The sequence below is a fragment of the Mauremys mutica genome, chromosome 4 (genome assembly GCF_020497125.1).
Source record: "Mauremys mutica isolate MM-2020 ecotype Southern chromosome 4, ASM2049712v1, whole genome shotgun sequence".
In the NCBI taxonomy this organism is placed as follows: Eukaryota; Metazoa; Chordata; order Testudines; family Geoemydidae; genus Mauremys; species Mauremys mutica.
Window position 1 is genome coordinate 157,360,779 of NC_059075.1, and position 261,647 is coordinate 157,622,425.

The window sequence follows — 261,647 nt, forward strand, 5'->3', positions numbered from 1 at the left end:
GCTTCTGCCCCCCAGCCACAGGCACCCCGGAGGCAGCTCCCAGGGCATGCTGGGTAAGGAGCAGCTAAGGAGGGAGGCTGTTGAGTGGGGTGAAGCCAGGACTCCTGGGTTCTCTCCCCGGCTCTGGGAAGGGGGTGGGGGCTGGTGGATTAGAGCCGGGGAGGGGGCTGGGAGCCAGGACTCCTGGGTTCTCTCCCTGGCTCTGGGAGGGGAGTGGGGGCTGGTGGGTTAGAGCCGGGGAGGGGGCTGGGAGCCAGGACTCCTGGGTTCTCTCCCCGGCTCTGGGAAGGGGTGGGGGCTGGTAGGTTACAGCTGGGGAGGGCTGGGAGTCAGGACTCCTGGGTTCTCTCCCCGGCTCTGAGAGGGGAGTGGGGGCTGGTAGGTTACAGCTGGCGGGGGCTGGGAGTCAGGACTCCTGGGTTCTCTCCCCGGCTCTGGGAAGGGGGTGGGGGCTGGTAGGTTACAGCTGGGGGGGCTGGGAGCCAGGACTCCTGGGTTCTCTCTCCGGCTCTGGGAAGGGGGTGGGGGCTGGTGGATTAGAGCCGGGGAGGGGGCTGGGAGCCAGGACTCCTGGGTTCTCTCCCCGGCTCTGGGAGGGGAGTGGGGGCTGGTGGGTTAGAGCCGGGGAGGGGGCTGGGAGCCAGGACTCCTGGGTTCTCTTCCCGGCTCTGGGAGGGGAGTGGGGGCTGGTAGGTTAGAGCCGGGGAGGGGGCTGGGAGCCAGGACTCCTGGGTTCTCTCCCCAGGGCTCGGGGAGAGGAGTGGGGGCTGGTGGGTTAGAGCCGGGGAGGGGGCTGGGAGCCAGGACTCCTGGGTTTTCTCCCCGGCTCTGAGAGGGGAGTGGGGGCTGGTGGGTTAGAGCTGGGGGTGGCTGGGCGCCAGGACTCCTGGGTTCTCTCTGCTCTGGGAAGGGGGTGGGGGCTGGTAGGTTACAGCTGGGGGGGGCTGGGAGCCAGGACTCCTGGGTTCTCTCCCCGGCTCTGGGAAGGGGGGTGGGGCCTGGTGGTTAGAGCCAGGGAGGGGGCTGGGAGCCAGGACTCCTGGGTTCTCTCCCTGGGGCTGGGAGGGCAGTGGGGGCTGGTGGGTTAAAGCGGGCGGGGGCTGGGAGCCAGGACTCCTGGGTTCTCTCCCCGGCTCTGAGAGGGGAGCGGGGGCTGGTGGGTTAGAGCTGGGGGTGGCTGGGCGCCAGGACTCCTGGGTTCTCTCTGCTCTGGGAAGGGGGTGGGGGCTGGTAGGTTACAGCTGGGGGGGGCTGGGAGCCAGGACTCCTGGGTTCTCTCCCCGGCTCTGGGAAGGGGGTGGGGGCTGGTAGGTTACAGCTGGGGGGGGCTGGGAGCCAGGACTCCTGGGTTCTCTCTGCTCTGGGAAGGGGGTGGGGGCTGGTAGGTTACAGCTGGGGGGGGGGGGGGCTGGGAGCCAGGACTCCTGGGTTCTCTTCCTCCTGCTGGCCACTCCCGTCACCCCCTCCTGGTCTCTCTGCCCCACAGCTTCGGCCTCGCCCACCCCAACATGATGGCAGAGCTGAAGTTTCGTCTGCGCAGACCCCCGCCCCAGTGACGCTGCCCCACCCCCACGCGCCGGGGACCCTGGGGGGCGGGGGCTCGTGCCACTTCCTGGCCGGGCAGCCCCCCCTCCCCCTGCTGCCTGGGATCGGACCCAGGCGTCCTGGTGTGTCTGGGGACCATGGAATAAAGAAAAGACGTGTGAAAGGAGTGTGGGGCGTGGAACCGGGGGGGCGACAGGGGGGCAGGACGTGGCAGGTACTGTAGGACCTACCAAAATCATAGAGGCTGAAGGGTGGGGAAGGTTCCAGGAAAGAAGATGCACCTGACAGCCCATGAGTTCCTGTAGGACCTACCAAAATAGCACCTTGTGGGTTCTGTTTACTTCGCGTATCAGTCAGCACGAGGTTCCCAGAAACCCCCAGGGCGAAGGGGAATGAGGAGGGGCTGAGTCATCCAGAAACAGGGAACGGAAAAGAGAAACCAGGCGAGAGAACCCAGGCGTCCGGGCTCCTGCCCTCCCCGAGCTGGGAGAGAACCCAGGCATCCGGGCTGTGGGAAAACAACGAGACCCTTCACATTAGTCACTTTATTACAAACAATAAATAAAAAATCACATTTCTTGGTAATAAATAGCAACAAATAAATAATATATTAAAATCCACTCATATAAATTAACATAGGGACTGCTGGGAGCCCGGACGCCTGGGTTCCCTGCCCGGCTCGGGGGGGGGGGGGAGAGGGAGCCCGGACGCCTGGGTTCCCTGCCCAGCTCTGGGGGGGGGCGGGGGGAGAGGGAGCCCGGACGCCTGGGTTCCCTGCCCGGCTCTGGGGGCGGGCGGGGGGAGCGGGAGCCCGGAGGCCTGGGTTCCCTGCCCGGCTCTGTGGGGGGAGAGGGAGCCCGGACGCCTGGGTTCCCTGCCCGGCTCTGGGGGCGGGGGGAGCGGGAGCCCGGACGCCTGGGTTCCCTGCCCGGCTCTGGGGGGGGAGCGGGAGCCTGGACGCCTGGGTTCCCTGCCCGGCTCTGGGGGGCGGAGCGGGAGCCCGGACGCCTGGGTTCCCTGCCAGGCTCTGGGGGCGGGGGGGGGGGTGGGAGCCCGGACGCCAGGGATCCCTGGCCGGCTCTGGGGGGGGAGCGGGAGCCTGGACGCCTGGGTTCCCTGGCCGGCTCTGGGGGCGGGGGGGGGAGCCCGGACGCCTGGGTTCCCTGCCCGGCTCTGGGGGCGGGGGGAGCGGGAGCCCGGAGGCCTGGGTTCCCTGCCCGGGTCTGTGGGGGGAGAGGGAGCCCGGACGCCTGGGTTCCCTGCCCGGCTCTGGGGGGCGGAGCGGGAGCCCGGACGCCTGGGTTCCCTGCCTGGCTCTGGGGGCGGGGGGGGAGTGGGAGCCCGGATGCCTGGGTTCCCTGGCCGGCTCTGGGGGGGAGCGGGAGCGCGGACGCCTGGGTTCCCTGGCCGGCTCTGGGGGGGAGCGGGAGCGCGGACGCCTGGGTTCCCTGGCCGGCTCTGGGAGCAGCAGCGTGACCCCGGGGATTAGTGTTTTCGGGGGCAGGGTACGGGGGGGTCAGTGGGGGGCCCAGCCCCCCCCCACGCGCAGCAGGGTGAAGTCCCGGACGACGCGGCCCAGGAAGGTCTCCATGGCGCGCAGGACCAGGTACGACTCCTGCAGGTTGCTCCACTCGCTGGGGTGCTGCAGGATGCGGGGGGCGGCGGGGGGCACCGGGGGCGGGGGGGCGGGCTGGCCAGAGCCCCCCACCTGGGGAGAGCAGGGACGAGAGTGAGAGACAGCCCCTGCGGGTGCCGGCCCCCCGTTACCCCCCCCGCGGGCGCCGGCCCCCCCGTTACCCCCCCCGCGGGCGCCGGCCCCCCCGTTACCCCCCCGGCGGGCGCCGGCCCCCTCCGTTATCCCCCCGCGGGTGCCGGCCCCCTCCGTTATCCCCCCCGCGGGCGCCGGCCCCCCCGTTACCCCCCCCGCGGGCGCCGGCCCCCCCGTTACCCCCCCGGCGGGCGCCGGCCCCCTCCGTTACCCCCCCGCGGGCGCCGGCCCCCTCCGTTATCCCCCCGCGGGCGCCGGCCCCCCCGTTACCCCCCCTGCGGGCCCCGGCCCCCCCGTTACCCCCCCTGAGGGCGCCAGGCCCGGGCACCTCCCCCGCAGCCAACCTGCCCCCCCACCCCCCCCCGCACCTGGTAATCGACGTGGTGCATCAAGTCCCGCAGATCCAGGCCGATTTCCTGCAGCCCCCGCGCCAGGCCGGGCTCCCTGCGCCCCACAAGCTCCACGTAGCCCCGAAACAGGCCCAGCGCCCGCCGCATCTCCCGCAGCCGCCGCAGCGCCTGGGGCCGGAGCCGGAGCGGGGGGGTCAGCGGCAGCCTCTCCCCGGCCCCCCCGGCTCCCCCACTGCGCCCGGCCCCCCCTCGGCTCCCCCCAGCTCCCCCACTGCACCCGGCAACCCGCCGCCCCCCCCCCAGCTCCCCCACTGCACCCGGCCCCCCACCACCCCCTGCCTCTCCCCGGCGCCCCCCCGGCTCCCCCACTGCGCCCGGCCCCCCCTCGGCTCCCCCCAGCTCCCCCACTGCCCCTGGCAACCCGCCGCCCCCCCCCCCAGCTCCCCCACTGCACCCGGCCCCCCACCACCCCCTGCCTCTCCCCGGCGCCCCCCCGGCTCCCCCACTGCGCCCGGCCCCCCACTGCGCCCGGCCCCCCACCGCCCCCCGCCGCTCCACAGCTCCCCCACTGCCCCCATGCCCCCAGCCGCTTGCTGGAACCCCCCACTGCCCCCCGCCCCTCCCCGGAACCCCCCCCCGCCGCTCACCGGCAGGGCCAGCCACTGCTGGGCTGTGCGGCTCGTGGGGGGCAGGAGCCCCGAGTTCGAGAGGCCGGGGAACGGCAGCCTGGCGCCGGCCAGACGCTCCGACACCTGGTGGGGGAAGAGAGTCTGAAACCTCCACCAGACCCACCCCGCTGCCCGAGACGCTGCCCCAGCACCGGCCCCCGTGTGCCCAGCCCCCCCCACCCCACAGGGGCCGCGTCCCGGCACCGGGCGAGGGGTCCCCGTGTGCCCAGCCCCCCCCACCCCAGAGGGGCCGCGTCCCGGCACCGGGCGAGGGGTCCCCGTGTGCCCAGCCCCCCCCACAGGGGCCGCGTCCCGGCACCGGGCGAGGGGTCCCCGTGTGCCCAGCCCCCCCCACCCCAGAGGGGCCGCGTCCCGGCACCGGGCGAGGGGTCCCCGTGTGCCCAGCCCCCCCCACCCCAGAGGGGCCGCGTCCCGGCTCCGGGCGAGGGGTCCCCGGTGCCGCCCCAGGACGTACAAATTGTTGCGTGAGGATTTTCGTCTCCACCAGCAGTTTCCTGGCAAGTTTCAAGCTGCTCCCGAATTCCGCCTGCATCTCCCGGCCCCAGCGGGCGGCTCCGTCGAACCCGGGGCCCTGCCCGGCCGCGGGGAACCCCAACGCCGGGAGCCCGGAGCTCAGCAGCGCCTGGAGCAGCAGCGCGAGTCCTGAGAGAGAGAGAGCAGAGCCGTCAGCTCCCAGGGAGAGCCCAGCCGGGGCTGCGGGTTGGGAGTGGGGGGCACCGGCAGGGCTGGGGGGGCTGCGGGTTGGGAGTGCGGGGCACCGGCAGGGCAGGGGGGGCTGCGGGTCGGGAGTGAGGGGCACCGGCAGGGCAGGGGGGGCTGCGGGTCGGGAGTGAGGGGCACCGGCAGGGCAGGGGGGGCTGCGGGTCGGGAGTGAGGGGCACCGGCAGGGCTCAGTGTCAGGGGACCCACAGGCGCAGTGCTCGGGACTCTTCTCTTTGGGATATTTTGGGCAGTTTTGAGTCTAAAATTAGCGACACGCGGCGCTGACACAACCCCGGCTCCGGGTATCCCCGGTTTACACCATCCCAGGTCACCACACCATGGTCAGCAGTGCCCCTCACTCCCGACCCGCAGCCCCTGCCAGCCCAGCCCCGCCCCCAGCTCTGCCGGTGCCCCTCACTCCCGACCCGCAGCCCCTGCCAGCCCAGCCCTGCCCCCCCAGCTCTGCCGGTGCCCCTCACCCCCGACCCGCAGCCCCTGCCAGCCCAGCCCTGTTCCCCCAGCTCTGCCGGTGCCCCTCACTCCCGACCCGCAGCCCCTGCCAGCCCAGCCCCCCCCCCAGCTCTGCCGGTGCCCCTCACCCCCGACCCGCAGCCCCTGCCAGCCCAGCCCTGCCCCCCCAGCTCTGCTGGTGCCCCTCACCCCCGACCCGCAGCCCCTGCCAGCCCAGCCCCCCCCCCAGCTCTGCCGGTGCCCCTCCCCCCCGCCCCGCAGCCCCTGCCAGCCCAGCCCTGCCCCCCGCAGCTCTGCCGGTGCCCCTCACCCCCGACCCGCAGCCCCTGCCAGCCCCCCCCCCCCCCCAGCTCTGCCGGTGCCCCTCACCCCCGACCCGCAGCCCCTGCCAGCCCCCACCTGCCCCCCCAGCTCTGCCGGTGCCCCTCACCCCCGACCCGCAGCCCCTGCCAGCCCAGCCCCTCCCCCAGCTCTGCCGGTGCCCCACACCCCCGCCCCGCTGCCCCTGCCAGCCCAGCCCTGCCCCCCCCGCTCTGCTCCAGCCCCCCCCCCCCCGCAGCTCTGCCAGTGCCCCTCACCCCCGACCCGCAGCGCCCTCTGGTGCCAGGTCAGGGCCGCTCGCCCCAGGCCCACTGAGGGGCCCAATTCCCACAGGCCCAACTGCTCCCCACACACTCACCACCCAGCCGCATCCTGGTGCGCGGGCGCTGCCGTCTGTCTGTCCGGCCGGCCGGCGGGTGGATGAATCCAGCGTCCGAGTCCTCCAGGGCTTTTATTGCCCCGGCCCGGTTTCATTTTCGCTCGCTCCAAAATCTCCAAGTTTCTGTTTTTAGTATCGGGAGCCGATACAGCCCCCCCCATCTACGCCCCCCCCCCCGGCCTGCGGTTTGTGAAGGGACGTTCAGCGGTTCCTGTTTCAGGGATCATAAAACTGAACATGTGGGGCTGGAAGGAGAAACCCACTGGGCTCCCCCCCCGAGCCCTGCCATGCCCCTCACTCCCGACCCGCAGCCCCTGCCAGCCCAGCCCTGCCGGTGCCCCTCACTCCCGACCCGCAGCCCCTGCCAGCCCAGCCCTGCCGGTGCCCCTCACTCCCGACCCGCAGCCCCTGCCAGCCCAGCCCTGCCGGTGCCCCTCACTCCCGACCCGCAGCCCCTGCCAGCCCAGCCCTGCCGGTGCCCCTCACTCCCGACCCGCAGCCCCTGCCAGCCCAGCCCTGCCGGTGCCCCTCACTCCCGACCCGCAGCCCCTGCCAGCCCAGCTCTGCCGGTGCCCCTCACTCCCGACCCGCAGCCCCTGCCAGCCCAGCCCTGCCCCCCCCAGCACTGCCGGTGCCCCTCACTCCCGACCCGCAGCCCCTGCCAGCCCACCCCTGACCCCCCCCAGCTCTGCCGGTGCCCCTCACTCCCGACCCGCAGCCCCTGCCATCCCAGCCCTGCCCCCCCCAGCCCTGCCGGTGCCCCTCACTCCCGACCCGCAGCCCCTGCCAGCCCAGCCCTGCCGGTGCCCCTCACTCCCGACCCGCAGCCCCTGCCAGCCCAGCTCTGCCGGTGCCCCTCACTCCCGACCCGCAGCCCCTGCCAGCCCAGCTCTGCCGGTGCCCCTCACTCCCGACCCGCAGCCCCTGCCAGCCCAGCCCTGCCGGTGCCCCTCACTCCTGACCCGCAGCCCCTGCCAGCCCCGCCCTGCCGGTGCCCCTCACTCCCCACCCGCAGCCCCTGCCAGCCCAGCCCTGCCCCCCAGCTCTGCTGGTGCCCCTCACTCCTGACTCGCAGCCTCTGCCAGCCCTGCCGGTGCCCCTCACTCCCAACCCGCAGCCCCTGCCAGCCCAGCCCTGCCCCCCGAGCTCTGCCGGTGCCCCTCACTCCTGACCCGCAGCCCCTGCTAACCCAGCCCTGCCCCCCCCCAGCCCTGCAGGTGCCCCTCACTCCCGACCCGCAGCCCCTGCTAGCCCAGCCCTGCCGGTGCCCCTCACTCCTGACCTGCAGCCCCTGCCAGCCCAGCCCTGCCCCCCCTGCTCTGCCGGTGCCCCTCACTCCTGACCCGCAGCCCCTGCTAGCCCAGCCCTGCCCCCCCCCAGCTCTGCCGGTGCCCCTCACTCCCGACCCGCAGCCCCTGCCAGCCCAGCCCTGCCCCCCCCCAGCACACAGCTGAGTTGCGGTGCTGGGGGGGCAGTGGAGTGGGGTAATTGCAGGAAGCTCTGGGGTTGCATCATGAATCTCTGAGCTAAAGAAACCGGCGCAGAGCGAGAGCTGGTGGCGGGGAAAGCGAGGGGGTTTCACCCGGGGCAGGCGGATTTCCCAGAAGCTTTGTCCTAAGGAGAATGTCGGTCTCACCCCATCCTATCTGGGCCCCTCACCTGACGCTGGGGCTGGGCACAGGACCCCTCGCCGGCGCTGGGCCGTGGTTTCCCAGATCAGCCTCACGTGAGCTGCTGGCTTTAAGTGAAAGCACCAGGCGAAACCAGCTGTGCCCGGCACCGGGGCTGTTTCTGGTCCCTTTTCCCCGGAGCCGCATCATGGGCAGCGCCTGGGCCGGGACACCCCTCCGGGCACAGCCCCCCAGTTCCCCCCCCCAGGCGGCCGCCACTGGTTCCTGCCTCCAGCCCCCCCGGGAGATCCCCCCACGGGCCCCAGACGAGGCACCCGAGCCCCAGCTCAGAGCAGAGCCCAGGAGCGCTGGAGCCAGGCGGGGGCCCCACCTGTGGCCCCCCAGCGCAAGGAGGCTCCAGGTGGGGTAATTTGCATATGGGGAGGGGGTGTGGCCAGCCCGTGGCCCCACCCAAGGGAGGAGGAGTGGATTCCCAGAAGCAGGGGGGCCCCCACAGGGAACTTTCCCCCCACCCCGCCCCCAGCCGGGCAGGTGGTTTCCAGCAGTTCCCATATGAGAGGCAGTTTCGGGCCAGGACCCACTGGGCATCCCCGGCCCGGCAGCCCGCGGCGCCCCCCAGAGCGGAGCCCCCAGCAGCGTCGGCCACAGCTCGGGTCTGACAAGCTGAGTTAGAGAACGTGGGGGGGCCCTGGGGGCAGATCCCCCCACTGCCCCCACCCCGGGCGCATGGAGCCCATTAGACGCCGCCCGGCCCGGGGTATCCTCCCCTCCCCGACCCTGAAAATCAGCCTCCGGGGGCTCCCTGCTCCCCCCGCCATGATTCCAGGGGGGACAGGAACGTGCTGGAACCTGGGAGAGCTGGGGGGGTTGCCAGGGCCAGCCCCCCCCACTGCCCCTGTCCCACCAGAGCTCACTAGCCCGTGATCAGTCGGGGCAGGGGGTCCCCAGCGCCTCCAGCTGGACGGAGAGAGAAGGGGGATCCCTGGGGTCCCACGAAGGCAGCTGGGTCCTCGCTCCCAGGTGGGAGGGGGCAGAGTCCTAGGGGAGACGGGGGCGTTAGCAAGAGACCGGGGACCCCAGATCCAGCCCCCCAATTCCTGTCCTGAGAGCCCCTCACCCCTCAGCTCAAAGCCCCAATCCAGGGAAGGTGGACAGCTGGGGGAGTCCTCCAGACCCAGCGCCCCCTTCCCCCACGTACCACGTCAGTGTCCTGCTGGCACCGGCCGGGGGTCACTCGTCCCGGCCGTCAGCCCCCGCACTGCGCCTTTCTGCCTCATCTGCAAGGGGGAGAGGGCGGGGTTAAGCCCTGGCTAGCCCCGCCCCCACAGGAACCTGCCTCCCCCCCAGGGGGCAGATCCCCCCCGCCCCCACCTCGTCCAGCTCCTTCTGCGTCTCCTCCTCCATGCGGCGAATGTCGTCCATGCTCAGATCCACCCGCTTGTCCAGCCAGCAGAAGAGCTGCCGGTTGAAACTGGTGAAAAGCCGTTGCTCTTGCTAGGGGCAGAGACAGAGCGAGCGTCATATTGGGGGGCCAGAGGGGCCAGAGGGGCCAGGCCCCGTGTCCCGTTCCCCACCCCTGAGCCAGCGAGCCCGGCCCGGGGCGGGGGGGAGCCGGCGCCCCCTGGGGGGGAAGGGCCCCGTGTCCCCGGCCCGGGGCGGGGGGGAGCCGGCGCCCCCTGGAGGGGAAGGGCCCCGTGTCCGCAGCCCGGGGCGGGGGGGAGCCGGCGCCCCCTGGAGGGGAAGGGCCCCGTGTCCCAGGCCCGGGGCGGGTGGGAGCCGGCGCCCCCTGGAGGGGAAGGGCCCCGTGTCCCTGCCCGGGGCGGGTGGGAGCCGGCGCCCCCTGGAGGGGAAGGGCCCCGTGTCCCCGGCCCAGGGCGGGTGGGAGCCGGCGCCCCCTGGAGGGGATCAGCCCCGTGTCCCTGCCCGGGGCGGGTGGGAGCCGGCGCCCCCTAGAGGGGATCGGCCCCGTGTCCCTGCCCGGGGCGGGTGGGAGCCGGCGTCCCCTGGAGGGGAAGGGCCCTGTGTCCCTGCCCGGGGCGGGTGGGAGCCGGCGCCCCCTGGAGGGGAAGGGCCCCGTGTCCCCGGCCCGGGGCGGGTGGGAGCCGGCGCCCCCTGGAGGGGAAGGGCCCCGTGTCCCTGCCCGGGGCGGGTGGGAGCCGGCGCCCCCTGGAGGGGATCAGCCCCGTGTCCCTGCCCGGGGCGGGTGGGAGCCGGCGCCCCCTGGAGGGGATCGGCCCCGTGTCCCGGCCCGGGGCGGGTGGGAGCCGGCGCCCCCTGGAGGCGAATGGCCCCGTGTCCCGGCCCAGGGCGGGTGGGAGCCGGCGCCCCCTGGAGGGGATCAGCCCCGTGTCCCCGGCCCGGGGCGGGTGGGAGCCGGCGCCCCCTGGAGGGGATCGGCCCCGTGTCCCCGGCCCGGGGCGGGTGGGAGCCGGCGCCCCCTGGAGGGGATCGGCCCCGTGTCCCCGGCCCGGGGCGGGTGGGAGCCGGCGCCCCCTGGAGGGGATCGGCCCCGTGTCCCTGGCCCGGGGCGGGTGGGAGCCGGCGCCCCCTGGAGGGGATCAGCCCCGTGTCCCTGCCCGGGGCGGGTGGGAGCCGGCGCCCCCTGGAGGCGAATGGCCCCGTGTCCCGGCCCGGGGCGGGTGGGAGCCGGCGCCCCCTGGAGGCGAATGGCCCCGTGTCCCGGCCCGGGGCGGGTGGGAGCCGGCGCCCCCTGGAGGGGATCGGCCCCGTGTCCCTGCCCGGGGGCCGCCCGGCGCCGTCTCACCTTGTGTGTGAATTGCTGCAGGCGGCCCTGCAGGCCGCACCAGGGAAGTTCACCGTCACCAGCTTGTAGCGCACATGTGGGGAGACCCCTTGTTCCTGGCCAATTCCCCCTAGGAAAGGACACGAGGGACGTAAGAACGGAGCCGCCCTGCTCGGTCCATCCCCGCTGGAGCCGGATCCAGTGTCCAGCTCGGCGCCCAGCCCCAGCCGCTGCCGCCCGACCAGGGCCCCAAGGGACATCGCCTCAGCCCTGCCAAGGGGCAGGATTTGTTGTGTCTCAAGGGACACCCAGAGCAGGGGCTGCGTCCCGGCCCATCCTGCTACTAGCCAGCGATGGACCCATCCTGCTACTAGCCAGCGATGGACCCATCCTCCAGGAACGTGGCCAGTTCCTGGTTGAAGCCTGTTATAGCCTTGGCTTCACAGCATCCCCCTGGCACCGAGTTCCCCGGCTGGCCGGGCGTTGGGGGAAGAAATACGGCCTGTGTTTGTTTGAAACCTGCTGCCGACTAACGTCATCGGGTGACCCCTAGTTCTTGTGGTAGGAGCAGGAGTAAATAACACTCCCTGTCTACTTTCTCCCCCCGTCAGGATTTTATAGCCCTCTACCATACCCCCCTTAGCCGTCTCTTTCCCAAGCTGGCCAGCCCCCGTCTGACCAATCTCCTCCCACAGCTGCCGTTCCAGACCCCTCACCCTTTGTGCCCTTTGCTGAACCTTTTCCAGTGCCCGTGGGTCTGCTTCGAGGTGGGGCGACCAGATCTACACAGCGGTCAAGGTGTGGGCGTCCCATGTGTGATGAACGGGGATTCTCCCTTGTTATGTTGTAGGTGAGCCTATGTGAGTCTTACTCTTTGGCATGAGAGCCGTGTGTGCCTCAGTTTCCCTGTGTGCTGCACCAATGCCCAGGTGGTGGGAATAGGGGTGTGTGACTTGCGGGGGCTGCTCCAGCTGCCTGCAGGGATGCTGTGGCCCCACCAGAGACCCAGGAGGGGGATGACACCAGGTGACTCTTGGCCCGGGTGAGACAAAGGCCGGAGGAGGAGCAATGGGCCGGGCAGGGGCCAGGCAGCTGGAAGCGAGTCGGTCTGGGCTGGCTTGGGGGGGGGGGGGCGGGACCAGCCCTGGCTCTGGGCCCCCCTCCCGCCAAGTTGGACTTGGCTGAAAGTCCCTGATTTCTGTGCTAACGAGCTCTGCCCTACGCGGCGTTCCTGTCGCCTAATAAACCTCTGTGTCACTGGCTGGCTGAGAGTCACGTCTGCCTGCGCAGTGGGGGGGCAGGACCCTGTGGCCCCCCCAGGACCCCGCCAGGGCGGACTCGCTGTGGGAAGCGCACGGAGGGGCAGAGGAGGCTGAATGCTCCCAGGAGAGACCCAGGAGGTGAAGCCGTGGGAGCTTCTTGCCCTGCAGACAGGCTGCTCCGAGGGAGAGGAGGCTCCCAGAGTCCTGCCTGGCTTGGTGGGGAGCAGCTCCAGAGCAGCGCCCGGGGGCTCCGGGACACAGGGATTTATGAGGCAATATGAGATTTTCTCTCTCCCTTTCCTAATGGTTCCAACATTCTGTGGCCGTTCGGCTGCGGCTGCACGTTGAGGGGCGCTTTGCAGAGAACCATCCACAGTGACTCCAGGATCGTCCTGGAGTGGGACCAGCTGATCTAGAGCTGGGCTGGGGGGTTCCAATGTGCAGGGTTTGCATTTCTCAGCACCGAATTTCACCTGCCAGGTTGTTGCCCAGTCCCCCAGTTTTGAGGGACCCTTTGTCGCTCTTCGCAGGCTGCCTGGGACTGAACTACCTTGAGGAGTTTTGTATCGTCTGCAGATGTTGCCACCTCCCTGTTCACCCCTTTTTCCAGATCGTTTATGCCTGTTGACTGGGACGGGGCCCAGCACAGGCCCCTGGGGGACCCCACGATTTACCTCTCTCCAGGCTGAGAACTGACCGTTTATTCCTGCCCTTTGTTCCCGTCTTGTCACCAGTGACCGACCCACGCGGAGACCTTCCCTCCATCCCCTGGCAGCTGACTTGGCGAAGAGCCTTTGGCGAGGGGCCTCGTCCACGTTCCCTATATCCCCTGGGTCCCCCTTGTCCACCTGTCGACCCCCCGTAATTCTCACGTTGGGGAGGCTGATTTCCCTGCACAGACGCCGTGTTCAATGTGACGACGCAAACAGGAGCAGACATGGCACCGCGAACCCAGGAGTCCGGGTTCCCAGCCCCTCCCCTCTCTCTCCCTGATCTAAGCCAGTAGGCAGCAGGTACCTTCCAGGCTGGACCGAGTGGCCCTCGCCCCGTCTTCACGGAAGTGAAAAGAGCCGGATCTTCGTCTGCTTTGTAACCCTGGCACAGAGAGAGGGAGGGAGGGAGGTGCTGACCCGCCTCCGGACACCCTGCAGTCAGGGCTGGGCTAGCAGGGGCTGCGGGTCGGGAGTGAGGGGCACCAGCAGGGCTGGGGGGCAGGGCTGGGCTGGCAGGGGCTGCGGGTCGGGAGTGAGGGGCACCAGCAGAGCTGGGGGGCAGGGCTGGCAGGGGCTGCGGGTCGGGAGTGAGGGGCACCGGCAGAGCTGGGGGGGGCAGAGCTGAGCTGGCAGGGGCTGCGGGTCAGGAGTGAGGGGCACCGGCAGAGCTGGGGGGGGGCAGGGCAGGGCTGGCAGGGGCTGCGGGTCAGGAGTGAGGGGCACCGGCAGAGCTGGGGCGGGCCGGGCTGGGCTGGCAGGGGCTGCAGGTCGGGAGTGAGGGGCACCGGCAGAGCTGGGGGGGGCACGGCTGGGCTGGCAGGGGCTGCGGGTGGGGAGCGCGGCGCACCGGCAGAGCTGGGGGTTGGGCTGGGCTGGCAGGGCCTGGGGGTCGGCTGTGTGGGGCACTGGCAGGGCTGGGGGTAGGGCAGGGCTGGCAGGGGCTGCGGGTCGGGAGTGAGGGGCACCGGCAGAGCTGGGGGGGGCAGGGCTGGGCTGGCAGGGGCTGCGGGTCGGGAGTGAGGGGCATCGGCAGAGTTGGGGGGGGGGGCAGGGCTGGGCTGGCAGGGGCTGCAGGTCGGGAGTGAGGGGCACCGGCAGGGCTGGGGGTGGCAGGGCTGGGCTGGCAGGGCCTGCGGGTCGGCAGTGAGGGGCACTGGCAGGGCTGGGGGGGCAGGGCTGGGCTGGCAGGGGCAGCGGGTCGGGAGTGAGGGGCACCGGCAGGGCTGGGGGTAGGGCTGGGCTGGCAGGGGGCTGCGGGTCGGGAGTGAGGGGCACCGGCAGAGCTGGGGGGGGGCAGGGCTGGGCTGGCAGGGGGCTGCGGGTCGGGAGTGAGGGGCACCGGCAGCGGTGGGGGTAGGGCTGGGCTGGCAGGGGGCTGCGGGTCGGGAGTGAGGGGCACCGGCAGAGCTGGGGGGGCAGGGCTGGGCTGGCAGGGGCTGCGGGTCGGGAGTGAGGGGCACCGGCAGGGCTGGGGGGGGCACGGCTGGGCTGGCAGGGGCTGCGGGTCGGCAGTGAGGGGCACAGGCAGGGCTGGGGGGGCAGGGCTGGGCTGGCAGGGGCTGGGGGTCGGGAGTGTGTGGAACCGGCAGGGCTGGGGGTAGGGCTGGGCTGGCAGGGGGCTGCGGGTCGGGAGTGAGGGGCACCGGCAGAGCTGGGGGGGGGCAGGGCTGGGCTGGCAGGGGGCTGCGGGTCGGGAGTGAGGGGCACCGGCAGCGCTGGGGGTAGGGCTGGGCTGGCAGGGGGCTGCGGGTCGGGAGTGAGGGGCACCGGCAGAGCTGGGGGGGGGCAGGGCTGGGCTGGCAGGGGCTGCGGGTCGGGAGTGAGGGGCACCGGCAGGGCTGGGGGGGCAGGGCTGGGCTGGCAGGGCCCGCGGGTCGGGAGTGAGGGGCACCGGCAGAGCGGGGGGGGCAGGGCTGGGCTGGCAGGGGCTGCGGGTCGGGAGTGAGGGGCACCGGCAGAGCTGGGGGGGCACGGCTGGGCTGGCAGGGCCTGCGGGTCGGGAGTGAGGGGCATCAGCTGTGGAGGGGCTCTCACCTCCTCGGACACCTGGGTCCGGTCAGCGATGTCTATGTGAACGACTTCCACGTCCTTCCATGTCTCCGTGTCCAGACCGTGAACCTGCCCCGGGCAGGGAGGGAGCCGTCAGCGAGGGGGGAGCAGAGCATTATGGGTAAGTGGTCTCACTCCTAAGGGGGGACACCCACCCTCAGGGCTCTCCCCTGCTTTGGCCTCCTTCCCCGGGGGCTGGGCTGATGGGGGGGCACCGGGGGCGGGGCTGACAGGGGGCGGAGCTAGGGGACCTGGGGGCGGGGCTGACAGGGGGGGAGCTAGGGGACCTGGGGGCGGGGCTGACAGGGATGGGCTCTAGCCTGGCCATGGGGGGCACCAGGCGCGGGGCTGATGGGGGACGGGGCCTGGCCTGGCCATGGGGCGTACTGGGGGGCGGGGCTGGGGGCACCGGGGGCGGGGCTTATGGGGGGTGGGGCCTGGCCTGGCCATGGGGCGTACTGGGGGGCGGGGCTGGGGGCACCGGGGGCGGGGCTGACAGGGGGTGGGGCTGGGGGCACCGGGGGCGGGGCTGACGGGGGGTGGGGCCTGGCCATGGAGTGTACTGGAGGCGGAGCTGCCAGGGGGCGTGTCTGGGGGCGGGGCTGATGGGGGACAGGGCCTGGCCAGGCCATGGAGTGTATTGGGGGGCGGGGCTGCCAGGGGGCGGGGCTGGCGGTACTGGGGGCGGGGCTGATGGGGGACAGGGCCTGGCCAGGCCATGGAGTGTATTGGGGGGCGGGGCTGCCAGGGGGCGGGGCTGGCGGTACTGGGGGCGGGGCTGACTTACATTGTCCTGGGTGCCCAGGTCGGGTTTGTGCCACGTCTCGATCTTGAGGATGAAATCGTCCCTCCTGCGCTGGTTCTGGGGGGCGAGGCGCAAGTGGGGGGCGGTCGCAGAGCCCAGAACCCCACAGACCCCCCACCCCAGTGATGAGCTCCCACAACCCTAAGAACCCAGGCGTCCGGGCTCCCAGCCGCCCCAGACCCGGTAGGGAACCCCACGTGCCTGTCTCCCCCCACATCCTGCCCCCGACTGACCCCTCCTCCCCCTCCCCCTCCGGGGTAGCAGCAGCAGCCCGGGGCTCGGGGGTATTTAAAGGGCCAGGGCGGTAGAAGCAGGCAGAGCCCCAGACTTTGTAAATAGGCCCCAGAGCCCCCGGCCCTGCCCCAGGGCTCCAGCAGGGGGGCTCTGGCGGCAATTTAAAGGGCCGGGGGTTGCAGCCCCTGCTGGGAGCCCCAGGGCCTTTAACTTGCCCCCTGGGGAAGCCGGGCTGCCCCGTTAGCAACCGGTTCTACGCGGGCATCTACTGCCCCCGCCAACACCTCCCGCGGGGCAGACACAGCAAGACAACGGGAGGCCAGATCCCGGGGACGGAGTCCCAGGGGGGATCCCCCACCCGCACGGCACTGACTGTGAGAACTGCAGCCCCAGGCCCCAGGCCAGCAGGAACGAGAGAGAGAGAGAGAGAGAGAGAGAGAGAGAGATGGGGAGATTAGCAGCTAACATCAACAGCAGAGAACCCAGGCGTCCGGGCTCCCACCCCCCCATCCGGCCAGGTGTGTGGCTGTCACGAAGTCTGGGGCAGTCAGGGCCCTGCACCCCCCTCGTCCTGCGGTTCCCCGGGACTCTCAGCCAGCCGGGAACACAGCAGGGTTATTAGCCGACAGGACAGTCCCAAGCAGGGCTTGTAGGTACAACCAGGACCCCCCAGCCAGGTCCCTCTGGGGGGAGCCCAGACCCCGGTTCTGGGCTCGCTCTGTTTCCCCAGCTAGCTCCAAACTGCACCCCCCCCAGCTGTCTCACTCCTCCCCCGGCTCCTCCTCCAGCCTTTGGCCAGTTTCGGGGGGCAGGTGTCACCTGGCCCCACCCTTCTCTCGGCTCAGGTATCGTCCCTCAAGTGAAGTCACCCCCTGATATCCCAGCCCCATCCAGCACCAATGCAGACAGTGCCAGTAACGCCCCCCCTCGCAGGCACTGCCAGTAACGCCCCCCCGTCGCCCCCCCTCGCAGGCAGTGCCAGTAACACCCCCCGTCGCCCCCCCTCGCAGACTGTGCCAGTAACGCCCCCCCGTCGCCCCCCCTCGCAGGCACTGCCAGTAACGCCCCCCCGTCGCCCCCCCTCGCAGGCAGTGCCAGTAACGCCCCCCCGTCGCCCCCCCTCGCAGGCAGTGCCAGTAACGCCCCCCCGTCGCCCCCCCTCCCAGGCAGTGCCAGTAACGACCCCCGTCGCCCCCCCTCGCAGGCAGGGCCAGTAACGCCCCCCCTCGCAGGCAGTGCCAGTAACGGCCCCCCCGTCGCCTCCCCTCGCAGGCAGTGCCAGTAACGCCCCCCCGTCGCCCCCCCTCGCAGGCAGTGCCAGTAACGCCCCCCCGTCACCCCCCCTCGCAGACTGTGCCAGTAACGCCCCCCCGTCGCCCCCCCTCGCAGACTGTGCCAGCACCACTGGTGAGGCCCAGGGGCTGGCGGACGGCTGGATCATCCCCAAAGCCAGCATGTCCCTGACCTCTCTTTCCAGGTCCAGGGCAGTTTTCCCGGTGACCCGAAAAGGGGAGCATCTTATAGGGGGATGTGACCCGGTCTCCACCCGGTGGACAGTCAAATTAGTGCGCCCAGGCTGGTTGGAAAACAGCTGTCGGTATATAAGAACATAAGAACATAAGAAAGGCCGTACCGGGTCAGACCAAAGGTCCATCTAGCCCAGTATCTGTCGACCGACAGTGGCCAATGCCAGGTGCCCCTGAGGGAGTGAACCTAACAGGCAATGATCAAGTGATCTCTCTCCTGCCATCCATCTCCATCCTCTGACGAACAGAGGCTAGGGACACCATTCTTACCCAGCCTGGCTAATAGCCATTTATGGACTTAGCCACCATGAATTTATCCAGTCCCCTTTTAAACATTGTTCTAGTCCTAGCCTTCACAACCTCCTCAGGCAAGGAGTTCCACAGGTTGACTGTGCGCTGCGTGAAGAAGAACTTCCTTTTATTTGTTTTAAACCTGCTGCCTATTAATTTCATTTGGTGACCCCTAGTTCTTGTATTATGGGAATAAGTAAATAACTTTTCCTTATCCACTTTCTCAACATCACTCATGATTTTATATACCTCTATCATGTCCCCCCTTAGTCTTCTCTTTTCCAAACTGAAGAGTCCTAGCCTCTTTAATCTTTCCTCCTATGGGACCCTCTCTAAACCCCTAATCATTTTAGTTGCTCTTTTCTGAACCTTTTCTAGTGCTAGAATATCTTTTTTGAGGTGAGGAGACCACATCTGTACACAGTATTCGAGATGTGGGCGTACCATGGATTTATATAAGGGCAGTAATATATTCTCAGTCTTATTCTCTATCCCCTTTTTAATGATTCCTAACATCCTGTTTGCTTTTTTGACCGCCTCTGCACACTGCGTGGGCATCTTCAGAGAACTATCCACGATAACTCCAAGATCTTTTTCCTGACTCGTTGTAGCTAAATTAGCCCCCATCATGTTGTAGGTATAGTTGGGGTTATTTTTTCCAATGTGCATTACTTTACATTTATCCACATTAAATTTCATTTGCCATTTTGTTGCCCAATCACTTAGTTTTGTGAGATCTTTTTGAAGTTCTTCACAATCTGCTTTGGTCTTAACTATCTTGAGTAGTTTAGTATCATCTGCAAACTTTGCCACCTCACTGTTTACCCCTTTCTCCAGATCATTTATGAATAAATTGAATAGGATTGGTCCTAGGACTGACCCTTGGGGAACACCACTAGTTACCCCTCTCCATTCTGAGAATTGACCATTAATTCCTACCCTTTGTTCCCTGTCCTTCAACCAGTTCTCAATCCATGAAAGTGTTGTGTATTTGGTTGTCAGGGGTTTTGTTACTATGGCAACTGAGTTAGACTATTAAGGGATAGCTCAGCCGGTTTCAACCGGCTGAGTGAGCTCTCTGTGTCTGTAAATAAAATGGAGGTTTTGGTTAGCTGTCTGCTCTCTGGCCTCAAGTGATTGCTTCCTACACCGGCTGCCCCAAGGATATAACAGAAAGGACCTTTCCTTTTATCCCATGACAGCTTAATTTACGCAAGAGCCTTTGGTGAGGGACCTTGTCAAAGGCTTTCTGGAAATCTAAGTACACTATGTCCACCGGATCCCCCTTGTCCACATGTTTGTTGACCCCTTCAAAGAACTCTAATAGATTAGTAAGACACGATTTCCCTTTACAGAAACCATGTTGACTATTGCTCAAGAGTTTATGTTTTTCTATGTGTCTGACAATTTTATTCTTTACTATTGTTTCAACTAATTTGCCCGGTACTGACGTTAGACTTACCGGTCTGTAATATAGATGCAGCACCCCTCTGATCTCAGCCTGCTGGGCCAGGGTCAGCTGATCAGAGAGGGGAATCGCCTCCAGGGGGGAACCAGCCTTTGTCCCTGGGAATAGATCCACTAAAGGGTCATCTCCCTGCTCCTCCCAGTGTCCACACACGGCCAACACCACATTCCCCCTGTCATAATATGGCTTCATCATATGCACACGGTACACCCGGCAGTGGTGCGCCCGGTTCGACAGCTCCACCACATAGTTTACCTCATTTAGCTGGTTGACAACCTTGAAGGGCCCTTCCCAGGTGGCCTGGAGTTTGAAGGCCCCCTTACCCGCCTCCCATATAACAGTTCGAAAGGCGAGAACCCGGTTGTGACGTTATTGATATAAATGGGGACCATATAGAACATGGGTTGCAACCAAGGTCCTGTAGTGGCTCCAAATCCTAAGTAAAGGGGGTCATATAAGGTGTCTAAGACCAGGTTCTGGGTTGCTGATTATAATTATGCTGTCTATATGTCTGTATCATTTTTAGTTGAAGTTATGAATGTTGGCTCTATGCTGTCTGTATTTCAAGTTTGTGCTGTGCTTCTGGGGGAAGCCTCCCAGACAAGCTGGTGTTAGCTCTGCCTAGCCTGTTTGATGGCCCATTAAGGACCGTCAGCTACACAATGGACCCATGGAGAGAAGGCAGACACGCCTTGTGACTCAGCAAAGTATGCAGGGACTGGCCCATGTGACTCCAGGCTCCATTTTGCTGTAAATTTCCACAGTGAAGACAAAGAGATTCTTACACCTGGAAAAGTCTATATAAGGCTGATGCTTCATCTCCATCTTGTCTTCAATCCTGCTTCTGACCTCTGGAAGGACTTTGCTACAAACTGAAGCTCTGCACGAAAGGACTGTTGACCCATCCCAGCGGGGGATGTTCCAGAGACTTGATTTGAACCTGCAGTTTACTCCAGCACTGCTGCAAGCCTGAACTAAGAACTTTGCCATTACTGTATGTAATTGATTCCATTTAACCAATTCTACCTCTCATCTCTACCTTTTTCCCTTTGTAAATAAACCTTTAGATTTTAGATTCTAAAGGATTGGCAACAGCGTGATTTGTGGGTAAGATCTGATGTGTATATTGACCTGGGTCTGGGGCTTGATCTTTTGGGATCGAGAGAACCTTTTTCTTTATTGGGGTGTTGGTTTTCATAACCATTCATCCCCAGGACGAGTGCACTGGTGGTGATACTGGGAGACTGGTGTGTCTAAGGAAATTGCTTGTGTGACTTGTGGTTAGCCAGTGGGGTGAGACCAAAGTCCTTTTTGTCTGGCTGGTTTGGTTTGCCTTAGAGGTGGAAAAACCCCAGCCTAGGGCTGTGACTGCCCTATTTGAGCAATTGGTCCTGATTTGGCACTCTCAGTTGGATCCCGCCAGAATCGCTCTGTCACAGTGGCGTAGTCGTGCTTGGATCCACAGAACCAGGTCAATTAAGCTTTGGGTCAGAACCCCACGCTATCCAAATTTTAACTTTGGGATTGAGAGTTTGGTTGGTTAAAGATCAGTGACCATGCGACAGAGAGCATCAGGAAAAGCAAGGAAACTGCAAGCCTTGAGAGACAGTCTGCAGTTTGATTATGAGCAAGAACTGGCAGAAATTCGAATGGAGAAAGAGGCTGATGAGAGAAAGAAAGAAGTTGCTAAGAGAGAAGAAAAAGCTCGTAAGAGGCGTCTGGAGCTGCTGGCTGCTGAGGAGAAAACTCGACAGATGCAACAGGAGACAGCTAGACTCCAGCTCCAAGTCAAAAAAGCAATGGAAGAAAAGCAGAGACTGTATCCTCTTGAAAGTCCAGTTGGTAACAATGTTGGTATGTTGTATAACTCTGAGCAGTTGTCTGGGGGTAACCAAATGTACCCCAACAATGCCACCTTTTATGTCAATGCTGTTACTGTGGGTTCAGTAGGGGGTGGCCCCATAAATTGTGCCAGTGCTATGGATGGGAATGGTAATGGAAAATTCATAGAGTGTGTAAAAGTCAATGGTAAAAGCTGTTTAGGGCAAATTATGGCTTCTAACATCACTCTTGTTAGAGCAGATCTGGTCAAAGAGGAAGATTATTTACCAAATCAGAGTGTGAATGTTGTGATCCTCTGTGAGTTTACTGTCCGTGTGCCTTTAGCCAGAATCCACCTTGAGTGGAATGGGGCTCAGCATGAGGTGATAGCTGGCGTCAGGAAGTTATTGCCTAAAGATCTTTTAATTGGGGAAAATGTTAAAGCTTTGTTCAATCCAGGTAGCCAGTCACAGGAGAGGAATAATCTTAAACCTGTGTCTATTGTGGGCAATAATTTGCCTGAGGTGGGTTGCTCCAAAGGTTTGTCTGTGCAAAAAAGCAGTGTGTCTGGGAATGAAGTTTCTGAATGTCTGTCTGATGTCTCAGAAGGGAATCTGGAGTTAGATCAAGAGCAGAAAGATCTCATTGGGGAGGAAAAGGTTTCTCAGGAGCAGATTAAAGTAAATGGTCAGGTTAAAGCCCTAACTGAGGAAGGAAAGGGTAAATTTGTAATGGGTAATGGATTGGTGGCTAGTGCAGCTTGTAGAAGTAAACCTGAAATGGGTAACTGTGATTTGCTAAAAGTAGCTCAGTGTAGTGAAAAGAGCAGCAGCTTATCTGTTGGAAGAGGCAATGTGCCTGGCAGGGAAAGTTTGGAGGAGCCTAGGCAGCCTTGTGAGCTGATGGCTTTGTCTAATCAGCAGTTTGGGAAGGGAGGGATAGTGGAAGATGAGTGTCCATATCCCTTACCTGTTTCCTGTGTGGAGAAATGTGACAGTGAAGGGAATGTGCCTGTGTCTGTCAGGGGTATTGACTTGCCTATGAAGGAAGCTACCCCAGTCTCCAAGCAGTTGTCTGTGAACAGCCCTGTGTGCTGGGACAAGGGAAGTAAAATCCCAAGCTGTGTGTCTGGTAAAGGAGAATGTGTCTCCGGCTCTTCTGTGTCTGTGGAGCAGACAGAAGGTGCCTGTCAGCCTGTGATGGTTGAGGGTGATTCAGTTGTCTCGAAGTTGGTTGTAAATACAGCTAAAGCCCAGGAAGGGAATGGTCCTGAGTTTGGGTCTGCTGGGGAGAATGGCACTGTGACTAGGTTGCATCCAGTTAGTGTCTTAGCAAAATCCCAGAGAACAGACAATTCTGGTGCTTGTGGTTTGCCAGTTGCTCATGTGTGGTTGGAAAAGGGTGCAGCAACTCTGTCTGATCAGGGTGATACCCCAGCCAGGGCACAAGGAGAGCATAAAGGTGATTTAATTGTGTTACCGACTGACAGTTTGACAACTTGTAGCAAGAAGGAAAAGATTCCTGAACTTGTTCATGGCCAAGGGAAGGAGATTGTTTCTAACCTGTTATCTAGAAAGTCTGTAGCATCTGTGGTTGCTCAGGGAAGTGTTCCTGTAGAGCAAGCCCTAGGTGAAGAGGGGAAGGGCAGAATTTCTGTGAGGGGTGAATTGCTGCTTAGAGAAGCTCCTAGGGAAAGGAATCCTCATGGTAGCCTGTGCAAGCAGTTTACTGCAACTGAAGGGTGTAAAAGTGATTTAATCAAGAAAGTTTCAGTTCCTAACAGCCAGAAATTTTCTGTTGTGAATGGATCCACTGACTTTCCTTTTGAGAGATCCAGTGTGGGCAGCTTTGAAAAGGTCTCAGGTGGAGTAGAAGCTGTTAAGGAAGTTGAGCAGCCCTATAACCACCTGGCTGTGTGTGGCCAGCTTGTTGGTGGGGAGACAATGCTGTTGGGACAGGAATGTCTCCATGCTGAATCTGTAAGTGAGCAGTCTGTGCTTCAGGATCTGAGGACAGATTCAGTTACTGGTGTTTCAGAGCAGAACAGTTGTATGGCTAAATGCTTGAGGAGGCAGGGGAGAGCAAGCCAGCTCTCACCCTTAGACTCTTTGGATTTGTGTGGTACCTCTGTGAGACAAAGTCCAGCCTTGGAATCCATAGCAGCTGAAGAGTTAAAAGCTAGTGTCTGTGTTGATGCGAATTACTTGGCTGGCAGGGAGAAGACAGAATTGCTAATAGCTGTTAGCACAGAGGGCCCGCCCCATCAGCCAGTGAATTCTGTTAAGCAAGAGAAATCAGGGTTTAATCCAGAAGGAAAGAGAAGACTGAATTTTGCAAAGGGAAGCCACAGGTTAACCCTAAAATGCCCAAACTCCAATGGTATTGAGCCAAGGGTGTGGCATGACAAACATGATTGTAAATGGACACTTGCAATGAATTTGTTGTTATTGCTAATGCTAATTTTTGTAACTAATGTGTTGCTATGGCCAAGAACTGTAACAATGTACAATGTGCCTAATCTTTTGGAAAATCCCTTAAACATGTTGAAAGGAATACATGAAAACACACTTTATGTTAAAGGGCCTTGCTATACTGATGTTTCACAGTTAATGCATGTAAACAGTGTTGGAACTTTTCACAGGGGAAAATACATTCCAGACCTGATGTGCTGTATGAAAGGGGAAACTGAGGCACACTACCATATTGCTTTCATGGCTAAATGCCAAGATTCCTGTACTATGAACAACCTCAATATCTACATTGGTTTAATGTTATTTGGGTTCAAAACATTGGCCAGAACTGGTATGGATAAAGTAGCTATTTTCTTTAGCTCTTGGCAAGATCACATGAAACATACAGGAACCATGCTGCAAAAGCTAACCAAGTTATACCTTGAGTTTGTAAAGAGATCCATTCATGTTATTGAACATGACTTTGATAAACCATTTCGGTTATACACTGGTACGGCCTCTAGCCCAACACTAGCTGTAGTGAGACAGACCCAAGGAAAGGGGGCTCTTGGGATGCAGTCAGCGATGTTTTGTCATCCCTTCCTGCATCAATTTTGCGTTGGGGGTGTGACGTTATTGATATAAATGGGGACCATATAGAACATGGGTTGCAACCAAGGTCCTGTAGTGGCTCCAAATCCTAAGTAAAGGGGGTCATATAAGGTGTCTAAGACCAGGTTCTGGGTTGCTGATTATAATTATGCTGTCTATATGTCTGTATCATTTTTAGTTGAAGTTATGAATGTTGGCTCTATGCTGTCTGTATTTCAAGTTTGTGCTGTGCTTCTGGGGGAAGCCTCCCAGACAAGCTGGTGTTAGCTCTGCCTAGCCTGTTTGATGGCCCATTAAGGACCGTCAGCTACACAATGGACCCATGGAGAGAAGGCAGACACGCCTTGTGACTCAGCAAAGTATGCAGGGACTGGCCCATGTGACTCCAGGCTCCATTTTGCTGTAAATTTCCACAGTGAAGACAAAGAGATTCTTACACCTGGAAAAGTCTATATAAGGCTGATGCTTCATCTCCATCTTGTCTTCAATCCTGCTTCTGACCTCTGGAAGGACTTTGCTACAAACTGAAGCTCTGCACGAAGGACTGTTGACCCATCCCAGCGGGGGATGTTCCAGAGACTTGATTTGAACCTGCAGTTTACTCCAGCACTGCTGCAAGCCTGAACTAAGAACTTTGCCATTACTGTATGTAATTGATTCCATTTAACCAATTCTACCTCTCATCTCTACCTTTTTCCCTTTGTAAATAAACCTTTAGATTTTAGATTCTAAAGGATTGGCAACAGCGTGATTTGTGGGTAAGATCTGATGTGTATATTGACCTGGGTCTGGGGCTTGATCTTTTGGGATCGAGAGAACCTTTTTCTTTATTGGGGTGTTGGTTTTCATAACCATTCATCCCCAGGACGAGTGCACTGGTGGTGATACTGGGAGACTGGTGTGTCTAAGGAAATTGCTTGTGTGACTTGTGGTTAGCCAGTGGGGTGAGACCAAAGTCCTTTTTGTCTGGCTGGTTTGGTTTGCCTTAGAGGTGGAAAAACCCCAGCCTAGGGCTGTGACTGCCCTATTTGAGCAATTGGTCCTGATTTGGCACTCTCAGTTGGATCCCGCCAGAATCGCTCTGTCACACCGGTAGATTCCTGGGGTACCTCCCTGTACGCAAACAGCAGGTGAGGTAAGTACTTGTCCCAGTCCTGTGGGTGCTGGTGCATAAATGTTTTTAGCATCATCTTTAGCGTCCCGTTGAACCTCTCCACCAGCCCGTTGGTCTGGGGGTGGTACGCTGAGGCCCAGCTGGGTCGGACCCCACATTTCTCCCACAGGGACTGGAGCAGGTCCGACATGAAGTTGGACCCCTGGTCCGTTAAGACTTCCTGGGGGAACCCCACCCGGCTGAAAATGGTCAGCAGCGCATCCGCCACGGTGTCTGCTTCGGTAGAGGACAAGGCCACCGCCTCAGGGTATCGAGTGGCGAAATCTACCACCACCAGGATGTATTTCTTCCCTGACCGGGTCGCCTTGCTGAGAGGTCCCACCATGTCCATGGCCACCTTCTGGAAAGGCTCTTCTATGATGGGCAAAGGCCTCAGAGCTGCTTTCCCCTTGTCCCGGGCCTTCCCCACCGGCTGGCAGGGGTCACAGGATTGGCAGTACTGTCGGACATGGGTAAAGACCCCAGGCCAGTAAAAGTTCTGAAGCAGCCTATGCCTGGTGCGCCGGATTTCCTGGTGCCCGGCGAGGGGGATGTCATGGGCCAGGTACAGGAGCTTGGGGCGAAACTTCTGGGGAACCACCAGCTGCCTCCTAATCCCCCATGACTCCACCTCCCCGGGGGGAGCCCATTCTTGGTACAGGAACCCCTTCTCCCACAGGAACCTCTCCTTGCAACCTCTCCTCATGGTCTGTGCTGCACTGAGGTTGGCCTGGTCCCTGGGCTTCTGCAAGGAGGGATCCTTCTGCACCTCGGCCTGGAACTCAGCCACTGGGACAGGGATGGGGACCTGCTCTCTCTCACCGGCTGGGTCTGAGGCTGCAGCCTTCTTGAGCCGTGTTCTTGGGCGTTCCCTCCCCACCAGGTCAGGGTCCTGCGCCTCGGGCAGAGTACCTTCCCCGTTGTCGGAGCGCAGTGCCCTGCGCCGACTCTGACTACGGGTCACGACCAGGACACCCCGGGCGTTGCTTGGCCAGACCTCCAGGTCCCCCCCATTAACACCTCTGTGGGCAAATGGGGGTGTACCCCCACATCCTTGGGTGTGATGGAGCAGGGGCTGTCTGTGTGCTTGGTAGGCAGAGACAGGTCTGCAGCTGTAACATGAGCCTGGCCTGGGGGAGGGGAGGTCTCACCTCTGGCTGTAGCTAGACAAAGGGAGGGGGGAAGTGGAATCAGTCTTCGGTTGGGAGCTGGGAGGTGGGTTCCAGGGGATCCTAGGCTGGGATCTAAGCACCCTGAACCCCCCAGAAAGGCCAGATTGAGGGGTCCTGGCTCTGAACCCAAGCTGGGCTGTATCCTGTGTTCCTGTTGTTCAATAAACCTTCTGTTTTACTCGCTGGCTGAGAGTCACTGTGAGACCAGGAAGAGGGGTGCAGGGCCGGACTCCCCCACACTCCGTGACAATCATCCTTGGGGCCCCCCTTGGCCCCCCATTTCAGGTGTACCCTCACCACGGGCACCTTGAATGGGGTCCCACCCACACCCATAAGGGTCAGGTAGGTGTCAGGCACCATCCGATCTGGGGCCACCACCCCGGGCCGGGCCAGTGTCACCTCTGCGCCCGTGTCCCAGTACCCAGTGACCTCCCTCCCATCCACCTCCAGGGGAGCAAGGCACTCGCTCCGGAGGGGCAGCCCCGTGCACACCCTGTAAACCAAAAACTCGGAGTCTGGAGCATCCAGCCCCCCAGAGGAGCAGACCTGGGGCCCTCCTCCCTCCTTCCCAGGTGGTACGCAGCCAGCCCCCCTTTCCTGCGAACGCTGCCCCTCGTCCGATTGGGTCTTTACCCAGTTAACCCTCTGTGGGTTGGGTCTGCTCGGTCTGTCCCTGAGCTTGGGGCACTGGGCCCGTATGTGGCCTCGTTGGCCACAGTGAAAGCAGCCCATGTCTCGTGGGTCCCCTTGATTGGGTCGGACGGACCTGACGCTGGATGTTCCCCTTTGGTGGGGGTTCTCCATAGGCCCCCGCTGGGAGGTCCCATGGTGACTCTCTCTCTGCGTTGAGGCAGGCCTGCTCCTTCGAGACTCCTCCCGTCATCCCCTGCCCGACTGTCCACAAACTCGTCGGCCAGCTGGCCTGCGCGCTACGGGTTCTCCGGCTTCTGGTCCATCAACCACAGCCTCAGGTCGGATTGGCACTGCTCATACAGGTGCTCCAGTACGAATAGGTCAAGCAGGTCCTCTCTAGTTTGGGCCCCAGCTGTCCACTTGCGGGCGTACCCCTGCGCCCGGTTGACCAGTTGTAGGTATGTGACCTCCTGGGTTTTACGTTGACTCCGGAACCTCTTCCGGTACATCTCCGGGGTCAGCCCAAACTCGCGGAGCAGGGCCTGTTTGAACAGTTCGTAGTCCCCCGCCTCCGCCCCTCTCATTCGGCTGTACACCTCCACGGCGGTGGGGTCCAGTAAGGGGGTGAGGCACCGGATCCTGTCTGCAGGGTCAACCTGGTGCAGCTCGCAGGCATTCTCGAAGGCCGTCAGGAAGGTGTCTATGTCCTCCCCCTCCTTACGCCGGGCCAGGAAGTTCTTACCGAAGCTCTTTGTAGGCTTGGGCCCCCCCTCACTCACCGCAGCCGGGGCCCCGCTGCTCCCCAGCCGGGCCAGTTCCAGCTCATGTTTACGCTGCTTCTCCTTCTCCTCCCGCTCCTGCTGGCGCTGGTTCTCCTCACGCTGACGCTGTCTCTCCCGTTCCTGCCTCAGTTCTTGCCTCCTTAACTCGAGCTCTTCCTGTCTCAGCTCCCTGTCATATTCCAGCCGCATCCGTTCCAGGGACGGGGAGCTCCGCCGGGACGATCCCCTGCTGGCCGCCGGGGTCAGGGTGCCCTCGGTTTCACTGGGCTTCCGCCAACCCCTCCCCTAGGTATAGGGGGGCAGGGTCTCGGGGTGGCCTCGGCAGCAGTCTGGCCCCCCCCAGCCATGTCAGGGCCCAGGGCCCCCACTGTGTCCGCTGGGCGGCTTCCCTCTGGGACAGGGCTCGGTTCACCCAAGCGATCCGTCTCCTCCAGCTGGGCGATTCGCTGGTCTTTGGTGGACCTCCCAATGCGCAGCCCCCTCTGCCTGCACAGCTCCACCAGGTCTCTCTTAAGGTGCTTAGCAAACATCTTCCTGCCGGCCCCTCGCCAGCCTGTGCTCTCAGCTTCCCACCGGTTCCAGGGGGACCCCTCGTGCACCAGCCCTTCTTCAGGTCACCCCCTCTCTGCCAGGGTCGAGCTGCAGACTCCTCCGCCCCTGGGACTGCTCCTGCGATCCCCCCGGGGGACCCTGTTACTGCAAAGTCCTGCTCTCTGGTCACACTCTCCCAGGGGTTAATCGCCCCCTGAAACCGTCTCTCTCTGTCTCTTCAGCCCACCTGGCCCCCGTCAGTCCCCCTTCGTTTTACTGCTCCCCAGTCACTTACTGCAGGAAGCGCCGTTCCCGGGGTGCAGTCGATCCCACCGCTGCCACCAGAGTCATGGAGTGTAGGGAAGTCCGGCCCTGCCCCCCTCTTCCTGGGACCCCCAGTGACTCTCAGCCAGCCAGTAAAACAGAAGGTTTATTGGACAACAGGAACGCAGGATACAGCAGAGCTTGTGGGCACAACCAGGACCCCTCAATCAAGTCCTTCTGGGGGTTCAGGGAGCTTAGACCCCAGCTTGGGGTTCCCTGCACTGCACCCCCCAGCCCCAAACCGACACTGACAACCCCTCTCCAGCCTTGTCCAGCTTCCCAGCAAAGGTGTTGACTCCCCCTCCCCCTGCCTGGCTCAGGTCACAGGCCCTCACCTAAAGTCACCCCCTGCCCTCCCCTCCCCCACACAGACAGGCCCTGCTGCGTCACACCCGCCCCCATGCAGCCCGTCCCAGTAAAACTCCCCCGCCCCCGCCCCAGGCCAGCGCCCGTTGCAGGGGCTCACCGGGGCGGCAGCAGGGGTGGGACTTCCAGGCCTTCTCGTGGCACAGCAGGGAGCCCTCGGGCGCCAACATCTTCACCAAGCCGGGCACCTTGCTGTGGGGGGAGCACGCGGGGCTCAGAGCCAGGGGCCGGGGCTCCGCCCCACTCCACCAGCCCCACCCCCACCCTGGGGGCGCCTCCCACCTCCCCAGCCCTCCCTTGGAGAGCAGCTAACTCCCCGGCCCCCACCCGCCCCACCCGCCCCACTCACCCCACCAGCCCCGCCCCCAGCTCCTAACTCCCCCGGCCCCCACCCGCCCCACTCACCCCACCAGCCCCGCCCCCAGCTCCTAACTCCCTGGCTCCCACCTGCCCCACCAGCCCCGCCCCCAGCTCCTAACTCCCCTGGCCCCCACCCGCCCCACCAGCCCCGCCCCCAGCTCCTAACTCCCCCGGCCCCCACCCGCCCCACCCACCCCACCAGCCCCGCCCCCAGCTCCTAACTCCCCGGCCCCCACCCGCCCCACCAGCCCCGCCCCCAGCTCCTAAATCCCCTGGCCCCCACCCGCCCCACCCACCCCACCAGCCCCGCCCCCAGCTCCTAACTCCCCCGGCCCCCACCCGCCCCACCAGCCCCGCCCCCAGCTCCTAACTCCCCTGGCCCCCACCCGCCCCACCCACCCCACCAGCCCCGCCCCCAGCTCCTAACTCCCCCGGCCCCCACCCGCCCCACCCACCCCACCAGCCCCGCCCCCAGCTCCTAACTCCCCTGGCCCCCACCCGCCGTGCCGCCCCTTCCCCCCACATCCCCCTGCCCAACAGCCCCCGAGTCCCGCTGCCCCCGGGTCACTCGCCTGTGCAGGGGGTGGCGTGTGGGTGCACGGCCGGCCTCGCCCGGCGCTCGCTGGCCAGCACCTCGATGCCCTCCCCACCCCCCGTGTTCCTGCTGGCCCCCGCCACTGCCAACAGCTGCCCCACCTGGTACTGGGGGGGGGACGGCGTGAGTCCAGCGCCCTGCCCCCACGCAGCCAGTGCATCCCCCCGCCCCTCCGGCCAGGCCATGCCCCGCCCCCTCCGGCCAGCCCATGACCCCGCCCCCTCCAGCTAGCCCCGCCCCCTCTGGCAAGCCCATGACCCCGCCCCTTCAGCCAGCCCTGCCCCCTCCGGCTAGCCCCGCCCCTCTGTCCAGCCCATGACCCCGCCCCCTCCAGCCAGCCCATGCCCCGCCCCTCCCAGCGGGCCCCGCCCCCGGGTCTCACCGCCTCCAGGGAGCAGGGCAGCAGCGCGCGGCTGCGGAGAGAGAAAGGGGGGCGGGGTCAGAGCCGGGAGCCCCCAGCGCCCCCCCACTCACAACTCTTTGATCAGCACCATCCCGCGGCTGCGCCGGAAGCAGGAAGCGCCTCCGCGGCGGGGCCCCGCCCCTTGACGCTACTTCCGCCCTTACTTTGCCCACAGTCCGAGCCCGGCATCGGGGGGGGTCGTCGATGACGTCATCGCTCCGCGTCGGTGGGGAGGGGCGGGGCTCAGGGAAATTCGCGGGTCCCTTCGGGGGCGGGGCCTATCCCGGCTCCACCCTCCCCGAGCTGCCCCTCCCCCCGGGACAGCCGCACAGCGGCCGGAGGGAAACTGAGGCAGCCTGGGCTGCCTGGCGGGGCTAGAGAAACTGCCCCGCCCGCCCGGGCCCCTCCCCGCCCTGCCCCACATACCCCGCCCCCCACAGCCCGCCCCTCCCGTCCTGCCCCCCACAGCCCCCCCCCGCCCTCCCCCACACCCCGCCCCCCACAGCCCGCCCCTCCCGTCCTGCCCCCCACAGCCCCTCCCGCCCCGCCCCACACACCCCTCCCCAGCCTGCCCCCCACAGCCCCCCCAGCCTTGCCCCACATACCCCGCCCCTCCCCTGACCCCCTCAGCCCCCCCCCGCCCCCCACAGCCCCCCTGCCCTGCCCCACATACCCCGCCCCTCCCCTGACCCCCACAGCCCCCCCGCCCTGCCCCACATACCCCGCCCCTCCCCTGACCCCCTCAGCCCCCCCTGCCCCGCCCCACACACCCCGCCCCTCCCGTCCTGCCCCCCCACAGCCCCTCCCGCCCTGCCCCACACCCCGCCCCTCCCCACACCCCGCCCTGCCCCACATACCCCGCCCCTCCCGTCCTGCCCCCCACAGCCCCTCCCGCCCTGCCCCACACCCCGCCCCTCCCCTGACCCCCTCAGCCCCTCCCACCCCGCCCCTCCCGTCCTGCCCCACACCCCGCCCCTCCCGTCCTGCGCCCCACAGCCCCTCCCCCCCCGCCCCTCCCGTCCTGCCCCACACCCCGCCCCCCACAGCCCTCCCGCCCTGCCCCACATACCCCGCCCCTCCCCTTACCCCCTCAGCCCCCCCCGCCCCACACACCCCGCCCCTCCCGTCCTGCCCCCCACAGCCCCTCCCGCCCCGCTCCCCTACCCCTTCCCCACGGCGCCTCCCGTCCTGCCCCACCCCCCTCGTTTTCCGGCTGCTCCACGCCCCGGCCCCCGCCCCGTCCCCCGCTCTCCGGGCTGCGCCCCGTGGCGGGGCAGAGACTCGCGTGTCCGGGCTTGGTGCGAACCCGGCGCTGGAGGCTCTGCCGGGCCGGAGCCGGAGGCCCCTCTCCAGGGCACCCCGAGGTGAGGGACCCGCGCAGGATCCGCACTCGGCTCCGCCGGGCCTGGGGGCGCAGGGACCCAGCGGGTTCACGCCCCCCCCCGTGGGGTGCAGCCGCCCTAAAGCCCCGTGTCCCGCGGTGCCGCACACGGGGCCCCCTGCGACTGGTTAGTGCTGCCAGCCCCGCCCGGGGGCCCCATGGAGAGCCCAGACCGGGGGCGGGGAGCCGGGACTCCTGGGTTCTCTCCTGGCTCTGGCAGGGGAGTGGGGGCTGGTGGTTAGAACGGGGGGGCTGGGAGCCAGGACTCCTGGGTTCTCTCCCCGGCTCTGGGAGGGGAGCGGGAGCTGGTGGGTTAGAGCAGGGGGGCTGGGAGCCAGGACTCCTGGGTTCTCTCCCTGGCTCGGGGAGGGGAGTGGGGGCTGGTGGGTTAGAGCAGGGGGGCTGGGAGCCAGGACTCCTGGGTTCTCTCCCCGGCTCTGGGAGGGGAGCGGGAGCTGGTGGGTTAGAGCAGGGGGGCTGGGAGCCAGGACTCCTGGGTTCTCTCCCCGGCCCTGGAAGGGGAGTGGGGGCTGGTGGGTTAGAGCCGGGGAGGGGGCTGGGAGCCAGGACTCCTGGGTTCTCTCCCCGGCTCTGGGAGGGGAGCGGGAGCTGGTGGGTTAGAGCAGGGGGGGCTGGGAGCCAGGACTCCTGGGTTCTCTCCCCGGCTCTGGGAGGGGAGTGGGGGCTGGTGGGTTAGAGCAGGGGGGCTGGGAGCCAGGACTCCTGGGTTCTCTCCCAGGCTCTGGGAGGGGAGTGGGGGCTGGTGGTTAGAGCAGGGGGAGGCTGGGAGCCAGGACTCCTGGGTTCTCCCTGCCCTGGGGTACTTACAGTACTGAGCATGCTCAGTAACGTCTGCTGAAGTCCCTGCCCTTCCCCCCCTTGGGGTTCTGCGGGCTGCTATTGCTGGGGGTTAAAAAGGGCAGAGGGGGCGCCGGGTCTGGGTGGGGGTGAAGCAGCTGGAGGCGGGGGTGGGCGGGGCTAAGAGGAAACTCAGGGCTCGGGGGAGCAGAGGGTAAAACCCGGGCACAGGGGGCAGCAGTTACCCCGGTGGCACTGAGACCCCCCGGCCTGCGGAAATGGTGGGGGGCAAAGGGGCATTTCTATTTCCCCTCCCCCAGCCAGCGCCTGCCAGCCCGGGCGCCCCAGGCCGGGCTCCCGGTGCCCCGGCTACGGCTGTAACCCCCCCACCCCCCACCCCCGGTAGCCCCCCGCCGCGAGTTTCTTACAGCCCCTCACGTGGGGGCACGTTCCCAGGGGGACCAATTTACTCCACTGCACCGGCCGGGGGCAGCGTGGGAGCAGAACCCGGGCACGGGGCTGCGGGGGGCGTTCTGGGTGGGGCGCTGTGGGGCAGGGGGCGCTGGCTGTAGGGGGCGCTGTGGGGCAGGGGGTGCTGTGGGGCGGGGGGCACTGGCTGTAGGGGGGGTGCTGTGGGGCAGGGGGCGCTGGCTGTAGGGGGGGTGCTGTGGGGGGAGCGCTGGCTGTAGGGGGCGCTGTGGGGCAGGGGGCGCTGGCTGTAGGGGGCGCTGTGGGGCAGGGGGTGCTGTGGGGCGGGGTCGGGGCACTAGCTGCAGGGGGAATTTGACCCCGATCTCTCCCCCCAGCTCCCCATGGCCCAGGTGCAGCCAGTCCAGGGCCTGACCCCCGACATGGTCACTCGCTGCGAGCTGGTGGCCGTCCGGGGGGTCCCGCTGCCCAGTGACACGGCGGAGCTGTGGGGGCAGATATGGGGCTTCCAGGCCCGGCCTGACGATCTCCTCATCTGCACCTACCCCAAGGCAGGTGAGTGGGGACGGGGGCTGCGGGTCGGGAGTGAGGGGCACCAGCGGGGCTGCGGGTCGGGAGTGAGGGGCACCATGGGGCTGAGGTCTCTCCTCTCTGCTAGGCACCACATGGATTCAGGAGATCGTGGACATGATCCAGCAGGACGGGGACCCCCAGAAGTGCTGCCGCGCCCCCATTTACGAGCGCATCCCCTTCCTGGAGCTCTGCCCACCCCGCCCCCTCCCACGTGGTGAGCCGGCTCGAGGGGGCCCCGTGCGGCGGGAGAGGGGGAGGGGGAGGGGCTCGTGCCGCGGGGTCCGGACCCCACTCACTGGTGTCCCCGTCTGGTTCAGGGTTTGAAGAGGCTGCGGCGATGCCCCCCCCACGGACCCTGAAAACCCACCTGCCCCTGGAGCTAGTGCCCCCCTCCTTCTGGGAGCAGGACTGTAAGGTCAGGACGCCTGGGTTCTCACCTGGGGGGCGGGGGCTGGAGGGGGAGGGGAGAGCCAGGACGCCTGGGTTCTCTCCTGGGGGGGCGGGGGCTGGAGGTTGAGGGGGGGACGGGGGAGCCAGGACGCCTGGGTTCTCTCCCCATTCTCCCTCCCCCAGGTGATCTACGTGGCGCGGAACCCCAAGGACAACGCCGTCTCCTATTTCCATTTCCAGCGGATGAACCAGAGTCTCCCGGCCCCGGGCCGCTGGGACCAGTATCTACAGACCTTTGTGGCTGGGGGGGGTGAGTGAACCCCGCCTGCTGGCCCCCCCTTCCCGCCCTGGGGCCCCCCAGCCCAGCCTGACCCCCCCCCCTCTCTGACAGTGCCTTGGGGCTCCTGGTTCGACCACGTCCGCGCCTGGTGGGACGCGAGGGACGAACACCGAATCCTCTACCTCTTCTACGAGGATATCAAGCAGGTGAGCGCTGGGAGCTTCCCCCCGGCAGTGCCCCCCGGCGCTGCAAGCTTCCCCCCGGCAGTGCCCCCCCGGCGCTGCGAGCTTCCCCCCGGCAGTGCCCCCCCGGCGCTGCGAGCTTCCCCCCGGCAGTGCCCTGTCTCTCCCCACCAGGACCTGAGAGGTGAGATCCAGAAGGTGGGTCGGTTCCTGGGCCGGGAGCTGCCGGAGCCGGTTCTGGAGACGATCGTCGAGCGCACGTCGTTCGAGAGCATGAGGGAGAACCCCATGGCCAACTACAGCACGCTGCCCCCCTTCGTGTTCGACCATGCGGTGTCCCCCTTCATGCGCAAAGGTGGGGACTGGCAGCCGGATGCCTGGGTTCTCTCCCAGCTCGGGGGAGGTGTCACATCGCTCTGAGCCCGGACGCCTGGGTTCTCTCCCAGCTCGGGGGAGGTGTCACATCGCTCTGAGCCCGGACGCCTGGGTTCTCTCCCAGCTCGGGGGAGGTGTCACATCGCTCTGAGCCCGGACGCCTGGGTTCTCTCCCAGCTCGGGGGAGGTGTCACATCGCTCTGAGCCCGGACGCCTGGGTTCTCTCCCAGCTCGGGGGAGGTGTCACATCGCTCTGAGCCCGGACGCCTGGGTTCTCTCCCTTCAGGCACAGTGGGCGACTGGACGACCCAGTTCACGGTGGCGCAGAGCGAGTGGTTCGATGCCGAATGGGCCCAGCGGATGGAGGGGAGCGACCTGCGTTTCTGCACCCGGCTCTGAGGGGACAGCAGGGCCCCCGAGCCCCCGGCCTGGCCCCCGACCCGGCCCCTGAGCTCCCGGCCGGCCCCTCCCCAGTGGCTCACGCTGCGGTTTCCGAGCTGCACATCGGGGCCCCCTGGGGCCGGGTTCGCTGGGGTTGGGCCGGTTGTTGGGGACTGGGGGGGCCGAGGTTGGGGCTCCCCTGGAATAAACCATTGCACAGAATAAACCAGGTGCCTCCGGGTCACTGACATCCCCCCCCGCCCCTCCGGGCCCTTCGCCCCTGGAGCAGGGGAGGGGCTCTGCACTGTGAGCTTCCCACAGCAGTGCCCTCCCATACGCCAGGGGGCGCTGGACTACATTGCCCAGAGTGCTTTGCGGAATGGCCAGCTTGGGGTATGGAGGCTCAGGGGGGGCATTGGATTCTGCCCGCACGGCCTTATGGGAGCTGTAGTTCTGTGGCGGTTCTACGGCCTCCCCATAAGATTCCATCTCCCACACCCCCTTGCGCTGCCCCCCTCCCCCATGTGCCCCCCCCCCAGCACCAGCCCCTGGCTGAGAGAACACATCAGTTCCTGTCAGCCCCCCCCCCCCCGTGCCCCTTGGGAGGCTGCCTCCCACAATGCCCTGTGGCGCTGGCCGGGCTCCCAGCGTGCAATGCACGGGGCTGGGTGCACAAGGGAGCACGTGCTGTATGGGGGTGAGGGGCGGAGCTATGGCTGGAGGGTGGGGCCTAGGGCAGGTGGGGGCTGGGGGAGGGGCAGTTGTGTCCTAGGGGGCGGAGCTGTGCTGGGGGCGGGGCCGAGGGGGGCAGCAGAGGGTGATGGGGGAGAGCAGCTTCGCTGGCTGGGGAGGGGGGGTGGCCAGGGACAGCCCCCCCATTGTACTTAAAGCCCCGCCCAGGATCTTTTCGGGGGGGTCAGGCAAAGCGCCACATTTCTGGGTAATACGTGTATCAGTCCACAAGGTGTCACACGCATGTGAGCTCTGTATTACACTCGTGCACTCACACTCATTCACACTCACACACACTGTCGCTGGCAGGTGAGGTAGATGGGGGGGCCGGGCCGATGCTCCCATGCGGACGAGACCAGACCCGGGTTCTGTGCAGACGCCTCACGTTTCTCGCAGCGTCGCTCTCCCACGGATCTGCACCAGTGTCCCCCGCTGGTGCCTCGTGCTGCTCCTCTCCGGGGGTGTCCCAGCGCCGTTCTGCTGGCTCCCAACCCCCGCGGCCGTCCTGGGCCTGAGCTGGCCCGTGGGCCTGGTGTGGGGCTGGCTCCAGCCCCTGTCCGAGGGGTGCAGCCTCCCGCCTTCCTCAGCCAACGGGCCATTGATGGGGGCGGGGGGCAGATCTCATTCCGCTCGGAGCAAGAAGCGATTTTTCTTCTCCCGGGACTGGCCGTGGGGGCGCCGGCGCCGAGCCCGGGCTCAGCGCTGCGCTTCTATCGCAGGATTCAGGAGGAAGCTCCCATAGGAAAGCACTGGGGCCAGAGTGGCCTGAAAACAGAGTCGCAGGTGGATGCCGCAAGGCAAAGCCACAGGACAGTTACGCGAAGCTGCTTAATGCAGAGATTTATCCACACTCCCCCGGTGCCCCCTGTCCTGCCCCCTCCCAGTCTGGCGCCCCCTGCAGGTACGTGGAGGACACACCCAGCGCTCGGGGTCACCTTCCTCACGCGTGGCAGTGAGAGTCCCTGACGGTGAGTCCAGAGAACCCAGGCGTCCGGGGCCCCTGCTCTAACCACCAGCTCCCCCTCCCCCCCTTCCAGAGCCAGGAGAGAACCCAGGCGTCCAGGCCCCCAGCTCTAACCACCAGCTCCCCCTCCCCCCCTTCCAGAGCCAGGAGAGAACCCAGGTGTCCGAGCCCCCTGCTCTAACCACCAGCCCCCTCTCCCCTTCCAGAGCCAGGAGAGAACCCAGGCGTCCAGGCCCCCAGCTCTAACCACCAGCGCCCCCTCCCCCCCTTCCAGAGCCAGGAGAGAACCCAGGAGTCCGGGCTCCCAGCCCCCACCCAAGCTTCTATTCTCTCCCCATGGCAACGCCACCCAGCACTTGTATCCCCCTCTTCCAAGCCCTGCAGGATTTTAAAGGTGAGGGAGGCCTCACCTCAGTACTTAGGGGGCTGGGTTCCATGGGGCATGAAAGGGGGACCCTGGAGCCCCCTGTTTCTTGGGGGAGTTGTGTGTGTCCTTGGGGGGCTCTGCTGGCCCCCCGCACCTCCAGGGATGTTGAGTGCCCCTCCCCTTGGAGGCCTGGGGTGGGGTGTCTGACCCCTTTCCCCCAGGTGTCAAGTATCAGAGGGGTAGCCATGTTAGTCTGGTTCTGTAGAAGCAGCAAAGAATCCTGTGGCACCTTATAGACTAACAGACGTTTTGCAGCATGAGCTTTCGTGGGTGAATCCCCACTTCTTCGGATGCAAGGTGGGTGGGTATCACCCACGAAAGCTCATGCTGCAAAACGTCTGTTAGTCTATAAGGTGCCACAGGATTCTTTGCTGCTTTCCGCCAGGGGTCTGCGAGTACCTGGCCGCGGAGAACTGCGCCTCCAAGCAGAAGCTCTGCCCCCCCCGCGGTGAGGTTCCTGGGCAGGCCGGGGCTGGAGCGTGGGGGTGGGGTTACCCGGGAAGGGGCGGGGCTGCAAGGGAGAGGGGGTGGAGCTATGTGGGAAGGGGCGGGGCTGGATGGAGCTCTCTGGGCGGGCTCTGCCATGGGGCAGGGAATTGGGGGGTCTGTTGTGGGGATTCGGGAAGCTGCCTGGGGGGGGCAGGGGATGTGGGCGGGGTTAACACACAAAGGGGGAAGTTTAGGGAGGTTGTGCAGGTGCGCCCAGGGCATTGTGGGTAACAGGAGGGGAGGAGTGTTGGGGAGGGTAGCTGCTCCCAGGGCATTGTGGGTAACCCCCCCCCCCAGTCGGGGAGCAGGACATCAGCTGAGCAGTACTGGTTGCCCCAGTGCATGCTGGGAAAGGGACCCCTGCCCGGTGGTGCCCTCACGGCCAGCTACCCCCAGTGCCGGGGGGGGCACTCCTCTTTGATTGGCTGGCCAACACCTCAAGGTGCCGGATTGGCTGGCACAATGCACTGCTGAGACTGGCTGTGCTGTGCCCTCATTGGGCGGCATGTCCGCAGCCTGTGCCCCCTCATCTCTCATTGGCCGATTGTGCTTGCTCCGCAGAGGGGCTGTTTATGATTGGATGGGGCCACCCACAGCTGTGCTGGCCTGTGATGTGCCCCGGGCTCACCCTTGTCTGTGATTGGATGACACCATACACCTGTGAGCCTCTGGTTGGTTGGTATGCCCAGCACCCGCCACCTCACGTCAGCACATGATTGACAGCTGTCAGGGGGCAGGGCTCAGCAGGGCATTGCTCTCACTACCTCCCCAAGGCTATGACCCCCCCCCCGCTGCAAAGGCTGCTGGGAGCTGCTAAGCCCTCCCCTGAGCTAGTTCAGTAGGGGTGCAGCCCCAGGGTCACCCTCAGGTCAGCTGGGGGGTCAGGGGGCACCGCTGATGGGCAGTGGCCAAGCTTGGCAGCAGGAAGTGATGTCTGCACCCCTTGGCGTGAGTTCAAAGATGGCCACCCTTGTGGCAGGAAGTGATGTCATCCCTGCCAACACTCCCCCACTGCTCACCCCCCCAGCTGGGCCTCCCCAACCCAGGGCCCCTGTAGCAGCATTAAATTCTCCCCTAGGATCAATGTCTCAGACCCATTGGGGCTCCACTGGCCCCCCCCAGGCCCTGCCTGCCCCACACTGGAGGGGCCGGTGTCCCCTCCCGCCAGGCAAACCCCCATCAGCCATGCAATAGTCAAGTTTCTTTATTAAGGGGGGTGGGGGGAACAGACCCGCCCCCTTGATACCCCCCTTCACCCTCACCCCCCAATTCCCTCTTCCTCCCCGCTGGCAATGAGCGAAATCGCCCCCAGCAGGGAGGTCACTCGGGGCCCCCTCGCCGCCCCTCTCCCGCGGGGGCGGCTAAGAGGCCTGGGCAGGAGCCTGGGCACGGCCGCGTGCCCCCCCGGGCATCGGGCGTCCGTCCAGCTCGTCTCGGTGTCGTGTGGCGTTGCCGATGAGTCCGGAACCAGGTTCGCTTGGCGAGGCTCAGAGCTGGGGGTGGGGAGCAGATGTGAGGGGGGGCTCCGAGGGAACCAGCTCCACCCCCCCCGGCCATTTCCACAGCCACACAGATGCCCGGCAGGAGTGGCAGCCATCTCAGCCCCCCCGCTCAGCCCCCCTTGCCCTGCCCGACTCAGCCCCCCCTGTGCCCTCTCCGCTCAGCCCCCTTGGCTGCCCGGCTCAGCCACCCCTGTGCCCCCCCTGCCCGGCCCCCTTGGCTGCCCGGCTCAGCCCCCCCTGTGCCCCCCCCGCCCGGCCCCCTTGGCTGCCCGGCTCAGCCCCCCCTGTGCCCCCCCTGCCCGGCCCCCTTGGCGGCCCGGCTCCCCCCCCCGGGTGCCCCCCCGCCCGGCCCCCTTGGCTGCCGGGCTCCGCCCCCCCTTGCCTCCCCGCCCGGCCCCCTTGGCTGCCGGGCTCCGCCCCCCCTTCCCCCCCGGCTGCCCGGCTCCGCCCCCCCCCGCCCGGCTCTCACCGCGGTCTCACTCCTGGCCGCGCCGCCGCTCCGAGCGCTGCAGTTTCAGGGCGATCTTGCGCTCGTGGCCGGCGGGGCTGGGCCGGTTCGTGTTCCCGGCCGCCTCCCGCTTGGAGCGGCCCTTCCGGCTGCACCCGCCCGGCACTGGGGGGAGACGGGGGTGAGAGCAGCCCCCGTGCCCCGCGCCCACCCCTGGGTGCAGAAGACCCCGCGCCTAGGCTGGCAGTGGGGGGCACCAGCGGGAGGGGAGGCGCGGGGGGGCTGCGGGGGCACAGGGGGGCTGCGAGGCGGGGTCCCGGGGGGCACTGCGGCCGGGGGAAGCACAGACGGTTCCGGGGGGTGGGGGAAACCACAGGGGGGGATGCGGGGCGGGAGGGGGGAAGCACAGGGGGTCCCAGGGGGGCAGTGGGGAGCACAGGGGGGTCCCGGGGGATGCGGGGCGGGAGGGGGGTCCCGGGGGGGCAGTGGGGAGCACAGGAGATCCCCGGGGGGCAGCGGGGCGGAAGGGGGGAGCACGGGGGGTCCCAGGGGGGCAGTGGGGAGCACAGGGGGGTCCCGGGGGATGCGGGGCGGGAGGGGGATCCCGGGGGGATGCGGGGCGGGAGGGGGGGTCCTGGGGGGGCAGTGGGGAGCACAGGAGGTTCCCGGGGGGCAGCGGGGCGGGAGGGGGGAGCACAGGGGGTCCCGGGGGGCAGCGGGGCGGGAGGGGGGATCCTGGGGGGCAGCGGGACGCACAGGGGGGTCCCGCGGGGGGCCAGCGGGGGGGGTCCCGGGCGGGGGCGCACGGGGGGGGTCCCGGGCGGGGGCAGCGGGTCGCACGGGGGGGGCGCACGGGGGGGCACTCACCGCTGTAGCGCTCGGTCAGGCTGTAGTAGTCGTAGGGGTCGAAGTGCTGCCCCTCGAAGGGGGTGGGCACCAGCTTGTGCGGCTCGAGCAGGGCCCCGGCCATGGCTGCGCGGGGGCGTCCGTCCGTCCCGCCGCGCCCCGCGGGCCCCCTTTTATCGCCACGCGCCCATCATGGCCCCCCCGCCCCGCGGGGACCGAGCACGTGACGGGCCTGCCAGCAAAACAACCCTGACGTCATCCCCCGCCGGCCCCCCCGCCTGACTCGCAGCCCCCCCCCCCGAGCCCCTCATCCCCCCAGAGCCCCCCCGACCCGCACCCGCGTGCTGTGTTTAGGGGACTCTGTGGGGGCCGAGGTCTCCCCCCCCCCAACCCGACCTCGTGCTGGGGATTTTCCACCGGCGCCCGGTGCTGGCCGGGCTCCAAGACACAGAGCCGGGGGCGGGGGGGGGCGGGGGGGCTGCTGCCGCCTCGTGTCCTTGTTCCCCCAGCTCGGCCCCATTGCCAGCCACCCCCCACCGCTCTCCCCCCCATCCAGCCCCCCCCGCCCCCATTGCCAGCCGCCCCCCCGTTCTCCCCCCAGAGCCAGCCACCCCCCCGTTCTCCCGCCCAGCCAGCCGCCCCCGCCCCCAGAGCCAGCCGCCCCCCGTTCTCCCCCCCAGCCAGCCGCCCGCGCCCCCAGAGCCAGCCGCCCCCCGTTCTCCCCCCCAGCCAGCCACCCCCGCCCCCATTGCCAGCCGCCCCCCGTTCTCCCCCCCAGCCAGCCGCCCCCGCCCGCAGAGCCAGCCGCCCCCCGCTCTCCCCCCCTGCCTGCCACCCCCCGTTCTCCCCCCCAGCCAGCCGCCCCCGCCCCCAGAGCCAGCCGCCCCCCGTTCTCCCCCCCAGCCAGCCGCCCCCAGAGCCAGCCGCCCCCCGTTCTCCCCCCAGCCAGGCCGCCCGCGCCCCCAGAGCCAGCCGCCCCCCGTTCTCCCCCCCAGCCAGCCGCCCCCGCCCCCATTGCCAGCCGCCCCCCGTTCTCCCCCCCAGCCAGCCGCCCCCGCCCCCAGAGCCAGCCGCCCATCGTTCTCCCCCCAGCCAGCCAACCCCGCCCCCAGAGCCAGCCGCCCCCCGTTCTCCCCCCAGCCAGCCGCCCCCGCCCCCTGTGCCTGCCGCCCCCCGTTCTCCCCCCCTGCCAGCCGCCCCCGCCCCCAGAGCCAGCCGCCCATCGTTCTCCCCCCCCGCCAGCCTCCCCCGCCCCCAGTGCCAGCCGCCCCCCGTTCTCCCCCCCAGCCAGCCAACCCCGCCCCCAGAGCCATCCGCACCCCGTTCTCCGCGCCTGCCATTCACCCCTGCCCCCTTTGGAAGGCGCCCCCCGTTCTCCCCCCCAGCCAGCCGCCCCCGCCCCCAGAGCCAGCCGCCCCCCGTTCTCCCCCCCCGCCAGCCACCCCCGCCCCCCGAGCCATCCGCACCCCGCTCCCGCCCTCAGCCAGCCTCCCCCGCCCCCATTGCCAGCCGCCCCCCGTTCTCCCCCCCAGCCAGCCGCCCGCGCCCCCAGCGCCAGCCCCCCCCCGTTCTCCCCCCCAGAGCCAGCCGCCCCCCGCTCTCCCCCCCCGCCAGCCACCCCCGCCCCCATTGCCAGCCACCCCCCCCCCCCGGGCACAGAGCCCCCCCCGCCGGGTCTGAGCATGACGCGGCCAGTCACTCTGCCCCGAGGAGGGGGGGCCTGGAGGTCACGTGCTCCTGTCCCCCTCCCCCTAAGGCACGATTCCCAGAGCCCGGCTGGCGCCTTACTGAGCCGTGCGCATGCGCGGATGCGGCGCTGTGACCTACAGACCCAACAGGCAACACGCCCTTGTTCCCATCTCGCCACGAACGAGAAGACAAAGGCGCATGCGTGGGAGACCCTCGAACACCCGGAAACTACATGTCCCAAGAGGCTCCGCACTACTGCGAGCATGCGCAGTGCGATCCTTTCGCCTTGCACCGCCCCGGAGCCTCCGCGCTGTCGCCAGCGCCTCCCACGGTCCTCGTCCGGCCTCGGTACGGTGCAGCCTGCGGCGGGTGTGGGACTCCGGCCACGGGAGCGGTTGGTCTCGGGGATTTCGTAGGCGAAGGACGCGGCTTTCGCAGGGGGAGGAGGGCGGCATCTTAAATCGGAGAGTGCGCATGCGCCGGAAGCAAACGGCGCCGCGGCTTAGAAAATGCGCATGCGCTCTAGATGGAGTTTAGGCGCGAGGTTGAATGTGCGCATGCGTCACGGGCTTGGCCCCCTGCGCGTTAGAAAAGGCTCCTCAAGTTGGTTGAGCTGCGCATGCGCCTGTGGTAAGCAAAAGAGGCGGGAGTTCTCCCTCACTTGCAGCCGCGCATGCGTGTGGGATGGGAGCGTCTGACCCCCCCCACTCCCGCCCCCGCCCCAGGGCCTGCTGGGAGCGTCTCACCCCCCCGCCCCCACCCCCGCCCCAGGGCCTGCTGGGAGCGTCTGACCCCCCCCCCACTCCCGCCCCCGCCCCAGGGCCCGCTGGGAGCGTCTGACCCCCCCCACTCCCGCCCCCGCCCCAGGGCCCGCTGGGAGCGTCTGACCCCCCCCACTCCCGCCCCCGCCCCAGGGCCCGCTGGGAGCGTCTGACCCCCCCCACTCCCGCCCCCGCCCCAGGGCCTGCTGGGAGCGTCGGTCCCGCCCCCCCTCCCGCCCCCGCCCCAGGGCCTGCTGGGAGCGTCTGACCCCCCCCCACTCCCCCCCCAGGGCCTGCTGGGAGCGTCTCACCCCCCACCCCAGGGCCTGCTGGGAGCGTCTGACCCCCCCCACTCCCCCCCCAGGGCCTGCTGGGAGCGTCTCACCCCCCACCCCAGGGCCTGCTGGGAGCGTCTCACCCCCCCGCCCCCGCCCCAGGGCCTGCTGGGTGCATGTTTCCCCCCCCCACCCACTCCCCAGGGCCTGCTGGGAGCGTCTGACCCCCCCCACTCCCGCCCCCGCCCCAGGGCCCGCTGGGAGCGTCTGACCCCCCCCACTCCCGCCCCAGGGCCCGCTGGGTGCGTCTGCCCCCCCCCCGCCCCCGCCCCAGGGCCTGCTGGGAGCGTCTGACCCCCCCCCCACTCCCGCCCCCGCCCCAGGGCCTGCTGGGAGCGTCTGACCCCCCCCCACTCCCGCCCCCGCCCCAGGGCCCGCTGGGAGCGTCTGACCCCCCCCACTCCCGCCCCAGGGCCTGCTGGGAGCGTCTGACCCCCCCCACCCCCGCCCCAGGGCCTGCTGGGAGCGTCTGACCCCCCCCACTCCCGCCCCCGCCCCAGGGCCCGCTGGGAGCGTCTGACCCCCCCCACTCCCGCCCCAGGGCCTGCTGGGAGCGTCTGACCCCCCCCGCCCCCGCCCCAGGGCCTGCTGGGAGCGTCTGACCCCCCCCCGCCCCAGGGGCTGGTGGGAGCGTCTGACCCCCCCCCCACTCCCGCCCCCGCCCCAGGGCCTGCTGGGAGCGTCTGACCCCCCCGCCCCCGCCCCAGGGCCTGCTGGGAGCGTCTGACCCCCCCCACTCCCGCCCCCGCCCCAGGGCCTGCTGGGTGCGTCTGACCCCCCCCCCCCCGCCCCGCCCCAGGGCCTGCTGGGAGCGTCTGACCCCACCCCCACCCCCGCCCCAGGGCCTGCTGGGAGCGTCTGACCCCACCCCCACCCCCGCCCCAGGGCCTGCTGGGAGCGTCTGACCCCCCCCACTCCCGCCCCCGCCCCAGGGCCTGCTGGGAGCGTCTGACCCCCCCGCCCCAGGGCCTGCTGGGAGCGTCTGACCCCACCCCCACCCCCGCCCCAGGGCCTGCTGGGAGTGTCTGACCCCCCCCACTCCCGCCCCCGCCCCAGGGCCTGCTGGGAGCGTCTGACCCCCTCGCCCCCGCCCCAGGGCCTGCTGGGAGCGTCTGACCCCCCCCCGCCCCCGCCCCAGGGCCTGCTGGGAGCGTCTGACCCCCCCGCCCCCGCCCCAGGGCCTGCTGGGAGCATCTGACCCCACCCCCACCCCCGCCCCAGGGCCTGCTGGGAGCGTCTGACCCCCCCCCACTCCCCCCCCAGGGCCTGCTGGGAGCGTCTGACCCCCCCCACTCCCGCCCCCGCCCCAGGGCCTGCTGGGAGCGTCTCACCCCCCACCCCAGGGCCTGCTGGGAGCGTCTGACCCCCCCCCACTCCCGCCCCCGCCCCAGGGCCTGCTGGGAGCGTCTGCCCCCCCCCCCCCCCAGGGCCTGCTGGGAGGGTCTGACCCCCCCCACTCCCGCCCCCGCCCCAGGGCCTGCTGGGAGCGTCTGACCCCCCCCGCCCCAGGGCCTGCTGGGAGCGTCTGACCCCCCACCCCAGGGCCTGCTGGGAGCGTCTGACCCCCCCCGCCCCCACCCCTGCCCCAGGGCCTGCTGGGAGCGTCTGACCCCCCACCCCAGGGCCCGCTGGGAGCGTCTGACCCCCCCGCCCCCGCCCCAGGGCCTGCTGGGAGCGTCTGACCCCCCACCCCAGGGCCTGCTGGGAGCGTCTGACCCCCCACCCCAGCGCCCGCTGGGCGCGTCTGCCCCCCCCCCCCCCCGGTCCGGCCCCAGGGCCTGCTGGGAGCGTCTGCCCCCCCCCCACCCCCGGCCCGGCCCCAGGGCCTGCTGGGAGCGTCTGACCCCCACCCCCACCCCTGGCCCGGCCCCAGGGCCTGCTGGGAGCGTCTGCCCCCCCCCCACTCCCGCCGCCCCGGCCCCAGGGCCTGCTGGGAGTGTTTTGTTCTCTCTCGTCTCCTGTCCGGAACATTCTTGCAGCTTCCACCAGTTTGCCCCCTTGCCCGCTCTCCTTGAGGCTCAGGAGCGTCTGCGTGGGAGGGGCTGGGATTTGGGGGTAGTTTCTATAGGGTGCTGAGGGGGGGCTACTCCAGTGGCTAATTCTCTTCCTTCCCCTGTAGCCACCATGGCTCTGGTGTCGGCTGACTCGCGCATTGCGGAGCTCCTGGGGGAGCTGCACCAGCTCATCAAACAGACGCAGGTAACATGGCCCCAGGGGCCTTCCCGGCATGCCCTGGGCTGGCGGGAGCGCGGGCCCGAGGGGCCTTCCCAGCATGCCCTGGGCCGGCGGGAGCGCGGGCCCGAGGGGCCTTCCCAGCATGCCCTGGGCTGGCGGGAGCGCGGGCCCGAGGGGCCTTCCCGGCATGCCCTGGGCCGGCGGGAGCGCGGGCCCGAGGGGCCTTCCCAGCATGCCCTGGGCCGGCGGGAGCGCGGGCCCAAGGGGCCTTCCCGGCGTGCCCTGGGCCGGCGGGAGCGCGGGCCCGAGGGGCCTTCCCGGCGTGCCCTGGGCTTCCCGAAGTGGGATGCCTTGTTCGCTGGGCTTGCCTGGGGAGCCCTGCCAGCCCCAGAGGACTCTGGGACAGGGGAGTTGGCTTAGGGGAACCATCTCTTTTGGTTGGGGGTGGGCCTTGGGGCCACCTGCCCCTTCTCTGGGACAGGGAGCCACAGGCCACCACCCCTTATCCCCTTCTCTCTCTGCCCCCAGGAGGAGCGATCGCGGAGCGAGCACAACCTAGTCAACATCCAGAAAACACATGAGCGGATGCAGACAGAGAACAAGAGTGAGTGTGGGGGCTGGGAGCCAGGACTCCTGGGTTCTTTCCCAGGCTCTGGGATGGGAGTGGGGTCTAATGAGTCCGAGCAGGGGATGGGGACTCCTGTGTGTCAAGCTGGCCTGCAGTGACTTGAGCGTGGGTGCCAACCTCAGGGCAGACTGTTCGCAACCAGGGCCCAAACCTCAAATTGGCTGGGAGTTCGGAACTTCCATTTCACCGCCCAAGGATTGAATCTAAGCTCCTCCGGCACTGACCCAGCCTTGCCATGGAGCCCCGGACAGCCCCTGGGGTGCTGCAATCTGTCCCCGAATCACAGCAGCATTCAGCTTACTCCCAGTCACTCACCCAGGTCAGCTGCACCTTCGATCTCGGCGTTAGAGCCAGTCCCACAACAAGCCAGCTCCGGTTTGGTAAGCCAGGAGTTCCTCCCCAGGGAGCGCTGGGCCACACTTAACGTGCTGCACCGGAGCTTTGCGGGGGGGATAAGGCAAAACGCCACGTTTATTAGCAACACATCTCTGAATGAACACTGTCATGTGCATGTGATACATGTATATATACACACACACACACACACACACACACTTGTCGTCTTGTTGTTACCACTGACTTGTTCCCCCTAATTGCACTGGCCAGGTGAGTTAGCTGGGGGCGGGGGGTGGAGCTGGGCTTCTGCGGATCCGGATCGATGCTCCATGTTGACAAGACGAGACCCGGGGGCCTCTGCAAGACCCCTCACGTTTATAGCCGCTTCCCTCTCAGGCAAATCTGCACCAGCTCCAAAATCTGTGTCTGTGGCCGTTGGGCCTTTGTGCTGCTTCCTTCTGGGGGTGTCCCTGTGCTGCACAGAGGGTGTTTCCAAAAGCAGGTGCTGGCTTCTAACCCCCGCGGCCGTCAGTGTCTCTCCTCCTCGTTAACGAGCCCACTTGACAGGTCTCACTGTCCTGGGGTCTGGCTCCCAGCCCCTCGCCAAGGGGTGCAGCTGCTGCCTTGCCCCCTTGCTCAGTCACCTCGTTCATTCAACAGGGCAATTGATTGAGGGACTGGGGGGAAGATCTTATTCTACTCTGAGCAAAAAGACATTTTTCTTCTGCTGTAACTGTCCTTAGGGGCTATAACATTATCCCAGGCTTAACACAAAGTTCTCTGTACGTTTTTCTGCGTAGGGATCTGATACAACGTTGTATGAAAATAGCTTAATACAGGGATTTCTCCACCACACACACGACTTCCAGTCACAAGTTCCCAAAGGCGACCGAGGTTCCTGTGAGAAGCAGGCTCTGCACGGCCATTGGGGCTCCCCTAGGCCCAACACCTGACATCACTGACCCCGGCCCATGGCTGAGCTGGCGCCTGCTGTGCCCCCATCACACCCCACATCGTCACTGACCCTCCTGAATAGGCCCCAGGCTCCCCGGCCCCTATCTGCCGCTACAGTTCATTTCCTCTTGGTGTGGCCTGTTTCCACGTCCGACTGCTTGCAGAGCTCAGCACCAGTGTAACTGCCTGGTTGGTCCCTTTGGTTCGGTGCAACCCTATTGGCAGTGAGTGCTCTGTTACGGGGGGGGCACTGTCGCTAACCCCCCTCGCCAGACCAGTAAAGGATTGGACCTGAGTCTTGGTTCGTGGCGCAGGCCAGCTCCGAATGGCTTCTACCTTCAAAGGGTCTTAGACTCATAAAACTGGAAGGGACCTCGAGAGGTCGTCTAGTCCAGTCCCCTGTACTCAGGGCAGGGCTAATTATCTAGGCCATTCCTGACTGGTGTCTGGAGATTTTTAACAGCAGGTTAGACAATGACGGAGATTCCACAACCTCCCTGGGCAATTTATTCCAGTGTTTAACCACCCTGAACGGCAGGAAGTTTTTCCTAATGTTCAACCTAAACCTCCCTTGCTGCAATTTAAGCCCATTGCTTCTTGCCCTGTCCTTAGAGTCTAACAAGAACGGTTTTTCTCCCTCGTCCTTGTAACAAGCTTGGACAGAAACCTGTTCTCCTGGCCCCCTGGGTCTCCTCTTCTCCAGGCTGCACAAACCCAGGGCTGTCAGTCTCCCCTCACACCTCACGGTTTCTAGCCCTTTCGGCAGTTGTGTTGCTCTTCCCTGGACTTTCTCCAATTTGTCCACATCCTTCCTGCAATGTGGTGCCCAGAACTGGACACAACCCTCCAGCTGAGGCCGGAGCAGAGCTGCAGAATCACTTCTCGTGCCTGGCTCACAACACTCCTGCTGATACAGCCCAGGACGCTGGTCGCTTTTGTCGCAGCAGCGTCACACTGGTGACTCCTATTTAGCTTGTGATCCACTGTGACCCCCAGAGCCCTTTGCAGCTCCCCTTCCTCGGGGGTCATTGCCAGGGTGTGTGTGCGACTGACCGTTCCTGCCTGAGTGCAGCACTTTGCATTTGTCCTGAGGGAATTTCATCCTGTTCACTTCAGGCCATTTCTCCAGTTTGGCCAGATCATTTTGAATTTTAATCCTATCCCCCAAAGCACTTGCAACCCCTCCCAGCTTGGTATCGTCTGCAAACTTTATAAGTGTTCTCTCTCTGCCATGATCTAAATCACTGATGAAGATACTGAACAGAACCAGACCCAGAACCGATCCCTGCGGGACCCCACTGGTTACGCCCTTCCAGCATGACTGTGAGTCACTGATAACTACTCTCTGGGAACGGTTTTCCAACCAGTTTTGCATCCACCTTAGAGTAGCTCCATCGAGGTTGCATTTCCCTAGTTTGTTTATGAGAAGATCATGCGAGACAGTATCAAAAGCTTCACTAAAGTCAAGATGTGCCACATCTACCTCTTCCCCCCATCCACTAGGCTTGTCACCCTGTCCCAGGCGCTGTCCGCTCGGTTTGACACAATTTGTTTTTGACAAATCCAGGCTGACTGTTACTTATCACCTGATTGTCTTCTAGATGTTTGCAACCGAGCCCACTGCCCACCCTGTGTCCTAGGTGAGGTACCTCTGTGGCCCCTGGCTTGCATGTGGACACCTGGCTTCTCTAAACCTCTGCAGTACAATTCCTACATTGGTCAGAGGGGCCGCCAGGAGTCACTAAACAGCCCAGTTGTCTCCGTAGGGCCTTGAGAAGGGCTGTGATCCCTGCAGCACCTCCTTGACAAGCCTCTGCAAGGGGCCCCCCATATTAATTAACCCAGAAGGCAGAACCCTAAACTCCTACAGGCCGGACTCTGCTCTGAAAGCTGATTTTGCCTGGGCAGCACCGCCAAGGGAATTTGCCAATACACTCGAGTCAAATCCTGAGTGCTTCGGAATCGTGCAGCCCCCGTTAGATCCAGCAGGTCCTTATCGAGGGTGTGGGGCACGGGTCCGGTTGGGTGACAGCGTCACCCTTCCAAAAGCCACACACAAGCGTGTGTGTTTAGGCCTTTTAGGTACCTTCACCACTGGAGACGCCCGGGGCTTTTCGATTCAATCACCCCCACCTCCAGCGTGCGGTTCAGCTCCTCCTGACTGCGTCGGTGTCACCCCTTTGGCACCGCTACCCCCACACGCCAGGGCCCCCACCCATCCCTTCCATGAGCTCCGTGCAGAACCCGGTTAATTTAGGTGCCCCCCCTTACGCCGTTCTCGGGGCTCTGGGCGAAAGGCGCCTGCCCCCCCTTACCCCGTTCTCGGGGCGAAAGGCGCCTGCCCCCCCTTACCCCGTTCTCGGGGCGAAAGGCGCCTGCCCCCCATACCCCATTCTCGGGGCGAAAGGCCCCCCCATACCCCGTTCTCGGGGCGAAAGGCCCCCCCTTACCCCGTTCTCGGGGCTCTGGGCGAAAGGCGCCTCCCCCCTTACCCCGTTCCCGGGGCGTTCCCGCCTCCCCTTGTGCAGGTTTGTTAAAGAGCCATACCCAGTAATATCCTTAACCTCTGCTGAAGAGCCGTTCCCGAGGCAGAACGTGCACGCGGTGCCCAGCGCCCCACCCCCAGCGACGCAGCCAGACTGTCCTTGGTGGCCAGTCAGGCTCAGATCACCCGGGGACTCGTTTCCTGCCCGGCGTCGCTGGCAGGGGCTGAGGTCTGGCAGCTCTGAGCTTTGGGGCTGGGGCCTGGACTTGGTTCCAGAGAACTTCCCTTCGCACCCCAGTTTGGAGTGAAACTTGGGTCCTGCTTAGCGGGGCCGGAACCAGTCGGGAACCGAAGTGCTGCAGAGCAGCGTTTCCCCAGCCCAGCCCCTACGAACCAGGTCCTGAGCCACTTGTGACAGGATCCCTGGGGTTCAGCCTGGGGCCGGGGGGCCCCCTGAGCTCCCCCCGGCCTGGGGCCGCCGGGCCCCCTGAGCTCCGCCCGGCCTGGGGCCCCCTGAGCTCCGCCCGGCCTGGGGCCCCCTGAGCTCCCCCCGGCCTGGGGCCGCCGGGCCCCCTGAGCTCTCCCCGGCCTGGGGCCCCCTGAGCTCTCCCCGGCCTGGGGCCCCCTGAGCTCCCCCCGGCCTGGGGCCGCCGGGCCCCCTGAGCTCCCCCCAGCCTGGGCCATCTCTCGCAGTGCCCTGCTAGTGACCTGCAGCAACCCCTCCAGGCGCTGCGATCACTCTGCCCAAGCACACGTGGAGCACACACCCAGCATGGCTGCTCCCAGAGCCACTCCCGAATCACACAGAGAAAGGCACCCGCCAGCTCCCCCAGCTCCCAGCCTCGGACCTAGGAACGTACCGTGTGGCGCTGCTCACGCTGGGCAGTGCAGATTCAGTAACTGGTTCCCCACTTCCTCGCTGGACAGTGGACGTGCACCAGCCTCTGCGACCTGAGCAGATTGACGAGAAACTTCAGACAAACTCGCTGGTAAAGATAAACGGTAAAAAAATGTGCTGGCTACAAACGATGGATTTTCAGTGATTATAAGAGAGAGGCAAAAAGTCAGGCTAAGTGCAGGCCAGATCTCAAGCCGGGAAGCCGCTCGCAGTGCTTAGATCCCGCGTTGCTCACCCCACGGGACACTGCTCTTCCTAGTAGACAGGTTGGGCCCTTGAAGCCTGGGCCTGTCCCCCGTGTTGGAGTCTTCTGAGTGCCCTTGTTGCTTGCAGCGTAGGTGGGGGCAGGAGAAGGGCCCAGCGTGGGGCCCCTGTGTCTGTTTTACACCCTCAGTCCATGTGCCTGGGGGACACACGTCCAGGCCTGTCTGGGGCGTTGCTGAGTCCCCAGCCAGGTGGAGCAGTTCCCCTGGGGGGGGCCTCGTGCAGGGGAGTCACTGCAGCCTGGCTCCCTGGCTGCACAACGGCTGGGGATGGTTGTTCGACACCCACCCGGGCGTTGTTAATTTCCTTGCTGTTGTCTCTGGGGAGCTGATCCCTGGCGATTCCCCAGCTCACAGCATGTTTCACACACTCTCCTAACGTCACCTGCGCTAATGACGCACCTGTTTCGATAAGGTCATTGCACCGCGACGCCTCCTGGCTACAGAAATGCGTCCGTGACCCCGGGAAGGGGCACCGAAGCGTGAGCCCAGCGCCCGGCACTGGGGGCCTGTAACCTGAGCCTGCCACCCTCGGGCTTGGGCCGAGCCCCAGCAAATCTAACACCAGCCCCGGGGACCCCATTAACTCAGGGTCCCGGCCCCCGGGCTGGGAGAGCCGGGCCGCGCGTGCCATGCTTCCCGTGCTGTAGCACAGCTCTGTCGCCTGACTCGGGGGCCAGGGATCTGTGTCCCACCACCTTCGCTGATTGAAATCTTGCAAACCAGGCCCCGGGCGCGCTCAGCTCCATCCGGCCCCTGGGAGTAACCTCCTTCAGGGTGACGCTGTGACGAAGTGGGACTGGTCCTACTGGGGGCTGGGGACAGAAACTAGTTCCAGCAGCCGAATGCCTGACACTCTGTCTCCTAGCAACGGATGGCCCGGCCCCTCCCTGCAAAGGTGCATCTCAAGGTGTGGGAGACAAAGGGGTCAGGTGACCTCCTGGCCCGGGAAGGGAGCGGAGGAGGGGGTTGGGCAGACTGGAGTTGGCTGGAGAAGAGAGGGGAGGCAGGGAGACCGAGCTCTGATCCCCGAGGGGGGCTATGAGGCCCCCAAGATGGACCTAACAGGGGGGATCCTGTTATCTGTGCCGGCATGGCCTGTGTTGGACTGTGTTCCTGTCGGCTAAATAAACCTTCTGCTTTCCTGGCTGGCTGAGAGTCCTGGTGAATCGCAGGGAGCCCGGGGGTGCAGGGCCTGGCTCCCCCACACTCCGTGACAGACACCCCTCCATGAAGGCTGCTCTCTCTGCTCCCCGCCGCCTCCTCGGAGCGCCCCTCACTGAGCCTTCCGCAGGCGCGTCTCTCGCCGGGGGCACCCACAGGGAGTCCACTCCCTCGCCCCCCCCATCTCTAGCCTGCAGTGGCTCACACGGGAGCTTACTGCCCATCTGAACCCAGCCCAGGCAGGTCTCAGGGCCCTTGGGCCTGCCAGTCTCAGCACCATCGAGCTGGGTCTGTCCCCGTCCCCGTGGGCTCCCCCCCAGGCCAGCAGCCCCTCCTTCCGGCCGACCAGCCTTCCCCAGCCATGGATGTTTCCCTGTTACCAGACGTGTTCCTTGGCCTCTGCCCCTCTGCAGCATTCCTTTCTCTCCCGTTAGTGCTCGTTGATCCTTTTCTGCCTAACGCAGGGTCCCCCTTTTTAACACAATGCACACGCTGGCCACAAGACAGACAGACACACACGCAACACAATCCTCATCACGACCGTAGGTCTGTGGGATTCTGGGCTGCTTTTCAGCGGGCGCCAGCTTTTCCTGAAGCTCTGAAAGACACAACGAAAATGTTTCTACCCCCTTTAGGAGGTGGCAGATTATTGCTTAAAATACCCCTTCCTTTTACAAATCTCCTCCTGGCTGCAGGCAAACAGAGGAATTACCCCCATGCTTCCCTGTGCTTTGTTCTCATCCCACTGCTCAGTCATGACACTCATGACGGGGCGTACCTCAGTTTCCCTTTTTATACAGCAGGCCAGGTTTGTAATGTTTCTGTGCTGTGCCAAGCTTTCTGTATGTAGTCACAGGGAATAGCTGAGCAGCATTGGTAGCATAAAGCTTCTTAACATGCGGTGGGTTTCCAGTGTGCTTACAGGTTTTCCCAAACTCGTACCCATCATATGTTGTTCCCGGGTTCCTCGTTAACATGACATTTATCCAGTGTTTAACCTTAACAACAACATGACAAGTGGGTGTGTATAGGTGTCTTGCTATACCACGCCGTTGCTTGAGACAATCCCTCTCTGAGGCCCGTGTGTTCAATACCCACTTGGGATCTTAGCCTCGGCTTTAATATCATTCTCGCCGTGGGCTTGGGCGGGTTAACCTGTCCCTCCGTATCAGGAGTGACGTGTTTCCCACCTCCCTTTCCTGGAGGGTCAGAACCTGAGCCCTGCTTGAGTGCTGCCCTGGTGCCTCCCTTACCTGCAGCCCCGTGTGCTGCCGTCGAGGGCAGTTCTCTCCTTCCCCTGTCAGCTCGGTCACTGCCGTCAGCACACACACCACTGGCTCTTGCTTTCCTTGGAGATTTTGAAAACTAAAATGAACAATTTCTAGCCGCCTTCCATGCTTCCAATTGTGAGGAGTGGAACCATTTTAATCATGGCTTGTTTTGCTGCTTTGACGTCCCCCCCGGTATGCTGTTGGGCTGGCCTTTCTCCACTGCCTTGTTGTCTTTTGCTGCTTCTCCGGTATGCACTGCACGTGTCATGGGAAAATGCACATTCCTTCCCTGGCTGCACTTGTATAACGTTATAGTCGCCGTAGCCGTTTTTACAGACGGTGTAACTGTTTCTTTTGTGCTCACGGCGTTTTCATGGACCCTTAGCAAAGGGACAGTCTGATTACTCAGCAACCTTAAGGCTCCGAGTTCCTGACTTTGCTGCGGGGTGCACCTCACCCCCGCTGGTGCTCCAGAGGGGCATTCTTCATTTCATTACCCCAGCTCTTAGCTGCTGTTTTGTTACCAAACAGGAAAAAAGGATCCAGAATCTCTCCCCATTCTCTGGTTCTGGCTGCCCCTGCCACGTCCTCTGGTCCTTATTTAAAACGATATTAAACTTGACAAAGCATAGAAGTACCCAAAGGGTTAGATGCTAAATACCAAAGCCAAACCACACTGGTGTGTCTGGCAAAAGTGTCCGTCAGTTTTGCAGCTGTGAATGAGAGAGTCAAATGGATTTTTAGTGGCATTGTTTAAAAAAACAAAACCAATTTCATGCTAAACCTACAAAACAGGCTTTACAAACCAGGAGTGTCGGTTTAGGTCTGTTTATACACGCGCACGCACACACAGACACACACGCGCACGCACACACAGACACACACGCACAGACACACGCACACACATGCACAGACACACGCACACACAGACAGACACGCACGCACACAGACACACACACAGACACGCGCACGCACACACAGACACGCGCACGCACACACAGACACAGACACGCACGCGCACGCACACAGACACACACGTACACACACACACAGATACGCGCACAGACTCAGACACACGCGCACGCACACAGACACAGACACACGCACACACAGACACGCGCACGCACACAGACACAGACACACGCACACACAGACACACACACGCACACACACACACAGACACACGCAGACACAGACGCACACGCACACACTCATTCTCCTGTTCTTAACAATTATTGTTCCCCAGCCGTACACAGATTACGTTCCCTTTTAGACATTTGGAGGTGGTTACGTTTCAGTGGAAGCCCCTTATGTTCTTTTAGTGATTGTGACTAAATTGTCCATAGTCAAATGATTGAGATCAGATTGTCTCTCTGCCTGCAGTAGTTACTTACAATGGATTGTTTACAGACCTTTTCCTGCAGAATGGCTGCAAAGAAACCAAGAATTCTCTTCCTAGAACACGTTCCCTCTTTAACATTTCCACAAAGTTCAACTGCTTAATTCCCCCCCCACCCCACCCCCCGCGGCCGCCGGCTCTGTAGAGTTAACTTCTCACTCTCTTTCCTTAAATCGCTTCTCTCCCAAAGTGACACCTGCATCAAGCCAGATATCACCATTCCACTCTCATCCCAGGAGTCTGAATGGTCCCAGCACGGCTCCTCTCACTCCTGTCACTATGCCCAGCGTGTTTTCCAGTCTCTCTCCGTGGCCTGCCTGCTTGTCAGGGCCCGATCCTGCTGTTCTCGCAGAACCATCGCTCCCCTTGGGCACAGGCCTCGGCCCACTACCCATTTAGCGGGGGGGGCTCCTCAACTAGCCCCCAGCCCTCCTGGTCCCTTTTCTTCCTTCTCTTGTTGTTCTGGGGAGCTCATTCTGCCAGGAAGGGGGCGAGCCCGTCTGTCAGGCGGCACCGGTACTCTGCTGTTACCTAGCGTATCAGACCCTTAGCTGTGCAGTCCAGCGCACCTCAGGCTGCCCGCATTCGCCACCACACACTCCTGTGCCCTTCCCTGGGCTCAAGGCGTGACCCAGGGAACTGAGGCACCGCTGACCCTTCCCCAGTTCCTGGGGCTCCGGGCGAAAGGCACTACCCTTACCGCGCCCTAGGGCTCGGGGTACCCTGCAGGTTTGGGGGCCCTCGCCCCGTAATATCCTTAACCTCTGTTCACTAACAGTTACCAACACAGAGTGTGCCCGCGGCGCGTGCGCTGCTCGCCACACCCTGGACTTGTTCCAGAAAACTTCCCTTTGGACCCGTTTATACCGTGAAACTTGGGTCCTGCTTAGCGGGGCCGGAACCAGTCAGGAACTGAACTGCTACAAAGCAGCGTTTCCCCAGCCCAGCCCAGTTCCTGACCCAGTCAGACCCCAGCACCTTGGCTGGGCCGGAACCCGTCGGGAACTGAACTGCTACAAAGCAGCGTTTCCCCAGCCCAGTTCCTGACCCAGTCAGACCCCAGCACCGTAGCTGATTTAAATCTTGCAAAATTAGTTGCATCACAGACCGAAACAATCAAAGAACCAGGGAGAAAGTCCACAGCTGAGCAATAGAGAAGTGGGAGCCAGAACGGCAAAAGAAGAGAAGCGGAGATTTCGCAATCCCAGCTGGGGGGGAGCGGGGCCTTGCCAGACAGACGCTGTCAAACAAAGTTTTCTTTAACCCTCTGAAGCTGTTTCTTTCTCTGGTGATGCTGGGCACCGTTAGCACAGGAGCCCCCGGGCAGCCCCATATGACGTTGGCTCAATGCAATTTAGAGGGAACGTGAGGATGTGACTTTCTGCCTCTTAGCTCCTGGCTGCTGGTGTCCTACTGTGGCTGCTGCTACTTACTACAGAAACAGGCCTCAGAGCCTCCAGTCCGGCTTGCCCTGCTCCCTGGCACTGCCATGGAGCACACTGCTTGGCTCGTTCGGAAAGTCCCTCCCTGTGGTACATCAAGGGGGCCACCATCTCCTGCTTTTGGGTTGGGTGCAAACCCTCCCAGATCTCCGGGCAGTCTCCTCCTTACCCCCGCTGGCCAGATCCCTCCCCAGCCCAACCAGTCAGGTTCTCCCCCGTCGGCCTCCCACCCCATTGCCAGGCACTGTTTGCACAGCTGCCCTGCTGTGGGGTGTCCCTCATTCACTCGCTCTGTCGCCTCAGAGGTCTCTCCCAGCAACGCTGCATCTCGTTCTTCCTCCCCGGAATCAGCGAGGCCGGGCTGCAGCCTGCCTGTCGGGCCGCGCTCTCCGGGACGCCTGGCCCCTGGCAGGTTCTGCTGCACCAGGTCCTTCATGGCCTTCACGTTCTCTTGAAAAGGCAGGACCAGCTCCCCACGGCCGTCCTGTCTCCTCCGTGCTGCCTTCCAACGAGCCTCCATGAAACCTAGGGGTCCCCTCGCCTTTGGCACTCGCAGCTGAGAGTCACTCCAGACAGCGGGGCAGTCTCCCGTCAGGCTGTCAGAAACGGGGCAGGCCCCCAAGCGGGGGTGTGGGTCTCTCATTAGATTTCACCCAGCCAGTGAGACCCGTCACTCACCCCAACGGATCCTCTGGATCTCGCACCAGAGACTGCGCTGGCAGCCGATTTCTCTAGTACACAAGTTAAGGGTTTATTAGCTCAGCAAAGGGAATGAGCTCTTGAGAGGGTAAAGCAGGTGAAATGCAGTAACAGGTGAACCCAGGTTTGTAAGTCCAAAGCGATAGCAGAGATGTGCTGATCCGGGAGTTTTCCATGAGTCTCCCAGGGATACCCAGGGTAACTTTGGGGATCTGTCTCTTCCATGTGGAAGGCTTCCCTGTGAGTGGCCAGACAGTTTCAAGGAATCTTTTATGCCTTCACCCAGAAAGCTTGGTTCTGTTCCCGCGTGGGCCTTGCTTGGCCGGGGGTGCGTGAGGGATGCAGACCGTGTCTGTGAATTCCCCTCGAGAACTCAGTGGCCCTTGCTTTGAAGTTAGCAACCTTCTTCCTTTACATTTCCAAGGCTCCAGTCGCCTTTGGTGGGCAAACGTCACTACCGGGCTAGACGCTGTGTGTGTGGTAATGGAATAGCCCACTACGAGCCTTCCTTAGTTTTCATGAAGTAACGTACATTCGCATCTCAGTGCTAACACACACTTTGGATCGGGGTTAATTAAGTACAGGGATATACATAACGTAATGGATACCAGTCAAGAGGTTATAGATACGTGAAGACAAGAGCATTCACGTTCCCTTTGCACTAAACGAACATTCGAGTGAATTAGTTCACTTAGTGTTTCTTTGGTGGTCCCACACTAGTGAATTGACCAATTGCTCTGAGCTGATCTGGCCTGTCAGACACATCTCAAGGTTCCCCCATTCTCGATAAGGCATCTGCAGCCATGTTCTCCTTTCCCTGGGTATGAATTGTGTCCCTGTCAAGTCCTGTAGGGCTCGGCTCCAAGGATGTCATCTTGGATTGGTCCCCTTGGCTGGTGCACCCTGGCAAAGGGGCGGCAGTGCTTCAGGGAGGACATCTTTCACTGGCTGAGCAGCCGGGCAGCAGCCTCCGCGATCACCGCCCAGCTTTTTACCTACAGCTGGAAGGGACCCTGAAAGGTCAGCGAGTCCAGCCCCTGCCTTCACTAGCAGGGCCAAGGACTGATTTTGCCCCAGATCCCTAAGTGGCCCCCTCAAGGATTGAACTCACACCCCTGGGTTTAGCAGGCCAGTGCTCAAACCACTGAGCTCTCCCCCCCCCCAATTTTGCGTAAGTAGTCGTGGGGTGCCTGTCACCCCCTCCCACCTGGCAGCAGCGCTGCGCCCAACCCGGGTTAGCAGCCTCCGTGCCCAGCACCAAGAGTTTGCTGGCTGACCGGAAAAGCCGCTGTGGTGTTGTGGAGCCTGTCTCACTGGCCTCCAGCCCCGCCGCCCGGTCTGGCTTCCCCCTTTTGTAAGGTCTGCTGGGGTGGCCCCGGTGTCACTGAACCCCTTTGGGGATAGCTGGCCAGACCAGCACCGGATTGGGCTTGGTTCAAGGGGCAGCCCACCTCCACATGGCCTCTACCTTTAGAGGGTCGGGGCGAACCAGCCCACTGCCCAGCCTGTCCCCGAGGTGGGACGCCATTGCAGCCCCCAGCATGTACTTGGAGACACAGGCACCGACTTCCCAAAGTGCCAGGGGCTGTTCGACCCCGGCTCAGGCCCAGCCCCCGCCCTCCCTTTTTCCCTCCCCTGAGCACGCCATGTCCTCGCTCGTCCCCCCTCCCAGCCTCCTGCGAAACAGCTGTCGGCGGGAGGCGCTGATCCGTGGGGTCTGCGGTGGGCGGGAGGCGCTGGGAGGCGCTGATCCGTGGGGTCCGTGGTGGGCAGGAGGCGCTGATCCGTGGGGTCTGCGGTGGGCGGGAGGTGTTGATCCGTGGGGTCTGGCGGTGGGCGGGAGGCCCTGATCCGTGGGGTCTGCGGTGGGTGGGAGGCGCTGATCCGTGGGGTCTGCGGGGGGCGGGAGGCGCTGGGAGGCGCTGATCCGTGGGGTCTGGCGGTGGGCGGGAGGCGCTGATCCGTGGGGTCTGGCGGTGGGCGGGAGGCGCTGATCCGTGGGGTCTGCGGTGGGGGGGAGGCGCTGATCCGTGGGGTCTGCCGGTGGGCGGGAGGCGCTGATCCGTGGGGTCTGGCGGTGGGCGGGAGGCCCTGATCCGTGGGGTCTGCGGTGGGCGGGAGGCGCTGATCCGTGGGGTCCGTGGTAGGCTGGAGGTGCTGATCCGTGGGGTCCGTGGTAGGCTGGAGGTGCTGATCCGTGGGGTCCGTGGTGGGCGGGAGGCGCTGGGAGGCGCTGATCCGTGGGGTCTGCGGTGGGCGGGAGGCCCTGATCCGTGGGGTCTGCCTGTGGGCGGGAGGCGCTGATCCGTGGGGTCTGTGGTGGGCGGGAGGCGCTGATCCGTGGAGTCTGCGGTGGGCGGGAGGCGCTGATCCGTGGGGTTTGCGGTGGGCGGGAGGCGCTGATCCGTGGGGTTTGCGGTGGGCGGGAGGCGTTGATCCGTGGGGTCTGTGGTGGGCGGGAGGTGTTGATCCGTGGGGTCTGCGGTGGGCGGGAGGCCCTGATCCGTGGGGTCTGCCTGTGGGCGGGAGGCCCTGATCCGTGGGGTCTGCCTGTGGGTGGGAGGCGCTGATCCGTGGGGTCTGCCTGTGGGCGGGAGGCGCTGATCCGTGGGCTCTGCGGTGGGCGGGAGGTGCTGGAGGGGTGGGAGTGATCTGATAGGGGAGCTGCCGGTGGGTGCCAAGCCCCCACTGTTTTTTCCCTGTGGGTGCTCCAGCCCCAGAGCACCCATGGGGTCAGACCTGTGCTTGGAGACCTTGTCAGAGAGGTTGGCTTCCCGCCGCCTTTGTGACATGACTCCCCTGTGATTCAAGTGGTTGTGCCAGGAGCAACTGAAACTAGCCAAGTCATCGATATAGGCCCTGGCAGCGAGTGTCCCCTGCAGCACCGCGCTGGCGAGCCGCTGAAAGCCCCCGGATGTATTACTCCGAAAGCCAAAATCTGAAACTCGTCGAGTCCAGGTGCTCCGCGAAAAGCAGATTTTTCCTGGACATCAGCATCTAAGGGAATCTGCCAATACCCACGAGTCAAATCCAGTGTCCTTATGAACTTTGCAGCCCGGAAGGTGCAGTAACTCCTCTGTTCAGGGTGTGGGGTAGGGGTCAGGCTGGGTGATCACACTCAGATTCCTGTAATCCCCACACACAATCTCATGGCTTAGTCTGTTCTAGGTACCATCCCACTAGGAGCCGTCCAGGGGCTGTTTGATGTACGGATTCCCTCCCACTTCCAGCCGGCTTCCACCTCCTTCCGGAGGTGCTTCTGCACGTCCCATTTAGCCCCCTCTGCTCCGCTAGGAGCCGGGCGGAGCCCTCAGGCTCAAATAGCCTGTAAGATCTTGTCCGTTAAACCTGCCCGTTGGCAAATCCCTGTCTGTGGTGCCCGCGTCTCCTGCTTTGGGGCTGGAGTTGAACCCTCCCCCAACCCAGTGCTTTCCAGAGGCTCCCCTCCCGCCCCAATCATCGCACAGCAGATCACGTTCCCAGCCATCTCCCTTTCGCCTCTTGCTGTGCACTGTTTGAGCAGCTTCTCTCCCTTGGGCTCCCTTACCTCATATGTGACTTCGTTCACTCTGTCACCTCAGAAAGTACTTCCCAATAATCCCGCCTTCGGCATCAGCATTAACAGCAGATCACTTTCCTCAGGAGGCCGGTCATACCAAGCTTTCTGACTCGCCTGACTTTTCTTAAGGGTCTGTTGCCCCAAATCCATCCACCGGCAAATTCTCCTTCACCGGCTGTCCTGTTTCCTTTGTATTGTGTTCCCAAGAGCTTTGACTCAAATCTAGGGGTCCCCTCACCTGCCTCCCATACAGAAGCAGGGGAGCAAAGCCGATAGGTTCTTGGGGTTCACATCTGTACGAACAGCATGTTGGGAATCATTAGGAAAGAGATAAATAACAAGACAGAACATATCATTGCCTCTATGTAAATCCATGGGACGCCCACACCTTGAACACTGTGCAGATCTCGTCGCTCCCTCGCAAACCAGACAGACTGGAGTTGGAAAAAGTTCAGAAACGGGCAACAAAAATGATTAGGGGGATGGAACAGCTTCCGTAGGAAGAGAAATTAGTCAGACTGGGACCATTCAGCTTGGAAAAGAGGCGACTAAGGGGGGATATGTCGGGAGCTATAAATCACGACTGGGGTGGAGAAAGTAGACAAGGACGTGTTATTTACTCCTCATAACACAAGAACTAGGGGGTCACCAAAAGAAATTAATAGGCAGGAGGTTTAAAACAAACACAAGGCAGTATTTCTTCACACAACGCACAGTCAACCTGTGGAACTCCTCGCCAGGGGATGTTGTGAAGCCCAAGACCATAACAGGGTTCAAAAAAGAACTAGATACGTTCATGGAGGATAGGTCCTTCAGTGGCTATTAGCCAGGCTGGACAGGGATGGTGTCCCTAGCCTCTGTTTGCCAGAAGTTGGCAATAGGCACAGCGGATGGGTCACTTGATGATTCCCTGTTCTTTTCACTCCCTCTGGGGCACCTGGCACTGGCCACTGTCGGAAGACAGGACACTGGGCTGGATGGACCTTTGGTCTGACCCAGTCTAGCCGTTCTTATGTTCTTAAGAAACAGGAGCAAAAATGTCCCAGTTGTTCTCCTGCCTGGAAACATGCATTCTTCACATAGCTTTCAAAATTCCATTTAATCCTTCCATAAACCCCTTCGTTTCGGGGTGGTAGGGAGCAGCCTTTATATGCTTCACTCCACGCAATTCCCATAACTTTTTAAAGACAACAGACATAAAGTTTGCACCACGGCCTGTCAGAAATGCTCTGGGAAAATCTGCTCTGCTGAAAATGGTAAATTCTGAAAATGGTAGCTCCAGTTTCAGCTTCACTTAGACACTTCAGTGCCTTCAGGATTCCTGGTGGCAAAATCCAGCACATCAAGTATATATTTCTTTCCACCCCTGGAAGGTTTAGTGAGAGATCCCACAATATCGACAGACGTTCTGGGAAACCCTCTCTTAATAATGGGCGAAGGCTGCCGTGGTGCTTTGCATGGTCCCTTTAAGCTCTTACACTTCTGACACAAATCACAGCTTTTGCAATAATCTTTCACTGTCTGAAACACAGGCCAGTAGAAATTCCTTAGCCTGTCGCAGGTTTTCTCCACTCCTGACGTCCCACGAATGGGCCGTCATGCGCTACCTGAAGCAATTCCCTCTTGTATCATTCCAGCACAACAGTTTGCGGGCAGATTTCACCAGGATGCCTTTTCTTCCCTGTAGGAGCTTCCCTAAACAACAAATCATCTTGTATAAGAAATCTCCCCCTTCCTTCCCCAGCCGGGGTGCCACTCCGAGCTGCGGACTGCTCTTGTTCCAAAGGATCAGATTGCTGAGCAGATAGAAAATCTTTTTGTGTTTCATTTAAGCCCCGAGCAGATTCTGGCACAACACAAGAATTTTCACATCCTGCCTCAGCTGCTGTTCTCAACAGACAAAGGCCTGAGGGCACTTCCCTCCCCTTGACAGCCTGGCCACTGCCCACAGACAAAGCAGGTGTATCTGACCCACACTTTCCCTGGGGCCTGGTTATAACATTCACCAGCTTAGACGTGGCTACAGTGTCCTTACCTATTAAATATCAGCTGGCAGCAAATTCCTAATGCCGACCACAACGTCACCCTTAAAACCTTCCCCCTCAGGGTGGGCTTTAGCCAGAGGCACAGTCACAGAAAATTCAGCCAAAGCCAAAATATTCAGACTTTTGCCTGTCTGTCTGTGCTCCTCCCTCAGAAAACATTCCTTAACCAAAGTAACTTGGAAGGCCGTGTCCCTCCACCCGGCACACTCGATGCCACTCACTCTCGCACTCTTCATAAATTCTTCACTACCATCCCCAAACTCAGTCCCAATGCACGTTATGAGGCCGTTCTCCTCCTCCACAGCTTCCTCTGGGATCCAGGGGGCAGCATTAGCACTCACAGTGGGAGGTCTGGCACGTACAGCGGGGGTTATGGGTGCAGGTTGTGGGGTGACCTTAAGTTCTGGGCAATTTGGTTTTCTATGACCAAGTGCCCCACCCACAGTGACGGCAGAGCCGGCCTTCCCTTAGTGTCAGCGGCGTTAAAATCTGGGCTCCCTGGAGGTTTTTTAACAAAGTTGGAGTTAGGTTTCCCCTAGACCCATCATCCCTTTTGACCTGGGGAGCAGAAGGGTAACCCTTCTCCTGGGGGTTGCACCTCTCCTGAACCCTTGACTCAACTTATTCATCAGCAATTTCTGCTGCCTCCAAAGCGGTGGAAGGTTTTTTGTCACAGACAGCTGCCGCTTTTACCTCATCAGTGACTACCTGCAATAACTGCTCTTGTGCCATCAAATCAAGCAGCTTGTCATAGCGACCATCCGCCCTGCCCCAGTTATCCATATTGTCACATAACTACGCAGCTTAGGCACTTACGCCACATGAGTGATACTGGCAGAGATTTTAAGATTTCTGATGATGGGTGATCACTCGTTACTGACTAGGATCATCTTCCATGGGAGTTATGGGTCCTCAGGTGGCTAATAAGGCCAGTCCTTGAACCACAAGTTCTATTACCATGAGGACAGATATTTTCAGGCTCAGCAGGAGGCTGTTGACCATGACTGGAAGCCGTCTCTCCTTCCTCCTGCGCCTCTTGTCCTCTTCAGCTTGTCAGCGAGCAAGTTCAAAATGGAGGGGACCATCGCGTAAGACTTCACTCCATTTTAAGCGATCCTGGGCAACTGTCTCCCAAGTGTCAATGTTTTAGGTTGTCCTTCAGCAAGTCCTTATAATGCTTCCGTTGTCCACCCACGTTACGGTACCCTTCTTTCAGCTGAGAGAACAGGACCTGTTTTGGGAGATGATGGTCTGGCATCTGGACAACGTGCCTAGTCCAGTGGACTTGCTGCTGGATGATCATTGCCTCGATACTGGTGGTCTTTGCCTCTTCCAGAACACTAATATTGGTGCGCCTGTCTTCCCATTTGATCTTCAGAATCTTACGAAGGCAGCGTCCATGGTGCCTCTCAAGGACTTTCAAGTGATGTCCATAGGTTGTTCAAGTTTCGGACCCTTACAACAGTTTGGGGAGAATAATGGCTTAATAAACAAGAAGCTTAGTGTCTGTTCGAATGTCACGATCTTCAAAACCCCTGTGCCGTAATTGAGAAAAAGCTACACTGGCACAGCTCAGGCAATGTTGAATTTCTGCATCAATATCTGTCTTGGATGAAAGATGACTTCCAAGGTAGAGGAAATGATCGACATTCTCCAGTGCCACTCCATTGATTTTGATAGATGGGACATGTAATGCCTCATTTGGAGAGGGCTGATAGAGGACTTCAGTCTTCTTGATGTTAAGAGTGAAACCAAGACATGCGTAAGCATCAGCAAACACATTCAAGATAGTTTGAAGATCTTTCTTTATGGGGGGAGGGGTGGCTCAGTGGTCTGAGCACTGGCCTGCTAAACCCAGGGTTGTGAGTTCAATCCTTGAGGGGGCCACTTAGGGATCTGGGGCAAAAATCAGTACTTGGTCCTGCTAGTGAAGGCAGGGGCTGGACTCAATGATCTTTCAAGGTCCCTTCCAGTTCTAGGAGATGGGTGTATCTCCTATTATTATTATTATTATTTATTTTATTCTCCGAGTGGGCAAAGATTGCGTTGTCATCAGCACACTGAAGTTCCACAATAGATGTTGTGAAGTTCTTACTCTTGGCTTTCACCCTGCTAAGCCTGAACAGCTTCCCATCCATTCTGTAAATGATTTCAACACCAGCTGTGAACTTCCCAGCAACTAGGTACAGAATGACGGCAATAAAAACTGCAGACATGGTTGGAGCGATGATATAGCCCTGTTTGACTCCTGTTTCTTCTTTGAAAGTTTCAGCTCTGGGAGCCAGTGCTGTTCAGAACAGTTGCTTTCATGTTATCATGAAGCAATTTTAGGATATTGGATGTCCTGTTAAATATATCAATCGTAGAGAGTCCAGTCCAGAGGGCACAGCGATTCACTGAGTCAGAGGCTTTAGTTAGATCAATAAAAGCCATGTACAGTGCTCGGTTTTGCTCCCAACACTTTTCTTGCAGCTGCCATGCTGTGAAGATCATATCCGCAGTTCCACGACATGGTTGGGAACCACTCTGTGACTCCAGTAAAATTTCTTCTGACAGGGGCAGAAGGCGGCTTGCAAGGGTCCGTGCCGCCAGAACTTTGCCTGCAATGGCTAGGAGGGAGATACCATGATCATTTCCACAATCCGCTTTATTCCCTTTCTCGAAGAGGGTGACAATCAGGGCATCCCTCATTTCACTGGGTATCGCCTCCTTTATCCAGATTTTAAGGATAAGCAGGTAAAGCTGCCGAATTAGCTCTGGTCCACCGTCTTTAAAGATTTCAGTGGGGATCCCATCTAAACCTGCTGCCTTATTGTTCTTCATCTGCTTGGTGGCATTGTGTACCTCATACAAATTGGGAGGGTCTCCGAGCTCATCCCAAAATGGTCGTTGAGGGATTTGCTCAAGGACTTCATCTGCAACCACAGAATTACAGTTAAGGAGATCTTCAAAATGTTCTTTCCAGTGAGAATTGATGGCTTCGTTGTCCTTCAGAAGTGTAGTTCTGTCCTTAGAGCAAAGAGGATTCATACCGTGACAGATTGGCCCATAAACAGCCTTGGTGGCACTAAACATCAAGCGATACGACTCCGGGGAGATCTTAAACCTTTTCAGTAGTTTCTTTAAACTTCCTGTATATCATAGCATCACCCATCTCCATTTAATTAAAGACTTGCCTGGCTTTTCCAGTCAGTTTGGGTAAGAGGAGTGGCATCCATTTATCCCCAGGAACCTTATGGCTATCACACAGTCTCTCAAAGGTGGTTAGGAATTCCTCAGTGCCCTCAGACTCACGGTAAATCAGGCAGAGTTTCTCCCACTCGCTGCTGTTGAGAGGGGATGTACCCACCGGCTGATGCTGCTCCTTTTGCTACTTCAGAATTTCCAGCTGCAGCCCATGAGCATTTCTCTCAGCTTCCAGCTGCTCCATGCATCTCTGGTGGGCTCTTTCTTCAATTTCCTCCTTCTCCTTGATCCGGGATTCCACCATCGTTTCCTTGTGCTCACTGGGCTTCCAGGTGTCTCAACCACCCCATGTTGGCTGCAGGAGGGGGCTGAGACCCTGCTTTTTGGTCAAAGTCCATGAGCAAAGCTCCCAGTCCTGATCAGAGTTTTTCTTCTTAAAGGAAGAACACAACTGCTCAAGGTCTTTTCTGTCAAGATCCTTGTAGGATTGTGATTCACTCATTGTGACTAATCCTTAACCCTTAAAAGGCCTGATATCAAATGTACAGTTTACCTAGTGCTGGGTTCTGAGTTTTAAGGCCAGTTGACCTGTGGCTGTCACTCCTGCCGACTACGCCAATTGTCCCGCTGGCTGGAGTGGCTCACAGCTGCACGTGCCAATCCCCAGTCAGAAAACGGGGCAGGCCCCCAAGCGGGGGTGTGGTTCTGTCATTAGATTTCACCCAGCCAGTGAGACCTGTGCGCTCCTGGGTCGCTCCATTCCCATGGAGCCACGGACAGTCCCCGTGCGCACATCTTACCACGCAGGCACACGGGACTTGGTGACACATCCCATCAGCTCACTCCCAACCCCAAAGGGCCCGTCACTCACCCCAACGGATCCTCTGGATCTCGCACCAGAGACTGCGCTGGCAGCCGATTTCTCTAGTACACAAGTTAAGGGTTTATTAGCTCAGCAAAGGGAATGAGCTCTTGAGAGGGTAAAGCAGGTGAAATGCAGTAACAGGTGAACCCAGGTTTGTAAGTCCAAAGCGATAGCAGAGATGTGGTGATCCGGGGGTTTTCCATGAGTCTCCCAGGGATACCCAGGGTAACTTTGGGGATCTGTCTCTTCCATGTGGAAGGCTTCCCTGTGAGTGGCCAGACAGTTTCAAGGAATCTTTTATGCCTTCACCCAGAAAGCTCGGTTCTGTTCCCGCGTGGGCCTTGCTTGGCCGGGGGTGCGTGAGGAATGCAGACCGTGTCTGTGAATTCCCCTCGAGAACTCAGTGGCCCTTGCTTTGAAGTTAGCAACCTTCTTCCTTTACATTTCCAAGGCTCCAGTCGCCTTTGGTGGGTAAACGTCACTACCGGGCTAGACGCTGTGTGTGTGGTAATGGAATAGCCCACTACGAGCCTTCCTTAGTTTTCATGAAGTAACGTACATTCGCATCTCAGTGCTAACACACACTTTGGATCGGGGTTAATTAAGTACAGGGATATACATAACGTAATGGATACCAATCGAGAGGTTATAGATACGTGAAGACAAGAGCATTCACGTTCCCTTTGCACTAAACGAACATTCGAGTGAATTAGTTCACTTAGTGTTTCTTTGGTGGTCACTCACTAGCGAATCGGCCTATTGACCTGAGCTGGCCTGTCAGCATCACAGAGATAAAAGGGGGAAATCCCATGGGCTCTGTGGGGGACACTCCTGTACCCAAATAACAAATCGGGGCCAACTAGCTGTAACATCCAGCGCCCGCATAGACTTCAGCGCCCCATGGGCTCCTTCCACCAACCGCTTGTCGCTGGGCGATGGCGGCAGCTTTCACATCCCTCGCTCCGCTCAACACCCCTCACTTTTTGAAAACTGCAGGCATGAAATTTGCACCCGGTCCCACAAGATTTCCCAACTCGGCCAGAAACGGCGACTAGGGCAGTAGCCGCAGTTTCAGCTTCTGTATCGGACAGAGCTGGGGCTTCTGGGCACCTGGTGGCAGCACCCACCACTCCCAGTCACTTTCTTTCCATTCCTGGGAGGGGTCCCACTTGTCCCCGGACCCTCTGGCAAACTCCTTAGCGATAGGCAGTGGCTGCAGAGGTGCCCCGCAGGGGCTGTAACCGCTGGCGCTTCTGACACGACTCGTACCGTGACTTTCACTGTCTCAGATGCGAGGCCAGGAGCCTGGCACGGTTCTCTCCTCGCCTCAGTGTCCAGCACAGGGGCAGTCATGAGCCACGTGCAGCAACTCAGGCCCAACACCTGCTTACAAAGCACAGCAGGTGCCTCTCCCCCCACGCATGGCAAACCTCAAAAAGCCGACGGTGGCGTTATCCTGAGCCACCTCCCTCTCCCTGGACCCTCCAGAAACTCCCTGGGAGTCTCACTCGCGTTAGGAGCCGACTCTGGCAAAGCAACAGACTCTCCAAAGCCTACCCTGGGGACAAACGGTTACTTTCTGCTGGCAAAGGTCTGAGGGCGTTTCTCCCCCCGCAGCCCTCCCTGCTGGCCACAGATAAGCCAGGAGAGGCAGAGCCAGACTTCTGATATTACCCTGCTTCGACGTGGCTCCAGTGGCCTTACCTCATAAAACAGGAGAGGGAAGCAGATTCCCAATGCTCAGAATAATACCCCTGGAAAGTCCTCACGCTCCAGGTAACCCATGGCCAAAGGTAGAGCTACAGAGCTCATATTTGTAAGTTTGTACCTATATTTCTCCTTTACCAAACTTCCCTGGACCAAAGTGACTTGGGGTGCGGTGTCCCTCCAGCCCTTACCATCTGTGCCATTTACCGTAGCCCTCTTCATCAGTTCTTCACACACACACACACCCCAGCTTGTTCTAGACACCTTCTTGGAGCAGCTGGTCCTGGAACCCCCGAGAGGAGAGGCAATTCTTGGTGTGCTCCTAAGTGGAGCCCAGGATCTGGTCCAAGAGGTCACCAGAGATGAACCCCAGGGCAGTGGCGATCAACGTGTACTTACAGTTACCCTTCTTTGGGGGCAGGGAGGAGGAATCCCAAAGAAGCCCACCACAGGAGCAGTAGCTCAGAAAAGGAGAATACGCAAGAACGAGGAAGCGAGTGACATGGAAATGACAAGGAGTGAAGTGCCTGCAAGCTGCGTGGAAACGTTTTAAACACACCATAAGAGAGGCACAAATTCAATGTGTACCCCAACTTGGAAACCCCAGTGAGAAGACCAAGAAATCCCCCCCTGACTAAAAACAGCCGAAAGGAGGCAGGGAGAGGCGAACGGGCGTCCTTCCACCACTGGACGGGAAATCCGCCGGAGGAGAGAGGAAGGAGCATGAACTCTGGCAAGTCAAGAGTTTGTATTATTAGGCAGGCGAAAAAAAAGAAGAATTTGAAGAGCAACTAGCAAACGCCACAAACTAAAGCCCCTCAGCAGCAGGAAGCTGTGGGGCCAGTGGGGATCGCGGTGCGGTCGGGGAGGCTAAGGCCACTGGCTGCGGGGCTGGGCGGGAGAGTCCCACACCTGAGCCATCCGAGGAGCTGCCCCACACGGAGGGGTCAGTAGAGGAGGGTTTGGAACAAACTGGTCAATGAAACAGCAGGAAGGGCCAGCCCAGCCGGGCTCAGCCAGGCGCTGGGCAGGAAGTGGCAGAACTCCCACCCGGGGTGGGAGCTGTGGCTCGGCTCAGCGGGAGCTAGTGCAGCACTGAGCGCCCAGCGGCGATCCCGGCACTCACAGGCCGGGGAGCCTGGCTTCCATACCAGGCAACCTGCTTGAATGAAGGGCCCAGGGAGGGCGCAGGGGAAGGGAAACCCCCCAGGCTGAGAGGGAGGAGGGGATTGGAAGGAAACCCAACCCCAACCCTGATAAAACCCCTACGTCTGCCACCCCTGGGGGGCCCCCGGCCAGAGAAAACCAAACGGTGGCAGGTGGGCGTGCAGATTGTGGGGTTTGGGGTTTTATGAGTGGGTTAGAGCAGGGGGGCTGGGAGCCAGGACTCCTGGGTTCTCTCCCTGGCTCTGGGAGGGGAGTGGGGGCTGGTGGGTCAGAGCAGGGGGGCTGGGAGCCCGGACTCCTGGGTTCTCTCCCTGGCTCTGGGAGGGGAGTGGGGGCAGGTGGGTTAGAGCAGTGGGGCTGGGAGCCAGGACTCCTGGGTTCTAACACCCCCATCTCCTGCAGTCTCCCCCTATTACCGGACCAAGCTTCGCGGACTCTACACGACTGCCAAAGCTGACGCGGAGGCTGAGTGCAAGTGAGTGTCCCTCCTTCCCGCCCCCCGCAGCTGCCAATGGCCCAGCCCCACGGCTCACCCCCTCTCTGCCCTCTCACCCCCAGCATCCTACGCAAGGCGCTGGACAAGATTGCGGAGATCAAATCCCTTCTGGAGGAGCGGCGCATTGGTGAGTGTCCCCCCAGAATAGGCCATGGGGTCCAGCCCCACACTGGGGGCACTCGGCATGAGCAGGGACTCCCATCATCCCTTGGGGCTCGGACGATGGAGCGTCTCTGAGGAGGGCGGGAGCTCCCATGATCCCCTGGGGCTGGGTGTCTCTGCTTGGGGATGCTGGGGTTGGGGAGCCAGGGCCTGCAGTCTAGTAAATGGGGTGAATGAGAGAAGTGGGGCCCCCAGGGTGGGTGTGGCAATCCAGGCTGGGTGGCAAGTGAACACAGAGTCAGAGTGTCTGTGTCCGAGGCCCTGGGGGCAGGAAGAGGGGGCTCCCCCTAGCTCTGTGGGGCTCACCTCACCTTCTCCCCCCACCCGCAGCTGCCAAGATTGCTGGGCTCTACAACGACTCAGAGCCGCCCCGCAAGACCATGCGCCGCGGCGTCCTCATGACCCTCCTCCAGCAGTCGGCCATGACGCTGCCCCTGTGGATCGGCAAGCCCGGGGACAGGTGAGTGTCGCCGGGGTCGCCCAGGGCAGGACTGTGTCCCCACACCCCAGCTGGGGGGGAGCTCAGGGGTTTGAGCACTGGCCTGCTAAACCCAGGGGGGTAAGGGGGCCCTTCAGGGAGCTGGGGCAAAAATCTGTCTGGGGATTGGTCCTGCTTTGAGCAGGGGGTTGGACTAGATCCCTCCTGAGGTCCCTCCCAACCCTGAGATTCTGTGATTCTAACCTCGCCCTCCTCTCCCCGCAGGCCGCCCCCGCTCTGCGGCGCTATCCCCGCTGCCAGTGATTACGTGGCCAAGCCGGGGGACAAGGTGGCAGCTCGCGTCAAGGCTGTGGACGGGGACGAGCAATGGATCTTGGCCGAGGTGGTGAGCTACAGCCATGCCACCAACAAGTGAGCACCGGGTGTGGGTCCCCTGGGGCTCTTGGGGGTCAGCCACCTTGGGGCATCCAGCCATAGAGCTGAGTGACAAGGGGTCCCAGACAGTCCTGCATAGAAGTGCCAATCTAGGCACTGAAGGGAGATGGCTCTATGATCCTGCAATCTCCTGGACTTTCCTTGCCACTTCAGGATGGGAACTCTATGGTTGTACCACCTTAGGGAGGTGGAAACACCTCTCTAGACACTTCAGGATGGGAACTCTATGGTTTCTGCTCTCTTGGTAGCATAGAAACCCCTTTCCAACTCTGCAGCAGGTGTGACTCTGGTTCTACCGCCATAGAGGAATGGAGGCTCCCCTCTAGCTGCTCGAGGGTGCCGGCTCTATGGTGCTGGAGTGTGCTTATTTAGGGACCTGACACAGATGGTTCTGTGGTATTGCAATTCCAGGGGTATAGAAACCCTCTAGCCGCTCAAAGGAGATGGCTCTATGGTTCTCCATTACGCGCTGCATAGTAATGCCTCTCTAGCCGCTCAATGGAGATGGCTCTATGGTTCTCCATTACACGCTGCATAGTAATGCCTCTCTAGCCGCTCAATGGAGATGGCTCTATGGTCCCACAGCCTTAGGTTCTCCGCTTGCCTATCCCCTCATGGCGACGTCTCCTCTCTTTGCAGGTACGAGGTGGATGATATCGATGAAGAAGGCAAAGAGTAAGTGAAAGGAGAGGAGCGGAACGGAGAGGGGAAGGTGGTGGTGATGGGGAGGCTTTCTCCTCCAGAGAGGGGGGTCCCTGTCTCACCCTGTCTCTCCCCCCACCCCAGGCGTCACACCCTGAGCCGCCGCCGCATCATCCCGTTGCCCCAGTGGAAGGCGAACCCTGAGACAGACCCCGAGGCGCTGTTCCAGAAGGACCAGCTGGTGCTGGCGCTGTATCCCCAGACCACCTGCTTCTACCGGGCCCTGATCCACGCCCCACCCCAGCGGGTAAGGGGCCCTTCCCCTCTCGGGGCACTGATCCGAGACTGGCTGGGGGCATGGGGCGGGGGCCTGGCCCCTGTGTGGGGGGGTGCTGGCTCTGATCCAGCCCCAGGGCAGGGACTGGCTGGCTCAGGGGGGCAGGGAATGGGACAGGGGCCTGGCCCCCGTGTGGAGCGCCGGTGGGGACCGGCTGGCTCAGGGGGGCCGGGAATGGAGCAGAGCCTGTCCTGTGGGAGGTGGCGGCTCCGATCTGGCCCCGGGGCAGGGCCTGGCTGGCTCATGGGGGCAGGGAATGGGGCTCCCAAGCGCCCCGGGGCGAGGGGCCAGGATGGCTCAGGGAATGGGGCAGGGAATGGGGCGGGGCCTGGCCCCTGGTGGGGCGCTGGCTCCCATGCGCCCAGGGGCGGGGGGCCCGGCGGCTCACGCTCACTCTCTCCAGCCCCAGGACGACTACTCGGTGCTCTTCGAGGACACGTCCTACGCGGACGGCTACTCCCCGCCCCTCAACGTGGCCCAGAGATACGTGGTGGCCTGTAAGGAGACCAAGAAGAAGTGAGGGGGTGGGGAGCTCGGGGGCGCCCGTGAGTATAATAAAGGCTTCTCCACCCCCCCATTGCGCTCTGCTGTGCTTCCTGCCGGTGCCGAGGTCACCCCTGGCATGGGGGCGGGGGAACCATGCCCCACGGAGCCAGGCAGCTCAGCATGTTCCAGCAGAGCCTCCGGGCCCGGCGGGTCAGAGCCCCGGCACCCCCGGGCCCGGTGGGTCAGAGCCCAGCACCCCCGGGCCCGGCGGGTCAGAGCCCTGACGGTTCGTAGCCCCAGTACCCCCGGGCCTGGCGGGTCAGAGCCCAGCACCCCTGGGCCTGGCGGGTCAGAGCCCAGCACCCCCGGGCCTGGCGGGTCAGAGCCCTGGCGGGTCAGAGCCCCGGCACCCCCGGGCCTGGCGGGTCAGAGCCCAGCACCCCCGGGCCTGGCGGGTCAGAGCCCTGGCGGGTCAGAGCCCGGCAGCCCCGGGCCTGGCAGGTCAGAGCCCTGACGGTTCGTAGCCCCAGCACCCCCGGGCCCGGCGGGTCAGAGCCCCGGCGGGTCGTAGCCCCAGCACCCCCGGGCCCGGCGGGTCAGAGCCCCAGCGGTTCGTAGCCCCGGGCCCGGCGGGTCAGAGCCCGGCACCCCGGGCTTCCTGCATGAGTAAAAACCTTCCTTGAGCCCCAGGCCTCTGGGTTAACGCCAGGTGCCCCCCCCCCGCCCCCGTGGCCTCTATCAGGGTCCTGGCCCCCTGGGGCCAGCCCCAGCCCATGGTGTGTGGCCCGTGGGCGCCGGGCAGTGCCAGGTCCGTGGAGACAGGGCTCTCCCAGTCCCGCCCTGCAGCCGCCCCACGGGCCCCAGGCTGCTGACGGGCACCGTGCCCGGGGGGCAGCGCGAGGCAAGGGGCAGGCGTGTCCCTCCCGGGGGGGATGTCAGCAGCAGGTCAGGCCTGCGGCTCGGGCGGGGGGGGAGCTGCTGGGAGTCTCAGATGCCTCTGGCTTTAGCTGGGGGGATCCCCCAGATCTAATGGGGGCTGCGCTGTTACCCCCCAGGGGTGAGTGAAACAGCCGATTGCCCCAAACACCCCGGCTGTGTGACTCCCCCTCCCACAGCTCCTGGGCACTGCCCAGAGCCCTGCCCCCCCCGGCCTGCCTTACTGACCCCTTCTCGGGTTTGTTCATTAACTACCCCCGCTGCCCGGACGCCTGGGTTCTGGCTCCCCGCCCGGCTGCCTGGGCACCATTCCCAGTGTCGGGGGCTCGAGGGTTAGTTATCCTTCTGGACCCAGGCGTCCGGGCTCCCCTCCCCCCAGCCCGCTCTGGCCACTGGGCCCCACTCCCCTCCGGGAGCCGGGAGAGAACCCCGGCGTCCGGGCTCCCCTCCCCCCAGCCCGCTGTCACTGGAGATGTGGGGGCGGGTTATGCAAGAGGCTCTGGCAGGGAGGCAAGTGGAACTGGAGTCAGATCCCTACAGCAGAGCAGGGTGGGGGGGGGTGAGAAGTGGAGAAACGTCCCCCCCAGCTCCCTCCCCCCGACAGACAGTGCCCCTCCCCCTCCCCGCGGCGCTCCCTGCTGGTGGAGGCCAGGGCTGCAGTGACCCACACGCAGAGCAGAGCAGAGCAGGGGACTGAGCTTTATAGGGGGGCGGGGGTGGGGGGCGGGGGGGGCTCAGATCTCCATCCGGAAGCTCAGGTCGGTTCCCTCCATTTGCCTCTCGTAGTCGGCGTCGAATCGCTCGTTCTGCGCCACCGTGAACTGGTTCTTCCAGTCGCCCGTCACACCTGGGGGGCAGGAGAGTGGGGTCACTGCGCCCCCCGAGCCCCCCCCAGCGCTGAGCCCCCCACAGCGCTGAGCCCCCCACAGCACTGACCTCCCAGCCCTGAGCCCCCCCCAGTGCTGAGCCCCCCACAGCACTGACCCCCCAGCCCTGAGCCCCCCCAGCGCTGACCCCCTCCATGCCCCCCCCCGAGCCCCCTGGCACCCGCTGAGCCCCCCCCAGTGCTGAACCCCCCCGCAGCCCTGAGCCCCCAGCTGAGCCCCCCTGCTGAACCCCCCACAGAGCCCCCCCACAGCACTGACCCCCCAGCCCTGAGCCCCCCCAGCGCTGACCCCCTCCATGCCCCCCCCCGAGCCCCCTGGCACCCGCTGAGCCCCCCCCAGTGCTGAACCCCCCCCCAGCCCTGAGCCCCCAGCTGAGCCCCCCTGCTGAACCCCCCACAGAGCCCCCCCACAGCACTGACCCCCCAGCGCTGAGCCCCCCCAGCGCTGAGCCCCTCTGTGCCCCCCCGAGCCCCCTGGCACCCGCTGAGCCCCCCACACAGCCCCCCACACAGCGCTGACCCCCCCCAGCACTGACACCCCCCCACAGTGCTGAGCCCCCCCCAGCGCTGAGCCCCCCCCCGCGCTGAGCCCCCCCCAGCGCTGATCCCCCCCAGCACTGACACCCCCCCCCAGCACTGAGCTCCCCGCTGACCCCCCCAGCCCTGAGCCCCCCCCAGCCCTGAGCCCCCCCAGCACAGAGCCCCCCCCAGCGCTGAGCCCCCCCCAGTGCTGACCCCCCCCCACGCTGAGCCCCCCCCAGCGCTGAGCCCCCCGTACCCTTGCGCATGAAGGGCGAGACGCTGTGGTCCATGACGCTGCGGGGCAGGGTGCTGTAGTTGGCCATGCGGTTCTGCTCCATGGCGGCGAAGGCCGTGTGCCGGGCCACCGCCTCCACCAGCCCCTCGGCCGGGGGGCGCCCCAGGAACGCCAGCACCTTGCGGATCTCGCGCCGGGGGTCCTGGGGGCACGGCACGGGCCGGGGGTCAGAGCCGGCGGGGGGAGGCGGGCCGGGGGCAGCGGGGGGGCGGGAGACAGGGAGGGGGCAGTGGGGGGTGGCGACAGGGGGGGCAGGGGCCAGGAGGGGGGCGGGGGGGGCTCACCTCCTTCATGTCCTCGTAGAACAGGTAGAGCAGTCGCTGCTCCCGTCTCTTCTCCCACCAGCCCCGGACGTGCTGGTACCACGACCCGAACGACACTGCGGGGGGCAGACGGTTCAGAGACCCCCCCGTCCCCTCGCACGGCCCCCCGCGCCCCCCGCGCCAGGTAATCCCCCCACGACCCCCCCTGCGCCTCCCCAAGCCAGGTAATCCCCCCACCCCCCTGCGCCCCCCCGAGCCAGGTAATCCCCCCCCGCGCCCCCCCCGAGCCAGGCAATCCCCCCTGCGCCCCCCCGAGCCAGGTAATCCCCCCACGACCCCCCCTGCGCCTCCCCAAGCCAGGTAATCCCCCCACCCCCTCTGCACCCCCCCCGTCCCCTCGCACGCCCCCCGCGCCAGGTAATCCCCCCACGACCCCCCCTGCCCCCCCCCCTGCCAGCTAATCCCCCCACCCCCCCTGGGCCCCCCCCGAGCCAGGTAATCCCCCCACGACCCCCCTGCGCCCCCCCGAGCCAGGCAATCCCCCCACCCCCTCTGCGCCCCCCCCGAGCCAGGTAATCCCCCCACGACCCCCCTGCGCCCCCCCGAGCCAGGCAATCCCCCCCGCGCCAGGTAATCCCCCCCGCGCCTCCCGAGCCAGGCAATCCCCCCACGACCCCCCTGCGCCCCCCCGAGCCAGGCAATCCCCGCGCCCCCACGGAGCCGCCACGATCCTGGGAATCCCCCCACCCCCCGGCGCCCCCCCGAGCCAGGCAATCCCCCCACGACCCCCCTGCGCCCCCCCGAGCCAGGTAATCCCCCCACCCCCTCTGCGCCCCCCCCGAGCCAGGCAATCCCCCCACCCCCTCTGAGCCCCCCCCCCGTGCCAGGCATTCCCCCCCGTGCCCCCCCGAGCCAGGCAATCCCCCCACGACCCCCCTGCGCCCCCCCCGAGCCAGGCAATCCCCCCACGACCCCCCTGCGCCCCCCCCGAGCCAGGTAATCCCCCCCCCGCGGCCCCCCCGAGCCAGGCAATCCCCCCACGACCCCCCTGCGCCCCCCCCGAGCCAGGCAATCCCCCCATGCCCCCCCCGCGCCCCCCGAGCCAGGTAATCCCCCCCCGCGCCCCCCCCGAACCAGCCACTCCCCCCCCCCCCCCGCGCCCCCCCCCCGAGCCAGGCAATCCCCCCACCCCCTCTGAGCCCCCCCGAGCCAGGCAATCCCCCCACCCCCTCTGAGCCCCCCTGAGCCAGGCAATCCCCCCCCGCGCCCCCCCCCCGAGCCATCCAGTCGGTGCCCCCGGCAGGCCTGCCCGGTGCCCCCAGCTCGCGCCCACCTGCGCCAGCCATGAAGTCAGCCAGGAAGTGCTGCCAGGGGCCGGGCTCCGGATGCACCTTCGCCATCTGGTAGAAGTAATAGTAGGAGACGGCCACGTCCTTGGGGTTCCTGGCCACGTAGATCATCTGGGGGGGACACGGGGGTCAGGCTCTGCCCCCCAGCTGAGACCCCGGCCCCCGCCCCCCCCGGGGAGCCTCACCTGACAGTCCTGCTCCCAGAACGACTCCGGCAGCAGCTGCACCGGGAGATGGGTCTTCACCAGGCGCCGCTGGGCATGGCCCCTCCGGAGCAGCTCCACCCCTGGGGGGCACGGGGGGGTGAGCGGGCCCCCGGCGCCTCCTGCCCCCTGCCCCCTCCCCGCGGCGCCCCCCTGCCCCCGGCGCCCCCTCCTGCCCCCTGCCCCCTCCCCGTGGCGCCGCCCTGCCCCCTCCTCACATCACCCCCTCCCCGCGGCGGCCCCCTGCGCCCGGGGCCCCCTGCCCCCTCCCCGCGGCGCCCCCCTGCCCCCGGCGCCCCCTCCTACCCCATGCCCCCTCCCCGTGGTGCCGCCCTGCCCCCTCCTCACATCACCCCCTCCCCGTGGCGCCCCCCCAGCCGCCGGCGCCTCCTGCCCCCTCCCCGTGGCGCCCCCCTTCCGCCTGCGGCGTTCTGACCCCTGCATCCTCCCCGTGGCGCTCCCCTGCCCCCTCCCCACCGCGCCCCCTGCCCCCGGCGCCTCCTGCCCCCAGTGCCCCCCTGCCCCCTCCTCACAGTGCCCCCTCCCCCTGGCGCCTCCTGCCCCCGGCGCCCCCCTGCCCCCTCCCTGTGGCGCCCCCTCCCCACAGCACCCCGCCCCCCCCAGCCAGCGCCCCCGGCCCCCTCCGCACACGCCCCCAGGAGCCGAGGCCGCGTTACCGGTGGGGATCCCAGGAACAGCGAACTCCAGGAAAGGGACTCGCATGTAGATGGCGTCTCGCTTGCATTTCTCTGTGTCGCCATCATTGTAGATCATGTCGATGATCTCACTGATCCAGGTGGTACCTGCAGGAGACAGGCAGGCTGGGCGTGAGGGGCACCGGCAGGGCTGGGGGGGGCAGGGGGCTGCGGGTCGGGAGTGAGGGGCACCGGCAGGGCTGGGGGGGGCAGGAGGCTGCGGGTCGGGAGTGAGGGGCACCAGGGCCGGTGCAATCACTAGGCAAACTAGGCGGTCGCCTGGGGCACCAAGTGGCCGGGGGGAGCCGGTGCGGCGCAGGGGGGCAGCAGCCCCGCAAAGGCGGTGGTGCCACTAGCAGCCGCACCCCCCGCCCCTGCCCGAGGGCTCCAGGGATCTGCGGGGCACAGGGGCGGCGGGCGGCATCCGAGCGCGCAGCCGCCTCCTCCCCAGGCTCCAACTTTCCCGGCTCCTGCCGCTCTCCAGCCCGTGAGCTCCTGGCCGGGCACTTCCCCAGCGCAGCAGCAGCCGGGGCTGGGGGGGCGGGAAGTTGCTTTGGGCCCCGCGGTTCAGGGAGCCGAGAAAGTTGGAGCCCGGGGAGGAGGCGGCTGCGCGCTCGGATGCCGCCCGCCGCCCCTGTGCCCCGGCGTTGGCTCCTGCCCTGGGAGCGGCAGCGGGAGGCGGTGCAGGACTAGAGGGATGCTGCTGTGAACCGTGGCCACCAGGCAGGGGGGGTTCCCGGGAAATGTTCCTGACCATCCCCGGCTGGCTGGAAACCTTCGCGGCGCCGACCTGAACCTGGGAGTTGTACGTTGCAGCCCCTGGGGGTCCCCTTCCCCACACGTTGCACAGGCCAAGCCCCCACAGCTCAACCCCCCCCCCCCCCGGACTGTCTAGTTGTATTTCCCTGTATGGATTAATCTGGGATTTCTATGAGAAAACCACCTATGTAAAAAGTTACATGATTAAATCCTTGATATTTGCATTAACCTGACTTTCAAAACTACACCCCAACTCTTTATTCGCAGTGTTTCAACAATCCCAGCTGCAATGACACATCCTGCTCTTTGAACGGCACAGAAAGCCCCGGCACACAAAGAAATGAACGGAGCTGATGTTTCACAGTGATTCACCGGATTATAAAACAGCCCCAACACTAGGACAATCATCCCAAGACAGTATTGTATTGTGCATAAGCGGAGTCAATGTCACGTAGAAACAGAAGTTTCAGTAAATATTAATTTAAATTGAAAGACAAACTTTACCATACGAAATCCTATGGGAGGGGCTGATTTTATAAAGAACATTAGAAAAAAGCACTTGTCAGCAGTAGTTGGAAAGTTGTCGGGTCATTTTCAAGTAGAGACCCCAAAGCTCTGCAACTCTGTCCCTGAACTTACTACTCCGACCACCTGAAAAGGAGCAGGGTGCGGGGGCTTAGCTACAGAGACACATGATTTCATAGAAGCAGCAAAGAATCCTGTGGCACCTTATAGACTAAGAGACGTTTTGCAGCATGAGCTTCCGTGGGTGAATCCCCACCTTGCATCCGACGAAGTGGGTATTCACCCACGAAAGCTCATGCTCCAAAACGTCTGTTAGTCTATAAGGTGCCACAGGATTCTTTGCTGCTTGTACAGAACCAGACTAACACGGCTCCCCTCTGATACATGATTTCATACAATCCCTTGTGCTGGGACGTTATTTCAAAGAGACAAAGTGGAGGAGGTGAGATCTTTTACTGGCCCAGCCTGTGTCAGTGAGAGGGGCAGGTTCTCGAGCTACCCAGAGCTCTGCTCCAGGCCTGGCAAGGGGCTGCCAGTGTCACAGCTGAACTCGGATCTAAGAGCCGGGTTAGCACCTATTCCAGGGGACCATTCAGGGCGAAGCAGCCCCTTAACTCCCTCGCAATCCCAGGCCAAAGGGGAGATCAGTGGGCTGCAGGTTGTGTGATTAACCACAAAGCCGGTATCGCTGAGGAACGTGACTGTTAGTGTCTAGCAGCGTTTTGAACTCAAGCGCCCGGGCTCATGGGAAAAGCCTTGTGCGGGTTTCCTCGGAGGCTGAGGCCTGAGAGGTCGGACGGCGAGTGATTCTGGGGGGCAGCTCATGAGCTCTGAATGTCTGCGGTTGGCGACACTGGATGTTACGTCGTGTCACCAAAGAAATGTGAGTCGGGTCCCTCAAACCTTTCCCCAGGCCGCAGCCTAATACCGGGACTGTTCTCTCTGTGTTAACGCTGCCGAACGAGGCCACAGGACGCAGGATCCATTTGTGCAAGTTTATTATAAACGATGCTCAGGGGGAGGGGGTGCAAGGGGGAAGTTTCGCCCAGGGCACAAAATATCCTTGTCCCGGCCCTGCCCGGAGGGGCTACGGGGCAGGCTGGCGGCACTCACCGGATTTGGGGTAGGTGGAGATCAGGAGATCATCCGGCTGCGCCTGGAATCCCTCCACCTCCCCCCAGTTCTCAGCGAAGTATTTGATCATCGGGACTCCCCGGATGGGGATCATGGCTGGGCGCGGAGTCTCCCCGGCCGGCTGCATCCTGGGAGAGCGAGGGTTAAAGAGCCACTCTGAGATAGCCAGCCCCTCCCCCAGCTAGAGCCTATGACTGGGCTGGGCTGGCAGGGGCTGCGGGTCGGGAGTGAGGGGCACCGGCAGAGCTGGGGGGGCAGGGCTGGGCTGGCAGGGGCTGTGGGTCGGGAGTGAGGGGCACCGGCAGAGCTGGGGGGCCGGGGGGGCTGGCAGGGGCTGTGGGGCGGGACTGAGGGGCACCGGCAGAGATGGGGGGGCCGGGGGGGGCTGTGGGGCAGGACGGAGGGGCACTGGCAGAGCTGGGGGGGGCGGGGGGGCGGGCAGGGGCTGTGGGGCAGGACTGAGGGGCACCGGCAGAACTGGGGGGGGCGGGGGGGGCACACAGTTGCCCCTTTCTGTTGGGGGGGCAGGAGGGTCCCCGCAGCAGAACGGCGGGTCCTGGGGGGCCGGCGCCCCATCCTTCTGCCCGTCCTGCGGGCCCCGGGTCCCTTCTCCTGCCTGGGGGGCCCGGGGGAGCAATCCCCCCCCCACTCACTTGCTCGGGGCTCGGCGGCGTCCGGAGAGGGTCTGCGCGGGGCCGGGCGGGTTTTATCGGCGGAGCCAGGGGCGGGCGGGTCCGCGCAGAGGGGCCAGGAGGGGCTGATCCCATCGCCCTGGGGCGGGGGAGGGGGGCGGATGCCTGGGTCCCTCCCCTTGTTCATCTCTCTGTCTCCCCCTCCCCCTCCCCCTCCCGAGCGCTCCGGGGCACCGTTCCGGACGCCTGGGTCCCCTTCCCCATCCCCCCCCCCCCCCACGCCGGTGTATACAGTCCCGGAGCTCGCTGGGTGGGGGAGGGGTCCCTGGGCCCCATGGGCCCCCCCCAGCCCCCTCCCCTCTCCGCTTCAGGTTGCGCGCGGGGGGGGGGGGAAGGTTCCAGGATCCTCCCCCGCAGCCTGGGGCCCCTCCCCCCACCAGTCCCTGCCCCCAGGGCCGACGCGGGGGTGGGGGGCCGGCCCTGCTCCTGTCCCCCCCCCCAGCTCCCTCCCCGGACGCCTGGGTCCCCCTGGTGTCAGGCAGCCGGACTCGAATCTCCTGGGATTTTTATTTCATGGAATCCCCTAATTATCCCCTGCGCCCCCCGGAATCCAGGAGGGGGCGGGTCCATCTTCCCAGTGGGCGGGGCAAAGGGGACCGCCCCTTCGCCCCGCCCCTTCCAGCGCAGGCTCCTCCCCTCTGGTCCTCAGCTCTGGAGCTCTTCTGCCCAGTGTCCCTGTGGGCGGGAGGGGGTCAGAGAGGGCGGGGCTTCCCCGTGAGGGGGCGGGGCTTAGGGGGCTACAACGGGAGGTGGGGCAGGGGTTTGTCTGCCTGAGAAAAGGGCGGGGGCAAAACGGAGGAGAGGGCCTGGGGGCGGGGCTTATCGGCAAAGGGGCGTGGTCATGGCGAGGCAGGCACAGGGAAGGGGGTGGGGTTAAAGGCAAGAGGGGCGGGGACAGAAGAGGGAATCCCAATAGGCCCGGCCAATGGGCGGGGCTCTGGTGCCAAAGGGGAACACGCTAGGGGTGGAGCTTAGCAGCAAGTGGGCGGGGCTTACCTGCGAGGAGGCAGGGACTTCTTCCAAGTCTCCATAGCAACCCTGGTGGTAGCGAATCAGGTCGCCCCACAGGAGGAGGTTCTTGCAGCTGCAACAGGAAGGGGGGGCCTTCACCATGGGAATTGGGTCGCCAAGGCAACATGCTGGGGCTGTTGCCTAGGGCAACTGGGTCCCATCCCTGCCCTCCCAGGGGATCCCCGGGGCCCCGTACCCTGGGCAGTGCCCCTCCACGGGCAGGAACTGCTCCGGCTCCTCCCGCAGGAACTCCTGGGCCAGGCAGGCGGGGTGGGCAGCCAGGGGGCATCCGGGGTGGAAGCAGCGCAGGGGGGGGCCGTCCGCATCCTGCAGGGGGGAGACAGACGTGGGGGAGGGTACAGGCCCCCCCTCTAAGCACTAGCCCCACTCCCCGCTCTGGGCTCCCGTCCCCCCACTCTAACCACCGGAGACCCCACCCCCCCAGAGCTGGGAGAGAACCCAGGAGTCCGGGCTCCCAGCCCCCACTGCTCTTACATTAGGCTCCCCCTCCCCTCCCCTCCCCTCCCAGAGAACCCAGGTGTCCAGGAACCCGCAATGTACCTGGAGTCTCTTCAGGCAGAGGTTGCAGCGCTGGGCCTGGGCCGCCTGCCCCAGTGGGGGGGCGAGTTCTCCCTGCTCCCGCTCCCCGCCCCCCCCGGCTCGGCCCAGTGCCCGGACCTGCCCGAAGGCCAGAGGCATGTGCAGGGGGGGCTGGAGGGTGGGGGGGAAGTCCCGGCGGTAGCCTGGCTCCAGCCAGCGCACCGTGAGGGGCAGGCGGCACCAGGGGGCCGCGCGAAGCATGTGGGCCAGAACCCGGAGGTGGAAATCGAAGCGGGTCTCCCGGCGGGCGCGACGGCTCACGTGGCAGAGACGGCGAGAAGTGTGGGGGTGCTGCCAGGCCCACTCGAACTGGGGGGCAGAGAGACAGCGGAGTTAGAGAGCGGGGGCTGCGGGTCAGGAGTGAGGGGCACCAGCAGGGCTGGGCTGGCAGGGGCTGTGGGTTGGGAGTGAGGGGCACCGGCAGAGCTGGGGGGGGCAGGGCTGGGCTGGAAGGGGCTGCGGGTCGGGAGTGAGGGGCACCGGCAGAGCTGGGGGGGCAGGGCTGGCAGGGGCTGTGGGTTGGGAGTGAGGGGCACCGGCAGAGCTGGGGGGCAGGGCTGGGCTGGCAGGGGCTGCGGGTCGGGAGTGAGGGGCACCAGCAGGTACCCGCAGTGCAGCCACATCGGAGGGGAAGCCGTGGACGATCAGCACCATCTCCCTGCAAGGAGAGAACCCAGGTCAGGCCACTTCTCCCAGCCTGCCCCGCTCCTCCCGCCCCGGGCCAGCCACTTCTCCCAGCCTGCCCCGCTCCTCCCGCCCCGGGCCAGCCACTTCTCCCAGCCTCCCCCGCTCCTCCCGCCCCGGGCCAGCCACTTCTCCCAGCATGCCCTGCTCCCTCAGCCTGCACTCCCAGCATGCCCCGCTCCTCCCGCCCCGGGCCAGCCACTTCTCCCAGCCTGCCCCGCTCCTCCCGCCCCGGGCCAGCCACTTCTCCCAGCCTCCCCCGCTCCTCCCGCCCCGGGCCAGCCACTTCTCCCAGCATGCCCTGCTCCCTCAGCCTGCACTCCCAGCATGCCCCGCTCCTCCCGCCCCGGGCCAGCCACTTCTCCCAGCCTGCCCTGCTCCTCCCACCCCGGACCAGCCACTTCTCCCAGCATGCCCTGCTCCCTCAGCCTGCACTCCCAGCCTGCCCCGCTCCTCCCGCCCCGGGCCAGCCACTTCTCCCAGCATGCCCTGCTCCCTCAGCCTGCACTCCCAGCCTGCCCCGCTCCTCCCGCCCCGGGCCAGCCACTTCTCCCAGCATGCCCGGCTCCCTCAGCCTGCACTCCCAGCACGCCCATCTGTGCTGCTTAGGTTGGCACGAGTGCATGGCATGTGGGGAGCCTACCCCTGCAGCATGGCATGCTGGGATTACCCCCCACACACCAGCACTGCATGCTGGGAGCCGTGCCCCCCGGAACCCCCAGGGTTACCAGGGACCGCGCCCGCTGGTCTTCCAGGCCCCGCCGCGGCGCTTGCCGGCGTTGTGCTGCCCGATGCGGCGCTGGGGGGCCACGGTGAAGCCGACGTAGATGCGGCCCCGGTACCGGGGGTTGGTGCAGAACAGCAGGTAGACGCCGAAGAACCCCCGTGGCTCCGCCCCCATGGCCGGGCCTGGGGAGAGGGGGCAGGAAAGGTCATGGCCAGCCAGCCCCACTTCTCAGTACGCAGCAGGTCCCCCCGCCCAGTGTCCCCACATCCCAGCATGCCCCAGGTCCCACGCGTGCCCCCCACTTCCCAGCATGCCGCAGGCCCCCCCGTGACCCCCACTTCCCAGCATGCCCTGGGGCCCCCCCATGCCCCCCACTTCCCAGCATGCCCCAGGGCCCCCCGGTGTCCCCCACTTACCAGCATGCCCCAGGGCCCCCCCGTGACCCCAACTTCCCAGCATGCCCCGGGGCCCCCCATGACCCCCACATCCCAGCGTGCGCTGGGTCCCCCCCGTGACCCCCTCATCCCAGCATGCGCCGGGGCCCCCCCGTGACCCCCACATTCCAGCATGCGCCGGGGCCCCCCCATGCCCCCCACTTCCCAGCGTGCCCCGGGGCCCCCCGTGACCCCCACTTCCCAGAATAACCCGGAGCCCCCCCATGACCCCCCACTTCCCAGCATAACCCGGGGCCCCTCCAATCCTGCCTCCAGCCTCAGCTCCTGGAGTCACCACCCAGGGCCAGCCCGGGAAGATGCACCAGGCGCCTCCCTCTGATTGGTGCCTTTGTGCGGTGCCGCTTCCCAAGATGGACCCTACTGGCCAAATCGCTTGAAGCCCCGCCCCCAGCCCAACTCTGATTGGCGGAACTGGGGCGAAAGGCGCATTGGGACGGGACCTGAGGCGGAAGTGGGGCGGTGACTATAGGCGGAAGTGGGATGGTGACCATAGGCGGAAGTGAGGCAGAGACCATAGGCGGAAGAAAGGCAGTGACTATAGGCGGAAGTGGTGGCACCAGAGGCGGAAGTGGAATGATGACAAGAGGCGGAAGTGCTGGCGCCCGAGGCGGAAGTGGGCGGGATCCCAGCGCCTTGAGGAGCGGGATGGAGGCGGCCGCGCCGGCTCTGAGCGCGGAGACCCTCCGGGGGCGGCTGCTGCGCGGGCTGGAGGCGGAGCACGTGGTGAGCCCCCCTCCCCCTCCCCCTCCCCCGCGTGGCGCGTCAGGCGGCGGGGGGTCCCCGTTGGGGGAGGGGCGGGCGGGTATCGGGGGTCCCCGTTGGGGAAGGGGCGGGCGCGGGCGTCGGGGGGTCCCTGGCGGGGGAGGGGCGGGCGGGTACCGGGGGTCCCCGTTGGGGAAGGGGCGGGCGCGGGCGTCGGGGGGTCCCTGGCGGGGGAGGGGCGGGCGGGTACCGGGGGGTCCCCGTTGGGGGAGGGGCGGGCGGGTATCGGGGGTCCCCGTTGGGGAAGGGGCGGGCGGGTATCGGGGGGTCCCTGGCGGGGGAGGGGCGGGCGGGTACCGGGGGGTCCCCGTTGGGGGAGGGGCGGGCGGGCGGGGGCGGGTGTCGGGGGTCCCCGTTGGGGGAGGGGCGGGCGGGCGGGCATCGGGGGGTCCCCGTTGGGGGAGGGGCGGGTATCGGGGGTCCCCGGTGGGGGAGGGGCGGGGGGGCCCGTTGGGGGGGGTGCGGGCATCGGGGGGGTCCCCGTTGGGGGAGGGGCGGGTATCGGGGGGTCCCCGTTGGGGGAGGGGCGGGCGGCCATCGGTGGGTTCCCTGGTGGGGGAGGGGCGGGCGGGCGGGGGTCCCCGTTGGGGGAGGGGCGGGCGGGCACCGGGGGGTCCCTGGTGGCCAGGTTGGATCGGGGGGGCTCGGGTCCCCCCCCACTCACGTCTCCCCCCCCCCCCCAGGAAGTGGAGGACACGACCCCGAGCCGCTGCTCCACCAGCTTCAAGGTCCTGGTTGTCTCGTCCCGGTTCCGGGGGAAGCCCCTGCTCCAGCGACACCGGTGAGCCCGGCCCCCCGCCCCCAAATCCCGGAGTTCCGGCTCCTGGTGGGGCTGGGGGGCTTGACCCCCCCAACCTGCCCCCCAACCTGCCCCGCAGCCTCCCGCTCCCAGGGGGCTCCTGGGCTCCGCACTGACCCCCCCTCCCCACAGGCTGGTGAACGAGCTGCTGGCCGAGGAGCTGAAGCACATTCACGCCTTCGAGCAGCGCACGCTGACCCCCGAGCAGTGGGAGAAGGAGCGGGGGGGCCTGCAGTGAGCCCCCCCCCCCCGGGAGCAGGACAGAGCTGGGACCCCCGCGCCCCACGGAGCTGGGACATCGGCTGGAATAAAGGATTATGGGCAACCAAATAGTGTCTGACTGGTGCCCCTCACTCCCGACCCGCAGCCCCTGCCAGCCCTCCCCTGCCAGTGCTCCTCACTCCCGACCCGCAGCCCTGCCCTGCCCCCCCCAGCTCTGCCGGTGCCCCTCACTCCCGACCCGCAGCCCCTGCCAGCCCTGCCCTGCCCCCCCCCCAGCTCTGCTGGTGCCCCTCACTCCCGACCCGCAGCCCCTGCCAGCCCAGCCCTGCCAGTGCTCCTCACTCCCGACCCGCAGCCCCTGCCAGCCCTGCCCTGCCCCCCCCAGCTCTGCTGGTGCCCCTCACTCCCGACCCGCAGCCCCTGCCAGCCCTGCCCTGCCCCCCCCCAGCTCTGCCGGTGCCCCTCACTCCCGACCCGCAGCCCCCTGCCAGCCCAGCCCTGCCAGTGCTCCTCACTCCCGACCCGCAGCCCCTGCCAGCCCTGCACTGCCCCCCCCCAGCTCTGCCGGTGCCCCTCACTCCCGACCCGCAGCCCCTGCCAGCCCAGCCCTGCCAGTGCTCCTCACTCCCGACCCGCAGCCCCTGCCAGCCCTGCACTGCCGGTGCCCCTCACTCCCGACCCGCAGCCCCTGCCAGCCCTCCCCTGCCAGTGCTCCTCACTCCCGACCCGCAGCCCTGCCCTGCCCCCCCCAGCTCTGCCGGTGCCCCTCACTCCCGACCCGCAGCCCCGGCCAGCCCAGCCCTGCCGGTGCCCCTCACTCCCGACCCGCAGCCCCTGCCAGCCCTGCCCTGCCAGTGCTCCTCACTCCCGACCCGCAGCCCTGCCCTGCCCCCCCCAGCTCTGCTGGTGCCCCTCACTCCCGACCCGCAGCCCCTGCCAGCCCAGCCCTGCCAGTGCTCCTCACTCCCGACCCGCAGCCCCTGCCAGCCCTGCCCTGCCCCCCCCAGCTCTGCTGGTGCCCCTCACTCCCGACCCGCAGCCCCTGCCAGCCCTGCCCTGGCCCCCCCCCGCTCTGCCGGTGCCCCTCACTCCCGACCCGCAGCCCCCTGCCAGCCCAGCCCTGCCAGTGCTCCTCACTCCCGACCCGCAGCCCCTGCCTGCCCTGCCCCCCCCAGCTCTGCCGGTGCCCCTCACTCCCGACCCGCAGCCCCTGCCAGCCCAGCCCTGCCAGTGCTCCTCACTCCCGACCCGCAGCCCCCTACTAGCCCAGCCCTGCCCGTCCCGCAGCCATACCCACTATTCCTGGAGGACCCAACTGGGGGATTTCAGGTTATGAATTGGGAGGGGGGCAGTTGAACCATTTGTGGCTTTAACAATCCCTTGGTTCAATGTGTCCTGCAAAGCTGCCATCAGTAGCCTTCAGAGTAAACACACGTCCCTGCTCTATCGAAGCCTCAGGGCCGTGACGCGTGGAGGCATCCGCCGTTTCCCCCCCCTCTCCACCATTGGGGGGGTCTCAGCCACCCCCCACCCCCAGCACAAAGCGAGGCACAGGTGCTATTTACAAAGTTTATTTGTAGAAACCTTCACAGCAGAAAGACACTGGCATCCGTCCCCTCCCCTGGGGTGGCCCCCCAGTTCCGCCGTATCCCCCCATTATTCCCCCCACCCCCCATGACTTAAAAAAACAAGGTAAAAAAGATAAAAGCTTCTCTGTACAGGGCGGGAGGGATCCGGCCTCCCAGAGACTGGGGGGGGGGGGAAGGGGGGTTATGGGGGCATTTGAGGGTTACCTGGGCAGGACCTGGCCCCCCACAAAGGTGGGTCTCTGGCCATGGCAGATGCTGGGGGGGGGGGCAGGAGGAGGCTCCAGCAGCAAAGCTTGTGGGGGGCAGGGGGGTTCCAGTGTCATGGGGAAGCCCTGAGTTGGACAGAAGGTTGGGGTGGGGGACAGAGGCTCCCCCCGGCTATTTGGCAGCCTGCGCCTCCAGCACCGCGATGCGTCGCTCCTGCTCCGCTACCGTCGCCTGCAGCTGCCGCACGTCCTCGGTCAACTTCTCCAGCGCCTGGGGAGGGGGAGAGCTCGTGTGCTGCCCCTCACTCCCGACCCGCAGCCCCTGCCGGCCCAGCCATGGGGTCCCCTCCCCCAGCCCCACCGGTGCCCCTCACTCCCGACCCGCAGCCCCTGCCGGCCCAGCCATGGGGTCCCCTCCCCCAGCCCCACCGGTGCCCCTCACTCCCGACCCGCAGCCCCTGCCGGCCCAGCCATGGGGTCCCCTCCCCCAGCCCCACCGGTGCCCCTCACTCCCGACCTGCAGCCCCTGCCGGCCCAGCCATGGGGTCCCCTCCCCCAGCCCCACCGGTGCCCCTCACTCCCGACCTGCAGCCCCTGCCGGCCCAGCCATGGGGTCCCCTCCCCCAGCCCCACCGGTGCCCCTCACTCCCGACCCGCAGCCCTTGCCGGCCCAGCCATGGGGTCCCCTCCCCCAGCCCCACCGGTGCCCCTCACTCCCGACCCGCAGCCCCTGCCAGCCCAGCCCCATCGGTGCCCCTCACTCCCGACCCGCAGCCCCTGCCGGCCCAGCCATGGGGTCCCCTCCCCCAGCCCCACCTGTGCCCCCAACCCTCAGCCCCCCCCCTTGTCTCACCCCAGGGCTGCCCCCGTCGGAGCAGGTCTGGCTCCGGCGCGGCTCCAGGATGCTCTTGTTGACTTTGAACTCCCGGCTCTTGGGCGGGACGTATCCGTCCTTCAGGGAGATGAGCAGGGGGCCGGCGTCCTTGCCCCCGAACCATTCTTCTGCCGTCAGCGCGGGGTCGGGCCCGGCCGTGTCGGGGTACAGGTCCTCCTGGAACAGGTCTGACTGCGGGAGAAGAGAGCCAGCATGGGTCCCAGGCGTCCGGGCTCACAGCCCCGCTCCCCAAGCCGGGATGGAACCCAGGCGTCCGGGCTCACAGCCCCGCTCCCCAAGCCGGGATGGAACCCAGGCGTCCGGGCTCACAGCCCCCCTCCCCAAGCCGGGATGGAACCCAGGCCTCCAGGCTCGCAGCCCCCCTCCCCAAGCCGGGATGGAACCCAGGCGTCCGGGCTCACAGCCCCGCTCCCCAAGCCGGGATGGAACCCAGGCGTCCGGGCTCACAGCCCCTCCCCAAGCCGGGATGGAACCCAGGCGTCCGGGCTCACAGCCCCCCTCCCCAAGCCGGGATGGAACCCAGGCCTCCAGGCTCGCAGCCCCTCCCCAAGCCGGGATGGAACCCAGGTGTCCGGGCTCACAGCCCCACCCCCTCCTCTAACCACCAGACCCCCCAGCTCACCTTGCGGGGCACCGTCATGGCAATGGGTTCACATCTGCGCTCATGGAGTTTGTAGAATCTGAAATGCAGAGGGAAGGGGGGTCAGGGTGGCGGGGGGGGGTCTCTTGGGATCCTGGCAGTGGAGGGGATTGGGGGGCTGAGTGATGGGGTTAGATGTTCTTCCTGTGCTGCCCCAGCCCGGCGCAGACCTCAAGCGAAACACCCAATGACCACGAGGTCCGTTAAGGGACGAAGGTGCCAGGCCAGGTTCATTGTCGGCGAGGCAGGTCCTAGGATCCCGCAGACTCGGCCACACCAATAATACAGGGAGCAGCTCGGTGAAGGGCAGGACTTTCCACTTCCCCCTCGGCCAGCCAGAGACGCTCCCTTGGAGACTCCATTTTATACAGAGACACAAACCAGTTAGGTCCTGGCTCCCACCCTGGGGGGTCAGCGCGTCCCTGTTCTCTTTGGGGAGGTGCTGGGGTGGGGTGTTCGGGTCCCACCCATCTGGGATGGGGGCGCAAGTGTCCTGGGCCCAGCACCTCTCAGGAGGGTCTTCCCCAGCCTGGCTCTGCTTGAGCCCAGCCTCTGTGTCTCACTTCCAGCCGCGGGGGGGCCTGGAGGAGGCTGGGGGGGAATTCGGGGGGCTCAGGGATTGTTGGGGGTGCGCAGTGGGGCTGGGCCCAGGGGAGGGGGGGGGCTCAGGGATTGTTGGGGGTGCGCAGTGGGGCTGGGCCCAGGGGAGGTGGGGGGCTCAGGGATTGTTGGGGGTGCGCAGTGGGGCTGGGCCCAGGGGAGGCTGGGGGCTGGAGGGGAATTCGGGGGGCTCAGGGATTGTTGGGGGTGCGCAGTGGGGCTGGGCCCAGGGGAGGGGGGGGGCTCAGGGATTGTTGGGGGTGCGCAGTGGGGCTGGGCCCAGGGGAGGTGGGGGGCTCAGGGATTGTTGGGGGTGCGCAGTGGGGCTGGAGGGGAATTCGGGGGGCTCAGGGATTGTTGGGGGTGCGCAGTGGGGCTGGGCCCAGGGGAGGTGGGGTGGCTGGAGGGGAATTCGGGGGGCTCAGGGATTGTTGGGGGTGCGCAGTGGGGCTGGAGGGGAATTCGGGGGGCTCAGGGATTGTTGGGGGTGCGCAGTGGGGCTGGGCCCAGGGGAGGGGGGGGGCTCAGGGATTGTTGGGGGTGCGCAGTGGGGCTGGAGGGGAATTCGGGGGGCTCAGGGATTGTTGGGGGTGCGCAGTGGGGCTGGGCCCAGGGGAGGTGGGGGGCTCAGGGATTGTTGGGGGTGCGCAGTGGGGCTGGAGGGGAATTCGGGGGGCTCAGGGATTGTTGGGGGTGCGCAGTGGGGCTGGGCCCAGGGGAGGTGGGGTGGCTGGAGGGGAATTCGGGGGGCTCAGGGATTGTTGGGGGTGCGCAGTGGGGCTGGAGGGGAATTCGGGGGCCTCAGGGATTGTTGGGGGTGCGCAGAGGGGCTGGGCCCAGGGGAGGGGGGGGGCTCAGGGATTGTTGGGGGTGCGCAGTGGGGCTGGGCCCCCCGTACCGGGCGATCTCGCACTTGCTGACGTCCAGGCCGCGCTTGGGCATCCAGCCGCCCCCGCGCTGGGACTCCTTGGAGCTGTAGAGGGACAGGAAGTGCAGGTAGGGGGCCTCGGGCGTCACCTCGAAGTAGCGGATGGAGCTGTCGCCCTGTGGGGGGGACAGACGGGGGGTCAGTGGGGGGAGCTGGGAGCCCAGTGGGCTGCCCCGGACGCCTGGGTCCCGCGCCGACCTTGCCGCAGAGGTAGACCATGCCGGTGTCCGGGTCGTAGTGGGGGAGCAGGACCCCGCTGCTGGTGTCCAGCTCCTGCAGGTTCATGGGCTCCTCCAGGTGCGCCTGGGGGGGAGGAGAGGGGGTCAGGCTCCCTCAGCGCCACCTGCTGCTCACTCAGGGAGGGGCTGGGCAGAGGGAGGGGGGCGGGGCTAGAACAGAGGGTTGAGGGGGCGGTTTCTCCCTGGCTCCCACATCACAACCTGTCACTTGCTGGGGGGGGGGGTAGGCAGGGTCTCCCTGGGTCGGTAAGGGGGGGGGTCTCACTGGGGGACGGGGGTGGGGGGCAGGGGCAGGGTCTCACTGGATCCCAGAGGGTGGGGGCGGGGGGGTCTCACCGGGGGAGGGGGGGCGGGGGCAGGGTCTCACTGGGGGAGGGGGGGGCGGCAGGGTCTCACTGGGTCCCATGGGGTGGGGGCGGGGGGGTCTCACCGGGTCCCGAGGGAGTGGGGGCAGGGGCAGGGTCTCACTGGGTCCCATGGGGTGGGGTGGGGGCGGGGGGGGGTCTCACCGGGTCCCGAGGGAGGGGAGGCGGGGGCAGGGTCTCACTGGGGGAGGGGGGGCGGCAGGGTCTCACTGGGTCCCGTGGGGTGGGGTGGGGTGGGGGCGGGGGGGGTCTCACCGGGTCCCGAGGGAGGGGGGGCGGGGGCAGGGTCTCACCGGGGGAGGGGGGGGGGGTCTCACCGGGTCCCGAGGGAGGGGGCGGGGGCAGGGTCTCACTGGGGGAGGGGGGGCGGCAGGGTCTCACTGGGTCCCGTGGGGTGGGGTGGGCTGGTGGCGGGGGGGTCTCACCGGGTCCCACAGCGCCACCTGGCGCTCGCTCATGCGGCTGAAGCCGGTGGTGAGGATCTTGCCGTCGTCCAGCAGGACAGCGCGGACCGGCCGGGAGCCCTCGTGGGGGCTGGCCTTTTCCTGTGGGGAGACGGGGGTCACAGAGACAGGAAACCAGCCCATAGCCCTGCCCCTGTATCCCCCATAGCCCCGCCCCAGGTCATAGCCCCGCCCCTGTATCCCCCATAGCCCTGCCCCAGGCCATAGCCCCGCCCCCGTATCCCCCATAGCCCCGCCCCCGTATCCCCCATAGCCCCGCCCCTGTATCCTCATAGCCCCACCCTAGGTCATAGCCCCACCCCATATCCCACATAGCCCCACCCTAGGTCATAGCCCCGCCCTGTATCCCTCATAGCCCCACCCTGGGTCATAGCCCCGCCCCCGCATCCCCCATAGCCCCGCCCCAGGTCATAGCCCCGCCCCTGTATCCCCCATAGCCCTGCCCCAGGCCATAGCTCCACCCTGTATCCCCCATAGCCCCACCCTGTATCCCCCATAGCCCCGCCCCCAGGTCATAGCCCCGCCCCTGTATCCTCATAGCCCCACCCTAGGTCATAGCCCCGCCCCATATCCCACATAGCCCCACCCTAGGTCATAGCCCCGCCCTGTATCCCTCATAGCCCCACCCTGGGTCATAGCCCCGCCCCCGTATCCCCCATAGCCCTGCCCCAGGTCATAGCTCCGCCCCTGTATCCCCATAGCCCCGCCCCCATGTCATAGCCCCGCCCCATAGCCCCACCCTAGGTCATAGCCCCGCCCCATATCCCCATAGCCCCACCTAGGTCATAGCCCCGCCCTGTATCCCTCATAGCCCCACCCTGGGTCATAGCCCCGCCCCCGTATCCCCCATAGCCCCACCCTGGGTCATAGCCCCGCCCCCGTATCCCCCATAGCCCTGCCCCAGGTCATAGCTCCGCCCCATAGCCCCACCCTAGGTCATAGCCCCGCCCCATATCCCCATAGCCCCACCCTAGGTCATAGCCCCGCCCCGTATCCCCCATAGCCCCACCCTAGGTCATAGCCCCGCCCTGTATCCCCCATAGCCCCACCCTGGGTCATAGCCCCGCCCCCGTATCCCCCATAGCCGCGCCCCAGGTCATAGCCCCGCCCCTGTATCCCCATAGCCCCGCCCCCAGGTCATAGCCCCGCCCTGTATGCCCCATAGCCCCGCCCCGTATCCCCCATAGCCCCGCCCCGGGCCATAGCCCCGCCCCCCACTCACGGCGAGCACGCGGCCGGAGCGGGGCTCGATCACGCGGACCCGGCGGTCCCGGCAGGAGGTGCAGAGGCGGGACCCGTCGCGGCTCCAGGCCACGCTGTAGATGGTGTCGGGGTGCAGGTCCCGCAGCTCCCGCAGCGCCTGGCCCGAGCCCACGTCCCACAGCAGCACGGCGTTGTCACAGCCTGGGGGGGCAGGGGAGGGTCAGCGGGGGAGGGGCAAGGGGGGCAGGGCGGAGGGGGAGGGGCAGGGCGCCCCCAGCTCCCGGCAGTACCTGCGCTCAGCAGCACGTTCTGGGCCGTAGGGTGCCAGGCCACGATGCCAACACGCTTCGAGTGCCCCTCCAGCGTGACCAGCGGCTCCGTCAGGGGGCGCACCAGCCCCCCGTCCGGTACCTCCCACACCTGGGAGGAGAGAGCGGGTCAGCCTGGCCCCACACGCCCTGGGGGGAGCAGCCTGGGGCCTCTGGATCCACCCGCTGCCACCCCCCGCTCACCACGATGGTGCCCCCCTGCCCTGCTCACCATGATGGTGCAGCCCCCCCGCTCACCATGACAGTGTCCCCCCGCTCACCATCCTGGTGCAGCCCAGACCCCCATTCACCATGACGGTGCCCCTGCCCCGCCGCTCACCATGACGGTGCCCGTGCCCCCCCGCTCACCATGACAGTGTCCCCCTGCTCACTATGATAGTGCAGCCCCACCCCCACTCACCATGACAGTGTCCCCCCGCTCACCATCCTGGTGCAGCCCAGACCCCCATTCACCATGATGGTGCAGCCCCCCCCCGGCTCACCATGACAGTGCCCCTGCCTCCCCCGCTCACCATGATGGTGCCCCTGCCCCCCCGCTCACCATGACGGTGCCCCTGCCCCCCCGCTCACCATGACGGTGCAGCCCCCCCCAATCACCATGACGGTGCCCCTGCCCCCCCGCTCACCATGATGGTGCAGCCCCCCCCAATCACCATGACGGTGCCCCTGCCCCCCCGCTCACCATGACGGTGCCCCTGCCCCCCCCGCTCACCATGACGGTGCAGTCCTCGGAGCCGCTGGCAATGATGTTGTCGTTGTGGGGGCACCACTCGATGTCCAGCACCGGGGCCGTGTGTCCGCACACCAGGGGCTGGGACTTGTCCAGGCGCCCGGTCTGCGGGTAGAGGAGCAGAGTTAGGACCCAGGCGTCCGAGATCCCCGCCCTTCACCCCACTGCACCCTGGCTCCTGACTGCAGTTACAGGCTTTGTCCACCAGGGGGGGAAATAGAGGCTTCACCCTTTGCACTGGGAAGGGTGAGGGGGATTCTCCCCTTTGCTGCCCCCTCCGACAGCCCCCTCAGGGGGTGCAGCCCTGAGACTCCCTGAATATCTGTGGGGCAGGTGGGAGTCAGGGTTGCGGCAGTTGAAGAGTGGGGCGTAGTGCTTAGAACAGGGGGCTGGGAGCCCGGACTCCTGGGTTCTCTCCCGGCTCTGGGAGGGGAGTGGGGGCTGGTGGGTTAGAGCAGGGGGGCTGGGAGCCAGGACTCCTGGGTTCTCTCCCTGGCTCTGGGAGGGGAGTGGGGTCTGGTGGTTAGAGCAGGGGGGGCTGGGAGCCAGGACTCCTGGGTTCTCTCCCGGCTCTGGGAGGGGAGTGGGGTGGGGTGGTTAGAGCAGGGGGGGCTGGGAGCCAGGACTCCTGGGCTCTCTCCCTGGCTCTGGGAGGGGAGTGGGGGCTGGTGGTTAGAACAGGGGGGGCTGGGAGCCAGGACTCCTGGGTTCTCTCCCCGGCTCTGGGAGGGGAGTGCGGGCAGGTGGGTTAGAGCAGGGGGGGCTGGGAGCCAGGACTCCTGGGTTCTCTCCCCGGCTCTGGGAGGGGAGTGCGGGCAGGTGGGTTAGAGCAGGGGGGGCTGGGAGCCAGGACTCCTGGGTTCTCTCCCGGCTCTGGGAGGGGAGTGGGGGCTGGTGGGTTAGAGCAGGGGGGGCTGGGAGCCAGGACTCCTGGGTTCTCTCCCGGCTCTGGGAGGGGAGTGGGGGCTGGTGGGTTAGAGCAGGGGGGCTGGGAGCCAGGACTCCTGGGTTCTCTCCCGGCTCTGGGAGGGTGGATTAAGTGTGTGTGGAGAGTCCCTGCGGCTCCCCCCATGGCCTCAGGGCCAGGGGAGTTTCCCGGGGAGGGGGGACGGGTATCTGGCTGTGTCCGTCTTGCGACACTGCTCCCAGCCCCAGTGCCCCAGACGTGCCCATAAAAGGCGACATGAGCCCTTCCCCCGCCGTGGGGCAGGAAACGTGGTGAGAACGCAGCAGGGTCTGGTAGCGGGACGGCTGCTCCTTCAGCACCAGCTCCCTGGGGTCCCTCCTAGGCTTCCACCCACAGGCCAGGACTCCTGGGTTCCTATGTGACTCTTCCCTGACCCCACACCCACCCAGATTCCTGGGTCCCTCCTTATCCCCCCATTGACAGTCCCTCCCCCACTGCATGCCACACCCACTGAGCACAGAATCCCCCTCCCAGCTCCCCCCGTCGTCCCCCTGAGTAGCCAGGTGGCACCCACAAAAATGGCAGTGCCAGAAAAAAGTTCCCCAGGGATTGAGGAATGATGGGAAATTCCCTCACAGCCAGGCCAGGACTGGCCAAGGGGCTAAAACCAGAGACATGGGGTGTGTGGCGCCAGGGCTGGGCTGGCAGGGGCTGCGGATCGGGAGTGAGGGGCACCGGCAGAGCTGGGGGGGGCAGGGCTGGGCTGGCAGGGGCTGCGGGTCGGGAGTGAGGGGCACCGGGAGAGCTGGGGGGGGCAGGGCTGGGCTGGCAGGGGCTGCGGGTCGGGAGTGAGGGGCACCGGCAGAGCTGGGGGGGGCAGGGTTGGGCTAGCAGGGGCTGCGGGTCAGGAGTGAGGGGCACCGGCAGGGCTGGACTGGCAGGGGCTGCGGGTCGGGAGTGAGGGGCACCGGCAGAGCTGGGGGGGGCAGGGCTGGGCTGGCAGGGGCTGCGGGTCGGGAGTGAGGGGCACCGGCAGAGCTGGGGCTGCGGGTCGGGAGTGAGGGGCACCGGCAGAGCTGGGGGGGGGAGGGGTTCTCTCTTTGCTCAGTTTTTCTGCTCCGGTCACGATGGAGTCACAAGACGGAGCATCCTGGGAGCTGAGGGTCCCTCCAAGGCCTCATGCTGCCGCCCCCTTCCCCCGGGCCAGGGAAGGACACAGGGCCCTTTATCCCCCAGCTGCCCCTCACTCCTGACCCGCAGCCCCTGCCCCCCCATTCCAACGGTGCCCCTCACTCCCGACCCGCAGCCCCTCCCCCCCAGCCCCCATGCTTAGGTAATGTTCTATCTCTCTCCATCTGTCTGCGTTTCCGGGGGGGGGGGGGTGTTTTGTGAAACCGCCAAACAGGCAGATCTTGACTTTTTTGCCTTAAATGGCTCCAAATTTGAACCTGGGGCGGAAGCAGGCGTGTAAAAGGGGAAGTGGGTTTGGGGGGAGGGGGGGCAGGTCTGAGACAGCTCAGCCCTCGCCCAGTCGAACTGGGGCTGCGTGGCACCGGGGGGGGGGTCGGGTCAGGTCACAGCTGGATCCCCTGTGCAATGAGCCCAACAAGAGAGACACCGCGACTAGCAGGGGCTGCGGTTCAGGAGTGAGGGGCACCGAGGGGGCTGGGGGGGCTGCGGGTTGGGAGTGAGGGGCACCAGGGGGGCTGGGGGGGCTGCGGGTCGGGAGTGAGGGGCACCGGCAGGGCTGTGGGGCTGCGGGTCGGGAGTGAGGGGCACTAGGGGGGCTGCGGGTCGGGAGTGAGGGGCACCGGCAGGGCTGGGGGGCTGCGGGTTGGGAGTGAGGGGCACCAGGGGGGCTGGGGGGGCTGCGGGTCGGGAGTGAGGGGCACCAGGGGGGCTGGGGGGGCTGCGGGTCGGGAGTGAGGGGCACCGGCAGGGCTGAGGTGCTGCGGTAAGGCAGAGAGGGGCACTAGGGGGGCTGCGGGTCGGGAGTGAGGGGCACCGGCAGGGCTGGGGGGCTGCGGGTTGGGAGTGAGGGGCACCAGGGGGGCTGGGGGGGCTGCGGGAGGGGATTGAGGGGCACCAGGGGGGCTGGGGGGCTGCGGGTCGGGAGTGAGGGGCACCGGCAGGGCTGGGGGGCTGCGGGTCGGGAGTGAGGGGCACCGGCAGGGCTGGGGGGCGGCGGGTAGGGGGTGAGGGGCACCAGGGGGGCTGGGGGGGCTGCGGGTCGGGAGTGAGGGGCACTGGCAGGGCTGGGGGGCTGCGGGTCGGGAGTGAGGGGCACCAGGGGGGCTGGGGGGGCTGCGGGTCGGGAGTGAGGGGCACCAGGGGGGCTGGGGGGGCTGCGGGTCGGGAGTGAGGGGCACCGGCTGGGTGGGGGGGGCGGAGTTACCTTGGCCAGGGGCAGCACCATAAAGGCCCCTCCCCCACTGGCCTCCACAATCATGGCCAGGAATTTGGGGTTCACGGAGCAGAAGCTGCTGTCCCAGGTGGTCTGCGAGATCCGCACGTCGTCGTAGCACTGGTCGGCCTTCGCCGGCTGCCCGAACACATGGCGGAACTTGCTGCTGCGCACGACTTTCCGGCTCATGGCAGCTGGGGAGAGACGCAGGGTCACCGGTGCCCCTCACTCCCGACCCGCAGCCCCACAGCCCTGCCGGTGCCCCTCACTCCCGACCCGCAGCCCCACAGCCCTGCCGGTGCCCCTCACTCCCGACCCGCAGCCCCACAGCCCTGCCGGTGCCCCTCACTCCCGACCCGCAGCCCCACAGCCCTGCCGGTGCCCCTCACTCCCGACCCGCAGCCCCACAGCCCTGCCGGTGCCCCTCACTCCCGACCCGCAGCCCCACAGCCCTGCCGGTGCCCCTCACTCCCGACCCGCAGCCCCACAGCCCTGCCGGTGCCCCTCACTCCCGACCCGCAGCCCCACAGCCCTGCCGGTGCCCCTCACTCCCGACCCGCAGCCCCACAGCCCTGCCGGTGCCCCTCACTCACTCCCGACCCGCAGCCCCACAGCCCCGCCGGTGCCCCTCACTCCCGACCCGCAGCCCCACAGCCCTGCCGGTGCCCCTCACTCCCGACCCGCAGCCCCACAGCCCTGCCGGTGCCCCTCACTCCCGACCCGCAGCCCCACAGCCCTGCCGGTGCCCCTCACTCCCGACCCGCAGCCCCACAGCCCTGCCGGTGCCCCTCACTCCCGACCCGCAGCCCCACAGCCCTGCCGGTGCCCCTCACTCCCGACCCGCAGCCCCACAGCCCCACTGGTGCCCCTCACTCCTGCCCCCCAGCCCGCCCAGCCCCAGTAATCCCCTCTGCTGAGACCCCTCCCCATGCCCCCAGGTAGCCGTCTCCACCATCACCCTGCCTGTCCCTCCCAGCCACTGCAAGCGTCTTCACAGCTCAGTATGTGAGTCCCCAGGGCTCTGCAGGGAGCTTGGCTGGGAGGAGGAGACCCAAAGTGCAGAGTATCAGAGGGGAGCCGTGTTAGTCTGGTTCTGTACAAGCAGCAAAGAATCCTGTGGCACCTTATAGACTAACAGACGTTTTGCAGCATGAGCTTTCGTGGGTGATACCCACCCACCTTGCATCCGAAGAAGTGGGGATTCACCCACGAAAGCTCATGCTGCAAAACGTCTGTTAGTCTATAAGGTGCCACAGGATTCTTTGCTCCAAAGTGCATAGAAATAGGCCGGCCAAGAGAACCCAGGAGTCCTGGCTCCAGCCCCCTCCCAGAGTCAGAATCTGGGAGTCCTGGCTCCCAGCCCCCTCCCAGAGCCAGAACCCAGGAGTCCTGGGTCCCAGCCCGGTCCCAGAGATAGAACCCAGGAGTCCTGGCTCCCAGCCCCCTCCCAGAGCCAGAACCCAGGAGTCCTGGCTCCCAGCCCCCTCCCAGAGCCAGAACCCAGGAGTCCTGGCTCCCAGCCCCCTGCTCTCACCAGCTCCAGATGCTCTGGTGTCACAGTGAATCCGGAGGCTGCAGATCAGAGCATTTTAACGCCCTTCGCTGTCACAGCTCGGTGGGGGTGGCGCCTTAAAGGGACAGGACAGGCGCGGGGAGGGGCCTTGGACACCCCCCTTCACTTCCCCGGTCTGGGACCCACGGGCCGGCTCGCTCTGGGAGGAAGGGAACCGGGGTGGAAATAAGGTGCAGGGAAAACAGCTGTAAGAGACCGAGCTGGGGCACGGGACCCCGGCGTCCGGGCTGGCAGCACCAGGACCCAACCCCCAGGTGGCTCTTCAGTGAAACAGGCAACTGGCCGTCGTCTCCCGCCCGTCCGGCCTTCCCCAGGCACCTCGGGCCAGGCATGGCGGGTGTGTCTCCAGCCACCTCTGTCTGTCTGTCCGTCCCCAACCCCCCTCGATCCACCCACCCACCCCCACACCCCCTCGATCCATCCATCCACCCCCACACCCCCCTCGATCCTCCACCCACCCCCACACCCCCCTCGATCCATCCACCCCCACACCCCCCTCGATCCATCCATCCACCCCCACACCCCCCTCGATCCATCCATCCACCCCCACACCCCCCCTCGATCCTGCCATCCACCCCCACACCCCCCTCGATCCTCCACCCACCCCCACACCCCCCTCGATCCATCCACCCCCACACCCCCCTCGATCCATCCATCCACCCCCACACCCCCCTCGATCCATCCATCCACCCCCACACCCCCCTCGATCCATCCACCCCCACACACCCCTCGATCCATCCATCCACCGCCACCCACCCCCTCGATCTATCCACCCCCACACCCCCCTCGATCCTCCACCCACCCCCACACACCCCTCGATCCATCCATCCACCGCCACCCACCCCCTCGATCCACCCACCCCCACACCCCCCTCGATCCACCCACCCACCCCCACACCCCCCTCGATCCATCCATCCACCCCCACACCCCCCTCGATCCATCCACCCCCACACACCCCCTCGATCCTCCACCCACCCCCACACCCCCCTCGATCCATCCATCCACCCCCACACCCCCCTTGATCCATCCACCCCCACACCCCCCTCGATCCACCCACCCACCCCCACACCCCCCTCGACCCTCCCCCCACCCCCACACCCCCCTCGATCCATCCATCCCCCGCCAAACTCGCGTGTATCCATCCAACACCTCACCCCCCTCGATCCACCCACCCACCCCCACACCCCCCTCGATCCTCCACCCACCCCCACACCCCCGTCGATCCACCCACCCCCACACACCCCTCGATCCACCCACCCCCACACCCCCCTCGATCCTCCACCCACCCCCCACACCCCCCTCGATCCTCCACCCACCCCCACACCCCCCCTCGATCCACCCATCCACCCCCACACCCCCCTCGATCCTCCACCCACCCCCACACACCCCTCGATCCATCCACCCCCACACCCCCCTCGATCCATCCACCCCCACACCCCCCTCGATCCATCCATCCACCCCCACCCGCGCCTCGATGCTCCACCCACCCCCGCACCCCCCTCGATCCATCCATCCACCCCCCACACCCCCTCGATCCTCCACCCCCACACCCCCTCGATCCTCCACCCCACACCCCCCTGGATCCATCCATCCACCGCCACCCCCCCCCTCGATCTATCCCCCCCCACACCCCCCTCGATCCTACACACACCCCCACACCCCCCTCGATCCATCAATCCACCGCCACACCCCCCTCGATCCATCCACCCACCCCCACACCCCCTCGATCCGTCCACCCACCCCCACACCCCCCTCGATCCTCCACCCACCCCCACACCCCCCTCGATCCATCCATCCACCGCCACCCACCCCCTCGATCCATCCACCCCCACACCCCCCTCGATCCATCCCCCCCCACACCCCCTCGATCCACCCACCCCCACACCCCCCTCGATCCATCCATCCACCCCCACACCCCCCTCGATCCACCCACCCCCACACCCCCCTCGATCCATCCATCCACCCCCACACCCCCCTCGATCCATCCATCCACCCCCACACCCCCCTCGATCCACCCACCCCCACACCCCCCTCGATCCATCCATCCACCCCCACACCCCCCTCGATCAATCCATCCACCCCCACACACCCCTCGATCCTCCACCCACCCCCACACCCCCCTCGATCCATCCATCCACCGCCACCCACCCCCTCGATCCTCCACCCACCCCCACACCCCCCTCGATCCTCCACCCACCCCCACACCCCCCTCGATCCTCCACCCACCCCCACACCCCCCTCGATCCATCCATCCACCGCCACCCACCCCCTCGATCCATCCACCCACCCCCACACCCCCTCGATCCATCCACCCACCCCCACACCCCCCTCGATCCTCCACCCACCCCCCCACCCCCCTCGCTCCTTCCGCCCACCCCCACACCCCCTCGATCCATCCACCCCCACACCCCCCTCGATCCATCCACCCACCCCCACACCCCCTCGATCCATCCACCCACCCCCACACCCCCCTCGATCCTCCACCCACCCCCACACCCCCCTCGATCCATCCACCCCCACACCTCCCTCAATCCATCCACCCACCCCCACACCCCCTCGATCCATCCATCCGCCCCCACACCCCCCTCGATCCATCCACCCCCACACCCCCCTCGATCCATCCATCCACCCCCACACCCCCCTCGATCCTCCACCCACCCCCACACCCCCCTCGATCCATCCATCCACCGCCACCCACCCCCTCGATCCATCCACCCCCACACCCCCCTAGATCCTCCACCCACCCCCACACCCCCCTCGATCCATCCATCCAACCCCACACCCCCCTCGATCCATCCACCCACCCCCACACCCCCCTCGATCCATCCATCCACCCCCACACCCCCTCGATCCTCCACCCCCACACCCCCCTCGATCCATCCATCCACCGCCACCCACCCCCTCGATCCATCCACCCCCACACCCCCCTCGATCCATCCATCCACCCCCACACCCCCCTCGATCCTCCACCCACCCCCACACCCCCCTCGATCCATCCATCCACCGCCACCCACCCCCTCGATCTATCCACCCCCACACCCCCCTCGATCCATCCATCCACCCCCACTCCCCCCTCGATCCTCCACCCACCCCCACACCCCCCTCGATCCATCCACCCCCACACCCCCCTCGATCCTCCACCCACCCCCACACCCCCCTCGATCCATCCATCCACCGCCACCCACACCCCCTCGATCCACCCACCCCCACACCCCCCTCGATCCTCCCACCCCCACACCCCCCTCGATCCATCCACCCCCACACCCCTCTTGATCCAACCACCCCCAGACTCACCTCGATCCATCCATCCACCCCCACACCCCCTCGATCCATCCATCCACCCCCACACCCCCCTCGATCCTCCACCCACCCCCACACCCCCCTCGATCCATCCATCCACCGCCACCCACCCCCTCGATCCATCCACCCCCACACCCCCCTCGATCATCCCCCCACCCCCACACCCCCCTCGATCCATCCATCCACCGCCACACTCCCCCTCGATCCACCCACCCCCACACCCCCTCGATCCATCCACCCCCACACCCCCCTCGATCCATCCATCCACCGCCACCCACCCCCTCGATCCACCCACCCCCACACCCCCCTCGATCCATCCATCCACCCCACACCCCCCACCCACTCGCTCCTCCAGCCTCCCCCGCACCCCCCTCTATCCAGCCATCCACCCCCACACCCCCCTCGATCCATCCACCCCCACACCCCCCTCGATCCATCCATCCACCCCCACACACCCCTCGATCCATCCACCCCCACACCCCCCTCGATCCATCCATCCACCGCCACCCACCCCCTCGATCCACCCACCCCCACACTCCCCTCGATCCATCCACCCACCCCCACACCCCCCTCGATCCATCCATCCACCCCCACACCCCCCTCGATCCTCCACCCACCCCCACACCCCCCTCGATCCATCCATCCACCCCCACACACCCCTCGATCCATCCACCCCCACACACCCCCTCGATCCACCCACCCACACACACCCCTCAATCCATCCATCCACCGCCACCCACCCCCTCGATCCATCCATCCACCCCCACACCCCCCTCGATCCATCCACCCCCACACACCCCCTCGATCCACCCACCCCCACACCCCCCTCGTTCCTCCATCCACCCCCACACCCCCCTCGATCCATCCACCCCCACACACCCCTCGATCCTCCACCCACCCCCACACACCCCTCGATCCACCCATCCACCCCCACACCCCCCTCGATCCATCCACCCCCACACCCCCTCGATCCATCCATCCACCCCCACACCCCCCTCGATCCACCCACCCCCAAAACCCCCCTCGATCCACCCACCCCCACACCCCCCTCGATCCATCCATCCACCCCCACACCCCCCTCGATCCATCCACCCCCACACCCTCCTCGATCCATCCATCCACCGCCACCCACCCCCTCGATCCACCCACCCCCACACACCCCCTCGATCCTCCACCCACCCCCACACCCCCCTCGATCCATCCACCCACCACCACCCTCCCTCGATCCTCCATACACCCCCACACCCCCCTCGATCCATCCACCCACCCCCACACTCCCTCGATCCTCCATCCACCCCCACACCCCCTCGATCCTCCACCCACCCCCACACCCCCTCGATCCATCCACCCCCACACCCCCCTCGATCTATCCATCCACCCCCACACCCCCCTCGATCCACCCACCCCCACACCCCCTCGATCCATCCACCCCCACCGCCCCCTCGATCCATCCACCGCCACCCTCCGCCTCTATAGATCCACCCCCACACCCCCCTTTATCATCCATCCACCCCCACACCCCCCTCGATCCATCCACCCCCACACCCCCCTCGATCCTCCACCCCCACACCCCCCTCGATCGAGCTACCCCCACACCCCCCTCGATCCATCCACCCACCGCCACCCACCCCCTCGATCCACCCACCCCCCCACACCCCTCGATCCACCCACCCCCACACCCCCCTTGATCCTCCACCCCCACACCCCCCTCGATCTATCCACCCCCACACCCCCCTCGATCCATCCACCCACCCCCTCCATCCAGCCCCACAGAGCGGCTCTACCGGCCTCCTACCTAGTCATGCGTGTCTGTCTGTCTGTCCGTCCCCACACACCGCCCCCCCCTCTCGCTCGCTCGCTCTCGATCCCCCCAGCCCAGCAGCTGTCAGGGGGGCGTCAGACACGCCCTGTGCGCTGCCCCTGCCCCACTCTGCCGTGCCCAGCTGGACCCCCCCATGCCCCCAGCTGGAACCCCCCCGAGACCCCCAGCTGGGACCGGCCTGGCATCGCCAGCCCTCGGGGCTCGCCCTGCCGCGTGGGGCGGGGCCGGCTCTGTCACGGAGTGTGGGGGAGTCCGGCCCTGCACCCCTCTTCCTGAACTCACAGTGACTCTCAGCCAGCCAGTAAAACAGAAGGTTTATTGAACAACAGGAACACAGGATACAGCCCAGCTTGTGTCCAGAGCCAGGACCCCTCAATCTGGCCTTTCTGGGGGGTTCAGGGTGCTTGGATCCCAGCCTAGGATCCCCTGAAAACCCACCACCCAGCTCCCAAACCGAAGACTGACTCCACTCCACCCTTCCCTTTGTCTAGCCCCAGCCAGAGGTGAGACCTCCCCTCCCCCAGCCAGGCTCATGTTACAGCTGCATACCTGTCTCTGCCTACCAAGCACACAGACAGTCCCTGCTCTCACCTACCAGCCACACAAACCTCCCTATTCCATCACAGGCTCCCTTCGCGAGCAGCTGATCGTTGCTCTCCGAGCCGTGGGGGGGAGGGGCTGATTTCACACAACCTCCCCCAACACTGAGCTTGGGGCTGCCCTAGAACCCGCTTGGGGGTCAGGGGGGCTCCCTGCCACGTGTCACCTGGGGGGGGTGCGAGGGGAGCAGGGGCCTGTGCAAAGGGCGGGGCCTGCACGGGGATTGTGCGCAGGGGGCGGGGCCTGGGCAAAGGGCGGGGCCTGCACGGGGATTGTGCGCAGGGGGCGGGGCCTGTGCAAAGGGCGGGGCCTGCACGGGGATTGTGCGCAGGGGGCGGGGCCTGCACGGGGATTGTGCGCAGGGGGCGGGGCCTGGGCAAGGGCAGGGACCTGGGCGGGGATTGTGAGCAGGGGGCGGGGCCTGGGCAAGGGGAGGGACCTGCACGGGGATTGTGAGCAGGGGGCGGGGCCTGGGCAAAGGGCGGGGCCTGCACGGGGATTGTGCGCGGGGGGCGGGGCCAAGTGGCCCAATGGGCGCGGCCACGGTTGGCTGTTCGAGCGAGGGGCGGGGCCTAGCGCAGGGGGCCGGGCCGGGGGAAGGGCGGGGAGGAGTCGGGGCCAATTTGAATAACGGGCGCGGCGTGACTGGGGATGGACGATTGGGCGGGGCCTAAATGCGGGGCGGGGCTGTGTGCTTGGGGGCGGGGCATGCGTGTGGACAGGAGAATGACAGGGTGCGGCACTTCCGCATTTCAGTGACGTCAGGCTCAGTCGTCCAATCCGGACGCGTAGAGGATTGTTGCACGGTGACGTTGCCCACGCCGAGGGGCACGTGGGCCATCGGGTAGGTCCCGCGCAGGCGCACAGCCGGCAGTGGGTTCCCCTGCGCAGGCGCGGTGCCGTCGGGCGGGGCGGTTCCGGGTGCGGCTGCGGCAGCGGGGATCGGATCGCAGCGGCCATGGCGGCGGCGACAGCGGCGGCCCCGGGGGGGCCCGGCCCGGTGCCGGGGGCGCCCAAGCTGGGGGTGGAGTCGGTGAAGGGGCAGGTGTTCGACGTGGGGCCGCGCTACACGGACCTGCAGTACATCGGGGAGGGGGCGTACGGCATGGTTTGGTGAGCGCCGCCGGCCGCCGTACGCGGCCCGAGACCCCCCCTCCTCCCGGCCACCGTACGCGGCCCGATCTCCCCCCCTCCTCCCGGCCACCGTACGCGGCCCGATCCCCCCCCCTCCTCCCGGCCACCGTACGCGGCCCGATCCCCTCCCTCCTCCCGGCCGCCGTACGCGGCCCGATCCCCCCCCTCCTCCCGGCCACCGGACGCGGCCCGATCCCCTCCGTCCCGCCCGGCCGCCGTACGCGGCCCGATCCCCTCCCTCCTCCCGGCCACCGTACGCGGCCCGATCTCCCCCCCTCCTCCCGGCCACCGTACGCGGCCCGATCTCCTCCCCCCTCCTCCCGGCCTCCGTACGCGGCCCGATCCCCCCCCCCCTCCCGGCCACCGTACGCGGCCCGAGCTCCCCCCCTCCTCCCGGCCACCGTACGCGGCCCGATCTCCCCTCCCTCCTCCCGGCCACCGTACGCGGCCCGATCTCCCCTCCCCCCTCCTCCCGGCCACCGTACGCGGCCCGATCTCCCCTCCCTCCTCCCGGCCACCGTACGCGGCCCGAGCTCCCCCCCTCCTCCCGGCCACCGTACGCGGCCCGATCTCCCCTCCCTCCTCCCGGCCACCGTACGCGGCCCGATCTCCCCTCCCCCCTCCTCCCGGCCGCCGTACGCGGCCCGATCCCCCCCCTCCTCCCGGCCGCCGTACGCGGCCCGATCCCTTCCCCGCGCCCCCTGCTCGCAGCGCTGCTGGCCGCGGTACCGGGGCCCGATCCTGTCGCTGCTCTGGGGGCGGGGCTGGGAGCCGGACTCCCGGGTTCCGGTTTCCATGGCGCCGGGGGGCCCCGCGCCCCGCCCCCCGTGCCCCATGCTCCGCTCTCTGCCCAGCTCCGCCTACGACCACGTGGGGAAGAGCCGCGCGGCCATCAAGAAGATCAGCCCGTTCGAGCACCAGACCTACTGCCAGCGCACGCTGCGCGAGATCAAGATCCTGCTGCGCTTCCGCCACGAGAACATCATCGGCATCAACGACATCCTGCGCGCCGCCGCCCTGGAGCACATGCGGGACGTGTATCCGCCCGCCCCGCCCCGGGCCCCGCCCCGCGGGGGGCCCCGAGCCCCGCCCCACAGGGCCCCCCCCCGCCGCACAGGGGGTCCCTGAGCCCCCCCCCGCTGCACAGGGGGTCCCCGAGCCCCCCCCCGCTGCACAGGGGGTCCCTGAGCCCCCCACCCCACAGGGTCCACCCCACAGGGGTCTCCGAGCCCCCCCCCAGGGCCCTCCCCTGCTGCACAGGGGGTCCCCGAGCCCCCCACCCCACAGGGCCCACCCCACAGGGCCCTCCCCTGCCGCACAGGGGTCCCCGAGCCCCCCCCCGCTGCACAGGGGGTCCCCGAGCCCCCCACCCCACAGGGCCCACCCCACCCCACAGGGGTCCCCGAGCCCCCCCCAGGGCCCTCCCCTGCCGCACAGGGGTCCCTGAGCCCCCCCGCTCCAGGGGAGTCGCACCCAGCGCCGGGCGAAGGGTCCCCCTGTGTCCCACCCCCACACCCCACAGGGGTGTCCTGGGCAAGGGGTCCCCATGTGGCCAGCCCCCCACCCGAAAGGCGCCGTCTCTCCCTACCAATCGTGTTATGCCCCTTGACCCCCACGCCCCCCCAGGTACATCGTGCAGGACCTGATGGAGACCGACCTGTACAAGCTGCTGAAGACGCAGCAGCTGAGCAACGACCACATCTGCTACTTCCTGTACCAGATCCTGCGCGGCCTGAAGTACATCCACTCGGCCAACGTGCTGCACCGCGACCTCAAGCCCAGCAACCTGCTCATCAACACCACCTGCGATCTCAAGGCGAGGCCCCTTCCCTGCCCCTGGGCCCGGCCCTGCCTGCAGCGCTGGCCCCCACCCCGCCACTGTTTGGGCGGGGGAGGGGGGCAACCAGGTCTAATCCTCCCTCCCCCCTGCAGATCTGTGACTTTGGTCTGGCCCGGATCGCCGACCCGGAGCATGACCACACCGGCTTCCTGACGGAGTACGTGGCCACCCGCTGGTACCGCGCCCCCGAGATCATGCTCAACTCCAAGGTGAGGAGCTGGAAGAGGCCTGGGTCAGGGAGCCAGGACGCCTGGGTTCTGTCCCCAGCCCAGGGAGGAGGGGCGAATCTGGCGGGTTGAGTTGCGGGGTCGGCTGGGAGCCAGGACACCTGGGTTCTGTCCCCAGCCCAGGGAGGAGGGGCGAATCTGGTAGGTTGAGTTGGGGGGTCGGCTGGGAGCCAGGACACCTGGGTTCTGTCCCCAGGCCGGAGAGGAGGGGGAATCTGGTAGGTTGAGTTGGGGGGTCGGCTGGGAGCCAGGACACCTGGGTTCTGTCCCCAGGCCGGGGAGGAGGGGGAATCTGGTAGGTTGAGTTGGGGGGTCGGCTGGGAGCCAGGACCCCTGGGTTCTGTCCCCAGCCTGGGGAGGAGGGGGAATCTGGTAGGTTGAGTTGGGGGGTCGGCTGGGAGCCAGGACACCTGGGTTCTGTCCCCAGCCTGGGGAGGAGGGGGAATCTAGTGGGTTGAGTTGGGGGGTCGGCTGGGAGCCAGGACGCGTGGGTTCTGTCCCCAGGCCGGAGAGGAGGGGGAATCTGGTAGGTTGAGTTGCGGGGTCGGCTGGGAGCCAGGACGCCTGGGTTCTGTCCCCAGGCCGGAGAGGAGGGGGAATCTGGTAGGTTGAGTTGGGGGGTCGGCTGGGAGCCAGGACGCCTGGGTTCTGTCCCCAGGCCGGAGAGGAGGGCGAATCTGGCGGGTTGAGTTGCGGGGTCGGCTGGGAGCCAGGACGCCTGGGTTCTGTCCCCAGCCTGGGGAGGAGGGGCGAATCTAGCGGGTTGAGTTGGGGGGTCGGCTGGGAGCCAGGACGCCTGGGTTCTGTCCCCAGGCCGGGGAGGAGGGGGAATCTAGCGGGTTGAGTTGGGGGGTCGGCTGGGAGCCAGGACACCTGGGTTCTGTCCCCAGGCCGGGGAGGAGGGGGAATCTAGCGGGTTGAGTTGGGGGGTCGGCTGGGAGCCAGGACCCCTGGGCTCTACCCTGGCCCCTGCCGGGGAGTGTCAGGGGAGCCAGAGCTCAGTTGTTTTGCCAGGCGTGTCGTTTTCTGGCCTGTTTCTCCAGGCTGGCTGCCCCTGCCCCACCCCTCTGACCCGCTGCCCGTCTGTCCCCAGGGCTACACCAAGTCCATCGACATCTGGTCGGTGGGCTGCATCCTGGCGGAGATGCTCTCCAACCGGCCCATCTTCCCTGGCAAGCACTACCTGGACCAGCTCAACCACATCCTGGGTGAGGGGTCGGGGGGGGGGGGGGGCTTCCGTGGAGTGGGAGGGGCCTCTTGCTCTCAGGGCGGGGCCTAGGCTAGCCCCTTCCCTCTCCATCCTGACTCCTCCCCCTGTGCAGGGATCCTGGGGTCCCCCTCGCAGGACGACCTGAACTGCATCATCAACATGAAGGCGCGGAATTACCTGCAGTCGCTGCCCCAGAAGGCCAAGGTGCCCTGGCCCAAGCTGTTCCCCAAGGCCGACCCCAAAGGTGAGGATCTGGCTCCGGGGGTCCCCGGCTCCAACCTTCTCCTGGTCGCCCCCGGCGACCGCCCCTCACTGCCCCCCTCTCGTCCCCCCACAGCCCTCGACCTGCTGGACAAGATGCTGACCTTTAACCCCAACAAGCGCATCACTGTGGAGGAGTCGCTGGCTCACCCCTACCTGGAGCAGTACTACGACCCCTCGGACGAGGTGGGGGTCCCCGGACGCCTGGGTCCCCTCCCCAGAGCTGGTGGGGATGGGCTCTGATGGGTTAGAGCGGGGGGGCTGGGAGCCAGGACTCCTGGGTTCTCCCGGGGGCGCAGGGAGGGGAGTGGGGGCTGGGAGCCAGGACTCCTGGGTTCTCCCGGGGGCGCAGGGAGGGGAGTGGGGGCTGGGAGCCAGCACTGGGTGGGGGTTGGCCACAGACACTGCAGCTCACTGAGCCCTGCTGTCTGCAGCCGGTGGCCGAGGAGCCCTTCACTTTCGACATGGAGCTGGACGACCTGCCGAAGGAGAAGCTGAAGGAGCTGATCTTCGAGGAGACGGCACGGTTCCAGCCGGGCTCCCAGGGGCCGTGAGCGCTGGTCAGTGCCGCCTTCCGCCCCAGGGGGCCGGGACACGGGCAGTTCCCTAGAGAGCCTCCCATCCGGCCATGGGGCAGGGACTGGCTGCCTCGGGGAGGGACATGGGGCCGTTCCCCTCCAGGGGGCAGCAGCTCCCATCCGGCCATGGGGCAGGGACTGGCTGCCTCGGGGAGGGACATGGGCCGTTCCCCTCCAGGGGGCAGCAGCTCCCATCCGGCCATGGGGCAGGGACTGGCTGCCTCGGGGAGGGACATGGGGCCGTTCCCCTCCAGGGGGGGCAGCTCCCATCCGGTCATGGGGCAGGGTCTGGCTGCCTCGGGGTGGGACATGGGGCGTTCCCCTCCAGGGGGCAGCAGCTCCCATCCGGCCATGGGGCAGGGACTGGCTGCCTCGGGGAGGGACATGGGCCGTTCCCCTCCAGGGGGCGCCAGCTCCCATCCGGCCATGGGGCAGGGACTGGCTGCCTCGGGGTGGGACATGGGGCCGTTCCCCTCCAGGGGGGGCAGCTCCCATCCGGCCATGGGGCAGGGACTGGCTGCCTCGGGGTGGGACATGGGGCCGTTCCCCTCCAGGGGGGGCAGCTCCCATCCGGCCATGGGGCAGGGACTGGCTGCCTCGGGGTGGGACATGGGGCCGTTCCCCTCCAGGGGGCGCCAGCTCCCATCCGGCCATGGGGCAGGGACTGGCTGCCTCGGGGTGGGACATGGGGCGTTCCCCTCCAGGGGGCGCCAGCTCCCATCCGGCCATGGGGCAGGGACTGGCTGCCTCGGGGTGGGACATGGGGCCGTTCCCCTCCAGGGGGCAGCAGCTCCCATCCGGCCATGGGGCAGGGACTGGCTGCCTCGGCGTGGGACATGGGCCGTTCCCCTCCAGGGGGCAGCAGCTCCCATCCGGCCATGGGGCAGGGTCTGGCTGCCTCGGGGTGGGACATGGGCCGTTCCCCTCCAGGGGGCGCCAGCTCCCATCCGGCCATGGGGCAGGGACTGGCTGCCTCGGGGTGGGACATGGGGCGTTCCCCTCCAGGGGGCAGCAGCTCCCATCCGGTCATGGGGCAGGGTCTGGCTGCCTCGGGGTGGGACATGGGGCCGTTCCCCTCCAGGGGGCGCCAGCTCCCATCCGGCCATGGGGCAGGGACTGGCTGCCTCGGGGTGGGACATGGGGCGTTCCCCTCCAGGGGGCGGCAGCTCCCATCCGGCCATGGGGCAGGGACTGGCTGCCTCGGGGTGGGACATGGGGCGTTCCCCTCCAGGGGGCGGCAGCTCCCATCTGGCCATGGGGCAGGGACTGGCTGCCTCGGGGTGGGACATGGGCCGTTCCCCTCCAGGGGGCGCCAGCTCCCATCCGGCCATGGGGCAGGGACTGGCTGCCTCGGGGTGGGACATGGGGCGTTCCCCTCCAGGGGGCAGCAGCTCCCATCCGGTCATGGGGCAGGGTCTGGCTGCCTCGGGGTGGGACATGGGGCCGTTCCCCTCCAGGGGGCGCCAGCTCCCATCCGGCCATGGGGCAGGGACTGGCTGCCTCGGGGTGGGACATGGGGCGTTCCCCTCCAGGGGGCGGCAGCTCCCATCTGGCCATGGGGCAGGGACTGGCTGCCTCGGGGTGGGACATGGGGCCGTTCCCCTCCAGGGGGGGCAGCTCACATCCGGCCATGGGGCAGGGACTGGCTGCCTCGGGGTGGGACATGGGGCCGTTCCCCTCCAGGGGGCAGCAGCTCCCATCCGGCCATGGGGCAGGGACTGGCTGCCTCGGGGTGGGACATGGGGCCGTTCCCCTCCAGGGGGCGCCAGCTCCCATCCGGCCATGGGGCAGGGTCTGGCTGCCTCGGGGTGGGACATGGGGCCGTTCCCCTCCAGGGGGCGCCAGCTCCCATCCGGCCATGGGGCAGGGACTGGCTGCCTCCGGGTGGGACATGGGGCGTTCCCCTCCAGGGGGCAGCAGCTCCCATCCGGCCATGGGGCAGGGTCTGGCTGCCTCGGGGTGGGACATGGGGCCGTTCCCCTCCAGGGGGCGCCAGCTCCCATCCGGCCATGGGGCAGGGACTGGCTGCCTCGGGGTGGGACATGGGGCCGTTCCCCTCCAGGGGGCGCCAGCTCCCATCCGGCCATGGGGCAGGGACTGGCTGCCTCGGGGTGGGACATGGGGCCGTTCCCCTCCAGGGGGGGCAGCTCCCATCCGGCCATGGGGCAGGGACTGGCTGCCTCGGGGTGGGACATGGGGCCGTTCCCCTCCAGGGAGCGCCAGCTCCCATCCGGCCATGGGGCAGGGACTGGCTGCCTCGGGGTGGGACATGGGGCCGTTCCCCTCCAGGGGGGGCAGCTCCCATCCGGCCATGGGGCAGGGACTGGCTGCCTCGGGGTGGGACATGGGGCCGTTCCCCTCCAGGGGGGGCAGCTCCCATCCGGCCATGGGGCAGGGACTGGCTGCCTCGGGGTGGGACATGGGGCCGTTCCCCTCCAGGGGGCGCCAGCTCCCATCCGGCCATGGGGCAGGGACTGGCTGCCTCGGGGTGGGACATGGGGCCGTTCCCCTCCAGGGGGGGCAGCTCCCATCCGGCCATGGGGCAGGGACTGGCTGCCTCGGGGTGGGACATGGGGCCGTTCCCCTCCAGGGGGGGCAGCTCCCATCCGGCCATGGGGCAGGGACTGGCTGCCTCGGGGTGGGACATGGGGCCGTTCCCCTCCAGGGGGGGCAGCTCCCATCCGGCCATGGGGCAGGGACTGGCTGCCTCGGGGTGGGACATGGGGCCGTTCCCCTCCAGGGGGCGGCAGCTCCCATCCGGCCATGGGGCAGGGACTGGCTGCCTCGGGGTGGGACATGGGCCGTTCCCCTCCAGGGGGCGGCAGCTCCCATCCGGCCATGGGGCAGGGACTGGCTGCCTTGGGGTGGGACATGGGGCGTTCCCCTCCAGGGGGCAGCAGCTCCCATCGGCCCCGGGGAGTGGGGGTCTCACTGTCTCTCTCTCCCACCCCCAGGTCCGTCACGCTCCAGCTTAGACCTGCCTCCCTCTGAGAAGGGTTCGACCTGGCCCTGCGCCCGGAGCGCCCCTCGGACTCTGATTTGGGGGGCTGGGGGGCCCCGCCCGAGGGGGCCAGCCCTGCCATCGTGCTGTATAACTGCTTCGCAATGTGGCTGTGACTCCTTAACCCCCCCAGGCTGTGCCTCTGGGGGGCCTGGCGGGGGACCCAGTGCCCCCCGATTCCTGGAGGTGGAGGGGAATCTCTCCTGCTTCCTATCTAACGAGTTACCAGTTGTAATGAGCCCCGGCCGTGCTGCTGGGAATGGGGGGAGGGGGCCTCGCCGAGGCGTTCCTGTCCCCCCCCAGGTCCTGTCCCTGTCGGGGGGGGGTTAGCGCCTGCCCAGCCGACAGGAGGGGTCCTTGGGGGGGGGACAGGTCCAGCCCCCTCCCCTTCCTGCCCTGCCTGTTCCAGTCTGGCTGGGAGGGGGGAGGGTTTCTTCCCCTGCCCCCGGGGCCTGGGTGTGAATTGATGAGCCAGGGTTGGTGGCTCCCCCCGGGGGGGGGGGAGAACCCTGGAGTCTGGGGCGGGTATTTTCATCCCTCCCCCACCTGGGGGCGCCACCCACTGTTCAAAGGGCTACAGCAGCACCTGCTGCCTCCTCCTGGAGCCCCCCCACTGACCTGTGCATGACCCCCAGAGTCTGCCCCCCCCCAGCCCACTGACACCTCCCCCCCCCAAGCCAGGAGAGAACCCAGGAGTCCTGGCTCCCAGCCCCCCCCCCCCCCCCGTGCTCTAACCCACCAGCCCCCACTCCCTTCCCAGAGCTGGGAGGGAACCTGGGAGTCCTCAGTTTCCCTGTCTCATTGGCTGCTCCTGTCTGCAATGTGGGCTGATCCCTGGTCCTCCTGCCCCCCCAGCCAGAGCCCCCCCATGGCGGGGGGGCGAGTGGCAGCTGCCCCCCAAGTGGGGGAAGGTGGGGTGTTGTCCTGCCCCTCGGGGTGGAGCTGCCTGGCCTCTGGTGACCCTGCTATGGACTGTACAGACCCCCCCCAATAAACTCTTCTGGATCCCAGCTGGTGTCTGATTGGGGGGTGGGAAGGGGGTACCATGCTGGGGGGGGGTGGGGAAGGCAGAGCCCCTCCCCCAGGGGCAGGCAGATGGTTAATGAGTGGGGGAGGGTCTCCACGGGGGGGGGGGGTGTAGGTGGTGGACTTTGTCCCTGGGTGGTTGGGGAAGCTCGGGGGGGGGGGCCCATTCCCGCAGGGAGGGGGGCGGTGCCCGCGGGGGGTGGAAGGAGGCTATTCCCGGGGAGGGGGGGCGGGGCCCGCGGGGGGGGGAGCTATTTCCGCGGGGAGGGGGGCGGTGCCCGCGGGGGCTGGAAGGGGGCTATTCCCGCGGGGAGGGGGGCGGTGCCCGCGGGGGGGTGGAAGGAGGCTATTCCCGCGGGGAGGGGGGGCGGGGGAGGGAAGGGGGCTATTCCCGCGGGGAGAGGGGGTGGTGCCCGCGGGGGGTGGAAGGGGGCTGTTTCCGCGGGGAGGGGGGCGGTGACTGCGGGGGGCAGGAGAAGGGGGCTATTCCCGCGGGGAGGGGGGGCGGTGACCGCGGGGGGTGGAAGGAGGCTATTCCCGCGGGGAGGGGGGCGGTGCCCGCGGGGGGGGTAGAAGGGGGCTATTCCCGCGGGGAGGGGGGCGGTGCCCGCGGGGGGGGATAAGGGGGCTATTCCCGCGGGGAGGGGGGCGGTGCCCGCGGGGGGTGGAATGGGGCTATTCCCGCGGGGAGGGGGGCGGTGCCCGCGGGGGGGGGGAGAAGGGGGCTATTCCCGCGGGGAGGGGGGCGGTGCCCGCGGGGGGGGGAGAAGGGGGCTATTCCCGCGGGGAGGGGGGCGGTGCCCGCGGGGGGCGGGAGACGGGGGCTATTCCCGCGGGGAGGGGGGCGGTGCCCGCGGGGGGCGGGAGAAGGGGGCTATTCCCGCGGGGAGGGGGGGCTATTCCCGCGGGGGGGGGAGAAGGGGGCTATTCCCGCGGGGAGGGGGGGGCTATTCCCGCGGGGAGGGGAGGGGGGGCCTGTCCCGCGTCCCGCGTGGGTGGCTGCGCCCGCCCGCCCCACCCGGCCTTTGCCCCGCGCCCCGCCCGGACCGGCTCCTCCAGCCCGGCCGGTCCCGCTCCCGCTCCCGCCATGGCGGCTCCGCTGCTGCTGGCGCTGGGGGGCTTCGCCCTCGCCTCGCTCTGCCTCCGCCGCCGGCCCCGGCTCCTGCACCGGCCCCGCCGGGCCCCGTTCCCCTGCCGCCACGTGGCCCACCGGGGGGGTGAGCGGGGGGGGCGGCAGGTGCAGGGGGGGGAGCGGGAGGGGGTGGCAGGGGCGGGGCGGCAGGTGCAGGGGGAGGGGCGGTGGGGGCGGAGGTTGCGGGGGGGGCGGGGGGTGCAGTGGGGGGAGCGGGAGGGGGTGGCAGGGGCGGGGGGGCGGAAGTTGCGGGGGGAGGGGGCGGCAGGTGCGGGGGGCGGCAGGGGCAGGGGGAGGGGCGGGGGGGGCGGCAGGTGCGGGGGGCGGCAGGGGCAGGGGGAGGGGCGGGGGGGGCGGGGGGTGCAGTGGGGGGAGCGGGAGCTGGCTCAGACCCTCTCCCCCACACCTGGCTCTGTCACCTGCCCTTTTTCCCCACACCTGTGGGGCGGGCTGGGGGGTGGATTCCTCCCTTCTGCTCCTTGCCCTGAGTGGGGAGCGCTGCCATCCCGGACGCCTGGGTCCCATCCCGGGGGTGGCGTGACCGAGCTGGGGTTAGAAACCAGGTGTCCAGGTGGGAGACCCACATCACCCCCAGGGCAGGGGGAACAGGAGCAGGGGGCAGGGAGCAGTGAGTCTAGGAGCAATGGAGCCAGGGGTCTGGCAGCAGTGGGGCTGGGAGCAGTGGGGCTGGCAGCAGGGGGGCTGGCAGCAATGGGGCAGGGAGCAGTAGGGCAGGGGGGCTGGCAGCAGGGGGGCTGGGAGCACTGGGGCTGGGAGCAGTGGGGCCAGGGGCTGGGAGCAGTGGGGCAGGGGGGCTGGCAGCAGTGGGGCTGGGAGCAGTAGGGCAGGGGGGCTGGGAGCAGGGGGGCTGGGAGCAGGGGGGCAAGGGGCTGGGAGCAGTGGGTCAGGGAGCAGTAGGGCAGGGGGGCTGGCAGCAGGGGGGCTGGGAGCAATGGGTCAGGGAGCAGTGGGTCAGGGAGCAGTAGGGCAGGGGGGCTGGCAGCAGGGGGGCTGGGAGCAATGGAGCCAGGGGCAGGGAGCACTGGGGCTGGGAGCAATGGGTCAGGGAGCAGGGGGGCTGGGAGCAATGGTTCAGGGAGCAGTGAGGCAGGGAGCAGTGAGGCAGGGAGCAGTGGGGCAGGGGGGCTGGGAGCAATGGGGCAGGGAGCAGTGGGGCCAGGGGCTGGGAGCACTGGGGCTGGGAGCAATGGGTCAGGGAGCAGTGGGGCTGGGAGCAGTGGGGCTGGGGGCTGGGAGCAATGGGGCAGGGGGCAGGTGGGCAGGGGGGCTGGGAGCAATGGGTCAGGGAGCAGTGGGGCAGGGAGCAGGGGGGCAGGGGGGCTGGGAGCAGTGGGGCAGGGAGCAGTGGGGCAGGGGGGCTGGGAGCAATGGGGCAGGGAGCAGTGGGGCAGGGAGCAGTGGGGCAGGGGGGCTGGGAGCAATGGGGCAGGGAGCAGTGGGGCAGGGGGGCTGGGAGCAATGGGGCAGGGAGCAGTGGGGCCAGGGGCTGGGAGCACTGGGGCTGGGAGCAGTGGGGCAGGGGGGCTGGGAGCAGTGGGGCAGGGAGCAGTGGGGCGGGGGGGGCTCTGACCCGGGCGCTCATATCTCCCCCCATCACCCCCAGGCTGCGGCGAGAGGATCGAGAACACCATGGAGGCTTTTACCCAGTGAGTGACCCCCCCGCGCCCCCCCAGCCCCGCTCCCCGCTCTGCCCCCCCCATCTGCCCCCTTCGGACGTAGGAGCGGCCGGACCGGGTCAGCCCAAAGCTCCAGCCAGGCCCGTGTCCTGGCGGCCGCCGGCAGCTGGTGCAGGGCCCCGGGGAGGGACCCGCCCCCTGCGCCCATTGCCAGCCCCTGGCAAACAGAGGCCGGGGCCACCAGCCCAGCCCAGCTCATGGCCCCTCCGCCAGGAACGCGTCCAGCTCGGAGCCCCGTTCCCGTCCTGGCCCCCAGCGGCGAGGAGCCCCCAGGCTGGGCCCATGGGGGGGGGGTGTCCTTGGGTGCCCCCCCCCCGCTGACCCGTCTCCCCGCAGCGCCGTGGCCCAGGGGACCCAGCTGCTGGAGCTCGACTGTCAGCGCACGCGGGACGGGGTCGTGGTTGTGTCCCACGACCAGAACCTGCAGCGCCAGGCGGGCCGGGACCAGAACATCCGGGACCTGGACTATGCGGTAAGACCCCCGCCCCCCCCAGACAGCCCCACGGGGACCCCCTGACCCCATAGACAACCCCACGGGGACCCCCTGACCCCCCAGAACCCCCACCACGATAGACAGCCCCATGGGGGCCCCCTGACCCCCCAGAACCCCCACCACGATAGACAGCCCCACGGGGGCCCCCTGACCCCATAGACAGCCCCATGGGGACCCCGTGACCCCCTAGAATCCCCACCACGATAGACAGCCCCACGGGACCCCCCTTACCCCCCAGAACCCCCACCACGATAGACAGCCCCACAGGGCCCCCCTGACCCCCCAGAACCCCCACCACGATAGACAGCCCCACGGGGCCCCCCTGACCCCCCAGAACCCCCACCACGATAGACAACCCCATGGGGACCCCCTGACCCCATAGACAGCCCCACGGGGACCCTGTGACCCCCCCTGACACCCCAGCACTATAGACAGCCCCACGGGGACCCCCTGACCCCATAAGACAGCCCCACGGGGACCCCGTGACCCCCCTGACACCCCAGCACTATAGACAGCCCCACGGGGACCCCCTGACCCCATAGACAGCCCCATGGGGACCCCCAGGCTCCCATATAACCCTCACAGGACCCCCACCCTCATAGAAAACCCCACGGGGATCCCCTGACCCCTATGGGAATCCCCAGCCCCAGGATGGCTAACTAGCCATAGACACCCCAATCCATCAAGCCCCCCCAGGTCCCCAGCCGCCTGAGGCCAGGCCATCTGGGACCTGGACTGTGGGGTGAGACACCCCCCCATGGTCACCCCCCACAGACACCCCAAGCCCTCATAGATACCCTAGGGGCCCCCAAGCCCAGACACCCCATGGGGACCCCCCACTCCAAGCCCCCAAATACACCCCCACAGGAACTCCTCCCCAGCACCCCAAAACCCCATCCTGGGAACTGGCAATCTGGGGTGAGACCCCCCCAGACCTCCCTGTCAGCCCCCACCTGGATTCCCAGCTGAGCCACCCCCAAGATAGCTCCTTTCCTGGGGTGTCTGTTGCCACACACCCCTCAGATTGCTGACTCCCCGCCTCTCTCCCCCAGGATCTGCCCCCCTACAGGGATCCCCTGGAGGTGACCTTCTCGCCCGGTAAGGGACCAGCTCCCGCCCACCCCCACAGGAGGTTTGCCCCTGGGAGCGGGGACCCCAGGGCTGGCAGGGGCCGCCAGGGGGCTCCCCTGGGAGGGGGGACCCCAGGCTTGGAGCGGGGACCCCAGGGCTGGGACGGGGGCGCCAGGGGGCTCCCCTGGGAGGAGGGGACCCCAGGCTCGGAGGGGGACCCCAGGGCTGGCAGGGCGCACCAGGGGGCTCTCCTGGGAGGGGGGACCCCAGGCTTGGAGCGGGGACCCCAGGGCTGGCAGGGGGGCACCAGGGGGCTCTCCCCTGGGAGGGGGGGACCCCAGGCTTGGAGCGGGGACCCCAGGGCTGGCAGGGGGCGCCAGGGGGCTCTCCCCTGGGAGGGGGGACCCCAGGCTCGGAGGGGGACCCCAGGGCTGGCAGGGGGGCGCCAGGGGGCTCCCCTGGGAGGGGGGGACAGGGCCACCCACTCGACACCCCCCTCCCTCTTCCCCTCCAGGCGCCTTCTCCCACGGCTCCGACCGCCGCATCCCGCGCCTGGAAGAGGTTTTCCAGAAATTTCCCAAGGTTCCCGTCAACGTGGAGATCAAACAGGACGACGAGGAGCTGATCCGGCAGGTGAGGGACCCAGGCGTCCGGTCCGGCCTTTCACAGGGCCTGAGCCGTGTATGGCCAGCCTGGGCCTGTCGGTAACTCACCAGACACCCCCAACCCCGAGCCGGGGAGAACCCAGGAGTCCGGGCTCACAGCCCCCGACTCTAACCCACCCGAGCCAGGCTCCCAGGCCTCTGCTCTAACTCACCCAATCCCCTCCCGGAGCCGGGGAGTGAACCCAGGAGTCCTGGCTCCCAGCCCCCCCCCTCCGCTCTAACCCCCCAGCCCCCCTCCCCTCCCGGAGCCGGGGAGAGAACCCAGGAGTCCGGGCTGTCTGTCTGTCTGTCCTACCCTCAGGTGGCGGATCTCGTCCGGCGCTACCGGCGCTCCCACATCACCGTCTGGGCCTCCTTCCAGAGCAAAATCCTCAAGAAGTGCAGGGCGGCCGTACGTCTGTCCCCCCCCCCCAACGTCCGTCTGTCCCCCCTCCCACCCCCATCTGTTCAACCCCCCCGTCCGTCTGTCCCCCCTCCCACCCCCATCTGTTCAACCCCCCCGTCCGTCTGTCCGACCCCCCGCCTGTCCCCCCTCCCACCCCCATCTGTTCAACCCCCCCGTCCGTCTGTCCCCCCTCCCACCCCCATCTGTTCAACCCCCCCGTCCGTCTGTCCCCCCTCCCACCCCCATCTGTCCGACCCCCCCCACGTCCGTCTGACCCCCCCGCCTCTCCCCCTTTCCCACCCCCGTCTGTCCCTCCCCGTCTGTCCGACCCCCCGTCTGTCCATCTGTCCCACCCCTGTCCCTCCTGTCCCATCCCCCAGCCCCCCGTCCACCTGGCCTCCCCCCCAGCAGGACACCCTCCCCCCGGCTCCCCACCCCCTGACCCTCTCCCCTCTGCTCTCGCCAGAACCCCGACATGCCCCACATCTTCTCCGTGCAGCGCGGCCTCCTGCTGCTGCTGCTCTACTACACCGGCCTGCTGCCCTTCGTCCCGCTGCCCGAGGCCTTCCTCCAGTTCCCGCTGCCCTCCATCATCAACAGGTGCCGCCGGACGCCTGGGTCCCACCGGCAGGAGGGGGGCTGGTGCTTAGAGCAGGGGGGCTGGGAGCGACTCCTGGGTTCTCTCCCCGGCTCTGGGAGGGGAGTGGGGGCTGGTGCTTAGAGCAGGGGGGCTGGGAGCCAGGACTCCTGGGTTCTCTCCCCGGCTCGGGGAGGGGAGTGGGGGCTGGTGGGTTAGAGCAGGGGGGGCTGGGAGCCAGGACTCCTGGGTTCTCTCCCTGGCTCGGGGAGGGGAGTGGGGGCTGGTGGGTTAGAGCAGGGGGGGCTGGGAGTCAGGACTCCTGGGTTCTCCCCAGCTCTGGGAGGGGAGTGGGGGCTGGTGAGTTAGAGCAGGGGGGGGCTGGGAGCCAGGACTCCTGGGTTCTTTCCCTGGCTCTGGGAGGGGAGTGGGGTCCAGGGCTTAGAAAGGAGGATGTGGTGGAGAACCCGGACACCTGGGTCCAATTGACACGATTTATCTCTCTCTCTCTCTCAGGACCTATTTCCCGGTGCCTAAAGGCTGCATGGGAAACCTGCTGGCAAAATTCACCCACATGTGAGTGGGGGGCGGGGACAGGAAGCGACCACGCCCCCACCCAATCAAGAGACCTACATTGCAAACCGCGCCCCCACCTCCTTTCACCCCTCACAGAGATGGTCTCTGGCCCCCTCCCCCCTGAAACGCAGGGGAACCCCCCCTCCTCTCTGACTGTGCCCCTCCCCCCAGGGTTACCATGAGGAAGAAACTTTTCAAACATCTGGAGGACAGAGGAATTCAGGTGAGGGTCCGGGGGCTGTGGGGCGGGAGTGAGGGGCACCGGCAGAGCTGGGGCGGGGGCTGGGCTGGCAGGGGCTGCGGGGCGGGAGTGAGGGGCACCGGCAGAGCTGGGGGGGCAGGGCTGGGCTGGCAGGGGCTGCGGGTCGGGAGGGGCTGGCAGGGGCTGCGGGTCGGGAGTGAGGGGCACCAGCAGAGCTGGGGGGGGGCAGGGGCTGCGGGTCAGGAGTGAGGGGCACCGGCAGGGCTGGGCTGGCAGGGGCTGTGGGGCGGGAGTGAGGGGCACCGGCAGAGCTGGTGGGGGCAGGGCTGGGTTGGCAGGGGCTGCGGGTCGGGAGTGAGGGGCACCGGCAGGGGCTGCGGGTCAGGAGTGAGGGGCACCGGCAGGGCTGGGCTGGCAGGGGGCTGCGGGTCGGGAGTGAGGGGCACCCCGGGGTTTCTTTTCACCGCTGCCCCTCCCCCCCAGGTGCTCCTGTGGGTGCTGAACGAGGAGAAGGATTTCGAGGAGGCTTTTAGCTACGGGGTCTCGGGGGTCATGTCCGACTACCCCACCCTGCTGCGCCGGTACCTGGACACCCACCCACCCCCTGGCCAGGACAAGACGGACGAGTGATGGGGCTGCTGCCCCTTCCTGGGGGGCCTGATGGAGGGTTGCGGGGGGCCGCTGCCCAATGGTCATTCTCCTGCCTGGGGTTTGCGGGTCGGGAGTGAGGGGCACCGGCAGGGCTGGGGGGGGCAGGGCTGGCAGGGGCTGCAGGTCGGGAGTGAGGGGCACCGGCAGAGTTCAGGGGGGACAGGGCTGGGCTGGCAGGGGCTGCGGGTCGGGAGTGAGGGGCACCGGCAGGGCTGGGGGACAGGGCTGGGCTAGCAGGGGCTGCGGGTCGGGAGTGAGGGGCACCGGCAGGGCTGGGGGGGCAGAGCTGGCAGGGGGCTGCGGGTCGGGAGTGAGGGGCACCGGCGGGGCTGGGGGGACAGGGCTGGGCTGGCAGGGGCTGCGGGTTGGGAGTGAGGGGCACCGGTGGGGCTGGGGGGGCAGGGCTGGGCTGGCAGGGGCTGCGGGTCGGGAGTGAGGGGCACCGGCAGGGCTGGGCTGGCAGGGGCTGCGGGTCGGGAGTGAGGGGCACCGGCAGGGCTGGGCTGGCAGGGGCTGCGGGTCGGGAGTGAGGGGCACCAGCAGAGCTGAGGGGGCTGGACTGGGCTAGCAGGGGCTGCGGGTCGGGAGTGAGGGGCACCGGCGGGGCTGGGCTGGCAGGGGCTGCGGGTCGGGAGTGAGGGGCACCGGCGGGGCTGGGCTGGCAGGGGCTGCGGGTCGGGAGTGTGAGGGGCACCGGCGGGGCTGGGCTGGCAGGGGCTGTGGGTCGGGAGTGAGGGGCACCGGCGGGGCTGGGCTGGCAGGGGCTGCGGGTCGGGAGTGAGGGGCACCGGCGGGGCTGGGCTGGCAGGGGCTGTGGGTCGGGAGTGAGGGGCACCGGCGGGGCTGGGCTGGCAGGGGCTGCGGGTCGGGAGTGAGGGGCACCGGCGGGGCTGGGCTGGCAGGGGCTGCGGGTCGGGAGTGAGGGGCACCGGCGGGGCTGGGCTGGCAGGGGCTGCGGGTCGGGAGTGAGGGGCACCGGCGGGGCTGGGCTGGCAGGGGCTGCGGGTCGGGAGTGAGGGGCACCGGCGGGGCTGTGTTCGGGGGTCTCTGAATAAATTCCCTTTGGATTAATTCGTGTCTCTCTCCTTCTCCGGGGGGGGAGGGGGGTGACCCGGGACCTGGGGCAGGTCTCTGCGATCCCAGGGACGGGCCAGCCCAGGCTGGGCCACAACCTGTTCTGGAGCCCGGAGCTGGGCTCGCCCCTGGCAGCTCTCCCGGACACCTGGGTCCCTTTCCCCGCCCTGCCGCGCTGAGGGAGGGTTCAGCTGCCTGGCCCCACCCACACACCTGCTGGGGCGAGGCTCCTCCCTGCCTGGCCCCGGTCCCGGTCCCCTCCCCCACCCCGTCCTGGAGTGCCCCCTCCCCTTCCCTGGGCCTGAGTCTCCACCCCACACGCACCATCGGTGCTGCCCCCTTTAAGACCCCCCCACATATTCAAATCTGCCCTCAGCCACTCCGTTGCGTCCTCGCGCCGCCGAGCAGCGCCTCATTTGCATGCCGCCTTCCCGTTGGCGGCTGGGGGTGGCGCAGGGGCTGCTGGGAGGAGGGGGCGGGCGGCTGCCAGCTGGTTTGTAAACAAGCGCTGGAGTCTGGGGGGCCGCGCTGCGCCCCCGCCCGGCCCCTCACCCTCAGCGAGAGAGACCAGGCGCACAGGTGAGGCGAAGGGCGGCGCGGGCTGAGCGGGTCTCTTGTGGGACCGGCGAGCGGCCGGGGGGGCGTGTGTCCGCCTCTCTAGGCTGCCCGGGGCCCGGGGGGCTTGTTTGTGGGCGGTGCCTGGAGATGGGGGAGTTAGGGCCCGGCCCCCCCACTATCTGCGGGGTCCCAAGGGCGTGGGGGGGCGGACGCAGGTGGGGATCGTAGCCCCCCCCCCGTCCCGGCACTGGGGGGCGGCCCACAGGGACCTTGTCCCGATAGATCCGGCCGGCAGCCGCGGCTGGAGTCCGCGCCCCGTAGCCCAGGGGGAGGATGCCCGGTCCGGGCTATAGGGGCTGTGGCCCGTATGGGTCGGGGGGGGGATTTTCCAGAGCCCCTATGGGGGGCTGCTAGGCAGGCGGGGGTCTCTGCCCCGCGCCCCTCCCCGGAGCCTTCCTCCGCCCTTTGCTGCCTTGCAGCTTCCCTGGCGCGGGGGGGGCGGGGGTGAGGAAGCAGGAGCCAAACCACATGGGAGCCCGGACTCCTGGGTTCTCTCCCCGGCTTTGGGAGGGGAGAGGGCTGGTGGGGCTTGGAACCAGGACTCCTGGGTTCTATTCCCAACTCTGGGAGGGGAGTGGGGGCTGGTGGTGAGAGCGGGGGGCTAGGAGCCAGGACTCCTGGGTTCTCTCCCTGTGGCTGGGAGGGGACAGGGGCTGGTGGGTTGTGGGGCCGGAGAGCCCGGACGCCTGGGTTCTATCCCCAGTGCTGCTGGGGCCTCCCCACAATCGGGGAGAACCAGCCAGGGCGAAAGGCAGCCGGGTGGATGGTACCCAGGGGGCAGGACCCAGGTTGGAGTGAACCCAGTGCTGGGAGCACTCTTCTTAGGAAGCTCGCAGCGCTGGGGGGCAGGGCCTGGCGGGGGCACTGCCGGGAGGAAGCTCGCAGCGCTGGGGGGCAGGGCCTGGCGGGGGCACTGCCGGGAGGAAGCTCGCAGCGCTGGGGGGCAGGGCCTGGCGGGGGCACTGCCGGGAGGAAGCTCGCAGCGCTGGGGGGCAGGGCCTGGCGGGGGCACTGCCGGGAGGAAGCTCGCAGCGCTGGGGGGCAGGGCCTGGCAGGCTCGGGTCCCAGCCGTGTGTTTTGCTTTGCAGTTGCTGCTCCGCCCCACAGGCCGAACCGGGTCTCTCGGTGGCCGGGCCAGTCCCGGGCGGTGCCGGTGGCCGCCATGGTCCGGCTCTCCAAGCCCAAGACGTTCCAGGCCTACCTGGACAACTGTCACCGCAGATACAGCTGTGTGCACTGCCGGGCACATCTGGCCAACCACGATGACCTCATCTCCAAGGTCACTGCTGGGGGGAAGCTCGCAGCCTGAGGGAGGGGACGGGAAGTGGTTGCAGCATGTTCAAGTAAACAACACAAGGGGAAGGGGAAGTGGAGAGGCAGGAGGGGGGGGGGGGAGAGCTCTGCCGGTGCCCCTCACTCCTGACCCGCAGCCCCTCCCAGCCCTGCCCTGCCCCCCCCAGCTCTGCCGGTGCCCCTCACTCCTGACCCGCAGCCCCTCCCAGCCCTGCCCTGCCCCCCCCCAGCTCTGCCGGTGCCCCTCACTCCCGACCCACAGCCCCTGCCCCCCCAGCTCTGCTGGTGCCCCCCAATCCCGTGGCTGTGGAGGGGTAAGTGAGTGTGAGCTGGTTAATAAGTGATCTGGGCTCGGGGGAGGGGGGGTTGGGGGAACAGAGAGGCTGGGGGGGAGCTCAGCCTGGGCGGGGGAGGGGCTCGCTGGGTTTAACGACCCTCTTGTCTTTTATTCCAGTCTTTCCAAGGGAGTCAGGGGCGAGCTTATCTCTTCAACTCAGTGTGAGTACGTGGGGGGCAGGGGGGACAGGGAATGGGACCCAGGCGTCCGGGACAGCTCCCCTTAGTGCCCTGAAGCGCCCCCAGGGACCCAGACTGTAATGGGACCCTGGCGTCCGGGACAGCCTCAGAGGCCGGCACGGCAATGGGACCCAGGCGTCCGGGACAGCCTCAGAGGCCGGCACGGCAATGGGACCCAGGCGTCCGGGACAGCCTCAGAGGCCGGCACGGCAATGGGACCCTGGCGTCCGGGACAGCCTCAGAGGCCGGCACGGCCACGGCAATGGGACCCTGGCGTCCGGGACAGCCTCAGAGGCCGGCACGGCAATGGGACCCTGGCGTCCGGGACAGCCTCAGAGCCCGGCACGGCAATGGGACCCTGGCGTCCGGGACAGCCTCAGAGCCCGGCACGGCAATGGGACCCTGGCGTCCGGGACAGCCTCAGAGCCCGGCACGGCAATGGGACCCTGGCGTCCGGGACAGCCTCAGAGCCCGGCACGGCAATGGGACCCAGGTGTCTGGGGATTTGCCCATGCAGGGCTCCCAGCCTGCTGGGGAGGGGGAGAGCACCTGGGATGGGGGGGGTAGGACCCAGGTGTTGACCTCCCTCCCTCCCCCCCCCTCCAGGGTGAATGTGGGGTGTGGGCCGGCTGAGGAGCGGGTGCTGCTGACAGGGCTACACGCAGTATCCGACATCCACTGTGAGAGCTGCAAGACCACGCTGGGCTGGAAATACGTGAGTGGGGCCCGGAGCCCCCTGCCCCCCCAGCCCTCCAAAGCGCCCCTGCCCCTAGAGACCCCCTGCTCCCCCCAGCCCTCCAGAGCGCCCCTGCCCCCAGGGACCCCCTGCTCCCCCCAGCCCTCCAGAGCACCCCTGCCCTGAATGACACCCCATTACCCCCCTAGCCCTGCTCCCAGAGACCCTGACCCCTCCTCTGGCCTCTAGGGTCACTCTGCCACCCCTTGATCCTACACCCATCTCCTCCCAGCCCTCCTGCCCCCCCAGCCCTCCTGGCACTGGTGCAGGGGTCCTGGCGGGGGCTGGGGGGCCCCCGATGCTGACGCAGGCTCCCTCCCTGCCCCCCAGGAACAAGCCTTCGAGAGCAGCCAGAAGTACAAGGAGGGGAAATACATCATCGAGCTGAGCCACATGATCAAGGACAACGGCTGGGACTGACCCTGCCCCACGGACCCCACTGCAGCGGGGCTTGCACCATCGTTCCCATGGAAACCAGCAACAAGGCGGGGCCTTGCAGCATGAGTTCTATGGCCTAACTGAGGAGGGGGCTCCCTGGCACCGTTTCCATGGAGATCCATCCCAAACCTGGTCCCCCTGCAGCAGGGGTGGGGCTCACCTCAAGGTTGCTATGGAGACCACCCTGCCCAGGACCACTCCACTGCCAGGAAGGGGCGGGACCTTGCTGCACCGTTTCCATAGAGATGAGCACCGCCTCCTAACTTTGCATGGGGACATTACTGAACATTAATTAATGTGTGTGTGTGTGTTGGGGAGGACAGGTAATGCCCACCATGGGGGGGAGGGCGGTGCTGCACTGTGCTCTGATTGGCTGGGGGGGAGGGTACTGCCCGAGGGGGCAGGAGGGGGGACCCCCAGGAGATGCTGTGTCGGGGGAGGCGGGGGGGCTGTACAATATTGAGTGTGAATCCGTCGTGTGTAAATAAAACAGCTTCAAGTGTCGGTGCCAGTGGGCTCTGCGCGCAGCAGGGGGCGCTGGGGGGCGCTGTAGGGTAACAGGGCCCCACTCCCCCCCAGCTCCAAAGGCTCCTGGGAAACAGCCCTGCCGGGGCGGGGGGGGCAGGGAGTCTGCAAAGGATGATGGGAGAAGGGTCTGGCAGACCTGCAAGGGGTAACAGGCCCCCCCAGCTCTGCCGGTGCCCCTCACTCCCGCCCTGCAGCCCCTGCAAGTCCCGGGCTGGGGGCTGGCAGCCTGTGGGGCAGACGGGCGTGGGGAGCGTCCTGTGACACTGCCCCCTTGGAGAAGGCCAAGGGGCTCAGAGACCCCCAAATAACGGGGGTGCAGGGTTCCCCCTGGCTGGAGTGGGGCCACGGAGGGACGGGGCTGGTTTCCCTTCCCTGGACGCCAGGGGGCGCCCGAGCCCCGTCTGCAGCACCAGGGAGACGGTCAAACTCACCGCCCAGCCACGGCTGCTCTAACCCCCCGCCCCCCCGCCAGAGCCGGGGAGAGAACCCAGGAGTCCTGGCTCCCAGCCCCCGCCCCTCCCAGAGCTGGGGAGAGAACCCAGGAGTCCTGGCTCCCAGCCCCTGCCCCTCCCAGAGCTGGGGAGAGAACCCAGGAGTCCTGGCTCCCAGCCCCCCACCTCCCAGAGCCGGGGAGAGAACCCAGGAGTCCTGGCTCCCAGCCCGCCCCCTCCCAGACCCAGGGAGAGAACCCAGGAGTCCTGGCTCCCAGCCCCCCCTCCTCTACCCCACCGGCCCCGACTCCCCTCCCAGAGCTGGGGAGAGAACCCAGGGAGTCCGGGCCCCCTGCCCCCCTTGCAGCTGTCTGGCACAGCTGTGAAAACAGCTGTATGACAAACGATTCCCCCCGCCCGGCCCCCCAGGCTTGTAAACCCGGCCAGGATCAATCAAGCCACTTTGGAGCCAGGGTGTTAATTAGGCAATTAGGTGGCTTCAAGCAGGAGGAACCAGGGCTGGGCTAGCGGGGGGGGGGGGCTGCGAGTCAGGAGTGAGGGGCACCGGCAGGGCTGGGGGTGGCAGGGCTGGGCTGGCAGGGGCTGTGGGTCGGGAGTGAGGGGCACCGGCAGAGCTGGGGGGGGGCAGGGGGGGGCTGGCAGGGGCTGTGGGTCAGGAGTGAGGGGCACCGGCTGGGCTGGGGGTGGCAGGGCTGGGCTGGCAGGGGCTGTGGGTCGGCAGTGAGGGGCACCGGCAGAACTGGGGGGGCTGGGCTGGCAGGGGCTGCGGGTCAGGAGTGAGGGGCACCGGCAGAGCTGGGGGGGGGCAGGGCTGGGCTGGCAGGGGCTGCGAGTCAGGAGTGAGGGGCACCGGCAGGGCTGGGGGTGGCAGGGCTGGGCTGGCAGGGGCCGCGGGTCGGGAGTGAGGGGCACCGGCAGGGCTGGGGTGGCAGGGCTGGGCTGGCAGGGGCTGTGGGTCGGCAGTGAGGGGCACCGGCAGAGCTGGGGGGGGGCTGGGCTGGCAGGGGCTGTGGGTCGGGAGTGAGGGGCACCGGCAGAGCTGGGGGGGGGCAGGGCTGGGCTGGCAGGGGCTGTGGGTCGGGAGTGAGGGGCACCGGCAGGGCTGGGGGTGGCAGGGCTGGGCTGGCAGGGGCTGTGGGTCGGCAGTGAGGGGCACCGGCAGAGCTGGGGGGGGGCAGGGCTGGGCTGGCAGGGGCTGCGGGTCGGGAGTGAGGGGCACCGGCAGAGCGGGGGGGGGGCAGGGCTGGGCTGGCAGGGGCTGCGAGTCAGGAGTGAGGGGCACCGGCAGGGCTGGGGGTGGCAGGGCTGGGCTGGCAGGGGCCGCGGGTCGGGAGTGAGGGGCACCGGCAGGGCTGGGGGTGGCAGGGCTGGGCTGGCAGGGGCTGGGGGTCGGCAGTGAGGGGCACCGGCAGAGCGGGGCGGGGCGGGGCTGGCAGGGGCTGTGGGTCGGGAGTGAGGGGCACCGGCAGAGCTGGGGGGGGCAGGGCTGGGCTGGCAGGGGCTGCGGGTCGGCAGTGAGGGGCACTGGCAGAGCGGGGGGGGCAGGGCTGGGCTAGCAGGGGGCTGCGGGTTGGGAGTGAGGGGCACCGGCGGACGGGGGCAGGGCTGGGCTAGCAGGGGGCTGCAGGTCGGGAGTGAGGGGCACTGTCAGGGCTGGCGGGGGCAGCAGGTCGGGAGTGAGGGGCACCATCAGGGCTGTGGGGGGGGGCAGCAGTGACGGCTTTAATCCGATTCACCCGATTCCCCAGAATAGGGCCCCGCGCCTAACGGGGCCTCGCTCACGGGGTCTTCAGTGGCATTTCAGTGCGGGGGGGGGGGGGGGTCCTTCGATGCGGTAGAAAGCCCAGAGTGGACCCCCTGCTTCTGAGTATTGCAACTGGGCTCTGCGGGTCATAAAGCCGGCCCTGGGGGGCAGGGGCTGCAGGTCGGGAGTGAGGGGCACCGGCAGGGCTGGGGGGGCTGCAGGTCGGGAGTGAGGGGCACTGGCAGGCTGGGGGGGCGGGGGGGGGGGCTGCGGGGCACTGGCGGAGCTGGCGGGGCGGGGGGCTGCGGGTCGGGAGTGAGGGGCACTGGCGGAGCTGGGGGGGGCTGCGGGGCACTGGCGGAGCTGGGGGGCTGCGGGTTGGGAGTGAGGGGCACCGGCAGGGCGGGGGGGGCGGGGGGGCACTGGCGGAGCTGGGGGGGCTGCAGGTCGGGAGTGAGGGGCACCAGCGGGGGCGGGGGGACGGGGGGGCTGCGGGGCACTGGCGGAGCTGGGGGGGTGGAGAGGGCTGCGGGGCACTGGCAGTGCTGGGGGGGCTGCAGGTCGGGAGTGAGGGGCACCGGCAGGGTGGGGGGGCACTGGCGGAGCTGGGGGGAATCGTGTCCATCTGCCACTTTCGCTTCTCCGTGTGAAGTCCCCTCCCCCCCAGCCGCTGCCCCCCGGGCTGCCCCACAGCCCCAGCCCAGCCCCCCGCCTGCTCCGGCCCCTCCCGCGCTCAACGAGCCATTTGGGGGTCTCACTTCAAAGTTCCTCGGGAGGCTCATAAATAGGGGGCTGCGCCCAGGGGAGCGGCCAGAGCAGAGCAGCGCAGCGTCCCCTGGGCCAGGCGAACCCAGGCGTCCGGGCTCCCAGCACCCCCCAACCACCAGCCCCACTCCCCTCCCGGAGCCGGGAGAGAACCCAGGCGTCCGGGCGCCTAGTCCCTGCAAGCCACGAGCCCCTGGGCATGTACCACCCGTCGGAGCTGTTCCCGCAGTTCGGGGGGGCCTACCCGCTGCGCCCCGCTCCCCAGGGGGGGCTGGCGGCCGGCTTCCCCCAGGGGCAGGGGGCCCAGTACGAAGGTTTCCGCTACCCAGGTGAGAGGGACGGGGGGGTCTCGGGGGAGGGGAGCTGGGGGACGGGACACAAGGGTCTGGGGGGCAGAGGGCGGGGGGTCCCCGGGGCAGCTGGGGAGCAGCTAGAGATGGGGGGACACGGGACCCGGGGGCAGATGGGAGCCCAGTGGGGATCCCTGGGGCAGGGGGTGTCTGGAGAGTCCCCTGCCCCCCCCCGGGACGGCTGGGCTCTTAGCACCACATAGTGACCAAACGGCGGGGGGGGGGAGTGGCAGCAAGATGTGAGATTCCTGCAGCCTCAGAGTGTGACCCCCCCGTGCCCCCTCCGACCCGCAGCCCCTGCCCCCCCTAGTCCGCCGGTGCCCCTCACTCCCGACCCGCAGCCCCTGCCCCCCCCCAGCCCTGCCGGTGCCCCTCACTCCCGACCCGCAGCGGTGCCCGTCACTCCCGACCCGCAGCCCCTGCCCCCCCCAGCTCTGCCGGTGCCCCTCACTCCCGCCCCACAGCCCCTGCCCGCCCCCAGCCCTGCCGGTGCCCCTCACTCCCGACCCGCAGCCCCTGCCCCCCCTAGTCCGCCGGTGCCCCTCACTCCCGGCCCGCAGCCCCTGCCCCCCGCCAGCTCTGCCAGTGCCCCTCACCCCCGACCCGCAGCCTCCCCCAGCCCTTGCCCCCCCCCAGCCCTGCCGGTGCCCCTCACTCCCCACCCGCAGCCCCTGCCAGCCCAGCTCTGCCGGTGCCCCTCACTCCCGACCCGCAGCCCCTGCCAGCCCAGCCCTGCCGGTGCCCCTCACTCCCGACCCCCAGCCCCTGCCAGCCCAGCCCTGCCCCCCCAGCTCTGCCGGTGCCCCTCACTCCCGACCCGCAGCCCCTGCCAGCCCAGCCCCCCCCCCAGCTCTGCCGGTGCCCCTCACTCCCGACCCGCAGCCCCTGCCAGCCCAGCCCCCCCCCAGCTCTGCCGGTGCCCCTCACCCCCGACCCGCAGCCTCCCCCAGCCCTTGCCCCCCCCCAGCCCAGCCGGTGCCCCTCACTCCCAACCCGCAGCCCCGGCCAGCCCCGCCCTGCCGGTGCCCCGCACTCCCGACCCGCAGCCCCTGCCAGCCCAGCCCTGCCGGTGCCCCTCACTCCCGACCCCCAGCCCCTGCCAGCCCAGCCCTGCCCCCCCAGCTCTGCCGGTGCCCCTCACTCCCGACCCGCAGCCCCTGCCAGCCCAGCCCCCTCCCAGCCCTGCCGGTGCCCCTCACTCCCGACCCGCAGCCCCCCTCTGACGGTCTCTGCCCCCCCAGATCTGGACAGCGTCTCAGCCCCGAAGTTCGAGCCCTTCTGCCCCGCATTGGACCGGGCTGGGCGGCTCCTGGGCCCCTCCCCCTCGGGGCCCCCGCTGCCCCTGCCTGCCCCACCCCTGCCCTATGGGGGCGGGCAGCAGCTGCCCCCGGCCGAGCCCCTCCGGCTGCCCCCCAGCGTGCGGATGAGCCTGGAGAACCGGGAGCTGTGGAAGCGGTTCTGCGCCCTGGGCACCGAGATGATCATCACCAAGTCGGGGCGGTAAGGGGGGGTCGGGGGAGGTCCGTGAGGGGTCTCTGGGGTGGGGGAGGAGGGTCCGTGGGGGGGGGGTCTCGGGGTGGGGGGGTACGTAGGGGGGAATCTGGGGTGCGGAGTCCGTGGGGGGAAGGGTCCGTGGGGAGGTCTCTGGGGGGCAGGGTCCGTGGGGGGGGGTCTCTGGGGTGGGGGAGGAGGGTCCGTGAGGGGGTATCGGGGGGGGGCGGGGTCCGTGGGGAGAAGGGTCCGTGGGGGGGGTCTCTGGGGGGCGGGGTCCGTGGGGGGCAGGGTCCGTGGGGGGGGTCTCGGGGTGGGGGGGTTCGTAGGGGGGGTCTCTGGGGTGGGGGAGGAGGGTCCGTGAGGGGGTCTCTGGGGGGGCGGGGTCCGTGGGGAGGAGGGTCCGTGAGGGGGTCTCTGGGGGGCGGGGTCCGTGGGGGGATGGCCATGGGGGTGCTGGGGGGGGAGGGCAGGGGCCGTGGGGGAGCAGAGGTGGGGGGAGCCAGGCTGTATTTTAGGGGTCACAGGACGTCCCTGACCCACCGGATCCCTCCATCCCCCACCCGGCTCTTCGGCCTGCCCCCAACTTCTGCCCCATGGGGCCTCTCGCACCCTGTATCCCTCCATCCATATATAGTTCCTCCGTCTCATCTCCTGCTCTCTGTATCGCCCCAGGCCCTCTGCCCATCGAGCCCCAGCCCCCCTGTATCCCTCCGCCACCTGCGGGCTGTCGCCAAGACAATATCCCTCCACCTAGAGTCCATCTCCCTCCGCGCCCCCATGTTCGTCACCCAGCTGTAGGCCTCCGACCTCTGCCCTTAGCTCCCCATATCCCTGCACCCCCATCGAGCCCCCCCACCCCTGTATCCCTCCGCCCCGTCGAGCCCCCCCACTCCTGTATCCCTCCGCCCCGTCGAGCCCCCCCACTCCTGTATCCCTCCGCCCCGTCGAGCCCCCCCACTCCTGTATCCCTCCGCTCCGTCGAGCCCCTCACACTCCTGTATCCCTCCGCCCCGTCGAGCCCCCCACCCTTGTATCCCTCCTCCCCGTCGAGCCCCCCCACCCCTGTATCCCTCCGCCCCGTCGAGCCCCTCACACCCCTGTATCCCTCCGCCCCGTCGAGCCCCTCACACCCCTGTATCCCTCCGCTCCGTCGAGCCCCCCCACCCCTGTATCCCTCCGCCCCGTCGAGCCCCTCACACCCCTGTATCCCTCCGCTCCGTCGAGCCCCCCCACCCCTGTATCCCTCCGCGCCGTCGAGCCCCTCACGCCCCTGTATCCCTCCGCTCCGTCGAGCCCCCCCCGCCCCTGTATCCCTCCGCCCCGTCGAGCCCCCACACCCTTGTATCCCTCCTCCCCGTCGAGCCCCTCTCTCCCCTGTATCCCTCCGCCCCGTCGAGCCCCTCACGCCCCTGTATCCCTCCGCCCCGTCGAGCCCATCCACCCCTGTATCCCTCCGCCCCGTCGAGCCCCTCACGCCCCTGTATCCCTCTGCCCCGTCTATCCCCCACACCCTTGTATCCCTCCTCCCCGTCGAGCCCCTCACGCCCCTGTATCCCTCTGCCCCGTCGAGCCCCTCCACCCCTGTATCCCTCCGCGCCGTCGAGCTCCCACACCCTTGTATCCCTCCGCCCCATCGAGCCCCTCACACCCCTGTATCCCTCCGCCCCGTCGAGCCCCTCACGCCCCTGTATCCCTCCGCCCCGTCGAGCCCCCACACCCTTGTATCCCTCCGCCCCGTCGAGCCCCCCCACTCCTGTATCCCTCCGCCCCGTCGAGCCCCCCCACTCCTGTATCCCTCCACCCCGTCGAGCCCCCCCCCACTCCTGTATCCCTCCACCCCGTCGAGCCCCCCCCACTCCTGTATCCCTCCGCCCCGTCGAGCCCCTCCACCCCTGTATCCCTCCGCGCCGTCGAGGCCCCCTCTCCTGTATCCCTCCGCCCCGTCGAGTCCCCCACACCCTTGTATCCCTCCGCCCCGTCGAGGCCCCCCACTCCTGTATCCCTCCGCCCCGTCGAGCCCCCCCCACTCCTGTATCCCTCCGCCCCGTCGAGCCCCTCACGCCCCTGTATCCCTCCGCCCCCTCACCCCCGTATCCCCTCACAGGCGGATGTTCCCCCAGCTGAAGGTCTCGGTGACGGGGCTGGACCCCGAGGCGAAGTATCTGCTGCTGGTGGACATGGTGCCGGCCGGGGCCTCACGCTACAAGTGGCAGGGCCAGCGCTGGGAGGCCAGTGGCAAGGCCGAGCTGCCCCCCCCCGACCGGGTCTACATCCACCCCGACTCCCCGGCCTCGGGCGCCCACTGGATGCGCCAGCCCGTTTCCTTCCACCGCCTCAAGCTGACCAACAACACGCTGGACCCCCACGGCCACGTAAGTGGGCAGGGGCGGGGCGGAGAGAGCGGGGGAGGGGTTAGGAGTGCAGAGGGGAGGGGCTTAGTATGGTGGGTGGAGCCTATGGAGCAGGGGGAGGGGATTATGGAGCAGGGGGTGGGGCTTAGGGTGGCGAGGGGTGGGGCAGAATGTGGGGAAGCAGGGGGGTCGTGCTGGGAGGGGGTGCAGGGTGGGGGTGCCCATGTCTAACCTGTCTCTTCCCCAGCTGATCCTGCACTCCATGCACCGCTACCAGCCCCGTGTGCACGTGGTGGGAGCAGGAGGGCCGGGGGGACGTGGGGGGGGCTGCGCCTCCTTCACCTTCCCTGAGACGGCCTTCCTCACCGTCACCGCCTACCAGAGCCCCAAGGTGAGCCCACCCCCACTCCTGCCCCCCCCCGCTGCCCCCCTGGGCTCTCACTCACCCTCCTCTTCCCTCGTCCCCCCTCCAGATCACCCAGATGAAGATTGAGAGTAACCCCTTCGCCAAAGGCTTCCGGGAGAACGGCATGAACAGCAAGAGGTGCCGGGGTGCACAAGGAAGGGGGGTTGTGGGGTACTAGGATGGGAGACGCAAGCTGGGGGGGCACCACTTGAGGGAGCCTGGGGGGAATGTTGGCACTGGAGGGAGGCCAGATCCGGGGGAGTGGAGCCAGCAGCCCAGTAAACCCCCATCTCTCCCCACCCCCCCAGGGAGCGAGATGCCCGGATCAAGAGGAAGATGAGGGGCGATGTGGCCGAACCTACCAGGAATGAGGCTGGTATGGGACCCCCAACCCTCCCACTACACCCCCACCCATTGCACCCTCTCCCCCTCCATCCTGCCCCATGCCCCACCCCTTCCCCCATCACAGCAGCCTCCCCATTCTTCCAGCTCCCCCCCTCCCAACATTAACCCTTTGCTTTTCTTCCCCCCAGACTGCAAGCGAGGTCCCTGCGACTCCACCCAGGGCCCCCCCCCAGAGCCACCAGCCCCCCCTGACTGTTCCTTCCACCCCATCTCTTCCTCCTACCCTCCCGGCGGGAGCGAGGAGCTGGGGTGCCCCCTAGGGGGGGTGAACCCCAGTGCCGAGGCGTACGTCCAGCATCCAGCCGCCTTCCATGGCCTGCAGCCTCCCCAGGGGCCCACCGGCTATGCCAGGTGAGTGCACGGGATCATACTGGGGACCAGAGGTTATGGGGGCACAGGAGGGCCTCTTACCTACACCCATGGGGTGGGGGGTCCAGGGGTCAGAGGTCACAGGCAGGTCAGGAATTGTCTGTCAAAAAAATGCAGTTTTCACAAAAATCTAAATTTCCAGCTGGAAATTTCCAGTTGTTGCCCAAAAATTTTGACTCTCCCTCAGGGACAAGTGGAAAGGGTTCAGGTTTGGTTCAGTATCGCATCATGAATCAGCCGATTGTGACATCACACTGCATTTCCCTAGTGTGGCGCCGTGCCTTCTGGGAGCTGTAGTTACAAGTGCTTTGGAGGCTAGGATCAAAATTCAAAATGATCTGACTGGAGAAATGGCCTGAAGTGAACAGGCTGAAATTCCCTCAGGACAAATGCAAAGTGCTGCACTCAGGCAGGAACGGTCAGTCGCACACACCCCCTGGCAATGACCCCCGAGGAAGGGGAGCTGCAAAGGGCTCTGGGGGTCACAGTGGATCACAAGCTAAATAGGAGGCACCAGTGTGACGCTGCTGCGACACAAGCGACCAGCGTCCTGGGCTGTCTCAGCAGGAGTGTGGTGAGCCAGGCACGAGAAGTGATTCTGCAGCTCTGCTCCGGCCTCAGCTGGAGGGTTGTGTCCAGTTCTGGGCACCACATTGCAGGAAGGATGTGGACAAATTGGAGAAAGTCCAGGGGAGAGCAACACAACTGCCGAAAGGGCTGGAAACCGTGAGGTGTGAGGGGAGACTGACAGCCCTGGGTTTGTGCAGCCTGGAGAAGAGGAGACCCAGGGGGCCAGGAGAACAGGTTTCTGTCCAAGCTTGTTACAAGGAGGAGGGAGAAGAATTGTTCTCAGCCTCTGAGGACAGGACAAGGAGCCAGGGGCTGAACTTGCAGCCAGGGCGGCTTAGGAAAACCGTCCGACGGGTCAGGGTGGCTCAGCGCTGGGGTAACTCGCCAGGGAGGTGCTGGGATCTCGGTCACTGGGGATGTTTAGGAGCCGGTTGGACAAACCCCTGCCGGGGACGGGCTAGAAAACCCCGTGTCCTGCCCCGAGCGCCGGGGCCGGGACTAGACGCCTCGCCAGGCCCCTTCCAGCCCTGTGATCCCCTCCCCTCCTGGGCTGTTCCATTGTCTGACTGCCCTCCCCCACCTTTGCCGGGCTGTTCCATCACCCTCCCAGTATGGCACCTGACAGGCTGTTCCATTCCCCTCCCCCCCCATAGCACCCAACAGGCTGTTCCGGTCCCCTCCCCCTGCTGGGCTGTTCTGTTCCCCTCCCCCCCATAGCACCTGACAGGCTGTTCCGGTCCCCTCCCCCTGCTGGGCTGTTCTGTTCCCCTCCCCCCCCATAGTACCTGACGGGCTGTTCCGGTCCCCTCCCACCCCATAGCACCCAACAGGCTGTTCCGGTCCCCTCCCCCTGCTGGGCTGTTCTGTTCCCCTCCCCCCCATAGCACCTGACAGGCTGTTCCGGTCCCCTCCCCCTGCTGGGCTGTTCTGTTCCCCTCCCCCCCCATAGTACCTGACAGGCTGTTCCGGTCCCCTCCCCCTGCTGGGCTGTTCCATTCCCCCTCCTGCTATGGTACCCAACAGGCTTTTCCATTATCCTCCCTCTGCCAGGCTGTTCCAGTAACCTCCCTCTTCTCTCTCTGCAGCTCACCCGGTGCGGCTCCAGAAGCAGCTGCTGCCCCGAAGTCCATGGGGGACCCCAGCTGCCCCCCTGCCAAGCCACCCCCTGACCAATCAAACTGCAGAACCACCAGCGCCCCCGCCCTCACCTACCCCTCCTATGGGCTGGACGTCAGCTGCCTGCTGGGGGCAGGGCTGGACGCCCCTCCCACACCTGACCTTCGCTTCCCCCCCTTCCTGCCCTACCCGCCCCCCCACCTCTATGCCCCGCCCGGCCCCCCTGCTGGCTACCTCGAGGGGGGCAGCAAGGGCCTCTTCTGAGGGCTGGGCTCCCCCCAGCCATGGGGCTGCCCCCTCACCCGGGGAGCACCCCCCAACTGCAACTGACTTATTTATAACAAGGGGGGGCCAGACTCTTCCCTGCAGCTACTGGAAATATACACCCCTCAACCTGAGCCACCGCCCTCGCCCTCTGCTTCCCCCAACCCCTCTCCCTGCCCCCTGCACAGCAACCCTGCTATCTGCTCCCCCCTGCTCTCCTACAGCCTCGGGCCCCTGCCCCCAGGGGCTGATGGGGGGGAGGTGAGCAAACATGGGGGAATTTCCTACCGTTTTAAAAACCAATAGAAACCACGTCACCCAATCAATAAAGCTGGGAAGGCAGCAAAGCAGCATCCTGTGTCCGACGGGGGTGGGGGGCTGGGTGTAGGGGGAGGGCGCGTCTGGGTGGGTCCGGCCTGGGGAAACCATCCAAGGAAGACAGAGGATCCTGGCCAGGGATTCATGCTGCAAGGAGGCCCGGAGCCAGGCCAGCACTAGATCCTCGCTGACTTCGGGACCTCGGAAGCTGGAGAATGGCTCGTGGTCTGCATGACACCCGCTAGTGGGCTCATGCTGCCAGGACTGAAACAGCCTGGGGATTCAGAGCTGAAAATTACCTAACTCAAAAAGTGATGCAGCCAACCTGGGGGAATTCACATCAGACCTTGTCCTACCCCAGAAAGAGAAACTGAGGCAGAACTAGAAGGGAACAGTAGCTTAGGTACAAGAGACCAGGTCTTGAGCAAACGTATGATGTGTGAGCAGAACAAAGTCCAGAACGGCAATAGATATTCTTGGTGTTTTAACAGGGCCAATTTCACAAAGCGGACAACACTTATGAGCCCAATGAGCAGGGAGGAAGAATTTCATCAGGAAAAGGTGAATAAGTGGGAATTATTTAAGAACACCTCACTAGACACCCAAAAAGCCAGTCGAGGAAAAAGACTGTGCTGGTTAAAAAAACCCAACTTGGCTTATTAGTGGGGAAGTAAAAGCAGCTATAAAAATATAATTATATAATATAAATATAATGGAAGAAGGGGGACCTGATAGTAATGAATGTAAATCAGAAGTAAGGAATTGCAGAAAATTGATAAAGGAAGCCAAAGGGCGCAAGGAGAAATCGATGGCCGGCAGAGTTAAGGACAATAAGGAGCTTTTAAATATGTTAGGAACAAAAAGGATCCTGACAATGGTACTGGTCCATGACTAGCTGGAAATGGTGCAGTTATCAATAATAATGTAGAAGAGACTGAAGTGTTCATTAAATATTTCTCTTCTGTATTTGGGGGAAAAACAAATGCAGTTTCACTCGTCCCATTCCATCAGTAGCTGTGGTGGATGTTAAGGTGCTAAAATTCGCTATTTTTAAACCAACAACTCCAGCTAATTTCCATTCAGGAGTCTGAAAAGAGCTGGCTGAGATCACTGGACCATTAATGGTGATTTTCAGTAAGTCTTTGAGCCCTGGCCAAGTCCCAGAAGCCTGGAAGACGGCAAACGTGCAAATTTTGAAAAAGGGTCAATGGGATGACGTGGGTAATTACAGGCCTCCAAGTCAGCTTGACATTTGTCCTGGCAAGATAATGGAGCAGCTGCTCTAGGACTCGATGAAGAAAGCATTAAAGGCGAGGAACGGACTAAACGCAAGTCACCATGGGCTCGTGGCAAATAGATCCGGTCAAACTCATTTGATGACCCTTTCTGCTGGGATGGCAAGTGTGATTGACAAAGCTCATAGCACTGACACAACATACTTCGACCTCTGCCTCGGTACCATTAACCCCCTAGAAGAATATAAACTGAACCTGGCCCACGTGAAATGGCTGAAAACGTGGCTAACTGGTCTCAAAACGCAACTGCAAACGGGGGATTGTTTGCAAAGGGGGCCGCAGGGACCGGCTCTTGGCACTTAACAGCTTCTCAGGGACTGGAAGAAAACAAAATCACTACTGGGGAATGGAGCAGCCCCGGACCTGGGGGGTGGGGAGGGGCGCGGAGAAGAGGTCACTGGTACAGAGCCAGCGGGATGCTGGGGAAACGGGCACAAGCAGACACGGTGTGTTTGAATCCAGCTACACGTAAACGCGGGTCCCTGGCGGGACGAGAGCCGGCCGCACTTCCCGGCTGGGGGCTCTGCCCGGGGACGCAGGGACTCTCAGCGGGGGGGGATAATCAGCGGAACAGGAGCTCCCAGTGCAACGCTGGGGCCGAAAGGGCTGTGCAAACGGGGGGTCTCGCGGAGCAGCAGAGGGGATTTTCCCTCAGGATTTGGCCCTGGGGTGGTGATCCCGGGGCCGGCTCTGGTGCCTGCAGCTCCAGGAGGACGTTGAGCCACTGGAGGGGCCAGAGAAGAGCCCTGGGGAGGAAGAAAGGCTCAGAAACCTGCCCTCGAGTGAGAGACTCCAGGAGCTCCAGCTGGTCAGCTGAACCCAGGGCCGGCTCCGGGGCGACTGGGGCCCGGCCGGGAAGCACCTCCGTGGGGAGCAGATCGTTACCCCCGGCTCATCGCTCCCGCCAGGAAGGTCTGACGTGCCGCAGCGGCCGGACAATCCCGCCTGGAAAGAGGCTGCAAATATGGCCCAGGCAGAGCCGACGGGGATTCTCCAGCCTGGCAGCTCGGCCCAGCTGGGGGGTTCTCGGGTCGGGGCTCGGCCCGGCTGGGGGGTTCTCGGGTCGGGGGGTTCTTGGGTCGGCTGGGGGGTTCTCGGGGCGGGGGCCTCGGCCCGGCTGGGGGGTTCTCGGGTCGGGGCTCGGCCCGGCTGGGGGGCTCTCGGGTCGGGGGGTTCTCGGGTCGGGGCTCGGCCCGGCCGGGGGGCTCTCGGGTCGGGGCTCGGCCCGGCCGGGGGGCTCTCGGGTCGGGGCTCGGCCCGGCTGGGGGGCTCTCGGGTCGGGGCTCGGCCCAGAGTCTATGAAACACAGGGGGCCTCACGGACGGATGGGGTTGCCAGTGCAGGGACTGTGTGCGCCCCCACTGCCCTCTGCCAGGGCTCCCCGGTCTCCCAGCCAGAGCAGGATGGGCCCAGCAGGCCGATGCTGCGCTAACGCCACTGGCGGGTCTCCCATTTCCCCCTCACTGCCCCCCAGGCACGTGGCCGGGTTCAAACACTCACGTTACACTGAAACGCTGCCGAGTCCAGGGCAGGCCCCGGAAGAGCTAAGGGAAGGCTAATGGGGGAAGAGCCAGGACTCCTGGGTTCGATCCCTGGCTCTGTGCTTCGGTGCCCCCCCCCCCCCCCGGCACAGACAAGGGAAATGACTCTGCCGGGTGTCCAGGGGGGCGGGGAAGGAATCCCTCCCAAGCTACCCCCAGCCCCAGCAACTCAATGCCACCCATGGCCCCTGGGGGGCGCCGGCTCCCACCCAGCCCAGGGCAGGGTGCCAGTGGGACGGACACGGGACTAAACACTCACCATGTTTTCATCCTTTGTACAAATGGCCTTTTATTTTTTTTTCTGTTTTTTTCCCATTTTTATTAGAATTTTTTTTTTAATCTAAAATGAACAAAAAAGGCAAAAATTGGAAAAATAATTAAACCGAAGAAATAAAAATGTCAAGAGGAGACAGATCAGGAGGGGCCCCTCCCCAGAGAGAAATGGGGGTGCAGGAATAGCCCCCCCCAAAGAGACGGGGTGGGTGGGGAAACTGGTCCCTCAGGAGAGATGAAGTTGTGGGGTGACCCACAGGACACTGGGGTGTCTGACTGGGTTGGGGTCCCCCCCAATATGTGGGGGCAGATGCCCTGCCGCAGCCAGGCCGGGCCTGCAGGGGGGAGGGGTCCCCATATTAAATAAGAGGCAGGGGACTGAAGCCTGGAGCAATCAGCTGTCGATTTGGGGGCGCTGCAGAGGGGGAGGGGTAACACAGAGCGGGAGGGAGGTAACAGTCAGTTCAACCCAGAGCAGGGCTGGATTCGGGGCGGCCCCACGTTCGACACCCCAGGGAACGAGTGGGGCCGGGATCAGCTCCCCAAGTGCCCCCAAACCCCCCAGCAGGGAAGTCAGTCCGGGGGGGGGTCACAGGAAGTAGTCGGCAACGGGCTTCTTGGAGGGGATCCCCCGGGTCTCCTGGGGGGCAGCTTCAAAGATGATAAATTCCTTCTGCAGGTGCTCGTCCAGCTCCAGGATGGCAGCCACGTTCCCGCACCTAGTGTGTGTGTGTGTGTGTGTGGGGGGGGGGGGGTTACACATTGCTCAGCTGGTGCCCCTCACTCCCGACCCGCAGCCCCTGCCAGCCCTGCCCCCGCCAGCCCTGCCGGTGCCCCTCACTCCCGCCCCGCAGCCCCTGCCAGCCCAGCCCCCCCCAGCTCTGCCGGTGCCCCTCACTCCCGACCCGCAGCCCCTGCCAGCCCAGCCCCCCCCAGCCCTGCCGGTGCCCCTCACTCCCGACCCGCAGCCCCTGCCAGCCCTGCCCCCGCCAGCCCTGCCGGTGCCCCTCACTCCCGACCCGCAGCCCCTGCCAGCCCTGCCCCCGCCAGCCCTGCCGGTGCCCCTCACTCCCGACCCGCAGCCCCTGCCAGCCCTGCCCCCGCCAGCCCTGCCGGTGCCCCTCACTCCCGACCCGCAGCCCCTGCCAGCCCAGCCCCCCCCAGCCCTGCCGGTGCCCCTCACTCCCGCCCCGCAGCCCCTGCCAGCCCTGCCCCCACCAGCCCTGCCGGTGCCCCTCACTCCCGCCCCGCAGCCCCGCCCTGCCCCCCCCAGCTCTGCCGGTGCCCCTCACTCCCGACCCGCAGCCCCTGCCAGCCCAGCCCTGCCCCCCCCAGCTCTGCCAGTGCCCCTCACTCCCGCCCCGCAGCCCCTGCCAGCCCTGCCCCCCCAGCCCTGCCGGTGCCCCTCACTCCCGACCCGCAGCCCCTGCCAGCCCTGCCCCCCCAGCCCTGCCCGTGCCCCTCACTCCCGACCCGCAGCCCCTGCCAGCCCTGCCCCCCCCCAGCCCTGCCGGTGCCCCTCACGCCCGCCCCGCAGCCCCTGCCAGCCCAGCCCCCCCGAGCCCTGCCAGTGCCCCTCACTCCCGACCCGCAGCCCCTGCCCCCGCCAGCCCTGCCGGTGCCCCTCACTCCCGACCCGCAGCCCCTGCCAGCCCTGCTCTGACGGTGCCCCTCACTACCGAGCCGCAGGTCCTGCCAGCCCAGGCCTGCCGGTGCGCCTCACTCCCGACCCGCAGCCCCTGCCAGCCCTTCCCCCCCAGCTCTGCCGGTGCCCCTCACTCCCGACCCGCAGCCCCTGCCAGCCCTGCCCCCCCAGCCCTGCCGGTGCCCCTCACTCCCGACCCGCAGCCCCTGCCAGCCCTGCCCCCCCCCGCCCTGCCGGTGCCCCTCTCTCCCGACCCGCAGCCCCTGCCAGCCCAGCCCTGCCGGTGCCCCTCACTCCCGACCCGCAGCCCCTGCCAGCCCTGCCCCCCCAGCCCTGCCGGTGCCCCTCACTCCCAAACCACATCCCCTGCCAGCCCCGGCCCCGCCAGCCCTGCCGGTGCCCCTCACTCCCGACCCGCAGCCCCTGCCCCCCCACCCCCGGCGGTGCCCCTCACTCCCGACCCGCAGCCCCTGCCAGCCCTGTCCCCCCAGCCCTGCCGGTGCCCCTCACTCCCGACCCGCAGCCCCTGCCAGCCCTGCACCCCCCGCCCTGCCGGTGCCCCTCACTCCCGACCCGCAGCCCCTGCCAGCCCAGCCCCCCCAGCCCTGCCGGTGCCCCTCACTCCCGACCCGCAGGCCCTGCCAGCCCTGCCCCCCCCAGCCCTGCCGGTGTCCCTCACTCCCAACCCGCAGCCCCTGCCAGCCCATCCCCCCCCCGCCCTGCAGCCCCCGTGCGCTCACCGGTAGCAGTAGTTGGGGGCCGACCAGACCGTGAGCACGGTCTCGTTGAAGTGCCACTTGTACCCCTCCATGACCAGCTGGTGGGCGCGGCAGATCATGTCGATGTCGTTGGAGGCGTTGAACTGGGCAACCACGTCGCTGCCGAAGAGGTAGCCGGCGCCCCGCGGGCTCACGCCCCAGCCCGTCGTGTCTGGGGGGGCGGGGGGCAGCGGGGTGAGAGGCCAGCCCTGCCCCGCCCCCACCCCTCAGCACATCCCTGGACCCGCCCGCTCTCCCGCCATGCAGCCCATCCCCCGCCTCCTGCCCCCCATACCTTCGGGGTCAGACCAGAGCAGGTCACACATGGGCCCGTCGTGCGGCACCTCCTGCTTGCGATCGATCGTGCGGATCTGATCCAGCGTCTGGATGGACGGGGAGAGGCCCCCGTGGACGCAGAAGATCTGCAGGGTTGGGGGGAGAGGTTAGGAACCCAGGAGTCCTGGCCGCAGCCCCCGCCCCCCGGCCCGGCCCGGCGCACCTTGCCGTCGATGATGGCCGACAGGCTGAGGTAGTCGAAGATCTCGGTGCAGTAGCGCCACACGGTGACGGAGCCGTACTTGCGCAGACACTCGTCGTAGAAGCCGTACACCTGCGTGATCTGCCGGCTCTCGTGGTTGCCCCGGATCAGTGTGATGCGGTCGGGGTAGCGCACCTGGGGCAGGGGAGGAGTTAGCAGGGGCCCAGAGACCTGGCTAGTGGGGGCTGGGCAGTGGCAGAGGGGCTCATGGGGCGGCTGGGGGGGGGTCTCACCTTGAGCGCCAGCAGCAGCAGGAAGGTCTCCACGCTGTAGAAGCCCCGGTCCACGAAGTCACCCATAAAGAGGTAATTGGTCTCTGGGACGTCACCTCCGACCTGCGGGGGGAGAGGGGCTGACGGGAGAGGGAGGGGGCAGCGGGGGGGCGGGCGACAGGCAGCGGGGGGGCAGGGGGATGGGACAGGAAGGGGGCAGCATGGGACGGGGGGGCAGGGCGCGCGACGGGACAGGAAGGGGGCAGCACAGGGGGGGCAGGGGGATGGGACAGGAAGGGGGCAGCGTGGGGGGCAGCGCGGGGGGAGGAGCGGGGGGACGGGACAGGAAGGGGGCAGCGCGGGGGGGGTTTCAGCGCGGGGGGCGGGGGGCAGCGCGGGGGGGGTTTCAGCGCGGGGGGCGGGGGGCAGCGCGGGGGGGGTTTCAGCGCGGGGGGGGGCAGGAAGGGGGGGCAGGAAGGGGGCAGGAAGGGGGGGTTTCGGGGCGGGGGGGTTTCAGCGCGGGGGGGGCAGGAAGGGGGCAGCGCGGGGGGGGTTTCGGGGCGGGGGGGTTTCAGGGCGGGGGGCGGGGGGACGCGCGGGGGGGGCAGGAAGGGGGCAGCGCGGGGGGGGTTTCAGTGCGGGGGGGCGGGGGGCAGCGCGGGGGGCCGGGACAGGAAGGGGGCAGCGTGGGGGGGTTTTCAGCGCGGGGGGCAGCGCGGGGGGGTTTCAGCGCGGGGGTCACCGCGGGGAGGGGCGGGAGGATGGGTCAGGAAGGGGGCAGCGGGGGGGGGGGTTGCGGGGGGGGGGGGGGTCGGCGCGGGGGGGGCAGGTAGGGGGCAGCGCGGGGGGGGTTTCAGCGCGGGGGGGGCAGGAAGGGGGGGCAGGAACGGGGGGGTTTCGGGGCGGGGGGGTTTCAGCGCGGGGGGGGGCAGGAAGGGGGGGGCAGGAAGGGGGCAGCGCGGGGGGGGTTTCGGGGCGGGGGGGTTTCAGGGCGGGGGGCGGGGGGCAGCGCGGGGGGGGCAGCGCGGGGGGGCAGGAAGGGGGCAGCGCGGGGGGGTTTCGGGGCGGGGGGGTTTCAGGGCGGGGGGCGGGGGGCAGCGCGGGGGGGCAGGAAGGGGGCAGCGCGGGGGGGGTTTCGGGGCGGGGGGGGGTCTCCACTCACCCTGAACAGCTCCTTGAGGTCGTAGAACTGGCCGTGGATGTCCCCGCAGACCTGGGGGCAGGGAGAGGTTAGGGGGGGAGGGGGGCGGAGACCCCGGGACCCGCCCCCCCCCGAGCCCCACTCACCGTCACGGGGGAGTCCACGCGCTGCACGTTGCTCTCCTCCACCAGGATCTCCCTGCGCGGAGGGGGAGACGCGTCAGGACCGGGCGGCCCCGGGACCCCCCCCCCCGCCCGGCCCCCCCCCCGAGCGGCGCTCACCGGGCCCGGGCGCACAGCGCCTTCACCTCGCTCTCCTTGATGAGCTCGCAGCGCCGCAGCTGCTCGATCTGCCGGTCCAGGTCGCTGATCTCGGCCATGGCTGCGGGGCACAGCGGGGGGGGGGTCAGCGGGGGGGCCACGCGCCGCGCCCCCCCCCAGCGCCCCCCCGCCCCGCCCCGCTCCCCTCCCCCCACCGCGCTCCTGCCCCCCGCACCTGGGGCTCCGTCCCCGGCTCCGAGCGCGGCTCGCCCCGCCCCGCCCCCTCCCGGCGGCAGCGTCACTTCCCCGCCGGAAAGCGAGAGCCGGGGGCTGGATAGGAAGTGACGTCACAAGCCAGGGTAACGAGAGGGACCGGAAACTGCACTAGCCGGAAATGACGGACGAAAGAACAATAGCGGCTCGCGGAGCGGCGGGAAATGACATCACCGAGGAGGGCCGGCACCGGGAAGGGCAGCCGGAAATTACGTCATCACTCCCGTCCCTTCCGCTAAGCCCCCCTGGCAACGCCGCGCCCCGCCCCCCCGCGGGGAGCTCCCGGTGCCTCAGTTTCCCCGCCCGCCTCGGGGGGGTGGGGGCTGCGGGGCCTGGCCCAGCTCCGTCATCGCGCAGAACCGAACCCCGGCCCAGGCCCCGCCCCCACTGACGTTCCTGTTCACGGAGTCCCGCCCCTGGCCCCGCCCCCTGGCAGGGCCCGGCGCTATCCGGGCCCGGGGCCGCTCAGCCAGCGCTGCCCCCCCCGCCCCCGAGTCCCCGCGCAGCGCCCGGGCAGGGCCCCCTGCCCCCCCCTCCCGGGGCCTGGGCCCCGCCCCTTCCTCCCCCTGCTCCCCGCCCCGCCCCCCCACTGAGCCCCCAGCCCCCCCTCCCGGGGCCTGGGCCCCGCCCCTTCCTCCCCCTACCCCCAGCCCCCCCTCCCAGGGCCTGCTCCCTGCCCTGCCCCGGGCCCCCACTGACCCCCCTCCCTTCCTGGGGCCTGGGCCCTGCCCCTTCCTCCCCCTGCTCCCCGCCCGCCCCCCCACTGAGCCCCCTGGCCCCCCTCCCAGAGCCTGGGCCCCGCCCCTTCCCCCCCGCCGAGCCCCCCCCTTCCCGGGGCCTGGGCCCCGCCCCTTCCTCCCCCTACCCCCAGCCCCCCCCTCCCAGGGCCTGCTCTGCCCCGGGCCCCCACTGACCCCCCTCCCTTCCTGGGGCCTGGGCCCCGCCCCTTCCTCCCCCTGCTCCCCGCCCGCCCCCCCACTGAGCCCCCTGGCCCCCCTCCCAGGGCCTGGGCCCCGCCCCTTCCCCCCCGCCGAGCCCCCCCCTTCCCGGGGCCTGGGCCCCGCCCCTTCCTCCCCCTGCTCCCCGCCCGCCCCCCCACTGAGCCCCCTGCCCCCCCTCCCAGGGCCTGGGCCCCGCCCCTTCCCCTCCACCGAGCCCCCCCCTTCCTGGGGCCTGGGCCCCGCCCCTTCCTCCCCCCTCCCAGGGCCTGGGCCCCGCCCCTTCCTCCCCCTGCTCCCCGCCCCGCCCCCCCACTGAGCCCCCTGCCCTCCCTCCCAGGGCCTGGGCCCCGCCCCTTCCTCCCCCCCGAGCCCCCCCTTCCCAGGGCCTGGGCCCCGCCCCTTCCCCCCCACTGAGCCCCCCCCTTCCCGGGGCCTGGGCCCCGCCCCTTCCTCCCCCTGCTCCCCCCTCCCAGGGCCTGGGCCCCGCCCCTTCCTCCCCCTGCTCCCCGCCCCGCCCCCCCCCTGAGCCCCCAGCCCCCCCCCAGGGCCTGCTCCCCGCCCCGCCCTAGGGCCCCTGCTCCCTGCCCTGGGCCCCCACCTCGGGCTCCTCCGAACACACCCAGCCCCCAGGGCCTGGTGCCAGCCCGCTGCTCTTCTCCGGACCCTCCTGCCGTGCGGCGCCCAGAGCTGGACACAACCCTGCAGCCGAGGCCTGGCCAGCGCGGAGCAATCGCTGCTCGGGTCTGGTTCCCGACACCCGTTAGCGCAGCCCAGAATCACGTTGGCTTTTGTTGCAACAGCGTCACACCGTTGCCTCATATTTCGCTTGTGGGCCCCGAGATCCCTTCTGCCGAGCTCCTGCCTGGCCAGTGTCTGCCCAGCCTGTGCGGTGCCACTGATTGTCCCTGCCTACGTGCAGCACTTGGCATTTGTCTTTGTTCAACTTCCTCCTGTGGCCTCAGACCATTTCTCCAATTTGTGCAGCTCAGTTTGAATTAAGACCCTGTCCTCCGAAGCAGTTGTAACCCCCCCCCCCTCCAGTCTGGTATCATCTGCAGACCTAATAAGCTCCTTTCGATGCCAGTCTGTAAGTCGCTGATGAAGATATTGAGCAGAGCCGGTCCCAAAGCAGAGCCCTGCAGAACCCCACTCGTTCTACCTTTCCAGCAGGCTTGGGACCCATTGAGACCGACTGTCTGAGCACGGTTCTCCAGCCAGCTAGGCCCCCAGGAGCCCCTAGGTTCACTGGGGCACTTCACGGAGAAGGCGGAAGGGAGGCCTAGCAGAGTGAGGGGAAGGGGCAGGTTTAGAAGAGAAAATAAAAAAAGACCAAGTTAAAAATCACTGGTGAGCTGCCTGCAAGTCCCCAGGGCCTGACGACAGGCGTCCGAGAATATCCAGGCGCTACCAGAGGAGGTGGCTGAGCCTCCAGCGCTTAGCTCTGGGAGACGGGGGAGATTGCGGAAGCCTGGAACAGGGCAAACATGGTGCCCAGCTCTGGAAAGGGAAATAAAAACAGCCCAGGAAACTACAGCCCAGGGCGTGTAACTCCTGTGCCAGGGACGCTACTGGAGCCAGCCATGAAGAGAACCAGCTGCAGAGCCGTGGGAGGGTGACAGGGAATGGCCGGCATGGACGGGTAAAGCCCAAATCACGTCACACCCAGCGGCCAGGTCGCTTCGCTAGGCTACCGAGCCTTGTGGCTACGGGACGGCGCTGGAGGCGGGATACCCAGGCGCGCGCCGGAGGCGGGATACCCAGGCGCGCGCCGGAGGCGGGATACCCAGACGCGCGGTGGAGGCGGGATACCCAGACGCGCGGTGGAGGCGGGATACCCACGCGTGCCAGAGGCGGGATACCCAGGCGCGCGCTGGAGGCGGGATACCCAGGCGCGCGCCGTGGAGGCGGGATACCCAGACGCGCGCCGTGGAGGCGGGATACCCAGACGCGCGGTGGAGGCGGGATACCCAGACGCGCGCCGTGGAGGCGGGATACCCAGGCGCGCGCGGTGGAGGCGGGATACCCAGGCGCGCGCCGTGGAGGCGGGATACCCACGCGCGCCGTGGAGGCGGGATACCCACGCGCGCCGTGGAGGCGGGATACCCAGGCGCGCGCCGGAGGCGGGATACCCACGCGCGCCGTGGAGGCGGGATACCCAGACGCGCCGTGGAGGCGGGATACCCAGGCGCGCCGGAGGCGGGATACCCAGACGCACGGTGGAGGCGGGATACCCAGGCGCGCGGTGGAGGCGGGATACCCAGACGCGCCGTGGAGGCGGGATACCCAGACGCGCCGTGGAGGCGGGATACCCAGGCGCGCCGGAGGCGGGATACCCAGACGCACGGTGGAGGCGGGATACCCAGGCGCGCGGTGGAGGCGGGATACCCAGGCGCGCCGGAGGCGGGATACCCAGGCGCGCGCCGTGGAGGCGGGATACCCACGCGCGCCGTGGAGGCGGGATACCCAGGCTTTAGTAAGGGTTTGATACGGTTTCTCTTCGAAACCTCCCCCCTTCCCATTAGCAGTCGCTATGCTGAACTCCTCCCCACTGCTCGTGTTCATGGGTCTGGGCAGCAGGAGGGGGTGCGGGGCAGGGTGCAGGATGGGGTCAGGGTGCTGGCTCTGGGAAGGAGGTTGGGTGCAGGAGGGGGCTCAGGATTGGGGTTCAGGGGGTGTGTGGGTGCGGGAGGGGGCTCAGGGTTGGGGTGCAGGAGGGGGGTGGGGTGCGGGAGGGGGCTCAGGGCTGGGGTTCAGGAGGGGGTTGGGGTGTGGGAGGGGGCTCAGGGCTGGGGTTCAGGAGGGGGTTGGGGTGCAGGAGGGGGCTCAGGGTTGGGTGTGGGAGGGGGCTCAGGGCTGGGGTTCAGGGGGTTGGGTGCGGGAGGGGGCTCAGGGCTGGGGTTCAGGAGGGGGTTGGGTGTGGGAGGGGGCTCAGGGCTGGGGTGCAGGAGGGGGCTCAGGGTTGGGGGGCAGGAGGGGGGTTGGGTGCGGGAGGGGGCTCAGGGCTGGGGTGTGGGAGGGGGCTCAGGGCTGGGGTTCAGGGGGGTTGGGTGCGGGAGGGGGCTCAGGGCTGGGGTTCAGGAGGGGGTGGGGAGTGGGAGGGGGCTCTGGGCTGGGGAGCAGGAGGGGGCTCAGGGTTGGGGTGCAGGAGGGGGTTGGGGTGTGGGAGGGGGCTCAGGGCTGGGGTTCAGGAGTGGGGTGGGGTGCGGGAGGGGGCTCAGGGGTGGGGTTAAGGTGGGTTGTGAGCGGGAGGGGGCTCAGGGCTGGGGTTCAGGGGGGGTTCGGTGCGGGAGGGGGCTCAGGGTTGGGGTGTGGGAGGGGGCTCAGGGCTGGGGTTCAGGAGGGGTGGGTGAGGGAGGGGGCTCAGGGCTGGGGTTCAGGAGGGGGGTGGGTGTGGGAGGGGGCTCAGGGCTGGGGTGCAGGAGGGGGCTCAGGGTTGGGGTGCAGGAGGGGGGTTGGGTGCGGGAGGGGGCTCAGGGTTGGGGTGCAGGAGGGGGCTCAGGGTTGGGGTTCAGGAGGGGGTTGGGTGCGGGAGGGGGCTCAGGGTTGGGGTTCAGGAGGGGGTTGGGTGTGGGAGGGGGCTCAGGGCTGGGGTGCAGGAGGGGGCTCAGGGTTGGGGGGCAGGAGGGGGGTTGGGTGCGGGAGGGGGCTCAGGGCTGGGGTTCAGGGGGGGTTGGGTGCGGGAGGGGGCTCAGGGTTGGGGTTCAGGAGGGGGTTGGGTGTGGGAGGGGGCTCAGGGTTGGGGTTCAGGAGGGGTTGGGTGCAGGAGGGGGCTCAGGGTTGGGGTTCAGGAGGGGGTTGGGTGCGGGAGGGGGCTCAGGGTTGGGGTTCAGGAGGGGTTGGGTGCGGGAGGGGGCTCAGGGTTGGGGTTCAGGAGGGGTTTGGGGTGCAGGCTCTGGCCGGGCAGCTCTTTCCTCAGGCAGCCCCCTGTTGGCGGCGCCGTGGGGCTAATCCAGGCTCCCTCCCTGCCCTGGCTCCACACGGCTCCCACAAGCGGCCGCCATTTCCGGCCCCTTGACAGCTGGGTCGGGGTCCCCATGCGCTGCCCCCACCCACAGGCACTGGCCCCACTGCTCCCATTGGTCACAGTTCCCAGCCAACGGGAGCTGTGGAGCCGGCACTGGGGGTGGGGCAGCGCATGGAGACCCCTGCCCCCCCCAGGAGCCGTGGGGGGCTGGGGTAGGCAGGGAGTCTGTCTTAGCCCCACTGATTGGACTTACCAGCCCAGAGCCGCCCCCGCCCCGTTTCTGATCGGCATTTCGGTCAAATGGCAACCTGGGCTCAGGGTGTCTGTGGGTTCGGCCTGGGGCCCGGCACCGCCACTGTGTGTGTGGGGGGGTCGCAGCAGGGCCGGGGGGCAGCCCCAGATTCGGGGGGTGTGGGGGGGGGGGTCGCAGCAGGGCCGGGGGGGCCCGGCCCCAGCTCAGGGGCGGTGTGGGGGGGTCGCAGGAGGGCCGGGGGGGTCCGGCCCCAGCTCGGTGGGGGTGGGAGGGCAATGGGGGCCCGGCCCCAGCTCCAGGCGCGGGGGTGGGTGCAGGGCCCACCCACACTTGTCACCTCGGAGCCTCTGCAATTAGATGTTGAGCTGGGGGCGCACCTGCGATCCCCCCCCCCATCATGGGCTCCCCCCATAGCCATCTGCAGCAGGGGTGTCCCCCCTCCCCCCATGGAAGCTCACAGCCAGGGGCTCTGTTTAAATAGTTTCCTCTTTATTGTAGGATCGGGGGGTCACCCCTGCCCCCACCCCGGGGTGGGGGCCAGCAGCTCGGTCGGGGGCTGCACGCCTGGAGTGTCGTCTGTCACCAGAAGGGGGAGCGCAAGCGGAGACACGCACAGCACGGGAAGGGGGGCCCGGACTCCTGGGTTCTTCACGCTCTTCTGCAGGCCAGGAGCCGCAGGCCGGGGCAGGCAGCGGGGGTGGGGCTGGCGGGGGGGACCCCCCGTTTAGTAGGCGTGGTTGGAGACGAAGAGGGACTCGCTGGCAGCGGCTCCGCCCTGGCCACTTGGGGTGTATTTCCCCTGGCAGGCGAGGCTGTTAGCCTGGGGGGGGGGGGGGAGAGATCAGTACCACACGCCCTGCCCCTGTGCCGGATCCAGCCCCCCCCCCCAGCCCCCCCCACCCCCTGCCCCTGTGCCGGATCCAGCCCCCCCCTCTGAGCCCCCCAACCCCCTGCCCCTGTGCCGGATCCAGCCCCCCCCCGAGCCCCCCAACCCCCTGCCCCTGCGCCGGCCAGCCCCCCATGCCAGATCCAGCCCCCCCCCCGAGCCCCCCAACCCCCTGCCCCTGTGCCGGATCCAGCCCCCCCCCTTCCGAGCCCCCCCAACCCCCTGCCCCTGTGCCGGATCCAGCCCCCCCCTTCCGAGCCCCCCCACCCCCTGCCCCTGTGCCGGATCCAGCCCCCGCCCCCCTTCCGAGCCCCCCAACCCCCTGCCCCTGTGCCGGATCCAGCCCCCCCCCCTTCCGAGCCCCCCCACCCCCTGCGCCGGATCCAGCCCCCCCCCCGTCCGAGCCCCCCCCGCCCCTGTGCCGGATGCAGCCCCCCCCTTGCGAGCCCCCCCCCTGCCCCTGCGCCGGATCCAGCGCCCCCCCTTCCGAGCCCCCCCAACCCCCTGCCCCTGTGCCGGATCCAGCCCCCCCCCCTTCCGAGTCCCCCACCCCCCTGCCCCTGTGCCAGATCCAGCCCCCCCCTTCCGAGCCCCCCAACCCCCTGCCCCTGTGCCGGCCAGCCCCCCTTCCGAGCCCCCCAACCCCCTGCGCCGGCCAGCCCCCCCTGCTGGATCCAGCCCCCCATTCCCTGAGCCCCGCACTAGGCCGGGGACGTACCAGGGCCCGTTTGACGTACTCCTCCTGGGCGGCCTTGGCGTTCTCCTTCTTGCCAGCCCAGGCCCTGAGGGCGGAGGCCTGCAGGGCGCGGCCGTAGGAGAAGGTGAGGGCCCAGGGCTTGTGCAGGGGGCACTTGTTGATGGCGTTGAGGTTCAGCGAAGCCTCCTCCTCGCTCTGCCCGCCGGACAGGAAGGTGATGCCTGGGGGGGGAGCGGGGTGTCAGAAGGGGGCAGCTGGGCCCCCCCCCGCGACCTCCTGAGCCACCTCTGGGCCCGAGGGGACCCACCGACCCCCCCCCGCGACCTCCTGAGCCACCTCTGGGCCCGAGGGGACCCGCCGACCCCCCCCCCCAGTGGCTCTGGCTGAATCTGACCCCCCCCCCCACTCACGTCCTTTTCCTTCCCCAGGCCGAGGCTGCGGTGAGTTTGCCAGGGCTCTGGGGCGGCCGGGGCGGGGCCCCCAGGGAACGGGCTCACCCGCCAGCTGCAGCCCCAGCCACTGACACCCTCTTGGCCCCCCTGGGCAGCGGCCCCGGCAGGGAGGCGCCCCAGGGAGCCCGGGGCTCCGGCCGGGGGGGGGGGGGGGACGACTCACCGGGCACCGCGGGCGGCACGGTGCGGCGCAGGGCGGTGACGGTCGCCATGGCGATCTCCTCAGCGCTGTATTTCTTGGGGCAGGCGTGGCCGGGCGTCACCATGTTGGGTTTCAGCAGCGTCCCCTCCAGGTAGACGTGGTGGTCGCTCAGCGCCTTGTACACGGCCGCCAGCACCTGGGGGCGGGGCCAGAGATGGGGTGGGGCCAGCCAGGGGAGGCTCCGCCCCTCCAGCACACCTGCCCCCACCGAACCCCCCCAGCCCCGCCCCGGAGCCCCTCTCACCTTCTCGGTGACGTACTGGCAGCGCTTCAGGTCATGGTCCCCATCGGGCAGGATTTCCGGCTCCACAATGGGCACGATCCCGTTCTGGGGGGGCAGACACAGGGGGTGGGGTCAGAGACCCCCAGACAGCAGCTCCCCCCCCCCCCCCCCGGTGGGGAGCCGGGCCTGCAGCACCCACCTGCTGGCAGATGCTGGCGTAGCGCGCCAGGACGTTGGCGTTCTCCAGGATGGCCAGGGGGGAGGGCGTGTGCTCCGAGATCTTCAGCACGCTGCGCCACTTGGCGAAGTCGGCCCCGTCCTTCTTGTACTGGGCACAGCGCTCGGCCAGGCCGTCCAGCCCTGGGGGGGGGACAGAGCGTGAGCCGGGGGCTGGGGCCGGCCCCCGCCCCCAGCGGGCACAGCCCACGTCACTCACCCTGCGTGGTGGTCTCCCCGTTCGTCCCGGCCAGGGGCACGACGCCTTTGTCCACCTGCAGGGCAGAGGGGCGGGTCCATTCAGTCCCCTCCAGCCCAGATACCCCCAACCCAGCCCCTCCCTCCGCAGCGGCATCAGACTCAGCCTCCTCCCCCGGTCCCACCCCTCCCCGCCACTCAGCCTCTCCCCTGCCGTCCCGCCGGCCCCCCCCCCGCCCGCTCTCACCTTGATGCCCACCACGCCGCCCTTCTCCTTGATGACCGTGGTGAAGGGGTGGCCGTCGTCGGCCTTCTGGTACATGGTCTCATGGAAGAGGATGACGCCCCCGATGCAGGGATTGACCCGCTGGTCGGCCGTGAACAGCAGCTGGCGATAGAAGCGCCGGTTCTCCTCCGTGTTCTCCGCGCCGATGGAGCTCAGCCGCTTGGCGATGCTGCCTGGGGGCCGGGGGGGTGTCAGCTGGGGCCCCTCCCTCCCGAGCCCTAACTCCCTCCCGCCAGCCCTGCCAGTGCCCCTCACTCCCGACCCGCAGCCCCTGCCAGCCCAGCCCTGCCCCCCCAGCTCTGCCGGTGCCCCTCACTCCCGACCTGCAGCCCCTGCCAGCCCAGCCCCCCCCAGCTCTGCCAGTGCCCCTCACTGCCGACCCGCAGCCCCTGCTAGCCCAGCCCTGCTCCCCCCCAGCTCTGCCGGTGCCCCTCACTCCCGACCCGCAGCCCCTGCTAGCCCAGCCCTGCTCCCCCCCAGCTCTGCCGGTTGCCCTCACTCCCGACCCGCAGCCCCTGCTAGCCCAGCCCTGCTCCCCCCCAGCTCTGCCGGTGCCCCTCACTCCTGACCCGCAGCCCCTGCCAGCCCAGCCCCCCCCAGCTCTGCCGGTGCCCCTCACTGCCGGCCCCCAGCCCCTGCCAGCCCAGCCCTGCCACCCCCAGCCCTGCCTGTGCCCCTCGCTCCTTCTCCGCAGCCCCCTTACCGGTGGACTCATCGGCGGCGAGGATGCCCTTGCCAGGGGCCACGATGCGGTGGGCGATGTCCGAAAGCTCCTTCTTCTGCTCCGGGGTGAGGGCCGGGTACTGGTGAGGCATCGTGACTGACTGCGGGGAGAGACGGGCCGCGAAGGGTTAACCCCGCCCAGACAGACGGACGTGCCGGCCTGGGGCTCCGGCATGGCAGCCCTGCCACGCTGGGGGAGAGAGGGGACCCAGGCGTCCGAGTAGGGCTCCCCCCATGCTCCGAGCCCCTGGGGGAGGGACCCAGGCCCTGCAGTTCACAGCCTCCGGGGAGCAGTGGGGGGGAAGTGGGACCCAGGCGCCCGGGGGGGGGACCCGGGTCAGCAGCGAGGCACTGCTGGCTCCTAGGGGGCGCCCCCGCGCGCATTCCAGAGATGCCGCAAACAACCTTGTGGCTCTGACCTTGGGGGGGGGGGGGCATCGCCCGGGCCCCAGAACCCGGCAGCGGGGGGGGGGGGGCGATTGAGCCCAAGGTCACTTCGAGAGCAGGTTCCCCTCGCGGGGTGTCGGGGATCCAGCCCCCCCCGTCCAGCTCACCCAGAGGCAGCAGCATGGAAATGAGGGGGGTGCAGCTGGCTCTGGGGGGAGGCGCCTCAGGCCCCAGGGCGAGGGTTGTTCCGCTCGTGGGACCCAGGGTCCCCTTCTTCACCCACGTGGGGGGTCAGCCCCCACTCCCCCCCCCCCGGGGAATCCCTGCCCCGATACCTGCCTCACCCAGAGCTCCCCTCCCGTCTCTCTGTGCCCGCAGGCGGCTCCCCGCCCCCCGGGCGCCTCCCGTCTCCCCCTCCAGCGCCCCCCCCGGCAACTCCCCGTCCCCCACCCTGCACCCCCCCCGGCGGCTCCCCGCCTCCTCCACTCTGCACCCCCGCCCCCTCCAGCGCCCCCCCCGGCGGCTCCCCGCCCACCACTCTGCCCCCCCCGGGGCTCCCCACCCCCCCGGCAAATCCCCGTCCCCCCACCCTGCGCCCCTCCCGGCGGCTCCCCGCCCCCCACTCTGCACCCCCAGGGGGCTCCCCGCCTCCCCCACTCTGCACCGGGGGCTCCCCGCCTCCCCCACTCTGCACCCCCGCCCCCTCCAGCGCCCCCCCCCGGCGGCTCCCCGCCCCCCACTCTGCACCCCCGGTTCCTCCCAGCCCCGCTCACCTCTCGCGGCGCGGGCAGGGTGTGACTGGGGGCGGCTTCGAACGCTCACAGTCTCCGAGTTCCGAAATGGAACGTCATAGAACCGCGGGCGGAAACGGGGAAGGGGCGGGGCCAGGATCTTAAAGGGCCACAGCCTCCTAAATACGGGGTGCGGGGGGGTCAGGAGACACCCTCGGCTCCCCTAAACTGCCCCCTGCCCCAGCACCCCATCTCCCCTCCCCATCTCCCCTACCCCAAGCACCCTCTCTGCCCCGCCCCCCCCCTCTGAAATCCCCATTGACTCACCCCGGGGGGGGGGGTGTGTCTGGGGAAATTTCCCCCAGGGAAAATGCTGATTCACCCCCCACTCATCCTGCCCCGCCCGGGGAAAGGGGGACACCGAGGGGGGGCCGGGTGGGAGGATGCAGTGCATTCTGGGAGGGGGGCAGGGCCTATGGGGGAACAGTGCATTTGTGGGGTAAAGGGGTCCGGGGGAATGCGGCAGATTTGGGGGTGTGGAAGCCAAAGCACAGTCCCTGCAGCCCCCCCAAATCCCTACTCCCAATGCTCCCCCAATTCCCTCCTTCCCACAGACACCCCCAGCCACTCCCCCAAATCCCCCCTCAAAATCTCTGCCCCAGCTGGGGTGTGGGGTTTTCCGCACCCCCGTCTGGTCTGGGGGTTACTCAGGAGGCTCTGAGGGGGGATCACTGGGTACCCTCCTCCCTGCCAGGCACGCCCCTGCCCTGCCTCGACCCCCCATTTCTGCTTTCAGCTCTGACCTTTCTCCAGACACCAGATCCCCTCCTCCCCCCCCCCCACTCATGTGTCCCCTCTGAAGGGCAAGGAGCTATTTTTGGGTCCCCCGATGGGGGGGGAGTTAACCCTCCTGGTGCCAGGATGCCGCCTGGCTGTGGGGTCAGTAGTACGACCTGGGACCTGCCTGAGGCTTGAAACCCGAGGGCCAGGGGGGCTCCCCGTGCCCAGCTGGGCAGTACCAGGTCTGGGCAAAATCTGGGGGCTTGTGCACGGAGTGACCGGTGTCAATCTACGCGGGCAAAGCGGCAGCCCCCTCGTGACAAGCTCACTCTGGGTGCGGGGAGCCCCAACGCGGTGGGGGGACCCCTGGGCTGCTCCCCCAGGCCAAGAACCCACAACTGCAGCTGCAGGCCGGGGGGGAGGGGGGAGACAGGCCCTGAGTGGCTGGGGCACAAAGGAGCCAGTGGGGTGAGGAGAGCACAGGAATGTGGGGCGGGGAGACAGCCCAGGCCTGGGGGTGGGGGCTCCTTGGCCAAGGCTGGGACTCGGGGTGGGTATCAGGTGGCATCTGAGGAGGGGAGAGGAGGCTGCAGAAATGACAGATGATCCGACCTCAACCCTGACTGCAGCCCCTGCCAGCCCAGCCCTGCCCCCCAGCTCTGCCGGTGCCCCTCACTCCCGACCCGCAGCCCCTGCCAGCCCTGCCCCCCCCCGCTCTGCCGGTGCCCCTCACTCCCGACCCGCAGCCCCTGCCAGCCCAGCCCTGCCCCCCCCCCCAGCTCTGCCGGTGCCCCTCACTCCCGACCCACAGCCCCTGCCAGCCCTGCCCCCCCCGCTCTGCCGGTGCCCCTCACTCCCGACCCGCAGCCCCTGCCAGCCCAGCCCTGCCCCCCCCAGCTCTGCCGGTGCCCCTCACTCCCGACCCGCAGCCCCTGCCAGCCCAGCCCTGCCCCCCAGCTCTGCCGGTGCCCCTCACTCCCGACCCGCAGCCCCTGCCAGCCCAGCCCTGCCCCCCACAGCTCTGCCGGTGCCCCTCACTCCCGACCCGCAGCCCCTGCCAGCCAAGCCAGGGCTGGGGGAGGGGATTTCTCGGCTTCTGGTGATTACGGTGGAACTGCTCAGTCATCTGGGCGGGGGGGGGGGGGCCGGAGGGGGACTTGTGCTGCTCAGCACGTACCAGTGGGGGAGGGGGGCTGGGTGCCCAATCTGGGCCTCCCAAATCCCTTCCCCATCACCATGGCGAGCCCCCCCTCGCACAGCTCAGGGTGGCAGCCTGCAGCTGGGAGGCGGATTGGGACCTGATGCCCGGGAGCCCCCCCCCCCACCTGATCCCCCTGAGAGTCCCCCCCCCCCACATTCCACCCCGGGCACAGCTGCCGCCTTAGAAATGTCATTTCCACCCCCCCGTGACCGTCCCCCCATCCCGAGTCCCTCCCCCTCCCGCTATTACCCCCCCCCCGTGCTGCTCTGGCCCGTGTCCCTTACCCCGTCCCCCCACCCTCAGCCTCCCTACTGCATCCCCCTCCCCCCAACACCCCCCAGTGTCCAATCACCCCCAGCCCACCCCAGAGTCCCCAATAACCCCCCAGACACCCCCCAGTGCCCAATCACCCCGACACACACCCCCAGTGCCCCCAATAACCCCCCTGAAACCCCCCAATGCCCAATCACCCCCAGCCCACCCAAGTCCCCAATAACCCCCAGACACCCCCCAGTGCCCAATCACCCCGACACCCCCCCCAGTGCCCCCAATAACCCCCCTGAAACCCCCCAATGCCCAATCACCCCCAGCCCACCCCAGAGTCCCCAATAACCCCCAGACACCTCCCAGTGCCCAATCACCCCGACACCACCCAGTGCCCAATCACCCCCAGCCCACCCGAGTCCCCAATAACCCCCCAGACACCCCCCAGTGCCCAATCACCCCCCAGACACCTCCCAGTGCCCAATCACCCCGACACGCACCCCCCAGTGCCCAATCACCCCCAGCCCACCCGAGTCCCCAATCACCCCCCAGACACCCCCCAGTGCCCAATAACCCCCCAGACACCCCCCAGTACCCAATCACCCCGACACACACCCCCAGTGCCCCCATAACCCCCCTGAAACCCCCCAATGCCCAATCACCCCCAGCCCACCCAAGTCCCCAATAACCCCCAGACACCCCCCAGTGCCCAATCACCCCCAGCCCACCCGAGTCCCCAATAACTCCCTAGACACCCCCCAGTGCCCAATAACCCCCCAGACACCTCCCAGTGCCCAATCACCCCCAGCCCACCCCAGAGTCCCCAATAACCCCCCAGACACCCCCCAGTGCCCAATCACCCCGACACACACCCCCAGTGCCCCCAATAACCCCCCTGAAACCCCCCAATGCCCAATCACCCCCAGCCCACCCAAGTCCCCAATAACCCCCAGACACCCCCAGGGCCCAATCACCCCGACACCCCCCCCAGTGGCCCCAATTACCCCACTGAAACCCCCCCCTGCCCAATCACCCCCAGCCCACCCCAGAGTCCCCAATAACCCCCAGACACCTCCCAGTGCCCAATCACCCCGACACCACCCAGTGCCCAATCACCCCCAGCCCACCCGAGTCCCCAATAACCCCCCAGACACCCCCCAGTTCCCAATCACCCCCCCGACACCTCCCAGTGCCCAATCACCCCGACACGCACCCCCCAGTGCCCAATCACCCCCAGCCCACCCGAGTCCCCAATAACCCCCCAGACACCCCCAGTGCCCAATAACCCCCCAGACACCCCCCAGTACCCAAACACCCCCACACACACCCCCAGTGCCCCCATAACCCCCCTGAAACCCCCCAATGCCCAATCACCCCCAGCCCACCCAAGTCCCCAATAACCCCCAGACACCCCCCAGTGCCCAATCACCCCCAGCCCACCCGAGTCCCCAATAACTCCCTAGACACCCCCCAGTGCCCAATCACCCCCCAGACACCTCCCAGTGCCCAATCACCCCCAGCCCACCCCAGAGTCCCCAATAACCCCCCAGACACCTCCCAGTGCCCAATCACCCCCAGCCCACCCCAGAGTCCCCAATAACCCCCCAGACACCCCCCAGTGCCCAATCACCCCGACACCCCCCCCCAGTGCCCCCAATAACCCCCCTGAAACCTCCCAATGACCAATCACCCCCAGCCCACCCCAGAGTCCCCAATAACCCCCCAGACTCCACCAAGTGCCCAATCACCCCCAGCCCCCCCGAGTCCCCAATAACCCCCCAGACACCCCCCAGTGCCCAATAACCCCCCAGACACCCCCCAGTGCCCAATCACCCCCAGCCCACCCCAGAGTCCCCAATAACCCCCCAGACACCCCCCAGTGCCCAATCACCCCGACACCCCCCCCCAGTGCCCCCAATAACCCCCCTGAAACCTCCCAATGCCCAATCACCCCCAGCCCACCCCAGAGTCCCCAATAACCCCCCAGACACCCCCCAGTGCCCAATCACCCCCAGCCCACCCGAGTCCCCAATAACCCCCCAGTGCCCAATCACCCCCCAGACACCTCCCAGTGCCCAATCAGCCCGACACGCACCCCCCAGTGCCCAATCACCCCCAGCGATCCCTATTCCCAAATAACCTGCTATTCACCAGCCAGTGCCCAATAACCCCCACGACACCCCCCAGTGCCCAATCTCCCGGCACCCCCCAGCCCACCCCAGAGTCCCCAATCACCCCCCAGACACCCCCCAGTGCCCTATCACCCCAGCCCACCCCAGAGTCCCCAATAACCCTCCAGACACCCCCCAGTGCCCAATCACCCCCAGCCCACCCGAGTCCCCAATAACCCCCCAATCACCCCCCAGTGCCCAATCATCCCCAGCCCACCCGAGTCCCCAATAACCCCCCAGACACCCCCCAGTGCCCAATCACCTCCAGCCCACCCGAGTCCCCAATAACCCCCCAGACACCCCCCAGTGCCCAATCACCCCGACACCCCCCCTTGCCCCCAATAAACACCCAGAGACCCCCCAGTCCCCAATCACCCCCAGCCCAACCTAGTCCCCAATAACCCCCCTGACACCCCCCAGTGCCCAATCACCCCGACACCCCCCAGTGCCCCCAATAACCCCCCAGACACCCCCCAGTGCCCAATCACCCCCCGCCCACCCGAGTCCCCAATAACCCCCCAATCACCCCCCAGTGCCCAATCACCCCCCAGACACCCCCCAGTGCCCAATCACCCCCAGACACCCCCCAATGCCCAATCACCCCTAGCCCACCCGAGTCCCCAATAACCCCCCACACACCCCCCAGTGCCCAATCACCCCACAGACACCTCCCTGTGCCCAATCATCCCCAGCCCACCCGAGTCCCCAATAACCCCCCTGACACCCCCCAGTGCCCAATCACCCCCAGACACCCCCCAATGCCCAATCACCCCTAGCCCACCCGAGTCCCCAATAACCCCCCAATCACCCCCCAGTGCCCAATCACCCCCCAGCCTCTCCCCCAGTCCCTACCCGAACCAGTCCCCCCCCGACACCCCCGTGCTCCCCATCGCTCTCACCGGAAGCGGGAGGCTGGCAGGAGTCTCTGGTGGCCCACGGCAGCTCCAGGCGGTGCTGGGTGACTGGGGGGCCGAGGGGCCGTGGGGCTATAACAGGCGGGGGGGGCGGGGTAACCTTTTCCCTGACCCCTGGCCTTTTGCTGAGGCGGCTAAAAATACCCCAGCCCGGGAATGTGAAACCGCCGGGCGCTCGTAGCTGAGTCACGGGGGGACCCAGCAGCCAGCGCCCCCACCTCTTGCAGCCCCCGACACCCCCCCTCCCCTGCCAACACTGATCCCCCCGGCCCTGAACCCCTCAGCCCCCGCAGCCCCCAACGTCTGAGTCCTCTGCACCCCCAAACCCAGGCCCCCTGCTCCCTTTCCCAAGGGTTATTTCCCTCCTTTGGGGACAACTCCTGGTGCCCCCTGCTGGCCCCAGGGCTGGTCCCCCCCGCAGCGCCGGCTCCTGGGAAACTGATGGGTGGTTGGGCCCCCCCCAATAACAGCAGGAGCCACCTGGCAGGGGACTGGGACCCTGGAGACGTGGGGCCAATGATGAGGGGGATCACAAGGGGGAGAGGGAGCCAGTGGGGCTGGGAGTGAAGCCCCCCCTCCATGTCCCCCCAACCCCCACTCAGCCCCCTGCTCCCTTCCCCCCTATTGACCCCCGTCCTCTCCCCATGGCTGGGGGCAGAACTTGGGGTCACCCCCAGAACAAATGAGCCCCAGGGCAGGCCCCAGCTGGGTCTCCATGGAAACCTTCTAGACCCCAGCTGGCCCCCCCGGCTGGGATCCAGGTTACCCTGGTGACGCTCTAGACCCCAGCTGCCCCCCCCGCTGGGATCCAGGTTACCCTGGTGACGCTCTAGACCCCAGCTGCCCCCCCCGGTGGGATCCAGGTTACCCTGGGGACGCTCTAGACCCCAGCTGGCCCCTCCCTAGGCTGGGATCCAGGTTACCCTGGGGACGCTCTAGACCCCAGCTGGCCCCCCCCTAGGCTGGGATCCAGGTTACCCTGGTGACGCTCTAGACCCCAGCTGCCCCCCCCAGCTGGGATCCAGGTTACCCTGGTGACGCTCTAGACCTCAGCTGCCCCCGCCCCCGACTGGGATCCAGGTTACCCTGGTGACGCTCTAGACCCCAGCTGGCCCCCCCGGCTGGGATCCAGGTTACCCTGGTGACGCTCATGACCCCAGCTGCCCCCTCAGGCTGGGATCCAGGTTACCCTGGTGACGCTCTAGACCTCAGCTGCCCCCCCGGCTGGGATCCAGGTTACCCTGGTGACGCTCTAGACCCCAGCTGCCCCCCCGGCTGGGATCAAGTTTACCCTGGTGACGCTCTTGCCCCCCGCTGCCCCCCCCCCGGCTGGGATCCAGGTTACCCTGGTGACGCTCTAGACCTCAGCTGCCCCCCCCCCAGCTGGGATCCAGGTTACCCTGGTGACGCTCTAGACCTCAGCTGCCCCCGCCCCCGACTGGGATCCAGGTTACCCTGGGGACTCTCTAGACCCCAGCTGCTCCCCCGGCTGGGATCCAGGTTACCCTGGTGACGCTCTAGACCCCAGCTGGCCCCCCCGGCTGGGATCCAGGTTACCCTGGTGACGCTCTAGACCCCAGCTGCCCCCTCAGGCTGGGATCCAGGTTACCCTGGTGACGCTCTAGACCTCAGCTGGCCCCCCCGGCTGGGATCCAGGTTACCCTGGTGACGCTCTAGACCCCAGCTGCCCCCCCGCCTGGGATCCAGGTTACCCTGGTGACGCTCTAGACCCCAGCTGGCCCCCCCGGCTGGGATCCAGGTTACCCTGGTGACGCTCTAGACCCCAGCTGCCCCCCCCGGCTGGGATCCAGGTTACCCTGGTGACGCTCTAGACCCCAGCTGGCCCCCCCAGCTGGGATCCAGGTTACCCTGGTGACGCTCTAGACCCCAGCTGCCCCCCCCCGGCTGGGATCCAGGTTACCCTGGTGACGCTCTAGACCCCAGCTGCCCCCTCAGGCTGGGATCCAGGTTACCCTGGTGACGCTCTAGACCCCAGCTGCCCCCCCGGCTGGGATCCAGGTTACCCTGGTGACGCTCTAGACCCCAGCTGCCCCCTCAGGCTGGGATCCAGGTTACCCTGGTGACGCTCTAGACCCCAGCTGCCCCCCCCCGGCTGGGATCCAGGTTACCCTGGTGACGCTCTAGACCCCAGCTGCCCCCTCAGGCTGGGATCCAGGTTACCCTGGTGACGCTCTAGACCCCAGCTGCCCCCCCGCCTGGGATCCAGGTTACCCTGGTGACGCTCTAGACCCCAGATGCCCCCTCAGGCTGGGATCCAGGTTACCCTGGTGACGCTCTAGACCCCAGCTGCCCCCCCGCCTGGGATCCAGGTTACCCTGGTGACGCTCTAGACCCCAGATGCCCCCTCAGGCTGGGATCCAGGTTACCCTGGTGACGCTCTAGACCCCAGCTGGCCCATGACCAAGTTCTGGGATACCATGGCGATGCTCTACCTCCCCCCCCCGCCCCAGAAGGAGCGGAGTTAAGGCAAAGTCGTCACCAGGAGCTTTAATGTAGCAGGAAGAGAGGGCGCATCACACACGTGGGGGCCATTCGGACCCGGATCCAGACCTCGGTCCTCCAGTCAGAACCAGGATCCGGCCCCCCCTACATTAATTGATGTGCAAACAGCATCTGCATGAAATGCACCATGGGGGCGGGGCGGGGGTCATGACCCAGAAGTAACAGTGGTTAAAGTCAAGAGGTCAAAGAGCCAGAGGAGGCCCAAGGGCCAACAACCGGGGGCTGAAAGGTCAGAGGCTACGAGTTCAAAGGTCACATTCATTGTAGTGAGAGTCAAAGGTGAATGACACACAGTCTGCTTCAAGGAGCCAGGGGTCAATGGCCGAAGTACACAGGCAAGGGGCCAAGGGTCAAAGTTCAACACTCTGTAACTAAGTGGCCAACCCACAACAAATCAAAAGGTCAAAGTTCAAGGAGCAAATGAAGGGTCAAAGTTCATCAACGGAAGGGTCAAATTGCAACTGTGCAAGGTTCGGGGGACCAGGAGGTCACAGCTGGCCACCCTGGGGTCAGATTTCCGGGCTCGTGGTGCTCAGTCAGCCTCCCTGGTTCGGAGTTCAGAGGTCACAGGGCTCAGTCAGCCACCCCGGGGTCAGAGTTCAGGGGTCACGGGGTCAGCTGGGTGGCCTGCGGTCACAGTTCAAGGGTTGTGGGGCTCAGCCTGCTGCCCAAGATCGAAGTTCAGGGGTCGCGGGGCTCAGCTGGCTTCCTTGGGGCTCTGGGGTTCGAGGATCTGGACGTGGGTGAAGGGGAAGTGCCCGCTGCGCCCATTCAGCTGCCCCTCCCACTGCCCATTGATGTTCATCTTCGTCACCGTGATGATGTCACCCACCTGGGGGTCAGAGGGCAAAGGTCACTGAGTCCGATTTCTCTCCAGAGCAGCCCTAGTCACCCCTACTGCCCCTATCTCCCGACACCTGGGTCCCCAGAATCAAAGACTAACTTCCCCCCTGCCCCCAGACACCTGGGTCCCCTAGGGTGCAAGGTCAATTCTCCCTCCCTTGCCTTGATCCCCCTGAATCAGGGACTAATTCTGCCCACCTCCAGCTGGACGCAGGGTCCCTGGGATCCATTCCCCCAGAATGCCCGGACCCCTTGGGATCCTGAGGGCCGATTCCCTCATATACTTGGGTCCCCTGGAATCCAGGTCCTGTCACCCCCAGACTCCTGGGTCCCCCGCACACTCACCTCGAAAGCCAGCGCCGTCTTGTCGTAGGCATTGGGTACCCGCCGCTGTACCGCCCTAGCCAGCACCGGGCCATTGCGGGGGGTGGGCAGGGGCACCGGGGGGCCGCCTACACTTGGGTGGGCATAGGGCCCCAGCAGGACGCCGGCTTGGGGGCGCCAGGGCTGGACATAGGGCACCGGGATCATGCCCACCCGCCCATCGACCCGCTGGGCCGTCCACCACTGCTCCTCCGGCTTGCCCAGCACCCGGAGCGGATCCCCCTTGCGGAAGGGCAGGTCCTCCTGGTCATTGCCGCCGAAGTCGTAGAGAGCCTGCACCCACTCGCAGGGCTGGGCGGGGCCAGCAGGCAGTGCCACTGGGTCCCCTCCCCCCTCAGCGGGGGGCGGTGGGGCCGGGCCGGGCAATGCAGGGCCCCGGCACACAGGCACCACCAGCGTGGTGGTGTCCAGATAATGCACCCGGTAGAAATCCAGCAGTGCTGGGAGTCCCTCGAACTCCTGATCCCCGATCTTCAGCCGGCCCGGCAGGCTGTTAATGATGTAGTGAGACACCTGGGGGAGTTGGGGGGCCAGGGAGAGATGGGGGTGGAGACAGGGACAGACAAACAGGGTTACACATTGGACATTCACCAGCCCCCCCCCCCGCCTTCCCCCCTGGACTTCTGGGTTCTTCCTGGACCTAGGGTGATTTCCTCCCCCCAAAACCCATGGGCTCCCCCGTTAATGCCCCTCCTGCCCCCCACGTTGTCCCTTCCTCTCCTTCCCCTCACTGGCTTCGGGGCCGGTTCCCCCTCACCTTGGCGTTCTCGCTGACCGAGAGGACGTAGTCGCCGGGGCAGGTGGAGCTGTCTCTCACCAGGAAGGTGCCAGGCCGGTGACCCTGGAGACAGGCCGCAGCCTGCTGGCGGCTCAGCGACCCCATGTACCACTCGTTGGAGTCCCCGAAAGAAGACATGGCTCTGGGGAGGTAGCGGGGACTTCCCCTTCACGGGCACCCCCCAATTCCAATGCAGCCCCCTCAAATCCACAGGTGAGACCTCATATTTAAGGGGAACCCCCCAGCCCCCCAAATCTCCTGGGCATATAGCTCCCAAATTAACAGAGCCCCCTGAATTCCCCTGCAAGGAACCAGCCCCGTCTCCCTCCCAAACCCTCTCCCTTTGTTGGCAAGCAGCACCCCTCAAACTATTCCGGTGCCCCCTAGAGCCCTTCCCCCCAATGCAGCCACCAAAGGAGCACCCCTAAATTATCTCCCACCCCAATGCAGACCCCCCCACATAATGCCAACCCTGGGGCATTCCCAAATTCTGCGCCATGAGCCCCTGTCCTCCAATGAACTGCTCCTGTGCTGTGTGCCCCTAAAATCCCTCCCCAGCACCCTGAAATTCCTGAGCACCTTCTAAATCCCTCCCCAGGCACCCGCTGCCCCCTGCAGTCCCCCCAAGTCCTGTGTACCCCAAATCCCTCCCCAGTGCAGCCCACCAGTGCCAAGCACCCCCAAACCCTATCCCCTCCCTGAATGCAGCCCCTCCCGTCCTGTGCACCCCAAATCCCTCCCGGAATGCAGCCCCTCCCGCCTGTGCACCCAAACTGTGCTCCCTCCCCTCCTCTGCACCCCAAATCCTGCTCCCTCCCCGAACGCAGCCCCTCCCACCTCTGCACCCCAAATCCCTCCCCAATGCAGCCCCTCCCGCCTGTGCACCCCAAACTGTGCTCCCTCCCCTCCTCTGCACCCCAAATCCTGCTCCCTCCCCGAACGCAGCCCCTCCCACCTCTGCACCCCAAATCCCTCCCCAATGCAGCCCCTCCCGCCTGTGCACCCCAAACTGTGCTCCCTCCCCTCCTCTGCACCCCAAATCCTGCTCTCTCCCCGAACGCAGCCCCTCCCACCTCTGCACCCCAAATCCCTCCCCAATGCAGCCCCTCCCGCCTTTGCACCCAAACTGTGCTCCCTCCCCTCCTCTGCACCCCAAATCCTGCTCTCTCCCCGAACGCAGCCCCTCCCACCTCTGCACCCCAAATCCCTCCCCAATGCAGCCCCTCCCGCCTGTGCACCCCAAACTGTGCTCCCTCCCCTCCTCTGCACCCCAAATCCTGCTCTCTCCCCGAACGCAGCCCCTCCCACCTCTGCACCCCAAATCCCTCCCCAATGCAGCCCCTCCCGCCTGTGCACCCAAACTGTGCTCCCTCCCCGATGCCGCCCACCAAGGCCGTGCACCCCCAAACCCTGGCCCCTCCCCCAGCGCACCCCCCTCCGCCGGGGCTTGGCTCCGCTGGCACCGGCCGCTGCCCCTCCCCCCAATCCGCCTCCTCCAGCCCCAGCCCGGTCACCGCGGCAACATGGCGAGGGGAAGTGACGCGCCGGCCCCGGCGGCCGCCATGGCGGGTGCTGGCAGGAGGGGCCGGCGGCCATCTTGGGGGTGGGCAGGACGCCTGGGTTCTCTCCGGGGGGGGGGGTGTCTCGGAGCCCGGACTCCTGGGTTCTCTCCGGGGGTGGGTGAGGGGAGTCTCGGAGCCCGGACTCCTGGGTTCTCTCCGGGGGTGGGTGGGGGGAGTCTCGGAGCCCGGACTACTGGGTTCTCTCCGGGGGGGGGCGAGTCTCGGAGCCCGGACTCCTGGGTTCTCTCCGGGTGGGGGGAGTCTCGGAGCCCGGACTCCTGGGTTCTCTCCGGGGGGGGGGGGGAAGTCTCGGAGCCCGGACTCCTGGGTTCTCTCGGGGGGGAGGGGGGTCTCGGAGCCCGGACTCCTGGGTTCTCTCGGGGGGGAGGGGGGTCTCGGAGCCCGGACTGGGTGATGTTGCACTAACACCAGTTGAGTTTTGTGCCTGGGTTTAGATCAGCGCTGTGGGATGAACGATGCCAGTAACCCCGGATGGGTTAGAAGCAGCTCAGGACCCGATAGCGCTTCACTGATCCCATCCAGCCTGGGACGGGCCCGCGCCCGCCGTGCGGGATCCAGCAGCGACCCGGCTGCCCCGGCACCACCCACCACAGCTGAGCGGGAATAAACCGGCACGTCGGTAACAACTACAGAAATACACATCGCCAGCCTCGGGAGAGCGGGAGTCGCACGTGGAGGGACAACACGGCTGGTCATTTGTAGGCATTTTTTTCAATTTTTATCAATTTAAAGTGTCAGTTGCAGGAAATTATGCGGGGTTGGGCCGATTCTTTAATGGCTCTAGCTTCTGACAGTGAAAAAGTTACAGCTTTATAACTGTTAAAGCTTGTCCACATCACGGTGTCCACATGTACAAAGTCAGTAGCCTTAAATCAGATGCTGGTATGTTTTCAAGCAACTTTTATTAATGGAAATGTTTTGTCCCCTGTGTGTGTATAGGGTGAAATCAAGGTTTACCCATCAAAATCTAACCTTTCCAAGCCTCACTGTAAAATAACAACATGTAATATAAAGCTAAACGTACATATAGAAATAACACAATTCATACATCAATATAAGCATACATATAATCTATAAATATAAAGTTTATACATAAAATAGTTATAACCAATAGTAACACAAAAACAACACATACATAAATATAGCAAGCTAAAATACTTACAGATGAGCTCTATAAAACAATATCAAAATATAAGCCTAAAATCTAAAACAATACACTCATAAATAGAAATACAGGTGACAATTACATAACAGCAATACATATAACATCTATTAGAAAGTAAATCTATACATGTGTCTCCAAAGATTTTCAAAAGTGACTTGAGTTTGGATTCTTCTGTTTCTGCATTTTGAACTTAAACCGTCAGAGGTCAGCTCCTCACTGTGCTCTGAGACTCTGCCCCTTCCTCGGAACTTATACCGAAGAACTCTCACTAATGCAAACAGATAAATTAGGAACAAGATCATGTATGTCCGATAAAAAGAAATTGGTAACAGCAAAAAATAATCAACATTTGGTGTAAAGCACAAAAGACTGATTCAAATGAACCCCCAGCTAATAACATCAGATGAACAATAGAGCAATAAAATAAACTTCTTCTCGAGCTAAATAAAATGGGCACCTCCTAAGCTATAATAAAGCAAAAGGAAATTGGCAATGACACAATAAATCCTCAGTACTAATAATACACTCCAATATCCATCAGTAATGATCAAAATAAAAAATTCCAAATAAACTAACCATTATAAATGCAAAGGGAGTGAAATAATCAACCCCAAACCACTACAAATAAAATCAATCCACAAGAACGCAGTGATAATAGTCACACTAGGAAGAAACCAGTGACACATACGCTGCAGCTTTGATAAACAAAGGAATCTTGACAGGAGCAGAGAGGTGATTTTTCCCTTGCTCTGTGGCCCTGGTGCGGCTGATGCCATGAGAATGATTAAAGGCTCGGAGCAGCTCCTTACAGTGAGTGTCGAGGAGCTCCAGCTATTTAGCTTAACAAAGAGAAGGAGAAGGGGTGACTTGGTCCCAGTCTATAGGCACCTCCATGGGGAACAGATATTTAAGAACAGGTTCTTCAATCCAGCAGGGAAAGGCCTAGCACGGGTGAGTGGCTGGCAGCTGAAGTTTGTTACAAATTCATTCCAGTCTTAATTTGTCTGTGAGGGGACTAACCACTGGAACAATTCCCCAAGGGTCGTGGTGGATTCTCCAGCCCTGGCAATTTTTTAAAGCAAGTTGGGGTGTTTTTCTAAAAGATCTGCTCTTAATGGAGGTCAGCAGTAGGGTTCAGAGTTAACAAGATATGAGTGACTGTTTCAGGACATTTCTGCCCTGGAGTGCAGTGGGGACTCATCCCCCTCACCTCCTATCATTTTCTCCCACAAACGGGCTGCCTCAGCCTGGAGCCGTACAGTGTCATCAGTAAGGTTCGGCGTTAACAGCAGTGTCAGGTTTCATTTCAGCTGCCTTATCCATACTGGGAACGCTTCTCTTGCTTCTCAGCTGAGCACTGCTGGCGTAGACACCCAAAAACAGGGATAGTGGGGTGGTGGAGCTGGTGGGCAGGGACCTCCAGTTGAGGATGTGACGGTGCCACCCATAAGGCTTTATAGAAATATGCTTATGGGTGTATGTATCTATATAACATAATTTAGGCTACACAGGCCAGGTAACAGCTCTCTGTAAAGGTTCTGATCTACCGAATCTATTAATCCTGTTTGTAGGCATGTGTCATTGTTGTATTCAAAGTTAGGATATTGGCTGCCTACTTGTTTGATGCTAAGTAAGCTGCAGTGAACAGTTGGTCGGGTTCCTGAGAAAAGACTATTCTCAGTAAGTGCCCCATCGGGAAACGCTTAGGCCAACAATGAACTTGGAGACGCCAATCCACATCTGGGCTTTCCCAGGAATGTGGCTTGGCTGGTAAGGAACTCAGTCATGCATGGACATGTGACTTGCCCAGGTGACTCCAAAACTCCATTTGGTAGCTGGACTTTGCACAGGAGAGAGGAGGGGGTCTCCACCCACAGGAGAAAGTCTATTTAAGCCCGGGAGAGACCCCTTCATTTTGTCTTCAGCTGGCTAAAGAGGGAGCCTCTCCACCCCTAAGGATACCTAAAAGAAACTGGAACAAAGGACAGTAACTACAGGGGTGTGAATGATTGCTGGACCCAGGCTAAAAGGAGATTAGTCTGTAAAAGGGAGCATTCTGGAACTGGTGGGATTATCTGTATTCAGTTTGATTAGACATAATGTGCACGTTTTATTTTATTTTGCTTGGTGACTGACTTTGTTCTGTCTGTTACTACTTGGAACCACTTAAACCCTACTTTCTGTATTTAATAATACCACTTTTGACTTATTAATTAACCTGGAGTATGTGTTAATACCTGGGGGGGGAAACAGCTGTGCATCTCTCTCTGTCAGTGTTATAGAGGGGGAACAATTTCTGAGTCTACGCTGCATAAGCTTTATCCAGGGTAAAACGGATTTATTTGGGTTTGGACCCCATTGGGAGTTGGGCATCTGAGTGCTAAAGGCAGGAACACTTCTGTGAGCTGCTTTCAGGTAAACCTGCAGCTGTCAGGGGCCGTGGTTCAGAGCTGGGTCTGGGTTTCCAGCAGGCTAGCGGGTCTCGCTCAAACCAGGCAGGGTGCTGGAGTCCCAAGCTGCCAGGGCAGGAAAGCAGGGGCAGAAGTGGTCTTGGCACATCGGGTGGCAGCTCCCAAGGGGGGTTCTGTGATCTAACCCATCAGAGGGGTTCCAGGGCTACTTGAGGGGGAGCGGTTACTGGACCAAGCATAGCCATTATGGCTAATGTCTCCCTGATTTGGCCCAAATGCAGTAGACAGTCTGGAAAATCTGATGGCCAGAATGTTTTCATGGATGCACCAGTTCTGATCCACCAACACCCAAAAGCAGACAGACACAGCGAGGTATCTCAAAGCTGCTTTATTATAAAAGTGGAAGTTACAAATAGTGGGGGTTGTGTAACAAAATCAGGAAGGGATCACCCCACTTGGGGAGCAGGGGATCCCCACAATCCAGCAGTAGTGAATACATGCCAGTCGGAGTCTCTAATGGGGAAGTCCCCTGATTTTCCTGGCGGGGCTCCCCTCAGAGCAGTTTGACCTCAAAGCAGATGCAATTGATGCTCTGACAGTCGGGGGGCTGGTAGGCACAGGCACAGTCGCAGAGGGGGCAGCAGCGAGGGAAAGGGGGGCAGGTGCTGAGCTCCCAGCCCTGCAGAGAGAGAGAAAAATGGGGCTGTTAACCTGCAGGATGACTCGCTCCCCGATATTAAAGAGTGGCTGTTATGTGGCAGGTAGCCGCAGGCTGCTGGTAAGCAGTGGCTGGTAGCCCACAGGACTACGCTCCCAGGTTATTTACTAGAGAGTTGTAAACCCTCACTACCCACCACAGGGACATTTATCTACAGGACAACCTGCCCCAGAATACGTAATGGGGCCAGTACCCCACAGGGTGTGGGGATCACTCACCTGGCGGCGGGGACAGCAGGTGTCCAGGCAGCGGGTGAGGGAGGGAGGGGCACAGTCGCATGCCTCGGCACAGGCCAGGCAGCAGTGGCAGGGCCCCCCCAGCATCCCCTTCTCACACCAGCAACAGTCAGCGCAGAGTCCACGGGCCTGGGGGGGAAGGGAGGGTGAGAGATGGAAGGGCCAGCTCACCCCCTCCCCACAGCTGACCTGCCCAGCCCTCCTCTGACCCCCTAGGCCCACCCCACGTGTGACCCCCTGAATATCCCCCCCATATCCACCCTGCCCCCCCTCCACCATATCCCTCCCCACTACCCCCCAGTACAGACCCCCTGCCCCCCGTCTGTGCCCCCTTACCAGGAGGCAGTGGCGCAGCGCAAGGATGAGGAGGAGGAGGAGCAGGTAGGCGGCCACAGTGATGAAGACAATGGCTGGGAGAGGCAGAAGGAGGAAGCTGGAGGGGCTCGGCGTGGGGGTCTACAACAGGGAGAGAGCAGGTCAGAGAGCCTGGGGGGAGACGCACGGAGGGGGAGGCAGCGGGGGAGGGGAGACTTACAGCCATTCCTGGATTAGGGGAACCATCAGAGGGGCTGGGGTCTCTGCTCGCTCCTAGGGTGCCACATGGATGCCAGATCCCACATCTGAGACAGAAAGACAGACAGATCAGAGCCACCCCAGCAAGGACTCACCCCCCTAAGCTGCCCCCCTGAACCTCACCCCTATCCCCAAACCTACTGCCCCCACCAATCCACCCCAGCCCCCACACCTGGGCAGGGAATGGCCCGGCGCAGGTCCCAGAGCAGCAGGTCGCTGCCCCCAGCTACATGGTTCACTCTGAAACCTACTGACCACGGCCCAGCCCAGAGCCGTGCCTTGGGGGCGGGGCTCTGCTGGAGGCTGGGCCTCGCCCTCATTAACATGCCAACGCTCATGCCGCATGACAGCGCAGTCACCTGCTTAATTGATATTAATGACCCTCAGGCCCAGCCCATGCTTGGTAGAGACCATCTCCTCATGAATATTCATTGCAGTGGGGCCCCGCCTCCTTCATGAATAGTAACAAATGTGCATATTAATTAGGCTGTTTGCCCCCACCCTAATTGACATTCAAAAATATGCAAATTATTCAAAAGAGCCTCCCCTTATTATTGAAATCTCCTGCACATGGACTCGGCCACGATCGACACCGTTAATATCATGAATATTGATTAGCACCAACCCCAGTTCATGAATATTTATGAGTCCCCCGAACACGCCGCTCACCCGCTCGTCGCCGCTGCCCCGACATCCCGCGATACCCCGCCCAGCTCGCGCGCGTCCCTCTGTTGCCATAAGCGACGGCGCAGGCGGCCTGGCCCCGCCCCGCCGGCGCTACGGGGCCACACGAGGGACTAAAGGGCTCTGAGGCAGGGGCTTCAGGAAGTGACGACAAGAGGAGCCGCCATTGCACCGGAAATAAGTCCTGTACATGGGAAAGAAGCGCACTGCAGGAGCGGGGGAACTGCAGCGTCACCGGAAATGACCGCACCCGACCGGAAATAGCCTCAGCCCGCCAGAAGCGAGCACGTGGGAAGGCCCCTTGGGCCTAGGCACGACATCTCACTGGCTGGCTGCTGGTAACCATAGAGACTATAGGGGCGTGGCAATCACCCTGACGTCATGACGGGCCTGACCACGCTGACACCTCCTTTGCTCTGATTGGCCAGCGGCTCCCAGCCCGAGGCATGAGGAGACAAGGTGTAGTCCTTATTCGCCAATTGGCTGACTGCCCAGCCAATCAGAACACAGGGATTGCGCATAAATTCCTGAGATGAATCCTGTGATCTCCAAACGGATAAGAGCCCTCAGCCAATCCGGAAGCAGAGAGAGCCGGGGGGTGCTGGCTCAGTGCGGTGATTGGCCCCCAGCCAATCAGAGACCCGGGATGGGGGGGGTACATTGCCTGCTCTCGGATTGGTCAATAGGGCCGACCAATAGCAGTGCAGAATTGTCTCCCCCCAGTATCCAGGCCTGTCCAGCCTTCGTCAAGACATGGCCCCGCCCTCATTGGCCAGGCCCCGCCCCCAAGGCCAGGCCCCGCCCCAATACATGGCCCCCCGTTAATTACATCACTGTAATTAATTAGAAAGGTCGGCGATTTCTCATCTTGCGTCTAGTGCCCTTCGCCCACAGCCAACCAGAATCTCCCTTTCACCCCGTCTTCCTTCTACCCTGCCCAGCAACACGGCCGTTCCGCAGCTCTCCATTGGCTCGCCGCCGCAGCCAATCAGAACGTCCGGCGCGAACGCGCGCTCACTGGAACGCTCAGAACAGAACGACCGTTAACTGCTCCGCACCCTCGCGCCGGGCCCTTTGCAGCCCGCGCCAAAGGCACATGCGCATTGGAGCTCCGGGCGCGCGCCCTTGCCGCCCGGCGGAGGAGCGCATGCGCAATGCAGGCGGCGGCGCGGGCAGGCGTCCCTTGAGACGGGAGAGGGGGTGCGTCACCCGGAGGCGCCTCATTGATTATTCATTACGGGCAGGCTAATTACATGCACAGTTATTCAGCCTAAAGACCCTTAATGGCTGGAAATGGGCGGGGCCTTCTAGGTGTAATTATGCACGAATTAATGATATGCAGATTAGTTCATTAGTCGCTTTGGCGTGTATGCAAATACGCTCATTAGCTATTGTCCCAAGTCTACTGTGGAGGCGCATGCAAATTAGGCAGGGCAGGAGCGCGAGGTAATGAGATGCAGATTTCTGCACGAATTGCCCGCAACGTGTGTCGTGAATGCAAATAGCTGCACATGGGGCGGGGCAAAGTCAGGAGCCAATGAAGGGGCTGGGTGTTTAACAGCATGCAAATGTATGCAAATAGGATGGCGAGCAGGGGGTAGAGGAGGGGCAGGGGTAGTTCTCGGGGGTGGGGGGGAGGAGGAGCATGGGGGGCAGTTGTGGGGGGGCAGGGATGGGATTGTTGGGGGCAGGGAGAGTTGGGGGGAGGAGGAGCATGGGGGGCAGTTGTGGGGGCAGGGACGGGATTGTTGGGGGCAGGGAGAGTTGGGGGGGAGGAGGAGCATGGGGGGCAGTTGTGCGGGGCAGGGACGGGATTGTTGGGGGCAGGGAGAGTTGGGGGGAAGGAGCATGGGGGGCAGTTGTGGGGGCAGGGACGGGATTGTTGGGGGCAGGGAGAGTTGGGGGGGAGGAGGAGCATGGGGGGCAGTTGTGGGGGCAGGGACGGGATTGTTGGCAGGGAGAGTTGTGGGGGGAAGGAGCATGGGGGGCAGTTGTGGGGGGCAGGTACGGGATTGTTCGGGGCAGGGAGAGTTGGGGGGGAGGAGGAGCATGGGGGGCAGTTGTGGGGGCAGGGACGGGATTGTTGGCAGGGAGAGTTGTGGGGGGGAGGAGCATGGGGGGCAGTTGTGGGGGGCAGGGAGAGTTGTCGGGAGGAGCATGGGGGGCAGTTGGGGGGCAGGGACGGGATTGTTGGGGGGCAGGGAGAGTTGGGGGGGAGGAGCATGGGGGGCAGTTGTGAGGGGAATGACAGACGCCCCAGCGCTCTGAGGGACCCCTGATATTTGGGGAGGTCTCAGGGTGAGGAGGGGGGCTGGGAAGGGGGAATCCCCCGGGGGGGCCAGCGCCCCCTTTCTCACCCCTTTCAAATCCCTTCTCCCCCCAGATGGGCCTGATCTTCCTCTTCAGCTGCTGCTTCTTCCCCCTCTTCTTCCTCGCCCTGCGCTGGGCGCTGCGCCGGCCCCGGGCCCTGGGCATGGACCAGCTGCAGGCCACCTACGTCGCTGCCAAGTACGGCCTGGGGGGGGCTGGGAGCCAGGACTCCGGGGTTCTCGCCCTGGCTCATGCTGGGGGGGGGGGTCTCCCTCAGCCACGAGATGGTGCTGGTGGCTCAGAATCTCCCCTATAGCCCAGAGGTGACTCCAGGGTCACTGGCTCAGCAGGTACCACCTGGGGCCTCCGGCTTAGCGGGGGGGGGGGGACATGCTGCCATCTGGGGGGGATTAGCCCTGAGCTGATTGGCCCGGTGCCCCAGGGAGACACTCACCCTTCAGCCCCACCTGCCTCTGCCTGGGCCAGCGGGATTATGGGATTAGACCAAAGTGCCGTGTGTGTGTGTGTGCGCGTGTGTGTGTGTGTGTGTGCTCGCTCCTTCCCCTTCTCTGGCCCCCGACATGCCCCAGCCTGGCTATGGCCGGGGCCCTGATCCCCCCCAACACGCCCTGTTTCCATCCAGTGCAGAGCAGGGCAGCTGGAACCAGTCTGGGCGCAGCTGGTGCAGGATGTTCCTTAGGGAAAGGACCAGGCCCCTCGCTGCTAGAAACCAGTGTCACTCCAGGGGCATTTACACCAGGATTCTGGCAAATGTAGAACGCGAGCCCCTGCTATCCCTGCCCCGGGCTCCCCCACCCCACATCTCAGCCAGTGCCCCCCAGCCCCGACCCACAGCCCCTGCTATCCCTGCCCCGGGCTCCCCCACCCCACATCTCAGCCAGTGCCCCCCAGCCCTGACCCACAGCCCCTGCTATCCTGCCCCGGCTCCCCCACCCCACATCTCAGCCAGTGCCCCCCAGCCCCGACCCACAGCCCCTGCTATCCCTGCCCCGGGCTCCCCCACCCCACATCTCAGCCAGTGCCCCCCAGCCCTGACCCACAGCCCCTGCTATCCCTGCCCCGGCTCCCCCACCCCTACTCTACTCCAGTGCCCCCCAGCCCCGACCCACAGCCCCTGCTATCCTGCCCCGGCTCCCCCACCCCACATCTCAGCCAGTGCCCCCCAGCCCCGACCCACAGCCCCTGCTATCCCTGCCCCGGGCGCCCCCCCCCCACATCTCAGCCAGTGCCCCCCAGCCCTGACCCACAGCCCCTGCTACCCTGCCCCGGCTCCCCCCCCACATCTCAGCCAGTGCCCCCCTGCCCCGACCCACATCCCCTGCTATCCCTGCCCCGGCTCCCCCACCCCACATCTCAGCCAGTGCCCCCCAGCCCTGACCCACAGCCCCTGCTATCCCTGCCCCGGCTCCCCCACCCCACATCTCAGCCAGTGCCCCCCCGCCCCGTCCCACAGCCCCTGCTATCCCTGCCCCGGGCTCCCCCACCCCACATCTCAGCCAGTGCCCCCCAGTCCCGACCCACAGCCCCTGCTATCCCTGCCCCGGCTCCCCCACCCCACATCTCAGCCAGTGCCCCCCAGCCCTGACCCACAGCCCCTGCTATCCCTGCCCCGGGCTCCCCCACCCCACATCTCAGCCAGTGCCCCCCAGCCCTGACCCACAGCCCCTGCTATCCCTGCCCCGGCTCCCCCACCCCACATCTCAGCCAGTGCCCCCCAGCCCTGACCCACAGCCCCTGCTATCCCTGCCCCGGGCTCCCACATCTCAGCCAGTGCCCCCCAGCCCCGACCCACAGCCCCTGCTATCCCTGCCCCGGGCTCCCCCACCCCACATCTCAGCCAGTGCCCCCCAGCCCCGACCCACAGCCCCTGCTATCCCTGCCCCGGGCTCCCACATCTCAGCCAGTGCCCCCCAGCCCCGACCCACAGCCCCTGCTATCCCTGCCCCGGGCTCCCCGATCCCACATCTCAGCCAGTGCCCCCCAGCCCCGACCCACAGCCCCTGCTATCCCTGCCCCGGGCTCCCCCACCCCACATCTCAGCCAGTGCCCCCCAGCCCCGACCCACAGCCCCTGCTATCCCTGCCCCGGGCTCCCCCACCCCACATCTCAGCCAGTGCCCCCCAGCCCCGACCCACAGCCCCTGCTATCCCTGCCCCGGGCTCCCCCACCCCACATCTCAGCCACAGCCCCCTGCTGGTTGCACTCCCACTCCCTTTCCAGTCTCTCATTTCCATCCTTTGCACCCCCACTCCCATTGCCAATGCCCCTCTGACAGATCACTGCGACCCCCCTTCCAGCCGCCCTCCCGCCCACCTCCGGCACCGGACACTCCGCTGCTGTCCCTTTAAGTCCCTCCACCCAGCGCCTGACAGCTGCTCCCCCCTCCGCTCCCCTCCCCTCCTCTCCCCCCCCTCTCCCCCCCTTTCTCTCTGTCACAGCCGGCCTCAGAGCCGCTGCCTGGATCCAAGCAGCCGCTGCCTCCCCCCATCACCCCCACTACCATGTGCAGCCCCCAGGCCTGTCCCCCATCCGGCTCCAGCAAGGCCGGATCCCAGCCCCACTGATCCCCCTCCAATCCCAACCCCCCCCCTTCCGCACCCCACCAGAGATGTTTCACGCCTTGGTGGCTGGGGGCATCGTCTTCCCAGGGCTCTTCCTGCTGGCCAAGAACAGCCTCAGGCGGCTGCCCTGGCTGCAGTGGGATGAGGCCGACGCTGTCATCATCTCAGCCAGGTACCCAGGATGCAGGGAAGGAGTCAGGGACCGGGGGAGGGATGCAGGATGGAGGGAAGCAGTCAGGGACCGGGGGAGGGATGCAGGGATGGAGGGAAGCAGTCAGGGACCGGGGGAGGGATGCAGGATGGAGGGAAGCAGTCAGGGACCGGGGGAGGGATGCAGGGATGGAGGGAAGCAGTCAGGGACCGGGGGAGGGATGCAGGATGGAGGGAAGCAGTCAGGGACCGGAGGAGGGATGCAGGATGGAGGGAAGCAGTCAGGGACCGGGGGAGGGATGGAGGGATGGAGGGAAGCAGTCAGGGACCGGGGGAGGGATGGAGTGATGGAGGGAAGCAGTCAGGGACCGGGGGAGGGATGCAGGATGGAGGGAAGCAGTCAGGGACCGGGGGAGGGATGGAGGGATGGAGGGAAGCAGTCAGGGACCGGGGGAGGGATGCAGGGATGGAGGGAAGCAGTCAGGGACCGGAGGAGGGATGCAGGGATGGAGGGAAGCAGTCAGGGACCAGGGGAGGGATGCAGGATGCAGGGAAGCAGTCAGGGACCGGGGGAGGGATGCAGGATGCAGGGATGGAGGGAAGCAGTCAGGGACCGGGGGGAGGGATGCAGGGATGGAGGGAAGCAGTCAGGGACCGGGGGAGGGATGCAGGATGGAGGGAAGCAGTCAGGGACCGGGGGAGGGATGCAGGATGGAGGGAAGCAGTCAGGGACCGGGGGAGGGATGCAGGGATGGAGGGAAGCAGTCAGGGACCGGGGGAGGGATGCAGGATGGAGGGAAGCAGTCAGGGACCGGGGGAGGGATGCAGGATGGAGGGAAGCAGTCAGGGACGGGGGGTGGGATGCTGGGATGGAGGGAAGTAGTCAGGGACCGGGGGAGGGATGGAGGGATGGAGGGAAGCAGTCAGGGACCAGGGGAGGGATGCAGGATGCAGGGAAGCAGTCAGGGACCGGGGGAGGGATGGAGGGATGGAGGGAAGAAGTCAGGGACCGGGGGAGGGATGCAGGGATGGAGGGAAGCAGTCAGGGACCGGGGGAGGGATGCAGGGAAGGAGGGAAGCAGTCAGGGACCGGGGGAGGGATGCAGGGAAGGAGGGAAGCAGTCAGGGACCGGGGGAGGGATGCAGGATGGAGGGAAGGAGTCAGGGACCGGGGGAGGGATGCAGGGATGGAGGGAAGCAGTCAGGGACCGGGGGAGGGATGCAGGGATGGAGGGAAGCAGTCAGGGACCGGGGGAGGGATGCAGGATGGAGGGAAGCAGTCAGGGACCGGGGGAGGGATGCAGGGATGGAGGGAAGCAGTCAGGGACCGGGGGAGGGATGCAGGGATGGAGGGAAGCAGTCAGGGACCAGGGGAGGGATGCAGGATGGAGGGAAGGAGTCAGGGACCGGGGGAGGGATGAGGGATGGAGGGAAGCAGTCAGGGACCGGAGGAGGGATGGAGGGATGGAGGGAAGCAGTCAGGGACCGGGGGAGGGATGCAGGGATGGAGGGAAGCAGTCAGGGACCGGGGGAGGGATGCAGGGATGGAGGGAAGCAGTCAGGGACCGGGGTAGGGATGGAGGGATGGAGGGAAGTAGTCAGGGACCGGGGGAGGGAGGCAGGGATGGAGGGAAGCAGTCAGGGACCGGGGGAGGGATGCAGGGAAGGAGGGAAGCAGTCAGGGACCGGGGGAGGGATGCAGGGATGGAGGGAAGCAGTCAGGGACCGGGGGAGGGATGCAGGGATGGAGGGAAGCAGTCAGGGACCGGGGGAGGGATGCAGGATGGAGGGAAGCAGTCAGGGACCGGGGGAGGGATGCAGGGATGGAGGGAAGCAGTCAGGGACCGGGGAGGGATGGAGGGATGGAGGGAAGCAGTCAGGGACCGGGGGAGGGATGCAGGGATGGAGGGAAGCAGTCAGGGACCAGGGGAGGGATGCAGGATGCAGGGAAGCAGTCAGGGACCGGGGGAGGGATGCAGGAAGGAGGGAAGCAGTCAGGGACCGGGGGAGGGATGCAGGATGGAGGGAAGGAGTCAGGGACCGGGGGAGGGATGCAGGGATGGAGGGAAGCAGTCAGGGACCGGGGGAGGGATGGAGGGATGGAGGGAAGCAGTCAGGGACCGGGGGAGGGATGCAGGGATGGAGGGAAGCAGTCAGGGACCAGGGGAGGGATGCAGGATGCAGGGAAGCAGTCAGGGACCGGGGGAGGGATGCAGGAAGGAGGGAAGCAGTCAGGGACCGGGGGAGGGATGCAGGATGGAGGGAAGGAGTCAGGGACCGGGGGAGGGATGCAGGGATGGAGGGAAGCAGTCAGGGACCGGGGGAGGGATGCAGGGATGGAGGGAAGCAGTCAGGTACCGGGGGTGGGTTGCAGGATGGAGGGAAGCAGTCAGGGACCGGGGGTGGGTTGCAGGGATGGAGGGAAGCAGTCAGGGACCGGGGGAGGGATGCAGGGATGGAGGGAAGCAGTCAGGGACCGGGGGAGGGATGCAGGATGGAGGGAAGCAGTCAGGGACCGGAGGAGGGATGCAGGATGGAGGGAAGCAGTCAGGGACCGGGGGAGGGATGGAGGGATGGAGGGAAGCAGTCAGGGACCGGGGGAGGGATGGAGGGATGGAGGGAAGCAGTCAGGGACCGGGGGAGGGATGCAGGATGGAGGGAAGCAGTCAGGGACCAGGGGACGGGTGGAGGGATGGAGGTAACCAGTCAGGGACCGGGGGAGGGATGCAGGGATGGAGGGAAGCAGTCAGGGACCGGTGGAGGGATGCAGGGATGGAGGGAAGCAGTCAGGGACCAGGGGAGGGATGCAGGATGCAGGGAAGCAGTCAGGGACCGGGGGAGGGATGCAGGATGCAGGGATGGAGGGAAGCAGTCAGGGACCGGGGGAGGGATGCAGGGATGGAGGGAAGCAGTCAGGGACCGGGGGAGGGATGCAGGATGGAGGGAAGCAGTCAGGGACCGGGGGAGGGATGCAGGATGGAGGGAAGCAGTCAGGGACCGGGGGAGGGATGCAGGGATGGAGGGAAGCAGTCAGGGACCGGGGGAGGGATGCAGGATGGAGGGAAGCAGTCAGGGACCGGGGGAGGGATGCAGGATGGAGGGAAGCAGTCAGGGACCGGGGGGAGGGATGCAGGGATGGAGGGAAGCAGTCAGGGACCGGGGGAGGGATGCAGGGATGGAGGGAAGCAGTCAGGGACCGGGGGAGGGATGGAGGGATGGAGGGAAGTAGTCAGGGACCGGGGGAGGGATGCAGGGATGGAGGGAAGCAGTCAGGGACCGGGGGAGGGATGCAGGGAAGGAGGGAAGCAGTCAGGGACCGGGGGAGGGATGCAGGGATGGAGGGAAGCAGTCAGGGACCGGGGGAGGGATGCAGGGATGGAGGGAAGCAGTCAGGGACCGGGGGAGGGATGCAGGATGGAGGGAAGCAGTCAGGGACCGGGGGAGGGAATCAGGGATGGAGGGAAGCAGTCAGGGACCGGGGGGGGGCTGGAGGGATGGAGGGAAGCAGTCAGGGACCGGGGGGGGGATGCAGGGATGGAGGGAAGCAGTCAGGGACCGGAGGAGGGATGCAGGGATGGAGGGAAGCAGTCAGGGACCAGGGGAGGGATGCAGGATGCAGGGAAGCAGTCCGGGACCGGGGGAGGGATGCAGGGATGGAGGGAAGCAGTCAGGGACCGGGGGAGGGATGCAGGGATGGAGGGAAGCAGTCAGGGACCGGGGGAGGGATGCAGGATGGAGGGAAGGAGTCAGGGACCGGGGGAGGGATGCAGGGATGGAGGGAAGCAGTCAGGGACCGGGGGAGGGATGCAGGGATGGAGGGAAGCAGTCAGGGACCGGGGGAGGGATGCAGGGATGGAGGGAAGCAGTCAGGGACCGGGGGAGGGATGCAGGGATGGAGGGAAGCAGTCAGGGACCGGGGGAGGGATGCAGGGATGGAGGGAAGCAGTCAGGGACCGGGGGAGGGATGCAGGATGGAGGGAAGCAGTCAGGGACCGGGGGAGGGATGCAGGGATGGAGGGAAGCAGTCAGGGACCGGGGGAGGGATGCAGGGATGGAGGGAAGCAGTCAGGGACCGGGGGAGGGATGCAGGATGGAGGGAAGGAGTCAGGGACCGGGGGAGGGATGAGGGATGGAGGGAAGCAGTCAGGGACCGGAGGAGGGATGGAGGGATGGAGGGAAGCAGTCAGGGACCGGGGGAGGGATGCAGGGATGGAGGGAAGCAGTCAGGGACCGGGGGAGGGATGCAGGGATGGAGGGAAGCAGTCAGGGACCGGGGGAGGGATGGAGGGATGGAGGGAAGCAGTCAGGGACCGGGGGAGGGATGCAGGGATGGAGGGAAGCAGTCAGGGACCGGGGGAGGGATGGAGGGATGGAGGGAAGTAGTCAGGGACCGGGGGAGGGATGGAGGGAAGCAGTCAGGGACCGGAGGAGGGATGGAGGGAAGCAGTCAGGGACCGGAGGAGGGATGCAGGATGGAGGGAAGCAGTCAGGGACCGGGGGAGGGATGCAGGGATGGAGGGAAGCAGTCAGGGACCGGGGGAGGGATGCAGGGATGGAGGGAAGCAGTCAGGGACCGGGGGAGGGATGGAGGGAAGCAGTCAGGGACCGGAGGAGGGATGCAGGATGGAGGGAAGCAGTCAGGGACCGGGGGAGGGATGCAGGGATGGAGGGAAGCAGTCAGGGACCGGGGGAGGGATGCAGGATGGAGGGAAGCAGTCAGGGACCGGGGGAGGGATGCAGGGATGGAGGGAAGCAGTCAGGGACCGGGGGAGGGATGCAGGATGGAGGGAAGGAGTCAGGGACCGGGGGAGGGATGCAGGGATGGAGGGAAGCAGTCAGGGACCGGGGGAGGGATGCAGGGATGGAGGGAAGCAGTCAGGGACCGGGGGAGGGATGCAGGATGGAGGGAAGCAGTCAGGGACCGGGGGAGGGATGAGGGATGGAGGGAAGCAGTCAGGGACCGGGGGAGGGATGCAGGGATGGAGGGAAGCAGTCAGGGACCGGGGGAGGGATGGAGGGATGGAGGGAAGAAGTCAGGGACCGGGGGAGGGATGCAGGGATGGAGGGAAGCAGTCAGGGACCGGGGGAGGGATGCAGGAGGGAGGTACGCAGTACGGGACCGGGGGAGGGATGCAGGGATGGAGGGAAGCAGTCAGGGACCGGGGGAGGGATGCAGGGATGGAGGGAAGCAGTCAGGGACCGGGGGAGGGATGCAGGGAAGGAGGGAAGCAGTCAGGGACCGGGGGAGGGATGCAGGGAAGGAGGGAAGCAGTCAGGGACCGGGGGAGGGATGCAGGGAAGGAGGGAAGCAGTCAGGGACCGGGGGAGGGATGCAGGATGGAGGGAAGCAGTAAGGGACCGGGGGAGGGATGCAGGGAAGGAGTAAGGGATGGAGGAAGGAGACAGGGATAGAAGAGTGATAAAGGGAAAGAGGCACTGGCATGGGAAGGATGAGTGAAAAGCAGCGGAGGGATGGAGGGAAGGGGCAGTGGCAGCGGAGGGATGGAGGGATGGAAGCAGCGGAGGGATGGAGGGAAGGGGCAGTGGCAGCGGAGGGATGGAGGGATGGAAGCAGCGGAGGGATGGAGGGAAGGGGCAGTGGCAGCGGAGGGATGGAGGGATGGAAGCAGCGGAGGGATGGAGGGAAGGGGCAGTGGCAGCGGAGGGATGGAGGGAAGGGGCAGTGGCAGCGGAGGGATGGAGGGATGGAAGCAGCGGAGGGATGGAGGGAAGGGGCAGTGGCAGCGGAGGGATGGAGGGATGGACGCAGAGGAGGGATGGAGGGAAGGGGCAGTGGCAGCGGAGGGATGGAGGGAAGGAAGCAGCGGAGGGATGGAGGGAAGGGGCAGTGGCAGCGGAGGGATGGAGGGAAGGGGCAGTGGCAGCGGAGGGATGGAGGGATGGAAGCAGAGGAGGGATGGAGGGAAGGGGCAGTGGCAGCGGAGGGATGGAGGGATGGAGGGAAGGGGCAGTGGCAGCGGAGGGATGGAGGGAAGGGGCAGTGGCAGCGGAGGGATGGAGGGATGGAAGCAGCGGAGGGATGGAGGCAAGGGGGCAGTGGCAGCGGAGGGATGGAGGGATGGAAGCAGAGGAGGGATGGAGGGAAGGGGCAGTGGCAGCGGAGGGATGGAGGGATGGAGGGAAGGGGCAGTGGCAGCGGAGGGATGGAGGGATGGAAGCAGCGGAGGGATGGAGGCAAGGGGGCAGGGGCAGCGGTGGGTTGGAGGGATGGAAGCAGAGGAGGGATGGAGGGAAGGGGCAGTGGCAGCGGAGGGATGGAGGGATGGAGGGAAGGGGCAGTGGCAGCGGAGGGATGGAGGGATGGAAGCAGCGGAGGGATGGAGGGAAGGGGCAGTGGCAGCGGAGGGATGGAGGGATGGAAGCAGAGGAGGGATGGAGGGAAGGGGCAGTGGCAGCGGAGGGATGGAGGGATGGAGGGAAGGGGCAGTGGCAGCGGAGGGATGGAGGGAAGGGGCAGTGGCAGCGGAGGGTAGGGGGGAAGGGGCAGTGGCAGCGGAGGGATGGAGGGAAGGAAGCAGCGGAGGGATGGAGGGAAGGGGCAGTGGCAGCGGAGGGATGGAGGGATGGAAGCAGCGGAGGGATGGAGGGAAGGGGCAGTGGCAGCGGAGGGATGGAGGGAAGGAAGCAGAGGAGGGATGGAGGGAAGGGGCAGTGGCAGCTGAGGGATGGAGGGAAGGAAGCAGCGGAGGGATGGAGGGAAGGGGCAGTGGCAGCGGAGGGATGGAGGGAAGGGGCAGTGGCAGCGGAGGGATGGAGGGATGGAAGCAGCGGAGGGATGGAGGCAAGGGGGCAGTGGCAGCGGAGGGATGCAGCCATGCACTGGCTCCTGAGGCGGAGGCTGAGGGGGGCCCGTTTGCCAGGCCCAGGCGGGGGGGGGGGTGTCAGTGGGGTGTCCGTGCCGGCGGCTGAGCTGGGGAGCAGCGGGGGAGGGGCATGCCGGAGGAGGGCAGCTAGTGGGGTGTTGGGGGGCAGTGCTGGGGGTTGGCTGCTCAGCACAAGGGGGGCTAGAGGCCGCGGGGGGGTGACCTGCGATGCCTTCGGCCTGGAGCCCTGTGTGGGGAGGGGTCCCCGGAGGCTGGGATCCCCCCACCTCTTCTCCCAGCAGCACCCCAGTGACTTGGGACAGCAGCTGGGCCACGTGCTCACACACGGCCCTTCTGGCCCCACGCGTTCCGGGGCAGCCCGGCGCCTCGGCCCCTCCGGCCCCACGCGTTCCGGAGCAGCCCGGCGCCTCGGCCCCTCCGGCCCCACGCGTTCCGGAGCAGCCCGGCGCCTCGGCCCCTCCGGCCCCACGCGTTCCGGGGCAGCCCGGCCCCTCGGCCCCTCCGGCCCCACGCGTTCCGGGGCAGCCCGGCGCCTCGGCCCCTCCGGCCCCACGCGTTCGGGGGCACGCCGGCGCCTCGTCCCCTCCGGCCCCCCGCGTTCCGGGGCAGCCCGGCGCCTCGGCCCCTCCGGCCCCACGCGTTCCGGAGCAGCCCGGCGCCTCGGCCCCTCCGGCCCCACGCGTTCCGGGGCAGCCCGGCCCCTCGGCCCCTCCGGCCCCACGCGTTCCGGGGCAGCCCGGCCCCTCGGCCCCTCCGGCCCCACGCGTTCCGGGGCAGCCCGGCCCCTCGGCCGCTCCGGCCCCACGCGTTCCGGGGCAGCCCGGCCCCTCGGCCCCTCCGGCCCCACGCGTTCCGGGGCAGCCCGGCGCCTCGGCCCCTCCGGCCCCACGCGTTCCGGGGCAGCCCGGCGCCTCGGCCCCTCCGGCCCCACGCGTTCCGGGGCAGCCCGGCGCCTCGGCCCCTCCGGCCCCACGCGTTCCGGGGCAGCCCGGCGCCTCGGCCCCTCCGGCCCCACGCGTTCCGGGGCAGCCCGGCGCCTCGGCCCCTCCGGCCCCACGCGTTCCGGGGCAGCCCGGCGCCTCGGCCCCTCCGGCCCCACGCGTTCCGGGGCAGCCCGGCGCCTCGGCCCCTCCGGCCCCACGCGTTCCGGGGCAGCCCGGCGCCTCGGCCCCTCCGGCCCCACGCGTTCCGGGGCAGCCCGGCGCCTCGGCCCCTCCGGCCCCACGCGTTCCGGGGCAGCCCGGCGCCTCGGCCCCTCCGGCCCCACGCGTTCCGGGGCAGCCCGGCGCCTCGGCCCCTCCGGCCCCACGCGTTCCGGGGCAGCCCGGCGCCTCGGCCCCTCCGGCCCCCCGCGTTCCGGGGCAGCCCGGCGCCTCGGCCCCTCCGGCCCCTAGCGTTCCGGGGCATCCCGGCGCCTCGGCCCCTCCGGCCCCACGCGTTCCGGGGCAGCCCGGCGCCTCGGCCCCTCCGGCCCCACGCGTTCCGGGGCAGCCCGGCGCCTCGGCCCCTCCGGCCCCACGCGTTCCGGGGCAGCCCGGCGCCTCGGCCCCTCCGGCCCCACGCGTTCCGGGGCAGCCCGGCGCCTCGGCCCCTCCGGCCCCACGCGTTCCGGGGCAGCCCGGCGCCTCGGCCCCTCCGGCCCCACGCGTTCCGGGGCAGCCCGGCGCCTCGGCCCCTCCGGCCCCACGCGTTCCGGGGCAGCCCGGCGCCTCGGCCCCTCCGGCCCCACGCGTTCCGGGGCAGCCCGGCGCCTCGGCCCCTCCGGCCCCACGCGTTCCGGAGCAGCCCGGCGCCTCGGCCCCTCTGGCCCCACGCGTTCCGGAGCAGCCCGGCGCCTCGGCCCCTCTGGCCCCACGCGTTCCGGAGCAGCCCGGCGCCTCGGCCCCTCGCGTTCCGGGGCAGCCCGGCCCCATGGCCACTCTGGCCCCACGCGTTCTGGGGCAGCCCGGCCCCTCTGGCCCCACGCGTTCTGGGGCAGCCCGACCCCTCGGCCCCTCTGGCCCCACGCGTTCTGGGGCAGCCCGGCGCCTCGGCCCCTCTGGCCCCACAGTTTCCGGAGCAGCCCGGCGCCTCGGCCCCTCTGGCCCCACACTTTCCGGAGCAGGCCGGCGCCTCGGCCCCTCTGGCCCCACACTTTCTGGAGCAGGCCGGCGCCTCGGCCGCTCTGGCCCCACACTTTCCGGAGCAGCCCGGCGCCTCGGCCGCTCTGGCCCCACACTTTCCGGAGCAGCCCGGCGCCTCGGCCGCTCTGGCCCCACGCGTTCCGGGGCAGCCCGGCGCCTCGGCCGCTCCCAGTAACCCGCGTCCCTCCCCTGCAGGCTGGTCTCCTCCGTCCAGGCCGTCATGGCCTCCACCGCCGGATACATCGTGTTCAGCTCCTGCCAGCACGTTCTCGATGACCAGTGAGTGTGCCCCCCGGCCGGGCCCCGTTCCCCCTCCCCCGGCCGGGCCCCTGTTCCCCCTCCCCCGGCCGGGCCCCCGCTTCCCGCCCCCCGGCCGGGCCCCCGGCCCCCGGGCGGGCCCCGTTCCCCCTCCCCCGGCCGGGCCCCAGCTTCCCCCTCCCCCGGGCGGGCCCCCGCTTCCCACCCCCCAGCCGGGCCCCCGCCCCCCGGCCGGGCCCCGTTCCCCCTCCCCCGGCCGGGGCCCCGTTCCCCCTCCCCCGGCCGGGCCCCTGCTTCCCGCCCCCCGGCCGGGCCCCGTTCCCCCTCCCCCGGCCGGGCCCCGTTCCCCCTCCCCCGGCCGGGCCCCTGGTCCCCCTCGCCCGGCCGGGCCCCCGCTTCCCGCCCCCCAGCCGGGCCCCCGCCCCCCGGCCGGGCCCCGTTCCCCCTCCCCCGGCCCGGGCCCCGTTCCCCCTCCCCCAGCCGGGCCCCTGCTTCCCGCCCCCCGGCCGGGCCCCGTTCCCCCTCCCCCGGCCCCGTTCCCCCTCCCCCAGCCGGGCCCCTGTTCCCCCTCCCCCGGCCGGGCCCCGGCTTCCCGCCCCCCGGCCGGGCCCCTGTTCCCCCTCCCCCGGCCGGGGCCCCGGTTCCCGCCCCCCGGCCGGGCCCCTGTTCCCCCTCCCCCGGCCGGGCCCCGTTCCCCCTCCCCCGGCCGGGCCCAGGTCCCCCAACCCCGGCCGGGGCCCCGTCACCCCTCCCCGGGCCCGGCCCCTCCTTACCGCCCCCCTGCCGGTGCCCGTTCCCCCTCCCGCGGCCCCGTTCCCCCTCCCCCGGCCGGGCCCCGGTTCCCCCTCCCCCGGCCGGGCCCCTGCTGCCCGCCCCCCGGCCGGGCCCCTGTTCCCCCTCCCCCGGCCGGGCCCCTGCCACCCCCCGGCCGGGCCCGGTCTTCCCATCCCCCCCAAGCCTGAACCACTCCTTCCCCCCAGGCCAGGCCCTGCCCCCGCCACTGCCCCCCCCTCGCAGAGGGCTGGGAGTGACAGGGCCCTGCTAGAGGCTGGGAGGGCTGGGGAGGGACCTGCTGCAGCGCTGGCCTCCAGCCACCAGGAGTGCTGTGGGGAGGGGGCGGGGCGCTGGCTGTGGGGGGAGCTCCCGCCCGGCAGGGGGCGCTGTGGGGGGAGGTCCCCCTGGCCTCGCCCGAGGGGGGCTGGGGGGGCGCTGGGGGGGGCCAGGCTGGGGTCTCCCCTGTCTCTGGCTGCTTTGGTCGGCACAGGGGACTGGGCCCTTTCCATGGGCTCCTTTAAGAGGCTCCGGGCCAGGCGGGGGAGGGCTGGAGCCAGGACTCCTGGGTTCGGTTCCTAACTCCCCTCTATGGGGAGCAGAGTGGCCAGGCCGGGCAGCGCCCCCTGCTGGCGCTGGGCAGCAGAACGCCCCGGAGGCTCCAGCCCCCCCGCCCCTGCCCCCGCCCCCGCTGAGCCGGAATTAGCCCCGCCCGCTCCTGGCAGCACAGATGGGGCCGGCCAGCTAATCCCCTCGGCCTGGCCTGACAGCTGGGACAGCTCGGGGAGGGGCGGGGGCTGGGAGCCAGGACTCCTGGGTTCTCCTGGCTTGGGGAGGGGGCGGGGGCTGGGAGCCAGGACTCCTGGGTTCTCCTGGCTCGGGGAGGGGGCGGGGGCTGGGAGCCAGGACTCCTGGGTTCTCCTGGCTCGGGGAGGGGGCGGGGGCTGGGAGCCAGGACTCCTGGGTTCTCCTGGCTCGGGGAGGGGGCGGGGGCTGGGAGCCAGGACTCCTGGGTTCTCCTGGCTCGGGGAGGGGGCGGGGGCTGGGAGCCAGGACTCCTGGGTTCTCCTGGCCCAGGGAGGGGAAGAGGTGAGAGGAAAGAATCATGGGAAATCTTATGGTCACCCTTCCCCCTCTGCCGGGGACTAGATGGGCCCCTGCTGGCCCAGCCCTGGGCCACTGCCCCCTGCTCTGCCGGTGCCCCTCATTCCCGACCCGCAGCCCCTGCCCCCCCAGCTCTGCCGGTGCCCCTCACTCCCGACCCGCAGCCCCTGCCAGCCCTGCCCCCCCCAGCTCTGCCGGTGCCCCTCACTCCCGACCCGCAGCCCCTGCCAGCTCTGCCTCCCCCAGCTCTGCCGGTGCCCCTCATTCCCGACCCGCAGCCCCTGCCCCCCCAGCTCTGCCGGTGCCCCTCACTCCCGACCCGCAGCCCCTGCCAGCTCTGCCTCCCCCAGCTCTGCCGGTGCCCCTCACTCCTGACCCGCAGCCCCTGCCAGCCCAGCTCTGCCAGTGCCCCTCACTCCCGACCCACAGCCCCTGCCCCCCCAGCTCTGCCAGTGCCCCTCACTCCCGACCCGCAGCCCCCTGCTAGCCCAGCCCTGGGCCCTGTCCCTCCTTCCACGCCTGGCCCCTCCATCTGCCCCCCCCGCAGTCCTGCTGCCAAGTTGTGCTGACAGAGGAGAGGCCTCTGCCCAGTGGGAGCCGATTAGGCCCCGTGCCAGAGCCGCAGCCCAGGATGCTGCAGTGGGACAAAGGGTTCAGGGGCTGCGGGTCGGGAGTGAGGGGCACCAGCAGAGCCGGGGGGGGGCCTCGCTGAGGGTCATGGTTGTGGGCGGAGGGGCCGGGCTCGCGCTCCGGGGGGGAGGCACCGGGCTCCGGGGGGGCAGGCACTGGGCTCGGGGTCCAGGTGGGAGGCGCCAGGCTCCGGGGGGGAGCCGCCGGGCTCGGGGGGGGAGGCACTTGGCTCGGGGTCTGGGGGGGGAGGCGCCAGGCTCCAGGGGGGAGGCGCCGGGCTCGGGGTCTGGGGGGGGAGGCGCCGGGCTCCGGGGGGGGAGGCTGCGTCCCCTCTGACCTTGCAGCAGCTGTTGCCCGTCAATACTCCATCGATCCTCCCAGTCTCCCCCCACCAGGCCACGCTGCCACCACGCACCCCTCCCCCACTGCCCCACGCTCGCCAGCCTGAGCCCCCCAGCCCAGCCCCACACACAGCTTCTTCCCTGGCACCCCATGCAGGGCCCCATATCTCCCCCTGCCCTGAGTGCCACCCCTCTCCCCTGGCACCCCCAGCAGCTCCCATATCTCCCCCTGCCATGGGTGCCACCCCTCTCCCCTGGCACCCCCAGCAGCTCCCATATCTCCCCCTGCCCTGAGTGCCACCCCTCTCCCCTGGCACCCCCAGCAGCTCCCATATCTCCCCCTGCCCTGTGTGCCACCCCTCTCCCCTGGCACCCCCACCAGCTCCCATATCTCCCCCTGCCCTGAGTGCCACCCCTCTCCCCTGGCACCCCCAGCAGCTCCCATATCTCCCCCTGCCCTGAGTGCCACCCCTCTCCCCTGGCACCCCCAGCAGCTCCCATATCTCCCTCTGCCATGGGTGCCACCCCTCTCCCCTGGCACCCCCAGCAGCTCCCATATCTCCCCCTGCCATGGGTGCCACCCCTCTCCCCTGGCACCCCCAGCAGCTCCCATATCTCCCTCTGCCATGGGTGCCACCCCTCTCCCCTGGCACCCCCAGCAGCTCCCATATCTCCTCCTGCCATGGGTGCCACCCCTCTCCCCTGGCACCCCCAGCAGCTCCCATATCTCCCCCTGCCCTGAGTGCCACCCCTCTCCCCTGGCACCCCCAGCAGCTCCCATATCTCCCTCTGCCATGGGTGCCACCCCTCTCCCCTGGCACCCCCAGCAGCTCCCATATCTCCCCCTGCCATGGGTGCCACCCCTCTCCCCTGGCACCCCCAGCAGGGCCCCCTGCCCTGAGTGGCAGCTCTAACCCCCCGTCTGCCCCCAGGCATTGGCTGACGAGCGCCTACACGCAGTTCGCGGTGCCCTACTTCATTTACGACATCTACGCCATGTTCCTGTGCCACTGGCACAAGTACCGGGTGAAGGGGCACGAGGGCGCGGGGCCCCGCTCGCTGCGCACCGTCACCCGCGCCTTCCTGCACAAGGAGCTCCTCATGGTGCTGCACCACCTCTGCATGGTGCTGGTGTGCTTCCCCGTCTCCGTGGTGAGTGGGGCCCCATCCCTGCGGGGCCCCCCGATCCCCACGGGTGGCTGCACCACCTCTGCATGGTGCTGGTGTGCTTCCCCGTCCCCGTGGGGCCCGATCCCCGCAGGGCCCCCCGATCCCCACGGGGCCCCCCGATCCCGGCAGGGGGCTGCCCCACCTCTGCATGGTGCTGGTGTGCTTCCCCGTCTCCGTGGTGAGTGGGGCCCCATCCCCGCGGGGCCCCCCGATCCCCGCAGGGGGCTGCACCACCTCTGCATGGTGCTGGTGTGCTTCCCCGTCTCCGTGGTGAGTGGGGCCCCATCCCCGCGGGGCCCCCCGATCCCCGCAGGGGGCTGCACCACCTCTGCATGGTGCTGGTGTGCTTCCCTGTCTCCGTGGTGAGTGGGGCCCCATCCCCGCGGGGCCCCCCGATCCCCGCAGGGGGCTGCACCACCTCTGCATGGTGCTGGTGTGCTTCCCCGTCTCTGTGGTGAGTGGGGCCCCATCCCCGCGGGGCCCCCCTCTACCCGCAGGGCCCCCCGATCCCCGCAGGGGGCTGCACCACCTCTGCATGGTGCTGGTGTGCTTCCCCATCTCCGTGGTGAGTGGGGCCCCATCCCCGCGGGGCCCCCCGATCCCCAGGGGCCCCCGATCCCCGCAGGGGGCTGCACCACCTCTGCATGGTGCTGGTGTGCTTCCCCGTCTCCGTGGTGAGTGGGGCCCCATCCCCACGGGGCCCCCCGATCCCCAGGGGCCCCCCGATCCCCGCAGGGGGCTGCACCACCTCTGCATGGTGCTGGTGTGCTTCCCCGTCTCCGTGGTGAGTGGGGCCCCATCCCCGCGGGGCCCCCCTCTACCCGCAGGGCCCCCCGATCCCTGCAGGGGCTGCACCACCTCTGCATGGTGCTGGTGTGCTTCCCCGTCTCCGTGGTGAGTGGGGCCCCATCCCCACGGGGCCCCCCGATCCCCAGGGGCCCCCCGATCCCCGCAGGGGGCTGCACCACCTCTGCATGGTGCTGGTGTGCTTCCCCGTCTCCGTGGTGAGTGGGGCCCCATCCCCACGGGGCCCCCCGATCCCCAGGGGCCCCCCGATCCCCGCAGGGGGCTGCACCACCTCTGCATAGTGCTGGTGTGCTTCCCCGTCTCTGTGGTGAGTGGGGCCCCATCCCCACGGGGCCCCCCGATCCCCGCAGGGGGCTGCACCACCTCTGCATAGTGCTCGTGTGCTTCCCCGTCTCCGTGGTGAGTGGGGCCCGATCCCCAGGGGGGGCTGTGCCGAGGGAAGGGGTGGGACCGAGCCGCAGGATGGACGTGGGGGGGCTCATGCCCACGGGCTGACCCTCACCCCCCCTCTCTCCCCAGCTGTGGCGCCAGGGGAAGGGCGATTTCTTCCTGGGCTGCATGTTGATGGCCGAGCTGAGCACCCCCTTCGTCTGCCTGGGCAAGGTGCTCATCCTGGTGAGTGCCCGCCGGGGGCCGGACGCCTGGGTTCCGTTCCCAGCTGGGGGCGGGGGTGCCCGGAGGCCTGGGTCCTGTTCCCGGAGGGGGGTGGTGGTGCCCGGACGCCTGGGTCCCGTTCCCGGCCGGGGGAAGGGTGGGCTGCCCGGACGCCTGGGTCCCATTCCCGGCCGGGGGAGGGGGTGGGGTGCCCGGACGCCTGGGTTCCGTTCTCGGCCGGGGGAGGGGTGGGGTGCCCGGAGGCCTGGGTCCCGTTCCGGCCGGGGGAGGGGTGGGCTGCCCGGACGCCTGGGTCCCTCACGGCTCTGTCTCCCGCAGTACAAGCAGCAGCACACGCTGCTGCACAAGGTGAACGGGCTCCTCATGCTGGTGACCTTCTTCTGCTGCCGCATCCTGCTCTTCCCCTACATGTACTGGGCCTACGGGCGCCAGGCCGGGCTGCCCCTGCACCGCGTGCCCCTGGCGCTGCCGCCCGCCTGCAACCTGGGCGCCGCCCTGCTCCTGGCCCCCCAGCTCTACTGGTTCGGCCTCATCTGCCGCGGGGCCGCCCGCCTCTTCCGCCGCGCCCGGCCCAAGGACGCCGACGCCGCCCCCCTGCGCAACGGGCACGGCCCCGGGGGGCGGGCGCTGGACTGAGCCCCCGCCCTGCCAACGGGCACGGCCCCGGGGGGCGGGCGCTGGACTGAGCCCCCGCCCTGCCGAAGGGCACGGCCCCGAGGGGCGGGCGCTGGACTGAGCCCCCGCCCTGCACGACGGGCACAGCCCCGGGGGGCGGGCGCTGGACTGAGCCCCCGCCCTGCCGACGGGCACGGCCCCGGGGGGCGGGCGCTGGACTGAGCCCCCGCCCTGCACGACGGGCACAGCCCCGGGGGGCGGGCGCTGGACTGAGCCCCCGCCCTGCCGACGGGCACGGCCCCGGGGGGCGGGCGCTGGACTGAGCCCCCCCCGTGCCATGGGCACTGCCTCTGGGGCAGGCGCTGGACTGAAACCTCCCAGGCTCCCTGCTGTGCACCCAGGGCGACTGGGGGGGCTCGCTGGCCTGGGACCCCCCCGCCCGCCTGGTGCAACGGGCACAGCTGGGGGGTGGGCACTGCATGAGGGGCAGAGCCCCAGGGCGCTGGCCTGAGCCCTTCCCCCGTGATGGGCACCGGGGGACCTGACACCCGCTGCCAGCGCCCGCAGCTTCAGCCTGATTTAGTTATTTATTGGGGGCCCCTGGGAATTCGCCGGGGGCAGCAGCAGGGGGAGCGGGGGCCCCCTTGGGCATCCCGGGATCCCGCTGGGCACCCCCCGCTCACGGGGGAGGAGGTGCGAAGTGGGGGCTTGGCCTGGAGACTGGGGGACCCTCTGGAGTCTCAGGGGCCGCCCAGCCAGACTCCACCAGTAGCCAGGGTTTGGGTGGACTTGGGGGCCCCCCGCACTGCCCCCCCCGTAGCAATAACCAGGCCCTGGGTGGAGAACTAGGGGCGGGGGGGTTATAACCTGGGGGCTGCAAAGGATTAAAGGAGACTTGATCTAAAGCCGCCGCCGCCTCCGGGTGCTTATTGCCCCCCCGCCGGGAGCTTGGGGGAGCAGGGGCTGCGGGTCGGGAGTGAGGGGCACCGGCGGAGCTGGGGGGGCAGGGGCTGTGGGTCGGGAGCAAGGGGCACTGGGGGAGCAGAGGGCTGTGGGTCGGGAATGAGGGGCACCGGCGGAGCTGGGGGGGAGGGGCTGTGGATCGGGAGCAAGGGGCACTGGGGGGCCAGGGGGCTGTGGGTCAGGAGTGAGGGGCACCGGGGGAGCTGGGGGGCGCAGGACTGGGGGGGCGCTGTGTCTGGCTGGGGCTCCCTGCCGCCCGTCCCCTCACTGGCTGAAGAACAGGGGCTGCTCCCCGCCCGAACGGGAGGTCGCCAGGAAAACTCCCCTCCCTCCCCTGCGCGGCGCTGCTGAGCGGGGAGACGCTCTGGTACATCAAGGCCAGGACTCTACTGCTCCCCCGCAGGACAGATTAACTTCCCCCTTCTTTGGTGCTCACTAAGGGGGCTGCACCACAGGATGATGGGCGCTGGTGCCAGGGGGCCGGCCCGGGGAGCCGTTCAGGGGGTGCTCGGCCAGGGGGCTCTGGGCCCGGCCCGTGGCGCCGATCGGGGGGGGGGGGGGCTGGGCCCGGGGGGCTCTGGGCCTGGCCCGTGGCGCCGTTCGGGGGGGGGGGCGGCTCGGCCAAGGGGCTCTGGGCCCGGCCCGTGGCGCCGTTCGGGGGGGGGGGCTCGGCCAGGGGGCTCTGGGGCCGGCCCATGGCGCCGTTCGGGGGGGGGGGGGGGCTCGGCCAGGGGGCTCTGGGCCTGGCCCGTGGCGCCGTTCGGGGGGGGGGGACTCGGCCAGGGGGCTCTGGGGCCGGCCCATGGCGCCGTTCGGGGGGGGGGGGGGGCTATGGGCCTGGCCCTCAGCTGGGTCCCGGTTGGGGCTGTTGGGGACAGAGGTTTGGCTCCGAGGAGAGTCACCAGCACCCACAGCAGGAGCCAGCCTGGAGCCCAGTGCCCCATAACCGCCTCCTCTTGGGGCGGGGCTCTAGCTGGCCACACCCCCGGGGAGCATGGAGCCCGCCCCAATGAGCCACGCCCACCACGTCGGCTGCCATCTTTATTGCAGAGTGTAAGGCCCAGTGGGGGGCGGGGCCCTCAGGCGTGGGGCCCCGGGGGGGGCCCGGGCAGGATGCCCAGCAGCCCCCCCGCCGTGGAGAAGAGGTTGATGGGGGAGGAGCCGTCGGTGATGAGGGCCGACTGGAGGCCCAGGCCCTTCAGCAGCTTCACCTAGGGGGGAGCGGGAGGGCGGTGAGTGACTGACAGGGTGGGACCCGCCCCCGCCCCCAGCCCCTTCCCAATCGTGTAAGCTCCACCCCTCCTGGGCCCCACCCCCAGACCGCTCCAGCCCCTCCCCACCCACTGCATCCCTCCAGCAAGCCCCGCCCCTGTCCACTGCATCCCTCCAGCAAGCCCCGCCCCTGCCCACTCCATCCCTGCAGCAAGCCCCGCCCCTGCCCACTCCATCCCTGCAGCAAGCCCCGCCCCCACATGCTCTAAGCCCCGCCCCTGCCCACCTGCAGCTCCGGCCCGGCCAGCGCGATGTCCCGCAGGGTCTCGGGCCCGATGGCTTCAGTCACCCGCTGGAACTTCTGCACCTCCACCTCGGCCAGCAGCTGGGCCCGCGCCGCCTCCTGCTCGCCCTGCGCCCGGGCGAAGCGCAGCTCCTGCTCCCGCGCCCGGCCCAGCCGCGCCAGCTCCGACTCCTGCGCCGGGGCAGGGGGGCGGGGGTTAGGGGGGCAGCTCCCAGTGCTCCCCGGGGCCTTCCTGCCGGCCACGCCCCCGCCTCCCCAGAGCCCCCCCGCGCCCCTGTGGGCCACGCCCCCGCCTCCCCTCCCCAGAGCCCCCCCGCGCCCCTGTGGGCCACGCCCCCGCCTGCCCTCCCCAGAGCCCCCCCGCGCCCCTGTGGGCCACGCCCCCGCCTCCCCTCCCCAGAGCCCCCCCGCGCCCCTGTGGGCCACGCCCCCGCCTCCCCTCCCCAGAGCCCCCCCGCGCCCCTGTGGGCCACGCCCCCGCCTCACCCCCCCGCACTCCTGCCGGCCACGCCCCCGCCTCCCCCCACCCCCCCCTGTGGGCCACGCCCCCTCCCCAGACTCCCCCCCAGCACTCCTGCCGGCCACGCCCCCGCCTCCCCCCACCCACCCCTGTGGGCCACGCCCCCTCCCCAGAGCCCCCCCGCACTCCTGCCGGCCACGCCCCCGCCTCCCCCCACCCACCCCTGTGGGCCACGCCCCCTCCCCAGACACCCCCCCGCATTCCTGCGGGCCACGCCCCCGCCTCCCCCCCCACTCCTGCGGGCCACACCCCCTCCCCAGACACCCCCCCGCATTCCTGCGAGCCACGCCCCCCCCATCCACCCTGTGGGCCATGCCCCCCCCAGACTCCCCCCCCCCAGCACTCCTGCGGGCCACGCCCCGACTCCCTCTGCCCACCTCTGTGGGCCACGCCCCTCCCCGGACTCACCCACCCACCCCTATGGTCCATGCCCCCTCCCCAGGGTCCCCCCAGCCCCGCCTCCTCACCGTCTCAATGGTGGCTGCTTCTGCCTTCAGCTTGGCCTGTTCCACAGCCGCCTCGCCCGCGATCCGCGCCGCCTCCGCCTTGGACTGGGCCTCGGCCCGCGCCGCGCCGGCGCTCTCCACTGCCGCGCTGGGGGTGGGGCCAGACGGGGTCACAGACCCCGTACGCCCCCCGGTCTCTCTCCCGGAGCTGTCCAGCCACTGAGCCCCCAATCCTGCCCCCCACCCCCACCCTCAGACTCTCCCGATGCCCCAACCCCACTCCCGGACTCTCCCCAATCCCACCCCCCGATGCCCCGATCCCGCCCCTGGACTCTCCCCAATCCTGCCCCGGCCACCGCCCCCCCGCCCCCACCCCCAGACTCTCCCGATGCCCCGATTCCACCCCTGGACTCTCCCCAATCCCGCCCCCCGATGCTCCGATCCCGCCCCTCGACTCTCCCCAATCCTGCCCCGGCCACCCCCCCCGATCCCACCCCCAGCCCCCAGATCTCACCCCAGTCCCACCCCCAGAATTCCCCAATGCCCCGATCTCAACCCTGGACTCCCCCTGATCCCTCCCTTGGCCACAGACTCCCCCCGATCCTGCCCCTGGCCGCCCCGGGCCACCCGAGGCCTCCCAGTGGCCACTTCTCCACCGATCCTGCCCCTGGACTCTCCCTAATGCCCCTATCCTGTCTCCGGACTCCCCCTGATCCCATCCCCATCCCCTGACCTCCCCCCATCCCCAGCCACTGAGCCCCCCCGCGACACCCCGATCCTGCCCCCGTCTCCCCCGACCCCCCAATCCCACCAGCTGGACTTCCTTCCCCTGACCCCCCCATCCCCTCCCCTGGTTCCCCAACCTCAGTGCCTCCAGCTCCAGCAGCTCCTTCCGGGCCCGCTCGGCCTCCGCCTGGTCCAGGATTTTCTGCCGCTCCAGCCGCCCCCGCGCCTCCTGTTCCAGCCGCTCAGCCTCGTGCCTGGGGGAGACGGGCTGGGGTGAGGGGGGCTGGGGGGCAGGGCTGGGGGGGAGCCAGCCCCTGGGGGGGGAGCCCGTACCTGGCGGCCGCCTCCTGGGAGTTGGTGGTGATCTCGATGGCCAGCTGGACACTCCTCTGCAGCGCGTCCCGCGTGCGCTGGTCCACCGGCTCCACGCTCTGGATGTCCACACTGCTCACCACCAGCCCGTTCTGCGGGAAGCGCAGGCAGCTGCGCACCTGCAGCTCCGCGTCGAAGCCGAACACGGCCGAGCAGATGATCCGGTTCGAGTTCTGGGGACGGGGGGATCGTGGGGTGCTGGGGGGAGCAGCCCAGAACCCCCACATTCACCCGCAGCCAGGCTGGCAGGGACCAGCCCAGGAACCGCAGACCCGTGGAGAAGTGGCGGCCGGGGGCCCAGTTCCAGGTGGCACCCCAGGGAGTTCGGGGCGTGGGCGCCCAGGGCCGTGCCGGGGGGAGGCAGGCCTGGGGGGGAGTGCCGGAGGGCTGGGGGGGCACGCGGGGGGGGCGCCCAGGGCCGTGCCGGGAGGAGGCAGGCCTGGGGGCTCGGGAAGGCCTGGGGGGGGGGGGGAGAGCCGGGGGGAGGCAGGCCCGGGGGGGAGTGCCGGAGGGCCGGGGGGGCACGCAGGGCCGGGGGGGGCACGCAGGGCCGTGCAGGGGGGAGGCAGGCCTGGGGGCTCGGGAAGGCCTGGGTGGGGGGAGGGCCGGGGGGAGGCAGGCCCGGGGGGGAGTGCCGGAGGGCTGGGGGGGCACGCGGGGGGGCGCCCAGGGCCGTGCCGGAGGGAGGCAGGCCTGGGGGCTCGGGAGGGGGCACGCGGGGGGGGGGCACGCAGGGCCGTGCCGGGGGGAGGCAGGCCTGGGGGGGGAGTGCCGGAGGGCCAGAGGGGCACGTGGGGGGGGGGGCCCAGGGCCGTGCCGGGGGAGGCAGGCCTGGGGGCTCGGGAAGGCCGGGGGGGGAGGGCCGGGGGGGGCACGCAGGGCCGTGAAGGGGGAGGCAGGCTTGGGGGCTCGGGAGGGGGCACGCCGGGGGGGCACGCAGGGCTGTGCCGGGAGGAGCCAGGCCTGGGGGCTCGGGAGGGGGCATGCCGGGGGGGCACGCAGGGCTGTGCCGGGAGGAGCCAGGCCTGGGGGCTCGGGAAGGCCGGGGGGGGAGTGCCGGGGGGGGGCCCCCCTACCTTGTGGAAGTCGTCGAAGGTGACGGAGGCCACGGCCCCGCGGATGCGGGAGGCCAGCGCTTTGCAGGCGTCTCCCACGAAGTCCGGGACGCTGAAGAGCCGGGAGAGCGCCGGGGGGTCGGGGGGCGCCGGCACCTCGAAGTGCCTGCGGGGGACAGGGCAGTTGGGGGGCTGAAGGGCAGAGGGCCCTGAAGGGCCGGCGCTGGGCTCAGCCTGGCACCCCCCTGCCGCCCCCCAGCCCCTCACCAGTTGTAGGCCAGCTGCAGCTGCAGCCGGGCGTGGTCGGCCGTCTCGATGGTGACGATGTCGGTGCAGAAGTCGGGGCCGAGCAGCAGGCAGAGCGAGCGGCGGCTGTGGGGGGTCTTGGGCCGCCCCCCCGACAGGCTGAGCACCGTGAACTGCTCGTCCGGGCCCAGCAGAACCAGCTCCGGGCCCAGCACCACCCTGCGGGGGAGGGGAACGTGAGCCCCACACGCCGGGGGAGGGAGCCCCAGGGACCCCCCAGCCCCCCCGCTCACCTGGCCTGCCGCTCCCGATAGTCGTACACCTGCACAGCTGCGTTGTGGGGCACCCGGTAACTCACCACCTGGGTCTTGTCACGGGGGGGCCCCTCCCCTCCCTGGGGGGGCGCCCCAGAGCGGTCGGCCACAGCGTCCCAGCCCGAGGACAGCAGGGCCTCCACCTTGGGGGGCAGATCCTTCTCCCAGAGCTCCTCGTCCTCCGTCAGCATGTAGGTGTGGCCGATCACCGCCCGCACCTGCGGACGGGGGGGTCAACGGGGGCCCAGAAGCCCATGGGGGGCAGGGATTGGGGTACTGGGGGGCAGGGATACGGGACACTGGGGCAGGTCGGGGGGCAGGGATACGGGGTACTGGGGGGCAGGTCGGGGGGCAGGGATATGGGGTACTGGGGGGCAGGGATACCGGATGCTGGGAGGGCAGTGGGGGGCAGGGATACGGGACAGGGGCAGGCCGGGGGGCAGGGATACGCGGCCCTGCTCACCTTGCCTGTCTTGATATCCCGCACGTAGATCCCCTCGTTCTCGCCCAGGGGGGTGGCACAGCGCTGCTCCACCACCTCCACCTCTGCCGGCGGCACGTACTCCAGGGGCCCCCGGATGAGCCAGCGATCGCCCGGCTTCCGAAGCAGCTCACCGCCGTCCTGTGGGTGCCAGGATCCCGGTGCCCCTCACTCCCGACCCGCAGCCCCTGCCCGCCCAGTCCTGCCGGTGCCCCTCACTCCCGACCCGCAGCCCCTGCCAGCCCAGCCCTGCCCCCCCAGCCCTGCCGGTGCCCCTCACTCCCGACTCGCAGCCCCTGCCAGCCCAGCCCTGCCCCCCCAGCCCTGCCGGTGCCCCTCACTCCCGACTCGCAGCCCCTGCCAGCCCAGCCCTGCCCCCCCAGCCCTGCCGGTGCCCCTCACTCCCGACCCGCAGCCCCTTCCAGCCCAGCCCTGGGCTCTCCCCACCTCATCCGAGTCCTCCAGCTTGCTCAGTGCCCGCAGCAGCAGCCCTTCATCATCCGAGAGGATGTAGATGTCCTGGATCCCCTCCTTCAGAGACTCCCCTGGCTGCAGGAAGAACGACTTCTCCCCCTGGAGCAATGAATGGGGGTGGGGGGGTTCCGTGAGAATCCACAGTACCCAAGAAATATGGGGCAGGTGTGTGGGCATATAGTCTAGGTAATATGGTATTATTTACTATGCATATAAACTAGGAAATATGGCAAGACCATGCCTCAGTGAATATTTTATTCCTTTTCCCACTTATTGCCGAAGAGAGAAGGCAACACCTGCCCAGACAGTCTGAAAAATACGGTTAGACCCACCCGACTCCAAAATGAGGAGCTTCTTTTTCTGTTATTCTACATATAGGCTAGAAAATACAGTAATCCCTTGCCTATAGTCTAGGAAATACGGTAAGCCCCCTTCCACAACGGCCTTGTCAACAATCACCTTTAAAGTGGAAATACAGTAACCATCTGCTCCTATACCCTGGGTAATACGGTACCCCCCCCCCTCCCTCCAAGCTGTAGCTGCTCCTAGGACCTGGCAACTGACATCCCCCCCCCCCCATCTATAACTGCAGCTATAATCTGGTATATACGGTAGCTGGTCTATCCCCAGCCCTCTCTGTATTTCTACTGACCAGCCAGGAGTCCTGGTGGCACCTTAGACCCAGGCAAACCGGCCAAACGGACACAAACGGTCGGAGCCACCGGAGCCTCCCTGGCCACGCGACCACAGACCGAGCCTGGGGACCGGGAACGACCCCGTCGAACGCGGCCTGGGAGCGATGCCCCGTCCCCCCTCTCGCCTGCCTGCAAATGGGCCCTTTTCAGTCCCACCCCGAAGTCTCGTCTCCCCGCTGAGGGCCCCCGACTGACCCCTCGGTCGGAGTGTGTGTGGGGGGGGTGACCCCCGTGTGTATGTGCCGCCCCGGGCACCCGCTCAGGCCCCAATCAGTGGGTCAGTCTCTCCGGTGCCACAAGGACGCCTGGTCCCTTTGCGGATACAGACTAACATGGCGGCTACTCTGAAACCTTTACTTCTAATAATTACGGTAGACGCAGCCATTCTGGGCCCCATTCGGTTACCGTACTTACTAGGATACAGGCGGCTACAAGAAAGAGGTAATTAGAAGGGTAACTATGACATCCCATAGAGGCACATTATTACCATAATTACTAGCATAAATGTGCCCCACAGCTATACATAGAGGTACTGTAGTGTCAGAGAAACAAAACTACCGTATATGTTAGAATAAACATGTACAAATAATATTTGCCAGCTCTCAGCGGGGCAGCCGTGTTTGTCTGGATCAGTAAAAGCGGCACCGTAGAGACTAACGCTCCAAGACGGCTGTTAGTCTCTACGGTGCCACGGGACCTGCCACGTCAGTGGTCCTCAACCTTGTCCGCGGGGCGGGCGCCGGACGACCCGCCGAGGACCGTGGCCACCGGACAAGCAGCCACCGAAATGCCGCTAAATATGGCAGGATTTCAGTGGTCACGCTTCTCGGGGGCATTTCGGCGGCTGCTCGTCCGGTGGCCAGTAGGCGGGTGTGTCACGGAGTGGGGGGGAGTCCGGCCCTGCACCCCTCTGCCCAGGACTCCCAGTGACTCTCAGCCAGCCAGGAAAACAGAAGGTTTATTGGACACCAGGAGCACAGGATACAGCAGAGCTCGTGTTCAGAGCCAGGACCCCTCAATCTGGCCCTCCTGGGGGTTCGGGGTGTCTGGATTCCAGCCTAGGTTCCCCTGCAAACCCACCACCCAGGTCCCAAACCGAAAAACTGACCCCACCCCCTCCACTCAGCTCCTTTCCTTTGTCTAGCTCCCGGGCAGAGGTGTCACCTCCCCTCCCCCCTGCCTAGCTCAGGTTACAGGCTGAATCCCTGTCCCTCACCTATCTCCACAGCCCCTACTCCAGGCCCGCGGGCCCTGCCCCTACAAGATATAGTTACCATATATAAGGGTGTAAACGCGCCCAAGGAGATACACCACATTACCTTAGTTACTGACACAAGCGCCCCCCAACATAATAGGCACTAGCATAAATATTCCTCATGAGACACTTGTACTATATTTACTAGAATATAAGTGACCCTTCAATCTACAGTGCTGCTGTGCTGACTGGAATACACATGCCCCACAGCACTACCACATTTAGTGGAATAAATGCGCCCCAGGAGCTCCGCAGCCTTACCAGACGCAGCACCTGCACATACACACAGTACTACAAGTGCTACCGTATTCCCTAACGTAACCGTGCCCCATATTGTCAGGTACACACATGGCCGCTATACCTTGATCACCTTCTCCTGGCCCAGCTGGGGCTTGCCGTCCGGCCCCACGGGGTCGCACACCACGCAGTACTGGCGGCTGCTCAGCGTGGTGATCTCCACAATGCCCACCACCTCCTCGTAGACATCGGGGATGTAGGCCTCGCTCTGCGCCAGCGTCACCAGCCACTCCTCCCCCGTCCGGCGCACCGTGTCCTGCGGGTCCCGGAAGGTCTTGGTGGCGCGGAGATGCAGAGCCCTCTACGGGGGAAAGGGGAACACGGCCATCGGCAAGGGGGGAGCCGGGTCCTGGCTATTCCCTCCTTCCCCAAGGACCCCCAACTCCCCTGCCCCAGATCCCCCTCTTCCCCACATCTTCCCCACATCTTCCCCCCGGTCCCCCACATCTTCCCCTTGTCCTTCCCCCCAGCTCACATCCAGCTTCCCCCATTTTCCTCCCCCCCAGGACCAGATCCATTTCACACCCTCCCAGTCCCTCCCGACCCCGGACTCTCCCATCCCCTCCACTCCCAGCCAACTCCCTTCCCCCCCCCACTTCCCTTAGGGGTAGGAGTCCTGCCCCCTCACCTCACAGCAAGGGAGCTCCTCCCCTGGGTTGGATACTCAGCCCCACCCTGTCCTGCCCACCCCAGCACCCCCCCACCCCAGTGCAGATCACAAACACCCACCCACCCCCACACAGTGCAGATCGCACCCCCACCCCCACACAGTGCAGATCGCACCCACACCTGGTGCAGATCACGCTCACACACACCCGGTGCAGATCACAAACACACACCCACACAGTGCAGATCGCATACACCCCCCCACACAAAGTCTGGTGCAGATCACGCACACACCCACACCCAAACCCAAACCCGGTGCAGATCACACACCCACACAAACACACACCCACACCCGGTGCAGATCGCACACACACACACACAGGGTGCAGATCACACACCCACACCGAGCCTGGTGCAGATCACACCCCCACACAAACACCCCCCCACACCCGGTGCAGATCGCACACACCCACACCGGGTGCAGATCACACACCGACTGCCACCAGCACCCCTTGCCCACCTGCCCAGCCCCCACTTACCTTCTCTGTCAGCACAAAAGCATCCACAATGTCAACCACCTCCTCAAACACGCCAGGGAGATACGCACCCACTCGCTTCACCAGCCACTCCTCACCTGGGGGGAGAGACACATGGCTACACCTGGGGACTGAGGGGCACCAGAGAGCAGTGGGGGCAGGGCTGTGGGTCGGGCGTGAGGGGCATCAGCAGAGCTTGGGCAGGGGGCGGGCGCAGGGCTGGGCTGGCAGGGGCTGCAGGTTGGGAGTGAGGGGCACAGGCCTGGGCTAGGAGGGGGCTGCGGGACGGGAGTGAGGGGCGCTGGTGGGGCAGGGCGGAGGGGATCTGGGGGCCGTGGGGTGGGAGTTAGGGGTGCCAGCAGCATGGAGGGGGGGCCCAGGGCTGAGGGTCAGGAGTGAGAGGCGCTGGGTGAGGGGTGCTGGCAGTGCCGGGGGGGGGGTGCGCAGGGCCACAGGGCAGGAGTTAGGGGCGCGTGTAGCGTGGGGGGCCCCAGGGCCGCCAGTGCAGGGCGCCGGCAGCGCGGGGGGGCCAGGGCCGCCAGTGAGGGGCGCCGGCACGCAGGGGTGGGGGGGGCGCCGGCAGCGCGGGGGGGCCAGGGCCGCCAGTGAGGGGCGCCGGCAGCACGGGGGGTACCTGTGACCCGCCGGGTCCCCTCCCGGTCCGTACACTCCTTGCGGGCTCGGAGGCGGATGGCCTGGTTGTGCCGGATGACGGTCGCCTGGCTGATTTCCACCACCTCCACCTCGGTGCGCGGGATGTAGGTGCCTGCGGGAGGCTGGCATTAGCCGCGGGAGCCCAGCCGGCCCGGCTCGCCCAGCCCCCGGCCCAGCCCACTCACCTGGCCCCTCGAAGAGGAATTCGTCCCCGGCCACAAACTTCTCCCCCTGATCGTCCTCGAAATCCAGCAGGGCCTTGAGGTGCAGCGCGGTGTCAGGCAGCACCACCTGCAGGGCCGTGATCCCCTGGGGAGAGAGGGGGGGTCAGGGCGCGGCTCGGGGGCGGCCGGCCGGGCCGGGCCGGGGGCTGGGCTAGGCGTTACCTGCTGGATCTCCTCCCCCGGGTACAGGGGGAAGGGGGGCTGGCTGAGCCGGATCTCCAGGTCCGCATGCCGCAGCAGCGCCTGCCCTGAGGCATCGAACTGGACCCCGGCGCCCGGCGCCCGCACCACGGGGTTCCGCACCGCGCAGTAGTGCCGGGGGGGCACCGTCACCATCTTGGCCGGGGGGAAGACGACCCTGCGGGCGGGGGGGGGAACACGTCACGGGGGTGCTGGGAAACGAGCCCGTGACCCCCCAGCCTCCCCTAACCCCACCCCCCGGCCTCCCCCCACCCCGCCCCCTCTGCCCCAGCTGCAGCACCCCTCACCGCTCATTGTCCTGGCGGATGTAGGTCTGCGGCCCCACCTCCACGCGGGTCACGTTGGAGTTCTGGTCCAGCACGTGGATGTAGTGGTGGGGGGGGATGCGGATGATGGACTCCTCGGCCATGTCGGCTGGGGGGGGCAGGGCGGGGAGTTAGCAGCCCCCGGATCAGCCCCAACCCAGCCCCCGATCCCAGCGCAAACAGAGCGACCGGCCCAGCCCCTTTCCCAGAACCCTCTGCACCAGGGCTGCGCCCGCGGCTCCCTGCCAGCCCCGCCCCATGGCCCCGGGCACCTGCACTAGGATCCCCGCCCCCGGGGAATTTCCCCTCCGGCCACGTTACAGCCCTAATCCCAGAGCAAACTGGGAGCGGCCCAGCCGCATTCCCAGAACCCTCTGCGCCAGAGCTGCGCCAGGACCAACACCCAGTTCCATGCCCGGGGCGTCGGTGCCAGGACCGACCCCTCCCCCCTCCCACGCCCGAGGCGCCCGAGCCAGGACCGACCCCTGCCCCCGCCTGCGCCCGGGGCGCCCGCGCCAGGACAGACCCCTCCCTCCTCCCACGCCCGAGGCGCCCGAGCCAGGACCGACCCCTGCCCCCGCCTGCGCCCGGGGCGCCCGCGCCAGGACCGACTCCTCCCTCCTCCCCCGCCCGGGGCGCCCGAGCCAGGACCGACCCCTGCCCCCGCCCCCGGCGCCCGCGCCAGGACTGACCCCTCCCTCCTCCCACGCCCGGGGCGCCCGAGCCAGGACCGACCCCTCCCCCCGCCCGCGCCCGGGGCGCCCGCGCCAGGACCGACCCCTCCCCCCGCCAGGACCGACCCCTCCCACGCCCGGGGCGCCCACGCCAGGACCGACGCCTCCCCCGACCGGGGCGCCCACGCCAGGACCAACACCCAGTTCCATGCCCGGAGTGCCCGCGCCAGGACCGACCCCTCACCCCTCCCGCGCCCGGGGCCCCCGCGCCAGGACCGACCCCTCCCCCGCCCGGGGCCCCCGCGCCAGGACCGACCCCTCCCCCCTCCCCCGCCCGGGGCGCCTGCGCCAGGACCGACCCCTCCCCCCTCCCGCGCCCGGGGCGCCCGCGCCAGGACCCCCCCCCTCCCCCGCCCGCGCCCCGACCCCCCCCGGACCGAGCACAGACCCCTCCCCCGCCCGGTGCGCCCGCGCCAGAACCGAGCCCTCCCCCCTCCCGCGCCCGGGGCGCCCGCGCCAGAACCGACCCCTCCCCCCTCCCCCGCCCGGGGCGCCCGCGCCAGAACCGACCCCTCCCCCCTCCCCTGCCCGGGGCGCCCGCGCCGGGACCGACCCCCCCCCTGTCCCGCGCCAGGACCGACCCCCCCCCTGTCCCGCGCCAGGACCGACCCCCCCCCCAGTCCCGCGCCCGGGGCGCCCGCGCCAGGACCGACCCCGCTCCCAGAGCTCCAGCGCCTGGTTTCCGCCCCCGCCCCTGGGGTGACTCAGGTTTGCGGGGGGGGGGGGGGGGTTGGGGGCAATCCCCGGCCCTGACCCCAGAGCCCCCCCCCCGCCTGCCCCTCCCCCACCCGCAGAGACACAAACCGACCAGCCGCTTCCTGCAGGGCCCAGCGGGGAGTGAGCCGCACCCGCCCCGGGCTGGGACTAGGACTGGGACTGGGGCTGGGCGGGACCAGCTTAAAGGGGCAACGGAGCCACACACCCCAGTTCCGGGCCGGTGGGCCCCCCTTCCCGTCACGGACCCCCCCAGTCCTGGGGGTCCGTGAGATGGGGAAGGGGGGCCCAGTCCTGGGGGGGCCTTGAGATGGCGAAGGGGGGCCCAGAACTGGGGGGGCCGTGACGGGAAGGGGGGCCCAGGACTGGGGGGGCCGTGAGATGGCGAAGGGGGCCCCAGGACTGGGGGGGCCGTGACGGGAAGGGGGGCCCACCGGCCCCGGACTGGGGTGTATGGCTCCGTTGCCCCTTTAAGCGGGTCCCTCCCAGCCCGGGGCGGGTGCGGCACAGTCCCAGCTGGGCCCTGCAGGAAGCGGCTGGTCGGTTTGTGTCTCTGCGGGTGGGGGAGGGGCAGCCTGCCGCCTCTTAGCCCCTCCCCTCCTGATACCTAGCCCCGCCCCCTCTTGGCTCCTCCCCTCCTGATACCTAGCCCCGCCCCCTCCTGCTAGCCTGTCCCGCCTTCCTAGCCCCTTCCACTCCAGGACTGGGGGGGGCCATGATGGGAAGGGGGCCCAGGGCAGCAAGAGGAGAGGAGCCAAGAGGGGGCGGGCTAGGAGGGGGTGGGGCTGGGTAGCAGGAGGGGCGGGGCTAAGAGGGCGCGAGGCTGGGTATCAGGAGGGGCGGAGCCAAGAGGGGGCGGGCTAAGAGGGGGCGGGGCTGGGTAGCAGGAGGGGAGGGGCTAGGATGGGGCGGGGCTAGGTAGCAGGAGGGGAGGAGCTAGGATGGGGCGGGGCTAGGTAGCAGGAGGGGAGGAGCTAGGAGGGGCCGGGCAAGGGTAGCAGCAGGGGCGGGGCTAGGAGGGGGCGGGGCTGGGTAGCAGGAGGGGAGGAGCTAGGATGGGGCGGGGCTAGGTAGCAGGAGGGGAGGAGCTAGGAGGGGGCAGTGTAGGATAGCAGGAGGGGCGGGGCTAAGAGGGGCAGGGCAGCAGGAGGGGAGGGGCTAAGAGGGGCGGGGCTGGGTAGCGGGAGGGGCGGGGCTAAGAGGGCGCGAGGCTGGGTATCAGGAGGGGAGGAGCCAAGAGGGGGCAAGGCAGCAGGAGGGGCGGGGCATAGTAGCTGGAGGGGAGGAGCTCATTGGGGCGGGGCTGCATAGCAGGAGGGGGTGGAGCGTGGGGTGACCGGGGTCCCTTGGGGCCCGGCCCGCGCGCGCGCGCGCCGCACCCGTTTTGCGAAGCCTTTCTTCCCGCCTCTTTGTTGCGCATGCGCCACTTCATGTGTTCCCCGCGCGCATTGGCGCACGCACATGCGCAGTTCTCACCCATGTCCCATTTTGCGCGTGCGTATCTCGCCTATCCCTTTTTCCTTTCGTCCGCATATGCCTTGCGGCTCTACTTTCCCCGAATGCGCATGCTCCACTGCCTTTCCCTCCCCCCCCCGTCCAGGTTTGCGCCACTGAGCGTGCGCGTTTCCGCCATAGTCCCCGATGCGCATGCGCTTCTGTTTAGTCTCCTCTCTGTGACGCCACATGCGCCGCCATCTTGTCTTGCCCCTCCTGCGCACGCGCCTCCCCCAGCTTGTCCCAGTGCGCAGGCGAATCGCTCCCACTTCCATGGGTGCGTGCGCGGCTGCCCGCCCGGCGGGCGCCCTGATTGGCCGGTGTCTGAGCAGGGGCGGGGCTAGCGCCAAACACAAATGTCCGCGGCCCGCGCGAGCCGCAGCTTGTGCCGGACCCGAAAGAGAGCAGGGGGCTCGGTGAGCGCGAGGCGGGGGAGCAGCTGGGGGAGGGGCAGGGCATAGGGATGGGGGCGGTAGAGGGGCGGGAGGAGCCCGGAAGCTGGGGGGGCCATGGGGGGCAGCGAGCAGCAGGCTCACCCCCTAGCCCCTCTTGCTGTCTCCTAACTCCCCCCGCCCCCCCAGCCCCAGGGGGGCGCCATGCTGTCCCGGCAGAGCCCCCCGGCCCCCGTGCGAGTCTGCGTCCGCCTGCGCCCCTGCAGCCAGGGGGAGCCCTGCATCCGCGGCCTGGACTCCCGCTCCCTGGAGATCGTCAATTGGAGGAACAAGCTGGAGACTATGCAGTACCAGTAAGTGGGGGGGGGGGTGTCCCCAGCTGGGGGTGCCCCTGGGCTGAGCTCCTCCCTCGCCATCACAGCCCTTCCCTGTCCTCCAGGTTCGACACCTTCTATGGCGATCAAGCCACCCAGCATGACCTCTACAGCGGCTCCGTGCAGCCTGTCCTGTGCCACCTGCTGGAGGGGCAGAACGCCAGTGTGCTGGCCTATGGGCCCACCGGTGCTGGTGAGTGAGGGGGAGGCTGAGCCCAGAGGCGGGGCAGGGCGCTGTGGAAGTTGAGGAAGTGATTTCTTGCCCCCCACCCCAGGTAAGACGCACACCATGCTGGGCAGCCCAGAACAGCCAGGTGTGATCCCACGGGCGCTGCGGGATGTCCTGCAGATGACACGGGAGGCGAGCCGCTCACCCGGGGCTGAGGAGTGGGACTTCTCCGTCTCCATGTCCTACCTGGAGATCTACCAGGAGAAGGCAAGTATGGGAGTGGGGAGGACAGGACTAGGGGTGGGGGAAGAACTGTCCAGCCAGCTGCTGGACCCTCTGTTGCAGATCCACAGGATGGGTACTAAGACCCCAGCTTTGGAGCAGTCTCTGGGAGGGAGCCAGACTCCCGAGGGGTCCCACTCTTCTTCTAGGGGAAGCCACAGGCCCCGCCACCTCTTTAGGCTGGAGGAGCCTGCAGCCCCGAGTCCCACTGAGACCCCAGACGACACTTGTACCGTCTCCGGCAGCATTTGCAGAGCCACGCAGCCAGCGCTGGTAACAATGGGTTCGTTAGCCGGCTGGACAGTGGGGCAAATCCTTGGTTAGCCAGAGAGGGAAGTTACAGCCCAGCCCAGCCCATCCTAGTCAGCCCAAGCCCCCTGCTCTGACCTCCCCTTGGCCCAGTTCAGATGTATCCCCAAAGCCCTCAGCAGCTGACCTTTAACCAGCGGCACCTCCCTGGTCCTGCTTCTCCAGCTGGGCAAACGCTGCCGAGAGGTGGGCCGGCCATGGTCTGCCCAGGTGACTGGGGTTGCCATTGTCTTCTCAGAAACACCACTGATGGGGCCTAAGGCTCCAGACAGCTTGGAGCCATTCACACCTGTGGGCTGACAGACCTTCTCCCCACTGCGTGATGGTGCAGCATAGAGGGGAAACCGAGGCACACAGGCTTCATGAAAATATGACACAATTCCCACCCACCAGTCCGGGTGGGGCTGGCAGGTGTATGTGGGGGGTGAACCAGGAGGGAGATGCACTGGTAGGTGTCACCGTTTGGGGGAGACAAGGCCCTGCACCCCCGGTTTCCTGCGATTCACCGGGACTCTCAGCCAGCCAGTAACACAGAACGTTTATTCGATGACAGGAACACAGTGTAAAACAGAGCTTGTAGGTACAGACAACAGGACCTGCCTCAGTTAGGCCCATCTTGGGGGGGGGGGGCAGGGAGGCCAAGAGCCTTATCTGGGCTCCCCTCCATTTTCCCAGCCAGCTCCAAACTGAGACTCTCCAGCCCCTTCTCTCTGGCCTTTGTGGTGTGGGGGTGCTGGGAGCCCTGATGGTCCAAGATAGGGGTGGGAGCCCTGGCGGTCTGGGGTAGGGGGGAGCCTTCCCCTGATGTTCCCCCAACTCCAGGTGCTGGACCTGCTGGAGCCGTCCCAGCAGGACCTGCCGATCCGGGAGGACCGGGACCGGAACATCCTGATCCCGGGGCTGACTGAGCGGGAGCTCAGAGGCTTCGGGGACTTCGAGCGGCACTTCCTGCCGGCCAGCCGCAACCGCACGGTAGCCTCCACTCAGCTCAACGACCGCTCGAGCCGCAGCCACACCGTGCTGCTGGTGCGGGTGGCACGGAGCCAGCGGGTGCCCCCCCACCGCCACCACGTGGCCAAGCTCTGCCTCATCGACCTGGCTGGCTCCGAGGACAACCGGCGCACTGGCAACCGCGGCCTGCGGCTCAAGGAGAGCGGAGCCATCAACGCCTCCCTGCATGTGCTCAGCAAGGTGGTGGACGCCCTCAACCAGGGGCTGCCCCGCGTGCCGTACCGCGACAGCAAGCTCACCCGCCTGCTGCAGGTGTGCCGGGGTCCTGGCGGGGGCGGAACGGATGCTGGGGTCCAATCCTGGAGGGAGGGGGGGTGCAGACACCAGGACGCTGCCCCGGCTCTGCTCCCACCTGCTGTTCTCCTGCAATGAAGCCGGGAGCTCTTGGGCGTCACAGGCTCAGCATCAAACTCAAACTCTCGGGATGTGGGGCCTGGAGCAGAGAGAGCCAAGGGGACAAAAACCGGATACGGGGAAGGGGCAGCGCCAAATGCACAGTCCCCTGCCCTGCCCTGCCCAGCTCTGCCAGCATGGGGGGACTGGTGCAGGACTCCTGGGTTCTCTCCCGGCTCTGGAAGGGGAGGGGCGGCTGGTGGGCTAGAGCAGGGGGGGCAGGTGCAGGACTCCTGGGTTCTCTCCCGGTTCTGGAAGGGGAGGGGCGGCTGGTGGGTTAGAGCAGGGGGGGGGCAGGTGCAGGACTCCTGGGTTCTCTCCCGGCTCTGGAAGGGGAGGGGCGGCTGGTGGGTTAGAGCAGGGAGGGCAGGTGCAGGACTCCTGGGTTCTCTCCTGGCTCTGGAAGGGGAGGGGCGGCTGGTGGGGTCGAGCAGGGGGGGGGGCAGGTGCAGGACTCCTGGGTTCTCTCCCGGCTCTGGAAGGGGAGGGGCGGCTGGTGGGTTAGAGCAGGGGGGGCAGGTGCAGGACTCCTGGGTTCTCTCCTGGCTCTGGAAGGGGAGGGGCGGCTGGTGGGTTAGAGCAGGGGGGGGGGGGCAGGTGCAGGACTCCTGGGTTCTCTCCCGGCTCTGGAAGGGGAGGGGCGGCTGGTGGGTTAGAGCAGGGGGGGCAGGTGCGGGACTCCTGGGTTCTCTCTCTCCCCAGGACTCCCTGGGGGGCTCGGCTCACAGCGTGATCATTGCAAATGTCGCCCCGGAGCAACACTTGTATTTTGACACGCTGAGCACGCTGAACTTTGCTGCCAAGTCCAAGCAGGTGGTGAACCGGCCCTTTACCCAGGAGACGCTGCAGGCCCCAGGTAAGGCAGGGCCGGGGTGGGCTCCATGGGGCTGAGGGATCAATGGGGGGAGACCCCAGCCTGGCCTCACCCTTCTCTTCCCACAGCTGCACGCAAGAGACCTCGCGAGGACCCTGGAGCTGGCAGTGAGGGTGCCAGCCCCAGAGCCAAGAGCCCTCCCGAGGAGGAGCCCCCCGAGGCCGAGCCGCTCAGGTGAGGGGGGGGGAGCCCTGGGGGGGAGCGTGGGGGGGAGTCGCTGGGCTAATGGTCTCCTCTTCTCTCCCCCCAGCTCCCTGCTGCCCCTGGAGCAGCTGGACCCAAGGCTGGTGCAGCGGCTGCTGGTGCTGGAGCAGTTGGAGAAGCAGCAGGGGGGGGCCGGGCGGAGGCTGCCGCTGCTCAGCACCCCCCGGCGGGAGCGGGTGGCCGTGCTGCGCCAGCTGGAGGAGACGCGCCGCGAGCTGCAGGTGGGTGAGCCCCACCCCAGAGCCTGTTCCCATAGACTCCAGCCCCCAAGCCCCCTGTGCCTCCCCACTGACACGGCCTCCCCTGCAGAAGCTGAAGGAGAGGCAGAAGGAGCGGGAAGCCGGGGCGCTGCTGGACAAGGCCTGTCAGCCCAAGCCTCTGCACCACAGCGAGGCCCCCGCCGGGGCCCAGAACCAGACTGTGGTTCTCCCCCTGCAGCAAGGTAAGGGGGCGCAGGGCCCCAATCCTGGCCTGCTCTAACCACTAGACCGCACTCCCTTGTAGAGAACCCAGGAGTCCTGGCTCCCAGCCCCCCCCTCTAACCACCAGACCCCACTCCCCTCCCAGAGCCGGGACGGAACCCAGGAGTCCTGGCTCCTACCCTGCTAACCCTGCCCCCTGCTCCGCAGTGCAGACCCCCGTTGGGCAGCAGGCCCTGCCCAGTGGAGCCGAAGGGATCCTGGTCATACAAAGGAAGCAGGTGAGAGGGGCTGGGCACAGGGTGCTGGGGAGACAGTGGGGGGGGGCAGAATTGGGGGGGTTGCTGTGCTGGAGGGGCAGCAGGGGTGGAAATGGGCCGGGGGGCAGAGTTGGGGGGTGGATTGCTGGGCGGCGGGCAGAGCTGAGGGGCGGATTGCTGGGGTGGGGGGGCAGCAGGGGTGGAAATGCGCCGGGGGGCAGAGTTGGGGGGGGGATTGCTGGGTTGGGGGGGCAGCAGGGGGGGATATGCGCCGGAGGGCAGAGCTGGGGGGCGGATTGCTGGGTTGGGGGGGCAGCAGGGGTGGAAATGGGCCGGGGGGCAGAGTTGGGGGGTGGATTGCTGGGTTGGGGGGGCAGCAGGGGTGGAAATGCGCCGGGGGGCAGAGGCCGGGGGTGTATAAATGGGCGCGGGGCAGAGCTGCGGGGCGCATTGCTGGGGCGGGGCGGCCGCAGGGGTGGAAATGCGCCGGGGGCAGAGTTGGGGGGTGGATTGCTGGGCGGGGGGCAGAGCTGGGGGGCGGATTGCTGGGTTGGGGGGGGCAGCAGGGGTGGAAATGCGCCGGGGGGCAGAGTTGGGGGGTGGATTGCTGGGTTGGGGGGGCAGCAGGGGTGGAAATGGGCCGGGGGGCAGAGTTGGGGGGCAGAGCTGGGGGCGTCACGGCCTGGCCCATCTCCCCCTCGCAGGGCCAGGCGGCTGCGGGGGCCGAGAACCGGGCCCCGGGCTGGGAGCTGGTGCCGCGCCCTGACCTGCTGGCGCGGAGCCGCGAGAACCTGCTGGCGCGGCTCAACTGGGGCGATGCCAAGGAGCTGCAGGCCCTGCGCCGCATCGGGGAGACCAGAGCCCAGCGCATCCTGGCCTGGAGACGGCAGCACGGGCCCTTCAGCCAGGTACTGCCCCCGGCTGGGGGGGGGGGCTGGCCCGGGGGCCCTTCAGCCAGGTACTGCCCCGGGCTTGGGGGGGGCTGCCCCGGGGGCCCTTCAGCCAGGTACTGCCCCGGGCTGGGGGGGGGGGCTGGCCCGGGGGCCCTTCAGCCAGGTACTGCCCCTGGCTGGGGGGGGGCTGGCCCGGGGGCCCGTAAGCCAGGTAGTCCCCCGGGGGGGGGGGGGGGGCTGCCCCGGGGGCCCTTCAGCCAGGTACTGCCCCCGGCTGGGGGGGGGGGCTGGCCCGGGGGCCCTTCAGCCAGGTACTGCCCCGGGCTTGGGGGGGGGGATGCCCCGGGGGCCCTTCAGCCAGGTACTGCCCCTGGCTGGGGGGGGGCTGGCCCGGGGGCCCTTCAGCCAGGTACTGCCCCCTCCTGGGGGGGCTGCCCCGGGGGCCCTTCAGCCAGGTACTGCCCCGGGCTTGGGGGGGGGGCTGCCCCGGGGGCCCTTCAGCCAGGTACTGCCCCCTCCTGGGGGTGCTGGGGGGGGGCTGCCCCTCAGGCCCTCACTCTGCCCCTCTCTCGCAGCTGGGGGACCTGCAGCAGGTGGAGGGGATGACACCCGGACACGTGGCCTCTTTCCTGAAAGTGAGTGGGGGGGCGGGGGCTACTGCTGGGGGGGGCAGGGGAGGGGGATGGAAGTGGGGGGGCTGTGGTAGGGGAACGGGGGGGCTGGAAGCTGGGGGATGGGGGGAGATGGAGAAATGGGAGGGGCCGGGGGCGGGGGGGGGCTGGGAGGCGGGGGGGAGATGGAGAAATGGGGGGGGCTGGTGGGGCACCGGGGTCCCGCCCCTCTAACTCGCTGCTCTCCCCCCAGGCAAACCTGCTGCGCGCCCTGGGCTGCGACCCGCCCCCGCCCCCCGCTCAATAAAAGTCTCTGTGTCCGTCACCCCGACTCCGCCTCCTCCTTCGCCTGCGCGCGGGGAACCCAGGCGTCCGGCTGCCCCCACCCCAGCACGCCCATTAAGTGTCGGCCAAACACGGCGGGGGGCGGGACCTTCCCTTTAAGAGGCTCTGCCCCGTGAAGGGGACGGGAGGGGGCAGCGCCCTGGGGACGGTGCGGTGCGGTGCGGGCTGCGCGGGCAGGACCATCTCAGCGGGGGGGGGGGGGGGAAGAGTCAGTTACTGTCCCAGCGTGTTCCTCATGGTACCTTCCGCCCTGCGTCGGGGTGAGAGGTCAATCTGAGCGGCCATTTTGTGAATAAGGGGAGGGGGTAGTTTACAAGCTAACGGGCCTAGGGGAGGAAAAGGAAACGACCGTTACCACGGCGAGCGCGCGCCCCGGGGGCGTCAGCCAATCAGGACCTTGATCCTCCAACGGTCATCATGCGCACTTGGCGACTGGGTGCTGAGCGCGGAGGGTTTCACCCAATCAGAAGCACCCCCACGTGGGGTCATCTTCTCATTTTACTAGAGCAACCAATGGGAGCCCTGCAAGAACCCAAAGCCAAGGACCCCAGCGTCGACCAATCACTGACACCCTCCTCCCAGTGAGACTGTCGCGCGGCGCGAGAGCGCGCTCTGAAGGAACCAATCAGCGTCGGCGCCGAGGTGTCCTCGCGCCGCTGCCTCCTCGCTCACCCCCCTCCCACCTCACTCCCCCCGCCCGCGCGGCGCTGCTCCTGCTCCCCGCTCGCTCCCCCGCCCTCCCCGGCCCCCGCCCGCCGCCGCCATGGACCCGAGCAACTGGAGCAGCTTCATCTTCCAGGTACCCCCCGCCCCGCCCCGCCCCGCCCGCCGCGAGCCCGCGGGGGGGGGCCGCGCGCCGCCCGCGCCCTCCAGTCCCAGCGGGCGGGGCCGCCTCCGCGGGGGCGGGGCCGCGCGCCGCCCGACACCCGCCGTGCGCGCTCCCGCGCCGCGCAGCCACCCTCACCCGCCGTGACCCCTCCCGTCGCAGGGGCCCCTCCCGCACCGGCGCGTGACCCTCCTCCCCTCCCAGGAGCCCCTCCCCCACCGCGTGACCCTCCCCTCGCCGGGACCCCTCCCCCACCGCGTGACCCTCCCCTCACAGGAGCCCCTCCCCTCGCCGGGACCCCCACCCCCACCCTGTGACCCTCCCCTCACAGGAGCCCCTCCCCCACCGCGTGACCCTCCCCTCACATGAACCCCTCCTCCACCGCGTGACCCTCCCCTCGCCGGGACCCCTCCCCCACCGCGTGACCCTCCCCTCGCCGGGACCCCTCCCCCACCGCGTGACCCTCCCCTCACAGGAGCCCCTCCCCCACCGCGTGACCCTCCCCTCCCCTCACAGGAGCCCCTCCCCCACCGCGTGACCCTCCCCTCGCCGGGACCCCTCCCCCACCGCATGACCCTCCCCTCACAGGAGCCCCTCCCCCACCGCGTGACCCTCCCCTCCCCGGGTCCCCAACCCCCACCCTGTGACCCTCCCCCACCGCGTGACCCTCCCCTCGCCGGGAGCCCCTCCCCCACCGCGTGACCCTCCCCTCGCCGGGAGCCCCTCCCCCACCGCGTGACCCTCCCCTCGCCGGGACCCCTCCTCCACTGCGTGACCCTCCCCTCACAGAAGCCCCTCCCCTCGCCGGGACCCCTCCCCCACCCTGTGACCCTCCCCTCGCCGGGACCCCCACCCCCACCCTGTGACCCTCCCCTCACAGGAGCCCCACCCCCACCGCGTGACCCTCCCCTCACAGGAGCCCCTCCCAGACCGTGTGACCCTCCCCTCGCCGGGACCCCTCCCCCACCGCGTGACCCTCCCCTCACAGGAGCCCCTCCCCCCCCGCGAGACCCTCCCCACCCATGATCCCCTCCCCCACCGCGTGACCCTCCCCTCGCCGGCACCCCTCCCCCACCGCGTGACCCTCCCCTCACAGGAGCCCCTCCCCCACCGCGTGACCCTCCCCTCGCCGGGACCGCCACCCCCACCCTGTGACCCTCCCCCACCGCGTGACCCTCCCCTCGCCGGGACCCCCCTCCCCCACCGCGCGTGACCCTCCCCTCACAGGAGCCCCTCCCCCACCGCGTGACCCTCCCCTCCGGGACCCCCTCCCCCACCGCATGACCCTCCCCTCACAGGAGCCCCTCCCCCACCACGTGACCCTCCCCTCGCCGGGACCCCTCCCCCACCGCATGACCCTCCCCTCACCGGAGCCCCTCCCCCACCGCGTGACCCTCCCCTCGCCGGGACCCCCACCCCCACCCTGTGACCCTCCCCCACCGCGTGACCCTCCCCTCGCCGGGACCCCCTCCCCCACCCTGTGACCCTCCCCTCACAGGAGCCCCTCCCCTTGCCGGGACCCCTCCCCCACCGCGTGACCCTCCCCTCGCTGTGACCCCTCCCCCATCGCGTGACCCTCCCCTCACAGGAGCCCCTCCCCCACCCTGTGACCCTCACAGGACCCCCACCCCGTGATCCTCCCCTCGCCGGGACCCCCACCCTGTGACCCTCCCCTCACAGGAGCCCCTCCCCCACCGCGTGATCCTCCCCTCGCCAGGACCCCTCCCCCACCCTGTGACCCTCCCCTCACAGGAGCCCCTCCCCCACTGCGTGACCCTCCCCTCACAGGATGCCCTCCCCCACCCTGTGACCCTCACAGGAACCCCACCCCCACCGCGTGACCCTCCCCTCGCTGGGACCCCTCCCTCATCATGTGACCCTCCCCCCATGGTATGATCCCTCCCTTCACAGGAACCTCTCCCCCACCGTGTGACCCCTCTCCCATCACCCTCCCCTCACAGGATCCCTGCCCCCACTGTGTGACACTCCCCTCACAGGCACCTCTCCCCCATCATGTGACCATCCCCTTGCAGGGCCCCCTCCCCCACCGTGTCACTCCCCTTGCAGGGCCCCCTCCCCTACCATGTGAAACCCTCCCCTCGCAGGGACCCCTCCCCCACTCTGTGACCCCCCTCCCCCACCTATATGACACCTCTCACCCTGCCCCCACCAGGTGATCCTTCCGTCATAGGGACCCCTCCCCCACCTCCCTCCCCTCAGAGGGACCCCTCCCCCACCAGCACGTGACCCTCCCTTCAGAGGAACCCCTCCCACACTGTGTGACCCCTCCCCCACCACCTTCCCCTCTGAGACCCTTTCTCCCATGCCCCCACCTCTTACAGAGACTCTCCCCCTCTGCATGCCTCCCCCACTCTGTGACCCCTCCCACACCCCCTGCTCTTTCACCCCATGACGCCTTCCTAGCCCTGTAACCCCTCCCCCACCCCCCTGCCGGCGACCCTCCCACTTCTCCATACAACACAGCGCCCTCCCCCTCCCCCTCCCTGCCTCGACCCTCCTCCCCAGGTCCGCCACTGCCTCTGTCCCTCCTCTCCTGCACCATGTCCCCGAACCCACTCCCATTGGCTGTACCATCCCAGCCCCTCCTGCCTGCTGCACTGGGATGATCAGCAGCAAAACGTGGCCATCGTTAGGGACCAGAGTTAACGCCCGGTATTTCCCATCCCCTTCCTGGGGCTCGGTGACTCTGGGGCTAGCTCCCCTGTCCCGTCTCCCCTGGCTCCTCTGACTCTCCTCTCCTCTCACCTTAGCAGAGTCACACACAGAATCCCCTCCAGGTCGGGGCCGAAATCCAGTCCCGGTTTTTCGCCTCCCAGGGCTGCACCCAGAGCCCCTTCCAGGTGAGCAAATGCGGCAGCAGGACTGGCAGGGCCATGGGTCCTGGGTCAGCTATTTCCCCAGGGCAGGGCAGGGCAGGGCACTGGCTGACTCGGGGGTGGCGAATGGGACTTGAGGCCTTTCCCCCCCGGGGGTGCCGACTGATCCCCAGAAGTGGCTGCATCTCAGCACCAGGCAAGGAATCCCTGTCTAGTTTACTCCAGCCGAAACACTCTGCTTTCGTGAGCTTTAAATTGTCTTCTGGAGTTACCGTAAAGCCTTTCCACGAATGGGAAAACGAACATTAAGGCTCTAAAATAACATATTTGCGGAAATATTAAGGGCAAACTTGGTTACAAACATTCCCATGACAGGTTTCATTAGCTGTGTCCCGCAGTTCCTAACTGCATCCATGCGGTTATACATTTTCTAAGTGATTAGCCCCTCCCCTACCTGGGTACCTGCTCAGGTACGCGAGGTACGTGGCAGCGGGGTTGCTGCAAGAGTTTTAAATGGGGCTTGGGGATCACAGTTAAGGCTGAAAAACATGGCAAGGAACGAATTTGAAATACACCAATATTTACAGGTTGCTTTTTGCTCGCTCCAGCCACGCGCGGAAGCTTTACCCTCTCAGTCAGTCCTGCCATCTGAGTTACACGTTATCTGTCTCACGACAGACAATCCCTGCCTCCAAAGTCCTCTACGCCTTTATTTTTAGGAGTGTGAATTGACCCATTGAAATTAGTAAGATGGTTTTCATGGCTAAAATTAGGCCCGCGCATAAATCTCCATGGTCAGAATAAAGTTAAGGAAGTGTTTTGGTCTTGAATTTCCTAGTTCTTTTCCTCAAGTAAAATAAAGTGAGCTGGGGTTGGGTTGAAATTTCTCCCAGTTTCTGTTTGTCAATAATGTATTTGAAAAGGTGAGGAATTCCAGAGCAACCTCTAACTTAACGGAGTTCATTGTTTCCGAATGTCTCCAGGTAAATAAGCCAAGGAAGCTTGATGTGTGGGGGAACTGGGTGGGTTTTTTTAAAAATACATATAATCTGATTAGACATTTTACATTATAGATCTTATATAATTCTGTATGTAGTACGAAAAAATGCAGTCAGAATATGTAAGGTAATGTTACATTCTATTGTTTTTCTCATTATTTTTCCTTAATTAAGTTGTAAAAAATTGTGTTGGAATTTCTCATTTCATTTTGAAAACGGTACATTGAATTTTTTTGACCTAAAACATCCCAGTTGTTTTAAATTTTTATATATACATAAAAATTAAGGCAGTTTCTTAGTTGAAATGTGTTTCTCCCCCTCCCGTAAATAGTTCACTTTATCTTTTCGAAAATGCAAAATTGCAGCTCCAGTTCTTTGAATTTATTGAAAAAAACCTTAAAATCTCTAGGACAAACTAACCCTGTCACTTGGTTCGTTTGAAGACCGGTATTTTTGGTGTGCAGGATTTCCCCCCGATTGTATTAAAATACATCTCCAAAGTTTTCTGCGCTGGAATGTTTTTTACGGGTAACAAATTGTTTGGTTTCTTCAGTTATTGTTGGGGAGGCGAAAGTTTTTTCCATGTATTTTTAAATAATAAATTCTGATGACGTTGGCTTTGAATTACGACGTCACAGGGCTTGAAACAAAAGAAAGGAACCAAACTTGAGTGGGGCCAGAACTCCTGGGTTACACAAATACGAGAGGCGGCTCATGTCCATTAGCCCACAATGTGCGGAAGCTTCCGGAGCTTGGAACGTCCCAGGACTCGCTTGTTTCGTTGTCATTAATTCCATGAATAGGCTTTTGTCTGTTACCGAAGTTTTGGGGGCTGGAATTTCCCAGGATTTTCAATGGAAAATCCAAAGCTTTGGGGGCTGGAATTTGCCCTGGTTGGTTCTGACCATGCCGCCCCTTCCAAGTCTGCCCCCGCCTCCCTCTAACCCCCTCTCCCTCCCCCGCAGGCTGCTGCCGCGGCGCCCCCGCCACCCGCTCCAGCCACCTCTGCTGATTCCCTGCAGGTGGACCTGCTTCCGGTGCTGGCAGCCGCCCAGGAGACGGCCGCGGCCGCGGCGCGGTGGTGGCGGCTGCCACGGCCTCAGCTCCGGCCGCCTCCACGGTGGACACGGCAGCCCTGAAACAGCAGCAGCCGGGGCCCGAGGGGAGCGGGGGGCAGGTAGCCTCAGCCCCGCAGGCCGCCTCCCAGGCCCCCCCGGCCCAGCCGCCCGCGCCGCCGCCCCCCAGCGAGGCCCAGAAGAAGTCGAAGAGCAAGGGGCCGTACATCTGCTCGCTCTGCGCCAAGGAGTTCAAGAACGGCTACAACCTGCGGCGCCACGAGGCCATCCACACGGGCGCCAAGGCCGCCCGCGCCAGCCCCGCCGCCATGAAGATGCCCACCATGGTGCCCCTCAGCCTGCTAAGCGTCTCCGCCCTGGGGGCGGGCGGGGGCGGGGCGGCGCCGGGGGCAGAGGGGGGCGGGGCGGCGGGGCTGGTGACCACCACGGCCTCCGGCAAGCGGATCCGGAAGAACCACGCCTGCGAGATGTGCGGCAAGGCCTTCCGCGACGTCTACCACCTCAACCGGCACAAGCTGTCGCACTCGGACGAGAAGCCCTACCAGTGCCCCGTGTGCCAGCAACGCTTCAAGCGCAAGGATCGCATGAGCTACCACGTGCGCTCGCACGACGGCGCCGTGCACAAGCCCTACATCTGCAGCCACTGCGGCAAGAGCTTCTCCCGGTACAGCCTCCGCGGGGCGGGGGAGCCGAGCGGGGCGCAGGCTGGGCGCAGGGGGGCTGCAGGGGCGCTGCCCAGCCGTGACCTGTATTTCCTCCCCCCTAGGCCGGACCATCTCAACAGCCACGTGCGCCAGGTGCATTCGACAGAGAGACCCTTCAAATGTGAGGTACCTACCCCCCCGCAGCCCCTGAGACGCCACAGGGAACGGGCTCCTCCAGGAGAGATGGGGGTGGGGAACGGGACCCAGGCGTCCGGGGGGGCTTCCCTGGGGAGTCCCACAGCGTTTCCAGAGACCACAACCGGGTATGGGATCCAAGCATCCCTGATGGCTCCCGCAAGGGGCCCTGCAGCTCTAGCAGAGACTGGGATGGGACCCAGGCATCCGGGACAGCTCCCCTAGAGGGGCTCCGGAGCACTCCTAGGGAGAGGGAGATACCCAGGGTGCTGGCCCCCCTAACGCCCCGCTCTCCCCAGACGTGCGAGGCCGCCTTCGCCACGAAGGACCGGCTGCGGGCACACACGGTGCGCCACGAGGAGAAGGTGCCGTGTCACGTGTGCGGCAAGATGCTCAGCGCCGCCTACATCACGGACCACATGAAGGTGCACAGCCAGGGGCCCAACCACATCTGTGAGCTGTGCAACAAAGGTAGGGGGGCGTCGGGGTGCGTGAGAGAGCGAGAGCCGTATGCCCCGGTGCCACCGCACCCGCCATGGGGCGGGCTGCACCCGCCGAAGGCAGGCCAGGGGCAGGCCCCTTCTCCCTGGGGCACCGGGCGCAGGGAGTGCCGGGCGTGGGCCCGTCTCCCCATGGCACCGGGCCGGGCGTTGGGGGTGCCGGGCCGGGCGTGGCCCCGTCTCCCCATGGCGCCGGGCGTGGGGGGTGCCGGGCCGGGCGTGGCCCCGTCTCCCCATGGCGTGGGGGGTGCCGGGCCAGCCGTGGCCCCGTCTCCCCATGGCGCCGGGCGTGGGGGGTGCCGGGCCGGGCGTGGCCCCTTCTCCCCATGGCGCCGGGCGTGGGGGGTGCCGGGCCGGGCGTGGCCCCTTCTCCCCGGGGCGTGGGGGGTGCCGGGCCGGCCGTGGCCCCATCTCCCCATGGCACCGGGCATGGGAAGTGCCGGGCTGGGGTCACTGGGCCCATCTTCCCGGGTGCCAGGCGTCGGTGTGCCAGGCCAAGCATGGGCTCTGTGTCCCTGGGGTGCCAGGCCGGGGTCGCGGGGCGGCACAAGCCACCTCCCAGTGATCGGCCTCCCCCACTATGGAAGTTCCCTGCAAACAAGGCAGGCGGCGAGTGTGGCCGGGCCTGGGGCCTGCTGGTGAGCAGCCGGTTCCCCACCTTCCGCCCCCACCTCTGCCGGGACTGACCCGGGCTGTGGTGCCCCCCGTCGACGTCTGGAGACGGGCACCCAGAGCCGGGGCCGGCGGGGCAGCGCTCGTCACACACGGACCTTAACGAGTTTAAATTTCTCACGTTTTCTCATCTGGTGCCGAGACGCAGCCGCCTCCGGGGCGGGGAGCCGGGGCTGTTCCTACGGGGACCCCTCGCCCGGTGCCGAGCCGCAGCCGCCTCCGGGGCGGGGAGCCGGGGCTGTTCCTACGGGGACCCCTCGCCTGGTGCCGAGCCGCAGCCGCCTCTGGGGCGGGGAGCCGGGGCTGTTCCTACGGGGACCCCTCGCCCGGTGCCGAGCCGCAGCCGCCTCCGGGGCGGGGAGCCGGGGCTGTTCCTACGGGGACCCCTCGCCCGGTGCCGAGACGCAGCCGCCTCCGGGGCGGGGAGCCGGGGCTGTTCCTACGGGGACCCCTCCCCCGGTGCCGAGACGCAGCCGCCTCCGGGGCGGGGAGCCGGGGCTGTTCCTACGGGGACCCCTCGCCCGGTGCCGAGACGCAGCCGCCTCCGGGGCGGGGAGCCGGGGCTGTTCCTACGGGGACCCCTCACCCGGTGCCGAGACGCAGCCGCCTCCGGGGCGGGGAGCCGGGGCTGTTCCTACGGGGACCCCTCGCCCGGTGCCGAGACGCAGCCGCCTCTGGGGCGGGGAGCCGGGGCTGTTCCTACGGGGACCCCTCGCCTGGTGCCGAGCCGCAGCCGCCTCTGGGGCGGGGAGCCGGGGCTGTTCCTACGGGGACCCCTCGCCCGGTGCCGAGACGCAGCCGCCTCCGGGGCGGGGAGCCGGGGCTGTTCCTACGGGGACCCCTCGCCCGGTGCCGAGCCGCAGCCGCCTCCGGGGCGGGGAGCCGGGGCTGTTCCTACGGGGACCCCTCGCCCGGTGCCGAGACGCAGCCGCCTCCGGGGCAAGACGCCGGAGCTGTTCATACAGGGACCCTTGGCCTGGTGCCGAGACGCAGCCGCCTCTGGGTGGGGAGCTGGGGCTGTGTATATGGGGACCCCTCACCCCGGGCTGAGACGCAGCCGCTCGGGGCGGGGCGCAGGGGCTGTTCATCCGGGGACCCCTCGCCCGGTGCCGAGCCGCAGCCGCCCCCGGGGCAGAGCGCCGCAGCGGCAGAGTAGAACAGGCTGACCTGGTGGTTTGTCCTTCTCGCCCCCCCGTAGGGTTCACCACAGCGGCTTACCTCCGGGTGCACGCGGTCAAGGACCACGGACTGGCGGCCCCGCGGGTGGAGCGCTTCCTGTGCAAGCTGTGCGGCGTGCACTGTAAGACCCCGGCCCAGCTCAACGGGCACCTGCAGACGCACGCTGGCGCCGGCGCCGGAGCCGGAGAGGGGGCCGGGGCCGCGCCCGCCGAGGCCCAACCGCTGCGGTGAATCGCCGGGGACAGGCAAGCTGCTCACCTGCTGGGGGAGGGGCGGCTGCCTCGGCCCTGCGCCCCGAGCTCTGTAGGGACCCCGGCGTCCGGGGGCGGCTGCCTCGGCCCCGAGCTCTGTAGGGAACCCCGGCCTCCGGGGGCGGCTGCCTCGGCCCCGAGCTCTGTAGGGAACCCTGGCGTCCGGGGGCGGCTGCCTCCGAGCCCTGCGCCCCAAGCTCTGTAGGGAACCCCGGCGTCCGGGGGCGGCTGCCTCAGCCCTGAGCTTTGTAGGGAACCCCGGCGTCCGGGGTCGGCTGCCTCGGCCCCGAGCTCTGTAGGGAACCCCGGCGTCCGAGGGCGGCTGCCTCCGAGCCCTGCGCCCCGAGCTCTGTAGGGAACCCCGGCGTCCGGGGGCGGCTGCCTCGGCCCCGAGCTCTGTAGGGAACCCCGGCGTCCGGGGGCGGCTGCCTCGGCCCCAAGCTCTGTAGGGAACCCCGGCGTCCGGGGGCGGCTGCCTCGGCCCTGCGCCCCGAGCTCTGTAGGGAACCCCGGCGTCCGGGGGCAGCTGCCTCCGAGCCCTGCGCCCCAAGCTCTGTAGGGAACCCCGGCGTCCGGGGGCAGCTGCCTCCGAGCCCTGCGCCCCAAGCTCTGTAGGGAACCCCGGCGTCCGGGGGCGGCTGCCTCGGCCCCGAGCTCTGTAGGGAACCCCGGCGTCCGGGGGCGGCTGCCTCGGCCCCGAGCTCTGTAGGGAACCCCGGCGTCCGGGGGCGGCTGCCTCCGAGCCCTGCGCCCCGAGCTCTGTAGGGAACCCCGGCGTCCGGGGGCGGCTGCCTCCGAGCCCTGCGCCCCGAGCTCTGTAGGGAACCCCGGCGTCCGGGGGCGGCTGCCTCGGCCCCGAGCTCTGTAGGGAACCCTGGCGTCCGGGGGCGCCGGCCTCGGCCCCGAGCTCTGTAGGGACCCCCGGCGTCCGGGGGCGGCTGCCTCGGCCCTGCACCCCGAGCTCTGTAGGGAACCCCGGCGTCCGGGGGCGGCTGCCTTGGCCCCGAGCTCTATAGGGAACCCCGGCGTCCGGGGGCGGCTGCCTCGGCCCCGAGCTCAGTAGGGAACCCCGGCGTCCGGGGGCGGCTGCCTCGGCCCTGCGCCCCGAGCTCTGTAGGGAACCCCGGCGTCCGGGGGCGGCTGCCTCAGCCCCAAGCTCTGTAGGGAACCCCGGCGTCCGGGGGCGGCTGCCTCGGCCCCAAGCTCTGTAGGGAACCCCGGCGTCCGGGGTCGGCTGCCTCGGCCCTGCGCCCCGATCTCTGTAGGGAACCCCGGCGTCCGGGGGCGGCTGCCTCGGCCCTGCGCCCCGAGCTCTGTAGGGAACCCCGGCGTCCGGGGGCGGCTGCCTCGGCCCTGCGCCCCCGCATCACAGTGGCTGGCGCTGGCCCCTCCCCGGCTCTCCGGGCTGCCTCGAACCCGCCCTGTCGCCAAGGCTGCGGGGGAACCGCCCGCCAGCAGCACCGGCTCGCTCGGGGCGGGGGTCAGTAGGGTTCAGAGTTAACAGGCTGTGCTGGGGGGATTATGGGAGGCCCCCACCCCCCCTCTGATCTGTGTCCCCCCACAGGTACGGGCGAGCTGTGCCCCCTGGCAGCAGCAGCGGCCCCGCCCACCTCGGCCGTCACCGTCCTGCCCATGGAGGGGGCCCCGGTGGTCAGCCAGCCGCTCCCCACGCAGCCCTGGTGATTCCTGGGGGGCAGAAGCCGACCTCCCCCCTGTTGTGCCCCCACAACGCGGCAGCTGGAGCCCCCCACCGCGCCACCGGAACTGGAGAGGAGTGTTGGGCCAAGGGGGGACGCGACCCCGGACAGACGGGGGCCCCCCAAGAGTTGGGGACCCCCTGCCTCCCACAGCCGTCCTCTTCCCCCTGGACAGAGGGGGGGCTTCCCGTCACCTCTAACCCCCAAGAGCCCCCCCTCCCCATCCTTGGCCCCACGGCTGCCCCCCACCGCCCATCAGCCACATTCACACAGGGGGGGGAGCCCAGGGCTGCGTGGGATGGGGGGGCTGGTACCAGCCGTGGGCCAGTCCCCCTCCCCCAGGGGAGACCCCCGATGCCCTCCTGTCCTGGGGTCCCCCCAGTGTCCCCCTCAGCCTTGACACCCTCCTGGCCAGGGGTCCCCTCCCCCCCCCCCCCCCGTTTTCTATGGGATTTTATGATTTGTTTTGTTTTCTCGTGTTCGTGTTCTCGGTCCTGCCGCGTCTTGCGTTGATTCCGCCCCCCCCTGCATGGCCCCGACTTCGGGGGACCCCCCCCTTTTGTATTGTATAAAACCACCAAGAGACGGACAAATAAACCACGCGCCGCTGTGAGTCTTTCTTCTACCACGAGGGCACCGGAGACCCCCCCGGGGGCCCCCTCCCCGGGGGCCCCCGGCACCCCACTTCCCTCCCCGGGGGCCCCACTCCCCCCGGCACCCCACTTCCCTCCCTGGGGGCCCTGGCACCCCACTTCCCTCCCCGGGGGCCCCACTCCCCCTGGCACCCCACTTCCCTCCCCGGGGGCCCCGGCACCCCACTTCCCTCCCCTGGGGGCCCCACTCCCCCCAGCACCGCACTTCCCTCCCCTGGGGGCCCCACTTCCCTCCACGGGGGCCCCACTCCCCCCAGCACCCCACTTCCCTCCCCGGGGGCCCCGGCACCCCACTTCCCTCCCCTGGGGGCCCCACTCCCCCTGGCACCCCACTTCCCTCCCCGGGGGCCCCACTCCCCCCAGCACCCCACTTCCCTCCCCGGGGGCCCCACTCCCCCCGGCACCCCACTTCCCTCCCCTGGGGGCCCCACTCCCCCCACTACCCCACTTTTATACCCCTCCCTGCATCCCGTAGGGCCTCACTCCCCTCCTCGCCCCCCATGTCTCGGCAGTGAAAGATTTCAGTAAAAATGGTGACAAACCAGCAGCCCCCTGTCGTTTGTTTATTGTAGGGTCTCTCAAAGCCAAGAGCGGGGCCGTGGTGGAAGGGGGGGAGTGTCTGTGTCCCCCCCCAGCTCCTGCCACCCCCCCAGCCCTGCCCCTGCCGCGGGGATCCCCCGCAGCTCCCCCCACCGGCGCCGCTCGCCCCATTAGCTGCTAATGACCCCAGGCCCGAGTCAGGGAGGGGGGGGGGGGGCTGCCCCACTGCGCCTCCAGCGCCTCCTGCAGGGCGGGGAATCCCCGCGGAGATGGGGGGGTCTGGCCACTGCGGGGTGTTTCCGGGCGTGGCGATGGGTCCTGGGGCTCCGGGGACCCCGAGTCTCCCTGCGACACGCGGTCAAATCTCGCGCGCCCCCGCCCTCCGCCGGCGTTATAACCCGCTGCGATCAACCCCCCACCCAGCAGTGGGCGAGCCCCGCGGTGCCCCGCACTCCCGACCCGCAGCCCCTCCCCGCGGTGCCCCGCACTCCCGACCCGCAGCCCCTCCCCGCGGTGCCCCGCACTCCCGACCCGCAGCCCCCCCCCAGCCCCGCGGTGCCCCGCACTCCCGACCCGCAGCCCCCTGCCCCCCCAGCCCTGCGGTGCCCCGCAGCCCCCCCCCCCAGCCCCGCGGTGCCCCGCACTCCCGACCCGCAGCCCCTCCCCGCGGTGCCCCGCACTCCCGACCCGCAGCCCCCCCCCCAGCCCCGCGGTGCCCCGCACTCCCGACCCGCAGCCCCCTGCCCCTCCCCCGCCCCGCGGTGCCCCGCACTCCCGACCCCCGCCCCCCCCCCCCCCTCCCCGCGGGGCCGCCCAGCCCCCCCCCCAGCCCCGCGGTGCCCCGCACTCCCGACCCCCAGCCCCTGCCCCCCCAGCCCCGCGGTGCCCCGCAGCCCCCGCCCCCCGCCCCGCGGTGCCCCGCACTCCCGACCCGCAGCCCCCTGCCCCCCCAGCCCTGCGGTGCCCCGCAGCCCCCCCCCCAGCCCCGCGGTGCCCCGCACTCCCGACCCGCAGCCCCTCCCCGCGGTGCCCCGCACTCCCGACCCGCAGCCCCCCCCCTGCCCCGCGGTGCCCCGCACTCCCGACCCGCAGCCCCCTGCCCCTCCCCCGCCCCGCGGTGCCCCGCACTCCCGACCCGCAGCCCCCTGCCCCTCCCCCGCCCCGCGGTGCCCCGCACTCCCGACCCGCAGCCCCCCCCCCAGCCCCGCGGTGCCCCGCACTCCCGACCCGCAGCCCCCTGCCCCTCCCCCGCCCCGCGGTGCCCCGCACTCCCGACCCGCAGCCCCCCCCCCAGCCCCGCGGTGCCCCGCAGCCCCCCCCCCAGCCCCGCGGTGCCCCGCACTCCCGACCCGCAGCCCCAGCCAAAGCGGGGGGTGAATTGGTGGGGGTCAGTCTCAGCCCCAGACGAAGCGGGGGGGGGGGGTTTGCCTCCCTCCCTCCCTCCGCTAGCGCGTTTCCCTCGCTCGCTCCATCCCGCCTCCCGGGGGGGGGGGGGGGGGAGGGAGCTTGTCTGCAGCCGCCGCGCCCGGGTCCCCCCCAGCATCTCGTGCAGCGCGACAGGTAAGGACCGACCCCCCCCCCCAGGGCAGGAGCCGGGGGCGGGGGGGGGGGCTGGCCGCCCTCTCTCCCCCTCCCCCACCCTGGGATAAAGGGAAAACAGCCCAAGGCAGCCCCCGGGAGCGGCTCCGGGGCGGGGAAATGGGGGGTGGGGGGCGTGGGGCCTGGAAGGAGGTTGGTGGGCAGTAGGGGTGGGGGATGGGAGGGAGATTGCGGGGGTTCAGGGGCAGTGGGGGATGGGCGGGAGATGGGGGAGGGGCAGTGGGAGATGGGTGGGTTTTTTGGGGGGCAGTGGGGGATGGGCGGGGGTTCAGGGGCAGTGGGGGATGGGCGGGAGATGGGGGAGGGGCAGTGGGAGATGGGAGGTTTTTTGGGGGGGCAGTGGGGGATGGGCGGGGGTTCAGGGGCCGTGGGGGATGGGCAGGGGTGGGAGGAGGTTGGGGGTATTGCGGTGAGTTGTGGGTCTGTGTCTCTCTCCCTCTCATCTCTCCCCACAGGGTCCCCCAATGTCGGACGACACGGAAAAGAAGGCTGAGACGCCCCCCACGGGGCCAACAGAGCTGCAGCCACTGCCCCCCCAGAGTCCCCTCCCGCCCCCCCAGAGTTCCCCCTCGGCCCCAGACACCCCCCCGTCAGCCCCAGATGCCCACCCCTCGGCCCCAGACGCCCCCCCGTCGGCCCCAGATGTCCCCCCCCCGGCCCCAGAGGCCCCCCCCTCACCAGCAGTGACTGTGATGGTGGAGGATGAGGGGGAGTCAGAGGAGGGGCCCCAGCAAAATGGCCAGGCCGTGGGTGTGGGGGGTGCCCCCTACCCCCCCCCTGTCCCAGGCCCCCTCGATGCCGTTAGGCCTCACCCCCCCACCCCAGCCCCCGCTCGCTCCAAATCAGCCTCCCTGGGCGACCTGGGGGGCAAGGCCAGCGCCAACGGGGGGCCGCGGGGGCGGGGCAGCCTGGTGGGGTCCCAGGTGCATCTGGCAGGGGCAGGGTCGCCCCGTCCCAGCCTGAGCCGCCAGCCCTCGGGGGCCGAGGGGGGCCCGGGGGCCGAGAAGCCGCGGGATTATATCCTGCTGGCCGCCCTCTCCTGCTTCTGCCCCATCTGGCCCATCAACATCGTCGCCTTCGTGTACTCGGTCATGGTGAGAGCCTGCCCCCGCCGTGCCCCCGGAGCCCCCCACTGTGCCCCCCGGAGGCCCCAGAGCCCCCCCTGTGCCCCCAGAGCCCCCCGTGCCCCCAGAGCCCCCCACTGTGCCCCCCAGAGGCCCCAGAGGCCCCCCCTGCCCCCCACTGTGCCCCCCGGAGCCCCAGAGCCCCCCCTGTGCCCCCAGAGCCCCCCGTGCCCCTGGAGCCCCCCACTGTGCCCCCCGGAGGCCCCAGAGCCCCCCCTCTGCCCCCCAGAGCCCCCCCGTGCCCCTGGAGCCCTCCCTCTGCCCCCCAGAGCCCCAGTGCCCCCCCGTGCCCGCAGTGCCCTCCACTGTGCCCCCTTGCCCCCAGAGCCCCCCACTGTGCCCCCCGTGCCCCCAGAGCCCCCCACTGCCCGCCCATGCGCCCCGCACCCCCCGAGCCTCCACTGTGCCCCCCAGACCCTCACTGTGCCTGAGCCCCCCCACCTCCACCCCTCCAGAGCCCCCACTACCCCCCAGAGCTTCCACTGCCCCCAAGAGCCCCCCACTGTGCCCCCCAGAGCCCACACTGGCCCCCAGAATCCCCACTGCCCCCCCTAAAACCCACCATTCCCCAGAGACCGCTGTGCCCCCACCACATGCCAAAACTCCCCACCTGACCCCCCACCATAACCCCCAGAAACACAACACCCCCCAGGACCCCTCACAACACCCCCCTACCTCCCAGAAACCCAGCACCCCACCACCACGTGTCCCCTGGAACCCCAGCATGTCCCAGAGCCCTCCAACATGCCCCAGCAGCCCCCCACTGCACCCTGTGCCCCCAACCCCCCACTGCACCCCCTAATAGCCCCTGGGCCCCAGACAAACCCAAACAGCCCAATAACCCCACTTCAGCCCCCCGGCCCCCAATACTCCACACACCCCTCCCGCTGTACCCCAACCCCACCAGATCTGCCGTGCGGGGGGGGGGTCTGGGCCCCCCCGATCTCACCCCATGTCTCTCCCCGCAGTCCCGGAACAGCCTGCAGCAGGGGGACCTGGACGGGGCGCGGCGGCTCGGCCGCGTAGCCAAACTGCTGAGCGTGGTGGCCCTCCTTGGGGGCATCGTCATCATCATCCTCTCGGTCGCCATCAACTTCGGCCGTGAGTGTGGGGGGCAGGGCCCCCAGAACCCCCCAAATCGACCCCGGGACCCCGAATCGCCCCTGGGACCTCCATACGCTCCCCGGAACCCCCATATATCCCCAGGACCCCAAATAGCCCCTGGGATCCCAAAATACCCCCAGGACCCCAATACACCTCTGGGACCCTGATATATCCCCAGGACCCCCATAGCCTCCCCCCAGAATCTGGACATGCTCCCAGGATACTGAAACACCCCTGGGACCACCCCAAACGCCCCTGGGACCCACATCCCCCCCCCCCCCCGGGATCTCGCTATACACCTGGGAACCCCCTGCACCCTTGGGACCCTGATACATCCCCCTGGGACTCCAATTCACCCCACATTACCTCCAGGACCCCAATATCCCCTGCATGATCCCCTGGGAGCCCGGTACGTCCCGCCCAACTCCCCAAGACACAACACACCCCACATGACCCCCTGGCACCACATTTTGCTGCACACATTCCCGCTGGGATCGCAAAACGCCCTGTCCAGCCCCTTGGGACCCAGAACCCCAATATATGCCGCACAATCCCCCTGGGACCCTGATATGCCCTGGGACCCCCAAAAAATCCCTGGCACCCTGATATGCCTCATACAATATCTGGGACCCTGATTCACCCCACACAACCCCCCAGGACCTTGAAATCCCCCTTGGACCCTGATACGTCCCTGGGACCCTGGTTCACCCTGCATGACCCCTGGGCTCACAACTGCCCCTCAAGCTCCAAACAATCCCGTGGGACCCCAGGACCCCCTGGAATCCTGATACACACCCCAAAATGCCCCCCAGGACCCTAAAATGTGCCACATGACACCCCAGACCCTGATAGGCCTCACACCATCCCCTGGGATCCCCCAAATACCCCTGTGACAGGATCCCTGGGGTGCAGCCTGGGGCTGTGGGGCCGCTGTGCCCCCCAGTCTCTCTCCAGCCTGGGCCGTCTCTCGCAATGGCCTGCTAGTGACCAGCAGCAAACCCCTCCAGGCGCTGCGATCACTCAGCCGTCAGCACGTGGCGCCCCCCCACCCAGCCAGAGCCACTCACGAGTCACACAGAGAACGGCCCGGCCAGACCCCCCCCGCCCAGCCTCGCAGCCCAGCCATGGACCGGCTCGGGGGGAGCACTGGGGGGTTATGAGGCGGTTCCCCACGTCTCCATGCACCAGCCTCTGGAGCAGAGCGATTCCCCAGCCCCTCAGCGCCAGCCGAGGTTTCGCTGGATTTTAAGCGTCAGCGTCGTTACCAGCCGACGTGCGCAGCCGAACCGCTCGGCCTGGCCTAGGCAAAGCCCTGGGCTGTGGGTCTCGCCCCAGGTCGGTTCCAGTCGCTGCCACGCGGGGGCCCCGGCTGCTCAGCGCCCGCGGCCTCGGGGCCTTGGGGGGAGAGAACGGAGCCACCACGTGGCCTCTGGCCCCTGCTTGACACGCTCAGCCCCTGTCCTTGGGGGGCACAAGTCCAGGCCAGGCTGAGCAGGTCCCTGGGGGGGCCTCCTGCGGGGGTCTCGGCGTCCTAGCTCCCCTGGCGCGGGGTGTTCGACACCCACCCGGTCATATCCAAATGATGAATGGGGGGTTACCGGGCACCCCGAGGTATGGAGTGCCACAGCCGCAGCCTGGAACCCCAAAACACCCATGGGACCCCCGCAAAATCCCCCCTTCGATCCCTGTCTGCCTCCCACAATCCTCTTGGACCCCGAAACTCCCGCAGGGCCCCCCTACGCCTCAGACGATCCCCTGTGGGGGCCCACTGGGACCCTCAAAATAACTCCCCCAGACCCCCAGGATCCTGAAACGCTGCCCCCCAAGATCTTGATACATGATTCCCCCCCAAGACCCCAAAAGCCCCCCCCAGACATTCATACACCCTGAATGTCCCTCCCCAATACACCCCACATGACCCCTCAAGGACTTCACCCCCCCCCCGACCCTGAGATGCCCCATATGACTTCCCTGGGACCCTGAGATGCCCTTCATTAACGGTCCTTCTCTTCCCCACCCCACCTCTCCCCAACCCTCTGTGCCCCCCTGCTCCCCACCCCCCCACCCCTCCCCAGTGTTCCAGTGAAGACGACTCCGTGCTGTCCCCAGCCCCCCAACCCAGGAGCCCCCACCCAGCACCGCTTTAATGGGGACCAAACAGCCAACCCTCCGGGGGGGCCAAAGGGGCGGAGAGGGGGATTATGGCCACCGACAGAGGGGTGCGGCCTCCAATCCCCCTTCCGCCTCGGGGACGGCGCCAGAAAAGAAGACCAGGAGAGAATGGAGGAAGAAACTCCCCTCCATCTGTCCACCCGCATGCCTCCATCCAGCCGTCCCACTGTCCGTCCGTCCATCCCACCGTCTGTCCAGCTGTCTGTCCCACTGTCCATCCAGCCGTCCCACTGTCCATCCGTCCATCCCACTGTCCGTCCATCCATCCCACCGTCTATCCATCCATCCATCCGTCCATCCCACCGTCTGTCCAGCTGTCCGTCCATCCATCCCACTGTCCATCCAGCCGTCCCACTGTCCATCCAGCTGTCCCACTGTCCATCCGTCCATCCCACTGTCCATCCAGCCGTCCCACTGTCCATCCAGCCGTCCCACTGTCCGTCCGTCCATCCCACTGTCCGTCCAGCCGTCCCACTGTCCATCCAGCCATCCCACCGTCTATCCATCCATCCATCCGTCCATCCCACCGTCTGTCCAGCTGTCCGTCCATCCATCCCACCGTCTATCCAGCCGTCCTGCTGTCCATCCCACCATCTATCCAGCCGTCCTGCTGTCCATCTAGCCATCCATCCCACCGTCTGTCCATCCATCCCACTGTCCATCCGTCCATCCCGTCTGTCCATCCGTCCATCCCACTGTCCATCCATCCAACCATCTAGCCATCCGTCCCGCTGTCCATCCAGCTGTCCCACTGTCCATCCCACTGTCCATCCATCCATCCCGTCTGTCCATCCATCCCACCATCTATCCATCCGTCCCGCTGTCCATCCAGCCGTCCCACCATCCATCTAGCCATTCCACCCTCTCTCCATCCATCCCGCTGTCCATCCAGCCGTCCTGCTGTCCATCTAGCCATCCATCCCACTGTCTGTCCATCCGCCCCACTATCCTTCCAGCCATTCTGCCATCCATTCACCCATCCCGCCATCTGTTCATCCATCCGTCCGTCCGTCCATCCGTCCCACTGTCCATCAAGCTGTCCCACTCTTCTATCTAGCCATCCCGCTGTCTGTCCAGTCTGCTACCAATTTAACCATACTGTGACACATCCGTCCACCCATCCCTCCATCCCCCTGCCATCCATCCCTCTATCCATCCAGCTCCCCTGCCATCCATCCCTCCATCCAGCTCCCCTGCCGTCCAGCCTGTGATGTATCCCTCCACCCATCCTCCTGTCTGTCCATCCATCCCTTCATCCATCCGTCCAGCCTTCTACTAACGCATCCAGCCAGCCAGCGACACATCCGTCCCTCCATCCATTTGGCCTTCTTTCTACCCACCCACCCCCCATTCCCGTTCCCTGCCCGCCCTCCCTTCTGGCTCATTGCCCCTTCGACAGCAAATAAAACTCTTTCGATTTCCATGTTTACAAGACAAGAAAAAGCGCGGGCCCAAGATGCCGGTGGGACCCCTCTGCCGGGAGGGGACATGTTTACATCCCAGCCTCCCTTCCCCCAAACGGACGGATGAAGCAGCACCAGCGATGGAGACCCCAGACCCCCTTCTCCCTGCTGCCTGGGGACGCGGCCAGCCAGGAGCTGGGATTTTGGGGCCTGCAGCAGAACATAGAAGAAAGGAATGAGGAAGGGGGTGAAAAGGAGTGAGGCCGCTGGGCACCGATTCCTCGTTGATCCTATTTACAACCCCGCGTCGGCCAACGGGGGAGCTGGGCGGGCGGCGTCTGACCAGGGAAGGACAGAGGAAGAAAGGAAGAGAGGCCCCCGGAGGTTCCTCCCCGAGCCCCGCCTCGGGCTGGTCACGTCTCGGTGGCAAGGAAGGACAGAGTGAGAAAGGCCCGAAGGAGGAGTGGGGCGGGAACCGGCCCAGACGCCAACCCCACCCTGGCACCAAGTGACTTCAGACTGTTATAGCCCTAAGCTCGTGGGGAAGGGGCTGGTTCTGGGGGCAGGGGAATGCCCCCCGCCAAGCCCCACTTCTAGGGCCCAGCTTTTGCACGCTATCCCCTGGGTAACGGGGTGGGGTGGGGGCAGTACAATTGGGGGGCAGCAAGACTTTGGGGGGGGGGCTGAAGGGGCTTGTGTTTTGATGTTGACATGCCAGTATTATACATGCATGTTTTTATATACTCCATTGTCGGGAGAGGGATCGGGGGGGGGGGTCACTCCTAGATGGGTCCTGGAGGTGGCTGGGGGGTTTCAATATTTGGGGGGGGGGTCACATTACTAAAAAGCCTTTGTTTAAAGGGAAAGGGGGGAATTAGGCCATTTGCGGGGGCGGCGGGGCCCTTCCCCTCCAGGGGTGTCAGGTCCCAGCTGGACCCACAGCAGGCAACCGCTGGCTGAGGGGCGGAGGGGAATAAGCCCCCCCTTAAATCCGCCTGCGACATCTCGTACATGGGGGTTGTTGAATGGCCCCACGTCCATCACGGGGGGCGGGGGTCACATAGTGGGTTTTAACCCTGCCTGGGAAATAACTCCCAGCCCCCGGGGCGGTTTGTAGCGATTCGGATGCATGAGAAGCCAATAAACTCGGATGCATGAAAGCGGGTCCATGTGTCTGTCTGCGGCCGGCCAGGGGGTCCCCCATAACCAGCCCCCCCCCGAAACCCCATCCTAGCGCCAGGCCTGGGATCCCCCATAACCAGCCCCCCCCCAGAAAACCCATCCTAGCGCCAGGCCTGGGATCCCCCATAACCAGCCCCCCCCCGAGAAACCCCATCCTAGCGCCAGGCCTGGGGTCCCCCATAACCAGCCCCCCCCCCAGAAACCCCATCCTAGCGCCAGGCCTGGGATCCCCCATAACCAGCCCCCCCCCAGAAAACCCATCCTAGCGCCAGGCCTGGGATCCCCCATAACCAGCCCCCCCCCGAGAAACCCCATCCTAGCGCCAGGCCTGGGGTCCCCCATAACCAGCCCCCCCCCCAGAAACCCCATCCTAGCGCCAGCCTGGGATCCCCCATAACCAGCCCCCCCCCGAGAAACCCCATCCTAGCGCCAGGCATGGGATCCCCCATAACCAGCCCCCCCCGAAACCCCATCCTAGCGCCAGGCCTGGGATCCCCCATAACCAGCCCCCCCCCAAAACCCCATCCTAGCGCCAGGCCTGGGATCCCCCATAACCAGCCCCCCCCCAGAAAACCCATCCTAGCGCCAGGCCTGGGATCCCCCACAACCAGCCCCCCCCCGAGAAACCCCATCCTAGCGCCAGGCCTGGGGTCCCCCAAAACCAGCCCCCCCCCAGAAACCCCATCCTAGCGCCAGGCCTGGGATCCCCCATAACCAGCCCCCCCCCGAGAAACCCCATCCTAGCGCCAGGCCTGGGATCCCCCATAACCAGCCCCCTCCAGAAACCCCATCCTAGCGCCAGGCCTGGGATCCCCCAAAACCAGCCCCCCCCCGAGAAACCCCATCCTAGCGCCAGGCCTGGGGTCCCCCATAACCAGCCCCCCCCCCTAAACCCCATCCTAGCGACTGGCCTGGGATCCCCATAACCAGCCCCCCCCAGAAACCCCATCCTAGCGCCAGGCCTGGGATCCCCCATAACCAGCCCCCCCCCGAGAAACCCCATCCTAGCGCCAGGCCTGGGGTCCCCCAAAACCAGCCCCCCCCCAGAAACCCGATCCTAGCGCCAGGCCTGGGTTCCCCCCTAACCAGCCCCCCCCCCGAGAAACCCCATCCTAGCGCCAGGCCTGGGATCCCCCATAACCAGCCCCCCCCCGAGAAACCCCATCCTAGCGCCAGGCCTGGGATCCCCCATAACCAGCGCCCCCAGAAACCCCATCCTAGCGCCAGGCATGGGATCCCCCATAACCAGCCCCCCCCCCGAGAAACCCCATCCTAGCGCCAGGCCTGGGATCCCCCATAACCAGCCCCCCCCCCGAAACCCCATCCTAGCGCCAGGCCTGGGATCCCCCATAACCAGCCCCCCCCCCGAGAAACCCCATCCTAGCGCCAGGCCTGGGATCCCCCATAACCAGCCCCCCCAGAAACCCCATCCTAGCGCCAGGCATGGGATCCCCCATAACCAGCCCCCCCCCCGAGAAACCCCATCCTAGCGCCAGGCCTGGGATCCCCCATAACCAGCCCCCCCAGAAACCCCATCCTAGCGCCAGGCCTGGGATCCCCCATAACCAGCCCCCCCAGAAACCCCATCCTAGCGCCAGGCATGGGATCCCCCATAACCAGCCCCCCCCCGAGAAACCCCATCCTAGCGCCAGGCCTGGGATCCCCCATAACCAGCCCCCCCCCCGAAACCCCATCCTAGCGCCAGGCCTGGGATCCCCCATAACCAGCCCCCCCAGAAACCCCATCCTAGCGCCAGGCATGGGATCCCCCATAACCAGCCCCCCCCCCCGAGAAACCCCATCCTAGCGCCAGGCCTGGGCTCCCCCATAACCAGCCCCCCCCCAGAAACCCCATCCTAGCGCCAGGCCTGGGATCCCCCATAACCAGCCCCCCCCCGAGAAACCCCATCCTAGCGCCAGGCCTGGGATCCCCCATAACCAGCCCCCCCCAGAAACCCCTTCCTATCGCGAGGCCTGGGATCCCCCATACACCCCCCCCCCCCCGAAACCCCATCCTAGCGCCAGGCCTGGGATCCCCCATAACCAGCCCCCCCAGAAACCCCATCCTAGCGCCAGGCATGGGATCCCCCATAACCAGCCCCCCCCCCCAGAAACCCCATCCTAGCGCGTGGCTTGGGATCCCCCATAAACAGCCCCCCCCCCGAAACCCCATCCTAGCGCCAGGCCTGGGATCCCCCATAACCAGCCCCCCCAGAAACCCCATCCTAGCGCCAGGCCTGGGATCCCCCATAACCAGCCCCCCCCCGAGAAACCCCATCCTAGCGCCAGGCCTGGGATCCCCCCTAACCACCCCCCCCCCCGAGAAACCCCATCCTAGCGCCAGGCCTGGGATCCCCCATAACCAGCCCCCCCGAGAAACCCCATCCTAGCGCCAGGCCTGGGATCCCCATAACCAGCCCCCCCCCGAGAAACCCCATCCTAGCGGGGTCCCCGGGTGAAAGCAGAGGCTGGGATTGATGGGCTGCTCTTTATTGTAGCTGGGACCCTCCCCACAGCGGGGTCAGTTACCCCCCACGCCCCGGGGGGGGTTGAGGCCCAGCAGCGTCTAACATCCACCACACACATGGAAACGGGGGTGCGGGGAAGCGGCCATCGCGCGGGGGGACAGGACCGTGCTCCCCTGGGTGGGGGGAGGTCAGGCATGATGACACCCCTGCGAGACCCCCACACACCAGGGGCAGTGAGGAGTCTGCACTCAGGGGAGAGCAGGCAGGGCAAAAAACATGGCCGCCCTCACGCCAAGCTGGGGGGCACAAAGCCTTGTGGGAAGGAAAAAGAGCCAGGGGGCATCTGGCAAGGTGACCCCTCCCCCACAGCCATGCCCCCCATGGAGTGACTGCCCCAAGGGCAAAGCATCAGGCAAAGCATGATGGGACATGGATCAGGAGCCTTGTGACCAATCCCAAACACTCGCCCTCAGGTGCTGCCTGGGAGCACAAAGCATTGTGGGAAATTGGGGGGGGGTCAGGTATAAATACAGCCACTGCCCAACCAAGCGCAAAGCATCATGGGAAACCAAAGGCGCTGGAATAAGCCACAGCAGCATTGTGGGAAACAAGGGGAGGCAGCCCCCAATCAATGCCCAGGGCCCGCTGCAAAGCACTGTGGGAAGTGGAAATGGGGCATAAATATGGTCCCTGCTCAGTTAATCCTGCCCCCCACCTCCCCAGAGGGCACAAAGCATCGGGAGAGAGGGGGACGGAGGCTACAAGTTTGGCAGGACTTCCGCGCCCCCGCTGCAAAGCATTGTGGGAAACACGTCACGCCAGCGCCACAAGCACACGACACTGCGATTGGTGGGTTTCTAGCCAATGGAGGGGAGCCCCACCCCAGTGAGGGGGGGCTGGTCCCATCAGGACTGGGGGTGGGTTTGTCTCTGCCAGCCTCCCCCCCCCCACTGCTACTTCTTCTTGGCCCGCTCGGCCGCGTCCAGGGCGGCCATATTGCAGGAGGCAGAGACGAGGTGCACGAGGCTGATAAGGGACTTGAGGGCGGTGATGGGGGTCGAGACCCAGAGGATGAGACGGAAAAGACCCAGGCGTCCGGGGAGCACTGAGGGGGGAGGGGAGAGAGTTACACACACACAGCCCAGGCGGTGCCCCTCACTCCCGACCCGCAGCCCCTGCCCCCCCAGCTCCACCGGTGCCCCTCACTCCCGACCCGCAGCCCCTGCCAGCCCAGCCCTGCCCCCCCAGCTCCACCGGTGCCCCTCACTCCCGACCCGCAGCCCCCATACACCCACCTGCAGGCCCCTCGGTGAAGTGCAGCAGGTACAGCATGCAGTAGAAGAGCTCGTTCCCTGCACACATGAGGAAGAGGACGGGCTGGGGAACGGGAGGAAGCCGAGTCAGAGCGGGCTGTGGAACTCCCTGCCACAGGATCGAACTGACAGCCCCAGTTTCAAGGGATTCAAAGGGCTGGGCAAGTTGGCAAAGCATTGTGGGATGTGGGGGAAGGCCGGGGGGTGGGGGGTCCTCTGGAATAAATATCGCTGCCTCTGAATCCCCCCCCCCAACAGAGCTTGAGGGGGAGGACAAAGCATTGTGGGAAAGGGAGGCATTATGGGAAACACGTCAAGCAGCCGTGCCTGGTGGGTGTCGAGAAGGGGGGCCCGTGACTCAGGGGGTGACCGGGGCAGGGGGCCTGTGCGGGGACCGGGGGTGTCACTCACCCGCGAGGTGTAATATACCCGCAGCACCGGATTCCCCGTCAGGTCGATGCTCTTGTGACTGTCGCTGCCCCGAACCACGGAGCTGGGGAGAGGCGGGAACATCAGCAGGGGGTGGGGTGGGGGTCAGAGCCCGCCCCCAGCCCCGCCCCCGCCCCCAGGCCCCACCCACCTGTGCAGGTGCAGCCAGTGGCTGGCGACGTCCAGGCTCATGCTGAGCTGGTAGAGGAGGGCGCGGGGCGGGTCCAGCAGGGCCAGGTTCACCAGCAGGCACATGGTGGCGCAGCGATCAGTCAGCATATCCAGCATGGCACCGAACCGGGTCCCTGCCGCCGGGGGGGAGGGGTCAGAGCTGGAGCCCCGCCCACAGCCCCCCCGCTTCCCCGGCCCCCCATGGCCCATGCCTGCGGTGGGGGACAGAGCACCCGGGGGCGGGGGCCCTACCTTGGTTGAGGGCCCGGGCTGCGTGGCCGTCAAACGCGTCCAGCAGGCCGCTGAGCAGGTAGGAGGCGGCGGCCGGGCCGGGGTCGCTCGGCATGAAATAAAAGGCGACAAAGAGGAGAAGGATCCGGGCGTAGCCTGCAGGGGGCGACAGAGACACGGTGCTCCTCACTCCCGACCCGCAGCCCCCCGCCAGCTCCACCCTGGGCTTCCCTGGGTAGGGGGGGGGCACTGGGATTGTCTGGGCCGAGCCCCGACCCGAGAACCCCCCAGCCGGGCCGAGCCCCGACCCGAGAGCCCCCCAGCCGGGCCGACCCCCGACCCGAGAGCCCCCCGACCCGAGAACCCCCCAGCCGGGCCGAGCCCCGACCCGAGAACCCCCCAGCTGGGCCGAGCTGCCAGGCTGGAGAATCCCCGTCGGCTCTGCCTGGGCCATATTTGCAGCCTCTTTCCAGGCGGGATTGTCCGGCCGCTGCGGCGCGTCAGACCTTCCTGGCGGGAGCGACGAGCCGGGGGTGACGATCTGCTCCCCACGGAGGTGCTGCCCGGCCGGGCCCCAGTCGCCCCGGAGCCGGCCCTGGGTTCAGCCGACCAGCTGGAGCTCCTGGAGTCTCTCGCTCGAGGGCAGGTTTCTGAGCCTTTCTTCCTCCCTGGGGCTCTTCTCTGGCCCCTCCAGTGGCTCAACGTCCTCCTGGAGCTGCAGGCACCAGAGCCGGCCCCGGGATCCCACCCCAGGGCCAAATCCTGAGGGAAAATCCCCTCTGCTGCTCCGCGAGACCCCCCGTTTGCACAGCCCTTTCGGCCCCAGCGTTGCACTGGGAGCTCCTGTTCCGCTGATTAACCCCCCCCCCCCCCCCGCTGAGAGTCCCTGCGTCCCCGGGCAGAGCCCCAAGCCGGGAAGTGCGGCCGGCTCTCGTCCCGCCCAGGGACCCGCGTTTACGTGTAGCTGGATTCAAACACACCGTGTCTGCTTGTGCCCGTTTCCCCAGCATCCCGCTGGCTCTGTACCAGTGACCTCTTCTCCGCGCCCCTCCCCACCCCCCAGGTCCGGGGCTGCTGGAAACTTCACCAGAGAGGACGAGACACCAGGCGGAGCCAGGCAGACAAGGCAACACAGACACTATGGTGAATCTGGGCCCCCTGTTTATCACGCAGGGTGAGAATTCGCTAATTCATCTCCTACTTATCTAGAGTGTTAAACTCAGTTTGTGGTTTTATTTACTGCTAATCTGCTTTGATCCATTTGCTCTCACTTATTAACTACAAAAGATGGTTTTTAAGTGATTATAAACTTATCTGATGTTTAGTCCAAGCCAGTGTGCGTCTGACTACCCGGTGTCTGGAGAAAATCTCAGCTTGGTTCCCAGGAGTGTGCATGGCCCTGGTCACACTGAGTGCGCCGGACGGGGCGTTAAACCCATATACGGGCCCGATTTGAGCAGGGCAGGACCCACTGCTCCGGGAGGCTACAGAGCCTGCGTGTGACTGAGCTGGGTTGTCCCAACCTGTGTGATGCTAGTGGAGGTGCAGGCTGGGGGCTTTTGCAGCTGTCACAGCAGCACGTGGGAGGCAGCCCAGGCTGATGGGTCAGAGGGCTCAGTGGTACCCCAGTTCCAGGTGGCGCCCCAGGGACCTGCAAAGAGAGCTCTGGGCCACTGGTTCCTGGTACGGCGCCACCCCCCAGCAGCCGATGCAGGGCAGGGCGGCAGGAATGGGACAGAGGCCTGTCCCCTGGGGGGCACCAACTCTGACCCAGCTCTGAGGATCCCCCCAGCTCCCCTCACTCACCAATGAGGTTTGGCACGAAGAGGAAAATGTTTTCGTCCTTCATCATCTCTGTGGGTGCGGGGTCTGCTGCCTTCCCCAGCCAGCCCTGGGGTCCCCCCAGCCAATGCCCCAGCCCTGGGGTCCCCCTGCCCGAGCTTTGGGGTCCCCCCAGCCAATGCACCAGCCCTGCCCCCCTGCACCAGCCCTGGGGTCCCCCCAGCCAATGCACCAGCCCTGGGGTCCCCCCAGCCAATGCACCAGCCCTGCCCCCCTGCACCAGCCCTGGGGTCCCCCCAGCCAATGCACCAGCCCTGCCCCCCTGCACCAGCCCTGGGGTCCCCCCAGCCAATGCACCAGCCCTGCCCCCCTGCACCAGCCCTGGGGTCCCCCCAGCCAGTGCACCAGCCCTGCCTCCCTGCACCAGCCCTGGGGTCCCCCCAGCCAATGCACCAGCCCTGCCCCCCTGCACCAGCCCTGGGGTCCCCCCAGCCAATGCACCAGCCCGCCAATGCACCAGCCCTGCCCCCCTGCACCAGCCCTGGGGTCCCCCCAGCCAATGCACCAGCCCTGCCTCCCTGCACCAGCCCTGGGGTCCCCCCAGCCAATGCACCAGCCCGCCAATGCACCAGCCCTGCCCCCCTGCACCAGCCCTGGGGTCCCCCCAGCCAATGCACCAGCCCTGCCCCCCTGCACCAGCCCTGGGGTCCCCCCAGCCAATGCACCAGCCCTGCTGTTGCGCTGAGCGGGAAGAACAAATGGCCGCTGCGCCTTTAAGATCCCCGGGACTCTTACCCCTCCCCCGCCCCTGTTGGGCTGTACCAAGCTGTCCTAGGGGGGAAGGCGGAGGCGGGGACGGGGTTTACGGGGGCGGGGGGATAGTGAGCCCCATTCGGGAGGAACCATTTCATCTGACGGGGTTCCACCCTCCTCTCAGGGACGGGAGGGGTGTCATGGTCCAGCCCCAAGTTGGTTCAGTCCGGGATGTTCCATTCCCCCACCCCTTGCTGTGGCCGGGTTGGCATCGCTCAGGTTCAGCCATAGAGCACCCGGCGGGCTTCGGGCTAGAGCGTCTCCATCCGGGGAAGGACGCCATTTTGGATTCATCGCCACTTCCGGTTCCTACACCCAAGTCATGTGACACTCCGTTGTCCAATCGGAGCACAGACGCATGAAGGGACGCTAGCAACGAGCTTCCCACAATCCCCTGGGACTGACACAGCCCCTTTCCCACAATCCCCTGGGGCTGGTGCGGCCAATGTCCCACCGTCTCCTGAAGCGGGCCAGGCCGTTTCCCAGAATGCCCCGCGGCTGGGCCGGCTGAGCGGGAGGGAGCGGGGCGGGATTTGAGACCCGGGTTTATTACCAGCCTGGGGGGGGGGCGGGGGGGCTACGCGCGGTCCTTGGCCAAGGCCTCCGATTGGTCGGTGTCGCTGTCCGAGGTCTCGCCGGGGGGCCGGTCCCGGCGGGTCACTTTGCTCAGGAACTTGCCGGGCCCCCCCTGGCGGGAGGGGCAGCGCATCAGGGGCTGCGGGCAGACGGGGAAGGGGTGAGAACAGAGCTCCCCGCAGCAGGGCCTGGCCCGCCTACTGCCCACTAGCCCCGCCCGCTTCCCCTCTAGCCCCGCCCCTGCGCATAGCCCCGCCCACTTCCCCTCTAGCCCCGCCCACTTCTGTGTTAGCCCCATCACAGCCCAATACCTTCCCACTTCCCCTCTAGCCCCGCCCATGCCTGATTAGCCCCGCCCACTTCCCCTCTAGCCCCGCCCCTGTGCCCGTGCGGGGCTGCGGGGGTTACCTGGATGGTGCTGAGCTCCTGCTCGGAGACCAGGGGGGACAGAGCCTCCAGGCTGCCGGACGGGGAGCGCCGGGGGGAGCGGCGCCGCTGGGTCACAAAGGCCCCCCCCATCCGTTCCTCCAGCCGCACGGCCTCCACCTGGGGGGACACGATAGCCAGGGGGGCACGGGGGGAGCGTAGCGCAGGAAGTGGGGGGGCAGCTTTCAGCCCCCCCACTAGAAAAAGAGTCCCAGCGCCACTGGGAGGGGGGCTGGTACCTGTCTGTGGCGGGAGGGGTCACGGCCCCGGACCTGCAGCGACCTCCCCTCCTCCTCCTCGGTGCTGTCCTCGTCCTGCGCCCAGACGGGACGGTGAGGGGCGTGGTCGGCTGCCCCCTGCACCCTCCCCTCCCCTCCCCCGGCACCCCTCCCCTCCCCTGTCCCCCCTTCCCTGCCCCCGGCACCCTCCCCTCCCCCGACACCCCTCCCCTCCCCTGTCCCCCCTTCCCTGCCCCCGGCACCCTCCCCTGGCACCCCTCCCCTCCCCCGGCACCCTCCCCTCCCCCGGCACCCCTCCGCTCCCCTGGCACCCCTTCCCGGCACCCTCCCCTCCCCCGGCACCCCTCCCCTCCCCTGTCCCCCCTTCCCTGCCCCCGGCACCCTCCCCTCCCCCGGCACCCCTCCCCTCCCCTGTCCCCCCTTCCCTGCCCCCGGCACCCCTCCCCTGTCCCCCCTTCCCTGCCCCCGGCAACCCTCCCCCAGCACCCCTTCCTCCAACGTCGCCCCCTCCCCTGCACCCAGCGATCCCCTCATCACCCCTCATACACACCTTCCCAGGACCCTCCAAACCCCTCCTTCCCATCCACCCCTTCCACCCACCGACCCCCCCGCAGTCTGGTGCAGGGCATCGGTCACTCACTGTCTCCCTGGCACAGGGGGATCCCTGGGGCCCGGATGCCTGTGTCCTGCCCAGGGTGCTGTCATGGGCGCAGCCTGAACTGGAAGGAATGCGGGTGTGACTGGGGGGGAGGGGTTCCCCCTCCCCAAGCACCCCCTGCTCCCAGACCCCCCACCCTCAGGACACCCCCTCGCACTCACAGGCTGTGGCAGTCGGGGCTGGGTGCCTGCTGGCTCTGGGGGGGCCCTGTGCTCTGGAAGATGGGGTGCAGCAGGGCTGGAATGAAAAAGCGGGGAGCCTGAAGGGGTACATGGTTGGGGAAGGGGCAAGGAGGTGGGGTTACGGGGTGGGGAGCTAGAGGGCAGGACCCCTGTGGGCAGTGTGGGGTTGGGAGGATGATGGGTTCAGGGGGGCCTCCTGGGGAGGGGGGCCCTGGGGGGTTGGGGGTCTAGGGAAGCATCTGAGGAGTGGGGAGCAGTGTCTGGGTGGGGGATGGTGAGGGGCTCCAGGAAGTAGGGGCCAGTCAGGGGTTTCTGGGAGTGGGGGGCAGTGGGGGGCTCTGAGGAGTAGGGGATGGTGGGGGTGGGGGTCTCCGGGGAGTGGGGGGGAGTGGGGGGCTCTGGGGAGTAGGGGAAGGTGGGGGTCAGAGTTCCGGGGAGTAGGGGATGGTCGGGGTGGGGGGCTGCAGGGAGTGGGGGGCTCCGGGGAGCAGGGGACGGGGGGGCTCACTGCTCTCGGCCCGGCGCAGCATCGCTCTGAACTCCTCGTAGGCCAGGGGGGGCCGGGCCAGGCACTGGAAGAGCCCCCGATAGTCCGGCTGCGGCAGGGAGCCCAGCAGCCCATCTCCCAGGCGTCGGGCCTGCAGGTAGCTCTGCTTGGAGAGAGACAGCACCTCCCCCGCCTGGGCCAGCGCCTGCCCCGCATGGAAACAGGCCAGCTGGGGGGAGGAGGGTGCTCAGAGCCTGGACTCCCCTTTAGGCACCCGCCAGACACCCGCCCAATGGATCCCCTTAGGGACACCACGAGCACGTCCCCTATAGACACCTCTATACGTTCCCTCGGACACCAACACAACCACATAGCTCTGTATAAACACCCCCATACACATCCCCTATAGACACCCCTATGGTAATACCTATAGACACCTCTATACACCCCCCGGACACCGACACAACCACATACCTCTGTATAAACACCCCTATACACATCCCCTGTAGACACCCCTATGGAAATACCTATAGACACCTCTATACACCCCCCGGACACCGACACAGCCACTTGGCTCTGTATAAACACCCCCATACACATCCCCTGTAGACAGCCCTAAAGCCCCCCCCCCTAGAGCTCACCTATAGACACGACTCCGTAGAACCAGAGACGCCCTCTGGACAGCTGTGACCCCCCCATGCCCCCAGGGGACCCTGAAACACGCAAGCACCCGCAGTGGAACCCTCCGGACAGCCCTAGCCTCCCCAACCCGACACCCCCTAACTGCCACCACTATCCCCCCGTCCCCCCTAGCCCCTGGGGGAGTAGGAAGAGATTGGGCTGGGGAATGGGACCCAGGCGTCCGGGCAGGTACCTGGGCAGATTTCTGGGCCTCTCCGGCCCTGTGCACCAGCCGGGCAGTGCTGGCCAGGGTGCTCACCAGCAGCTCGGCCCTCTCTGCTGACATGGCGAGGGGGGTCCCCTGCATGGCGCAGAGGGGAGGGGAGTGGGGGGGGTCGGAGTCTGCACCCTGCTCCATGGGTCCTAGAGCCAATAACCTGGGGGGGAGAGAGAGAGAGAGAGATGGGGGGGCTGGGGGAGTGGACGGGGGGCCAGGCCCTAGGTGGGGTGGGGGATCTGGGTCAGAAAGGGTGGGGGATGCGATGGGGTGGTCCCAGTACAGGTGGTGAGGGAGAGCCAGGGACCAGGGTTATAGGGCACACAGGGCTGGGGGTGGGGTAAGGGAGTCCTGGGGGGGCGCATGGAGGGAGGAGGGGTGGGGGACGGGGGCTCGGGGGGTGCAGGGTGGGAAGAGGGGTGCGGGAGGGGGGAGGGGGCTCAGGGTGGCAGGAGGGGTGCGGGAGGGGGGAGGGGGCTCAGGGTGGGAAGAGGGGTGGGGAGGGGGAGGGGGGTGCAGGGTGGCAGGAGGGGTGGGGGAAGGGGGCTCGGGGGGCGCAGGGTGGGAAGAGGGGGGGCGGGGGCTCAGGGTGGCAGGGGGGGTGGGGGAAGGGGGCTCGGGGGGCGGGGGGTGGGAACAGGGGGGGAGGGGGCTCAGGGTGGCAGGAGGGGTGGGGGAAGGGGCTCGGGGGCTCAGGGTGGCAGGAGGGGTGGGGGAAGGGGGCTCGGGGGGCGCAGGGTGGGAAGAGGGGGGGGAGGGGGCTCAGGGTTGCAGGAGGGGTGGGGGAAGGGGGCTCGGGGGGCGCAGGGTGGGAAGAGGGAGGGGAGGGGGCTCAGGGTGGCAGGAGGGGTGGGGGAAGGGGGCTCGGGGGCTCAGTGTGGCAGGACGCGAGGGGGAAGGGGGCTCGGGGGCGCAGGGAGGCAGGGGCGGGGGGGAGTGGGGACGCGGGCGCAGGGTCGCAGGAGGGGTGGGGGAAGGGGGCTCGGGGGCTCAGGGTGGCAGGAGGGGTGGGGGAAGGGGGCTCGGGGGCTCAGGGTGGCAGGAGGGGTGGGGAGGGGGGAGGGGGGCGCAGGGTGGCAGGAGGGGTGGGGGAAGGGGGCTCGGGGGGTGCAGGGTGGGAAGAGGGAGGGGGGAGGGGGGCGGGGCTCTGGGGGGGCGCAGGGTCTGGGGTAGGGGACCCCGTGGGGGTAGGACCCCAGCAGGATCGGGTCTGGATCTGCCCCTCCCCCCCACGCACCCCTTCTTGGGATGCTGCACAAGCTGGTACCCAACTGCCGGGGAGGCTGTTGCTGTGGCAACTGTGTGGGGCGGGGGATCGCCTAGAGGCTGGTTGCTAGGAGACGGGGCTCCAGACATTGCAGCTGCTGGGGCGGGGTCACGGGATTCCTAGCCGCAGCCTTCTTAATTATTAATTAATTAATGCAAATATAATCCACTAATTAACATAAGATGCAAGATGCAGCTGTTTATACAGGGTGGGGTGCCGGGGCTGTTTATAGGGGGGGCCCTCTCGCCCAGAGCTGGGACCCGGCCCCTCTGGGGTGGGGGGGGCTGGGCACACGGGGACCCCTCGCCCGGCGCTGGGACTCGGCCCCTCTGGGGTGGGGGGGGCTGGGCACACGGGGATCCCTCGCCCGGCGCTGGGACTCGGCCCCTCTGGGGTGGGGGGGGCTGGGCACACGGGGACCCCTCGCCCGGCGCTGGGACGCGGCCCCTCTGGGGTGGGGGGGGCTGGGCACACGGGGACCCCTCGCCCGGCGCTGGGACTCGGCCCCTCTGGGGTGGGGGGGGCTGGGCACACGGGGACCCCTCGCCCGGGGCTGGGACTCGGCCCCTCTGGGGTGGGGGGGGCTGGGCCCACGGGGACCCCTCGCCCAGAGCTGGGACCCGGCCCCTCGGGGGGGGGGGGGGCGGGGCACACGGGGACCCCTCGCCCGGCGCTGGGACTCGGCCCCTCTGGGGTGGGGGGGGCTGGGCACACGGGGACCCCTCGCCCGGCGCTGGGACTCGGCCCCTCTGGGGTGGGGGGGGGCTGGGCACACGGGGACCCCTCGCCCGGCACTGGGACCCGGCCCCTCTGGGGTGGGGGGGGCTGGGCACACGGGGACCCCTCGCCCGGCACTGGGACCCGGCCCCTCTGGGGTGGGCGGGGCTGGGCACACGGGGACCCCTCGCCTGGTGCCGAGATGCAGCCCCTCTGGGGTGGGGCATTATGTGGGCAGCCGGGATCTGTACCCCAAGCTGGGCAGACACCCCAGCACCCTCTGCTGGCTTTAACTCCACGCCCACCCGTGTCAAATGCCGCGTAACCTCCCCCAGGCTGGAACTGACATAGCTGCCTCTATGGCTCAGACATGGGCTCGTGTGACGCTGGGGTCTGCCAGCCCCCCGCCTTCGCTGTCCCTGATCTGAGAACCCAGGAGTCCTAGTTCCCAGCCCCCTGCTCTAACCACCAGCCCCCACTCCCCTCCCAGAGCCGGGGAGAGAACCCAGGAGTCCTGGCTCCCAGGCCCCGCTGCTCTAACCCACCAGCCCCCACTCCCCTCCCAGAGCTGGGGAGAGAACCCAGGAGTCCTGGCTCCCAGCCCCCCCTGCTCTAACCCACCAGCCCCCGTTCCCCTCCCAGAGCCGGGAGAGAACCCAGGAGTCCTGGCTCCCAGCCCCTCTACTCTAACCACCAGCCCCCGCTCCCCTCCCAGAGCCGGGAGAGAACCCAGGAGTCCTGGCTCCCTCCCCCCTGCTCTAACACACCAGCCCCCGCTCCCCTCCCAGAGCCGGGAGAGAACCCAGGAGTCCTGGCTCCCTCCCCCCTGCTCTAACACACCAGCCCCTGGTCCCCTCCCAGAGCCAGGAGGGAACCCTGGACTCCCACTCCAATGACATAGAAAAATCCAGCCAAGCCGCCTTTGTTTTTTAATAATATCCAACATTTTTATTAAAAGTTTTTTTCCCTTCTCTCTGTGCGGGCAGCGCCCGAACCGCTGCCGGCCCCCTTTGCCTTTCTTCCTCGCCACCTGGCTTGGCATTTAAAAAAAAAAAGTGGTTGGTTTTTGTTTTGTTTTAATACATTCCATCAGGACACAGATTTCTATTGTTTTTTCTTATTTTCCTTCTTTTATATATATATAAAAAGAAAATATGAGATACACACACGCACGCACCACCCACACGGGGGAGGGGGGATGAAAGACAGAAGAGATCCAGAGAGCAGGGAACTGTACAAGGGAGGGTTATGGCACCGAAAGGAAAAGATCGTTAAAAAGAAGGGGATATATCTATTATACATCAGCCCCGGACCCTCCGCCCCCAGATCCCACAGGCAAGCCACGTGGTTAGTTAGCAGAACAAAGCAATTAGTCCCCCCCCCCCCACAGACCCCTTTTCAAAAGCAGCCTTGTTAAGGGTTGGGCAAGGTGGTTATTTAGAAAATCAATTAAGAAATGGAGGAATCAGGGTTTTTGTTGTTGTTGTTCCATCGAAGTCCTGGATGACTGTTTCTTAAATAATAATTAAAAAAAATGTGCAGAAATTCACGCCCCAGAGGACCCGGGCATTGGCATTTGGGCAGGAAAATGTTTCAAGTTCCCTTTCCATGGTGTGAGAGGAAAAATCTGTTTCAAGTCTCCTCCCCATGGCACACCAACCACCTTCTCCCCCAGTGCGTGACAAGACACAATCCAGTTTGAGTTCCCTTCACCATGGCACAAGAGCAGAAAAATCTGTTTTAAGGTTCCTCTTATTGCATGAGTGTGGAAAAAGTCTGTGTCGAGGCCTCCCCTGTGGCATGAAGGAGAAAATCGTTCCTGTCTCCTTGACCCACAAACCACAGAAACCGCTCAGCAAGATTCGTCACCTTGGGAGGGAAAATGGTGCTTAAAGATTGCCTCCCCCACCCCTCCTGCTTCCAGGCAAATAGTTGTTTCGAGACTTTCCCATCCCCCCTTACAAAGGAAAATAGCCCCCAGGGGAATAACTGGATCAAGATTTCCCCCTTTAGGAGAGTAAATAACATTTTAAGGTTCACACACCATGGAAAGAAGGTTTCAAGTTTCTCCATCCTGCCAGAGGAAAATGGTTTCAAGTCTCCCCGCCACACAGGGTGATGTGTTGCAAACTTTCCCATGCTGGGAAAACTGTATGAAGATTTGCCGCCATCCTGGGGAAATGGATTTAATGCTTCTCTCCCCACATGGGAAAAGTGGATCAACATGGGCCTTGCTCCCAATGGACAGTGTTTTCAAGTTTCTCCTTTCTGTGCTGGGGGAAGAGTGTCCAGCCCCCATCAGCCTGACACACGCTGCATCAACACATCCCACTTCCAAGGGGGAGGTGTTTCCAGGCTGCCCCATAACCACAAAAAGGTAGTGTCAAGAATCCCCTATCCCAAGGGGATAGAAAAAGCAGTTTCAGGTCCCCCCATGTCACTGCAGTCCAGGAGAGGGGCAGCCCATTCCCAGGGCAAGGTGGGGGCTGATCCACGCAGCGCTCAGGGCAGAAGCCTCTGCTACCCTTTGGAGAGCGACTCCCAGAGAAGGGGGAATATGGGCGTGGAACAGAGGAGGGGGGCTGGGGGAACAGAGTGATGGGGGGGAAGCTGAGCCCCCCTAGGCACAGCACTCCCACTGGGTACCCTGATCCCAAACCTGGGGGCTTGCTCATACCAGGTACCGCAGGGCTCCTTGCCGGGAGGAAGATACGGAAAGGTGCCCTGTCACCTATGGGATAGGGAGATAGAACCCAGGAGTCCTGGCTCCCGGCCCCTCCCGCTCTAACCCACCAGCCCCCACTCCCGTCCCAGAGCCGGGGAGAGAACCCAGGAGTCCTGGCTCCCAGCCCCCCTGCTCTAACCCAGCAGCCCCCACTCCCCTCCCAGAGCCGGGGAGAGAACCCAGGAGTCCTGGCTCCCAGCCCCCCTGCTCTAACCCTCCAGCCCCCACTCCCCTCCCAGAGCCAGGGAGAGAACCCAGGAGTTCTGGCTCCCAGCCCCCCTGCTCTAACCCAGCAGCCCCCACTCCCCTCTCAGAGCCAGGGAGAGAACCCAGGCATCCGGTTTCCCAGCCCCCCGTGACAGGAAGAGGGAAGGAAATTAAGAAAAAACCGAGATTTGGAAACACAGATGAAATGGTCCCGTGTGTGTGTGTGTGGAGGGGGGGAAGAGGGGCTGGGAAGGGGGTCGGTGTGTTCCTGTGCGGATTTGGGGGTGTCAGCATGGACAGGGGAGCAGACATGGGCGCTGGGCTGGCCCCTCCAGAACACCGGTGGGGAGTCTCTCTCCATGGCCAGAGGAGAGCGCTCGGGCGGCCCTTCCCCGTAGCCCGGCAGCGCTCGCGGGGAGCAGGCTCCAGGGCGAGCCGGCTCAGGAGTACGAGTAGTGCGAGCCGTTGAGGATGTGCGAGGTGACGCTCGCCGAGCGGCTGATGCCCGGCTCGGCCTGGCCGCCGGAGGCCGTGCGCCGCAGCGGCTGGGGGCTGTTCCGCAGCATCACCACGTTGGCCCGGCCCCCTGGGGCGGAGGCGGGCGAGGAGGCGGCGGAGGGGGGGTGGAGCCAGGCGGAGGGGGGCGGGGCCAGCAGGGGGGGCTGGCGCCAGGCGTGGGGGGCGCCGGCGGTGTTCTGCACGCCGTGGCTCCAGTGGGAGCCGCTGCGGGGCACGGGGCGGGAGGGCCAGGGCTGGGGGGGCGCGGCGTAGCCCTGGTTGAAGGCCTCGGCGGGGATGCCCGTCAGCGCCATGTTACTGAAGCCGAGCCGCATGCTCTCCGAGTCGAAGGCCTCGATCTCCCGGGCCTGCCGCTCCAGCAGGCTGCGGATCCGCTCCGAGCGCTCGTTCTGCAGCGCCAGCATCTCCTCCTCGATCTGCAGAGACAGGGCGTGGCAGTGCCGGCCCCTCCCCGGCCCCGCCCGGACGCCTGGGTCCCGCCGGCCCCTCCCCAGATGCCAGGGTCCCGCCGGCCCCTCCCCAGATGCCTGGGTGTACCATGGCCCATCCCACAGCCTGTCTGCCCCCCCAGAAACCTAGAAATCCATTCCCTCCTGTGACAAAGTAGGGAATACCCTGAGGGAGCCGTTCCGGACGCCTGGGTCCCACTGCCCAGCCCGGTCTCTGGGGATGCTGCAGGGCCCTGAAGGAGCTGTCCCGGACGCCTGGGTCCCACTGCCCAGCCCTGTCTCTGGGGATGCTCCAGGGCCCTGAGTGAGCTGTCCCGGACGCCTGGGTCCCACTGCCCAGCCCGGTCTCTGGGGATGCTGCAGGGCCCTGAAGGAGCTGTCCCGGACGCCTGGGTCCCACTGCCCAGCCCAGTCTCTGGGGATGCTGCAGGGCCCTGAGGGAGCCGTCCCGGACGCCTGGGTCCCACTGCCCAGCCCGGTCTCTGGGGATGCTGCAGGGCCCTGAGGGAGCTGTCCCGGACGCCTGGGTCCCAGTCCCGTACCCTCTGCTCCAGCAGGGCCCGGCGGATGGACACGCGCTGCTCCAGCTCCTTGATCTCCCGCTCGTGCTGCGCCTCCGTGTGGATCTTGATCTTGCTCTGGTAGGCGTTGAGCAGTTCCAGCTCCTGCTGCAGCTGCATCCGCAGCACCTGGTACTCGGCCTCCTGCGTCTCGTCCAGCCGCAGCTAGGGGGCGACACGGAGTTGGCCAGGAGCCCTTGGCGGGGGCTGGGCACCCAGGGGCCCCCCTGAGGCGGGGGGGCTGGGTATATGGGAGCCCCTTGCGCTGACTCGCAGCGTCCCAGCACCCTCACAGTTTGGGACAGGAAGTGAAAGGGACGTCCAGATCCCCGGATGTGCTGGGAGTGGGTGGGTACGAGGGGCAAGCATGAAAACTGCAGAGCAGATCTTTGGCCAGGACACTTGGGTTCATGCTTCCTCTGTGGGAACAGGCTTATTCGTAACCCTCTAGGGGGCACCAGCTGGCCGGGGGGCAGGCACCGGGCAGGGCTGGGAAGCAGGGTCTTCGGGGAGGTGGCAGGAGGCAGGCCAGGAAGCAAGACCAGGAGACGGGGAACCGGGGAGCAGGCCCCAGGCTGGGGGACAGGGGTCCGGAAAACAGGCCGGGAAGCAGGCCCGGGGTGGGCGGGGGGCCGGGAAGCAGGCCCCCAATCAGGCCCGGGGCGGGGGGCCGGGAAGCAGCCCCCAATCAGGCCAGGGCGGGGGGCTGGGAAGCAGGCCCGGGGTGGGCGGGGGGCCAGGAAGCAGCCCCCAATCAGGCCCGGGGCGGGGGGCCGGGAAGCAGCCCCGGGGCGGGCGGAGGGGCCAGGAAGCAGCCCCGGGGCGGGCGGGGGGCCGGGAAGCAGCCCCGGGGCGGGCGGGGGGCCGGGAAGCAGCCCCCAATCGGGCCGCCCGGCGACCTACGGCCTGCGTGGAGAGCATCTCGTTGATGCTGTGGTCGTACTGCTCCGCCAGGGTGGCCAGCTTGCGCGTCTGCTCGTCCTTGAGGCGCTTCAGGATGCCCTTGTGCTCGCTCTTGGCCGTGGTCTCCAGCAGGTGGTTGCGCAGGGCTTTGTACTGCCGCGTCTGGATCTTACACGTGTCCTGGAACTGCTTCTTGATCTGCAGCTCCTTGGACTGGGGGCGGGGCCGCGGGGCGGGGGGCCGGAGCGGGGCAGGGCGGGGCGGGGCGGGGGGAGAGAGACAGGAGCAAACGTTAGCGAGACAGACACCGGGGCCGGCCTGGAGCGGGCGTGGCCGCGCCGCGCTCCCCCCGACAGGCCCCCGGGGGGCAGCTCTGAACCCTCCCATGAGCCATTGCTCCTCCCGCTTCCCTGGACAGGGTGGGGTGGTGCCCTCCGTCTTGCCTTGCCCACAGGGGCCGAGACCCACATGTGCTGCTGCGGTCAGGGCTGGGGGGGCCTTTGCCTATGGCTGACGCCTGCCCTGCCTGTGACCCCATGACCTGCCCCATCATGCAGCACATGACCTTTGACCTGTCTGACCCCCCCCGACCTGCCCCCATCATCCCATGGCCGGGGCATGTGACCTTTGCCCTGCCTGTGACCCCCCCCATCATCCCATGGCCGGGGCATGTGACCTTTGCCCTGCCTGTGACCCCCCATCATCCCATGGCCAGGGCATGTGACCTTTGCCCTGCCTGTGACCCCCCCATCATCCCATGGCCGGGGCATGTGACCTTTGCCCTGCCTGTGACCCCCCCATCATCCCATGGCTGGGGCATGTGACCTTTGCCCTGCCTGTGACCCCCCCCATCATCCCATGGCTGGGGCATGTGACCTTTGCCCTGCCTGTGACCCCCCCATCATCCCATGGCCGGGGCATGTGACCTTTGCCCTGCCTGTGACCCCCCATCATCCCATGGCCAGGGCATGTGACCTTTGCCCTGCCTGTGACCCCATCATCCCATGGCCGGGGCATGTGACCTTTGCCCTGCCTGTGACCCCCCATCATCCCATGGCCGGGGCATGTGACCTTTGCCCTGCTGGTGCCCCCCCACAATCTGCCCCCATGATCCCAGGGCCAGGGCATGTGACCTTTGCCCTGCCAGTGACCCCCCCCATTTGCCCCATGGCGGGGGCATGTGACCTTTGCCCTGCCTAGGAGCTGTGTGAGGGGGCTGCCCTGTGCCCAGGTTACCTCGGGGGCCTAGTAGGGGGGAGGGGGAGAGGTGCGTTTCGGCTCCCAGTAACGACCAGATGCTCGCCAGGTCCGGGCGCCCTGCCAGGGGCCGTCTTTCATTGAAGGCGGAAAGGAGCCAAAATAAGCACGTGTCAAACCAAATACAGAGGAAGCCAAAATGTAAAAAAATGAATGTATGGAGCACACACAGGCGGGGGGTGGGGCAAACAGTCACCAAAAACGGGAGCCATCGGAACTAGCCCCCTCGAACAGCTGGGGGAGGCGCCAGCCACGGACACTGTGGGCCAACCCCAGGTAAAAAGCAACACCCTCAGTCCCAGATCAGCTCAAAACATCCTGCTCAAACCTGGACAGGAATCAGCCGAAAATGAAGAGAGCCGCCTTGCACCCATTGTTTGCCCATAAACCGATAAAAATCAACTCAAAATCATTAGATGTCACCCACCTGGGGCCCAGAACTGGGAGAAATCCACCCCAAATTGGTGAAATCCAGTTCTTCCAGGGTTTGCTCAAGCTTAGTAACATATTGCTCCAATTTCGGGCCAATTCTGGTCCTATTTTTACGTGAACCAGAAACTGGGCTACCAAAGCAGCCAATCAAGTCAAACCCATCGATTTTGCAGCAAAACGGGCAAATCAAAATAAACAACATGGAGCAAAACTGGGGGAAATTAAATACAAAAATGACAATTTGTAAAAGGCTGGAGAGCGCCAGGGAAAATACAGCAACGAAACCAACCAGTAAAATACCAAATACAAAAAGGGGGGAAGAAAAGATGAATCGATTTTCAGACTGAAGGGGACTCCTGTGAGCATCTTGTCTGAGCTCCGTCAAGCCGCCCTGAATTAATTCCTAGTTGAACTCAAAAACAAATACAACAGACTTTTCTGGAACAGGGCTCTGGGATGGCTGAAATTTGCTTTCCTCGGACACACAGGAGGTCAGACTAGATGATCTAAAAGAAATGACCCCCCCTGGTTTTCAGCTTGAGGGATAATCGTAGCTGCACTAAAAATAGGAGAAAATAACCCCCCCCAAATATTAAAGGGATGGATCAAAACTTGGACAAATGAGACTTAAAAATACATGCTGGTGAAATGCAACTTTCCCCAAAATGGAACAAAAAAGATCAGATTCAGCAAAAACAGGGTAAATAGAATAAAAATCAGAGATTTCTGCCCAAAACGGGGAAAACAAAGAAAATTCCTGAATGTACTGAATGGGGTTGGGGGATTTCTAAATTCACTACGGACAGGAGGGAAAATAAATTCTAACAAGGACAAAAAAACGATTTGCCTCGGAAAGAGGAGTAAATATATCAGACTAAATATACTAAAGAAAGAGAAATAAAAAATTATCCCAAATTTCATAAAGTGGAGCAAATATAAAATATTCATAATTGGCCCTCAAACAGGAAGAAAACTCATTCCAAATTCACTCCTACCAATGCGATAAAATAAAGGCTCCAACAAAAATACCGATGAAATTTTCTAAAACTGCAGCAAATGAAATCAGTGTTACCCCAGAGTTGCCAAAACCCCCAGGGGGGGGAAAGGATTTGAAGGAAAGTAAAGGTTTCACCTTCCCCCAACCAATGGATAAGAAATTAATTTAACACAAAAGAAGATTTCGACTCTCCCATTTTTGGGAAATCTGTGATTATTTTTATTTTATTTCTCCTGTTTTCAGTCAAATAAAAAAAGAAATATCACAGATTTACCCCAAAACAAACAAAAAATAATATGTTTGATCACTTACACAAACAAATGCACACACACAAAACGTAAAGGCACCTGCAATAAATACGTTCCCGTCTCCCGCGAGGGGAGTGGGGGTTACAGAGCTGGGAAATGAAATCAAAGCCGTCACCGGGGAAAGAATCACCTGGGGCCGCCCCTCGGAGCTGGGAGCAGAAACGCACCTTCCCCCGGCGCCTGCGGCCGGACGGGAGCCCCCTCTAGTTCTGGGGGGGCGGATAGTGTGGTGGGGCCTGGGCCTAGCTGAGAATGGAGCCCCTCCCCCAGGGGGCTGGATAGCGTTTGCGGGGGGCTCAGACAAATACAAACCACTGGTCCCAATAGCAGCACCCCCCCCAGTCTCCCCTTCAATCACCCAACTGCTGCCCTTGCCTCCAGGGCCTCCCCACTGCACCCCCTGGCTCCTGGGGGGCAGGGTCGGTGATTCTTTCCTCCAGAGCAGACACTGCAGCTGTACCCAGCGCTGCCCCCTACACAGAGCAACCAGAGTGGGGTTCAGTCCCCTTGGCAAACCACAGGGCCATGGGGCCACCTGCCTTCGGGGCCACCTGCCTTCGGGGTCACGTTCCCCCCCTCTGGGCCATGGGGCCACCTGCCTTCGGGGCCACCTGCCTTCGGGGTCACGTTCCCCCCCTCTGGGCCATGGGGCCACCTGCCTTCGTGGCCACATCTCCCCCCCCCGGGCCATGGGGGCCACCTGCCTTCGGGGTCACGTTTCCCCCCCCCTTTGGGCCATGGGGGCCACCTGCCTTCGGGGTCATGTTTCCCCCCCCCTTTGGGCCATGGGGGCCACCTGCCTTCGGGGTCACGTTTACCCCCCTCTGGGCCATGGGGGCCACCTGCCTTCAGGGTCACATCTCCCCCCCTCTGGGCCATGGGGCCACCTGCCTTCGGGGCCACATCTCCCCCCCTTTGGGCCATGGGGCCACCTGCCTTCGGGGCCATATCTCCCCCCCTTTGGGCCATGGGGGCCACCTGCCTTCGGGGTCACGTTCCCCCCCTCTGGGCCATGGGGGCCACCTGCCTTCGGGGCCACGTTCCCCCCCTCTGGGCCATGGGGGCCACCTGCCTTCGGGGCCATATCTCCCCCCCTTTGGGCCATGGGGGCCACCTGCCTTCGGGGTCACATCTCCCCCCCTCTGGGCCATGGGGGCCACCTGCCTTCGGGGTCACATCTCCCCCCCTCTGGGCCACGGGGGCCACCTGCCTTCGGGGTCACATCTCCCCCCATCTGGGCCACGGGGGCCACCTGCCTTCGGGGTCACGTTTCCCCCCCCTTTGGGCCATGGGGGGCCACCTGCCTTCGGGGTCACGTTTACCCCCCTCTGGGCCATGGGGCCACCTGCCTTCGGGTCCACATTTCCCCCCCTTTGGGCCATGGGGCCACCTGCCTTCGGGGCCACATTTCCCCCCCTTTGGGCCATGGGGCCACCTGCCTTCGGGGCCACATTTCCCCCCCTTTGGGCCATGGGGCCACCTGCCTTCGGGGCCACATCTCCCCCCCTCTGGGCCATGGAGCCACCTGACTTCGGGGCCACATCTCCCCCCCTCTGGGCCATGGGGGCCACATCTCCCCCCCTCTGGGCCATGGGGGCCACCTGCCTTCGGGGCCACATCTCCCCCCCTCTGGGCCATGGGGCCACCTGCCTTCGGGGTCATGTTCCCCCCCTCTGGGCCATGGGGCCACCTGCCTTCGGGGCCACATCTCCCGCCCTCTGGGCCATGGGGCCACCTGCCTTCGGGGTCACATCTCCCCCCCTCTGGGCCATGGAGCCACCTGCCTTCGGGGCCACATCTCCCCTCCTCTGGGCCATGGGGGCCACCTGCCTTCGGGGTCACGTTCCCCCCCCTCTGGGCCATGGGGGCCACCTGCCTTGGGGGCCGCGTCCCCCCCGCGCTGTCAGGGGAGGCCCGGAGAAGCCCAGGAGCATGGGGCACCTGCTGTGGGTTTTGTGCTCCGGTCGGGGGGCTGGGGAAGGAGACCCGGCCTGTCCCACCCCCGCAGTCAGATGGATCCCAGCACGCAGAGGAAGGACGAGGAGACCCTCCCTCACAGCCCCCCGGACCAGAGAAAGGGGCGGGGCCTGTTCACACCCAGCCAATCACTGGGCAGCACGGGGGCGTGGCTGGTTCCCAGGCCCAGTCACCTCCAGGGCCGCCGGGCCGGGCGGGGGTCCCCTGGGGGGCTGCGCCGGGCCCCCCCGGAGGCAGCCCGGCCCCCCCGGCCCCCGCGGCCCTGCCCCCTGCCCGCCAGCCGGGGGATGCGGCTGGGCCGCTCCTCCCGCAGCACCCGCAGGCCCGTGAGGTGGTGCAGGGCGGCCGGGGGCAGGCGGGCGCTCAGCTCCCGCGCCAGCCGCAGCAGGCGGCGGTTGAGGGCGCGGCCGGGCCGGGCCAGCAGGGCCAGGGCGCGGCGGGGCCAGGCGGGCGGGGCGGGCGGGGGGCCGGGCACGGGCAGCCGGCTGCGGAAGCCGCCCTTGTGGGTCTTGGGGAAGAGGCGGAAGAGGCCGCGCTCGCTCAGCAGCCCCAGGCCCTGCAGGGCGCGGAAGGCCGGGCGCGGCAGCCCCAGCAGCAGGCGCAGCCAGAGGCGGCGGGCGCGGCGGGGCAGCCCCCGCCGGGCGCCCCGGGCCAGCGCCAGCAGCAGGTAGAGCGGCAGGAAGAGCCAGGGCGAGGCCAGCAGGTGGGAGGCCAGCAGGATGACGGGCACGTAGAGCCGGCCCCGGCGGGCGCTCAGGCCCAGCACGCCCAGCGCCCCCGCCCCCTTGGCCAGGGCCAGGAAGGAGGCGCCCGAGAGCAGGAAGAGCGAGTGGAGCAGGGCGTAGGAGACGCCCAGCCCCACCAGCGCCCCCTCCAGGGCCAGCAGCAGCGCCTGGGCCCCGCCGCCCGAGCCCTGGGCCCACAGCGCCGCCAGCAGCAGCAGCAGCACCGGCCCACTGGGGTAGGCGGCCAGCAGCAGCGCCAGCCCCGCGCACACGGCGTGGGGCAGCAGGGGGGCCAGGGGGGCCGGCGCCGGCCTGGCCGCCTCCTCCCAGCCACGCCGCGGCTCCACATAGGGGTCCTCGGGGGCAGGGCAGCCGTCGCCTGGGCCCCGCAGCCCCTCCCCCTCCTCCGGGATTAGGGGCAAGCCGCCGCGGAGACGGCAGGGGGCGGATGGCTCTAGCACCCCCAGGGCAGCATCTAGGGACGCCTCCTGCCCATCCGGCTCCAGAGCTTCCACATCTAGAACATCAGCCTCCTGGCCATCCGGCTTTAGAACCCCCAAGGCCATGAGGCCTGGCTCTAAAAGCCCCAGGCTCTCCCGCTCTAGAACCTCAGCCTCTTCGCCGTCAGGCTCCAGAGCCTCCAGGCTCTTGTGCTCTGGAACCACAGCATAATCGCCATCTGGCTCTAGAACCCCCAGGGTCTTCTGCTCTAGAACCATGGCCTCCACGCCGTCTGGCTCCAGAACCCCCAGGCTCTTGTGCTCTAGAACTCCTGCCTCCTCTCCGTCTGGCTCTAAATCCCAGCTATCCTGCCCGTCCGGCTGTGGGCCCCCCAGGGCCGGTTCTAGAGCCCAAGCCTCCTGTCCGTCTGGCTCTAGAAGCCCGGCCTCCTGTCCATCCGGCTGCGGGCCCCCCAGGCTGCGCGGGCGGGGCCCCTGGGTGACACCTACTTTGAGGCTCTTGGGCTGCTGGCGGACCTCCATGGCGTGTTTCTGGCGCAGCTCCTGCTCGCGGCGCTTGTTGTACTCCAGCTGGTTGCTGAGCTCGGTCTGGTGCTGCAGGCGGGTGAGCTCGGTGCGGGTGCGCTGCACCGTGTGCAGGTGCCGGAACTCCAGCTCCTGCGTCGACTCGTGCTGCCGCAGCAGCATGGCGCACTCCAGGTCCTTCTGCGTCTGCTTCTTGTTCAGGTCCTGCGGGCGGGGCGGGGGCGGGGTCACGCCCGGCCCAACAGCCCCTCCGCCTACCCCCGCACCCTGGAGCAGGGGTCCCCAAGGCGGCGCCCGCGGGTGCCATGGCGAGCGACGGCATCGCTGCCCAAATGCTGCTGAAATTCGCTGGCATTTCGGCGGATGCTCGACCTCCGCCACGGTCCTTCGTCTTGGGGACCACTGCACTAGAGCCCCTCCCCCCCGCGCCCCTCGCCTCCCCCCTCCCGCTGAGCAGAGCCCCTCCCGCCCCGCCCCACGCCCCTCCCGCTGAGCAGAGCCCCTCCCGCCCCGCCCCACGCCCCTCCCGCTGAGCAGAGCCCCTCCCCGCCCCCTCCCGCTGAGCAGAGCCCCTCCCACCCCGCCCCACGCCCCTCCCGCTGAGCAGAGCCCCTCCCCGCCCCCTCCCGCTGAGCAGAGCCCCTCCCACCCCGCCCCACGCCCCTCCCGCTGAGCAGAGCCCCTCCCCGCCCCCCTCCCGCTGAGCAGAGCCCCTCCCGCCCCGCCCCATGCCCCTCCGCTGAGCAGAGCCCCTCCCCGCCCCCCTCCCGCTGAGCAGAGCCCCACCCACCCTGCCCCAGGCCCCTCCCACTGAGCAGTGCCCCTCGCTCCCCTCGCGTCCCCCCTCCCGCTGAGCTGAGCCCCACCCTCCCCGCCCCTTGCCCCTCCCGCTGAGCACAGCCCCTCCCGCCCCCTCCCTCTGAGCAGAGCCCCTCCCACCCCGCCCCACGCCCGTCCCGCTGAGCAGAGACCCACCCACCCTGCCCCATGCCCCTCCCACTGAGCAGAGCCCCTCCCACCCCTCGCCTCCCCCCTCCCGCTGAGCAGAGCCCCACCCACCCCACCCCTCCCGCTGAGCAGAGCCCCTCCCTGCCCCCCTCCCGCTGAGCAGAGCCCCACCCACCCTGCCCCATGGGCCCCTCCCCCAATCAGTGCCCAGCCCTGCCCTGCTCACAGGCTCCTCCCCCTAGCCCCCCCATCTCCCTCATAGGCCCCTCTCCCGACAGAGTGCCCAGCCGCACCCTCCCAGGCTCCTCCCCCTGACCTCCCCACCTCACGCAGCAGGTCCTGGTCCAGGTTGTGGCGGGCCAGCAGCATCTTGCGCTTGTACTGGCGGCACTGCAGCTCCAGGTACTGGCGCTGCCGCCGCAGCAGGTTGGCCTCCTCCTCGGCCTGGTAGTGCTGCATGTTCTCCTTCTGCCGCAGCAGCCACTCCTGCTTCTCCCGCTTCGGGGTGCTCTGGTTCTCCTGCAGCTCCTGCACGGGCGGGGAGCAGGGGCTAGTGGTTGGGGGGGCAGGGAGCCCGGACACCTGGGTTCTGTTCCCAGCCAACCCGCCCCCCCTGCCGGGGCCCCTCTCGCGTCACCTCCTTGAGCTGTTCCTTGCGCAGCTTGTACTGGCGTTTCTGGCACTCCAGCAGGTTGCTCAGCTCCTTCTTCTGCTGGCCCAGGATGTGCTGCTGGAACTTCTTCTCCTCGGCCAGCGCCGCCTTGGCCTGCGGGGCAGCGAGCGGGGGTGAGCGGCTCCCCGCCAGCCCCGCCCCGCCCCGCTGTGCCCGGCCCCCCGCCCGCCCCTGCCCGGCCGGCCCACCTCCTTCTCGAAGATGGCCTGGTGCTTCTTGGCCAGCTTCTCGGCCTCGGCGCTGAAGCTGCTGCGATGGGCCTCCAGCTCCTTGTCGAGCCGCAGCTGGTGCTCGTCCAGCTCCGCCTTCAGCTTGTTCTCCAGCGCCATGAGCTGCTTCTGGTGCTGGCGCCGCATGCGCTTGTAGCCGCTCATCTGCTCCCGCAGCGCCGAGTCCTGCTCGTGCTCCTGGATCTGCCGGGTCACCTGGGCGGGGGCGGAGCTCTGAG

At 67.3% G+C, this 261,647-nt stretch overlaps 25 protein-coding genes and 1 long non-coding RNA gene across 51 annotated transcripts in view; 11 read left to right on the top strand and 15 right to left on the bottom strand.

The window, feature by feature from the left end:
• Window positions 1-1,772: 1,772 nt before the first annotated feature.
• Window positions 1,773-6,565, bottom strand: LOC123368526 (interleukin-27 subunit alpha-like). 2 transcript variants are annotated; one of them, XM_045013382.1, is made up of 5 exons: window positions 6,205-6,565; window positions 4,807-4,994; window positions 4,311-4,415; window positions 3,682-3,831; window positions 1,773-2,053 (listed from the first exon to the last, which is right to left on the bottom strand). In XM_045013382.1, the coding sequence occupies exons 1-5, from the start codon at window positions 6,215-6,217 to the stop codon at window positions 1,895-1,897; spliced, it is 615 nt and encodes a 204-aa protein (XP_044869317.1). In that variant the 5' UTR covers window positions 6,218-6,565; the 3' UTR covers window positions 1,773-1,894. The 2 variants fall into 2 exon arrangements, with proteins under 2 accessions (XP_044869317.1, XP_044869316.1); XM_045013381.1 differs by lacking the exon at window positions 1,773-2,053 and adding an exon at window positions 2,944-3,253.
• Window positions 6,566-7,603: 1,038 nt separating this feature from the next.
• Window positions 7,604-16,552, bottom strand: LOC123369167 (phosphatidylinositol transfer protein alpha isoform-like). Its single transcript, XM_045014527.1, is given in 10 exon segments — window positions 7,604-8,894; window positions 9,055-9,133; window positions 9,228-9,350; window positions 10,621-10,664; window positions 10,667-10,690; window positions 10,693-10,729; window positions 12,879-12,956; window positions 14,609-14,692; window positions 15,411-15,569; window positions 16,532-16,552. Coding segments are annotated over 9 exon segments (645 nt in total). The 3' UTR covers window positions 7,604-8,894; window positions 9,055-9,058.
• Window positions 16,553-18,985: 2,433 nt separating this feature from the next.
• On the bottom strand, window positions 18,986-30,247 carry LOC123368551. Its single transcript, XR_006578819.1, has 3 exons — window positions 30,129-30,247; window positions 28,892-28,983; window positions 18,986-19,045 (listed from the first exon to the last, which is right to left on the bottom strand). It is a non-coding gene; the product is annotated as an uncharacterized LOC123368551 (long non-coding RNA).
• A 1,068-nt stretch (window positions 30,248-31,315) lies between these two features.
• On the top strand, window positions 31,316-35,160 carry LOC123368507 (sulfotransferase 1C2-like). Of its 3 annotated transcripts, none has more exons than XM_045013355.1 (8): window positions 31,316-31,513; window positions 33,135-33,312; window positions 33,416-33,544; window positions 33,648-33,745; window positions 33,961-34,030; window positions 34,112-34,206; window positions 34,357-34,537; window positions 34,844-35,160. In XM_045013355.1, exons 2-8 carry the CDS (start codon window positions 33,141-33,143, stop codon window positions 34,954-34,956), a joined length of 858 nt encoding a protein of 285 aa, XP_044869290.1. In that variant the 5' UTR covers window positions 31,316-31,513; window positions 33,135-33,140; the 3' UTR covers window positions 34,957-35,160. The 3 variants fall into 3 exon arrangements, with proteins under 3 accessions (XP_044869290.1, XP_044869288.1, XP_044869289.1); XM_045013353.1 differs by having other exon boundaries at window positions 31,326-31,513; window positions 33,904-34,030; XM_045013354.1 differs by lacking the exon at window positions 31,316-31,513 and adding an exon at window positions 31,524-31,657 and having other exon boundaries at window positions 33,904-34,030.
• A 3,629-nt stretch (window positions 35,161-38,789) lies between these two features.
• On the bottom strand, window positions 38,790-40,558 carry LOC123368546 (nuclear protein 1-like). The gene is made up of 3 exons (XM_045013410.1): window positions 40,368-40,558; window positions 39,522-39,665; window positions 38,790-39,043 (listed from the first exon to the last, which is right to left on the bottom strand). Exons 1-2 carry the CDS (start codon window positions 40,468-40,470, stop codon window positions 39,529-39,531), a joined length of 240 nt encoding a protein of 79 aa, XP_044869345.1. The 5' UTR covers window positions 40,471-40,558; the 3' UTR covers window positions 38,790-39,043; window positions 39,522-39,528.
• Window positions 40,559-42,100: 1,542 nt separating this feature from the next.
• SGF29 (SAGA complex associated factor 29) lies at window positions 42,101-78,963 on the top strand. Of its 4 annotated transcripts, XM_045013330.1 has the most exons (11): window positions 42,402-42,429; window positions 45,251-45,330; window positions 45,835-45,910; window positions 69,777-69,849; window positions 69,933-69,997; window positions 70,363-70,492; window positions 70,736-70,882; window positions 71,546-71,581; window positions 71,693-71,855; window positions 72,289-72,430; window positions 78,547-78,963. In XM_045013330.1, the coding sequence occupies exons 2-10, from the start codon at window positions 45,256-45,258 to the stop codon at window positions 72,403-72,405; spliced, it is 882 nt and encodes a 293-aa protein (XP_044869265.1). In that variant the 5' UTR covers window positions 42,402-42,429; window positions 45,251-45,255; the 3' UTR covers window positions 72,406-72,430; window positions 78,547-78,963. The 4 variants fall into 4 exon arrangements, with proteins under 4 accessions (XP_044869266.1, XP_044869265.1, XP_044869264.1 ...); XM_045013331.1 differs by lacking the exons at window positions 42,402-42,429; window positions 78,547-78,963 and adding an exon at window positions 42,101-42,383 and having other exon boundaries at window positions 72,289-72,462; XM_045013329.1 differs by lacking the exon at window positions 78,547-78,963 and having other exon boundaries at window positions 42,405-42,429; window positions 72,289-72,462.
• On the bottom strand, window positions 74,023-80,741 carry LOC123368511 (sulfotransferase 1 family member D1-like). The gene is made up of 8 exons (XM_045013358.1): window positions 80,592-80,741; window positions 79,918-80,066; window positions 77,503-77,628; window positions 76,808-76,908; window positions 76,607-76,733; window positions 75,295-75,389; window positions 74,972-75,152; window positions 74,023-74,154 (listed from the first exon to the last, which is right to left on the bottom strand). The coding sequence occupies exons 2-8, from the start codon at window positions 80,063-80,065 to the stop codon at window positions 74,042-74,044; spliced, it is 891 nt and encodes a 296-aa protein (XP_044869293.1). The 5' UTR covers window position 80,066; window positions 80,592-80,741; the 3' UTR covers window positions 74,023-74,041.
• A 382-nt stretch (window positions 80,742-81,123) lies between these two features.
• Window positions 81,124-84,498, bottom strand: SLX1A (SLX1 homolog A, structure-specific endonuclease subunit). The gene is made up of 7 exons (XM_045013365.1): window positions 84,357-84,498; window positions 83,654-83,834; window positions 82,848-82,899; window positions 82,203-82,550; window positions 81,838-81,968; window positions 81,627-81,714; window positions 81,124-81,305 (listed from the first exon to the last, which is right to left on the bottom strand). Exons 2-7 carry the CDS (start codon window positions 83,824-83,826, stop codon window positions 81,276-81,278), a joined length of 822 nt encoding a protein of 273 aa, XP_044869300.1. The 5' UTR covers window positions 83,827-83,834; window positions 84,357-84,498; the 3' UTR covers window positions 81,124-81,275.
• Window positions 84,439-85,998, top strand: BOLA2B (bolA family member 2B). The gene is made up of 3 exons (XM_045013408.1): window positions 84,439-84,830; window positions 85,553-85,650; window positions 85,801-85,998. Exons 1-3 carry the CDS (start codon window positions 84,588-84,590, stop codon window positions 85,904-85,906), a joined length of 447 nt encoding a protein of 148 aa, XP_044869343.1. The 5' UTR covers window positions 84,439-84,587; the 3' UTR covers window positions 85,907-85,998.
• A 1,447-nt stretch (window positions 85,999-87,445) lies between these two features.
• On the bottom strand, window positions 87,446-104,094 carry CORO1A (coronin 1A). 2 transcript variants are annotated; one of them, XM_045013321.1, is made up of 12 exons: window positions 104,058-104,094; window positions 98,924-99,101; window positions 97,381-97,583; window positions 94,061-94,183; window positions 93,310-93,439; window positions 93,039-93,220; window positions 91,778-91,897; window positions 90,947-91,051; window positions 90,719-90,864; window positions 89,203-89,260; window positions 88,539-88,751; window positions 87,446-87,956 (listed from the first exon to the last, which is right to left on the bottom strand). In XM_045013321.1, exons 3-12 carry the CDS (start codon window positions 97,576-97,578, stop codon window positions 87,858-87,860), a joined length of 1,374 nt encoding a protein of 457 aa, XP_044869256.1. In that variant the 5' UTR covers window positions 97,579-97,583; window positions 98,924-99,101; window positions 104,058-104,094; the 3' UTR covers window positions 87,446-87,857. The 2 variants fall into 2 exon arrangements, with proteins under 2 accessions (XP_044869256.1, XP_044869255.1); XM_045013320.1 differs by lacking the exon at window positions 104,058-104,094 and having other exon boundaries at window positions 98,924-99,315.
• Window positions 104,095-105,603: 1,509 nt separating this feature from the next.
• MAPK3 (mitogen-activated protein kinase 3) lies at window positions 105,604-113,945 on the top strand. Its single transcript, XM_045013339.1, has 9 exons — window positions 105,604-105,797; window positions 106,673-106,855; window positions 107,445-107,634; window positions 107,751-107,867; window positions 108,979-109,093; window positions 109,208-109,339; window positions 109,433-109,542; window positions 109,791-109,916; window positions 112,889-113,945. Exons 1-8 carry the CDS (start codon window positions 105,643-105,645, stop codon window positions 109,908-109,910), a joined length of 1,122 nt encoding a protein of 373 aa, XP_044869274.1. The 5' UTR covers window positions 105,604-105,642; the 3' UTR covers window positions 109,911-109,916; window positions 112,889-113,945.
• Window positions 113,946-115,047: 1,102 nt separating this feature from the next.
• On the top strand, window positions 115,048-121,492 carry GDPD3 (glycerophosphodiester phosphodiesterase domain containing 3). Its single transcript, XM_045013349.1, has 10 exons — window positions 115,048-115,178; window positions 116,718-116,760; window positions 117,127-117,262; window positions 118,336-118,381; window positions 118,869-118,987; window positions 119,321-119,410; window positions 119,871-120,004; window positions 120,498-120,557; window positions 120,729-120,780; window positions 121,243-121,492. The coding sequence occupies exons 1-10, from the start codon at window positions 115,049-115,051 to the stop codon at window positions 121,387-121,389; spliced, it is 957 nt and encodes a 318-aa protein (XP_044869284.1). The 5' UTR covers window position 115,048; the 3' UTR covers window positions 121,390-121,492.
• A 1,384-nt stretch (window positions 121,493-122,876) lies between these two features.
• YPEL3 (yippee like 3) lies at window positions 122,877-126,448 on the top strand. Its single transcript, XM_045013409.1, has 5 exons — window positions 122,877-123,063; window positions 124,191-124,381; window positions 124,850-124,893; window positions 125,518-125,626; window positions 125,978-126,448. Exons 2-5 carry the CDS (start codon window positions 124,265-124,267, stop codon window positions 126,065-126,067), a joined length of 360 nt encoding a protein of 119 aa, XP_044869344.1. The 5' UTR covers window positions 122,877-123,063; window positions 124,191-124,264; the 3' UTR covers window positions 126,068-126,448.
• A 3,325-nt stretch (window positions 126,449-129,773) lies between these two features.
• TBX6 (T-box transcription factor 6) lies at window positions 129,774-137,213 on the top strand. The gene is made up of 8 exons (XM_045013317.1): window positions 129,774-129,903; window positions 131,166-131,424; window positions 133,523-133,790; window positions 134,017-134,160; window positions 134,243-134,313; window positions 134,484-134,551; window positions 134,709-134,931; window positions 136,605-137,213. The coding sequence occupies exons 1-8, from the start codon at window positions 129,774-129,776 to the stop codon at window positions 136,897-136,899; spliced, it is 1,458 nt and encodes a 485-aa protein (XP_044869252.1). The 3' UTR covers window positions 136,900-137,213.
• Window positions 137,214-140,357: 3,144 nt separating this feature from the next.
• PPP4C (protein phosphatase 4 catalytic subunit) lies at window positions 140,358-145,396 on the bottom strand. The gene is made up of 9 exons (XM_045013350.1): window positions 145,116-145,396; window positions 144,902-145,001; window positions 144,767-144,818; window positions 144,642-144,692; window positions 143,501-143,602; window positions 143,229-143,402; window positions 143,025-143,151; window positions 142,712-142,901; window positions 140,358-141,045 (listed from the first exon to the last, which is right to left on the bottom strand). Exons 2-9 carry the CDS (start codon window positions 144,997-144,999, stop codon window positions 140,916-140,918), a joined length of 924 nt encoding a protein of 307 aa, XP_044869285.1. The 5' UTR covers window positions 145,000-145,001; window positions 145,116-145,396; the 3' UTR covers window positions 140,358-140,915.
• Window positions 145,397-150,779: 5,383 nt separating this feature from the next.
• Window positions 150,780-155,504, bottom strand: ALDOA (aldolase, fructose-bisphosphate A). Its single transcript, XM_045013340.1, has 9 exons — window positions 155,355-155,504; window positions 154,175-154,295; window positions 153,433-153,644; window positions 153,208-153,262; window positions 152,971-153,131; window positions 152,793-152,876; window positions 152,510-152,684; window positions 151,916-152,115; window positions 150,780-151,131 (listed from the first exon to the last, which is right to left on the bottom strand). Exons 2-9 carry the CDS (start codon window positions 154,284-154,286, stop codon window positions 151,036-151,038), a joined length of 1,095 nt encoding a protein of 364 aa, XP_044869275.1. The 5' UTR covers window positions 154,287-154,295; window positions 155,355-155,504; the 3' UTR covers window positions 150,780-151,035.
• A 7,631-nt stretch (window positions 155,505-163,135) lies between these two features.
• LOC123368513 (crk-like protein) lies at window positions 163,136-165,771 on the bottom strand. The gene is made up of 3 exons (XM_045013360.1): window positions 165,150-165,771; window positions 164,354-164,905; window positions 163,136-163,997 (listed from the first exon to the last, which is right to left on the bottom strand). Exons 1-3 carry the CDS (start codon window positions 165,306-165,308, stop codon window positions 163,863-163,865), a joined length of 846 nt encoding a protein of 281 aa, XP_044869295.1. The 5' UTR covers window positions 165,309-165,771; the 3' UTR covers window positions 163,136-163,862.
• A 4,931-nt stretch (window positions 165,772-170,702) lies between these two features.
• LOC123368536 lies at window positions 170,703-172,722 on the bottom strand. Of its 3 annotated transcripts, none has more exons than XM_045013398.1 (5): window positions 172,482-172,722; window positions 171,819-171,903; window positions 171,620-171,739; window positions 171,266-171,412; window positions 170,703-171,008 (listed from the first exon to the last, which is right to left on the bottom strand). In XM_045013398.1, exons 1-5 carry the CDS (start codon window positions 172,592-172,594, stop codon window positions 170,883-170,885), a joined length of 591 nt encoding a protein of 196 aa, XP_044869333.1. In that variant the 5' UTR covers window positions 172,595-172,722; the 3' UTR covers window positions 170,703-170,882. The 3 variants fall into 3 exon arrangements, with proteins under 3 accessions (XP_044869333.1, XP_044869334.1, XP_044869335.1); XM_045013399.1 differs by having other exon boundaries at window positions 172,526-172,674; XM_045013400.1 differs by lacking the exon at window positions 172,482-172,722 and adding an exon at window positions 172,216-172,337.
• Window positions 172,723-173,444: 722 nt separating this feature from the next.
• Window positions 173,445-193,566, top strand: TLCD3B (TLC domain containing 3B). Of its 4 annotated transcripts, none has more exons than XM_045013362.1 (6): window positions 173,445-173,986; window positions 174,924-175,048; window positions 186,746-186,829; window positions 190,587-190,806; window positions 192,151-192,246; window positions 192,565-193,566. In XM_045013362.1, exons 2-6 carry the CDS (start codon window positions 174,924-174,926, stop codon window positions 192,880-192,882), a joined length of 843 nt encoding a protein of 280 aa, XP_044869297.1. In that variant the 5' UTR covers window positions 173,445-173,986; the 3' UTR covers window positions 192,883-193,566. The 4 variants fall into 4 exon arrangements, with proteins under 4 accessions (XP_044869297.1, XP_044869298.1, XP_044869299.1 ...); XM_045013363.1 differs by having other exon boundaries at window positions 173,445-173,740; XM_045013364.1 differs by lacking the exon at window positions 173,445-173,986 and adding an exon at window positions 174,045-174,110.
• A 1,286-nt stretch (window positions 193,567-194,852) lies between these two features.
• LOC123368474 (major vault protein) lies at window positions 194,853-207,691 on the bottom strand. 3 transcript variants are annotated; one of them, XM_045013294.1, is made up of 17 exons: window positions 207,672-207,691; window positions 204,730-204,856; window positions 204,404-204,599; window positions 204,203-204,326; window positions 203,998-204,129; window positions 203,367-203,461; window positions 202,286-202,522; window positions 199,948-200,073; window positions 199,483-199,641; window positions 198,999-199,237; window positions 198,727-198,924; window positions 198,481-198,625; window positions 197,366-197,577; window positions 197,170-197,286; window positions 196,328-196,454; window positions 195,323-195,511; window positions 194,853-195,035 (listed from the first exon to the last, which is right to left on the bottom strand). In XM_045013294.1, exons 1-17 carry the CDS (start codon window positions 207,673-207,675, stop codon window positions 194,904-194,906), a joined length of 2,559 nt encoding a protein of 852 aa, XP_044869229.1. In that variant the 5' UTR covers window positions 207,676-207,691; the 3' UTR covers window positions 194,853-194,903. The 3 variants fall into 3 exon arrangements, with proteins under 3 accessions (XP_044869229.1, XP_044869230.1, XP_044869231.1); XM_045013295.1 differs by lacking the exon at window positions 207,672-207,691 and adding an exon at window positions 206,290-206,383; XM_045013296.1 differs by lacking the exon at window positions 207,672-207,691 and adding an exon at window positions 206,286-206,304.
• Window positions 207,610-214,218, top strand: KIF22 (kinesin family member 22). 2 transcript variants are annotated; one of them, XM_045013304.1, is made up of 13 exons: window positions 207,610-208,105; window positions 208,301-208,434; window positions 208,521-208,648; window positions 208,731-208,891; window positions 210,038-210,478; window positions 211,322-211,475; window positions 211,562-211,667; window positions 211,744-211,918; window positions 212,007-212,139; window positions 212,327-212,397; window positions 213,081-213,284; window positions 213,845-213,904; window positions 214,134-214,218. In XM_045013304.1, the coding sequence occupies exons 1-13, from the start codon at window positions 208,046-208,048 to the stop codon at window positions 214,185-214,187; spliced, it is 1,881 nt and encodes a 626-aa protein (XP_044869239.1). In that variant the 5' UTR covers window positions 207,610-208,045; the 3' UTR covers window positions 214,188-214,218. The 2 variants fall into 2 exon arrangements, with proteins under 2 accessions (XP_044869239.1, XP_044869238.1); XM_045013303.1 differs by having other exon boundaries at window positions 207,611-208,105; window positions 208,271-208,434.
• Window positions 214,219-214,509: 291 nt separating this feature from the next.
• On the top strand, window positions 214,510-225,835 carry MAZ (MYC associated zinc finger protein). The gene is given in 8 exon segments (XM_045013322.1): window positions 214,510-215,024; window positions 217,823-217,912; window positions 219,852-219,957; window positions 219,960-220,626; window positions 220,729-220,792; window positions 221,101-221,272; window positions 223,172-223,397; window positions 224,968-225,835. Coding segments are annotated over 7 exon segments (1,347 nt in total). The 5' UTR covers window positions 214,510-214,988; the 3' UTR covers window positions 223,384-223,397; window positions 224,968-225,835.
• Window positions 225,836-228,525: 2,690 nt separating this feature from the next.
• On the top strand, window positions 228,526-234,846 carry PRRT2 (proline rich transmembrane protein 2). Of its 2 annotated transcripts, none has more exons than XM_045013373.1 (3): window positions 228,526-228,986; window positions 229,985-230,117; window positions 233,726-234,846. In XM_045013373.1, exons 1-3 carry the CDS (start codon window positions 228,585-228,587, stop codon window positions 233,932-233,934), a joined length of 744 nt encoding a protein of 247 aa, XP_044869308.1. In that variant the 5' UTR covers window positions 228,526-228,584; the 3' UTR covers window positions 233,935-234,846. The 2 variants fall into 2 exon arrangements, with proteins under 2 accessions (XP_044869308.1, XP_044869309.1); XM_045013374.1 differs by lacking the exon at window positions 233,726-234,846 and adding an exon at window positions 232,196-232,569.
• Window positions 234,847-237,356: 2,510 nt separating this feature from the next.
• On the bottom strand, window positions 237,357-241,483 carry CDIPT (CDP-diacylglycerol--inositol 3-phosphatidyltransferase). The gene is made up of 6 exons (XM_045013380.1): window positions 241,295-241,483; window positions 239,510-239,644; window positions 239,238-239,391; window positions 239,069-239,150; window positions 238,640-238,721; window positions 237,357-238,449 (listed from the first exon to the last, which is right to left on the bottom strand). The coding sequence occupies exons 1-6, from the start codon at window positions 241,338-241,340 to the stop codon at window positions 238,298-238,300; spliced, it is 651 nt and encodes a 216-aa protein (XP_044869315.1). The 5' UTR covers window positions 241,341-241,483; the 3' UTR covers window positions 237,357-238,297.
• A 503-nt stretch (window positions 241,484-241,986) lies between these two features.
• LOC123369168 lies at window positions 241,987-246,905 on the bottom strand. Its single transcript, XM_045014528.1, has 8 exons — window positions 246,787-246,905; window positions 245,526-245,709; window positions 244,673-244,880; window positions 244,144-244,219; window positions 243,965-244,043; window positions 243,325-243,399; window positions 243,068-243,205; window positions 241,987-242,798 (listed from the first exon to the last, which is right to left on the bottom strand). Exons 1-8 carry the CDS (start codon window positions 246,903-246,905, stop codon window positions 242,661-242,663), a joined length of 1,017 nt encoding a protein of 338 aa, XP_044870463.1. The 3' UTR covers window positions 241,987-242,660.
• A 3,614-nt stretch (window positions 246,906-250,519) lies between these two features.
• TAOK2 (TAO kinase 2) overlaps window positions 250,520-261,647 on the bottom strand; it is a 21,385-nt gene continuing 10,257 nt past the window's right edge. For 2 of the 10 annotated variants that reach the window (XM_045013278.1, XM_045013277.1), the window contains exons 14-20: window positions 261,388-261,624; window positions 261,164-261,292; window positions 260,851-261,054; window positions 259,543-259,782; window positions 252,897-253,109; window positions 251,976-252,158; window positions 250,520-251,400 (exon numbers count right to left, since the gene is read on the bottom strand). In XM_045013278.1, the coding sequence (XP_044869213.1) occupies window positions 250,906-251,400; window positions 251,976-252,158; window positions 252,897-253,109; window positions 259,543-259,782; window positions 260,851-261,054; window positions 261,164-261,292; window positions 261,388-261,624 (1,701 nt within the window). In that variant the 3' untranslated portion in view covers window positions 250,520-250,905. Of the gene's footprint in view, window positions 251,401-251,975; window positions 252,159-252,896; window positions 253,110-254,295; window positions 256,442-256,465; window positions 256,502-256,868; window positions 257,051-257,461; window positions 259,783-260,850; window positions 261,055-261,163; window positions 261,293-261,387; window positions 261,625-261,647 lie in introns of those variants that run through there. The other 8 variants (XM_045013275.1, XM_045013276.1, XR_006578804.1 and 5 more) reach the window with 7 other exon arrangements.

Bases quoted from the DNA above. Each gene is read 5' to 3' on its own strand.
- PRRT2 (XM_045013373.1), top strand. From the start codon at position 228,585: ATGGTGGAGGATGAGGGGGAGTCAGAGGAGGGGCCCCAGCAAAATGGC. The intron at 228,987-229,984 runs GTGAGAGCCTGC...CTCTCCCCGCAG, and splicing joins CCTTCGTGTACTCGGTCATG to TCCCGGAACAGCCTGCAGCA. The intron at 230,118-233,725 runs GTGAGTGTGGGG...CATGTTTACAAG, and splicing joins GGTCGCCATCAACTTCGGCC to ACAAGAAAAAGCGCGGGCCC.
- BOLA2B (XM_045013408.1), top strand. From the start codon at position 84,588: ATGGTGACCATAGGCGGAAGTGAGGCAGAGACCATAGGCGGAAGAAAG. The intron at 84,831-85,552 runs GTGAGCCCCCCT...CCCCCCCCCCAG, and splicing joins GGCTGGAGGCGGAGCACGTG to GAAGTGGAGGACACGACCCC. The intron at 85,651-85,800 runs GTGAGCCCGGCC...CCCTCCCCACAG, and splicing joins CCCCTGCTCCAGCGACACCG to GCTGGTGAACGAGCTGCTGG.
- SGF29 (XM_045013331.1), top strand. From the start codon at position 42,155: ATGCGGCGCTGTGACCTACAGACCCAACAGGCAACACGCCCTTGTTCC. The intron at 70,493-70,735 runs GTGAGTGTCGCC...CTCTCCCCGCAG, and splicing joins ATCGGCAAGCCCGGGGACAG to GCCGCCCCCGCTCTGCGGCG. The intron at 70,883-71,545 runs GTGAGCACCGGG...CTCTCTTTGCAG, and splicing joins TACAGCCATGCCACCAACAA to GTACGAGGTGGATGATATCG.
- LOC123368513 (XM_045013360.1), bottom strand. From the start codon at position 165,308: ATGTCTTCTTTCGGGGACTCCAACGAGTGGTACATGGGGTCGCTGAGC. The intron at 164,906-165,149 runs GTGAGGGGGAAC...CAACTCCCCCAG, and splicing joins CGGTCAGCGAGAACGCCAAG to GTGTCTCACTACATCATTAA. The intron at 163,998-164,353 runs GTGAGTGTGCGG...TCTGACCCCCAG, and splicing joins AGACGGCGCTGGCTTTCGAG to GTGGGTGACATCATCACGGT.
- LOC123368546 (XM_045013410.1), bottom strand. From the start codon at position 40,470: ATGGCCGGGGCCCTGCTCGAGCCGCACAAGCTGGTGCCCACCCCCTTC. The intron at 39,666-40,367 runs GTGAGTGCCCCC...GTCTCCCCCCAG, and splicing joins CCTGACCGAGCGCTACAGCG to TGCCGGGCGGGTGCAGCCGG.
- TLCD3B (XM_045013362.1), top strand. From the start codon at position 174,924: ATGGGCCTGATCTTCCTCTTCAGCTGCTGCTTCTTCCCCCTCTTCTTC. The intron at 186,830-190,586 runs GTGAGTGTGCCC...GTCTGCCCCCAG, and splicing joins CAGCACGTTCTCGATGACCA to GCATTGGCTGACGAGCGCCT. The intron at 192,247-192,564 runs GTGAGTGCCCGC...TGTCTCCCGCAG, and splicing joins TGGGCAAGGTGCTCATCCTG to TACAAGCAGCAGCACACGCT.
- CDIPT (XM_045013380.1), bottom strand. From the start codon at position 241,340: ATGATGAAGGACGAAAACATTTTCCTCTTCGTGCCAAACCTCATTG. The intron at 239,392-239,509 runs GTAGGGCCCCCG...CCCCGGCGGCAG, and splicing joins AGCCCGGGCCCTCAACCAAG to GGACCCGGTTCGGTGCCATG. The intron at 238,450-238,639 runs GTGGGTGTATGG...CTCCCCCCTCAG, and splicing joins CTTCACCGAGGGGCCTGCAG to TGCTCCCCGGACGCCTGGGT.
- CORO1A (XM_045013321.1), bottom strand. From the start codon at position 97,578: ATGAGCCGGAAAGTCGTGCGCAGCAGCAAGTTCCGCCATGTGTTCGGG. The intron at 94,184-97,380 runs GTAACTCCGCCC...CTCTACCCGCAG, and splicing joins TGGTGCTGCCCCTGGCCAAG to ACCGGGCGCCTGGACAAGTC. The intron at 91,898-93,038 runs GTGAGTGGGGGG...GTCTCCCCACAG, and splicing joins GCTCCGGCCGCGTGCTCGCC to GAAAAGGCCAGCCCCCACGA.
- LOC123368536 (XM_045013398.1), bottom strand. From the start codon at position 172,594: ATGGCAACAGAGGGACGCGCGCGAGCTGGGCGGGGTATCGCGGGATGT. The intron at 171,904-172,481 runs GTTGGTGCTAAT...TTTCTGTCTCAG, and splicing joins ATAAATATTCATGAACTGGG to ATGTGGGATCTGGCATCCAT. The intron at 171,740-171,818 runs GTAAGTCTCCCC...TCCCTGTTGTAG, and splicing joins CCCCTAATCCAGGAATGGCT to ACCCCCACGCCGAGCCCCTC.
- MAPK3 (XM_045013339.1), top strand. From the start codon at position 105,643: ATGGCGGCGGCGACAGCGGCGGCCCCGGGGGGGCCCGGCCCGGTGCCG. The intron at 106,856-107,444 runs GTATCCGCCCGC...ACGCCCCCCCAG, and splicing joins CTGGAGCACATGCGGGACGT to GTACATCGTGCAGGACCTGA. The intron at 107,868-108,978 runs GTGAGGAGCTGG...GTCTGTCCCCAG, and splicing joins AGATCATGCTCAACTCCAAG to GGCTACACCAAGTCCATCGA.
- YPEL3 (XM_045013409.1), top strand. From the start codon at position 124,265: ATGGTCCGGCTCTCCAAGCCCAAGACGTTCCAGGCCTACCTGGACAAC. The intron at 124,894-125,517 runs GTGAGTACGTGG...CCCCCCCTCCAG, and splicing joins GCTTATCTCTTCAACTCAGT to GGTGAATGTGGGGTGTGGGC. The intron at 125,627-125,977 runs GTGAGTGGGGCC...CCTGCCCCCCAG, and splicing joins CCACGCTGGGCTGGAAATAC to GAACAAGCCTTCGAGAGCAG.
- GDPD3 (XM_045013349.1), top strand. From the start codon at position 115,049: ATGGCGGCTCCGCTGCTGCTGGCGCTGGGGGGCTTCGCCCTCGCCTCG. The intron at 119,411-119,870 runs GTACGTCTGTCC...TGCTCTCGCCAG, and splicing joins TCAAGAAGTGCAGGGCGGCC to AACCCCGACATGCCCCACAT. The intron at 120,558-120,728 runs GTGAGTGGGGGG...CCCTCCCCCCAG, and splicing joins CTGGCAAAATTCACCCACAT to GGTTACCATGAGGAAGAAAC.
- LOC123369168 (XM_045014528.1), bottom strand. From the start codon at position 246,905: ATGTCTGGAGCCCCGTCTCCTAGCAACCAGCCTCTAGGCGATCCCCCG. The intron at 244,881-245,525 runs GTACCTGCCCGG...TCCTCCCCCCAG, and splicing joins AGGCCCAGAAATCTGCCCAG to CTGGCCTGTTTCCATGCGGG. The intron at 243,400-243,964 runs GTGAGTGACCGA...GTCTGGGCGCAG, and splicing joins CCCCCTGTGCCAGGGAGACA to GACGAGGACAGCACCGAGGA.
- TBX6 (XM_045013317.1), top strand. From the start codon at position 129,774: ATGTACCACCCGTCGGAGCTGTTCCCGCAGTTCGGGGGGGCCTACCCG. The intron at 129,904-131,165 runs GTGAGAGGGACG...CTGCCCCCCCAG, and splicing joins CGAAGGTTTCCGCTACCCAG to ATCTGGACAGCGTCTCAGCC. The intron at 133,791-134,016 runs GTAAGTGGGCAG...TCTCTTCCCCAG, and splicing joins CGCTGGACCCCCACGGCCAC to CTGATCCTGCACTCCATGCA.
- PPP4C (XM_045013350.1), bottom strand. From the start codon at position 144,999: ATGGCCGAGATCAGCGACCTGGACCGGCAGATCGAGCAGCTGCGGCGC. The intron at 142,902-143,024 runs GTATGGGGGGCA...CCGCCCCCCCAG, and splicing joins GCTCTGGTCTGACCCCGAAG to ACACGACGGGCTGGGGCGTG. The intron at 141,046-142,711 runs GTGAGCGCACGG...CACACACACTAG, and splicing joins GCCCCCAACTACTGCTACCG to GTGCGGGAACGTGGCTGCCA.
- LOC123368511 (XM_045013358.1), bottom strand. From the start codon at position 80,065: ATGCAGCCGGCCGGGGAGACTCCGCGCCCAGCCATGATCCCCATCCGG. The intron at 76,734-76,807 runs GTGAGGCTCCCC...TGTCCCCCCCAG, and splicing joins TCTGGGAGCAGGACTGTCAG to ATGATCTACGTGGCCAGGAA. The intron at 74,155-74,971 runs GTACGGGGGGCT...CCTGCCCCCCAG, and splicing joins CTCGCCCTTCATGCGCAAGG to GTGTGACGGGCGACTGGAAG.
- SLX1A (XM_045013365.1), bottom strand. From the start codon at position 83,826: ATGGGGGCGGAGCCACGGGGGTTCTTCGGCGTCTACCTGCTGTTCTGC. The intron at 82,900-83,653 runs GTAACCCTGGGG...CTCTCCTTGCAG, and splicing joins ACCAGCGGGCGCGGTCCCTG to GGAGATGGTGCTGATCGTCC. The intron at 81,715-81,837 runs GTACGGGGCCCC...TTCCTGTTGCAG, and splicing joins GTGGAGGGGCACTGCCCAGG to CTGCAAGAACCTCCTCCTGT.
- LOC123368526 (XM_045013381.1), bottom strand. The intron at 4,416-4,806 runs GTACGTCCTGGG...TTCCCCCACCAG, and splicing joins AAATCCTCACGCAACAATTT to GTGTCGGAGCGTCTGGCCGG. The intron at 3,832-4,310 runs GTGAGCGGCGGG...CTCCGGCCCCAG, and splicing joins AGCAGTGGCTGGCCCTGCCG to GCGCTGCGGCGGCTGCGGGA.
- LOC123368507 (XM_045013353.1), top strand. From the start codon at position 33,141: ATGGCCCAGGTGCAGCCAGTCCAGGGCCTGACCCCCGACATGGTCACT. The intron at 33,545-33,647 runs GTGAGCCGGCTC...CGTCTGGTTCAG, and splicing joins ACCCCGCCCCCTCCCACGTG to GGTTTGAAGAGGCTGCGGCG. The intron at 34,031-34,111 runs GTGAGTGAACCC...CCTCTCTGACAG, and splicing joins GACCTTTGTGGCTGGGGGGG to TGCCTTGGGGCTCCTGGTTC.
- KIF22 (XM_045013303.1), top strand. From the start codon at position 208,046: ATGTCCGCGGCCCGCGCGAGCCGCAGCTTGTGCCGGACCCGAAAGAGA. The intron at 208,649-208,730 runs GTGAGTGAGGGG...CCCCCACCCCAG, and splicing joins CTATGGGCCCACCGGTGCTG to GTAAGACGCACACCATGCTG. The intron at 211,668-211,743 runs GTGAGGGGGGGG...CTCTCCCCCCAG, and splicing joins CCCGAGGCCGAGCCGCTCAG to CTCCCTGCTGCCCCTGGAGC.
- LOC123368474 (XM_045013294.1), bottom strand. The intron at 198,626-198,726 runs GTGAGGGGCTGG...TGTCCCCCGCAG, and splicing joins CTGCAGCTGGCCTACAACTG to GCACTTCGAGGTGCCGGCGC. The intron at 197,578-198,480 runs GTAGGGGGGCCC...CCCCGTCCCCAG, and splicing joins CCTTCGACGACTTCCACAAG to AACTCGAACCGGATCATCTG.
- ALDOA (XM_045013340.1), bottom strand. From the start codon at position 154,286: ATGCCTCACCAGTACCCGGCCCTCACCCCGGAGCAGAAGAAGGAGCTT. The intron at 153,645-154,174 runs GTAAGGGGGCTG...CCCGGCCCCCAG, and splicing joins CGCCGCCGATGAGTCCACCG to GCAGCATCGCCAAGCGGCTG. The intron at 153,263-153,432 runs GTGAGAGCGGGC...TCTGCCCTGCAG, and splicing joins GCGGCGTGGTGGGCATCAAG to GTGGACAAAGGCGTCGTGCC.